Raw genomic sequence first — 287,323 nt, forward strand, 5'->3', positions numbered from 1 at the left:
TCATTATATCTGCCAGCAGGTCCTCTGAAGAACAGTGAAGCAAGCTAATTAATTTACACTTGATGGCTTCTCTGACATTACAATACTTAATGTTCACATGCTTGCTTCTATTCTTTACTCTGACACCTGTTGCCATTTGCTGGTTTCAATAAGCTACTGTGAAACACTGGGTGCACTCAGGGGTGAGTTCTAAAATTTTTTACTATCAGTTCTGTGGGCATGGCTTATTTTCTGGGCATTGCTTGATGGTCATGTGACAATTCTTTAGGATTTAGCAGAGGTACTGGTCTACCAGGCTTTTAACTGCTTACAGAGCTGTACTGATCTACTCATTTGTTTTTGGAGGCACTGGTCTACCCATTTATTTTTGGAGGCACTGATCTAGCCATTTATTTTTGCAGGCACCGGTCTACCACCACACTGCCTTTTAACACTGATCAGCTGTAGGGTGGCCCTTACGCAGCAAGAGTTTAAACAGTTTTTTTCCTTCTAGCCGATCAGCTGGGACTCAGGATGCAGCAATAGATTGGGGTGGGGCCAAATAAAAGGTAAGAATAACACTGGGGGGGTGGGGGGGAGGCAGAACCGGTTCGGTGACATAACGTCATTGCTACTGGCTTGGCGGAACCAGGTGGAACCGGAAGGAACCCACCACTGGGTGCACTTTCCCTAATATGCGAAGGAGGCTAAGTTGAACAGTCACTGGGTTAATCACTTTCACTATAGGGAAGGGACCTATGAACTTGGGTCCTAATGTCTTGCTAGGTAACCTCAATCTTAGGTATTTGAACACTTCCAAACCGGTGAGGAAGTTAAGTAGATTTCACCCCTGGGAAAACCTGTGCTGGAGATCCAGTTGACACTCCTAATCCTGTTTTTCTGTAGACTAGCTATGCCCAAATCCTGCAACCGTTTTATACGTTTTAGTCTTCAGGCCTTTAATCACCTTAGCTGCTCTTCTTTGCACTTTTCCAAAGTCTAAACATCTTTCTTGTAATCTGATGTGGTAAAGTTTGCAGCAATTCAACCAGCACACAAGTAAATAATTCAGCAGGATTTATTTATACAAGAAACTTCTTTATACATAATATACAGTATGATGCATGTATACAATTCCCATGCAGCAGAAGTCAGAACCAGAACTCAGAATCCAGAAGTCATAATCATAGAAGCAATATCATACAGAGGCAATATTGCAAGGACAAAGTAATTCTTATATACAAATCAGTCAAGCTAAGCCACGCCCAGGCTCAAAGTTGTCTGGGTCCCCAAACCGTCCCCATTGACTGACCTGTTACCATGTCTATTCCAATTAATGAACTCTTATACACTGACACGATGACCAAAACTGAATGCACTTTTCCCAGTGTAGAGTTACTAAGGCTTTATAAAACAGTACATGATTCTATGCCTCTGTTTATACAATCATGGATTATATTAGCTTTTTTCGCTGCTGCCGCACACATGTGACTCATTATTTAAGTGATCATCCATTCGGACACCCAAGGTCCCGCTCACAATTACTGTTTTTGAGCCAGGTTTCAAGTTGCCTGCAAACGTGTAAAATCTTATTTTTCTCCACATTAAGTTTCATTTTGTTGGATTCAACCTTGTTTCATTTGGATCAGAAAGACACAATATGCATACACATAAAAATCTATAGAGACATGGCGGATCAGTGGTTAAAATGCAGTACTACAGGCTAATTGTCCACAGCCAGGAGTTCGATCCTGACCGGCTTATGGTTGATTCAGTCTTTCATCTTTCTGAGGTCCCTAAAATAAGGACCCAGATTGTTTGGGACAATATGCCGACCTTGTAATCTGCTCAGAGTGTGGTAAAGTATTGTGGACTGGTATATAAGTCCAATTGGAATTGCTATTGCTATATAGTTTCTCCTGAGTGTGGATCCTTTTATCAGAAGGATAAGATTACCATTCTGAGCAAAGCTCTATCCACATTTCATGCATTTATATGGTTTCTCCCGTGTGGATCATTTTATGGGAAATAAGGTTACGTTTTTCAACAAAGGTCTTTCCACATTTCATGCATTTATATGGCTTCTCCTCTCTGTGGCTCCTTTTATGGGAAATAAGAATACCTCTTTGAGCAAAGGTCTTTCCACATTCCATGCATTTAAAAGATTTTCTCTCCTGTGTGGAGCTTTTTGTGGATAGTAAGTCCATCACTATAAGCAAAGGTCTTTCCACACTACATGCATTTATATGGCTTCTCCTGTGTGGATCATCTTATGGGAAATAAGATTACCACTTTGAGCAAAGGTCTTTCCACATTCCGTGCATTTAAATGGCTTCTCTCTTGAGTGGATCTTTTTGTGTCTTCTAAGTCCATTGCCATGAGTAAACGTCTTTCCACACTCCATGCATTTATATGGCTTCTCCCCTGTGTGGATCATCTTATGGGAAATAAGATTACCACTTTGTGCAAAGGTCTTTCCACACTCCATGCATTTATACGGCTTCTCTCCTGTGTGGGTCATTTTATGGAAAATAAGATTACCTCTTCGAGCAAAGGTCTTTCCACACTCCATGCATTTATACGGCTTCTCCCCTGTGTGGATCATCTTATGGAAAATAAGATTACCTCTTCGAGCAAAGGTCTTTCCACACTCCGTGCATTTATACGGCTTCTCCCCTGTGTGGATCCTTTTATGCATAGTAAGTGTACTGCTATGAGCAAAGGTCTTTCCACACTCCGTGCATTTATATGGTTTCTCTCCTGTGTGGATCCTTTTATGCATAGTAAGTGTACTGCTCAGAGCAAAGGTCTTTCCACACTCCAAGCATTTATATGGTTTCTCTCCTGAGTGGATCATCTTATGGGAAATAAGATTACCACTTTGAGCAAAGGTCTTTCCACAGTCCATGCATTTAAATGGCTTTTCCCCTTTGTGGATCTTTTGGTGGATTGCAAGTTTAGTGCTCAGAGCAAAGGTCTTTCCACACTCCATGCATTTATATGGTTTCTCTCCTAAGTGGATCTTTTTATGGGAAGCAAGATAACTGCATCGAGCAAAGGTCTTTCCACAGTCCATGCATTTATATGGTTTCTCCCCTGTGTGGATCCTTTTATGGATAGTAAGTGTACTTCCATGAGCAAAGGTCTTTCCACACTCCATGCATTTATATGGTTTCACTCCCGAGTGGATCCTTCTATGGGAAATAAGATTATTGTTATGAGCAAAGTTCTTTCCACATTCCATGCATTTAAATGGTTTCTCTCCTGAGTGGATCTTTTTGTGGCTTCTAAGTCCACTGCTCTGAGTAAACGTCTTTCCACACTCCAAGCATTTATACGGCTTCTCCCCTGTGTGAATCATCTTATGGGAAATAAGATTACGTTTTTCAGCAAAGCTCTTTCCACACTCCATGCATTTATATGGCTTCTCCCCTGTGTGGATCATTTTATGTGATATAAGATAAGCTCTTTGAGCAAAGGTTTTTCCACAATCTATGCATTTATATGGTTTCTCCCCTGTGTGGATCCTTTCATGGGAAGTAAGTGTACTTCTATGAGCAAAGGTCTTTCCACACTCCATGCATTTATATGGTTTTGCTCCCGAGTGGATCCTTCTATGGGAAATAAGATTACTGTTATGAGCAAAGGTCTTTCCACACTCTATACATTTATATGGTTTCTCCCCTGTGTGGATCCTTTTATGAATTGTAAGTGTATTGCTCTGAGCAAAGGTCTTTCCACACTCTATGCATTGGTAGAGCGTTGGCCCAGTGTGAATCCTTTTATGGGAAGTAAGATGCCTGCTTGTTCTAAAACATGTTCCACATTCCAAACATTTATAAGGCTTCTCTTTTGTATCAATCACTTTTTGAGATGTAAGGAAGTTATTTCCAAGAGAAAAAATGAATGTCCCATTGTAATTTTGTCTATTGTGTATTCTTATAGCATCTTCTCCTTTGTTTTGGGTTAAATAGTGTTCATTTACTTGTACTTTACCTTTGATTACATTCACACTTTTTGCAGTATATTTTTCCCTTATTATCTCTTCTTGGTCAAGAAAGTCTTGCATCGGAGCATCAATGGAAGATGAGCTTTCCTGATTCCAATTCTTTGAGTGGTTTCTCTCATGAGTTTCGAATTCTATTCGAATTCCAAACTTCTCAGTTCCATCTTTAGCACTGATCACTTGCAACAGTTCACAGGAATCTTGATTCTCCTGCCCATTATTACCTTCAAAGCAAAAGGGAAATGAAAATGATAACAAAGTTAGAGAAAACGATCAAAGTGTAAAAAGTCAAGTGAATTTCCTTCTGAATTTCTCTGAAATTCCATTAGGTTGTATGTTTGCATACTTACAGGGGTGTGATATAGACATGATGATTTCTATATTCATGAGTCATGAAAGCTTTGAAAATATCTAGAACACATCTCTTTCTTTACAATTATCTATCTATCTATCTATCTATCTATCTATCTATCTATCTATAAATTTAATTATTTTAGTTCTGGAGTTCATATATATATATATATATATATAAATCTCAAAGTCGGTCTTGAGTTAAGGAATAATCAGGGGAAACATCTAAGGAGGAAACATCTAAAGAGGAATTAGGAGAAAACTTAAGAATTATTGGGGTGGGTTAATTTCAGCAGAGACTTGTGAGAAATGAAACAATTTTGAAACAACCTCTTTCTTCCCTGGTATACCTTGGAGCAGCTGCTCCATAGTGTCTGTCTGGTGTGCAGGAGACTTTGTAGCAAAATCCCTTGCTGAAGCCTCCCATTGGCATGTAAACGCTCTTCGTGCTGAGGCTAGAAAGGCTGGGAGGCTTCAAGAATGGCTATTTTGCTGCCCCAAAGTCTCATTGGCTTGCAAGGGCTCTTTGGCAGGATCTGGTACAGGCTTTAGTTTGCAGAGGACAGAGGCCTAAACTACTTTAGTGCAAGATCATACGAGACCAGTAGTGCAAGATCTCAGGCTACTAATCTCACGTGATCTCACACCGCAGTACTTTAGGCCTGTGTTCGTTTAAGAACTGAGGACTGCATGAGATCCAGGGCAAAAGTCTTTGAAAACCAAGAGGCCTTTCCTCTCTTTGCAAAGCATTTTGCCCTGGATCTTGTGCAGGCCTTGGTTAATAGAGAACAGAGGCCTAAAGCACTGTAGCGCAAGATCACATGAGATCAATACTGCTAGATTTCCCACTACTGATCTCACGTATCTCTCACTACTTTAGGCCTCTTTTTTCTGCAAATGCAAAGGAGCAGGCAAAAGAACCGACAGCTCGCCACATCGTCCCAAGGTAAGTATCGGCAGGTTGGGGTAATAGGTAGGGCGAATATTGCAGTCTCTGCTGTCATTCGTAAGTGTGAACGATGGCCGTGGTGCTGCAACACATAATTTCAAGACTGGTTCTCAAGTAATTGGGGGAGGGCTGGTCATAATGTGGAACGGTCGCTAAGTGAACTGTCGTAACTTGGGGATTAACTGTACCCTAGAATGCTCTGAGTGACATTGTATGAGGCTTTTGTTCTTGAACTGGATTGGGAGAATGCTCTTCCATGGGCTGAGTGTGAAAGTTCTGTTCTCACACAATTTTGGAGGTTTCAGAGGACAAATGACAACACGCTCCTCTCACATGACCTCCAGAGGACACATAAAAGCACACCTCGTTTTTTTCAGCCCCCACAGATAAATTCAAATAGAAATGGAAAAATACAGATAAGAAATGGCAGAGAAAGCATCTAAGCAAAGAGACATTGACTCTTTCCTTCCTTGGAGCACGAGAAGATCCTTTCCTTCTCCCTCCCAGGAGACAATATCTGATTAGTGGTTTTTTAATAAAAACCCTAATTAGAATCTGTCTTCTTGAACTCTCTGATTGGGGACTAGAGAACTCTTACCCAGAGAGGCCACGTTCCTATGGTTTTCAACCATGACTTTCGAATGCAGGGCTTTCTGGTCAGGATCCAGCTGAGACCATTCCTCCTCAGAGAAAGACACAGCCACCTCCTCGAAGGACACGAGACTCCCCTGAACACGGAAAAAAGAACAGAACAGGAGGATTCGCAAGATCTGTTCATCTTCATCAATGATTTAGACAAGAGGATTGAAGGGGAACTCATCAAATTTGCAGACAGGACCAAATTGACAGGAATAGCAACACTCCACAAGATAGGCTCGAGATATAGAAGGATTGACAAATTGGCACCTTCTAACAAAATGAAATCAATTGTGAGAAATGTAAGGTTCTACATTTAGGAAAGAAAAACCAGATGCACTGGCATAGAATAGGCGATACCTGGCTCAACAGTAGTAAGGGCAACAGGGATCTTGGAGTCCTAGTGGACAACCACTTAAACATGGGTCAGCACTATGCTACAGTTGCCATTAAAACCCCCAACAGAAGTTAAATGGCTGTGCATCACACAAGTCCTTATATTAGGTGAGAAAATGGGCAAATCTGAAAATCTTTTTCACTGAAGAAATATTTGGGGAAGTTTTATGAAGTTCATTGATTCTGCAAAACCTTCAGTGCCTTTTGGTAAAGTAATCCCACTTCTGGATCAACTGATCTATCGCTCTGTCTATCATTGATTGATCTAATAGTCTCAGGGATTGTCTGAAAGAAAGAAAAGAAAGAAGAGAAAATTCCCTGGGAAAGTCATTCCTCAGCCTTTGCAAAGTGGGAATGTTTGATCTACTAATCCAGGTGCAAATCAGAGAATTGGAAATTATTTTGTAGCCCAAAGTACCGTGATTACATGCTCAACATGGCCACTCCCTTTGGATTTTAATAGTCTGCTGTATTTTCATTTTCATTATTTCATATCATTTACACATTCCCTTTACTACCGCCCTTCAGTTCTTAAACCTCCTCCTCCTTTTTTCAAACATCATAATATCTAAATATATATGTACTATTATTCCCCTCTTATTTCTATCTCTATTTTAACGTTTTTCCCCATATCACTATAATATTCAGACGTTTCTTTTCTATTTCCCATCTTTCACCTGTTTTATTTCCCTTATTTAGCTCTTCACATCTATTTATGTTAAAGTTTCATCCTTCATTCTTTCATTATTCAATGTCTCAAAGTACATTTCTAATACCAATCACAATCACTTATACATTTAAAGCACAGTGCATCTATTCATGTTCTTTCCAATCCTCCAATCTATGTAATTCTATTGATAAACCTTTACATTAAAATATATTCTTTCATTTTCTGATCACCCATGGTTTAATTCTAGCATTTCACTAATCATATTTTTATACACTATTTCATAATACCATCATTCAAACTGTAATTTTCCAATTTATGCTTAATTCTTACTTATAAGTATTCATAATTTCTCTATTTTACTCTTCATATCTATTTATATTAAGATATTACCCTAATGTCTGTTGCACTACATACAAAAAGAGCCTTGGTACTACAGTGGTTTAAAGCACCCTGTTATTAACACAGCTGCCTGCAATTTACTGCTGGTTCGAATCTCTCCAAGGCTCAAGGTTGACTCAGCCTTCCATCCTTTCTAAGGTAGGTTAAATGTGGACCCAGTTTGTGGGGGCAATAAGCTGACTTTGTATAAATATACAAAAGTATGAAGGCTATTGCTTAACGCACTGTAAGCCGCCCTGAGTCTCCGGAGAAGGGCGGCATATAAATCAAATTTAAAAAAAAAATAATAATTATCCAACTTATATAATTCTAATATTCGTACACATTACTGAAATATATTCATGGAAGATCTTTTACTCTTCCCCACCCCCCTTATCCATCCTCTCTTATCTCCGTAAAAACTTTTAGTCTTTATTTTTGGCTTGCCTCCGATTTTCTTCTCTTACTCCATCTGCTTATTTTTGAACTGCAGGTTATAAATATGGCTTTTTAAAAATGGTATTGTGGCAATGTGAGTATTTATTTATTTTTCATTAGCCTTGCACAATTCCGAGTCAAAGAATTACAAAAATAACATGGGACTCTAGCAGTTCCTGCCACTGTGATACGTTTATACCTATTTCTTGAAGGACTTTTAAAAAATTGCTTCTTGTGAACTCAAAGTTGGAGGAGTACTTAACAGAACAAGATAACCAGAGGAAGCTATGCTGGCTGACAGCAATTTGAACCTGCTATTCTGCTCTGCATGTTGTGGAAGAAGACAAAAATAATCCAGGCCAAACAAGGGGGGGAAATAGAAGGAGGGAGCCCTCTGCACACCCACTTCACTTCCTGAAGGGAGAATAGAAATCTAATAACTTTTCCCTTTCTTACTTGATTTGGAGGTTCAACCGCTGTTTGATCTCTGTCATAAAAACCAGAAATCTTCGTTCTTTGTTTCTCTGTAAGGAATACATAATTTCAAAATGCATAATTGACAAAATAGGAGGAGCTATTCCATAGATGAGAAGAGAGAGCGAAGGTAAGACAGATGGGAAATCGGAAGGTCTTCCATTACCTCCTGAGATGTCCTGACTTGGATCTTCCCAAGGGACCCTCCTGAAAAATAGCTCCTGAGGGGGATTTGATGGGTTCTTCTTTCCCTCAGAATCTCTGATCTCTACAGTGCAGCTCTTCAAATAGGAGGAAGGAAAAAAGAAGCAGAATTAATGTACATCACACGACATAAAGTGGATTCTTATATTTGGAACACAATCTCAAAGCCCCCAATATCCTTCTGTGAGATTGATTGAGAAAACAATGGAACAATTGCCACATATGATGAATGCCAGAGAAGTTTGGGAAGGAGGTGTGAAGTATTCAAACACTTTCTCTATTCCCTTCTGAGCTCCCTAAAGTCTCTTACCTGCAACTGGACCTGCTCCTTCTGCTCCTCCGCCTGGCTGAGGAGAAGGCCTTCCGCCAGGGCCACCGCCTGGGAGCTGGTCTCTGCTCCACACTCCCGCACCCAGCTCTCCATCTCTGGGGGCAGAAGGAACAGGAGATGCTGCAGAACCACCTGGTCCAGCATCTGGGCTTTGGTGTGCTTTTCTGGTCTCAGCCATCGCCTGCAAAAGCCATGGAGTCGGCTGCAAAGTCCTCGGGGACCCTCAGCCTCCCGGTATTGGATGAAGTTCCAGGACTGAACTTCTGAAGGGAGGATGGTTTCCTCCTCCAGGATCTTCTGCCCGGTTCTTGTCCAGAGCTTCACCCCCTTCCCAGGTTGAGCAGCTGAAGGGCCTTTTCCGGCTCCCTCCTTTCCAAAAGGTTGTGTCTCCATCCTTTCTCTGTCCTGCAGAGCAACTGCAAATGGCTCCAAGGACTCTGGTGGGTCTCCAGATGCCTTTTTCTTCACGGGACCATTTCTGGTGCTGCAGGACTGATCCCTGCAAGGGATTCCGCTCTTTTTCTTCTTCCCCCAAGAGGAAAGTTTGCCTTGCAAAGACCACAAATGGCTTCCAGTTTCTGTATCTGAGATGGGAAGAAAAAAGAAACGCCAAGAATTAGAAAGTGGAATTCAGCCACTGAGCGACCTTCCCCCAACCTGTCCGGAGCCCCAAGCGGCTCATCCCAGCGCAGGTCCCAGGTCCCGCCCCCCCAGCAGGGCCGGGAAGGAGGCAGCTGGAGAGGCCGCCCCGCTTCTCTTCCCCCCACTCGGGCTCTTCCCTGCATCCCCACCGCCTTCCCGGCATCCCCACTTCCCCCTGCAGGGAGAGGGCGGCTGGGGAGCATGGGACCCGGGAAGAGCCCCCCCTCACCCGAGGCACCTCTGTATGTCCCCCCGCCAGACTCTCCCGCAGCTTCTCCACCTCCTCTGGGCCTGCAGGGGTTAAGGAGAGCGAGGGCAAAGTCCTAGAGAGGCAAGGCTCCAGTGGGCCAATGGGGAAGTCCTGGAGTTCAGTTCCCTTGGCGGAGGGCGCCCCCTGGTGGGCTTGGCGCGAAGTGCCAGGATGGTAGAAAGGGCGGGAAAGAGAGCGTCTGAGGGGAAGGGAGAGGATGATGGGCTTGGGAGTAGGAGGAAAGGCCTCTCCCAATGGCTCCCTGCCAGACAAGGGCCTCGGCGTCTCCAGAGGCGGCTCTTTCTCCATCTTCCTCTCCTTTCCTGTCTAGGAACCGTCTGTGGAGAGGGAGAAAAACCTCTCCGGAGGTTCCCTGAAGAACAGGCGCCCTGAAGGCTCGGCGGAGATCGGAGGAGGCCTCCAAAGGGGCCAAAATCCTGTCAGGAACGGCCGGGCGGTCAGAAGACGAGGACCGGGGGGCTCTCTGGGGGACTCCGGCCTGAAGGGGAGGAAGGTGGGAGACGGGCAGGGAGGCCTCCATGAGGGAAAAGGATTGGGAAGAGACCGAGGAGGGAGAGGAAAAGGCTCCGCAATGGAGGAAAAGCTGGAAATCTCCGGAGAGGCCAGAAATTTTACCTCAGAACGAGGCTCCTTCATTGGGAAGCGAAGGGAGGGAAATGGCGCCTCCTCTCTGACTGGAGAGAAACTCAGGGAGGAAGAGGGTGGAAAAGGGAGATGAAGCTCAACTGGGAGGAGGAGGAAAAAAAACATTTCCACGTAGGGATCGAGGGGGAGATTTCGCCTCCAGAGACGAGAGGAGGAAGCGGAGCCTTTTGGGGGGTTGAAGGCGGGAATCTCTCCCCACTTTTCCCGCTTCCCTCCCTCCTTCAGTTGACAACACAGGGGACTCTGCCCGGAGACCGATGACGCTGGAGCAGCGAGGATTCCCATTGGTCCAAAGTCCCAGGAAAAGGCTCCAATCCAGAAGTGCCGATTCCTCCTCTGGGGCTGGAAGCTTTTGGCAGGGACGCCCCCTCCCCTCCCCCCCTTCAGTTCACAGATCAAAGGTTCTGCCGAAGGGAGGGAAAAGGGGAGGCGGAGCCCAGAGCCAGGGGAGACTTGGGGGTCACAGACACCCCCACACACACAGACCGAAGGGAAGCCGCGGAAAATCCTCAGCTAAAGAAGAGGAGAGAATCTGCAGTCCAGCCGGATCCTTCCCGCAGCTTCCCCGGAAAATCCTCTGCGAGGGCAGAGGAAGAGAAGGACCAATGGGAATCCTCCACTTCTTCATCGGTCTCCGGGCAGAGTCGCCCTCGCCTTCATCCGATGGAGGAGAGTTCGTTGCAGAGAGAGAAGCGGAGAAAGTAGGAGGGGGGCCGTTCAGTCTTGGGGAAAGTACGGACTTCCTTTTACCTCCCCCCCGATCCTGCCTGGAGGGGCTCTGCTGGGGATGAATAAAGGGGAATCCCTCCCCCCATCCCCTGTATCGAACCCCGTGGGAGGAAAAGCTCTCCTAGCCTCGCTCTGAAGTGAAGGAGTAGAAACTATTTTTTAAAAAAATTGATTTATATGCCGCCCTTCTCCGGAGACTCAGGGCGGCTTACAATGCGTTAAGCAATAGCCTTCATACTTTTGTATATTTATACAAAGTCAGCTTATTGCCCCCACAAACTGGGTCCTCATTTCACCTACCTCAGAAAGGATGGAAGGCTGAGTCAACCTGAGTCAAGTATGACAGAAGGAAAAAAGAAATAAAATAAAAATCCCCCCCCCTCCGCCAGTTTGTACAGATGAACTGGAGCAGCCCTCCATTCACGCGCAGCCTCCAAAGCAGGGGTGAAATGCTCCCAGTTTGGACCGGATCGCCCGATCCGGTAGTGATAGAAGCGGGTGTTTCAGAGAACCGGTAACAAAAATCCCTATTTCCCCCCTCCCCCCCCCATGTCCAGTTGAGCTGCACAATCAGAGGCTTTTTTTTTAACTTTTAAAAGCATTTTTTCTATAACCTCTCCGGCCAAAAAAAAAAATGCTTTCAAAAGTAAAAGAAAAAAACCTCCGATGATCCCACGGCTCAGCTGGGATCGTCAGAGGCTTTTCAAAGCATTTTTTTCTGCACTGCAGAAAAAAAATGGTTTTAAAAGTAAAAAAAAAAAAGTTGGCCACGCCCACCCAGTCACATTACCCCCACCCCCAAGCCACGCCCACAGAACCGGTAGTAACAAATTTTACATTTCACCACTGGGTTGGAGGGTCTGGGTGACCCCCCAAGAAGATCCTTTAAATGTTCAGCTCAGAGTACTTTGTTAACAATGTTTCTCTCTGTTGAGGGTTTTTGTTTAATAACAGTTAATTTTATGATGCTGAAGAACATTCAATTTGTTATTGGTAATTTAAAGCCGGGCTCTAAACTGGATGCCACCCAGACAAAGAACAACATTTCCGGTGTGGGTTGTTTTTTTTTTTTCCATAATAAGCCCATTTGCATCTTGGAACATTAAAGATCTTTGTGGAATAGCTAAAAAAAAAAAAAAAAAAAGGCAGCGTCTTTACGAAGTGAAAATTGTGACTATTTTAACTTTTAAAGCGTTCAAAAGAAACAGAGATAAAACCGAGACTTTCCTTTTGTCCATTTGATTGAATTGTCAGGTTGGAATGATTTTTTTTCTTTTCACTGTGCTAAAAAGGAATCAACGTCTTTTTTTCATTTTTTTCTTGTCCCTCAAACTTTCTTTTCCTGTCTTCTTTTCTTGATTTCCTATTTCTATTTTTCTTTGTGTTTTGTATAATAAATAAATAAATAAGATCTGGAGACTCTAGAAAGAGTGCAGAGAAGAGCAACAAAGATGGAGGCTAAAACATATAAAAAATGGTTGCTGGAACTGGGTATTTTCTAGTCTGATGAAAAGAAGGACGAGGGGAGACATGATGGCATCTTCCCATATCTCAGGGGCTGCCAGAAAGAAGATCTCTTCTCTTCTCTTCTCTTCTCTTCTCTTCTCTTCTCTTCTCTTCTCTTCTCTTCTCTTTTCTCTTCTATTCCATTCCATTATTCTCTTCTCTATTCCATTCCATTCTTCTCTTTTCTATTCTATTCTTCTCTATTCTATTCCATTCTTTTCTATTCCATTCCATTCTATTCTATTCCATTCCATTCTTCTCTATTCTATTCCATTCTTCCCTATTCCATTCTATTCCATTCTTCTCTATTCCATTCCATTCCATTCTTCTCTTCTCTATTCTATTTTATTCTTCTCTTTTCTATTCCATTCCATTCCATTCTATTCTATTCCATTCTTCTCTATTCCATTCTATTCTATTCCGTTCCGTTCCACTCCACTCCACTCCACTCCACTCCATTCCATTCCATTCTTCTCTTTTCTATTCTATTCCGTTCTTCTCTTTTCTATTCCATTCTTCTCTATTCTATTCTATTCTATTCTATTCTATTCTATTCTATTCCATTCTTCTCTTTTCTATTGTATTCCATTCAGTGGTGGGATTCAAGTAATTTAACAACCGGTTCTCTGCCCTAATGATTTCTTCCAAAAACCAGTTTGCCAAACTGCTCCGAAAATTAACAACCGGTTCTCCCGAAGTGGTGCGAACTGGCTGAATCCCACCACTGATTCCATTCCATTCCATTCTTATTCCATTCCATTCTATTCCATTCTTCTCTTTTCTCTTCTATTCCATTCTTCTTTCTTTTCTTTTCTCTTCTTCTCTCTTCTATTCCATTCTTCTCTATTCTATTCTATTCCATTCTTCTCTATTCCATTGCATTCCATTCTTTTCTTCTCTATTCTATTCCATTCCATTCTTTTCTTCTCTATTCTATTCTATTCCATTCTTCTCTTTTCCATTCCATTCCTTTCCATTCTTCTCTTCTCTATTCTATTCCATTCTTCTCTTTTCTATTCTATTCCATTCTTCTCTATTCCATTCCATTCCATTCCATTCCTCTCTCCTCTCCTCTCCTCTCCTCTCCTCTCCTCTCCTCTTCTCAGCAGACCAACTTAAAGAGATGAAGGTGGAGTTGCACTATATAGAAGAAACAGGGGTGAAATTCTCCCGGTTTAGACCGGATGGCCCGATCTGGTAGCGATGGTGGCGGGTGGTTCAGAGAACCAGTAGCAAAAATCCCTGGCCACCCAACGTTGCCCAGCTGCGCCATAAAATGCTTTCAAAAGGCTCTGACGATCCCAGCTGAGTTGCCTGGTCTGCAGAGGCTTTTCTTCTTATAAACGCCTCTGACGATCAGGCAACTCAGCTGGGATCGTCAGAGCCCTTTGAAAGCATGTTTTTACAACCTCTTCCCAGAAAGAAAAAAATGGTTTTAAAAGTAAAAAAAAAAAATTGTCCACGCCCACCCTGTCACATTACCCCCCCCACAAGCCACACCCACAGAAACAGTAGTAAGAAATTTTAGATTTCACCACTGAGAAGAAATAACCAAACCGCTCTAGAAACGCAACAGAAGAGAGGCAAAAACTTCCTTCAATGCATTTGGGTTGATATAAAAGGGGGAAAAGAAGCACAGACGTCGAAGCCTTTGTCTGACAGGAAGCCATGGAGAGGGACATTTCCTCCTATTCCCATGCCCATCATCCCCGCCCTCTCCCTTCCCCCTCCCATGCACTCCTCTTTCGACGATCCCGGCACTTTGCCCCATATCCACCAGGGGGCGGGCTCTGCTAAGAGAACGTCCCGGTTGCCTTTGTGCAGGAGGCTGCGAAGGGAGTGACATCACAAAAGCTTGCCTCTCTAGGACTTTGCACTCGCTCTCCTTTGCACTCGGCCCAGAGGCGGCGGAGAAACTGCGGGAGAGTCTGGCGGGGGGACATACAGAGGTGCCTCGGGTGAGGGGGGGGCTCTTCCCGGGTCCCACGCTCCCCAGCCGCCCTCTCCCTGCAAGGGGAAGCGGAAGAAGCGGGATGCCGGGAAGGTGGGAGTCCCTTCCCGGCAAAAAGGGGAGGGGTCTCCGGGCAGGTTGGGGGAAGGTCGCTCAGTGGCTGAATTCCACTTTCTAATTCTTGGCGTTTCTTTTTCTTCCCATCTCAGATACAGAAACTGGAAGCCATTTGTGGTCTTTGCAAGGCAAACTTTCCTCTTGGGGGAAGAAGAAAAAGAGCGGAATCCCTTGCAGGGATCAGTCCTGCAGCACCAGAAATGGTCCCGTGAAGAAAAAGGCATCTGGAGACCCACCAGAGTCCTTGGAGCCATTTGCAGTTGCTCTGCAGGACAGAGAAAGGATGGAGACACAACCTTTTGGAAAGGAGGGAGCCGGAAAAGGCCCTTCAGCTGCTCAACCTGGGAAGCGGGTGAAGCTCTGGACAAGAACCGGGCAGAAGATCCTGGAGGAGGAAACCATCCTCCCTTCAGAAGTTCAGTCCTGGAACTTCATCCAATACCGGGAGGCTGAGGGTCCCCGAGGACTTTGCAGCCGACTCCATGGCTTTTGCAAACGATGGCTGAGACCAGAGAAGAACACCAAAGCCCAGATGCTGGACCTGGTGGTTCTGGAGCAGTTCCTGGCTCTTCTGCCCCCAGAGATGGAGGGCTGGGTGCGGGAGTGTGGAGCAGAGACCAGCTCCCAGGCAGTGGCCCTGGCGGAAGGCCTCCTCCTGAGCCAGGCAGAGGAGCAAAAGGAGCAGGTCGGGTTGCAGGTGAGAGTTCAAAAGAGAATAGAGAATGTGTTTGAATACTTCACCCTTCCTGCCCAAACTTCTGTAACATTCATAATATGTGGCAATGTCCCACCTATTCTTGTAGGACATTGTTCCATTGTTTCTCATTCAACCTCACAGATGGATATTGGGGGCTTTGAGGTTGCGTTCTGAATATAGGAATCGACTTTACGTCGCGTGATGTACATTAATTCTGCTTCTTCCTTCCTCCTACTGGAAGTGCTGCACTGTGGAGATCAGAGATCCTGAGGGAAAGAAGAACCCATCAAATCCCCCTCAGGAGCTATTTTTCAGGAGGATCCCTTGGGAAGATCCAAGTCAGGACATCTCAGGAGGTAATGGAAGATCCTCCGATTTCCTATCTGTCTTACCTTCGCTATCTCTTATTTTCTATAGAATATCTCCTTCTATTTTGTTAATGATGCATTTTGAAATTATTTATTCCTTACAGAGAAACAAAGAATGAAGCTTTCTGGTTTTTATGACGGAGATCAAACAGCGGTTGAACCTCCAAATCAGGTAAGAAAGGGAAAAGATATTAGATTTCTATTCTCCCTTCAGGAAGTGAAGCAGGTGTGCAGAAGGCTCCCTCCTTCTATTTCTCCCGCTTGTTTGGCCTGGATTATTTTTGTGTTCTTCCACAACATGGAGAGCAGAATAACAGGTTCAAGTTCCTGTCAGCCAGTATAGCTTCCTCTGGTTATCTTGCTCTGCTAGGTACTCCTCCAACTTTGAGTTTACAAGAAGCAATTTTTAAAAGTCCTTCAAGAAATGGGAATAAATCTATCACAGTGGCAGGAACTGCTACAGTCCCATATTTTTCGTGTAATTCTTTGACGCAGAATTGTGCAAGGCTAATGAAAAATAACTAAATACTCACATTGCCACATTACCATTTTTTCAAAGCCTCGTTTATAAGCAGCAGTTCAAAAGTAAGCAAGTTATATTAAAAAATAAAGCCGACTATTAAAATCCAAAGGGAGTGGCCGTGTTGAGCATCTAATCATGGTACTTTCCCATTTTCTCACTTAAAATTAGGACTTGTGTGATGCACAGCCATTAAACACCTAAAGTGTTGGGGCACCCACTATTTCTGTAGGCAAGTCATTCCACTGATTAATTGTTTTCAGTGTCAGGAAATTTCTCTTTACTTGTAGGTTGGTTCTCTCCTTGAATCGTTTCCATCCATTGCTTCTTGGAACACTGCTATCATGTCACCCCATATAGTCCTTCTTTTCATCAAACTAGACATACCCAATTCCAGCAACTGTTCTTTATATGTCTTAGACTCATGTCCACTAATAATTTTTGTTGGTCTTCTCTGCACTCTTTCTAGATCTCAAGATCTTTTTTACATCTGGCAACCAAAAGTGGATGTAATATTCCAAGTGTGCTCTTAGCAAGGCATTATAAAGTAGTATTAACACTTCGTGTCATCTTGATTCTATCCCCCTTAATGCAGCCTATGATTGGGTTATTGGGTTTTTTTGGCAACTGTAGCCTACTGCTGGCTCATGTTTAAGTGATTGTCCACTAGGATTCTAAGATCCCTGTTGCCTTACTACTGTTGAGCCAGGTATCACCTATTCTATGCCAGTGCATTTGGTTTTTCTTTCCCAAATTTAGGACCTAACATTTCTCACTGTTGATTTCATTTTGTTAGATGGGGCTCAATTTGTCGATCCTTCTGTATCTCGAGCTTATCTTCTGGAGTGTTTTTATTCCTGTCAATTTGGTCTTGTCTGCAAATTTGATGAGTTCCCCTTCAATCCTCTTGTCTAAATCATTCAATTTTTTTTTATTGCAAAAGTTTTACAATTACATTTTCACCCCTTTCCCCCCCCTCAACCCACCCCAAACTTCCCAACCTCCTTAACCCTCCCTAGCCCTCCCCTCCCCCAGGACTTCCACACAATATACTCATGTCAAGTAAAAACCCCCCCTTTGTATAAAACTTGAACCCCTCCCTCCCCCGTATAATTTTTCATCTTCATTACATTGAAATATTACTATCTTGATATATCATTTTCAAATGAAAGCTATTTGATACTTCCTAATTTGATATTTGTTCTGAACATAATCTATCCACTTTTTCCATTTCCATTCATAAGTCTCTTGTGAACAATCTTTTAAGTATGCTGAAATCTTCGCCATCTCTGCAAAACTGGCCATCTTCAAAGTCCATTCCTCGATAGTGGGCAAAGCTTCATTCTTCCAGTATTTACCTATCAACAATCTTGCTGCTGTTATCATATACAATATCAATTTTGTTTCACCCAATGTAAAACCCTTAACTATACCCAATAAAAACAGTTGTGGAGAAAATTGAATTTTTTTCTTCAAAACGTTCTGCATGACCCACCAAATTTTTATCCAAAAAGCCTTAACTTTCCTACAAGTCCACCAAACATGATAATATGTAGCATCTAAACAATCACATCTCCAACATTTTGGCTGAACATTAGGGTACATACATGACAAGTTTTTGGGGTCTAAATGCCATCTATAAAACATTTTATAGAAATTTTCCCTCAGGTTCTGCGACTGTGTAAATTTAACATTCTGAACCCAAATTTTTTCCCATGTTTCCAGCATCACTGGTTCTTCAAAATTTTGTGCCCACTTAATCATACAATCTTTAACTAATTCAGTTTCTGAGTCCCTTTCTAAGAAAACATTATAAAGCCTTTTAATATGCATTGGACCTTTCTCTTTTATGTGTCTAACCAATTCTTCCTCATGCAACATAATACCAGTTTTTTGGTCCTCTTTCCATCTCAATTGTAATTGATTATATTGTAACCAAGTTAAGTTAATCCCTTCATCCAACAGTGTCTTTAATGTCTTCAACTGCCATCTGCCCGCATCTGTAAAAAGAACCTCTTTGTATAAAAACTCCCTGAGTGACATTATATTTGTATTCCACATAATATGACCAAGATCCAGCCATAGCGGTATTTTATAATCCCATTTGAATCGGTGCTTCTTCCAAACTCTAATCAAAGAGTCTCTGAGTATATGGCTTTTAAATACTTTATCCACTTTGTTGTCATAAAATAAGTAAGCATGCCATCCAAATTCAAGATCAAAACTTTCAATATTCAGTATTCCAGTCTTTTTCCTTCCAAACCAATCACTTGCTAAGGTCAAAGCTGCTGCTTCATAATATAACTGTACGTTTGGAAGTTTAAGACCTCCCCTTTCTGGAACATCTTGCATAATTTTCAATTTCACTCTCGGTTTTTTCTCGTTCCAGACAAACTTATTCACTCCAGTTTGCCAAACTTTCAGTTGTTTATTACTTTTAAGCACCGGAATCATTTGAAACAGAAAAAGAAATCTTGGCAAAATGTTCATCTTAACTGCTGCTATTCTTCCAAGTAGAGACAGCTGCAGATTTTTCCAAGTCTCCATATCTTTCTGCACCTCTCGCCACAACACCTCATAATTATTTTGAAACAATTTCATGTTTGATTCTGCAACCTGAACTCCTAGATATTTTACCTTTGGTACAATCTCAAAACCTGCCCTCCTTTCAAGCTCGTGTTTACGATCTTGTGTCATATTTTTAACAATCATCTTAGTTTTTTTCTGATTCAGTCTAAATCCTGAAACTTTACCATAGTCTTGTATAATGTCCTTCATCTGGATTATTGATTCCATTGGCTGTGTTAGGGTAACGACCAGATCATCTGCAAATGCCTTTATTCTGTAATCCTCTTGCCTTATCATTATACCTTTCAAGACATTAGAATCCCGTATTGTATTTAACAAGACTTCTAGTGTTAAAATAAATAACAATGGGGACAGCGGACATCCCTGTCTTGTTCCTTTTTCAATTTTAAACTCTGTTGTCAAACTTCCATTAATAATAATCTGTGCCCTTTGTTCTTGGTAAATTGCTGAAACCGCCTGTATAAATTGATCCCCAAAGTCCATCTTTTTTAAAGTCTTTAGTAGAAAATTCCAGTCCACTCTATCAAAGGCCTTCTCTGCATCCAGGAAGACCAGCACTGCAGGGATCTGTTTATTCTTCTCAAGATATTCCAATAAGTCTATTACTTGCCTTACATTGTCCTTCATGTATCTACCCTCGATAAATCCCGCTTGATCATCATGAATCACCTTTTGAATTACTGGCATCAACCTGTTGGCTAGTACTTTTGCATAAATTTTATAATCAGTATTCAGAAGAGATATTGGTCTATAATTCTCCGATTTTTTTGGACCTGCCTGCTCTTTTGGTATCAGAGAAATATAAGCTGTTGTCCATGATGGGGGTATTTTACCTCCTTGTTGAATATTACAAAATAGATCTCTAAGTTGTTCCACCATTTCTGCTTGCAAATTTTTATAATACACTGCAGTCAAACTATCCGTTCCAGGAGCTTTAGCTGTTTTTAATTGTTTAATTGCTACTATTATCTCCTCCTCTGTTATAGGATAATTCATTCTTTCCTTTTGTTGGTCAGTAATTTTTGTAACTTTTTTATTATCTAAGTATTTTTCTATAAGTCCATTCTGCACATCATCTTTAGCATATAGTTTAGTATAATAATCCACAAAAGCTTCTTTAATTAATTTTTGTTGAAAGATTTCTTTCCCTCCAATATCAATACTATCAATAGTCCGTGTACTCTGCTTTTTCCTTAATGTGTAGGCCAACCATCTGCCCGGTTTATTAGCATTACAAAATGTATTATGCTTCGCATATTGTAAGTTTGTTGCAACTTGTTCCGCCATAAGCATTTGAAATTGGTCTTTCAAAAGTTTTATAACACCACGTATTCTTTCATCTGTTGGGTTTTTAATAAGTAGCTGTTCTTTGTTCTTTATTTCTACTTCCAATTCAGATCTTTTCTTTTGTCGAATCAATCTATGTTTAGAGTTCATATAAATAAGCACCCCTCTCATATAAGCTTTGCTCGCATCCCACACAATTTCAATTGGGGTACCTTTATTCAAGTTTATTTCAAAAAATTCTTTCAAGTGCTTTTTAAGTTCTATTATATTTTTTTCATATCTGAACAAGTTTTCATTTATTCTCCAAGAACGTCTCTCAATCTTGCCCATCTCGATTTCTATCCATACGGGGCTATGGTCGGTCAAGGTTCTTGGGAAAATCTTTGTTCTTTTTGTCTTAACAAGTAGATCATCTGACAACAAAATGAAGTCAATCCTAGAGAAGGATCTATGTCTGTCGGAAAAAAAAGTATAATCCAATTCTTTTGGGTTATGTATTCTCCAAATATCTTTTAATTCCAAGTCTTCTTTCATATCAAAAAAAGTCTGTGGTAATCTAATCCTAGATTTCGCCAAACTCTTTTTATCTAGTTTAGAATCAATTACTCCATTCCAATCTCCCATAATTAGAATAGATCTATAGTCCCATTGCAGTATTTTAGTATGTAACATTTTATAAAAATGGTCCTGTTGTTGATTGGGAGCATAAATTCCAATCAAAAGAATTTGGCCATTTACTGTAAGCAATTCAATTGCTATAAACCTACCATCTTCATCTGCTTCTATAATTTTAGCTGTTAATCTTTTGTTTACATAAATAACCACACCATTCTTTTTTTGCAAAGTTGAAGATATAAAATGTGTTCCTAATTTAGAATTTATCAAATATTTTTGATCTTGAGTTGTAATATGCGTTTCTTGTAAACAAATTATATCATTATTAAATTGTCTCAAGTATGCAAATAACTTCTTCCTTTTCTGTACTGAATTCAACCCATTCACATTCCAAGATAAACACTTAATGGTCATCTTTATCTTTCTGAAGCAACGAGCAGAATAACCGAATATCTTCCGGAATCTTCGGTCTTGCTCCCCCCATGGCCTCAGTCTCTTGTGTAATACTCTTAGCTCCCTTTTTATATTGTCTTTCCTGTTGTTGCTTTTCTTTAAGTTGCTTAGATTTTGCACGAGTTATACGCTGATCCTTAACTTCAACCATCCGAACCGGGTCCAAGATTGGAGAAGATTCCAGCAAAGGCTCATCCAGAAAACCTCCTTCAGCACCCTGCGCTTCCTCTTAACTCCACCTGCTTAGACTGTTCTTGTGGTTCTTGCTGGAGTTGCTTCTTATCACTCTCCTTAATCTCCAGGACTGTAGATGTATGTGGAGATGGTGTTCTTTCTTTAAAAATAGTAGTGTAGAAATGTTCCGCCTTCTCCACAGTATTCAAACGATGTCTTTCTCCCTTGTACTTCAAGATTATGCCAGTTGGGGCATCCCACCGAAATGGTATCTCTTGTTTTTGCAGTTCTTTTACTAGAAAGCCAAAATCTTTTCTGGCTTTCAGCATTTTAAGTGGTAGTTCTTTGTAAACTCCAATTTGTGCGCCCCCCACTTGCACAGAAGTAAGAAAGGATTTTTGCAGGATATCATTTCTTATTGCTCTGTCCGTAAAATATATGACCACATCTCTAGGCAATTGTCTTTGTCTGGCCACCCAGGAATTCACTCTGTAAATTTTGTCTATTTTGTAAAAAACCACATCAGGATTAATTTTTAAAATCACTGCCAGAGCCTCAGCACAAGTCTGTCTCAAATCCTGTCTGTCATCCTCTCTGATTCCTCAAAGCCTTATGGCAAATTCCATTGCCCTGAATTGCATCATAACAATTTCGTTTTCAACTCTCTGCATTTTATCATCAACATCAGAAATTTTATAGTCATTGTCTTTCATCTTAACATTGACTTCTGATTTAAATTCTTCCACTTTGGAGTCCACTTTAATAATAAATTCTGCAAGGCCAGACGCCACATCTGATATTTTTTTAGCCACCTTGCCATAATCCTGTTTCACCATATCTTTGATTTCATTAATTTCCTGCATAATTTCCTGTTGAGATTTTTGAAGTTTATCATCTATTTCCTGTTGAGATTTTTGAAATTTATCATCCAAAGCCTGAGAAATAAATTCTTTTAAATTTTCAAAGTCAAAATCTTTTTTCTGAGTCTGTATCTGTTGAGCAGGGGGAAGCTGCGTTTCATGTTTGTGTGTGTGGGATCTCCCCCTGCTGCCTTTCCTTCCTGCTTCTTTGAGGCCATCCTGCCACGTAAGCTAGATTTTCTGAAAAGGGAAATCCCTTTTCCTTTTCCACCTCCACAGAGACTTCTAAAAAAATCCCCCAGGTTTAATCAAATAGAAACTGGAGTAAAGCAAATTCAGATTTTAAAAAAAGAGGGGTTTTTTTCCCCCTCTTCTCTTGTTTCTCTTTATTACAAGCGAAGCAACTTTGTAGCAACTTTGTAACAAAGCGAGATAACTTCACAAATCCACTCTCGCTGGCTCGTTAACTCTAGTGCTGGGCGCCATATTTTTTCAAATCACTTTCACTCGCTCGTATTTTCTCTTAAATTAAAAAGTCAACAAAGCTCTAATACTTGCGATTTCCGAGTTTCAGGGTTCAAATTAATATTTCCACTGCTTGTTGAGGTTGGTTTCATTCACTTTGGTCTTGTCTGCAAATTTGATGAGTTCCCCTTCAATCCTCTTGTCTAAATCATTCATGAAGATGAACAGATCTTGCAAATCCTCCTGTTCTGTTCTTTTTTCCATGTTCAGGAGAGTCTTGTGTCCTTCGAGGAGGTGACTGTGTCTTTCTCTGAGGAGGAATGGTCTCGGCTGGATCCTGAACAGAAAGTGCTGCATTCAGAAGTCATGCTTGAAAACCATAGGAACGTGGCCTCTCTGGGTAAGAGTTCACTAGTCCCCAATCTGAGAGTTCAAGAAGACAGATTATAATTGGGTTTTTTATTAGAAAACTACTAATCAGATACTGTCTCCTTTGAGGGAGAAGGAAAGGATCTGGGCGTCTCATGCTCCAAGGAAGGAAAAAGTCAATGTCCCTTTGCGTAGATGCTTTATGTGCCATTTCTTATCTCTATTTTTCCATTTCTATTTGAGTTTATTGCCCTCCCCCAAGTACTTAAGACTCAGTCCCAAAATTACAAGTGTTGCAGCACCACGGCTGTCGTTCACACTTACGAATGACAGCAGAGGCACTGCAACATTCGCCCTACCTATTCCCCTACCCCGCCGGGACTTACAGTATTTTTCAGACTATAAAACGCACTTTTCCCCTCCAAAAAAGTGGGTGGAAATGTCTGTGTGCCTTATAGAGTGAATATGGGTATGTTTTTGGCTTCCCAAACCCTCTCTGTGTCCCATTTTTGCCCTCCCTGGCGTCTAGAAGCACTCTGCAGGCCAAAAACAAGCCCGCTTTTGGCCTCTGGAGGCCTCTGCGAGTCCCATTTTTGCCCTGGAGGCTGAAAACGGGACAAGGAGAGAGTTTGGGAGGCCAAAAATGAGCCCGTTTTTGTCCTGCAGAGTGCTTCTGAATGCCAGGGAGGGTAAAAATGGGACATGCGGAGACAAAAAATGTCACTGTGTTTACAACATGACTACTATTTTGAGATAACCCAGGAGCAAAATACAGGACACAAAGGTTTGTCTTATAAACAGTGGTTTATATACAAGACTTCTATATACATACATACATATGGTAGGCACATACCAGGCAAGCAAGCAATCTTCAACCTTACACGGAGAACTACGGTGCACATAGAACACAACAAGGGGAGAGATACACGAGGAGAGAGAGAGAGAAAAACGCCCTCTCATGGCTTCTCTTATATAGACAGCTTCTTAAAGCGGCAATAACCCTGCTGACACATCCTGGTCACAGCCTTACAGCAGCTGGTCAGCTTTAAATCCTCATTACCCTATTTTTTTTCTTGTTTTCCTTCTCTAAATTTAGGTGTGTCTTATGCTCTGAAAAATATGGTACCTTGTGATGATGTGGTCAGCTGTTGGTTCCTTTGCCTAATTCAGTGCATTTGCAGAAAAAAGAGGCCTACGGTAGTGAGAGATAAGCAAGATCAGTACTGGGAAATCTAGCACTATTGATCTAACTTGATCTTGCACTACAGTGCTTTAGGCCTCTGTCTCTGCTAACCAAGACCTGCACGAGATCCAGAACAAAATGGTTTACAAACAGACAGTAGGCCTCTTCGTTTTCAAAGACGTTTGCCCTGGATCGCATGCAGTCCTCAGTTCTTAAACGAACACGGGCCTAAAGTACTGCAGTGTGAGATTACATGAGATTTATTGCCTGAGATCTTGCACTACTGGTCTTGTGTGATCTCTCACTAAAGTACTCTAGGCCTCTGTCCTCTGCGAACAGACGCCTGTACCAGATCCAGCCAAAGAGCCCTTGGAAGCCGATGAGACCTTGGATGAGACCTTGGAGCAATGAAATAGCCATTCTTGAAGCCTCCCCACCTTTCCAGTCTCAGCATGAAGAGCGTTTACACGCCAAAGGGAAGCTTCAGCAAGGGATTTTGCTCCAAAGTCTCATCATTGGGATGAAGGACAGACACCGTGGACCAGTTGCTCCAAGGTACACTGTGGAAGAAGGAGAACAATTTCAAAAAATTGTTTCGGTTCTCACAGGCCTTTGTTGCAATTAACCCACCCCAATGAAACTTAAGTTTTCTCCTATTTCCCCCTTGAATATTTCCCCTGATGATTCCTTAACTCAAAACTGACTCTGAGTGAGATTTGCATATATATAGATAAATGTAAAGAAAGAGATGTTTTCTAGATATTTTCAAGGCTTTCATGACTCATGAATATAGAAATCATCATTTCTATGAGGACCCGGATTGTGGCAATAAGCTGACTTCGTATAAAAAAGAACATCGCTTAGGGGGGCCCGAAAGCCCTACTAAGCAGGTATATACAAAAGTATGAAGGCTATTGCTTAATGCCTTGTAAGCCGCCCTGAGTCTCCGGAGTAGGGCAGCATGTAAATCAAACTAATAAATAAAAAATAAATAAAATCCATGTCTATATCACACCCCTGTAAGTATGCAAACATACAACCTAATGGAATTTCAGAGAAATTCAGAAGGAAATTCAGTTGACTTTCTACACTTTGATCTTTTTCTCTAACCTTGTTATCATTTTCTTTTCCCTTTTGCTTCGAAGGTAATAATGGGCAGGAGAATCAAGATTCCTGTGAACTGTTGCAAGTGATCAATGCTAAAGATGGAACAGAGAGAAACCACTCAAAGAATTTGAATCAGGCAAGTTCATCTTCCACTGATGCTCCGATGCAAGACTCTCTTGCCCAACAAGAGAAAATAGGGAAAAAATATGTTGGGAAAAGTATGAAGCTAATCAAAACTAAAGTAAATGAACACTATTTAACCCAAAACAAAGGAGAAGACGCAACAAGAAGACATAAAAGACAAAATTATAAAGGAACATTCATTCTTTTTCTTGGGAATAACTTCCTTACATCTCAAAAAGTGATTGATACAAAAGAGAAGCATTATAAATGTTTGGAATGTGGAAAATGTTTTAGAAAAAGGTGGCATCTTACTTCCCATAACATAATCCACACAGGAGAGAAGCCATATAAATGTATGGAGTGTGGAAAGACCTTTGCTCATAACAGTACACTTACTATCCATAAAAGAATCCACACAGGGGAGAAACCATATAAATGCATAGAGTGTGGAAAGACATTTGCTCAGAGCAGTGGACTTAGAAGACACCAAAAGGTCCACTTAGGAGAGAAACTGTATAAATGCATGGAGTGTGGAAAGACCTTTGCTTATAGTAGTGGATTTAGAAGTCACAAAAAGCTCCACACAAGAGAGAAAGCATTTAAATGCACGGAATGTGGAAAGAACTTTGCTCAAAGAGGTCATCTTATTTCCCATAAGATGATCCACACAGGGGAGAAGCCGTATAAATGCATGGAGTGTGGAAAAACGTTTGCTCAGAGCAGTGGACTTACAAGCCACCAAAAGGTCCACTCAGGAGAGAAACCGTATAAATGCATGGAGTGTGGAAAGACCTTTGCTTATAGTAGTGGATTTAGAAGTCACAAAAAGCTCCACACAGGAGAGAAACCATTTAAATGCACAGAATGTGGAAAGACCTTTGCTCAAAGAGGTCATCTTATTTCCCATAAGATGATCCACACAGGGGAGAAGCCGTATAAATGCATGGAGTGTGGAAAGACGTTTACTCAGAGCAGTGCACTTACAAGCCACCAAAAGGTCCACTCAGGAGAGAAACCGTATAAATGCATGGAGTGTGGAAAGACCTTTGCTTATAGTAGTGGATTTAGAAGTCATAAAAAGCTCCACACAGGAGAGAAACCATTTAAATGCACGGAATGTGGAAAGACCTTTGCTCAAAGAGGTAATCTTATTTCCCATAAAATGATCCACACAGGGGAGAAACGGTATAAATGCAAGGAGTGTGGAAAGACCTTTGCTTATAGTAGTGGATTTAGAAGTCACAAAAAGCTCCACACAGGAGAGAAACCGTATAAATGCACGGAATGTGGAAAGACCTTTGCTCAGAGCACTGGACTTAGAAGCCACCAAAAGGTCCACTCAGGAGAGAAACCGTATAAATGTATGGAGTGTGAAAAGACCTTTGCTCATAGCGGTACACTTACTATCCATAAAAGAATCCACACAGGGGAGAAACCATATAAATGCATAGAGTGTGGAAAGACGTTTGCTCAGAGCAGTGGACTTAAAAGCCACCAAAAGGTCCACTCAGGAGAGAAACGGTATAAATGCATGGAGTTTGGAAAGATGTTTACTCATGGCAGTACACTTACTTCCCATAAGATCATCCACACAGGGGAGAAACCATATAAATGTATGGAGTGTGGAAAGAACTTTGCTGAAAGAGTTACTCTTATTTCCCATAAGATGATCCACACAGAGGAAATATCCGTATAAATGCATGGAGTGTGGAAAGACGTTTACTCAGAGCAGTGGACTTGGAAGACATAAAAAGCTCCACACAGGAGAGAAACCATTTAAATGTGGAAAGACCTTTGCTCAAAGAGTTACTCTTATTTCCCATAAGATGATCCATACAGGGGAGAAGCCGTATAAATGCATGGAGTGTGGAAAGAGTTTTACTTATGACAGTGGGCATAGAAGCCACAAAAAGGTCCACTCAGGGAGCTTTTGATTGATGTGGCTCTGTCGGATACAAAAAGTGGGCTCCACGAACTCGCACTGAATCCCTTCATTGCAAGATCCCATAAGGGGCTAAAGTCACTCACTAGGGGTGATGAAGGGTAGTGTGGTGCCCTGCAGGTGAAATAGAGTGTCAGTTCTCCTGCTTGATCCAGGGCTAATTCCCTCTCATCTGGCGAAGAGAGGCAGCCATTATGGCTACCGTGAAGTTTGGGCAGCCGAAGAAACAAAATTTGCTGGAGCAGTGTGTGAACAGTGAATGGAACTGGGTGAGGTGACTTTTTTTTAATCTAAAACCAACCCTAAAGAAAATAAACTCTGGAAATGGGATTCTTTGAAGAGTTTGTTTAAGTGGCAAACAATTATGGAGAGAACAATTACAGACCCGGAAAAAGGAAAAGAATATTAAGAAGAGAGCGCAAAATCTTTAAAAACATAGAAAGATTGGATCACTAACTTTTATTGGCAATAAGGCATTTTAAAATGCTAATACTATTGTTAGAATTTTGATTATTTGTTTGAATAAACACAGTGGAACTTGTTAGAATATATGCAATGTTGGAGTTAAGCAGAAAGCACCATCTACTGGTGAATGGAATACATACTCCTTTAACCCTGGGAAAATACTGATAAGACAGAAGAGAAAGTGGAAACAACACCTGGAGGACTGCTGTGCTATCTATTGTTCTATATTTAACTACTCCACGACTACTGGACCTCAAATGGTGAAAATACAGAAGAGATATAAGTAAAGCAAACTTTCAACTATTAGGAGTCAGAGTTGAATTTATAGAGGGGACTTAAAAATACCTAAAAAGAGCTAAATTGACTATTTGTGGGATATAAAGAACTATATTACTGTATTCTTGGAGGAGCAGCAACAGGACTGAGTAAATTGTTTCCAGATTGACTGTCTGAGGGGAAAGGTAATTGAGATTCTGAGGCAGTGATAGACCATTGACAGACTATTTGGATTTATTAAAAAAAAAGGCAAGATGATTCAGCAGGGGGAAATAAGTGTGTTGCAAAAAGAATTGGTGGCGATGTTCCAAAGCATTTATGATTCTATGGCAAGGAATCACAGGGAGATAATAGATTTAATGAATAATATAAATGAGAAGCTAGAAAGTGCTTCACAAGGAATAATGAATAATGATCAAAAAGCCCAGGAAATAGAGGAGATAATAGAGAGAACAGGAGAAACGATAGAATGGACAAATCAACAAACAAGATAGGAAGGAGAAAGTAATAAAAATTAATGAAGTAATTCAGGGAAAGTACATGCTAAAAGACCAAAAAATTATTTTGGACAAACATTAAGATATTTTTGAAAAGAAAGTTGGGCAGATCCTCTGGAGGCTTGGCAGCAAAAGATAGTAGAGATGGAAGAAATACTTAAGTTAAACAGGAAAGATCTAGATAAAGAAGAAGACTCAAGGAAGGAATTTGGGAGGCAAGTAAAAAAACGAATAAGAATTGAAATAATAAAATGGGCAAGAGATGATGGATAGAGGAAATGTTTTGTAATACAAGATTGACATTATTAGGAGCTAGAATAGAGGCAGACACAAGAAATGGGGAATAATAATAATATGCATATTTTTATATAATATATTAAAAGTAATAGATATAAGAATTAGATGTTGAAAGATGGTGACACTATGTTTTAATGATATTGCTATTGTTATCAGAATGGGGGATTAAAATTTTTAGGGTGTGTGTAAAAAGTATTTGTTGCTTGTGCAACGAGCAGAGCAGAAACACACAGCGAAGGAGATAAACGTGCAGCTCGTATGAGAAAAATACTTTATATACAAGATAAGAAGCAGTCTCGGTGTAGGTAAAACAGTCCAAGGTCATAAACAGTAACATCAGTCCAGTAAGTATCTTCCCTTACCAAAGCAAACAGACTTTAGTAACTCTCGGTATACAGTACCATATAACAATTCAGTCTAACACCAATCAGCAGAAAGACGCAGGAAGCAACAGAAACAATCAGGAACAAAGAACGCTTCTCTGCGCTGCTTATTTATGCACTGTAGCCTAATTACAGGGTTCAGCAAACCCTGATTACGTGGCTCAGTTGTTTCTTAAAGAAACAGATATATTGCCTGATCAACAAGTTAGGAGTAAGCTACCAGCTGAACCTAACAAAAATGTTGAACAAATAATGAAGGCCTATATTTTAACAAATATGTATAATAACATTACAATTATATAAGTATGACAAATATCAAATAATATTAATATTATCACCACTACTTGTATTTAAAGAAATGATACCCAGAGGCCTCACTGTTCATGGCCTTGCGCCGTTCCCTTAAAACTTTCCTTTTTCAACAAGCCGGGCTGGCCTAACAAATCCTTTTAAATGATTTTAAATTCGTTTGTCTTTTTAAATTTTAGGCCAAATTGAGCTATTTCCTTTTAATCTGTTTCTTAATCTATGTATTATGTATTTATGTGTTTTTACTTGGCTGTACACTGCCCTGAGTCCCTAGGGAGAAGGGCGGTATATAAATTTGAAGTAAATAAATAAATTTTAAAAAAATGTATTGATACTGATGTATATTTAAAAAATAAAAAATAAAAATAAAAAAAGATCCACTCAGGAGAGAAGCCATTTAAATCCATGGAATGTGGAAAGACCTTTACTGATAATTGTAATCTTATTTCCCATAAAATGATCCACTTCAATAAATCATTAGAAATGTGCCATGCTCCTCCTTGCTTCAAATGCTCCACTATCATAAAGCTAAGCAAAATCACATCAGATACCTGTACAATTACAGGTATACCCCCCAAGAATGTACCCCCCCCCCGCAAGAATGTGTGCTTTCTTCACTTCTCTCTATAGACCAATGACTGCATCTCAAACGATCCATCTGTTAGTTTACAGATGATACAACATTGATTGGTCTCATTCGAGACAATGATGAATCCACATACAGATGGGAGGTTGAACAACTAGCCTTGTGATGCGACCAAAACAATCTGGAACTGAACACACTCAAAACCGTAGAAACGTTGGTAGACTTTAGGAGAAACCCTTCCATACTTCCACCTCTCACAATACTAGACAACAGAGTATCAACAGTAGAGGCCTTCAAATTTCTAGTTTCTATCATATCTCAAGACCTAAAATGGACACCTAACATCAAAAATGTCATCAGAAAAGCTCAACAGAGAATGTTCTTTCTGCTCCAACTCAGGAAGCTGAAACTGTCCAAGGAGCTGCTGATACAGTTCTACAGAGGAATTATGGAGTCTGTCATCTGCACCTCTATAACTGTCTGGTTTGGTTCTTCAACCCAACAAGACAGACACAGACTTCAGAGGATAATTAGAACTGCAGAAAAACAATTGCTACCAACCTGCCTTCCATTGAGGACCAATATACTGCACAAGTCAAAAAGAGGGCTGTGAAAATATTTACAGACCCCTCGCATCCAGAACATAAATTATTTCAACTCCTACCCTGAAAACAACGCTATAGAGCGGGAAGCATCGCAGTGAGACAGTCGGGGAATTAGCGGGCTCTGATGAGGTCCGCAAAAACCCGGACTGACGAACTGTCACTAAGGGATCTTCGGACTGGAACCTTCCTGTAGGGACGGGGATGAAGAAGAGGCACCTCGGAAGACCAAGAGGAACAGGCAAGTTCCTTGAAGGTCAGAGGAAGCTCTCTACAACTTGGCGGTGGGGGGCGGCAGCCATTGTGACTGTCACGAAGCTGGGCAACCGAACTAAGCATTGAGCAGGAGCGGTGAATGGAATGGTGTTTTTTGAAGCCGGGTGAGTAACAGCCAACTCATAATAAGGAAAAAAAATCTTTAAATCTGAAGAACCCTAGCGAAAAAACGGCGGCTAATGAGCAGGGGGGGAAGAAAAGATGATGTTGAAGCATAATTTTAAAGGGACAAAACTCCTTTTAAAATTATTAACAACTCCCAGAATTCCCGAATAGAAAATTGTCTTTTGAACAAAACTACTTGGAAAATAATTTGGAAAATTTTAAAAATGAAAGAACTTATCCCAAGATTGATTAAAGGATCGGAAAGAAATAAATAGATCCTTTTTCTCTCCTCTCACAAATTTTAAGAAAAACAAAAGAGAATGGACAATAAGCCCTGCAATAGAAGTGCTGTATAAACAAAAGGAAAAAGGAAAAAAGAAGTGAAAAGAGCTGTTTCAATTTGGACTGGACTATAAAACTGATTTGGTATTTTTAAAGCTAAAAAAGAAAAAGAGAAACTAGTTAAAATTGTTAATTTAGATTGAAACAAAATGGATCCTTGTTAGATAACTGGAAAGTGTGGATTGCAGAGAGACGCCTTCAAGAGCAAAAAGTAACACTGTAACTTGGTTTGTGTTTTGGAAAATTGGGAACTTTACAGATTAACAGCCGTGAGAATTTTTGGGGAAGATTCCTTTGTCTGCAAGCGGCTTGACTTTGGGGGTGGGGGGGGGGGAAAGAATACAACTGAACTTTTAAAATTGGAATAATACTAACTTAAAATGGCACAGGAAATTAGAGAAATGATCAAATCGATGTACTTGTTGTGGAAAATGGAAGTAAGAGAAATAACTAAAATGATGCATGGGGAATTAAAATCTGAGGACATAAAAAGTGAGATAAAGCATGCTCAAGCTGACAAGGAAACAAAGACGGAGAAGCAAGACACAGAGGCTGAAAATGAAGAAGATAAAATGTGATTAAATATGAAAAAGTAATTGAATATGTGGATAGTAATAATAAAAAGGAGGTTTTTAGATTGGGATTAACAATGAAAGAAATAGGATAGAAAGAGACAAATATGGAAAGAAGGGTGGGACAGAATGAATATAAAGAATTTAGGAGCCTGGATAGCTCTGCAGACTAAAAGCATTGTGATTAACATCAGCTGTCTGCAATTACTGTAAGTTCGAATCTCACCAGGCTCAAGGTTGTCTCAGCCTTCCATCCTTTCTAAGGTAAGTAAATTGAGGACCCAGTTTGTGGGGGCAATAAGATGACTGTATAAAATATACAAAAGTATGAAGGCTATTGCTTAACGCATTGTAAGCCGCCCTGAGTCTCCGGAGAAGAGCAGCATATAAATCAATTTTTTTTAAAAAAATGATCACACTGGGATTTACAGTGAAAAGATAAAAGAGAGAGAAAAAGGGTGGAAAACAGCCGGAAATATAGGGCAGAATAGAAGAATCCAGGACTTTGAAATATAGAATGATAATATTGGGCTAAACAGTGGTGAAATTTAAAAAAGAGAAAAGAGAGAGGGAACAATGGGAAATATAGGGCAAAATGGGAGAGATCAGGATTTTAAAGTACAGGAAAAAAGGGGAAAGAAAAAAGTAAAAATTAAAATTAAGGAGAAAAGGAGAAAGAAGTGAAAGAAATATGAGGTATACATCTAGAACTGAAATATGAATTGTAAAAAATAATGGTAAATCGTGATGGTGAAAATGAATTGAACAATAATTGGAATATTATCATTTGTATTTTTGAAATCTAGATAATGATGAGTTTTGTTTTTTAGAAATTTGAATAAGTTTAAATTGTAATAATTGAAATAATTTTAATGGTCTATGATGGTATGTGTAGAAATGATTAAGTGAGAATTTGGAACAATACATGGGGGAAGCTATATGAGTAGAGGTTAACAGCCAGAATATTTTAAAATATAATTAAGGAAATTGTAATAAATGAAATATTTTTAATTACACATCATAGTGAAAGGAGAAATGATTAAGATGTGGTTCGGAGGAACATATGGGGAAAATTATTTGATGTATGAAAATGGAACTAATTGGAATAGCCACGTTTATATCCTTTTTTTTTTCTTGTTTGAATATATAAATGGATAAGATATTTACATAATTAATTGATTTATACTAAAATGTTGGACTGTATTACCTAAGAAAATGTATGTTATAAAGGTGTATAGGTGTGATATAGACATGATGATTTCTATATTCCTGAGTCATGAAAGCTTTGAAAATATCTAGAACACATCTCTTTCTTTACAATTATCTATCTATCTATCTATCTATCTATCTATCTATCTATCTATCTATAAATTTTAATTATTTTAGTCCTGGAGTTTATATATATATAGAAGAGGCGATAGACATCACGATCTCCGGAACTTTTAAAAGTTTAAAAAAAAATTATTTTAAAACTTGTACTAAGCTTTCGTCGGCCTAACCCTGTTACGCGTGCTAGGACTAAATTGATCAGCATTACATAAAAGCAAGCAGCTCCTCAATGGGGATTTTATACTCTGACGAAGTCGGTAGGGGCCGACGAAAGCTTAGTACAAGTTTTAAAATAAAAATTTTTTAAACTTTTAAAACTTTTAAACGTTCCGGAGATCGTGATGTCTATCGCCTCTTCTATAACTATACCTGGAACTCACATTTTTAGGACAATTCTTTATATATATACCGACTTTGAGATATATATATATATATATATATCTCAAAGTCGGTCTTGAGTTAAGGAATAATCAGGGGAAACATCCAAGGAGGAATTAGGAGAAAACTTAAGAATAATTGGGGTGGGTTAATTTCAGCAGAGACCTGTGGGAAATGAAACAATTTTGAAACAACCTCTTTCTTCCCTGGTATACCTTGGAGCAGCTGCTCCACAGTGTCTGTCTGGTGTGCAGGACCCCCGCTTGGCCCATTCCTTGATCCCAACAATGAGATTTTGTAGCAAAATCCCTTGCTGAAGCCTCCCATTGGCATGTAAACGCTCTTCGTGCTGAGGCTAGAAAGGCTGGGAGGCTTCAAGAATGGCTATTTTGCTGCCCCAAAGTCTCATTGGCTTGCAAGGGCTCTTTGGCAGGATCTGGTACAGGCTTTACTTGACAGAGAACAGAGGCCTAACGTACTTTAGTGGGAGATCAAACAAGACTAGTAGTGCAAGATCTCAGGCTCCTAATATCACGTGATCTCGCACTAAAGTACTTTAGGCCTACGTTCATTTAAGAATTGAGGACTGCATGAGATCCAGGGCAAAAGTCTTTGAAAACCAAGAGGCCTTTCCTCTCTTTGCAAAGCATTTTGCCCTGGATCTTGTGCAGGCCTTGGTTAATAAAGAACAGAGGCCTAAAGCATTGTAGTGTGAGTTCACATGAGATCAATACTGCTAGATTTCCCACTACTGATCTCACGTATCTCTCACTACTTTAGGCCTCTTTTTTCTGCAAATGCAAAGGAGCAGGCAAAAGAACCGACAGCTCGCCACATCGTCCCAAGGTAAGTATCGGCAGGTTGGGGTAATAGGTAGGGCGAATATTGCAGTCTCTGCTGTCATTCGTAAGTGTGAACGATGGCCGTGGTGCTGCAACACATAATTTCGAGACTGGTTCTCAAGTAATTGGGGGAGGGCTGGTCATAACGTGGAACGGTCGCTAAGTGAACTGTCATAACTTGGGGATTAACTGTACCCTAGGATGCTCTGAGTGACATTGTATGAGGCTTTTGTTCTTGAACTGGATTAGGAGAATGCTCTTCCGTGGGCTGAGTGTGAAAGTTCTATTCTCACACAATTTTGGAGGTTTCAGAGGACAAATGACAACATACTCCTCTCACATGACCTCCAGAGGACACATAAAAGCACACCTCGTTTTTTTCAGCCCCCACAGGTAAATTCAAATAGAAATGGAAAAATACAGATAAGAAATGGCAGTGAAAGCATCTAAGCAAAGAGACATTGACTCTTTCCTTGCTTGGACTACAAGAAGGCCAATCCTTTCCTTCTCACTCCCAGGAGACGGTATCTGATTAGTGGTTTTTTAATAAAAAAGCTAACTATCATCTGTTTTCTTGAACTCTCTGATTGGGGACTAGAGAACTCTTACCCAGAGAGGCCACGTTCCTATGGTTTTCAAGCATGACTTCCGAATGCAGCGCTTTCTGGTCAGGATCCAGCTGAGACCATTCCTCCTCAGAGAAAGACACAGCCACCTCCTCGAAGGACACAAGACATGATCCGGTGGCTGTGCTCAATTAAAGAAAAGATTTCCTTAAAGATTGGCAGTTTGGAAATTCATTTATTTTGAGATAGCATCGAAGTCTGACAGAGTCCACCCTTCCACGCACACAGAGGAAAGTCTAGCTGAGAATCGTGAAGAGAGCAAAGAAAGGGGAAGATCTCCTCAGGTGATGCACAAAGGACTCTGCCTGGAGACTGATGATGCTGAAAGCAGGGAGAGTTCCCATTGGTGCTTCAGCTCCTGGCCCCTCCCAGCTCAAAAGTCAGAGAAAAAACGCTCCCCCCCCCAGTTCCTCCTCTGGAGCTGGAAGCACCTCGCCAGAACACACACACACACACACACTTTCTCTCTCTCTCTCTCTCTCTCTCTCTCTCTCTCTCTCTCTCTCTCGCACGGAACGTCGGGGCAAACAGGCCCCTTCAGATTTCCCGCCCTTTGACCCCAAATGCAAAATCCCCTTTCTTTCTGTGGGTCAGGGTCCCCTTTTCCTTGCAAAGAATGAAGATCCTGGAATAAACTTGGGTCGCTTCTCCTCCACTTCCCCCCTTCCAGCTCTCTTCTCTCCTGACTGCAGGCCGTTGTTGGTTCCGCCCGTCAGTCAACCTCCTTTCTTAAATCTTCTCCCTTTTAAGTGTAAATTTTAAATTTTTAATGTATTTTTAAAAAATATGGGTATCTTAAATTATGGGTACTAATTCAGCCAAATTTATTTAATTCATTTTATTCGATTTTAAATTTTGTATATCTATGTGTTTTATTTCATGGCTGTGCACCGCCCTGAGTCCTTCGGGAGTAGGGCGGTATAGAAATTCAATAAAATAAATAAAATAAATAATTAAGCAGCCTCCATTTTCTTCCCTTCCTGGAACTGGACCTGAATTTTCTTCCAACACACTCAGGGGACAAAATCGAAACTCCCGACTGGAAGCGGTAACCGAAGAGGTTCAATGTGGAGGAAATAGGCAGCTGCTGTCCAAAGGAAGAGGGAGACACGGACACAAACTTTTACTTCCATATAAACGTATTTATCTTACATTGGGCTAAAAAGAAGTCAAAGTCTTCCCCCTTTTTTTCTTGTACCTCAGACTTTTCCCCCCTCTCTCCTTCCCTTAATTTCCTATTTCTATTTTTCTTTTTGTTTTGCATAATAAACAAACACAAACAAACGAACAAACAAGATCTTGAGACTCTAAAATGTGCAAGAAAAATGGAAGCTAAAACATAAAAAAACGGTTGCTGGAACAGAGTATTTTCTAATCTGAACAGAAGGACGAGGGGAGACATGATGGCATCTTCCAATATTTCAGGGGCTGCCAGAAAGATTTCTCACCTCTTCTCTCCTCTAAATAAATAAATAAGCAGACCGAATGAAAGTGGAGTTCCATTATGTAGAACAAATAACCAAACCACTCTAGAAACGCAATAAAAGAAAGGCGAAAACTTCCTTCAATGCATTTTGGGTTGATATAAATGGGGGAAAAGAAGTACAAAGGTCGAAGCCTTTGTCTGACAGAGAGCCATGGAGAGGGGCCTTTCTTCTCCCTACTCATCATTCCCGCCCTCCCATGAGCTTCTCTTTCCCATCCTTTCAACAATCCTGGTACTTTCCACCAAATCCACCAGGGGCGCTGTCTGCCAAGGGAAGGGAACTCTAGGTGCTTCCCCATTGGCCCACTGGAGGCTTGCCTCTCTAGGACTCGCTCTCCTTAACTCCTGGGACCCCGTAAGAGGCGGAGAGGCTGTGGGAGAGTGTAACTCTTGGCGTTTCTTTTTCTTCCCATCTCCGATACAGAAACTGGAAGCCATTTGTGGTCTTTGCAAGGCAAACTTTTCTCTTGGGGGAAGAAGAAAAAGAGCGGAATCCCTTGCAGGGATCAGTCCTGCAGCACCAGAAATGGTCCCATGAAGGAAAAGGCATCTGGAGACCCACCAGAGTCCTTGGAGCCATTTGCAGTTGCTCTGCAGGACAGAGAAAGGATGGAGACACAACCTTTTGCAAAGGAGGGAGCCGGAAAAGGCCCTTCAGCTGCTCAGCCTGGGAAGGGGGGGAAGCTCTGGACAAGAACCGGGCAGAAGATCCTGGAGGAGGAAACCATCCTCCCTTCAGAAGTTCCACCCTGGACCTCCATCCAATACCGGGAGGCTGAGGGTCCCCGAGGACTTTGCAGCCGACTCCATGGCTTTTGCAGGCGATGGCTGAGACCAGAGAAGAACACCAAAGCCCAGATGCTGGACCTGGTGGTTCTGGAGCAGCTCCTGTTCCTTCTGCCCCCAGAGATGGAGGGCTGGGTGCGGGAGTGCGGAGCAGAGACCAGCTCCCAGGCGGTGGCCCTGGCGGAAGGCCTCCTCCTGAGCCAGGCGGAGGAGCAGAAGGAGCAGGTCCAGTTGCAGGTGAGAGACTTTAGGGAGCTCAGAAGGGAATAGAGAAAGTGGTTGAATACTTCACCCTCCTTCCCAAACTTCTCTGGCATTCATCACATGTGGCAATTGTTCCCTTGTTTTCTCACTCAACCTCACAGATGGATATTGGGGGCTTTGAGGTTGTGTTCTGAATATAAGAATCCACTTCATTTCGTGTGACATTCATTAATTCTGCTTCTTTTTTCCTTCCTCCTTTTTGAAGGGCTGCACTGTGGAGATCAGAGATCCTGAGGGAAAGAAGAACCCATCAAATCCCCCTCAGGAGCTGTTTTTCAGGAAGATCCCTTGGGAAGATCCAAATCCGGACACCTCAGGAGGTAATGGAAGATGTTCTGATTTCCCATCTGTCTTACCTTTGCTCTCTCTTCTCTTCTATAGAATACCTCCTCCTATTTTATTAATTATGCATTTTGAAACTATTTATTCCTTACAGAGAAACAAAGAATGAAGCTTTCTGGTTTTTATGACAGAGATCAACCAGTAGTTGAACCTCCAAATCAAGTAAGAAAGAGAAAAAATATTAGATTTCTATTTTCCCTTCAGGAAGTGAAGCAGGTGTGCAAAGAGCTCCCTCCTTCTATTTTTCCCCCATTGTTTGGCCTGGATTATTTTTGTGTTCTTCCACAACATGCAGAGCAGAATAGCAGATTCAAGTTGCTGTCAGCCAGCATAGCTTCCTCTGGTTATCTTGCTCAGCTAGCTACTCCTCCAACTTTGAGTTTATAAGAAGCAATTAAAAAAATAATCCTTCAAGAAGTAGGAATAAACGTATCACAGTGACAGTAACTGCTACAGACCCTTTTTGGGGGGTAATTCTTTGACTCGGAATTGTGCAAGGCTAATGAAAAATAACTAAATATTCACACTACCACATTATCATTTTTCAAAAGCCATATTTATAACCTGTAGTTCAAAAATAATCAAATCGTATTAAAAAATAAAGCCGACTATTAAAAACCAAAGGGAGTGGCCGTGTTGAGCATATATCAAGGTACTTTGAACTACAAATAATTTCCAATCCTCTGATTTGCGCCTCGATTAGGATAATCAAACATTCCCGATTTGCAAAGGCTGAGAAATGATTTTCCCAGGGAATTTTCTCTTCTTTGTTTTCTTTCTTTCAGACAATGGCTCAGACTACTAGATCAATCAATGATAGACAGAGCGATAGATCAGTTGATCCAGAAGTGGGATTACTTTACTGAAAGGCATTGAAAGTTCTGCAGAATGAATGAACTTGATAAAACTTCCCCAGATATTTCTTCAGTGAAAGCAATTTTCAGATTTGCCCACTTTCTCACCTAATATTAGGACTTGTGTGACGCACAGCCATTTAACTTGGTGCATATCTTTAGTTTGGGAATTTGGGAACAATGGAACAGAATAACAGAGTTGATAGGAATCTTGGAGGTCTTCTAGTCCAACCCCCTGCTCAGACAGGAAACCCTATAACATTTCAGATAAATGGCTGTCCAATTTCTTCATAAACACCTCCAGTGTTGGAGCACCCACAATTTCTGGAGGCAAATCATTCCACTGATTAATTGTTCTCACTGTCAGGAAATTTCGCTTTACTTGTAGGTTGGTCCTCTCCTTGAATCGTTTCCATCCATTGCTCCTTGGAACATTGCTATCATCTCACCCCCTAGGCCTTCTTTTCATGAAACCAGACATACCCAATTCTAGTCATACTGCTGACTCATGTTTAAATGGTTTCCCACTAGGACTCCAAGATCCCTGTTGCACTTATTACTGTTGAGCCAGGTATCACCTATTCTATGCCAGTGCATTTGGTTTTTCTTTCCTAAATGTAGAATCTTATGTTTCTCACAGTTGATTTCAACCCTAACCCTAATCTGTCGATCCTTCTATATCTGGAGCTTATCTTCTGAAGTGTTGTTATTCCTGTCAATTTGGTCTTGTCTGCAAATTCGATGAGTTCCCCTTCTATCCTCTTGTCTAAATCAATATGAATATGAACAGATCTTGTGAATCCTCCTGTTCTGTTCTTTTTTCCGTGTTCAGGAGAGTCTTGTGTCCTTCAAGGAGGTGGCTGTGTCTTTCTCTGAGGAGGAATGGTCTCAACTGGATCCTGACCAGAAAGCGCTGCATTCGGAAGTCATGCTTCAAAACCATAGGAACGTGGTCTCTCTGGGTAAGAGTTCTCTAGTCCCCAATCAGAGAGTTCAAGAAAACAGATTATAATTAGGTTTTTTATTAAAAAACTACTAATCAGATACCGTCTCCTGGGAGGGAGAAGGAAAGGATCTGGGCGTCTTGTGTTCCAAGGAAGGAGTCAATGTCTCTTTGCTTAGATGCTTTCTGTGCCATTTCTCATCTCTATTTTTCCATTTCTATTTGAACTTACCTGTGGGGGCTGAGAAGAAGGAGGTGTGCTTTTATGTGTCCTCTGGAGGTCATGTGAGAGGAGTGTGTTGTCATTTGTCCTCTGAAACCTCCAGAATTGTCTGATAACAGAACTTTCACCCTCAGCCCATGGAAGAGCATTCTCCCAATCCAATTCAAGAACAAAGGCCTCATGCAATGTCACTCAGAGCATCCTAAGGTACAGGTAATCCCCGAGTTATGACAGTTCACTAAGTGACCATTCCAAGTTATGACCAGCCCTCCCCCAAATACTTGAGACCCAGTCCCGAAATTATGAGTATTGCTGCACCACAGCCGTCATTCACACATACGAATGACAACAGAGGCGCTGCAACATTCCCTCTACCTATTCCCCCACCCCCACAGGGACTTATACCATATTTTTCAGACTGTAAGACACATTCCTCCTCCCCCCCCCCTGAAAAAAAGTCAGTGGAAATGTCTGTGTGTCTTATAGAGTGAATACAGGCCTTATTTTTAGGCTCCCAAACCCTCCATGTGTCCTGTTTTTGCCTTCTCCGGCAACTATATTTTTTCTTGTTTTCCTTCTCTAAACCTAGGTGTGTCTTATGGTCCAAAAATACGGTACCTTGTGACAATGTGGCGAGCCGTTGGTTCCTTTGCCTACTTCGGTGCATTTGCAGAAAAAAGAGGGCCTAAGGTAGTGAGAGATACATAAGAACAGTAGTGGCAAATCTAGCACTATTGATCCAACGTGATCAATGCTTTAGGCCTCTGTTCTCTGCTAACCAAGGCCTGCACGAAATCCAGGGAAAAATGCTTTGCAAACAGAAGGAAGGCGTCTTCATTTTCAAAGACTTTTGCCCTGGATCTCGTGCAGTGCTCAGTTCTTAAAAAGAACACAGGCCTAAAGTACTGCGGTGTGAGGTCACGCGAGATTAGTAGCCTGAGATCTCATGTAATCTTCCACTAAAGAACTTTAGGCCTGCATTCTCTGTGAACTGACACCTGTACCAGATCCGGCCAAAGAGCCCTTGCAAGCCGATGAGACTTTGGGGTAGCGAAATAGCCATTCTTGAAGCCTCCCAACCTTTCCAGTCTCAGCAGTGTTTACAAGCCAATGGAAGGCTTCAAGCAGGGGATTTCGCTCCAAAGTCTCATCGCTGGGATCAAGGAACAGGCCAAAAGGGAGTCCTGCCCGCCAGACGGACACCGTGGAGCAGCTGCTCCAAGGTACACTGGGGAAGAAGGAGCTTGTTTCAAAATTGTTTCAGTTCTCACAGGTCTCTGCTGAAATTAACCCACCCCAATAAATTTCATAATAATCAGGGGAAAGATCCAAAGCGGAATTAGGAAATAATGTTTTCTCCTAATTCCGCTTTGGATCTTTCCCCTGATTATTATGAAATTCAATGGTGAAAAAAGTAAGGTTCTACATTTAGGCAAGAAAAACAAAATGCACAGATACAGTATAGTATATGTGGTACCTTGCTCAATAGTAGTAACTGTGAGAGGGATCTTTTGAGTCCTAATGGACAACCATTTAGATATGAGCCAGCAGTGTGCAGCAGCCCCCCAAAAAACCAACACAGTTCTAGGCTACATAAACAGGGATAAAATCAAGATCATGTGAAATCTTAATATCACTTTATAATACCTTGCTAAGGCCACACATGGAATACTGCATCCAATTTTGGTTGGCACGATGTAAAAAAGATGTGGAGACTCTAAAAAAAGTGCAGAGAAGAAAAACAAAAAGGCTAAAACATATGAAGAATGGTTGCAGGAACTGGGTAGGTCTACTTTAATGAAAAGAAGGACTAGGGGAGACATGATAGCAGTGTTCCAATATCTCAGGGGTTGCCACAAAGAAGAGGGAGTCAAGCTATTCTCCAAAGCACCTGAGGGCAAGACAAGAAGTAATGGGTGGAAAGTAATCAAGGAGAGAAGCAACTTAGAACTAAGGGGAAATTTCCTGACAGTTAGAACAATTAATCAGTGGAACAACCTGCCTCCAGAAGTTGTGAATGCTCCAACACTGGAAGTTTTTAAGAAGATTTGGATAACCATTTGTCTGAAGGGGTTTAAGGTTTCCTGCCAAAGCAGGGGGTTGGACTAGAAGACCTCCAAGGTCCCTTACAACTCTGTTATTCCATTCTATTCCTTAACTCAAAACTGACTCTGAGTGAGATTTGCATATATATATAGATAATTGTAAAGAAAGAGATGTTTTCTAGATATTTTCAAAGCTTTCATCACTCATGAATATAGAAATCATCATGTCTATATCAGACCACTATAAGCATGCAAACATACAACCTAATGGAATTTCGGAGAAACTCAGAAGGAAATTCACTTGACTTTCTACACTTTGATCTTTTTCTCTTGTAACCCATGTTATCATTTTCATTTCCCTTTTGCTTTGAAGGTAATAATGGGCAGGAAAATCAAAATTCCTGTGAATTGTTGCAAGTGATCAATGCTAAAGATGGAAGGGAGAAGTTTGGAATTCGAATGGAATTCGAAAGCCATGAGAGGAACCAGTCAAAGAATTGGAATCAGGAAAGCTCATCTTCTACTGATGCTCCGATGCAAGACTTTCTTGCCCAACAAAAGAAAATAAGGGAAAAATATGTTGGGAAAAGTGTGAATCTAATCAAAGCTAAAGTACAAGTAAATGAACATTATTTAACCCAAAACAAAAGAGACAATGCTATAAGAAGACACAAAGGACAAAATTACAATGGGACATTCATTCTTTCCCTTGGAAATAACTTCCTTAAATCTCAAAAAGTGATTGACACAAAAGAGAAACCTTATAAATGTTTGGAATGTGGAAAATGTTTTAGAACAAGCGGCCAACTTACTACCCATAAAAGGATCCACACAGGGGAGAAACGATATAAATGCATGGAGTGTGGAAAAACCTTTGCTTATAGTAGTGGCCTTAGAAGACACAAAAAGCTCCACACAGGGGAGAAGCCGTATAAATGCATGGAATGTAGAAAGATGTTTACTCGGAGCACTGGACTTACAAGACACAAAAAGATCCATTCGGGAGAGAAACCACTTAAATGCACGGAATGTGGAAATACCTTTCGTAAAAGAAATCATCTTATTTCCCATAAGAGGATCCACACAGGGGAGAAGCCATTTAAATGCCTGGAGTGTGGAAAGACCTTTGTTCATAGAGGGAATCTTATTTCCCATAAGAGGATCCACACAGGGGAGAAGCCGTATAAATGCCTGGAGTGTGGAAAGATCTTTGCTCAGAGCAATGGACTTAGAGGCCACAAAAAGGTGGCCCACAGAAAGGAGAAGCCATATAAATGCATGGAGTGTGGAAAGATCTTTGCTCAAAGAAGTAATCTTATTTCCCATAAAAGAACCCACACAGAGGAGAAGCTATATAAATGCATGGAGTGTGGAAAGAGTTTTCCTCAGAGGAGTAGACTTACAAGACACAAAAAGCTCCACACAGGAGAGAAGCCATTTAAATGCATGGAGTGTGGAAAGACGTTTGCTAATAGAAGTAATCTTATTTCCCATAAAAGGATCCACACAGGGGAGAAGCCATTTAAATGCATGGAATGTGGAAAGGCCTTTGCTCAAAGAGCTTATTTTATATCCCATAAGATGTTCCACACAGGGGAGAAGCCATATAAATGCATGGAGTGTGGAAAGACGTTTACTCATGGAAATGGACTTAGAAACCACAAAAAGATCCACTCAGGAGAGAAACCATATAAATGCACAGAGTGTGGAAAGGCCTTTGGTCAAAAAGGTAATCTTATTTCCCATAAGATGATCCACACAGGAGAGAAGCCATACAAATGCATGGAGTGTGGAAAGAACTTTGCTCGAAGAGATCATCTTATTTCCCATAAGAGGATCCACACAGGGGAGAAGCCGTATAAATGCATGGAGTGTGGGAAGACGTTTACTCAGAGCAGTGGACTTATAAGCCACAAAAAGATCCACTCGAGAGAAGCCATTTAAATGCATTGAATGTGGAAAGTGCTTTGCTCAGAATGGTCCTCTTATTTCTCATAGAAGGATCTACGCTCAGGAGAAACTATATAGCAACAGCGATTCCACTTAGATTGATATACTATTCCACAATGCTTTACCACTTTATCTCTGAGTAGTTTACAAAGTCAGAAAAGTCCCCAGCAATCTGGGTCCTCATTTTAGCAATCTCAGAAGGATGAAAGGATGAATCAAGTACTAAAAGTAATCTATACGAGTTGAAGATGTTTTCAATAAAATGCCAGTTTGAAACTTTTCAATTTCCACTTATTTAAAAATGTTCCCTCCATTTTCTTGTTGAAATATTTTTTCTTATCCAGAATTTGCACTTTTGCTCAAACAGTCACGATTTTCACTTTGTAAAGTTACTGCCTTTTTTTAAGCTATTCCACAAAGATCTTCCTAACAAACAGGAAGCAGCAGGTGAAGCTAAGCAGAATCGCCATCAGATACCTGTACAATTAGCAGAGGGACCCCCCAGGGCTATGTCCTCTCCCCACTTCTCTCTATATACCAATGACTGCATCTCTAACAATCCATCTGTTAAACTGCTGAAGTTTGCAGATAACACAACAGTGATTGGTCTCATTCGAGACAATGATTAATCCGCATACAGACGGGAGGCTGAACAACCAGCCTCATGGTGCGACAGGAACAACCTGGAACTGAACACACTCAAAACCATAGAAATGGTGGTAGACTTTAGGAAAAACCCTTCCATACTTCCACCTCTCACAATACTAGACAACCCAGTATCAACAGTAGAAACCTTCAAATTTCTAGGTTCTACCATATCGCAAGATCTAAAATGGACAGCTAACATCAAAAACATCATCAAAAAAGCACAACAAAGATTGTTCTTTCTGCGCCAACTCAGAAAGCTCAAACTGCCCAAGGAGCTGCTGATACAGTTCTACAGAGGAATTATGGAGTCTGTCATCTGCACCTTTTTTTTTAAAAAAAAACAAATTTTATTTTTCCAACAAAAACTCTTAAACATAAAATACATCTATTGAGAGCAAAGGTTTGGTCCGGTCACAAGTAGGTACAATTGCTTATACTTCTTTGACAAATTTGATTCCAAGTTTCATCCATTTACATCTTTTAAAATAAGAGTCAAACCACAATTTTTTTATCACAAATTCTAACATCTTAATCTAAACATTTAGCATTCTATTGTATTACCATGAGTCTGTCATCTGCACCTCTATAACTGTCTGGTCTAGTTCTGCAACCCAACAAGACAGACACAGACTTCAGAGGATAATTAGAACTGCAGAAAAAACAATGGCTATCAACCTGCCTTCCATTGAGGACCTGTATACTGCACAAGTCAAAAAGGGCTATGAAAATATCTACAGACCCCTCGCATTCTACTTTAACTTGGTTAAAAGATTGGATGGAGTTAAGAAATAAAAGGGTCTTAGCTATAAAAGGACACGACCTGCAAGCGGGATGGCAGGCATTCCTTTGGGATGAAAAGTTTAAAAGTAACATAGTTACTTTCAAAGGCATATATTAAGGAATGTTCTCTTACAGACTTGGCAGAAAATTAAAAAATAAACACTACAGAAAAATTCCAACGTGGTTGTCCACAATGGAAGCATTGAAACCTCCAAATTTAATTGATATTGATAAGGTAATTAGATATAAGGATTTGTTAAATGAACAGGGAAATTTGAAAACAAAACAAGAACTAGAACAAGATCTAGATAGGGAGGTAGACTGGTGGACATATACACAAATTCACTCCAAATACAAATATGATATAAAATTATATGAAATTCAAAATGGTCTACAAGAATTGGATAAAATTATACAAGGAACAGAGGAACAATTAATTAACAAAATATATAAATATTTATTGAGATACAAGATGGAAGACGAGGTCATCAAGGAGCCAATGATAAAATGGGGGAAATTTTTTAGATATAATATAGAATTGGAGAAATGGGAAAAAATGTGGGAAACAAATATAAAATGGCATTCAAGGAAAACCAAATCAAGATGTTCTAGAGATGGCATCTCCCTCCAGCAAGGATTGCCAAGATGTTTCCAAACATTTCACCAAAATGTTGGAAATGTAAAAAGGCTTACGGAACATATCATCATTTATGGTGGACATGCCCATCTGCAAAAAAGTACTGGACCAAAATTAGGAAATAGTTGGAAGAGATAATTGAGCAACCCATAGATTGAAAACCAGAGTTATTCTTATTGGAAATATCCACCAGGAAATATATCAAAGAAATAGAATACCTAATTTTACATAGAATTACGGCAGCAAGGCTAGCATATGCACAGAACTGGAAAAATACTAATTTACCAACTGAGGAAGAACTGATAAGAAAAATTCTGGACTGTGCTGAGATGGACAAACTAACAAAGGAGATAAAAGAAAAGGAGGATACAGAATACTATGCAGTATGGAACAAATGGTATAATTGGCTGGAGATTAGAAACAGTAAATAAGAAAAGAATGGGAAAATGTCACAAAATGTAAAATAATATATAGATATATAGTATGTGTGAAAGGTTATATAGAGAGAAATAAGGAATAAAGGGACTATAAAGACAAGTATAGTTAAAAGAAGGGCAGGGGAAAAAATGTAAATAATAGAATACCGTTATGAAACTGTTGGAAAAAGGAAATATATGTTTTATGTTTGTGTTTGTCAAGTTTTGGTCTTTAAAAAATAATAAAAAGACTTTTTTAAAAAAAGAAAGAAATGTTGTTCTTTGTCTGGGTGGCAACCAGATTAGGGCCCGGCTTTAAATTACAAATAATTTAGTGCGGCCGCGTGGGTGGTTATGGGAGCGACGTGGAGTTCCCATGTAACACCTCTCCTGTGCGAGCTGCACTGGCTCCCGGTGGTCTTCCGGGTGCGCTTCAAGGTTTTGGTTATCACCTTTAAAGCGCTCCATGGCTTAGGACCTGGTTATCTACGGGACCGCCTTCTACCACCAATAGCCTCCTACCGGCCAGTACGCTCCCATAGAGAGGGGCTCCTCCGGGTGCCATCGGCCAAACAATGTCGACTGGCGGCCCCTAGGAGGAGAGCCTTCTCTGTGGGGGCACCTACAATCTTGAATATGCTCCCCTGGAGATACGGAGGATCCCGGATCTGTGCACCTTCCGTCGCGCGCTCAAGACTTTATTTCATCAAGCTGGCCTGGCCTAAATCTTCTCCCCTTTTAAATGTAAATTTTAATTTGTTTTTAAATTATTGGGTATTTTAAATTTGTCTCAGCCAAATTATTTAATTCGTTTTTATTCTATTTTAAATTTTTGTATTTATGTGTTTTATTCTGTGGCTGTTCACCGCCCTGAGTCCTTGGGGAGTGGGGTGGTATAAAAATCCAATAAAAATAAAAATAAATAAAAATAACAAATTGAATGTTCTTCAGCATTAAAGAATTAACTGTTATTAAAAATAATCCCTCAACTGGGAGAAACACTGTTAGCAAAGTACTCTGAGATGGAGTGTGTTATATATATAGTTTTGGCGGGAGATTTAAACAATAGGTCACTTGTGATTGGTCAGCTCCCTGGCCAGCAAGTTATATAAGGGGAGCTGTTTGCCTGTAACCTTTGCTGAAGTCTCAGGCTACATTAAAGAGCTGTTGTCACTACCTTGTTTCTGCCTCCTCAATCACCCAATTTAACAGAGTCCTTGGGCGCTTTCACTCTCTCTCTCTCTCACACACACACAAAATTCCTGGGTGGAAGTGCCCCTCCCCTAATCATGAGGGTCAGTCTCCCCCCTCCCCGAAGCTTCCCTCTTTTGCTCCCTGCCTGGCAAAGGGGCTGCCGGAGGGCCACATTGACCCCCAGCGCTGCGGGGTTTTTTGACCCACCCCACCGCAAATGGCAGGTCGGGTCTGGTTGAAGAAAGGCTGTTACTGATCTGAATGAGGGGGGGAATTAGAGCAGGGGGGAGCAGAAATCCCTCCCTCCCCCCATCTACTGTATCGAACCCCGTGGGAGGAAAAGCTCCCCTAGCCTCGCGCTGAAGTGAAGGAGTAGAAACTATGACAGAAAGAAAAAAGAAAATAAAAATCCCCCCCCCCTCCGCCACCGCTTGCACAGATGACCTGGAGCAGCCCCCCATTCCTGCGCAGCCTCCAAAGGGCCCTGCTGCTGCTCAAGGAGCCTCTTTCCTCCCCTCTTCCCAGCTGAGCGGAGGGCAAAAAACGGCCCCCTCGGAGACCGGCGCCAGGATGGCCCCCAGAGCCCTGGCCTCCGCTCCAGAGGAAGGGCCCTGGGGACCCTGGCAGCTCTTGGGGGGGGGGCTCCAATCTGAATCCATGCCGAGAGTGGGGGGGGGATGGGACCCTGGAGCTGCCAGAGAATCCTTGGGATACTCACTTGGAGAAAGAGCCTTTCCTGGATTCGGGCTCTCTCAGCTGCAGCCCTTTGGCCTCCCAGCCCCTCCCTGACTCTGGGGCTGCCCCCTCCGCCCCTGGGGGGTTCGTCCCCTTCTCCTCCTAAGTCAGCCCCCCACCCTCAGTCCCCGTGTCAGGGCCCCTCCCCCTCCCCCGAGTTAGCTAGAAAGAGCCCGGAAGCCCCTTTCAGAGAAGGACCAGCCCCCCCCCGGGGGGCAGTTTGGGAACCTAAGCGGACGTCTAGTCCACCCCTCCATGCACCCAGAGGAAAGTCTGGCTGAGGATCGTGAAGAGAGCAAAGAAAGTGGAGGGTCCCTTCTGGGCCTGCCCTGAACCCCCCCTTGATCTGCAGCCCCCCAAGACTGAAGGGATCCCCCTCCCACTTTCAGTTTCGCTCTCTGCGCCGAAGTCTCCCTCCTCCTTCAGGTGACGTCACAAAGGACTCTGCCTGGAGACCGATGACGCTCGAGCAGGGAGAATTCCCGTTGGTGCTTCAGCTCCTTCTGGCCCCTCCCAACTCAAAGGTCCGAGAAAAAGACACAAAGGCACCTTCGTTCCATGCGGAGATTCTGCCGTCGGAAGAGCCGCTGCGCTGGGTGTCAAGGGGGGAGCGAGGACAATTTGGGGGTCACAGGCAGACACCCCCCCAATCCGAAGGGACCCTCGGAAACCCCTCAGCTAAACCAGGGAGAGGCGCCGCTTCGCTTCGGGGCAGAAAAAGGCGACTCTTCTCCTTGAAACCCGCGTTTCTCTTGCTCGGAAGGTCCCTCCACCCCCCACCCCTTTCCTTTCCTTTCCTTTCCTTTCCTTCTGTGGGTCAGGATCCCCCTTTTCCTTTCAAGGATTAAAGTTTGGCTGTTTCTCCTCCGCCTCCCGCTCCTTTCCCCGGAGACCTTCCACAGGGGCTGGACTAGATGGCCTCCAAGGTCCCTTCCAGCTCTCTTCTCTTCTGACTGCAGGCCGTTGTTGGTTCCGCCCGTCAATCAACCTCCTTTCTTAAGCAGCCTCCATTTTCTTCCCTTCCTGGAACTGGACCTGATTTTTCTTCCGACACTCTCAGGGGATAAAAGAGAAACCCCCGACTGGAAGGGGCAACCGAAGAGGTTTAACGTGGAGGAAATAGGCAGCTGCTGTCCAAAGGAAGAGGGAGGCACGGACACAAACTTTTACTTTTCCTTCCCTATAAACGTATTTAAGATTCGCAGCAGAGAAGACAGCCAGGAAGATCCTGAGGTAAATCTCAAACGGCGCCCAGAAGGAAAAGGCGGGAAAAAGGGAAACGCCCCCTTTCCACCCGCAGCGACCAATCAGAGCGCAGATCCCCTCAGGCGGGAGCCTTCCATCCCTCAGCCATGCCAACAGGGTCTTCAGGACCATTCTGCCCTTTCCTTCTTCAGCCGTTAAATTGGGCATTTTCACATTTAAAGTGTTCAAAGGAAAGAGAGATAAAATGACTTTGCTTTTGTGTATTAGATTGAATTGTCAGGCTGGAATGGCTTTTTTTAAAAAACCTTGCACTGTGCTAAAAAAGAAGTCAATGTCTTTTTTCCCCTTTTTTCTCTTGTACCTCAGACTTTCTTTTCCTGTCTTTCTCCTTTTCCTGATTTCCTATTTCTATTTTTCTTTGTGTTTTGTATAATAAATAAGATCTGGAGACTCTAGAAAGAGTGCAGAGAAGAGCAACAAAGATGGAGGCAAAAACATAAAAAAAAAGTTGTTGGAACTGGGTATTTTCTAGTCTGATGAAAAGAAGGAGAGGAGACATGATGGTATCTTCCCATATCAGGGGCTGCCAGAAAGAGTTTTTCTTTCTTCTTTTCTTTTCTATTCCATTCCATTCTTCTCTTCTCTTTTCTATTCTTCTCTATTCTTCTCTATTCCATTCTTTTCTTTTCTATTCTATTCCATTCTTCTCTATTTTATTCCATTCTTCTCTTTTCTATTCTATTCCATTCCATTCCTCTTTTCTTTTCTATTCCATTCTTCTCTTTTCTATTCTTCTCTTTTCTATTGTATTCCATTACATTCTTCCCTATTCCATTCCATTCTTCTCTTTTCTATTCTATTCCATTCTTCTTTTATATTCTATTCTATTCCATTCTTCTTTTCTATTCCATTCTTCTCTATTGTATTCCATTGCATTCTTCTCTATTCCATTCTTTTCCATTTCATTCTTCTCTTCTTTCCTATTCCATTCCATTCTATTCTATTCTTCTTTTCTATTGTATTCCATTCTTCTCTATTCTATTCCATTCTTCTCTATTCCATTCTATTCTATTCCATTCCATTCTTCTCTTCTTTTCCATTCTTCCCTATTCCATTCCATTCCATTCTTCTCTTTTCTATTCTATTCTATTCCATTTTTCTCTCTTCTATTCTAGTCTTCTTTATTCTATTCTATTCCATTCTTCTCTTTTCTATTGTATTCCATTCCATTCCATTCTTCTCTACTCTATTCCATTTTTTCCTATTCCACTCTATTCCATTCTTCTTTTTTCTATTGTATTCCATTCCATTCTTCTCTGTTCCATTCTATTCTATTCCATTCTTCTCTTTTCTATTCTATTCTATTCCATTCTATTCCATTCTTCTCTTCCTTTCTTTATTATTATTATTTATTTATTTTGTCGCATTTCTATGCCGTCCAACTCCCAAGGGACTCTGGGCGGCTTACAACAAAGAATAAGACAATGCAAACAATCCCATAAAAAAGTTAAAAGAAAAACATTAAAACAATGTTTAAAAAATGGGTTTTTAATTAGTTACGGGCCATATTGCTTAATATATATTTTAAATTTAAAATTTTCTATTTGTGTGTTCTTATTCTGGCTGTACACCGCCCTGAGTCCTTCGGAAGAAGGACAGTATATAAATTCAAATAAATAAATTAATTAAAACTTTAAAAACGTTAAAACACATGCACTTCAATTCGTGGCCAGGTCTTGCAAGATCCTTATATCAAGATCAACGGCCCCAGGCCTGCCGGAAGAGCCAGGTCTTCACCGCTTTGCGGAAGGCCAATAGGGTGGGGGCGCTCCGGACCTCAGGAGGTAATTGGTTCCAGAGAGCCGGGGCAGCCACAGAGAAGGCCCTCCCCTGCGGGCCCGCCAGCCAACATTGTTTAGCTGACGGGACCTGGAGGAGACCAACTCTGTGGGATCTTACCGGTCGCTGGGAGCTATGTGGTAGAAGGCGATCTCGAAGATAGCCTGGCCTTGAGCCATATAGGGCTTTAAGGGTAATGACCAACACCTAGAATTGCACCCAGAGACCAATAGGGAGCCAGTACAGCTCGTGGAGAATTGATGTAATGTGGATGTATCTAGGCAGACCCACTATAACTCGCGCAGCTGCATTCTGGACCAACTGTAGCCTCCGAACACTTTTCAAGGGTAGCCCCATGTAGAGCGCGCTGCAATAGTCCATGAGGTGACAAGGGCATGAGTGACTGTGAGGAGAGCCTCCTGATCCAAGTAGGGTCACAATTGGTGCACCAGATGAACCTGTGCAAAGGTCCTCCTAGCTACAGCTGTCAGATGTTGTTCCAGTTTCAGCTGTGAGTCTAGAAGGACACCCAAATTGCGAGCCCGTTCTGAGGGGGGCACTTTCTCACCCCCTAGAACCAAGGATATACAATCAACATAGTCTTTAGGGGGCAATACCCAGAGCCATTCGGTCTTGTCTGGGTTAAGTCTGAGCCTGTTGACTCCCATCCAAATCCTCACAGCCTCCAGGCACCGGCACATCACATCTACTGCCTCACTGAACTGACGAGGGGTGGAGATATACAGCTGGGTATCATCAGCATATTACTGACACCCCGTGTCATTGGATGATTTCACCCAGTGGTTTCATGTAGATGTTAAATAGGAGGGAAGAGAGGACCGAGCCCTGAGGCACCCCTATTCTATTCCATTCTATTTATTATTTTTTATTTGTTCAACTTCTATGCCGCCTTTCTCCGAACACTCAAAACGGCTTACAATGCATTATGAGCCAGGGTGGCGCAGTGGTTAGAGTGCAGTACTTCAGCTACTTCAGCTGACTGCTAGTTCAGCAGATCAACAGAGACAAATCTCACCAGCTCAAGATTGACTCAGCCTTCCATCCTTTCGAGTAGGTAAAATGAGGACCCGGATTGTGGGGGCAATAAGCTGACTTTGTATATATATAAAAAAAGAACATCGCTTGGGGGGCCCGTAAACCCAACTAAGCAGGTATATACAAAAGTATGAAAGCTATTGCTTAACGCATTGTAAGCTGCCTGAGTCTCCGGAGAAGGGCGGCATATAAATCGAACCAATAAATAAATACAATAAATAAATAAATTTAAAAACCATATATAAAAACATAAAAAAACATATATAAAAACATAAAAGTTAAAACATTCTCTTTTCTATTCTATTCTATTCCATTCTTCCTTATTTCTATTCCATTCTTCTCTATTTTATTCTATTCTATTCTATTCCATTCCATTCCATTCTTCTCTTTTCTATTCTATTTTATTCCATTCTTCTATTCCATTCTTCTCTATTCCATTCCATTCCATTCCACTTCCTTATTCTATTCCATTCCATTCCATTCTTTTTTCTATTCTATTCCATTCTTCTCTATTCCATTCCATTGCATTGCATTCCATTCCATTCTTTTCTTCTCTATTCCATTCTTCTCTTTTCTATTCTATTTCATTATTCTCTCTTCTCTTCTCTTCTCTTCTCTTCTCTTCTCTTCTCTTCTCTTCTCTTCTCTTCTCTTCTGTAAATAAGAAGCAGGCCGAATGAAAGAGATGGAGCTGGAGTTGCACTATACCAGTGTTTCCCAAACTTGACCCTTTGAAGATGTATGGACTTCAACTCCCAGAATTCCTCAACCAGGCATACTGGTTGGGGAATTCTGGGAATTGAAGTCCATGCATCTTAAAACAGCCAAGTTTGGGAAACACGGCACTATACAGAAGAAATAACCAAACCACTCTAGAAACGCAACAGAAGAAAGGTGAAAACTTCCTTCAATGCATTTGGGTTGATATAAAAGGGGGAAAAGAAGCACAGATGTTGAAACCTTTGTCTGACAGGGAGCCATTGGGAGGGACCTTTCCTCCTACTCCCAAGCCCATCCTCCCCGCCCTCTCCCTTCCCCCTCCCATGCGCTCTTCTTTCGACGATCCCGGCACTTTACTCTATATCCACCAGAGGGCAGAGACATTCTGCCAAGAGAATGTCACGGTTGCCTTTGTACGGGAAGCTGCGAAGGAAGTGACATCACAAAAGCTTGCCTCTCTAGGACTTTTCACTCGCTCTCCTTAACCCCTGGGGCCCCGGAGAATGCGGAGAGGTGCGGGAGAGTCTGGCGGGGGACATCCAGAGGTTCCCCGGGTGAGGGGGGAGCTCTTCCCAGGTCCCATGCTCCCCAGCCGCCTTCTCCCTGCAGGGGGAAGCGGAAGAAATGGGATGCCGGGAAGGTGGGGGGCGGAGGGGGGGCCTCCGGGCAGGTTGGGGGAAGGTCGCTCAGTGGCTGAATTCCACTTTCTAATTCTTGGCGTTTCTTTTTCTTCCCATCTCAGATACAGAAACTGGAAGCCATTTGTGGTCTTTGCAAGGCAAACTTTCCTCTTGGGGGAAGAAGAAAAAGGGTGGAATCCCTTGCAGGGATCAGTCCTGCAGCACCAGAAATGGTCCCGTGAAGGAAAAGGCATCTGGAGACCCACCAGAGTCCTTGGAGCCATTTGCAGTTGCTCTGCAGGACAGAGAAAGGATGGAGACACAACCTTTTGGGAAGGAGGGAGCCGGAAAAGGCCCTTCAGCTGCTCAGCCTGGGAAGGGGGGGAAGCTCTGGACAAGACCCTGGCAGGAGATCCTGGAGGAGGAAACCATCCTCCCTTCACAAGTTCAATCCTGGACCTCCATCCAATACCGGGAGGCTGAGGGTCCCCGAGGACTTTGCAGCCGAGTTCATGGCTTTTGCAGGCGATGGCTGAGACCAGAAAAGCTCACCAAAGCCCAGATGCTGGACCTGGTGGTTCTGGAGCAGCTCCTGTTCCTTCTGCCCCCAGAGATGGAGGGCTGGGTGCGGGAGTGTGGAGCAGAGACCAGCTCCCAGGCGGTGGCCCTGGCGGAAGGCCTCCTCCTGAGCCAGGCGGAGGAGCAGAAGGAGCAGGTCCAGTTGCAGGTGAGAGACTTTAGGGTGCTCAGAAGGAAATAGAGAAAGTGTTTGAATACTTTACCCTCCTTCCCAAACTTCTCTGGCATTCATCATATGTGGCAATTGTTCCCTTGTTTTCTTACTCAATCTCACAGATGGATATTGGGGGCTTTGAGGTTGTGTTCCAAATATAAGTATCCACTTTATGTCGTGTGATGTACATTAATTCTGCATTGTTTTTCCTTCCTCCTATTTGAAGTGCTGCACTGCGGAGATCAGATATCCTGAGGGAAAGAAGAACCTGTCAAATCCCCCTCAGGACCTATTTTTCAGGAGGATCCCTTGGAAAGATCCAAGTTTGGACACCTCAGAAGGTAATGGAAGACCTTCTGATTTCCCATCTGCCTTACCTTCACTCTCTCTTCTCTTCTATGGAATACCTCTTCCTATTTTGTTAATATGCATTTTGAAATTATTTATTCACTACAGAGAAACAAAGAATGAAGCTTTCTGGTTTTTATGACAGAGATCAAACAGCAGTTGAACCTCCAAAACAAGTAAGAAAGGCTGTGTTAAGCATGTACTTTGGGCTACAAAATAATTTCCAATCCTCTGATTTGCACCTCAATTAGGAGATCAAACTTTCCTGCTTTGCAAAAGCTGAGAAATGACTTTCCCACGGAATTTTCTCTTCTTTATTTTCTTCCTTTCAGCCAATGGCTCAGACTACTAGACCAATCAATGATAGAGTGATAGATCAGTTGATTCAGAAGTGGGATTACTTTACTGAAAGGCACTGAAGGTTTTGCATAGTCAATGAACCTGATAAAACATCCCCAAATATTTCTTCAGTGAAAGCAATTTTCAGATTTTCCCATTTTCTCACCTAAAATTAGGACTTGTGTGATACACAGCCATTTAACATAGTGCATCTTTGCTTTGGGAATTTGGGAACAATGGAGCAGAATAACAGAGTTGATAGGAATCTTGGAGGTCTTCTAGTCCAACCCCCTGCTCAGACAGGAAGCCCTATAACATTTCAGATAAATGGCTGCCCAATTTCTTCATAATCGCCTCCAGTGCTGGAGCACCCACAATTTCTGGAGGCAAGTCATTCCACTGATTAATTGTTCTCACTGTTCTATGCCAGTGCATTTGGTTTTTCTTTCCCAAATTTAGGACCGAACATTTCTCATTGTTGATTTCATTTTGTTAGATGGGTCCCAATCTGTCGATCCTTCTATATCTCGAGCTTATCTTCTCTGAAGTGTTGTTATTCCTGTTAATTTGGTCTTGTCTGCCAATTTGATGAGTTCCCTTTCTATCCTCTTGTCTAAATCATTGATGAAGATGAACAGATCTTGCGAATCCTCCTGTTCTGTTCTTTTTTCCGTGTTCAGGAGAGTCTTGTGTCCTTCGAGGAGGTGGCTGTGTCTTTCTCTGAGGAGGAATGGTTTCAGCTGGATCCTGACCAGAAAGCGCTGCATTCGGAAGTCATGCTTGAAAACCATAGGAACGTGGTCTCTCTGGGTAAGAGTTCTCTAGTCCCCAATCAGAGAGTTCAAGAAGACAGATTATAATTAGATTTTTTATTAGAAAACTACTAATCAGATACTGTCTCCTTTGAGGGAGAAGGAAGGGATCTGGGCATCTCATGCTCCAAGGAAGGAAAAAGTCAATGTCTCTTTGCTTAGATGCTTTCTGTGCCATTTCTTATCTCTATTTTTCCATTCCTATTTCAGTTTATTGCCCTCCCCCAAGTACTTAAGACTCAGTCACAAAATTACAAGTGTTGCACCACCACGGCTGTCGTTCACACTTACGAATGACAGCAGAGGCACTGCAACATTCGCCCTACCTATTCCCCTACCCCGCCGCGACTTACAGTATTTTTCGGACTGTAAAACGCACTTTTCCCCTCCAAGAAAGTGGGTGGAAATGTCTGTGTGCCTTATAGAGTGAATATAGGTCTGTTTATGGCCTCCCAAACCCTCTGTGTCCCATTTTTGCCCTCCCTGGCATCTAGAAGCACTCTGCAGGACAAAAATGAGGCCGGAGGCCTCCGTGGGTCCCATTTTTGCGCTCCCCAGCATCGGGGAGGCTGAAAACGGGACATGCAGAGGGTTTGGGAGGCCAAAAATGAGCCCATTTTTGTCCTGCAGAGTGCTTCTGGACGCCAGGGAAGGCAAAAATGGGACATGCGGAGACCAAAAATGTCACAGTGTTTACAACGTGACTACTATTTTGAGACAACCCAGGAGCAAAATACAGGACACAGAGGTTTGTCTTATAAACAGTGGTTTATATACAAGACTTCTGTATACATATATACATATGGTAGGCACATACCAGGCAAGCAATCTTCAACCCTACACGGAGAGCTACGGTGCACATAGAACACAACAAGGAGAGAGATACACGAGGAGAGAGAGAGAGAAACGCCCTCTCATGGCTTCTCTTATATAGACAGCTTCTTAAAGCGGCAATAACCCTGCTGACACATCCTGGTCACAGCCTTACAGCAGCTGGTCAGCTTTAAATCCTCATTACCTTATTTTTTTTCTTGTTTTCGTTCTCTAAATTTAGGTGCTTCTTATGCTCTGAAAAATATGGTACCTTGTGATGATGTGGTGAGCCGTTGTTTCCTTTGCCTAATTCAGTGCATTTGCAGAAAAAAGAGGCCTAAGGTAGTGAGAGATACACAAGAACAGTAGTGGCAAATCTAGTACTATTGACCTAACATGATCTCGCACTACAGTACTTTAGGCCTCTGTCTCTGCTAACCAAGACCTGCATGAGATCCAGAACAAAATGGTTTACAAACAGACAGTAGGCCTCTTCGTTTTCAAAGACGTTTGCCCTGGATCGCATGCAGTCCTCAGTTCTTAAACGAACACAGGCCTAAAGTACTGCAGTGTGAGATTACATAAGATTTGTAGCCTGAGATCTTGCACTACTGGTCTTGTGTGATCTCCCACTAAAGTACGTTAGGCCTCCGTTCTTTGTGAACTAAAGCCTGTACCAGATCCGGCCAAAGAGCCCTTGGAAGCCGACGAGACCTTGGATGAGACCTTGGAGCAGCGAAATAGCCATTCTTGAAGCCTCCAAACCTTTCCAGTCTCAGCACGAAGAGCGTTTACACGCCAATGGGAAGCTTCAGCAAGGGATTTCGCTCCAAAGTCTCATCGCTGGGATGAAGTATAGACACCGTAGAGCAGCTACTCCAAGGTACACTGTGGAAGAAGGAGAACAATTTCAAAAAATTGTTTTGGTTCTCACAGGCCTCTGCTGCAATTAAACCACCCCAATGAAACTTAAGTTTTCTCTTTTTCCCCCCTTGAATATTTCCCCTGATGATTCCTTAACTCAAAACTGACTCTGAGTGAGATTTTCATATATATAGATAAATGTAAAGAAAGAGATCTTTTCTAGATATTTTCAAAGCTTTCATGATTCATTAATATAGAAATCATCATGTCCATTGCACCTCCTATAGGCATGCAAACATACAACCTAACTGAATTTTGGAGAAATTCAGAAGGAATTTGACTTTCTAACTTTGATCTTTTTCTCTAACCTTATCGTTTTCATTTCCCTTTTGCTTTGAAGGTAATAATGGGCAGGAGAATCAAGATTCCTGTGAACTGTTGCAAGTGATCAATGCTAAAGATGGAAGGGAGAAGTTTGGAATTCGAATTGAATTCGAAAGCCATGAGGGAAACCACTCAAAGAATTCGAATCAGGAAACCTCATCTTCCACTGATGCTCCAATGCAAGACTTTCTTGCCCAACAAGAGAAAATCAGGAAAAAATATACTGGAAAAAATGTGAATCTAATCAAAACTAAAGTACAGGTAAATGAACACTATTTAGCCCAAAACAAAGGAGAAGATGGTATAAGAAGACACAACAGACAAAATTATAATGGGACATTCATTTTTTTTCTTGGGAATAACTTCCTTACATCTCAAAAAGTGATTGACACAAAAGAGAAACCTTATAAATGTTTGGAATGTGGAAAATGTTTTAGAACAAGCGGGCATCTTACTTCCCATAACATCATCCACACAGGAGAGAAGCCATATAAATGCATGGAGTGTGGAAAGACCTTTGCTCATAGAGGTATTCTTATTCCCCATAAAATGACCCACACAGGGGAGAAGCCGTATAAATGCATGGAGTGTGGAAAGACCTTTGCTCAAAGACGTCACCTTATTTCCCATAAGATGATCCACACAGGGGAGAAGCCGTATAAATGTATGGAGTGTGGAAAGACCTTTGCTCTGAGCAGTACACTTACTATCCATAAAAAGATCCACATGGGGGAAAAGCCATTTGAATGCATGGAGTGTGGAAAGAACTTTGCTCAAAAAGGTCATCTTATTTCCCATAACATGATCCACACAGGGGAGAAGCCATATAAATGTATGGAGTGTGGAAAGACCTTTGCTCATAGCAGTACACTTACTATCCATAAAAGAATCCACACAGGGGAGAAACCATATAAATGCATAGCATGTGGAAAGACCTTTGCTCAAAGAGGTCATCTTATTTCCCATAAAATGACCCACACAGGGGAGAAGCCGTATAAATGCATGGAGTGTGGAAAGACGTTTGCTCAGAGCAGTGGACTTAGAAGCCACCAAAAGGTCCACTCAGGAGAGAAACCGTATAAATGCATGGAGTGTGGAAAGACGTTTGCTTATAGTAGTGGATTTAGAAGTCACAAAATGCTCCACACAGGAGAGAAAGCATTTAAATGCACGGAATGTGGAAAGGCCTTTGCTCAAAGAGGTCATCTTATTTCCCATAAAATGATCCACACAGGGGAGAAGCCGTATAAATGCATGGAGTGTGGAAAGATGTTTACTCAATGCAGTGGACTTAGAAGTCATAAAAAGATCCACTCAGGAGATAAACCATATAAATGTAAGGAGTGTGGAAAGACCTTTGCTTATAGTAGTGGATTTAGAAGTCACAAAAAGTTCCACACAGGAGAGAAACCATTTAAATGCATGGAATGTGGAAAGACCTTTGCTCAAAGAGGTAATCTTACTTCCCATAAGATGATCCACACAGGGGAGAAGCCGTATAAATGCATGGAGTGTGGAAAGAGTTTTACTTATGGCAGTGGACTTAAAAGCCACAAAAAGGTCCACTCAGGGGGCTTCTGATTGATGTTGTGGCTCTGTCAGATGCAAAAAGTGGGCTCCACGAACTCACACTGAATCCCTTCATTGCAAGATCCCATAAGGGGCTAATGTCACTCACTAGAGGTGATGAAGGGTAGTGTGGTGCCCTGCAGGTGAAATAGAGTGGCAGTTCTCCTGCTTGATCCAGGTCTAATTCCCTCTCATCCGACGAAGAGAGGCAGCCATTATGGCTACCGTGAAGCGGGGGCAGCCGAAGAAACAAAGAATTTGCTGGAGTGATGTGTGAACAGTGAGTGGAACTGGGTGAGATGACTTTTTTTTTTTAATCTAAAACCAACCCGAAAGAAAATAAACTCTGGAAACGGGATTCTTTGAAGAGTTTGTTTAAGTGGCAAACAATTATGGAGAGAACAATTACAGAAACAAAAGAACAAAAAAAGAAAAGAATATTAAGAAGAGAGCGCAAAATCTTTAAAAATATAGAAAGATTGGATCACTAACTTTTAGTGGCAATAAGGCATTTCAAAATGCTAATATTATTCTTAGAATTTTGATTATTTGTTTGAATAAACACAACAGAACTTGTTAGAATTTATTCAATGTTGGAGTTAAGCAGAAAGCACCATCTACTGGCGAATAGAATACATACTCCTTTAACCCTGGGAAAATACTGATAAGACAGAAGAGAAAGTGGAAACAACACCTAGAGGACTGCTGTGTTATCTATTGTTCTATATTTAACTACTCCACGACTACTGGACCTCAAATGGTGAAAATACAGAACACATCTAAGTAAAGGAACTTTCAAATATTAGGAGTCAGGATTGCATTTATAGAGGGGACTTAAAAATTTTGGAAATTTTCCTGGATTACCTAAAAAGAGCTAAATTGACTATTTGTGGGATATAAAGAACTATATTACTGTATTCCTGGAGGAGCAGCAACAGGACTGAGTAAATCGTTTCCAGACCGACTGTCTGAGGGGAAAGATAATTGAGACTCTAGGGCAGTGATAGACCATTGATAGACTATTTGGACTTATATATATATAAAAAAAGGCAAGATGTTTCAGCAGGGGGAAATCAGTGTGTTGCAAAAAGAATTGGTGGCTATGTTCCAAAGCATTTATGATTCTATGACAAGGAATCACAGGGAGATAATAGATTTAATGAATAATATAAATGGGAAGCTAGAAAGTGCTTCACAAGGGATAATGAATAATGATCAAAAAGCCCAGGAAGTAGAGGAGATAATAGAGAAACCAGGGGAAAAGACAGAATGGACAAATCAACAAACAAAACAAGCTAGGAAGAAGCCTTGGTGGTGCAGCGGACTAAAGTGCTGTTAAGTAGCACTTTGCCAGCTGCCTGCAATTACTGCGAGTTCAAATCTCACCAGGCTCAAGGTTGACTCAGCCTTCCATACTTCCGAGGTAGATAAAATGAGGACCCAGATTGTGGGGGCAATAAGCTGACTTTGTATTAAAAAAAAAAAAACACCGCTTGTGGGGGCCAAAAGCCCTACTAAGCAAGTATATAAAAAAGTATGAAGGCTATTGCTTAATGCATTGTAAGCCGCCCTGTCTCCAGAGAAGGGCAGCATATAAATCGAACCAATAAATAAATAAATAAATAATAAAAATTAATGAGTAATTCAGGGAAAGTACATACTAAAAGACCAAAAAATTATTTTGGACAAACATTAAGATATTTTTGAAAAGGAAGTTGGGCAGATCCTCTGGAGGCTTGGCAGCAAAAGATAGTAGAGATGGAAGAAATACTTAAGTTAAACAGGAAATATGTAGATAGAGAAGAAGACCCAAGGGAGGAATTTAGTAGGCAAGTCAAGGAATACGAATTGAAATATTAAAACGGATAAGAGATGATAGATAGAGGAAATGTTTTGTAATACATAGGAGCTCTATTCTAGCTCCTAATAATGGCATTATTAGGAGCTAGAATACAGGCAGACACAAGAAATGGCGAATAATAATATGCATATTTTTATATAATATATTAAAAGTAATAGCTAGATATAAGAATCAGAGGTTGAAAGTTGGTGACAGTATGTTTTAATGATATTGCTATTGTTATTAGAATAGGGGATTAAAATGTTGAACAATTAAATAATGAAGGCCTATTTTTTAACAAATATGTATAATAACATTACAATTATATAAGTACGACTTAAATATCAAATAATATTAATAGCATCACTACTACTTGTATTTAAAGAAATGATACCCAGATGCCTCACTGTTCATGTATTGATATTGATGTATATTTAAAAAAAATAATTTTTTTTTTAAAAAGATCCACTCAGGAGAGAGGCCATTTAAATCCACGGAATGTGGAAAAACCTTTGCTGATAGATGTAATGTTATTTCCCATAAGAGAAGCCACACAGGGGAGAAGCCATATAAATGCATGGAGTGTGGAAAGACCTTTGCTGAAAAATATAATCTTATTTCCCATAAGATGATCCACTTCAATAAATCACTAGATATGTGCCATGTTCCTTCTTGCTTCAAATGCTCCACTATCATCCCAGTGCCGAAGAAGCCCTCCATCAAGGAACTGGATGACTACAGAACATTTGCTCTAGCATCTGTAGTTATGAAAACCTTTGAAAGGCTAGTGCTGTCCCACTTGAAAACCATCACGGATCCGCTGTTAGACCCCTTGCAATTTGCATACTGAGCAAATAGATCAACAGATGATGCTGTTCATATGGCTCTGCACTACATCCTACAACATCTTGAATCTCCAAAGACATACGCAAGGGTCCTCTTTGTAGATCAGTGGTTCTCAACCTGTGGGTCGCGACCCCTTTGGGGGTCGAATGACCCTTTCACAGGGGTCGTCTAAGACCATCGGAAAACACATCATCACGCTAACCGCATCACATACACTCCAGTGTATTTTATGGTTGGGGGTCACCACAACATGAATAACTGTATTAAAGGGTCACGGCATTAGGAAGGTTTAGAACCACTGTTGTAGATGATATTCAGCATTCAATACCATCATACCGGACATTCTTCTAACTAAACTAAACCAGCTAGTGGTACCTGAACACAGTTTTAAGTGGATCACAAGCTTCCTAACAGACAGGAAGCAGCAGGTGAAGCTAAGCAAAATCACATCAGATACCTGTACAATTAGCACAAGGGCCCCCCAAGGATGTGTGCTTTCTTCACTTCTCTCTATAGACCAATGACTGCATCTCAAACGATCCATCTGTTAAACTACTGAAGTTTGCAGATGATACAACATTGATTGGTCTCATTCGAGACAATGATGAATCCACATACAGATGGGGGGTTGAACAACTAGCCTTGTGATGTGACCGAAACAAGCTGGAACTGAACACACTCAAAACCGTAGAAATGGTGATAGACTTTAGGAGAAACCCACCTCTCACAATACTAGACAACACAGTATCAACAGTAGAGATCTTCAAATCATATCTCAAGACCTAAAATGGATACCTAACATCAAAAACGTCATCAGAAAATCACAACAGAGAATGTTCTTTCTGCTCCAACTCAGGAAGCTCAAACTGCCCAAGGAGCTGCTGATCCAGTTCTACAGAGGAATTATTGAGTCTGTCATCTGCACCTCCATAACTGTCTGGTTTGGCTCTGCAACCCAACAAGACAGACACAGACTTCAGAGGATAATTAGAACTGCAGAAAAAAACAATTGCTACCAAACTGCCTTCCATTGAGGACCTGAATACTGCACGAGTCAAAAAGAGGGCTGTCAAAATATTTACAGACCCCTTGCTTCCTGGACATAAATTGTTTCAACTCCTACCCTCAAAACAATGCTATAGAGCACTGCACACCAAGACAACTAGATACAAGAACAGTTTTTTTCCGAATGCCGTCACTGCGCTAAACAAATAATTCCCTCAACACTGTCAAACTATTCACATTAGGCTGCATTACTATTGCTATTGGTCTTCTCATCGTTCCTGTCGTCCATCTCCTCCCACTTGTGACTGCATGACTGTAACTTTGTTGCTTGTATCCTTGCAATTTATATTTATATTGATTGTTTCCTAGTATGATTTGATTGCTTATTGCACCATATGACTGTCACTGGGTGTTGTGCCCTGTGATTCTTGACGACTGTATCTTGTCTTTTTATGTACACTGAGAGCATATGCACCAAAGACAAATTCCTTGTGTGTCCAATCACACTTGACCAATAAAGAATTCTATATTCTATATTCTTCACATAGAAGATAAGCCATATAAATGCATGGCATGTGAAAAGGGTTTTGCTCAGAATGATCATCTTACTTCTCACAAAAGGATCCATGCTTGGGTGAAACTATATAGAAATAGCAATTCCACTTAGACTTATATAAGCCAGTCAGGATCAAACTCCTGGCTCTGGACAATTAGCCTGTACTACTGCATTCTAACCACTGACCCACCATGTCTCTATAGATTTGTATGTGTATGCATATTGTGCCTTTCTGATCCAAATGAGACAAGGTTGAATCCAACAAAATGACTAAGGGGCCATTTGGTTTTTTAAAAACCCTCCATTTGACTAAGAGACAATTCTAGTGGCCAAGAATGAAAGCCGATGTAGAGGACTATGTTAAAAGCTATGTTCTGTCCCCGTCTCACACACGCACACCAGCAGTCGACCAAGAGTTAAAATAACCAGCAGACAAGAATTTCCTTTGATAATTGGCAGCAACCCAGTGGCTGCTTGCCAACAGTCTTTACTTACAAAGGGAGGTTTATCTCCTCCGACCGAAAACATCAAAGTCCACAAAAGCCAAAGAATAGTCAAGTCCAGTCCAAAAAATCAGTCCAAGCAGAACATATAACAAAGTTCCAAAAATGCAGAATGACTTGCTAGCTTTCCATTTTGTCCGTCACAAAGCCTGAATGGCCACCACACCCCCTTTTATCCCCTGTGGGGTGTGGTCCAGTGACTCAGCTTAATCTCTGGCACGCCTCCTTCTCTGCTGTGCGTGCTTGTCTTTCCGACGCTGTCGGGGATCCAGCCAAGACTTATCTCCATCGCTGTCTAACTGTGGCTGCTCGGAAGTGCCTGCCTCCTGGCCTATCTCTTCTCCTTCAGAAGACACCTGAGGCATTGCCAGAGAGGAGGGTCCTGGAGAGGGAGGCCTTGCCAACTCCTCTCCTTCACTTTTCGGAGTCTTCTCCCTCCGATAAGATGGGCTCGGGGGTCGGAGTCACAACAAGCCCCCCTGGGCTTCTCCAGACCATGGCCGAACCCTGGGAGGAGATTGCAATGGACTTCATAGTCGAACTCCCTGACAGCGGAGGGAACAAGGTGATTTGGACTGTCATTGATTTATTCTCCAAACAAGCACACTTCACTGCTTGCAACAGATTACCCTCAGCCATGAAGCTGGCAAAGCTTTTCGTGAAGCATATCTACAAACTACATGGGGTTCCAAGGAGAATAATATCAGATCGAGGGGTCCAGTTTACTGCTAAATTCTGGAAGGAGTTCCTGCAGTCCATTGGATCATCCTAGGGGCTTAGCTCAGCTTTCCACCCATCGACTAAGAGATCCGCTGAAAAATTGAATGCAATGCTGGAACAATACATCAGATGTTATGTAAATTATCAACAAGAAAACTGGGTGGAGTTATTACCATTCACAGAAGTGGCTTATAATAATGCAGTACACAGCAGTACTGGGTTGACTCCTTTTCAAATAACCACGGGCATGGATTTTATGCCGATGCCTGAGTTGCCTGGAGAGACACCCACTTCCATGTCCCTAACAGAATGGATGAACTCATTAAAAAAGGGTTGGGAGAAGACTAAGAAAGCTTTAGCTGAATCAGCAGAAAAATATAAGGCCCAGGCCAACAAACGCTGGTCTCTCCAGTCACATTTTCAAATAGGAGATGAGGTGTCAACCAAATACCTAAGATTGAGATTACTTAGCAAGACGTTTGGACCCAAATTCATAGGTCCCTTCCCTATGGTGACAGTGATTAACCCAGTGACTGTCCAACTTAGCCTCCCTCACATATTAGGGAAAGCGCACCCAGTTTTTCACAGTAGCTTATTGAAACCAGAAAAAGAATCTAACTTAAGGCCCTTACAATCTGCTCCCCCCCCTCCTTTGGTAGTACAGGAGGAGACTCATTATGAAGTGAAGATGATCCTTGACTCTAGACTATACAGGGGTCGATTACAGTATTTGGTACACTGGAAAGGATACCTGTTGTCTGAAGCCACTTCTGGAGGGAGTTCCTGTAATCCATTGGATTGTCCCAGGGCCTTAGCTCGGCCCTTCATCTAAGCACCAATGGGGGGATAGAGAGACTGAACGCCATGGTAGAGCAGTACCTGAGATGCTACATGAAATATCAGCAGTCCAATTGAGTGAACCTCCTGCGGTTCACAGTAGCATGGGATTAACCCTATTCAAAGTAGTGAGCAGCATGGACTTCATCCCAATGCCTGAGTATCCAAGGGATCCCCTCTCCTCAGTCAGCTTGACTGATTGGATGTCAACGCTGAAAGCAACCTGGAAGAATGTCAAAAAAGCGCTAGCTAAAGCGGCACAAACCTGTAAGAAACACCGAGCTCTGCAACAGCCATTCCAGTTGGGAGAGAAGGTCTACCTCTCCACAAAATATTTGAGGTTAAATCTCGCTAGCAAGAAGCTGGGGTCAAAGTTTATGGGACCATTCCCCATAGTAAAGATCATCAATCCAGTCACAGTGCAATTACTAATTACACAGTGCCCTGACTGCTAGGGGAGACACACCTGGTATTCCATAATAGCTTCTTAAAACCTGTGGTCAGATCGATCCAGAGGCCACTATCCTGCAAGCCCCCAGACCCCATGGTTATAGGGGGTCAAACCCATTATGAGGTGCAGTGAATCCTTGATTCAAGGTGGCACAGGAGACAACTCGAATACTTAATTAAGTGGAAAGGTTACCCCTTATCAGGGGCCCCTTGGGTAGAGAGTAGGAACATCCAGGCTGATTGCCTTATAGCAAAATTCCATGCAAAAAATCCAAACAAGCCTGGGGGGGGTGCATCCCTAAATCCTTACCTGTACTCATATTATTTTGCCTAGCACAGGTTGCCTTCAGGAAGTGAGGGAAGCTAAATGTCAACTCGCAAAAGATTTCTAGTCTGCTCTTGAGTTGTCATTAGAGGCAAGGAGGGAGCACATTCCACGCATACATTCTTCCAACGGTGAATCTCAGATTACCAAAGCCAGAGGGGGTGAGTCTCTACAGCCCATGGGAGTGCCTCGTTGGAGAATGTGATTTATGACACAGACTGAAAGGAGCGGGGTGGGGGGAACGGGACAGGGTCAAAGGTGGGCCATAACTTATGTGCAGCAGAGCAAACCTCACTTGAGTAGATGCTGGCATGTTGCTCTTAATAAATCATTGGATTCCTTTTGAAACTTGGCTCGAGACTCATTATTTAGTTAGGGCATCTGTCGGAACTTTCACACTTTATTTGGTTGGAAGTCCAGGAAACAAACAACTGTAGCCATTTCAACTGCAGAGGTCCAAACGTCTTGTTAGGTAACCTCAATCTTAGGTATTTGGTTGACAAATGCACCTTATCTCCTATTCGAAAAGGTGGTTGGAGAGGATGTCAACCCCACGGCTCCCCAGTCTTCCTGGTCGTTCCATAGGTTGACATTGTGTGCTCAGCCCCTGCGGTAGACTAAGTCTCTGGGTTGGCTGATAAAGCAGATGTTGCTTAATGTCAGCCCTGCCGCTGTTCAAATCCCAAGAAAGAAAACCCCAACTCCATTGAAGTAGAGAAGAGGTACTTTTACTGAGTCTGAAATTATAGCAGCGAAAGAAAAACAAGATCTGAGCCAAAAGGCATGAAAATTACATATATAATAGAATAGAATTCTTTATTGGCCAAGTGTGATTGGACACACAAGGATTTTGTCTTGGTGCATATGCTCTCAGTGTACATAAAAGATACGTTAATCAAGAATCATATGGTACAACACTTAATGATAGTCACAGGGAACAAATAAACAATCAAATCATATTAGGAAACAGTCAATATAAATCTTAAGGATACAAGCAACAAGGTTACAGTCATACAGTCAAAAGTGGGAGGATATGGGTGATAGGAATGATGAGAAGATTAATAGTAATGCAGACACTAGTTTGACAGTGTTGAGGGAATTATTTGTTTAGCAGAGAGATGGCATTCGGGGAAAAACTGTCCTTATGTCTAGTTATTCTGGTGTGCAGTGCTCTATAGCATCGTTTTGAGGGTAGGAGTTGGAAACAGTTTATGCCCAGGATGTGAGGGGTCTGTAAATATTCTCACAGCCCTCTTTTTGACTCCTGCAGTATACAGGTCCTCAATGGAAGGCAGTTGGTAGTAATTGATTTTTCTGCAGTTCTAATTAATTATCCTCTGAAGTCTGTGTCTGTCTTGTTGGGTTGCAGAGCCAAACCAGGCAGTTATAGAGGTGGATCAGCAGCTCCTTGGGCAGTTTGAGTTTTCTGAGTTGGTGCAGAAAGAACATTCTTTGTTGTTCTTTTATGTTATTCAAAATTTCCCTAAATCCCTCCCCCCAGGGACCCAGACTGAATGTCCAATCCCCGCCACACATAGTGTCATGTGGGGCAAATCTCAGGTCTTTTCATCTGTCTGGAGTTCCAGGACGGTTGGCCTTGACTGGCTGTAAACAACTCCACTCAGCAGCTAGTAATTCGTGAGAGTAAACCTCCTTTATGCACATGGGCCATCTTCACACCAGCTCTCTTCCTAAAACCCAATGCCATGCTCCCCCTCCCCGTTACTATGGCAGCTGATAGCAAGCAAGCATCAAAGGGAAAACCCATGCTGGAGATCCAGTTGACACTCCTAATCATTCTTTTCTGTAGACTAGCCACACCCACATCCTGCAACTATTCTTCAAAAGTTTTAGTCTTCAGGCCTTTAATCAACTTAGCTACTCTTCTTTGCACTTTCTCCAAAGTCCAAACATCTTTTTTGTAACGTGATGTATTAGTTTGCAGCAATCCAACCAGCACACAAGTAAATAATTCAGCAGGATTCATTTATACAAGAAACTTCTTTATATACAATAATATACAGTATGATGCATGTACACAATTCCCATGCAGCAGAAGTCAGAACCAGAACTCAGAATCCAAAAGTCGGACTTCCGGTGGCACCGCAGGCGCCGAGGACGCTCTTTTCTTGAGCGCCAGCCCCACGATCTTGTAAAGCCGCTAGAACAGCGCAAATTAGCTGTCTAGCGGCTTGGAAACTTTCTCCCCGGGAAAAGGGGAGGAAGAGAGCAGACGGGCGTAGGTAGAGTTCCCCAAGGAGCCCTAGGAACAATTCTGGGGCTCGATCATAATCCAGTTTGGATGGAATTAGAGTATGGAAGGGGATCTAAGAGGTCTTGGAGGTTAAATGAAAATCTGTTTAGATATGAGGAAAATGTAAAAGAATGTAAAAAATTTATGAAAGAATTTTTTACTATAAATATGCATAAGGGTACATCTATGGAAATAGTTTGGGACGCAAGTAAAGCATATATGAGAGGCATTTTGATATATTTGAATAATAAATATAGACGCAAACAGGAAAAAAAAGGAAGGATTTAGAAGAGGAAATCAGAAAAAAAGAACAAGCTGAATATTGAATCCAGCAGATAAGAAAATAAAAGAGGCAATTAATTTATTGCAAGGGCAATTTAATATGTCAATGGCAGATCAGGTCGCAACTAATTTGCAATATGCTAAACATAATATTTTTTGTAATGTTAATAAACCAGGGAGGTGGTAAGCATATTTGTTAAGGAAAAAACAAAAGTCACGAACTATAGAGAAAATAGAATATAAAGGTAAAGAGGTTTATCAGCAAAATATGATTAAAAAAGCATTTTTAGAATTTTATACGAGGTTGTATGCTAGTGATAAAATTCAAGGTACAGATATAGATATTTACAGAAAGAGAATATTCCTACAATTACAAAAGAGCAAAGGGAGGGTTTAAATCAACCAATAACCACTGAGATTATGTTTGCAATTAAGCAGTTGAAAGTGGGTAAAGCTCCTGGGACGGATGGCTTGACAGCTGCTTATTATAAACATTTGCAGTTAGAAATGGTGGGACCACTTAAAGAATTATTTACTAATATACAATCTGGAGGAGATGTACCCCCATCTTAGAGGACAGCTTATATTTCTTTGATCCCAAAGGAGGAGCAAGACCACATCCAGCCAAAAAATTATAGGCCCATATCACTCTTAAATACAGATTACAAGATTTTTGCTAAAATATTAGCAAATAGGTTAATGACAGTCATGCAACAAATGATTCATAATGATCAAACTGGTTTTATAAATGGTAGGCAAATGAAGAGTAATGTAAGGCAAGTTGTTAACCTATTGGAGTATTTGGGGAAGAACAACCAAATCCCTGCGGTGCTGATATTTCTTGATGAAGAGAAAGCATTTGATCGATTGAATTGGCAATTTTTATTGAAAATAATAGAAAAGATGCAGTTTGGAGAACATTTCACAAAATCTATTAAAGCAATATATCAGAAACAAACAGCGCAAATAATAATTAATGGTAGTTTAACAGATACTTTTAACAGAAAAAGGAACAAGGCAAGGATGCCCTTTGTCTCCATTATTGTTTATTTTAACTTTGGAATTTTTATTAAGCAAGATACGTGGGTCGGACAAAATAAGTGGAGTTAAGATTAGGCAGTACGACTATAGATTACGAGCATTCGCAGATGACTTGGTTGTTACTTTAACCCAACCATTACAGTCGGTTGTAGGTCTAATGGATATAATTAATCAATATGGACAAGTATCTGGATTTAAAATAAATGCAGGGAAAACAAAGATAATAACTAAAAATATGACTATAAATTAAAAAGAAGAATTAGAAAGACTATCAGGATTTGAAATTATAAAAAAAGTTAAGTATTTAGGGGTCTATATTATGAAATAAAATGTGAAATTATTTAAGTATAATTATGATCCGTTGTGGCAAAAAAGACAGAGAGAGATGGAAAACTGGAAAAAATTACAATTATCCTTGTTAGGAAGAATAGCAGCAGTAAAAATGAATGTTTTGCCTAAGTTTTTGTTTCTTTTTCAAATGATACCAATACTTAAAAAAGATGAGAATTTGAAGATATGGCAGAAGGGTATTAATAATTTTGTTTGGGCAGGGAAGAGACCAAGAATAAAACAAAAAATAATGCAGGATATACGCGAAAGAGGAGGTCTCAAAATGCCTAACTTAAGACTATATTATGAGGCAGCTGTTCTATCAGCAATGAGTGATTGGATGAATTTAACAGAAGAAAGAATATTGAATATTGAGGGATATGATTCGGTTTACGGGTGGCATGCTTATTTACTATATGATAAGAAAGTGGACAAGACTTTTAAAAGTCATATATTAAGGAATGCTCTACTGCGTGTCTGGAAAAAGTACAAGTATAAACTAAATTGCCCACTGTGGGCAATACCCAGACATGCGATAGAGAATATAAGTGTAGAGCAAAGGTAGGATGTGATTACATATAAAGAGCTTCTTAACAAGGAAAGAGGTATACTACAATTAAAATCTTTGAATCAACTAAGAGAAGAAAGGACAATTCGCATCTGGATCCGAAAAAGCTAACCTGTATGTATCCAAGCGTGCAACCTAAGTGTTGGAGATGTGAATGTGATGATGCCACATATTATCATATATGGTGGACATGTAAAAAAATTAAGGCATTTTGGATAAAAATATGGTGGATTATTCAAAATATTCTCAAAAAGAAGATAAAATTTACTCCACAGTTCTACAGTTCTTTTTGTTAGGCATAATTACAGATTGTACTGTTATAGAGACTAAGTTGATTTTAAATTTAATAGCAACAGCCAGACTCTTGGTGGCACAGTACTGGAAGGAAGACTTGCCTACTATTGAAGAATGGACACTTAAAGTAGTGAATTTAGCAGAGATGGCTAAAATTTCAGCGTATTTGAAGGACCATTTAAATGAAAGATATATATTGGAATGGAGAAGATGGATTGACTATATTCAAAACAAATATCGGACTAAAAAGTTTCAAATAGCTTATGAATGAAATCTATATTTTCTTTTTGAATATGTTTAGTTAGTTGAAAGGGGAGTTAAAGAGCAAGGGGGAGTTTGGAGAACACAGAAAGTTAGCTTATTTTAGCTTATGTTTGTTATGCTATACCCTGTTTTTGCTCTGGGAAGTCCGGGGGGTGGGTGTCGGGGGGAAGGGGGGTTGGAGGGAGAGGAAGGAGGGGGGGGAGGAGGGAAAATTGTTGTAATGATTGTTAAAATTTTTTAAATTAAAAAAAAAAAGAATCCAAAGGTCATAATCATAGCACTATCATACAGAGGCAATTTTGCAGACAAAGTAACTCTTATATATACAATGTCAGCTAAGCCAACCCCAGGCTCTGAGCTATCTGGGTCACCAAACAGTCCCCATTGGCTGACGTGGTACCATGTCTATTCCAATTAATGAACTCTTATACACTGACATGATGACCAAAACTGAATGCAGTATTCCAGGTGTACTCTTACTAAGGCTTTATAAAACGGTACGTGATTCTGATTCTATGCCTCTGTTTATACAATCATGAATTATATTAGTTTTTTTGGCTGCTGCCGCACACATGTGACTCATGTTTAAGTGATCATCCATTCGGACACCCAAGGTCCCCCTCACAATTAGTTTTTGAGCCAAGTTTCATGTAATCTGTTTTTCCTGCCGACGTGCAAAATGTTACTTTTCTCCACATTACGTTTCATTTTGTTGGATTCAACCTTGTCTCATTTGGATCAGAAAGGCACAATATGCATACACATACAAATCTATGGTGGGTCAGTGGTTAGAATGCAGTACTACAGGCTAATTGTCCACAGCCAGGAGTTCGATCCTGACTGGCTCATGGTTGATTCAGTCTTTCATCCTTCTGAGGTCACTAAAATGAGAACCCAGATTGCTGGGGACAATATGCCGACCTTGTAACCTGCTCAGAGAGTGTGGTAAAGCATTGTGGACTCGTTTATAAGTCCAAGTGGAATTGCTATTGCTATATAGTTTCTCCGGAGCGTGGATCCTTTTGTGAGAAGATGACCATTCCGAGCAAAGCTCTTTCCACATTCCATGCATTTATATGGTTTCTGCCGTGTGGATCATCTTATGGGAAATAAGATTACATTTTGCAACAAAGGTCTTTCCACAGTCCATGCATTTATTGGCTTCTCCTCTGTGTGGCTTCTTTTATGGGAAATAAGATTACCTTTTTGAGCAAAGGTCTTTCCACATTCCGTGCATTTAAATTGCTTCTTTTCTGAATGGATCTTTTTGTGGCTTCAAAGTTCACTGATCAGGGCAAAGGTCTTTCCACATTCCATGCATTTTTTTTATAAATAGTTTTTTATTTTTATTTTTCATCAACGTATTTAAATGTACAGTCTTTTGTCCATCATTAATCATTATTCATTCATCTCATTCTTTAACTTCCATTTACTAATTAGTTATTCGGGTCTGTTCTTTTACTATCTCCTTTCTTTGTTTTAATACCTTTCCTTTTATTCTTCCCCTCTCTCTCCTCTTCTATCTCTATTTTCCTCATTCCTCCTCTCCTTTCCTTCCCTTTTCTACTTCCTCCTCTTCCCCTCTCCTCTTTCTCCCTTTCTTACCCTCTACTATTCTTTTCCCCTTCTTTCTTCCTCTCCTTTTCCCGTTCTTTTCTTCTCTTCTCTTCTCACCTCCCAACTCCCCTCCTCCCCCCTCTCTACTCCTCCCCCCTTTTCCACTCCCTTGTTGTTTCCTTTTTCAATTCAATCTGAGATGGTATTTGAGCAGCTCTGATTTCTATTCACATACACTTTCATTTCAAATTTCTTTTTTACTTTATAATTATATCTCTTCTTACATTCCTGTACATTGTTAATTAATCCATGTATCATTTTATGCATTTAAATGGTTTTCTCTCCTATGTGGAGTTTTTGTGGATAGTAAGTCCTCCGCTATAAGCAAAGGTTTTTCCACACTACATGCATTTATATGGCTTCTCTCCTGAGTGGATCTTTTTGTGTCTTCTAAGTCCATTGCCATGAGTAAACGTCTTTCCACACTCCATGCATTTATACAGCTTCTCCCCTGTGTGGGTCATTTTATGGAAAATAAGATTACCTCTTCGAGCAAATGTCTTTCCACACTCTATGCATTTATACGGCTTCTCCCCTGTGTGGATCATCTTATGGAAAATAAGATTACCTCTTTGAGCAAAGGTCTTTCCACACTCCATGCATTTATATGGCTTCTCCCCTGTGTGGATCCTTATATGCATAGTAAGTGTACTGCTATGAGCAAAGGTCTTTCCACACTCCATGCATTTATATGGTTTCTCTCCTGTATGGATCCTTTTATGCATAGTAAGTGTACTGCTATGAGCAAAACTCTTTCCACACTCCATGCATTTATATGGTTTCTCTCCTGAGTGGATCATTTTATGGGAAATAAGATTACCATTTTGAGCAAAGGTCTTTCCACACTCCATGCATTTAAATGGCTTTTCCCCTGTGTGGATCTTTTGGTGGATTGTAAGTTTAGTGCTCAGAGCAAAGGTCTTTCCACATTCCATGCATTTATATGGTTTCTCTCCTAAGTGGATTTTTTTATGGGAAGCAAGATAACTGCATAAAGCAAAGGTCTTTCCACACTCCATGCATTTATATGGTTTCGCTCCCGAGTGGATCCTTTTATGGGAAATAAGATTATTGTTATGAGCAAAGGTCTTTCCACACTCCATGCATTTAAATGGTTTCTTTCCTGAGTGGATCTTTTTGTGGCTTCTAAGTCCACTGCTCTGAGCAAAGGTCTTTCCACACTCCACGCATTTATATGGCTTCTCCCCTGTGTGGATCATTTTATGGGATATAAGGGAACCTCTTTGAGCAAAGGATTTTCCACATTCTATGCATTTATATGGTTTCTCCCCTGTGTGGATCCTTTCATGGGAAGTAAGTGCACTTCTATGAGCAAAGGTCTTTCCACACTCCATGCATTTATATGGTTTCGCTCCCGAGTGGATCCTTCTATGGGAAATAAGATTACTGTTATGAGCAAAGGTCTTTCCACACTCCATGCATTTATACGGCTTCTCCCCTGTGTGGATCATATTATGGGAAATAAGATGACGTTTTTCAGCAAAGCTCTTTCCACATTCTATGCATTTATACGGCTTCTCCCCTGTGTGGATCATCTTATGGGAAATAATATGATTTCTTTGAGCAAAGGTCTTTCCACACTCCATGCATTTATACGGTTTCTCCCCTGTGTGGATCCTTTTATGGGTAGTAAGTGTACTGTTATGAGCAAAGGTCTTTCCACACTCCATGCATTTGTAGAGCTTCTCCCCAGTATGAATCCTTCCATGGGAAGTAAGATGCCACCTTGTTCTAAAACATTTTCCACATTCCAAACATTTATAAGGCTTCTCTTTTGTGTCAATCACTTTTTGAGATGTAAGGAAGTTATTTCCAAGAGAAAAAATGAATGTTCCATTGTAATTTTGTCCACTGTGTCTTCTTATAGAATCTTCTCCTTTGTTTTGGGTTAAATATTGTTCATTTACTTGTACTTTAGCTTTGATTAGATTCACACTTTTCCCAACATATTTTTCCCTTATTTTCTCTTGTTGGGCAAGAAAGTCTTGCATCGGAGCATCAGTGGAAGTTGAGCTTTCCTGATTCCAATTCTTTGACTGGTTTCTCTCATGGCTTTCGAATTCCATTTGAATTCCAAACTTCTCCCTTCCATCTTTAGCATTGATCACTTGGAACAGTTCACAGGAATCTTGATTCTCCTGCCCATTATTACCTTCGAAGCAAAAGGGAAATGAAAATGATAACAAGGTTAGAGAAAAAGATCAAAGTGTCGAATGTCAAGTGAATTTCCTTCTGAATTTCTCTGAAATTCCATTAGGTTGTATGTTTGCATGTTTACAGGGGTGTGATATAGACATGATGATTTCTATTGTCAGCAATAACTGACAGGCTAACATCACTCCCCACTCATAAGCAAGCTAGGAAGGAGGAAACAGTACGAATCAAGCCTCCATCATCCAGCATTACGACAGCAAAAACAACACAGCTGATTTCAAGTGGGAGACGGCTGGAAGGGTCTATTACACGTGCAAGGGCTAAATTGATTAATGGCATATAAAGGCAGAGATCTCTGTAATGGTTGTTTAATACTCTGACAATGTCAGCAGATGGCTGACGAAAGCTTAGTAAAATAAAATTTTAATTCTTTATATATGCAGATAGATAGATAGATAGATAGATAGAAGAGGCGACAGACATCATGATCTCCGGGATGTTTAAAAGTTTACTTTTTTTTATTTTAAAACTTGTGCTAAGCTTTCGTCGGTCCCTACCAACTTCGTCAGAGTATAAAATCCCCATTGAGGAGCTGCTTGCTTTTATGTGATGCTGATCAATTTAGTCATTGCGCGTGTAACAGGCCCACACCCTTGTCTTCCCCCTGTAATTATCTTTTTTTCTGCCTTAGTCATGCTGACCGATGACGATGCACTTTCCCCTGCCTCCTGCCCCATTGTGTGTTGCCTCTTTCTCTCCCTGGGGGGGTAACGCAGGGTTACCAGGCATTGCTTTGAAGGTATTTCCCCCGGCTCTCTCTCCCTCATTGTTATGCCTTTCCCTTTTAGGCACACACATTGCCTCCTCTAAACCCATTTGTTTTACCCATGACCTTGTGATGGGTCTGCGTTGTTCTTCCTTACCCCCTCTATCTTCCTCATTCTGCTTTTCCCTAACCTACTCTCTTGCCCTCTATCAGGGTTTATCACACCTTCATTGGGCCACTCTCCATGCCTAAAGGAGGAGCTATATATTTGTTTTCGTAGATTTTCACGGGTACAGTTATGCAAGTCTTGGTGTATTCGGGTCTTCTCCCATGAAAGATAACGGCAGTTGCTGCAGAAGACTCCTTGCAGAAGCCTGATGATGGCAGATGAGATTCTGCCGGAACGTTGCCAAAGTGCTCTCAATCTTACACGGAAAAAGACCCGAATACACCAAGACTTGCATATATATATATATATATATATATATATATATATATATATGTATGTATGTATGTATGTATGTATGTATGTATATGTATATGTATATGTATATGTATATGTATATGTATATGTATATGTATACATATATATATATATGTTTTCTCAGGTTTTCGCGGGTGTTTGTATGTAGGTCTTTGGTTATTCGGGTCTTCTCCCACGTAAAATTGGAAGTGTCTTGGCAACGTTTCGACAAAGTCTCATTCGTCATCTTCAGGCTGGTATTCTCGGCTTCGTGCTTCCAGGAGCAATGTGAGATCGCAGCTGTCTCTTCCTTTTAACTGCTAGTGGGGGTGTGAGCTGATTGGGTGGGAATTTGGCTGTGTTCTGATTGGGTGGAGGTGTGTTCTGATTGGTTAGCCAAGCCCCTAACCAATCAGAACACACCTCCACCCAATCAGAACACAGCCAAGTTCCCACCCAATCAGCTCACACCCCCACTAGCAGTTAAAAGGAAGAGACAGCTGCGATCTCACATTGCTCCTGGAAGCACGAAGCCGAGAACACCAGCCTGAAGATGACGAATGAGACTTCGTCGAAACGTCGCCAAGACACTTCCAATTTTACGTGGGAGAAGACCCGAATAACCAAAGACCTACATATATATATATATATATATATATATATATATATATATCAGTGAAATCACATCCACTATCCTAGACTTCTTCAGACAGCAAGCATGCATTTTGCTGCCTATTGGGAGACTATAATAGATTTATTTTGGACTGATTGGTCCTCAGCAGTTAGCCACACCCTTACCATATGTTCCCTTCCCATAGAGGCTAAGTATTTGCTTTCTTCTCTTATTGTAGATGTTTGTATGTATTTTTCTTCAACCGGGTATTTTCCTACATAAACCAAGTTTCTCAAATTGTAGCATATTGCATATATATAGAGCTATATTAGTCTCCCAATAGGCAGCAAAATGCATGCTTACTGTCTGAAGAAGCCTAGGATAGTGGATGTGATTTCACTGAGCTGTGGCTGCAATCACATGAGATCAATAGTGCTAGATTTCCCACTATTGATGTCAGGTATCTTTCAGTACTTTAGGCCTCTTTTTTCTGCAAATGCACCAAAGCAGGCAAAGGAATCAACAGCTTGCTACATCGTCACAATGTTAAGTCCCGGCAGGGTGGGGCAATAGGTAGGGCGACTGTTGTAATACCTCTGCTGTCATTCATAAGTGTGAATGATGACTGTGGTGCTGTAAGATTTATAATTTTGGGACTGAATCTTAACTACTTGGGAGTGGGCTAGGTCGTAACTTGGAACGGTCACTTAGTGAACTGTCATAACTCGGGGATTACCTGTACTTTAGGATGCTCTGAGTGACATTGTATGAGGCCTTTGTTCTTGAACTGGCTTGGGAGAATGATGTTCCATGGGCTGAGTGTGAAATTTCTGTCCTCACACAATTTGGGGAGGTTTCAGAGGACAAATGACAACACACTCCTCTCACATGACCTCCAGAAGACACATAAAAGCACACCTTATTCTTTTCAGCCTCCACAGATAAATTCAAATAGAAATAGAAAAATTCAGATAAGAAATGGCACAGAAAACATCTAAGCAGAGACATTGACTCTTTCCTTCCCTGGAGTGCAGGAAGGCCAGATCCTTTCCTTCTCCTTCCCAGGAGACGATATCTGATTAGTGTTTTTTAAATTAAAAAAGCTAACTATCATCTGTCTTCTTGAACTCTCTGACTGGGGACTAGAAAACTCTTACCCAGAGAGACCACGTTCCTATGGTTTTCAAGCATGACTTCCGAATGCAGCACTTTCTGGTCAGGATCCAGCTGAAACCATTCCTCCTCAGAGAAAGACACAGCCACCTCCTCGAAGGACACAAGACTCTCCTGAACATGGAAAAAAGAAGAGAACAGGAGGATTCGCAAGATCTGTTCATCTTCATCAATGATTTAAAGAGGATAAAAGGGGAACTCATCAAATTTGCAGACTAGACTAAATTGACAGGAACACCAACACTCCAGAACAAGGATTTGCAACCTTAAACACTCAAAGAGCCACTTGGGCCCGTTTCCCACAGAAAAAACAACAACCCAGGAGCCACAAAACCTGGGTGGGCATGGTCAACCTGATGTCACTCACTCCCACCCAGTCACATGACCCCCTAGCCATCTCTCTCTGCCCCTCTCCCTCTCTCTGTATATCTCTGCCCCTCTCTGTATCTTTCGCTGTATCTCTCTCCCCCCCTCCCTATCTTCCCCTCTCTCCGAGTATCACTGGGGGTCTATGTCTCTCTCTCTCTGTATGTATCACTCTGTGGGTCTATGTCTCCCTCCCTCCCTCCCTCTCTCCTCCTTTTATTTCTTCTTTCTGGAAATCCAGGCTGGCTTAGGAATGATCGCCAACTGCAGAAGAGGCTTCCTTACGGGGGACCCTCCTCCTCCTTCTCCTCTTGCTATGGTGGGGTCGGGATGATGCACACATGTGGGGAGAACCTCCTCAGAGCAAAGGCATGTGTGGCCGCTCAACTGAGGGTCTTAACAGGACACGGCTTCTCTCCTGCACTAAGGCTCTGGTCATCGCCTTGCCATCTTCGGCCGAGTGTGGAGAAGCGAGCTCCAGCCTGAAGCAATAGGAAGCAAAGGCTGCCTTACACGCAAACATGGTGTGAAGGCAGGCACAGGACCACTTCACTCCTGCACTAAGGCTCCGGTGACCCTCCTCTTGGCTATTCCTTTTGTTTTTTGAAATCTTTTTTGAAGGCATGCCCAGCACCAACAGGCAGCAAGAGTGAGGCGCCGGAGAATCAGCCCTGGCCACTTCTCCATCCCCTGCCATCGCCCTTACCTTCTCAGGCCAGGCGAGGGAGGGCGTAGTGCAGGGCCAGCCAGTGATGGGACAGGGAGCAGCAGCAAAGGGCCCAAAAAGCCGCATATGGCTCCGGAGCTGTGGGTTGCCAACCCCCACTCCAGAAGATAAGCTCAAGATATAGAAGGATAGACAGACTGGGCCCCATCTAACAAAATGAAATCAACTGTGAGAAATGTAAGGTTTTACATTTAGGAAAGAAAAACCAAATGCACTGGCATAGAATAGGTGATACCTGCCTCGATAGTAGTAAGGGCAACAGGATGTCAGCGTTCCAGAAAACCCCCTAACTCCAAGTAAAGACTCTGAAGCAAGCATTTTTCAAAGTTCTATTTACTAGAAAAGGTAAACGGGCACATCTGGGAAAACCTGAATCTGAGAGGTCCGGGTTTTCCCTCTGTAAGTCAAAACCCCCCAAACCATCCCTCAGTCGTCAGTCGATCACATGCTCCAATCAACCGCCGTCCCATCTCAAGACATCACTCCAACCACTCCTTCTCCAGATGCAGGATCGCCCTGACCTTGAATGACAGGAAGAATGCTATTATGTCTACAGACAACCCCTCTACTAAATCCCCCCTCCTACTTTCCCACATATGAGAAGGTGGCAGCATGGAAGCTTCCGGCCTAATATGGCTTCCAAAGCTGACACAGGGATTTTTAGAGTCCTAGTGAACAACCACTTACACCTGAGTCAGCAGTTATGCATTGTTGTTAGTTGCGACCCCATGGACAACGTTCCTCCAGGCCCATCAGCAGCCTGTGCAGCTAGTAGCTGATTCCGACAGCGAGGAGTCTGATCATAGCTTTGACAATACACACTTTTGTTGGCAAAGTGATGTCTCTGCTTTTTAGTATGCTGTCTAGATTTGCCATAGCTTTCCTCTCCAGGAGCAAACGTCTTTTAATTTCTTGGCTGTAGTCCCCATCTGTGGTGATCTTGGAGCCCAGGAAAATAAAATCTGTCACTACCTCCATTTCTGCCCCGTCTATTTGCCAGGAATTGAGAGGACCAGATGGCATGATCTTAGTTTTCTTAATATTGAGTTTCAAGCCAACTTTTGCCCTCTCCTTCTTCAAGCGCTCTTTACTTTCTGCCATTAGAGTGGTATCATCTGCATATCTGAGGTTGTTGATATTTCTCCCAGCAATCTTAATTCCAATTTGTGATTCATCTAGCCCCGCCTTTCTCATGATGTGCTCTGCGTATAAGTTAAATAGGCAGGGCGACAGTATACAGCTTTGCCGAAATCCTTTCCCAATTTTGAACCAATCAGTGGTTCTGTGTCCAGTTCTCACTGTTGCTTCTTGACCCGTATATAGGTTTCTGAAGAGACAAATAAGATGGTCTGGTACTCCCATCTCTTTAAGAACATACCACAATTTGTTGTGATCCACACAATCAAAGGCTTTAGCTTAGTCAATGAAGCAGATGTTTTTCTGGAACTCCCTAGCTTTCTCCATGATCCAGCGTATGTAGGCAATTTGATCTCTAGTTCCTTTGCCTCTTCGAAATCCTGCCTGTAATTCTGGTAGTTCTCGATCCACATACTGCTGGAGCCTAGATTATAGGACTTTGAGCATAACTTTACTAGCATGTGTAATGAGTTCAATGGTGCAGTAGTTTGAACATTCTTTGGCATTGCTCTTCTTTGAAATTGGAATGTAAACTGACCTTTTCCAATCTTGTGGCCACTGTTGAGTTTTCCAAATTTGCTGGCAAATTGAGTGTAGCACTTTTACTGCATTGTCTTTTAATATTTTGAATAGCTCAGCTGGAATACTGTCTCCTCCACTAGCTTGTTGTTGCTCAGATTTCCTAAGGCCCATTTGAATTCACATTCCAGGATGTCTGGCTCAAGGTCAGTGACCACCCCATTGTGGTTATCAGGGATGTTAAGCTTGTATAGTTCTTCTGTATAATTTTGCCATCTCTTTTTAATCTCTTCTGCCTCTGTTAGATCCCTGCCATTTTGGTCCTTTATCATGCCCATCTTTGCGTGAAACATTCCCTTCATATCTCCAATTTTCTTGAAGAGATCTCTGGTCCTCCCTATTCTATTGTTTTCTTCTATTCCTTTGCACTGTTCATTTAAGAAGGTACCTATTCTAGCTATTCTCCGGAATTCTACATTCTATTGGGTGTATCTTTCTCCTTTGCCTTTCACTTCCCTTATTTCCTCAGCTACTTATAAAGCTTCCTCAGACAGCCATTTTGCTTTCTTGCATTTCTTTTTCTTTGGGATGATTTTAGTTACTACCTATTGTACAATGTTGTGAACCTCCGTCCATAGTACTTCAGGCACTCTGTCTATCAAATCTAATTCCTTAAATCTATTTGCCACCTCTACTGTATATTCAAAAGAGATGTGGTGGCTCAGTGGCTAAGACGCTGAGTTTGTAGATCGAAAGGTCGGTAGTTCAGCAGTTTGAATCCCTAGTGCAGCGTAACAGGTGAGCTCCCGTTACTTGTCCCAACTTCTGCCAACTTAGCAGTTCAAAAGCACGTAAAAAATGCAAGTAGAAAAATAGGGACCATCTTTGGTGGGAAGGTCAGCGTTCTGTGTGCTTTTGGCGTTTAGTCATGCTGGCCACAAGACCACGGAGACGTCTTTGGACAACACTGACTCTTCGACTTTGAAACTGAGATGAGCACCGCCCCCTAGAGTTGGGAGCGACTAGCACATATGTGCGAGGGGAACCTGTACCTTTACCTTACTGTATATTCATCAGGGATATGATTTAGTTCATACCTGAGTGGCCTAGTGCTTTTCCTTACTTTCAATTTAAGCCTACATTTTGCAATGAGAAGCTCATGATCTGAGCCACAGATCATGGTCTTGTTTTTACTGACTGTATAGAGCTTCTCCATCTTTGGCTGCAGAGCACATAGTCAATCTGATTTCTGTGTTGACCGTCTGGTGATGTTCATGTGTAGAGTCACCTCTTGGGCTGTTGGAAAAGAGTGTTTGCTATGACCATCGTATTCTCTTGACAAAATTCTACCAGCCTGTGCCCTGCTTCATTTTGTACTCCAAGGCCAAACTTGCCTGTTATTCCGGTTATTGTTTGGCTTCCTACTTTAGTATTCCAATCACCCATGATGATAAGGATGTCATTTTTTGGTGTTAATTCTATAAGGTGCTGTAGGGCTTCATAGAACCAGTCAACTTCATCCTCTTCCGCACCAGTAGTTGGGGCATAGACTTGGACTACTGTGATGTTGAATGGTTCGCCTTGGATTCGAACTGAGATAATTCTGTCATTTTGGGGATTGTATCCCAGTATTGCTTTTCCTATTCTTTTATTGACTATGAAGGCTACTCCATTTCTTCTGAGGGATTCTTGCCCACAGTAGTATACCTGATGGGCATCTGAATTAAATCCACCCATTCCTGTCCATTTTAGTTTGCTGATTCCTAAGATGTTGATGTTCAATCTTGTCATCTCTTGTTTGACCACGTCCAGCTTGTCTTGATTCATGGATCTTACATTTCAGGTTCCTATGGAGAATAGATCTTTACAGCATCAGACTTTCCTTTCACCACCAGATACATCCACAGCTGAGTGTCCTTTCGGCTTTGGCCCAGTCACTTCTGGCACTACTAGTACTAGCCCTCTACTTTTCCCCAGGAGCATATTGGACACAGGGGTGAAATGCTCCCGGTTTGGACTGGCTCAGGTGAGTAGGTAGCGGAGATTGAGGCTAGTTCGCCGAACAGGGAGCAATGGCTGGCTGGCCATGCCCCCGAACTGGTCCGCGGCCCGCAGTCATGCCATGCTTGCCTGCCTTCCATGCTGCCTTCCTGGCGTCCCGGTGGCCAGCTTGCAAAGGCAGGCGAGCAGAAGTCCACATGGAAGGCAGGCAAGCATGGCAGGGCTGCGGGGAAGGAGCTAGCAGTTTACTGCCTCCCCCCTCAAGCAGCGGCTTCCCTGCTCAGCCCCGACAAGCTATGCATCCATAGCAATGGGTTTGTTTTGTTCACCGCGGTGATGCTTCGGGAGGGCAGGTGGACATATTCATTATAGTTGTCAGCTGTAGACGTCCACCTGCCCTCCCAAAGTACCACCTCTGTGAACAAAACAACCCCATTGTGCTGCGCCTCCTTCTGCAGCCAAACGCGCCTAGCTGTGCATGCCCTTTCCTCAAATGGGCTGTGCATGGGGCACTTGGAGAGAGAGCGAGCAAGAGAGCTCTCCAGCCTGTGTGTGTGTGTGTGTGTGTGTAAGGGAGCGATCTGAAGTCGAGGCACCCAAACTTGTGGCAATGGCGCAGGCGGCTTCTGAGCTGCCCTGAGTCAGCCAGCTCCACCTGATCTACTCCCTGAGTCTCACCATTCTTCTCATCTGCCCACCCCCCTCAAGTAGCGGCAGGCTCTGCAGGACAACAGAACCTCTCATTTTTCCCACAGCACAGCGTACGCTTGCTACCTCTAGTTGTCTGCTTGCAAGAGATGATCTTCTCTGCTTCTCTTGGGATGCTGGTGCGGGCACCATGGATGCATAACTTGTTGGGGCTGAGCAGGGAAGCCACTGCTTGAGTGGGGTGGGGGTGGGGGCGAGGAGAACGGCGAGACTCAGGGAGTAGGTCAGGTGGAGCTAGCTGCTCTGAAGCTGCTCCCACTGCTGCCAGAAGTTTGGGTGCCTCAGCTTCAGATCACTCCCTCCCTCCCTCCCTCACACACACACACACACAGAGGTTGGAAAGCTGTCTTGCTAGCTCTCTATCCAAGCGCCCCATGCATAGCAATGACGTGAATGACGTCAAACTGGCCACGTCCACCGTCACATGACCACCAAGCCATGCCACACCAAGCCACGCACATAGAACCGGTAGCAAAAAAATTTAGATTTCACCCGATTGCACATCTTCCAACTTGAGGGGCTCATCTTCCAGCATCATATCTTCTTGCCTTTTGGTACTGTCCATGGGGTTTTCATGGCAAAGATACTGGAGTGGGTTGCCATTTCCTTCTCCAGTGGATCACGTTTTGTTAGAGCTCTCTGCTATGACCTGTCCATCTTGGGTGGCATAGCTCATAGTTTCATTGAGCTACACAAAGCCCTTCGCCACGACAAGGCAGTAATCCATGAAGAGCAGCAGTATGCTACAGTTGCCAAAAAAAACCAGAATCATAGGCTGCATTAAGAGGGATAGAATCAAGATGACATGAAGTGTTAGTAATCACTTCACTTTATAATGCCTTGGTAAGACCACACTTGGAATATTGCATCCACTTTTGGTTGTCAGATGTAAACAAGATCTTGGGACTCTAGAAAGAGTGCAGAGAAGAGTGGACTGGAGGCTAAAACGTATAAAGAACGGTTGCTGGAATTGGGTACGTCTAGTTTGATGAAAAGAAGGACTAGGCGGTGACATGATATCAGTGTTCCAAGAAGCAAAGGATGGAAATGATTCAAGGAGAGGACCAGCCTACAAGTAAAGAGAAATTTCCTGATAGTGAGAACAATTAATCAGTGTAATGACTTGGCTCCAGAAATTGCAGGTGCTCCAGCACTGGAGGTGATTATGAAGAAATTGAACAGGCATTTATCTGAAATGTTATAGGGCTCCCAGTCTGAGCAGGGGTTGGACTAGAAGACCTCCAAGATCCCTACCAACTCTGTTATTCTGTTCCATTGTTCCCAAATTCCCAAAGAAAAGATATGCACTAAGTTAAATGGCTATGCCTCACACAAGTCCTAATATTAGGTGAGAAAATGGGCAAATCCAAAAATTGTTCTCACTGAAGAAATATTTGGGGAAGTTTTATCAAGTTCATTGATTCTGCAAAACCTTCAGTGCCTTTCAGTAAAGTAATCCCACTTCTGGATCAACTGATCTATCACTCTGTCTATCATTGATTGATCTAGTAGTCTGAGGCATTGTCTGAAAGGAACAAAAGAAAGAAGAGAAAATTCCCTGGGAAAGTCATTTCTCAGCCTTTGCAAAGCGGGAATGTTTGATCTCCTAATCAAGGCGCAAATCAGAGGATTGGAAATTATTTTGTAGCCCAAAGTACCATGATTATATGCTCAACACAGCCACTCCCTTTGGATTTTAATAGTCTGCTTTATTTTTTAATATAATTTGCTTATTTTTTTTACATATCAATGTGTGAATGGTGTAATACCTGGGGATCATACATTTCAATACAAATATAGTATTGTTACTCATAGTTGTTACATTTCATTTACATATCATTTACACATCCCTTTACTACCGCCCTTCAGTTCCTAAGGTTCTTTCTCAAGATAAGCAAGATAACCAGAGGAAGCTATGCTGGCTGACAGCAATTTGAACCTGCTATTCTGCTCTCCATGTTGTGGAAGAACACAAAAATAATCTAGGCCAAACAAGGGGGGAAAATAGAAGGAGGGAGCACTCTCACACCCGCTTCACTTCCTGAGGGAGAATAGAAATCTAATATCTTTTCTCTTTCTTACTTGATTTGTAGGATCAACCGCTGTTTGATCTCCGTCAGAAAAACCAGAAAGCTTCATTCTTTGTTTCTCTGTAAGGAATAAATAATTTCAAAATGCATAATTAACAAAATAGGAGGAGCTATTCTATAGAAGAGAAGAGAGAGTGAAGGTAAGATAGATAGGTAATCAGAAGATGTTCCATTACCTCCTGAGGTGTCCGGACTTGGATCTTCCCAAGGGATCCTCCTGAAAAATAGCTCCTGAGGGGAATTTGATGGGTTCTTCATTCCCTCAGGATCTCTGATCTCCACAGTGCAGCACTTCAAACAGGAGGAAGGAAAAAAGAAGCACAATTAATGTACCTCATATGAAATAAAGTGGATTTTTATATTTGGAATATAACCTCAGAGCCCCCAATATCCATCTGTGAGGTTGAGTGATACAACAAGGGAACAATGTCCTACAAGATTTATTTATTTATTTATTATTTATTAAATGTATTTATATGCCGCCATTCTCCCAAAGGACTCAGGGCAGCGAACACAAGTTAAGAAACAAGTACAATAAAATCATAATTTAATCCAAATAATTAATTAGTAGTAAATAATAAAGCCCGGAATCAGTCTCAGCCTATTTGTTTGAAAAGCCAAGTCTTCAAGTCCCGACGGAAGGAGCGGAGATCAGGAGCCATCCGGAGCTCAGTAGGCAATTCATTCCAGAGGGTGGGAGCACCCACAGAGAACGCCCTACCCCTGCGCACAGCAAGGTGACATTGGCTCGCCGTCGGAACCCTGAGGAGAGCGGCCCTATGTGAGCGAACAGGACGGTGAGAGAATTGACACGAATTGAGACGGTGAATTGGTGAATTGCCACATATGATGAATGTCAAAGAAGTTTGGGAAGGAGGGTGAAGTATTCAAACAGATTCTCTATTCCCTTCTGAGTTCCCTAAAGTCTCTCACCTGCAACAGGACTTGCTCCTTCCGCTCCTCCGCCTGGCTCAGGAGGAGGCCTTCCGCCAGGGCCACCGCCTGGGAGCTGGTCTCGGCTCCACACTCCCGCACCCAGCCCTCCATCTCTGGGGGCAGAAGGAACAGGAGATGCTCCAAAACCACCTGGTCCAGCATCTGGGCTTTGGTGTGCTTTTCTGGTCTCAGCCATCGCCTGCAAAAGCCATGGAGTCGGCTGCAAAGTCCTCGGGGACCCTCATCCTCCCAGTATTGGATGATGTTCCAGGGCTGAACTTGTGAAGGGAGGATGGTTTCCTCCTCCAGGATCTTCTGCCCAGTTCTTGTCCAGAGCTTCCCCCTCTTCCCAGGCTGAGCAGGTGAAGGGCCTTTTCCGGCTCCCTCCTTTCCAAAAGATTGTGTCTCCATCCTTTCTCTGTCCTTCAGAGCAACTCCAAATGGCTCCAAGGACTCTGGTGGGTCTCCAGATGCCTTTTCCTTCACGGGACCATTTCTGGTGCTGCAGGACTGATCCCTGCAAGGGATTCCGCTCTTTTTCTTCTTCCCCCAAGAGGAAAGTTTGCCTTGCAAAGACCACAAATGGCTTCCAGTTTCTGTATCTGAGATGGGAAGAAAAAAGAAACGCCAAGAATTAGAAAGTGGAATTCAGCCACTGAGCGACCTTCCCCCAACCTGTCCGGAGCCCCAAGCGGCTCATCCCAGCGCAGGTCCCAGGTCCCGCCCCCCCAGCAGGGCCGGGAAGGAGGCAGCTGGAGAGGCCGCCCCGCTTCTCTTCCCCCCACTCGGGCTCTTCCCTGCATCCCCACCGCCTTCCCGGCATCCCCACTTCCCCCTGCAGGGAGAGGGCGGCTGGGGAGCATGGGACCCGGGAAGAGCCCCCCCTCACCCGAGGCACCTCTGTATGTCCCCCCGCCAGACTCTCCCGTAGCCTCTCCGCCTCCTCTGGGCCTGCAGGGGTTAAGGAGAGCGAGGGCAAAGTCCTAGAGAGGCAAGGCTCCAGTGGGCCAATGGGGAAGTCCTGGAGTTCAGTTCTCTTGGCGGAGGGCGCCTCCTGGTGGATTTGGCGCGAAGTGCCAGGATGGTAGAAAGGGCGGGAAAGAGAGCGTCTGAGGGGAAGGGAGAGGATGATGGGCTTGGGAGTAGGAGGAAAGGCCTCTCCCAATGGCTCCCTGCCAGACAAGGGCCTCGGCGTCTCCAGAGGCGGCTCTTTCTCCATCTTCCTCTCCTTTCCTGTCTAGGAACCGTCTGTGGAGAGGGAGAAAAACCTCTCCGGAGGTTCCCTGAAGAACAGGCGCCCTGAAGGCTCGGCGGAGATCGGAGGAGGCCTCCAAAGGGGCCAAAATCCTGTCAGGAACGGCCGGGCGGTCAGAAAACGAGGACCGGGGGGGGCTCTCTGGGGGACTCCGGCCTGAAGGGGAGGAAGGTGGGAGACGGGCAGGGAGGCCTCCATGAGGGAAAAGGATTGGGAAGAGACCGAGGAGGAAGGAAGGAGAGGAAAAGGCTCCGCAATGGAGGAAAAGCTGTTAATCTCTGGAGTGGCCAGAAATTTTACCTCATAACGAGGCTCCTTCATTGGGAAGCGAAGGGGGGGAAATGGCGCCTCCTCTCTGACTGGAGAGAAACTCAGGGAGGAAGAGGGTGGAAAAGGGAGATGAAGCTCAACTGGGAGGAGGAGGGAAAAAAAACATTTCCACGTAGGGATCGAGGGGGAGATTTCGCCTCCAGAGACGAGAGGAGGAAGCGGAGCCTTTGGGGGGGGGGTTGAAGGCGGGAATCTCTCCCCACTTTTCCCGCTTCTCTCCCTCCTCCTCCTTCAGTTGACATCACAGGGGACTCTGCCCGGAGACCGATGACGCTGGAGCAGCGAGGATTCCCATTGGTCCAAAGTCCGAGGAAAAGGCTCCAATCCAGAAGCGCCGATTCCTCCTCTGGGGCTGGAAGCTTCAGGCAGGGTCGACCCCTCTCCGCTGAGTGACCACCGGCGGCCCCAGACCGCCCAAAGCCTGCGCCCGCACGGCTCACTTTTCCACAGCACCCGGCTCTTTATCGAGGGGGTTGTCATGTGGGGCGAGGGAGAAGGAAGACGCGCGGCGCGAGATGGGGCTCGCTCCTCTTGCCGTCTCTTCCCCCCCCCCTTGCCAGGAGCTGGGGGGACACGAGACACGCGTCTTACCTGCCGTGGAGCTCCGTTGCATGTCGCGCTATTGTCTGCAGCAAATTGTAGGGTAAAAAGATGTTCGAGATGTTTAATTGAACTCGCGAGGTTTTTTTTACCCTACAACGTGTTTGCCTGCAGACAACGGCAAGATATGAGACAGAGCTGCAAGGCAGGTAAGACGGTTCCACGCACCCCAATGGGACCATAACAGCAGCTTGGCTGCTTCCCTTCCCCGCCGACATGATCCAGCAGGCAAGAAGCCTCGATTATTCATCAGGGCAGAGGAGGAGGCAGCCATGGGGCTGGTCAGTGCCCTAAAAGCCCCCATGTTTTCATTAAGTTTTTATCACTCAACTGTAATCATTGCTTTTTCAATCTTAAATTGTATAAACTGTTTTTGTGGTTTGATATTTTATCTGTACGCCACCCAGGATCTGTGGGGGTGGGTGGGGGGGGGTGGAGACAGAGTTTCAAACATTTGACAAATAAATCAATAAGAAATCCTATTTGGGTGGATTTATGGGAGGAGATCAAAAGGATCCCAGATTCTGGGAACTCCCTTTCAACTTCAACTCCCCTTGGGGATCAAGCAAGTCCTGATAGGTTAATGATATTTCCTTATTATATAGTGCCGAGTGTGTTACCGCCTCTAGTGGGGCAAACCAAATCGGAATCATTGAATAATACCTGTTCCTAACCCCTTCCCAAGATTCTAATAAGATTCTCCGAAGGTAGTGTCTCTTAAAGCGTCCACATTTATTGCCCCTCTCTCTCCATAGAAAATGGTGCCAACCTTGATACAAATCAAAACCCTCCAATGTAAGAATCCTCTTCCTATTTAAAAGCATCCAATCTCTAATCCAAGTTAAATTAGCCACTTGGTAGTAGAACTCCCATTTTGGTAAACCAAATCCCCCTCTACATGGTGCCTCTTGAAGCATTTTAAGTTTTATCTGGGGCTTCTTCTGCCAAACAATTTCCTCACATAGGTATCTAACAGTTTAAAAAACCACTATCTAGTCTTGGGGGGGGGCAGTCTGAAATAAATAATTCCATTTCGGGAGCACGTGGGTTTTAATCGTAGCTATCCTACCAAGTAAGGAGAGTTGCAAGTGTTCCCACTTCTCTAGGTCTGTCGTTGTTTGGGCTAACAGCTTTGTATAATTATCTGCCATAATAGACGTATTTTTGGAAGACATCCAAACGCCCAAATATTTTATTCTTTTCGTCACTTGAAGACCCAATTCTCTCTCCAATTCACTCCAATGGTTCCGTGTCATATTCTGTGTTATAATTTTTGTCTTATCTTTGTTGATTTGGAGACCTGCCACTCTGCAATTCTCTATCTCCTGAAGTAAGTTTTTACCTGAATCTAAAATCCTCTACGATAAAGACCAAATCATCCGCAAAAGCCTGAATTTTATATTCTTCAGATCTCACCTTCAGCCCCTTTATTCCCTGATTTCTCCTAATTTCCCGTAGAAGAGATTCTAGTGTAAATATAAATAGAAGTGGGGACAGTCGGCATCCTTGTCTCGTGCCTTTTCCAATTTCAATCTTGCCTGTTTCTTCCCATTAATTAAAGCTCTAGCTATTTGAGTAAATCAATCTTATCACCTGTATATAGTTGTCTCCAAATTCCATCCTATCTAACAAGACAAACATAAATTTCCAGCTAACCCTATCAAAGGCCTTCTGAGCATCAATAAAAATAAATGCTACTTCCTTATCAGAAAACGTCTCATAATACTCCATTGCATCTATTATCGTCCTCACATTGTCCCTTATTTGTCTTTGCGGCAAAAACCCATTCTGGTCTCTATGTATATAGTGGTTTAAGAAATTTTTCATTCTCCCCGCTAAGATTGAAGCGAAGATCTTATAATCAGTATTCAAGAAGGATATAGGCCTGTAATTGTGAATCAACGATAAATCTGTTTCTGCCTTGGGAATCAGAGAAATATAGGCCTCAGTCCAGGAATTTGGGATCCGACCCTCCAAAATGATTCCATTGAAAACTTCAGTCATATATTGTCCCACTGTATCAGAAATTTCCTTATAGAATTCCATAGGTTTCCCATCTGTCCCCGGAGTTTTCCCTGAGTTTTCCCTGATTTCTGCTTCCCAATTGCCTCTTCTACTTCCTTCTCTGAAATTTCCCTGTTAAGTATTTGTCTTACCTCTTCTGGCACTTTTGGAAGATCCAGCCCCTTTATACATTTGTCCATCTCTTGATCTGACCCTTCCTCTCCCTTGTATAAATCTGTGAAGAACTTCTGTACAATTCCCTTCATACCTTCCCCGTCTGTTACCCATCTTCCATTCGCATCCTTCAAACCACCTACTTTACTTCTTTCCCTTAACTTTTTAATTCTATAGGTTAGCCATTTTATTAGCATTTTCAAAATAGCCTTGTTTAACCCACCTAATTTTTTCAGCTACTTCCTCTTGGTCCATTGAATTTATTTTATGGCGGATTAAATTTTTTCCCTCTATTAATGTCTGGTCCATCGGTTTATTCCGTAGTCCTTTTTTCACCTGTCCTAACCCATCTATTAGATTTGATCGTTCTTTCCTTTCCAGCCTCCGCTTCCTTATTGTATATTTTATTACCAATCCCCTAATTAACACCTTATAAGAATCCCAATTATTATGCAGGCTCATATCTACTTTCTTATTCTCTTTAAAGAAATATTCTGTTTCTCTCTTAATCCAGGTCATAACTTCCTCGTCCTTCAGCACCCTCGCATCCATCTTCCATCTTTTCCTTTTCTGTTGGCCCCTCCATGATACAAACAAAGGGCTATGATTAGCCCAATCATTAACCCCAATCTCTATCTCGGAAACATACTCCCCTAATTGCAGTGTCATCCAGGCCATATCAATCCGCGACCAAATACAGTCGAGGGTCAGAAGGGACAAAGGAAAGGAGGGAATATATAGGTCACTACAGGAGTTAGATAAAATCTTACTGGGAACCGAAAAGAAATTACTTTCAAGGTGCTACCAGTTCTTGGTATCACGATGGATTGGTGAGGACGTGATTAAGGACACCATGATTGCCTGGGGAACCTCGGATTTTCTCCAAATCTGGACAAATGGGATGCGATATGGAATAGGAATATGAAACTTACTTTGGCAATCCCCTACAAGGAACATATTTATAAAATGGTCTACCGTTGGCATATCCCACAGGCAAGAATCACAAGAATGTTCCCGGGAGTCTCCCCACCATGTTGGAAGTGTGGGAATGGTAATGGGACGTATTATCACCAATGGTGGACTTGTCCCAAAGCAGGCAAATATTGGTCCAAGGTTGGGAACTGGATAGTGGAAATTACAGGTTATAATATAGAGCTGAAACCAGAGGTTTTCTGAGTGGAAATGAAACCAGACAAAATAACTAAGGAAAAATGGTACTTGATCCTCCACATCACTATTGCAGCTAGGATATTATACGCGCAAGAGTGGAAAAATGAATTAATACCCACAGAGAATAAATTGATTTGGAAAATTACAGAATGTGCAGTGTCAGGTTTCGATGCTATCTCAAAATAAATGAACTTCCAAACTGCCGATCTTTAAGGAAATTTTCTCTTTATTCGAGCACAGCAATCTGATCTTGACTCTTCGCGGTCAGTACTGACCTTTGCCCCCCAATCCCTCCCTTTCCGATCCCCAATTCTCTGCTTCTCATTGGCTATCTTCCAAGTCACTTTCCTGATTTCTTCTTCGTCAGGTCACAGGAATGTATCCCCCCTCCCCATCTCCGAGGAGACCGAATCTTCAAAGGGATTTAGCAGGCAAAAGTTCAGGCTTCTCCTCCCTTTTCTATGTCAGTTCTGAGACACGGACACAGAGGCAGATCGGTTAATGAAATTACTTAGGAACCAAAAAGATTCTGATTATTACGAATGTTGGAACTTATGGTATATTTGGGTGAAAGAAAAGAGGGAAATGAAATGGATCTTATTTGTGTCTAGAGGGGGGGAAGAATTGTATAGGTGTGTATTTGTGTACATTCGTTGCAATAACTTTGTATGTATATATGTAAAGCATTGGTTTTAAGAATGGAAATAAACTTATGTTTAAAAAAAAAGAACAGATTAATGGAAGGGACCTTGGAGGTCTTCTAGTCCGACCCCTTCCTCAAGCAGGAAACCCTTCAGACCATTTCAGACAAGATGGGCACCATAAAAATGTAACATACATAGATAAAAGCAAGTATGCCTCGCTCTCTCTCTTCCTTGGGGGGGGGGGATATGGAGAGGGGGAAATGAGGACATCCGGGCTGCTCCTTCTGGGGTTTCCCAGAATCTTCAGCTCTTCTAGGATTTGGGGTAGAACCGGGACTCTCTCCTCTCCCCCTCCCTAAATAGCCCCCCAATACCATCTCAAAGGGAGGGCCTCCACCCCCTTTCACAATAGGGATAAATTTGGGGAGCCAATTAAGGGGAGCAACTCAGAACTCCCCTCACTCAGCAGTTCCCCCCTGTGGCTCCTCCTCCCGGCTGCTGATCGGGCAATGGGGGGTTATGGGGTGGGGGAATCTTGGTCTCCTCCCCAAATTCAGAGGGTCCCCCAGAATGGATCGAGGCTCAAATCTTGCCTGACTTTCATAGCCTCAAGGAAAAAAAACTCGATGTTTTTGAAGCTGCAAAAGTTCTTTTTCTTATATTTTGGGGGGCATTTGTGGAGTCAGGTCTGAAAATGCCTCAGTTTCCCTGTCGCTCTCCGATGCCTTCCTCTTTAGGTGCAACCGACTTTGTGGGCTCCGTATTCGGGCATAATGCGGGGCCAGGAAGCTCCCACCGATTTACGTGAACGGGAGCGAGGGAGGTTCGACTACGTCCCATCTCAGTTCGGCCGCCTTCCCACGACCCCCTCCCCACCGTAGTCACAACAAAGGGAGACGCCGACCCCTCTTCCTCCCTCTGGGCGAAGTGGGGCAAGGCAGGGAGCGGAGACCATGCGGAGATCGAGGTTTCTGAGCCTCTCTTGCCTTCGACCCCTTTCCCCATTACTGGGGTCCCTCAGCCCCTTTCTTTCCCCAGGAGCATTGACGGTCCCGCCGCCCCTCTCCTCCCCGCGATGAGCCCCCTCCTTACCGGGGGTCTCCTTCCCCCCTTCGCTTCCGGGGATCCGGACCAGGGCTCCCACCAGCAGCAGCAGGGGGAGCCCAGAAGACCCCATAGATGCTGCCCCACAAGCGCCCCAAAGAGAAGGACGCGGAGGCTCCCAGCCCCAGAGGCGGAATCGGGGGTCTGGATGGGGGAGGGGGGGAGTTTTCCTCGAACTTCGGAATTGGGAGGGCCCAGAGAAGCGGAAGGACCAATGAGAATTCTCCTTCCTGTAGCGTCATCGGTCTCCGGGCAGAATCTCCCTTGACTTCACCCGATGGAGGAGAGAGTTCAGCGCAGAAGAGAAGGGGAGAAAGGGGGAGGGGGAAGATTTCCAGTCTTGGGGGGCTGCAGCTCAAGGGGGGTTTCATGTCAGCCCTGGACAGGAGTATAGGGTTCCTCTTGCCCTCCCCGCCCCCTCCCGGAAGCGTCCGCCTTTTGCTCCCTTTCTGGCAAAGGGGCTCACCTAGGATCCCTCCTAGCCCAGACAGATCCTCCCCCCACCTCCCCTCCCCCTTCCTGCGGGAATCCTCCGCTCGGCTCTCTCGGGAAAGGCGCCGCTTCGCTTTACGGGAGAAAAAGGCGATTTCCCTCCTTGAAACCCGCGTCCCTCTTGCTCGGAAGAAATTTTCCACGTCTAAAAGGGCAGATCTGGAGCTTTTCCCCAGGAATCTGCCTATTTCGGCTGTGGAAGAGGAAGCGCAAAGAGCCCATTAATTTACCACTGATAAATCCGGAAGGAAAACCACTGAGAAAAACTTGAAAGGATCACGTACCTCGGTTTTCATTTTAAAGTAAAGGAGGAGGAGGAAGAGGTGAAGGAGGAAGAGGAGGAAGAAGAGGAGACTGGAACTGATTTTTCTTCCAACACTCTCGGGGGATAAAATAAAAACCCCTAACCGGAAGGGGCAACTGAAGAGGTTTAATGTGGAGGAAATGGGCAGTTTCTGTCCAAAGGAAGAGGGAGACAGGGACACAAACTTTTACTTTTATTTCCCTATAAACGTATTTAAGAGTCGCAGCAGAGAAGACAGTCGGGAAGATCCTGAGGTAAATCTTAAACGGCGCCCAGAAGGAAAAGGCGGGAAAACAGGAAAACGCCCCCTTTCCATCCACAGCAACCAATCAGAGCGCAGATCCCCTCAGGCGGGAGCCCTCCCTCCCTCAGCCACAGCGGGGTCTTCAAGACCATTCTGCCCTTTCCTTCCCCAGCCGTTAAATTGGGCATTTTCACATTTAAAGTGTTCAAAGGAAAGAGAGAGAAAATGACTTTGCTTTTGGGTATTAGATTGAATTGTCAGGCTGGAATGACTTTTTTAAAAAAATCTTGCACTGTGCTAAAAAGAAGTCAATGTCTTTTTTCCCCTTTTTTCTCTTGTACCTCAGAGTTTCTTTTCCTGTCTTTCTCCTTTTCCTGATTTCCTAATTCTATATTTCTTTCTGTTTTGTATACTAAATAAATAAATAAGATCTGGAGACTAGGGGAGTGCAGAGAAGAGCAACAAAGATGGAGGCTAAAAAATAAAAAAACGGTTGCTCGAACTGGGTATTTTCTAGTCTGATGAAAAGACAGAGGAGAGGAGACATGATAGCATCTTCCCATATCTCAGGGGCTGCCAGAAAGAACATTCCTCTCTCCTCTCCTCTCCTTTCCTCTCTTCTCTAAATAAGAAGCAGGCCGAATGAAAGAGATGGAGGTGGAGTTGCACTATATAGAAGAAATAACCAAACCGCTCTAGAAACGCAACAGAAGAAAGGCGAAAACTTCCTTCAATGCATTTGGGTTGATATAAAAGGGGGAAAAGAAGCACAGAGGTGGAAGCCTTTGTCTGACAGGGAGCCATTGGGAGGGGCCTTTCCTCCTACTCCGAAGCCCATCCTCCCCGCCCTCTCCCTTCCCCCTCCCATGCGCTCCTCTTTCCCGCCCTTTTTATAATCCTGGCGCTTTGCCCCAAATCCACCAGGGGGTGCCCTCCACCAACGGAAGGGAACTCCAGGTGCTTCCCCATTAGTCCACTGGAGGGCAAACATCATAGCTGCCTTTGTACTGGAGAGGGCAGAGGAATTGACACCACAAACGCTTGCCCCTCTAGGACTTTGCACTCGCTCTCCTTAACCCCTAGAGCCCCGGAGTAGGCAGAGAGGTGCGGGAGAGTCTGGCGGGGGGACATCGAGGCATGCCCGGGTGAGGGGGTAGCTCCTCCCGGGTCCCATGCTCCCCAGCTGCCCTCTCCCTGCAGGGGGAAGCGGAAGGGATGCCGGGAAGGTGGAGGGCGAGGGTCTCCGGGCTGGTTGGGAGAAGGTCGTTCAGTGGCTGAATTCCACTTTCTAATTTTTGGTATTTGTTTTTCTTCCCATCTCAGATACAGAAACTGGAAGCCATTTGTAATCTTTGCAAGGCAAACTTTCCTCTTGGGGGAAGAAGAAAAAGAGCGGAATCCCTTGCAGGGATCAGTCCTGCAGCACCAGAAATGGTCCCGTGAAGGAAAAGGCATCTGGAGACCCACCAGAGTCCTTGGAGCCATTTGCAGTTGCTCTGAAGGACAGAGAAAGGATGGAGACACAACCTTTTGCAAAGGAGGGAGACGGAAAAGGCCCTTCAGCTGCTCAGCTTGGGAAGGGGGGGAAGCTCTGGACAAGAACCGGGCAGAAGATCCTGGAGGAGGAAACCATCCTCCCTTCAGAAGTTCAGCCCTGGACCTCCATCCAATACCGGGAGGCTGAGGGTCCCCGAGGACTTTGCAGCCGACTCCATGGTTTTTGCAGGCGATGGCTGAGACCAGAAAAGCACACCAAAGCCCAGATGCTGGACCAGGTGGTTTTGGAGCATCTCCTGTTCCTTCTGCCCCCAGAGATGGAGGGCTGGGTGCGGGAGTGTGGAGCAGAGACCAGCTCCCAGGCGGTGGCCCTGGCGGAAGGCCTCCTCCTGAGCCAGGCGGAGGAGCAGAAGGAGCAGGTCCAGTTGCAGGTGAGAGACTTTAGGGAGCTCAGAAGGGAATAGAGAAAGTGTTTGAATACTTCACCCTCCTTCCCAAACTTCTCTGGCATTCATCATATGTAGCAATTCATCAATTCTTGTAGGACATTGTTCCCTTTTTTTCTCACTCAATCTCCAATGGATATTGGGTGCTTTGAGATTGTGTTCCAAATATAAGAATCCACTTTATTTCATGTGACGTATATTAATTCTGCTTCTTTTTTCCTTCCTCCTATTTGAAGTGCTGCACTGTGGAGATCAGAGATCTTGAGAGAAAGAAGAACCCATCAAATCCCCCTCAGGAGCTATATTTCAGGAGGATCCCTTGGGAAGATCCAAGTCCGGACACCTCAGGAGGTAATGGAAGATCCTCCGATTTCCCATCTATCTTACCTTCGCTCTCTCTTCTCTTCTATGGAATAGCTCCTCCTATTTTGTTAATGATGCATTTTGAAATTATTTATTCCTTACAGAGAAACAAAGAACGAAGATTTCTGGTTTTTATGACGGGGATCAAACAGCGGTTGAAGCTCCAAATCAAGTAAGAAAGGGAAAAAGTATTAGATTTCTATTCTCCCTTCAGGAAGTGAAGCGGGTGTTCAAAGAGCTCCCTCCTTCTATTCCCCCCCCCCGCCCCATTTGGCCTGGATTATTTTTGTGTTCTTCAGAGCAGAATAGCAGGTTCAAGTTCCTGTCAGCCAGCATAACTTCCTCTGGTTATCTTGTTCTGTTAGGTACTCCGCCAACTTTGAGTTTACGAAAAGCAATTTTTTAAAAAGTCCTTCAAGAAATAGGAATAAATGTATCACAGTGGGAGGAACTGCTAGAGTCCCATATTTTTTTTGTAATTCTTTGACTCGGAATTGTGCAAGGATAATAAAAGATAATTAAATACTCACATTGCCACAATACCATTTTAAAAAAGCCATATTTATAACCTCTAGTTCAAAAATAAGCAGATGGAGTAAGAGAAGAATATGGGAGGCGAGCCAAAAAAAAAGACTAAAAGTTTTTACGTAGGTAAGAGATGATGGATAAGGGGGGAAAAAGAGAGTAAAAGACCTTCCATAAATATATTTTAATAATGTGTATTAATATTAGAATTATATAAGTTGGATAATTATTTTGTATGTAATGCAACAGACATTACGATGATATCTTAATATAAATAGATATGAAAGTAAAATAGAGAAATTATGAATACTTATAAGTAAGAATTAAGTATTAATTGGAAAATTACAGTTTGAATTATGGTATTATGAAATAATGTATAAAAATATGATTAGTGAAATGCTAGAATTAAACCATGGGTGATTAGAAAATGAAAGAATATATTTTAAAGTAAAGGTTTATCAATAGTAGAATTACACAGATTGGAGGATTGGAAACAACATGAATTTAAGGCACTGTTCTTTAAATATATAAATGATTGTGATTGGTATTAGAAGCATATATTCAGACATTGAATAATGAAAGAATGAAGGATGAAACTTTAACTTAGATGTGAAGAGCTAAATAAGGGAAATATAAATAATAAAACAGGTGAAAGATGGAAAATAGAAAAGAAACGTCTTTGAATATTATAGTGATATGGGGGGGAAACGTTAAAATAGAGATAGAAAGAGAGGAATAATAGTACATATATATTTAGATATTAAGATATATAAAAGAAGGAGGAGGAGGCTTAGGAACTGAAGGGCGGTAGCAAGGGGTATGTTTAAATGATATGAAATAGTGAAAATGAAATATAAGAACTATGAGTAACAATACTATGTTTATTTGTATTGAAATGTATGATCCCCGGGTATCACACCATTCACACATTGATATGTGTAAATAACATTTAAAAAAATAAGCAAATTGAATTAAAAAATAAAGCAGACTATTAAAATCCAAAGGGTTTGGCCGTGTTGAGCATGTAATCACGGTACTTTGGGCTACAAAATAATTTCCAATCCTCTGATTTGCACCTCGATTAGGAGCAAACATTCCCGATTTGAAAAGGCTGAGAAATGATTTTCCCAGGGAATTTTCTCTTCTTTCTTTTCTTCCTTTCAGCCAATGGCTTATACTACTAGATCAATCAATGATAGACAGATCAGTTGATCCAGAAGCGGAATTACTTTACTGAAAAGCACTGAAGGTTTTGGAGAATCAATGAACTTGATAAAACTTCCCCAAATATTTCTTCAGTGAAAGTAGTTTTCAGATTTGCCCATTTTCTCACCTAAAATTAGGACTTGCGTAGCAATTTAAGTTAGTAAATATCTCTGCTTTGGGAATTTGGGAACAATGGAACAGAATAACAGAGTTGGTAGGGATCTTGGAGGTCTTCTAGTCCAGTGGTCACCAACTGGTGGTCCGCAGACCATTGGTGGTCCGCGAGAAAATTTTGGTGGTCCGCAGAAAAATTTTCTTATTTTTGCATTTTTTATATTGCACTCATCCTCAAGCTATGGCCCCCGGGCCGGATATGGCCCGAGAGCAACTAACCTGGCCCGCACAGGGAACACACGGCTGCACCGCCCACATCACCCCGCCCATACGCCAGTCCCCACTCTTAAGGCCGAGAGAAGAAGCCGGATTTTCCTCTCCATTGCAGACACCACATCGGCCCCCTGCAAGCTCTTGTCTCTCGAGGAGCGCTCCCTGAAGCGGCACGGGAAACTTTGGTCGGGCTACTTGAGAGACGACAGCTTGCAGGGGGCCAATCTGGTGTCTGTAATGGAGAGCAAAATCCGGCTTCTTGTCTCTGCTGTAGTGCAGCATCAGGATTCCGCCTTGGTATATTTGCAGCACAAGGCAGCCCTCATCTCCTGCCGCTTGGCATTCGGAGCGGTAAACAGCATCTGGTTCAGGGAGAAGCCAGATTTTGCTCTCCATTGCGGATGCCAGATCGGCCCCCTGCCAGCTCTTGACTCTCGAGGAGCCCGACCAAAGTTTTCCGTGCCGCTTCAGGGAGTGCTCCTCAAGAGACAAGAGCATCTGGCGTCCACGATGGAGAGCAAAATCCAGCTGCTCCCCAGACCAGTCGCCGTTTACTGCTCTGAGTCCCAAGCAGCAGGAGACAAGGGCTGTTTTGCACCACCAGCTGGCGCAAATATACCGAGGTGAATGCTCATGCTGCGCAAGTTCAACTAGTGCTTCATTCCCGCACTTCTTCCGGCCCTTGTTGGTGCTCTGTGCACCTTGGTCTCTCAGGGAGATGCTTGATTTCCTCTGAGGCCCAAGACACTGGCTGGCCCATGAGATGAGAGAGAGAAAAAGAATCAGAGAGAGAATGAAAGAGAGAGAGAAAGAGACAGAGAGAGAGAATCAGAATGAGACAGAGAGAGAAAGAGACAGAGAATGAAAGAGAAAAAGAGACAGAATGAAAGAGAGAACGAGAGGGAGAATTAGGTAGAGAAAGAGAAAGAGAGAATCAGAGGGTGAGAGAGAGAGAATGAGAGACAGAATCAGAGAGAATCAGAATGAGAGGGGGGGAGAGAGGGAGGGAGAGAGAGACAGAGAGAATGAGAGAGAAGGAGTGGTAAAGAGAGAGGGGGGAAGAGAAAGAGAGAAAGTGGGGGTGAGAGAGGGGAGAGAGAGAGGAGGGAGAGTGCCTGAAGGACCTCATCCTGTCACTGGGAGTCCAGGTTCTTCAGCAAGTGGCGCGCTGGATTCGGATTAGTGGTCCGCGAAATTTAAAATTATGAATTTGGTGGTCCCTGAGGTCCAAAAGGTTGGGGACCCCTGTTCTAGTCCAACCCACTGCTCAGACAGGAAGCCCTATAACATTTCAGATAAATGGCTGTCCAATTTCTTTTTAAACACCTCCAGTGTTGGAGCACCCACAATTTCTGAAGGCAAGTCATTCCACTGATTAATTGTTCTCACTGTCAGGAAATTTCTCTTTACTTTTGGCATGTGCAGTGTGCAACTTTGCAGGTGGTGCATCATGAGAAAAGGAGCACAGTCCTTGCTGGCCTGAATGAGATAATAGGTGCTGTTATGGAAGGGGGGGGCAGGCGGCCCAAGCGGGCAGAAGTGGTGGTGGCGACGGTTGGAAGGTGAAGGAGTCAAGTGCTACTTGCATTTGCATGGCATCAGCATTCTGCCTTCACCATGGTATATTTGTGCCAGCTAGTGGCACCAAGGCAGCCCTTGTCTCCTGCCGTTTGGGGCTCAGAGTGGTAAACCGCATCCAGGAAGCACTACAACTTTTTTCCATTTTATCATTTCTTCCCTACATTACAGTAAACTCTTCATAACTGTCCTATTTTAAATTTAATCAACATCAACTTAGAATCTTAACCAGTGCACCGTTATTATTTTTTCCACAACATAAGCAAGGCAATGCAGGAAAGAAAGTAAAGCTAACAAATCTCAGTTCCCCTGCTTCATGCTAAATTTCTTTTAAGAATTTCTGCTCATTACCAGTTTAAATACATAGGCATATTCATGCCTGGGATTTATCCACCAATCTAATACAAAGAGAAGTCTTTAATGCCTGGTGATATCTGGAAAGGGACGGCCGATGTAAATAATAATTTTTAAAAAATCACAACCAAAGGGGATTTGGGCAGCTAATGCTGGAAAAGCCAGGTTTGGAAAGCGCCAGCTGGATACAAAAAGAAGAAGGGGTCTTTCCCCCCCCCCCCCGGAAAGAGCCACAGGGAAAGAAGGGGAAAGAGCCAGTCGGCTTTGTACAGAAAAGTCAGGCAAAGATACCTCAAAGATACCTCCAGGAGGAAGAGGGGAACGTTTCCTCCTCCTCCTGGAACCGCTGCTATTCTTCTTCCTTTTCTTCGCGGCCATGGCCACCCAACCTCTGAAGATCCAGGATTTCCACCTCACCCAAAAGGCTGGGGGCAGAAGGATGGAAGGGGTGGTGAAGGCTTTGTGGGGGATGGCTTGAAGTAGACGAAGGGCTCGACTTGGCATACGAGAGCTGGCGATGGGCTCGACCTGCCGGCTGGAGGGGAGCTGCTGCGGGGGACTGATGAGGGGGCGCTTGGAGCTCAGAGCGGTAAACCACGTTCAGGAAGCACTACAGCAGAGGGAAGCAGCCGGAGTAAACCCTGGCTTTGCTGTCCATTGCAGACGCTAGATCAGCCCCCTTCAAACTCTCGTCTCTCGATAAGCCCGGCCGAAGTTTCCTGTGCCTCTTCAGCGAGTGCTCCTTGAGAAACAAAGAGTTTGCAGGGGGCTGATCTAGCATCTGCAATGGACAGCAAAGCCAGGGTTGACTCCAGCTGCTTCTCTCTGCTAACAGGCGGTCAAGCTAACTGCCTGAAGGACCCCATTCTGTCTCTGGGAGTCAAAGTGCTGAAGCACAAGTGGCACAGGAAACCTTGGCTGGGTTCCCCGACAGAAATGCAACAATTTCTCTGCGGACTACCAGAATTTTCTCCTGGACCACCAGTGGTCCACGAACCACTGGTTGGTGACCGCTGCTCTGGAGTGTTTTTATTCCTGTCAATTTGGTCTAGTCTGCAAATTTGATGAGTTCCCCTTCTATCCTCTTGTCTAAATCATTGATGAAGATGAATAGATCTTGCGAATCCTCCTGTTCTGTTCTTGTTTTTTCCATGTTCAGGAGAGTCTTGTGTCCTTCGAGGAGGTGGCTGTGACTTTCTCTGAGGAGGAATGGTCTCAGCTGGATCCTGAACAGAAAGCCCTGCATTCAGAAGTCATGCTTGAAAACCATAGGAACGTGGCCTCTCTGGGTAAGAGTTCTCTAGTCCCCAATCAAAGAGTTAAAGAAGACAAATTATAGTTAATTTTTTTAATTAAAAAAACACTAATCAGATATCGTCTCCTGGGAGGGAGACGATACTCCAAGGAAGGAAAGAGTCAATGTCTCTTTGCTTAGATGCTTTCTCTGCCATTTCTTATCTGTATTTTTCCATTTCTATTTGAATGTATCTGTGGAGGCTGAAAAGAATGAGGTGTGCTTTTATGTGTCCTCTGGAGGTCATGTGACAGGAGCGTGTTGTCATTTATCCCCTGAAACCTCCAGAATTGTCTGATAATAGAACTTTCACACTCAGCCCATGGAAGAGCATTCTCCCAATCCAGTTCAAGAACAAAGGCCTCATGCAATGTCACTCAGAGCATCCTAAGGTACAGGTAATCCCCGAGTTCATTAAGTGATCGTTCCAAGTTACAACCTAGCCCACTCCCAAGTACTTAAGACTGAGTCCTGAAATTACGAATGTTGCAGCACCACAGCCATCATTCACACTTATGAATGACAGCAGAGGCGCTGCAACAATATTCGCCCTACCTGTTCCCCCACCCCATCCTGCCGGGATTTACCTTGACAGGATGTGGTGAGCCATCAGTTTCTTTACCTACTTTGGTGAATTTTCAGAAAAAAGAGGCCTAAAGTGGTGAGAGATACGTGAGATCAGTAGTGGTAAATCTTGCACAAAAGATCTCACGTGATCTCGCACTACACTGCTTTAGGCGTCTTTTCTCTGCTAACCAAGGCCGGCATGAGATCCAGGGAAAAATGCTTTGCAAAGAGAGGAAAGGCCTCTTCGTTTTCAGTGAATTTTGTCCTGGATCTTGTGCAGTCCTCAGTTCTTAAAAGAACGCAGGCCTAAAGTACTGCGGTATGAGATCACGTGATATTAAGAGCTTGAGATCTCATGTGATCTTGCACTAAAGTACTTTAGGCCTTCCATTCTCTGCAAACAGATGCCTGTACCAGATCCGGCCAAAGAGGCCTTGCAAGCTGATGAGACTTTGGGGAAGCGAAATAGCCATTCTTGAAGCCTCCCAACCTTTCCAGTCTCAGCACGAAGAGCGTTTACAAGCCAATGGGAGGCTTCACCAAGGGATTTTGCTCCAAAGCCTCATTGCTGGGATCAAGGAATGGGCCGAGCAGGGGTCCCGCTCACCAGACAGACACTGGAGCAGCTGCTCGAAGGTACACTGGGGAAGAAGGAGTTTGTTTCAAAATTGTTTCATTTCTCAAAAGTCTCTGCTGAAATTAACCCACCCCAATAATTCTAAAGTTTTCTCCTAATTCCTCCTTGGATGTTTCCCCTGATTATTCCTTAACTCAAAACTGACACTGAGAGAGATTTGCATATATAGAGATAATTGTAAAGAAAGAGATATTTTCTAGATATTTCCAAAGCTTTTTGGACTCTTGAATATAGAAATCATCATGTCCATATCACACCCCTGTAGGCATGCAAACATACAAACTAATGGAATTTTGGAGAAATTCAGAAGGAAATTCACTTGACTTCCTAACATTGATCTTTTTCTTTAACCTTGTTATCATTTTCATTTCCCTTTTGCTTTGAAGGTAATAATGGGCAGGAGAATCAAGATTCCTGTGAACTATTCCAAGTGATCAATGCTAAAGATGGAAGGGAGAAGTTTGGAATTCAAATGGAATTCGAAAGCCATGAGAGGAACCACTCAAGGAATTGGAATCGGGAAAGCTCATCTTCCACTGATGCTCCAATGCAAGACTTTCTTGCCCAACAAGAGAAAATAAGGGAAAAATATACTGGAAAAAGTGTGAACCTAATCAAAGCTAAAGTACAAGTAAATGAACAGGATTTAACTCAAAACAAAGGAGAAGATGCTATAAGAAGACACAACCGAGAAAATTACAATGGGATATTCATTCTTTCTCTTGGAAATAACTTCCTTACATCTCAAAAAGCTATTGACACAAAAGAGAAGCCTTATAAATGTTTGGAATGTGGAAAATGCTTTAGAACAAACAGGCAACTTACTTCCCATGAAAGGGTTCACACTGGGGAGATGCTGTACAAATGCATGGAGTGTGGAAAGACCTTTGCTCAGAGCAATACACTTACTATCCATAAAAGGATCCATACAGGGGAGAAACCATATAAATGCATGGAGTGTGGAAAGACCTTTGCTCATAACAGTAATCTTATTTCCCATAAAAGGATCCACTCGGGAGAGAAGCCATTTAAATGCATGGAGTGTGGAAAGACCTTTGTTCATAACAGTAATCTTATTTCCCATAAAAGGATCCACTCAGGAGCGAAACCATATAAATGCATGGAGTGTGGAAAGAGCTTTGCTCACAGAAGTACACTTACTATCCATAAAAGGATCCACACGGGGGAGAAACCATATAAATGCATAGAATGTGGAAAGACCTTTGCTCAAAGAGCTTATCTTATTTCCCATAAGATGATCCACACAGGAGAAAAACCATATAAATGCATGGAGTGTGGAAAGACCTTTGCTTTGAGCACTAAACTTACTATCCACCAAAAGATCCACACAGGGGAAAAGCCATTTCAATGCATTGAGTGTGGAAAGAGCTTTGCTCAAAGTAGTTATCTTGTTTCCCATAAGATGATCCACACAGGGGAGAAGCCATATATATGCATGGAGTGTGGAAAGACGTTTACTCAGAGCAGTGGTCTTAGAAGCCACAAAAAGATCCACACAGGAGAGAAACCATATAAATGCATCGAGTGTGGAAAGATCTTTGCTCATAGCAGTACACTTACTATGCATAAAAGGATCCACACAGGGGAGAAGCCATATAAATGCATGGAGTGTGGAAAGACCTTTGCTCGAAGAGGTAATCTTATTTCCCATAAGATGATCCACATGGGAGAAACTATATAAATGTGGAAAGGGTTTTGCTCAGAATGGTCATCTTACTTCTTATAAAAGGATCCACACTCGAGAGAAACTATATAGCAATAGCAATTCCACTTGGACTTATATAACACTCCACAAAGCTTTACCACACTCTCTGAGCAGGTTACAAAGTTGGCATATTGTCCCCAGCAATCTGGGTCCTCATTTTAACAACCTCAGAAAGATGAAAGACTGAATCAACCATGATCAGTCAGGATCGAACTCCTGGCTGTGGGCAATTAGCCTGTAGTACTGCATTTTAACCACTGATCCGCCATGTCTCTATCGATTTTTATGTGTATGCATATTGTGCCTTTCTGATCCAAATGAGAGAAGGTTGAATGCAACAAAATAAAACTTAATGTGGAGAAAAGTAAGATTTTACACCTGGGCAGGAAAAACAGATTACATGAAACCTGGCTCAAAAACAGTAATTGTGAGGGGGACCTTGGGTGTCCGAATGGATGATCACTTAAATAATGAGTCACATTTGTGCAGCAGCAGCCAAAAAAGCTAGTATAATTTATGATTGTATAAACAGAGGCATAGAATCAGAATCATGTACCGTTTTATAAAGCCTTACTAAGACTACACCTGGAATACCGCATCCAGTTTTGGTCATCATGTCAGTGTATAAGAGTTCATTAATTGGAATAGACATGGTACCACATCTGCCAATGGGGACTGTTTGGTGACCCAGATAGCTCAGAGCCTGGGCGTGGCTTAGCTTGACTTTGTATATAAGAGTTACTTTGTCCTTGCAATATTGCCTCTGTATGATATTGCTTCTATGATTATGACTTCTGGATTCTGAGTTCTGGTTCTGACTTCTGCTGCATGGGAATTGTATACATGCATCATACTGTATATTATTGTATATAAAGAAGTTTCTTGTATAAATGAATCCTGCTGAATTATTTACTTGTGTGCTGGTTGGATTGCTGCAAACTCTTAACACATCGCATTACAAGAAAGATGTTTAGACTTTGGAAAAAGTGCAAAGAAGAGCAGCTAAGTTGATTAAAGGCCTGAAGACTAAAACGTATGAAGAACGGTTGCAGGATGTGGGTGTGGCTAGTCTACAGAAAAGAAGGATTAGGAGTGTCAACTGAATCTCCAACATGGGTTTTCCCTTTCATGCTTGCCTGCTATCAGCTGCCATGGTAACGGAGGGTGGGCATGGCATTGGGGTTTGGGAAGAGAGCTGGTGTAAAGATGGCCCATGTGAATAAAGGAAGTTTACTCTCACGAATTACTAGCTGCTGAGTGGAGTTGTTTACAGCCAGTCAAGGCCAACCGTCCTGGAACTCCAGATGGATGAAAAGACCTGAGATTTGCCCCACATGACACTATGTGTGGCGGGGATTGGACATTCAGTCTGGGTCCCTGGGGGGAAGGATTTAGGGAAATTTTGAATAACATAAAAGAACAACAAAGAATGTTCTTTCTGCGCCAACTCAGAAAGCTCAAACTGCCCAAGGAGCTGCTGATCCAGTTCTACAGAGGAATTATTGAGTCTGTCATCTGCACCTCTATAACTGTCTGGTTTGGTTCGACAACCCAACAACACAGACACAGACTTCATAGGATAATTAGAACTGCAGAAAAAACAATTACTACCAACTGCCTTCCATTGAGGATCTGTATACTGCACAAGTCAAAGAGGGCTGTGAGAATATTTACAGACCCCTCACATCCATAAACTGTTTCAACTCCTACCCTAAAACGATGCTATAGAGCACTGCACACCATAATAACTAGACACAAGTTTTTCCCCAAACGCCATCACTCTGCTAAACAAATTATTCCCTCAACACTGTCAAACTAGTTAAGTCTGCATTACTATTAATCTCATTGTTCCTATCACCCATCTCCTCCCACTTATGACTGTATGACTGTAACCTTGTTAGTTTTATCCTTACAATTTATATTGACTGTTTCCTAATATGATTTGATTGTTTATTTGTTCCCTATGACTATCATTAAGTGTTGTACCATATGATTCTTTTTTTTATTGAAAAAGTTTTACAAATACATTTTCTCCCCATTTCCCCCCCCAACCTTCCCTATCCCCCCCTAACCCTCCCTAACCCCCCCTAACCTTCCCCTCTCCCCAGGACTTCCACAAAATATAATCCAAATCAAAATCTTATCAATATAAAACTTGAACCCCTCCACCCCCTGTATATTATTCAAATCTTCACAAAATTCAATTATTCTATCCCTATATAATACATTCAGTTAAAAGCTATCTGATATTTCCTAGTTTGATATTTATTCTGCACATAATCTATCCACTTTTTCCACTCCCATACATAAGTCTCTTGTGTCCGATCTTTTAGATATGCTGAGATCTTCGCCATTTCTGCAAAACTGGCCATCTTCAAAGTCCATTCTTCAATAGTGGGCATAGCTTCATTTTTCCAATATTGACCTATCAGTAATCTCGCTGCCGTTACCATATACAATATCAGCTTTACTTCACCCAATGTAAAACCCTTAACTATACCCAATAAAAACAATTGTGGAGAAAACTGAATTTTTTTCTTCAAAACATTTTGCATAACCCACCAAATTTTTATCCAAAAAGCCTTCACTTTCTTACAAGTCCACCACATATGATAATATGTGGCATTTAAGCAATCACATCTCCAGCATTTTGGTTGAACATTAGGGTAGATACACAATAATTTCTTAGGATCTAAATGCTACCTATAAAACATTTTATAAAAATTTTCCCTCAAGTTCTGCGACTGTGTAAATTTAACATTCTGAACCCATATTTTTTCCCATGTTTCCAACATCACTGGTTCTGCAAAATTTTGTGCCCACTTTATCATACAATCTTTAACCAGTTCAGTTTCTGAGTCCCTTTCTAGCAAAACATTATAAACCCTTTTAATATGCATTGGACCTTTCTCTTTTATATGTCTAACCAATTCTTCTTCATGCATCATTATACCAGTTTTTTGGTCCTCTTTCCATCTCAATTGAAGTTGATTATACTGTAACCAAGTTAAATTAATCCCTTCAGCCAACAGCGTTTCTAATGTTTTCAGTTGCCATCTGCCCGCATCTGTAAAAAGAACTTCTTTATATAACCCCCCCCCCCGAGTGACATTATATTTGTATTCCACATGATATGACCAAGATCCAGCCATAACGGTATTTTATAATCCCATTTGAATCGGTACTTCCTCCAAACTCTCATCAAAGAGTTTCTAAGTATGTGGCTTTTAAATACTTTATCCACTTTGTTCTCATAAAATAAGTATGCATGCCAACCAAGTTCAAGATCATAACTTTCTATATTCAGTATTCCAATCTTTTTCCTTCCAAACCAATCACTTGCTTGCGTCAAAGCTGCTGCTTCATAGTATATTGTAGGTTTGGAAGTTTAAGGCCTCCCCTTTCTGGAACATCTTGCATAATTTTCAGCTTAACTCTCGGCTTTTTCTCATTCCATACAAACTTATTCACTCCACTTTGCCATTCTCTCAGTTGTTTATCACTTTTAATCACCGGAATCATTTGAAACAAAAAAAGAAATCTTGGCAAAACGTTCATCTTAACTGCTGCTATTCTTCCAAGTAAAGACAGCTGCAGTTTTTTCCAAGTCTCCATGTCTTTTTGTACCTCTCGCCTCAACACCTCATAATTATTTTGAAACAATTTTATATTTGATTCTGCAACCTGAACTCCTAGATATTTAACCTTTGGTACTATTTCAAAACCTGCCTTGCTTTCAAGTTCCTGTTTTTGATCTTGTGTCATATTTTTAACTATCATCTTAGTTTTTTTCTGGTTCAGTCTAAATCCTGATACCATACCATATTCTTCTATAATGTCTTTCATCTGGATTATTGATTCCATCGGCTGTGTTAGGGTAACAACCAGATCATCTGCAAATGCCCTTATTCTGTAATCCTCTTGCCTTATCACTATTCCTTTCAAAGTACTCGAGTCCCGTATTGTATTCAACAAGACTTCTAATGTTAAGATGAATAACAATGGGGATAACGGACAACCTTGTCTTGTTCCTTTTTCAATACTAAAATTTGTTGTCAAACTTCCATTAATAATAATTTGTGCCATTTGTTCTTGATAAATTGCTGAGACCGCCTGTATAAACTGGTCCCCAAAGTCCATATTTCTTAAAGTCTTTAATAGAAAGTTCCAATCCACTCTATCAAAGGCCTTCTCCGCATCCAAGAAAACCAGCACTGCAGGGATCTGTTTATTCTTCTCAAGATATTCCAATAAGTCTATAATTTGCCTTACATTGTCCTTCATATATCTGCCTTCTATAAATCCCGCTTGATCATAATGAATCACCTCTTGAATAACTGGCATCAACCTGTTAGCTAATACTTTTGCAAATATTTTATAGTCATTGTTGAGAAGAGATATTGGTCTAAAATTCACAGGTTTTTTAGGACCTGCTTGCTCTTTTGGTATCAATGAAATATAAGCTGTTTTCCATGATGGGGGTATTTTACCCCCTTGTTGTATACTACAAAATAGATCTTTAAGATATTCAATCATTTCTGCTTGTAAAGTTTTATAATACACCGCAGTTAAACCATCCGTCCCTGGTGCTTTAGCTGTTTTCAATTGTTTAATTGCGGCAATAATCTCCTCAGCTGTTATAGGATGATTCATTCTCTCCTTTTGTTGACTAGAAATTTTTGTAACTCTCCTTTTTTCTAAATATTTCTCTATAAGTCCATTCTGTATATCATCTTTGGCATATAATTTGGTATAATAGTCTAAAAAAACTTCTTTGATTAAGTTTTGTTGAAAAATTTCCTTCCCTCCACTATCAATACTATCAATGACCCGTGTACTCTGCCTCTTCCTTAGTGTATAAGCCAACCATCTGCCCGGTTTATTAGCCCATTATTACAAAATGTGTTATGTTTCGCAAATTGTAAATTTGTTGCTGTTTGTTCCGCCATAAGCATTTGAAATTGATCTTTCAGAAGTTTTATAGCTCCTCGTATTCTTTCATCTGTTGGATTTTTTATAAGTAACTGTTCTTTGTTCTTTATTTGCTTCTTGATGAATATATCTTTTATTTACTCTGAGAGCATATGCACCAAGACAAAATCCTTGTGTGTCTAATCACACTTGGCCAATAAAGAATTCTATTCTATTCTATATTTAATTTTCATGCCTTTTGGCTCAGATCTTGCTTTTCTTTCGCTGCTATAATTTCAAACTCAGTAAAAGTACCTCTTCTCTACTTCAATGGAGTTGGGGTTTTCTTTCTTGGGATTTGAACAGAGGCAGGGCTGACATTAAGCAATGTCAGAGTTTAGGCAGTGTGACTAGTATTATGAGATAAACCCAGGAGCAAAAGACAGCACACAGGACACAGTGCCTTTTAGATAAATAAGTGGTTTTATTTACAGTTAAATATTTACAAACTTATGCGTGGTTAAATACCTTTATCATACAGCTACTGATCCAATGGAGAGCAATGATACACAATGAGAAAACAAGAAGTATAATGCATGAGGAGAAGGCTTGAGAAGGAAACGTCCTCTAATGGCTTCCCTTATATAGGCAGCTTCTTACCCAGCTTTTTAAAGTGGCAGTTAACTCTGCTGCCTCATTCCATTGCATCAGCTTCCCATCAGCTTACAGCTATTAACTCTTTCATACCCTGACAAGCAAGATCTGTTTTATCAGACAACCTGGAGACCTAGTCTACCGCAGGGGCTGAGCACACAATGTCAAGCCATGGAACGACCAGATAGACTGGGGAGCCGCGGGGTTGACCTCCCCCCAGCCACAACGCTGCTGGGAGGAGACAAGCTGGATGGATACGACCTAGTAGACGACGCTCACTCTGTCAAGGACCTTGGAGTACTCATCTCAAATGACGTAAGCATTTGGCAATGCTCACTGTAACAGCATTGCCAAAAAAGCATTAAGAATTGTTAACCTAATCTTGCGTAGCTTCTTTTTAAATTCATCTTATTTATAGGGGTATGGGTAAGGCGTTTTAAATTGGGGAGCTATTTTGGATTTAATTCTGTTTTAAACGTATTTTAATTGTTTATATTGTATGTTTTTTAATTTTGGCTGTTCACCGCCCCGAGTCCTTCGGGAGAGGGGGCGGTATAAAAATCTAATAAATAAAATAAATAAATAAATAAAAGGATGGAAGGTTGAGTCAACCTTGAGCCTGGTGAGATTTGAACTTGCAGTAATTGCAGGCAGCTGGTGTTACTGAACAGTGCTTTAATCTGCTGCGCCACCAAGGCTCTTTACAACTCTTATTCCACCAGACTTGAAATTTTGGCCTTAAACAACTTAGAACTTCGCCGTCTTCGGTCCGACCTAAGCGTAGTACATAAAATTATCTGCTATAATGTCCTACCTATCAATGAATACTTCAACTTCTACCGAAACAATATACGAGCACACAATAGATACAAATGTATGGTAAACCACTCATGGAAGCCCCTGAGGAGCACACCCCCAGGGGTAACTGTTACCAGACGCCGGCGGGGAGATGGTAGCTGGCAGGAAGCCGACCAAGAGGACCTCCTGCTGACACATGCCCTGCAACTTCTGCATGAAGCTCTCGAGAGTCAGAGAGCTCTTTAGTAAATAGCAGAACCCACATCTGCTGTAGTCATCTACAATGACCAGCGCATAGTTTGCTCCTCCCAAATTGGCTTGCATTGGCCCAACCAAATCTGCATGTATCAGTTCTAGAGCTCTTGTTATCTGCCTTGTGCTACTTATGCTCACTGGGAATGCCTTGGACTTTGATGATTTGCATGCTGCACAGTCCAACTATGCCTTACATCCCTTTAAATTTAATTTGATCCTTCTCCAAACTGTTCCATCTCTTGCAACTCTGAAGCTAGCATGGCCAAGCTTTCTGTGCAAGAGATGAACACATGAATCATGTTGTGCCACATTTCCAAATGCTTGGGCACATTGAACCTTTTGTCCCTGCAATCACTTGCAATAAAGATTATCCTGCTTTATACTCTGTGCACATACATTCCCATTTCTTTTTATGAGACACCTCCCAATTATAAATGTGGTCTCAAAACCTTGCTTGTCTAAACTAGAGACACTCAGCAAATTATGCTCCATTTCAGGCACACATAATATATCATTAAATCTCTTTTCCAGATATGGAATTTGCACACTGCCTGTTCCAATGACTTTAGCCTTCTGGTCATTTGCCAAGGCTACTGCATCTCCAGCAGCTGGATCCAGCCTATAAAACAATTTAGAATTATTAACAATTGTTTAACTAGCCCCACTGTCTATCAACCATTTGTCTCTGCTATTGCAATAGCTAACTTTTGCCACGGCAATTTGTCCATCTGCTGATTTTCTTCCTTGCAAACAGTTTCCGTCTTGCAAATAGTTTCATCCTTCAAATAGTTTTTTTCTTTGCAAAGTTTTTCTTCAAATGTGTCTTTTCACCACAGGTGAGGCACCGCCTCTGTTGCTGGTCTGTATTCTGGTCTCTTCTACTACTTTTCTCTTTGCAGACATCTTGTCTATTGTTCTCTCTCTGCAGAGGGCCAGTCTGTTACATTTCTCTCTCTGCTCGTTGGGCCCCACCTCAGGAATTTCTCCTGGAGGCTTTTCTGAAATGGCGCTTGTGCTCCTCACCAATCAGACAAGCTTTTAAGGCCTGTTCCTGCTCTGGTTTGCACTCAAACACTGCAGAAACTATGTCCCACGTTTCATCCATGCTGTTTAACACCAATAGCACTTTTTGAGTTTCAGGAATCTGCATTCCACACAGTTCTAATTCAACAAATAAAGTTTTCATTTGTACAAAATGCTGCTCCACACTCACATGCACACTTCTCAATTTCAGCCAGACCTTCTGTGCAGTCTTTAAATCAGCTACATTGATAAACTGTTATCTTCTAAACTCAAGATGATGTAGGCCATTATTTTATCATGCTGCCTCTGATCTGCAGCTGCTAATAGTGGCTGGGGTGGATTAACAACAATATCCCACAGCTCCTTAGCCTTCAGGAAACACTCCATTTTTGCAGCCCAAATTATATACTTCTTCTGTCCCAAACGAGGCAGAGAGCTCTCCTTAAATTAACAGCCATCCTGCAATCTTTCTCTGCCTTGTTCTTTCTCTATTAACACAGGCTGTCCCTCAGCTTCATTACAATTCAGTCTTTCTGTGTGCTCTGGGCCTATAACCTGTCAAGAGTTTGTTGTAGCAATCAAACCCAGAAAGCAAATACAGGTAACTGATTCAGCAAGATTGATTTAAATAAGAAACCTCTTTATATACAAGAATATATACAATACCCATGCTCTGAATCTCTGAATCAGAAGCATAATCACAGAAGCAGTTAACAGGAGGAGTATTCACAGAAGCACAATAATAGGAGCACACAATTTATATGTATACATCTCAGTTAACCTAAGCCACGTCCAGGCCCCAAGCAGTTTCAGCATCCAAACAGCCCTCATTGGCTGACTCAGTTGCTATGCCTATTCATTGGCTGACCTTGTTACCATGTCTCTGCCAGTCATGAATTCTCTGATACCATGTGGATCTTTTTGTGCATAGAAAGTGTACTGCTCAAAGCAAAGATCTTTCCACACTCCATGCATTTATATGGTTTCTCTCCTGTGTGGAGCTTTTTGTGGCTTCTAAGTCCACTGCCCTGAGTAAAACTCTTTCCGCACTCCATGCATTTATATGGTTTCTCTCCTGTGTGGAGCTTTTTGTGGCTTCTAAGTCCACTGCTCTGAGTAAAACTCTTTCCACACTCCATGCATTTATACGGCTTCTCCCCTGTGTGGATCATCTTATGGGAAATAATATGATTTCTTTGAGCAAAGGTCTTTCCACACTCCATGCATTTATACGGTTTTTCCCCTGTGTGGATCCTTTTATGGATAGTAAGTGTATTGTTATGAGCAAAGGTCTTTCCACACTCCATGCATTTATAGAGCTTCTCCCCAGTGTGAATCCTTTCATGGGAAGTAAGATGCCACCTTGTTCTAAAACATTTTCCACATTCCAAACATTTATAAGGCTTCTCTTTTGTGTCAATAGCTTTTTGAGATGTAAGGAAGTTATTTCCAAGAGAAAGAATGAATGTCCCATTGTAATTTTCTCGGTTGTGTCTTCTTATAGCATCTTCTCCTTTGTTATGGGTTAAATCCTGTTCATTTACTTGTATTTTAGCTTTGATTAGGTTCACACTTTTTCCAGTATATTTTTCTCTTATTTTCTCTTGTTGGGCAAGAAAGTCTTGCATCGGAGCATCAGTGGAAGGTGAGCTTTCCCAATTCCAATTCCTTGAGTGGTTCCTCTCATGGCTTTCGAATTCCATTTGAATTCCAAACTTCTCCCTTCCATCTTTAGCATTGATCACTTGGAATAGTTCACAGGAATCTTGATTCTCCTGCCCATTATTACCTTCAAAGCAAAAGGGAAATGAAAACGATAACAAGGTTAGAGACAAAGATCAAAGTTAGGAAGTCAAGTGAATTTCCTTCTGAATTTCTCCAAAATTCCATTAGGTTGTATTTTTGCATGCCTACAGGAGTGTGATATAGACATGATAATTTCTATATTCATGCCCAAAAAGCTTTTCTGGAAATATCTAGAAAACATCTCTTTCTCTATATATGCAAATCTCACTCAGTGTCAGTTTTAAGTTAAAGAATAACTAGGGAAAATCCAAGGAGGAATTAGGAGAAAACTTTAGAATTATTGGGGTGGGTTAATTTCAGCAGAGACCTGTGAGAAATGAAACAATTTTGAAACAAACTCCTTCTTCCACAGTGTACCTTCGAGCAGTTGCTCCACGGTGTCCGTCTGGTGGGTGGGACCCCTGCTCGGCCCATTCCTTGATCCCAACGATGAGACTTTGGAGCGAAATCCCTTGCTGAAGCCTCCCATTGGCTTGTAAATGCTCTTCGTGCTGAGACTGGAAAGGTTGGGAGGCTTCAAGAATGGCTATTTCGCTTCCCCAAAGTCTCATCGGCTTGCAAGGGCTCTTTGGCCGGATCTGGTACAGGCTTTAGTTTGCAGAGAACGGAAGGCCTAAACTACTTTAATGCGAGATCATATGAGACCAGTAGTGCAAGATCTCAGGCTACTAATCTCGTGTGATCTCACACTGCAGTACTTTAGGCCTGCATTCCTTTAAGAACTGAGGACTGCACGAGATCCAGGACAAAATTCACTGAAAACGAAGAGGCCTTTCTTCTCTTTGCAAAGCATTTTTCCCTGGATCTCATGCCGGCCTTGGTTAGCAGAGAAAAGACGCCTAAAGCAGTGTAGTGCGAGATCACATGAGATCTTTTGTGCAAGATTTCCCACTACTGATCTTGCGTATCTCTCACTACTTTAGGCCTCTTTTTTCTGCAAATTCACCAAAGTAGGTAAAGAAACTGATGGCTCACCACATCCTGTCAAGGTAAATCCCGGCAGGATGGGGGGGGGGGGAACAGGTAGGGCGAATGTTGTTGCAGCGCCTCTGCTGACATTCATAAGTGTGAATGACGGCTGTGGTGCTGCAACATTTGTAATTTCAGGACTGAGTCTTAAGTCCTTGGGAGTGGGCTAGGTCGTAACTTGGAATGGTCACTTAATGAACTCGCGGATTACCTGTACCTTAGGATGCTCTGAGTGACATTGCATGAGGCCTTTGTTCTTGAACTGGATTGGGAGAATGCTCTTCCATGGGCTGAGTGTGAAAGTTCTGTTCTCACACAATTTTGGAGGTTTCAGAGGACAAATGACAACACACTCCTCTCACATGACCTCCAGAGGACACATAAAAGCACACCTCGTTCTTCTCAGCCCCCACAGGTAAGTTCAAATAGAAATGGAAAAATAGAGATGAGAAATGGCAGAGAAAGCACCTAAGCAAAGAGACATTGACTCTTTCCTTCCTTGGAGCTCGAGAAGATCCTTTCCTTCTCCCTCAAAGGAGACGGTGTCTGATTACTGGTTTTTTAATAAAAAAACTATCTATCATCTGCATTCTTGAACTCTCTGATTGGGGACTAGAGAACTCTTACCCAAAGAGGCCACGTTCCTATGGTTTTCAAGCATGACTTCCGAATGCAGCGTTTTCTGGTCAGGATCCAGCTGAGACCATTCCTCCTCAGAGAAAGACACAGCCACCTCCTCGAAGGACACAAGACTCTCCTGAAAACGGAAAATAGAACAGAACAGGAGGATTCGCAAGATCTGTTCATCTTCATCAATGATTTAGAAAAGAGGATTGAAGGGGAACTCATCAAATTTGCAGACAAGACCAAATTGACAGGAATAAAAACACTCCAGAAGATAAGCTCCAGATATAGAAGGATTGACAGATTGGGCCCCATCTAACAAAACAAAATCAACAGTGAGAAATGTTAGGTCCTAAATTTAGGAAAGAAAAACCAAATGCACTGGCATAGAATAGGTGATACCTGGCTCAACAGTAGTAAGTGTAACAGGGATCTTGGGGTCCTAGTGGACAACCACTTAAATGGGAGTCAGCAATGCTACAGTTGCCGAAAAAAACCCAACAGAATCATAGGCTGCATTAAGAGGGATAGAATAAAGATGACATGAAGTGTTAGTACCACTTTATAATGTCTTTGGAAGACCACACTTGGAATATTGCATCCAGGTTTGGTTGCCAGATGTAAAAAAGATCTTGGAACTCTAGAAAGAGTGCAGAGAAGAGCAACAAAAATTATTAGTGGACTGGAGGCTAAAACATATAAAGAACGGTTGCTGGAATTGGGTGAGTCTGGTTTCATGAAAAGAAGGACTAGATGGGGTGACATGATAGCAGTCTTCCAAGAAGCAATGGATGGAAACGATTCAAGGAGAGAACCAACCTACAAGCAAAGAGGAATTTCCTGACAGTGAGAACAATTAATCAGTGGAATGACTTGCCTTCAGAAATTGTGGGTGCTCCATCACTGGAAGTGTTTAAGAAGAAATTGGGCAGCCATTTATATGTAATGTTATAGGGCTTCCTGTCTGAACAGGGGGTTGGACTAGAAAACCTCCAAGATCCCTACCAACTCTGTTATTCTGTTCCATTGTTCCCAAATTCCGAAAGCAAAGGTATTTATTAACTTAAATGACTGCATGTCACACAAGTCCTAATATTAGGTGAGAAAATGGGCAAATCTGAAAATTGCTTTCACTGAAGAAATATTTGGGGAAGTTTTATCAAGTTGATTGATTCTCCAAAACCTTCAGTGTCTTTCAGTAAAGTAATCCCACTTCTGGATCAACTGATCTATCGCTCTGTCTGTCACTGATTGATCTAGTAGTCTGAGCTATTGGCTGAAAGGAAGAAAACAAAGAAGAGAAAATTCCCTGGAAAAATCATTTCTCAGCCTTTGCAAATCGGGAATGTTTGATCTCCTAATCGAGGCGCAAATCAGAGGATTGGAAATTATTTGTAATCCAAAGTACCATATGGGATGTATGGTAGAAAATATGGGTTAGAAATGTGAAGTTTACTCAAGCCCAAAATTTAAGAGAAAATTTCTACAAAATGTTTTATAGATAGCATTTAGATCCCCAAAAGTTAGCCTGTATGTACCCGAGTTTACAACCTACATGTTGGAGATGTAAATGTGATGATGCAACGTATTTTCATGTATGGTGGACATGTAAGAAAATTAAGGCATTTTGGATTAAGATATGGTGGATTATACAAAATATTCTTAAAAGGAAGATAAAATTTACTTCACAATTGTTTTATTGGGTATAATTGAAGGATGTACAGTTATAGAGACTAATTTGATTTTGAATTTAATAACGGCAACCAGACTTTTGGTGGCGCAATATTGGAAGAAGGAAGAAATACCTACTATTGAAGAATGGACATTAAAAGTAGCTAATTTGGCAGAGATGGCTAAAATTTCTGCATATTTGAAGGACCGTTCGAATGAAAGATATGTACTGGAATGGAGAAGATGGATTGACTATATACAAAACAAATACGGGACTAAAAAGTTGCATATAGCTTATGAATGAAATATTTAGATGATTTTTCTTTTTACTTTGATATTTTAGTACCTATGGCGGAGTTAAAGAGTAAGGGGAAGTTAAGAGCTTATAGTTAGTTTGCTTATGTTAGATTATGTTTGTTAAATGCAATACCCTGTATTTTGCTCTGGGAAGTCGGGGGGGGGGAGGGAGAGGGGAAGGGGGGGAATTTGTTTGTAAAATATTTTAAAACTTTTCAATAAAAAAAACCAAAAAAACCCCCAACCCCAAAGTACCGTGATTACATGCTCAACACGGCCACTCCTTTTGGATTTTAATAGTCTGCTTTATTTTTTAATACAATTGGGCTTATTTTTGAACTACAGGTTATAAATAAGGGTTTTTAAAAATTGTAATGTGGCAATATATTTATTTTTCATTACCCTTGCACAATTCCAAGTCAAAGAATTCCCCCCCCCCCCCCCAAAAAAAGTCTCTAACAGATCCTGGCACTGTGATAGGTTGATTCCTATTTCTTGAAGGACTTTTTAAAAATTGCTTCTCGTGAACTCAAAGTTGGAGGAGTACCTAGCAGAAAACATTAATTTAAAGAGGAAGCTATGCTGGCTGACAGGAACTTGAACCTGCCATTTTGCTCTCCATGTTGTGGAAGAACAGAAAAATAATCCAGGTCAAACAATGGGGGGAATAGAAGGAGGGAGCACTCTGCACAACTGCTTCACTTCCTGAAGGGAGAATAGAAATCTAATAACTTTTTCCTTTCTTACTTGATTTGGAGATTCAACCGCTGTTTGATCCCCATCATAAAAACCAGAAATCCTTGTTCTTTGTTTCTCTGTAAGGAATAAATAATTTCAAAATGTATAATTAACAAAATAGGAGGAGCTATTCCATAGATGAGAAGAGAGAGCGAAGGTAAGACAGATGGGAAATCGGAGGATCTTCCATTACCTCCTGAGGTGTCCGGACTTGGATCTTCCCAAGGGATCCTCCTGAAAAATAGCTCCTGAGGGGGATTTGATGAGTTCTTCCTTCCTTCAGGATCTCTGATCTCCACAGTGCAGCACTTCAAACAGGAGGAAGGAAAAATGAAGCAGAATTAATGTACCTCACATGACACAAAGTGGATTCTTATATTCGGAACACAACCTCAAAGCCCCCAATATCCATCTGTCAGGTTGAGTGAGAAAACAAGGGTACAATTGCCACATGTGATGAATGCCAGAGAAGTTTGGGAAGGAGGGTGAAGTATTCAAACACTTTCTCTATTCCCTTCTGAGCTCCCTAAAGTCTCTCACCTGCAACTGGACCTGCTCCTTCTGCTCCTCCGCCTGGCTCAGAAGGAGGCCTTCCGCCAGGGCCACCGCCTGGGAGCTGGTCTCTGCTCCACACTCCCGCACCCAGCCCTCCATCTCTGGGGGCAGAAGGAACAGGAGATGCTGCAGAACCACCTGGTCCAGCATCTGGGCTTTGGTGTGCTTTTCTGGTCTCAGCCATCGCCTGCAAAAGCCATGGAGTCGGTTGCAAAGTCCTCGGGGACCCTCAGCCTCCCGGTATTGGATGGAGGTCCAGGGCTGAACTTCTGAAGGGAGGATGGTTTCCTCCTCCAGGATCTTCTGCCCGGTTCTTGTCCAGAGCTTTGCCCCCTTCCCAGGCTGAGCAGCTGAAGGGCCTTTTCCAGCTCCCTCCTTTCCAAAAGATTGTGTCTCCATCCTTTCTCTGTCCTTCAGAGCAACTCCAAATGGCTCCAAGGACTCTGGTGGGTCTCCAGATGCCTTTTCCTTCACGGGACCATTTCTGGGGCTGCAGGACTGATCCCTGCAAGGGATTCCGCTCTTTTTCTTTTCCCCCAAGAGAAAAGTTTGCCTTGCAAAGACCACAAATGGCTTCCAGTTTCTGTATCTGAGATGGGAAGAAAAAGAAACGCCAAGAATTAGAAAGTGGAATTCAGCCACTGAGCGACCTTCACAAAAGTCTGCCCGGAGCCCCAAGTGGCTCATTCCAGCGCAGGGGTTAAGAAGAGCGAGTGTGCGTCCTAGAGTGGCAATTGTTTGTGATGTCACTTCCTTTGCGGCCGCCTCTGGAAAATCAGCTGTGACATTTACCCTCTAGTGGGCCAATGGGGAAGCACTTGGAGTTCCCTTCCGTTGGCGGAGGGCGCCCCCTGGTGGATTTGGGGCAAAGCGCCAGGATTATAGAAAGGGCAAGAAAGAGGAGCGCATGGGAGGGAGAAGGGAGAGGGCGGGGAAGATGGGCTTGGGAGTAGGAGGAAAGGCCCCTCCCAATGGCTCCCTGTCAGACAAAGGCTTCTATGTCTGTGCTTCTTTTCCACCTTTTATATCAACACAAAGCATTGAAGGAAGTTTTCGCCTTTCTTCTGTTGCGTTTCTAGACCTGTTTGGTTATTTCTTCTATATGGTGCAACTCCACCTCCATCTCTTTCATTCGACCTGCTTCTTATTTATAGAAGAGAGGAGAGGAGAGGAGAGGAGAGGAGAGAGAAATGTTCTTTCTGGCAGCAACCTGAGATATAGGAAGATGCCATCATGTCTGAAGAGCCCTGAGGACTCTTTTATTCCAACAAGCCGGGCTGGCCTAATAGGAATTTTTAAGGGTTAGGGTTAGGGTGTTTGTTAGTTTTTAATTTCGTGGGGGCAAATTTTATATTTTGTTTTTAAATTGTTCTTAAATTTTGTGGTTTATATGTGTTTTAATTTGGCTGTACACTGCCCTGAGTCCTTTGGGAGAAGGGTGGTATAGAAGTTCAATAAAATCTAAATCTAAATCTAATCTAAATGTCTCCCCTTATCCTTCTAGTCTGATGAAAATGGACGTTGACTTCTTTTTAGCACAGTGCAAGATTTTTTTAAAAAAGCCATTCCAGCCTGACAATTCAATCTAATACACAAAAGCAAAGTCATTTTATCTCTCTTTCCTTTGAACAATTTAAATGTGAAAATGTCCAATTTAACGGCTGGGGAAGGAAAGGACAGAATGGTCCTGAAGACCCCTTTGTGGCTGAGGGAGGGAGGGAGGGCTCCCGCCTGAGGGGATCTGCGCTCTGATTGGTCGCTGCGGGTGGAAAGGGGGCGTTTCCCTTTTTCCCGCCTTTTCCTTCTGGGCGCCGTTTGAGATTTACCTCAGGATCTTCCTGACTGTCTTCTCTGCTGCGAATCTTAAATACGTTTATAGGGAAATAAAAGTTTTTGTGTCGGTGCCTCCCTCTTCCTTTGGACAGCAGCTGCCCATTTCCTCCACATTAAACCTCTTCAGTTGCCCCTTCCGGTCAGGGGTTTCTATTTTATCCCCTGATAGTGTCGGAAGAAAAATCAGGTCCAGCCTCCTTCTCTTCCTTCTCTTTCTCCTCTTCTTCCTCCACCTCTTTCTCCTCCTCCTTTACTTTTAAATGAAAATCGAGGTACGTGATCCTTTCAAGTTTTTCTAAGTGGTTTTCTTTCCGGATTTATCAGTGGTAAATTAATGGGCTCTTTGCGCTTCCTCTTCCACAGCCGAAATAGGCAGCTTTCTGGGGAAAAGCTCCAGATCTGCCCTTTTATAGGGGGAAAATTTCTTCCAAAATGTTACTTTATATCTTTTTTTTCTGCAGAAAAAACTATAGATTACAGGTTGAAATGGTGGCAAGATAACAGATTAATGGAGTTGGAAGGGACCTTGGAGGTCATGTAGTACAACCTCTGTCGAAGTCCTCAGAGAGAGAGAGAGAGAGAGAGAGAGAGAGAGAGAGAGAGAGTGAGTGAGTGAGAGAGAACCTGGAAGGAGCCGGACGTTCTGAGCAAGAGGGACGCGGGTTTCAAGGAGGGAAATCGCCTTTTTCTCCCGTAAAGCGAAGCGGCGCCTTTCCCGAGAGAGCCGAGCGGAGGATTCCCGCAGGAAGGGGGAGGGGAGGCTGGGCTAGGTGGGATCCCTGACGATCTCCTCCGCCTCTTCCTGGCTTAGCTGAGGGTTTCCCGTGGCTTCCCTCCGGATATGGGGTGCCTGTCCGTCACTCCCAAGTCTTCCCTGGCTGCGGGGCTGCCCCTCCCCTCTTCTCATCCAGCGCAGAAACTCTTCCCACGGCAGAAATTTTCATCTGTGAAAGCAACGGGGGGGGGGGTAGAGGGGGAGGGGTGTCCTGGCCAGATGCTTCAGCCCCAGAGGAGAAATCGGGGCTCTGAATTGGGGGGAGGAAGCCTTTTTCTTTGACTTTTGAGATGGGAGGGGCCAGAACGAGCAGAAGGACCAATGGGAACGCTCACGTATTGAGCGTCATTGGTCTCCGGGCAGAGTCCTTTGTGACTTCACCTGAAGGAGGAGATTGTTCGGCGCAGAGAGAGAGGCGGAGAAAGTGGGAGGGGCGATCCGTTCAGTCTTGGGGGGGGGGCTGCAGCTCAAGGGGGGGCAAAGGGGCTGCCGGAGGGCCGCTTTGACCCCCCAGCGCTGCGGGGTTTTCTGACCCACCGTAAGTGGGAGGTCGGGTCTGGTTGAAGAAAGACTGTTACTGATCTGAATGAGGGGAGGGGATAAGAGCGGGGGGGGAACAGAAATCCCTCCCTCCCTCCCCCCATCTACTGTATGGAACCCCGTGGGAGGAAAAGCTCTCCTAGCCTCGCTCTGAAGCGAGGAGTATACACTATGACAGAAGGAAAAAAGAAATAAGATAAAAATGCCCCCCCCTCCGCCACCGCTTGCACAGATGACCTGGAGCAGCCCCCCATTCCTGCGCAGCCTCCAAAGGGCCCTGCTGCTGCTCAAGGAGCCTCTTTCCTCCCCTCTTCCCAGCTGAGCGGAGGGCAAAAAACGGCCCCCTCGGAGACCGGCGCCAGGATGGCCCCCAGAGTCCTGGGCTCCGCTCCAGAGGAAGGGCCCTGGGGACCCTGGCAGCTCTTTGGGGGGGGGAGCTCCAATCTGGATCCATGCCGATAGTGGGGGGGGGATGGGACCCCGGAGCTGCCAGAGAATCCTTGGGATACTCACTTGGAGAAAGAGCCTTTCCTGGATTTGGCCTCTCTCCGCTGCAGCCCTTTGGCCTCCCAGCCCCTCCCTGACTCTGGGGCTGCCCCCTCTGCCCCTGGGGAATTCATCCCCTTAGTCAGCCCCCCACCCTCAGTCTCCGTGTCAGGGCCCCCTCCCCTCCCCCGAGTTAGCTAGAAAGAGCCCGGAGGCCCCTTTCAGAGAAGGACCACCCCCCCCACGGGGCAGTTTGGGAACCTAAGCGGACGTCTAGTCCAACCCCCCAATGCACCCAGAGGAAAGTCTGGCTGAGGATCGTGAAGAGAGCAAAGAAAGTGGAGGGTCCCTTCTGGGCCTGCCCTGAACCCCCTCTTGAGCTGCAGCCCCCCAAGACTGAAGGGATCCCCCTCCCACTTTCAGTTTCGCTCTCTGAGCCGAAGTCTCCCTCCTCCTTCAGGTGACGTCACAAAGGACTGCCTGGAGACCGATGACGCTCGAGCAGGGAGAATTCCCATTGGTGCTTCAGCTCCTGGCCCCTCCCAACTCAAAGGTCCGAGAAAAAGACACAAAGGCACCTTCGTTCCATGTGGAGATTCTGCCGTAGGAAGAGCCGCTGCGCTGGGTGACAAGGGGGGAGCGAGGTAGCGAGGACAGACAGACACCCCCCAATACGAAGGGACCCTCGGAAACCCCTCAGCTAAACCAGGGAGAGGCCCCGCTTCGCTTCGGGGCAGAAAAAAGCGACTCCCCTCCTTGAAACCCGCGTTTCTCTTGCTCGGAAGGTCCCTCCAACCCCCCCCTTTCATTTCCTTTCCTTTCCTTCTGTGGGTCAGGATCCCCCTTTTCCTTTCAAGGATTAAAGTTTGGCCGTTTCTCCTCCGCCTCCCGCTCCTTTCCCCGGAGACCATCCACGGGGCTGGACTATATGGCCTCCAAGGTCCCTTCCAGCTCTCTTCTCTTCTGACTGCAGGCCGTTGTTGCTTCCGCCCGTCAATCAACCTCCTTTCTTAAGCAGCCTCCATTTTCTTCCCTTCCTGGAACTGGACCTGATTTTTCTTCCGACACTCTCAGGGGATAAAATAGAAACCCCCGACTGGAAGAGGCAACTGAAGAGGTTTAATGTGGAGGAAATAGGCAGCTGCTGTCCAAAGGAAAAGGGAGACAAGGAGACAAACTTTTACTTTTATTTCCCTATAAACATATTTAAGATTCGCAGCAGAGAAGACAGTCAGGAAGACTGACTGGGAGCCTGGATAGCTCAGCAGACTAATGCATTGTAATTTAACTCCAGCTGTCTGCAATTAGTAAGTTCCAATCTTGCCAGGCTCAAGGTTGACTCAGCCTTCCATCCTTTCTAAGGTATGTAAATTGAGGACCCAGTTTGTGGGGGCAATAAGCTGACTTTGTATAAATATACAAAAGTATGAAGGCTATTTTTTAACGCACTGTAAGCCGCCCTGAGTCTCAGGAGAAGGGCGGCATATAAATCAAATTTAAAAAAAAAAAAAAGATCCTGAGGTAAATCTCAAATGGCACCCAGAAGGAAAAGGCGGGAAAACAGGGAAACGCCCCCTTTCCATCCACAGCAACCAATCAGAGCACAGATCCCCTCAGCTTTTAGGTGTCCTCTGGAGGTCATGTGAGAGGAGCGTGTTGTCATTTGTCCTCTGAAACCTCCAAAATTGTCTGATAACAGAACTTTCACAACTCAGCCCATGGAAGAGCATTCTCACAATCCAGTTCAAGAACAAAGGCCTCATGCAATGTCACTCAGACCTAAGGTACAGGTAATCCCCGAGTTATGACAGTTCACTAAGTGACTGTTCCAAGTTATGACCTAGCCCACTCCCAAGGACTTAAGACTCAGTCCTGAAATTACGAATATTGCAGCACCACAGCTGTCATTCACACACACAACATTCGCGCTACCTGTTCCCGCCCCCATCCTGCCGGGATTTACCTTGAGAGGATGTGGTGAGCCATCAGTTTCTTTACCTACTTCAGTGAATTTGCAGAAAAAAAGAGGCCTAAAGTAGTGAGAGATATGCGAGATCAGTAGTGGGAAATCTTGCACGAAAGATCTCACGTGATCTCGCACTAAAGTACCTTAGACCTCCATTCTCTGCAAACAGATGCCTGTACCACATCTGGACAAAGAGCCCTTGCAAGCCAATGAGACTTTGGGGAAGCGAAATAGCCATTCTTGAAGCTCCCAACCTTTCCAATCTCCTCTTCCACTGATGCTCCGATGCAAGACTTTCTTGCCCAACAAAAGAAAATAAGGGAAAAATATACTGGAAAAAGTGTGAACCTAATCAAAGCTAAAGTACAGGTAAACGAACACTATTTAACCCATAACAAAAGAGAAGATGCTATAAGAAGACACAACAGACAAAATTACAATGGGACACTCATTTTTTCTCTTGGGAATAACTTCCTTACATCTCAAAAAGTGATTGATACAAAAGAGAAGCCTAATAAATGTTTGGAATGTGGAAAATCTTTTAGAACAAGCGGGCATCTTACTTCCCATGAAAGGATTCACACTGGGGAGAAGCTCTACAAATGCAGGGAGTGTGGAAAGACCTTTGCTCAGAGCAATACACTTAATATCCATAAAAGGATCCACACATGGGAGAAGACATATAAATCCATGGAATGTGGGAAGACCTCTTTTTCTTTTAAATTTGATTTATATGCCGCCCTTATCCGGAGACTCAGGGCAGCTTACAATGCGTTAAAGCAATAGCCTTCATACTTTTGTATATTTTATACAAAGTCAGCTTATTGCCCCCACAATCTGGGTCCTCATTTTACCTACCTTAGAAAGGATGGAAGGCTGAGTCAACTTTGAGCCTTGTGAGATTTGAACTTGCAGTAATTGCAGGCAGCTGATGTTAATAACAGTGCTTTAGTCTGCTGCGCTACCTTTGCTCATAACAGTAATCTTATTTCCCATAAAAAGGTCCACTCGGGAGAAAAGCCGTTTAAATGCATGGAATGTGGAAAGACCTTTGTTGAAAAACGTAGTCTAATTTCCTATAAGATGATCCACACAGGGGAGAAGCCATATAAATGCATGGAATGTGGAAAGACCTTTGTTGAAAAACGTAGTCTTATTTCCCATAACATGATCCACACAGGGGGAAAGCCGTATAAATGCATGGAGTGTGGAAAGACGTTTACTCAGAGCAGTGGTCTTAGAAGCCACAAAAAGCTCCACACAGAAGAGAAACCATTTAAATGCATGGAGTGTGGAAAGACCTTTGCTGTGAGCAGTACACTTTCTATGCACAAAAAGATCCACATAGTGTCAGAGCCGACGTGGCGCAGTGGTTAGAGTGCAGTACTACTTCACCTTCCTGCTAGTTCAGCAGATCAGTGGATCAAATCTCACAGGCACAAGGTTGACTCAGCCTTCCATCCTTCAGAGATGGGTTAAATGAGGACCCAGATTGTTGGGGGCAATATGCTATTTAGTATACTGTCTTTGGTGTAAACTGCCCAGAGTCCTCGGGGAGTGGGCGGCATAGAAATATTAATAAAAAAAAGAAAGAAAATAATTCATGACTGGCAGAGACATGGTAACAAGGTCAGCCAATGAATAGGCATAGCAACTGGGTCAGCCAATGAGAGCTGTTTGGATGCTGAAACAGCTTGGGGCCTGGACGTGGCTTAGGTTAACTGAGATGTATACATATAAATTGTGTGCTATTATTGTGCTTCTGTGAATACTCCTCCTGTTAACTGCTTCTGTGATTATGCTTCTGATTCAGAGAACTGCATGGGTATTGTATATATTCTTGTATATAAAGAGGTTTCTTATTTAAATCAATCTTGCTGAATCAGTTACCTGTGTTTGCTTTCTGGGTTTGGGCAGGTTATGGGCCCAGAGCACACAGAAAGGCTGAATTGTAATGAAGCTGAGGGACAGCCTGTGTTAATAGAGAAAGAACAAGATAGAGAAAGATTGCAGGATGGCTGTTGAATTTAAGGAGAGCTCTCTGCCTCGTTTGGGACAGAAGAAGTATATAATTTGGGCTGCAAAGATGGAGTGTTTCCTGAAGGCTAAGGAGCTGTGGGATATTGTTGTTAATCCATCCCAGCCACTATTAGCAGCTGCAGATCAAAGACAGCATGATAAAGCAATAGCCTACACCATCTTGAGTTGATGTTAAACAGTATGGATGAAACATGGGACATAGTTTCTGCAGTGTTTGAGTGCAAACCAGAGCAGGAATTAGGCCTTAAAAGCTTGTCTGATTGGTGAGGAGCACAAGTACCATTTCAGAAAAGCCTCCAGGAGAAATTCCTGAGGTGGGGGCCCAAGGAGCAGAGAGAGAAATGTAACAGACTCGCCATCTACAGAGTGCAGAACAACAGACAAGATGTCTGCAAAGAGAAAAGTAATAGAAGAGACCAGAATACAGACCAGCAACAGAGGCTGTGCTTCATCTGTGGTGAAAAGACACATTTGAAGAAAAACTTTGCAAAGAAAAAAACTATTTGCAAGACAGAAACTGTTTGCAAGGAAGAAAATCAGCAGATGGACAAATTGCCGTGGCAAAAGTTCGCTATTGCAACAGCAGAGACAAATGCAGATTTGGTTTCTGCTATTTACTAAAGAGCTCTCTGACTCTCGAGAGCTTCATGCAGAAGTTGCAGGGCATGTGTCAGCAGGAGGTCCTCTTGGTCGGCTTTCTGCCAGGCACCATCTCCCCGCCAGCATCTGGTAACAGTTACCCCTGGGGGTGTGCTCCTCAGGGGCTTCATGAGTGGTTTACCATAAGTTTGTATCTATTGTGTGCTCGTGTATTGTTTCGGTTGAAGCTGAAGTATTCATTGATAGGTAGGACATTGTAGCAGATAATTTTATGTACTACGCTTAGGTCGGACCAAAGACGGCGAAGTTCTAAATTGTCTAAGCCCAAAATTTCAAGTCTGATGGCATAAGGTATTTTGTTGCGAGCAGAGGAGTGGAAGATGCTTCTCAAGAAATATCTCTGGACTCATTTGATTGTTGATGTCCGATATGCAGTGCGGGTTCCAGACAGATGAGCTGTATTCAAGAATTGGTCTAGCAAAAGTTTTGTATGCCTTAGTTAGCAGTTCAATATTACCAGAGAAGAAGCTACGCAAGATAAGGTTAACAATTCTTAATGGTTTTTTGGCAATACTGTTACAGTGAGCATTGCCAAATGCTTATGTCATTTGAGATGAGTACTCCAAGGTCCTTGACAGAGTGAGCGTCGTGTCAGCTTTGGGAGCCATATTAGGCCGGAAGCTCCAATGCTGCCACCTTCTCATGTGTGGGAAAGTAGGGGGGGGATTTAGGAGAGGGGGTTAGTAGACATGATAGCATTCTTCCTGTCACTCAAGGTCAGGGCGATCCAGCATCTGGAGGAGTGGTCAGGAGGCTAGATTGGGATGGAATGGACGTTGATTGGAGCATGTGACCGACTGGGTGGAAAAGGGGATGGTTTGGGGAGCTTTGACTTACTGAAGGAAAACCCGGGCTTTTCAGATTTGGGTTTTCCCAGATGTGCCAGTTTGCCTATTCTAGTAAAGCGAACTTTGAAAAATGCTTGTTTCCGCGTCTTTACTTGGAGTTGGGGGTTTTCTGGAATGCTGACACGTCGTTTACTAGGTCGTATCCACTCAGCTTGTCTCCTCCCAGCAGCGTTGTGGCTGGGGAGAGGTCAACCCCACGGCTGTCCAGTCTACCTGGTCGTTCCATGGGTTGACATTGTGTGCTCAGCCCTTAGGTCTCCAGGTTGTCTGATAAAACAGATCTTGCTTGTCAGGGTATGAAAGAGTTAATAGGTGTAAGCTGATGGGAAGCTGATGCAATGGAATGAGGCAGCAGAGTTAACTGCTACTTTAAAAAGCTGGGTAAGAAGCTGCCTATATAAAGGAAGCCAATAGAGGGAGTTTCCTTCTCAAGCCTTCTCCTCATGTATTATACTTCTTGTTCTCTCATTGTGTATCATTGCTCTCCATTGTAACATTGTATCAGTAGCTATATGATAAAGGTATTTAACCATGCATAAGTTTGTAAATATTTAACTGTAAATAAAACCACTTATTTATCTAAAAGGCTGTGTGTCCTGTGTTTTGCTCCTGGGTTTATCTCATAATACTAGTCTAGAGTACTAGGCAGAGTTTACTGCCTAAACTCTGACATTGCGTAATGTCAGCCCTTCCTCTGTTCAAATCCCAAGAAAGAAAACCCCGACTCCATTGAAGTAGAGAAGTGGTACTTTTACTGAGTTTGAAATTATAGCAGCGAAAGAAAAGCAACCCTTTTAATTCCATTCCAGTGATATTGAGTGGGATTCTCAGAATGTCTGGACAAAACATTTATGTTCAGGCTAATATCTGGCCTTGTCCAGCCTGCTATATACAACAACGACCCTATCACTGATTTATAAAGTGTCTTTTGCTCAAAAGCTGCACTTTCAATGTACATATTCTTAAAGAAATCTGTCTGCATAGGGGTGTCACAAGGTTTGACCTCTGTCATGTTACATCTTTCGATCAATTCCATGATCTTATCCTGCTGAGAAACTTCAAACCCCTTCTCAGTTTTTACAAATTGAACTCCTATGAACTTATCAATTCGACCCATAGGCTTTAGGGCAAAATTCTTACTTAACTCATTAGAGAACACTTTGCATCTGTTCTCAGACTTGCAGATTTACAAGATATCGTCCTTGTAAACCAAGACTGTTTCCTTAATACTCTGGTGGTTTCTAATGAACACACATTCATCAGCTGATGAGGCTGTAAAACTCATTTGTTTTAAACTTTTGCTAAGACACTCATTCCACCTCCTGCCAGATTGTTTAAGACCATAGAGACTTTTATTCAAAAGCCAAACATCACCTTCATGATGATTTACACCTTGAAGAACCCTGACATATAGTTCTTATCTAACTTAGCGTGCAAGTAAGCAGTCTGTATATCAAATTGATACACATTCTCTCCTTGGATAGTGGCTATGATGAGTGCTGTCTTCACACTCTCTGGGTGCACTGTGGGAGAGAAGGTGTCAACATAAACATCAGGGAATCTTTGTGAAAAACGTTGTGCAACCAATCTTGCCTTATAAATGAACTTCCCATTATCAATAGGTTTCTTCTTAAAGACCCATCTAGTGCCAATTACCTTCTTTCCTTTGGTAATTTCGTTGGTATGAATACCTCTAGCTTTTTCAAACTTTCCAATTCAGTATCCATCGCAGCACACCAATTGTGTTGTTCTCTATCAGATAGAGTTAAAACATCCTCATACCTCTGGGGTATGACTGAAACCTGGTCAACAAAAGTGACAAAGCCTTCATATCTCTTTGGCTTCTTGCCCCTAGTGGACCGAACTGGCCTACTTACTGGTTCTTCATCTACATCAGAACTGTCTGATGAGTTGTCCTCCTCATTGCTATCGTTTTGAAACTTTAAAGTGGAGTACCCTTCTTTCCAGGCTACTCCTGCTCTCTGTTTTAATATACCCTTTAAAGGTGTGGGGGATACAGGTTCCTCATCATCCTCAAAACCAGATGTGTCACTATCACTACATAGATTTCCTGGCACATCTTCCACCTGCTGGTCTAGATCACGAGGAGGGCTTTGAGTCAGGATCTCGTTGGTGTGAATCCTGCTCCAATTTGTGCTTTCATAAAAGGTGGCTGACCTGGATATTACTATTCTCCTATTTGAGTCCACAAACCTAAAGGCCTTAGAACCTGTCTCATAGCCAACGAACCTCAGTTGGACTGAGACTCTATCCCTCTTCTAAGTTCCTTGGGGATGTGGACATTGGCCATCACTCCAAATACATGAAGATGCGTCAATCTTGGCTTATGGCCATACACGATCTCATATGGGGTCTTTTGCACCACACTAGACCATACCTGATTGAGAGTGTAATTTGCATACAGAGCTGCTTCCGCCCAATACGAATAGTCTAGGTCAGCATCCTCAAGAGCATACATCATTGTTTGCAGTACACTGTTCTTTCTTTCTACAACTCCGTTCTGAAATGTGGAGTAGGGCGCAGTGTGCAAATGGACTATCCCCTTTTCTTTCAGCCAGTAAGAGAACTGAGCTGAGTTAAACTCAGTTCCTCTGTCGGTCAAGATCTTCTGGATGTTGACCTTGTGCTGATTCTCAATTAGACTGCAGAATTCCTTAAACTTAAATAAATATTAAATATTAAACTTAAATATTTTGAGATAGCATCGAAACCTGACAGCCTGATTCTTGGATTTGAGGGTAAACAAATCCAAACCTGCTATGGTCATCAACAATTGTCAGGAAGTAACGACTCTTACCAATAGAGGGTTTCAAAGGACCTACCAAGTCCATGTGTACCAACTGGAATATGTGTTCAGAATACCTCTTTGGATGCGGGTCTAACTTTTTAGTTTGTGCTCCTGCAAATAGAACAATACAGAAAAGTGTTACACTCCTTAATCCTAACTCCATTTGAACACTCAGACATCTTTTGTACTATGGGAAAACCCATATGACCCATTCTACGATGCATAAGGTGAGCACACTCATCATGTAATGGTTTGCCAATAGAAATTGAATTGGCGTTGTCAGGCTCTTCACCATTTTGTTCAAGATTAAAACGTACATACTTTTTATACTTTAAAACATTTCTACAATTATATACTAAAAGTCCTCTTTTCTTGAGTACCTTCAAAATCACCATCTGATTCCAACTCGGATTCATCATTGCTGTCAAAAGTGGTGACGTGGTTACTAACATCAAATTCCTCAGCCCTTATAATGGGGAAATAATAGGGTAAACCATTAATCTTCAATACTTCCCCAACCACACGTTTATCTTTGGTAACAACAGCAGTTCCCCCTGTAAACAACACGTCTATTTCGGTATTCTCACTTATCTTCATAGTGCTGAGCAAATTATGATCAATCTCAGGTACATATAAAACACATATGCTGGTGCATATGCTCTCAGTGTACATAAAAGAAAAGATACGTTCATCAAGAATCATATGGTACAACACTTAATGATAGTCATAGGGAACAAATAAACAAGATCAAATAAACAATCAAATCATATTAGGAAACAGTCAATATAAATCGTAAGGATACAAGTAACAAGGTTACAGTCATACAGTCATAAGTGGGAGGAGATGGGTGATAGGAGCAATGAGAAGATTAATAGTAATGCAGACTTAATAACGAGTTTGACAGTGTTGAGGGAATTATTTGTTAAGCAGAGTGATGGTGTTCGGGGGAAAAACTGTCCTTGTGTCTAGTTGTTCTGGTGTGCAGTGCTCTCTAGCATCGTTTTGAGGGTAGGAGTTGAAACAGTTTATGTCCAGGATGTGAGGGGTCTGTAAATATTTTCACAGCCCTCTTTTTGACTCATGCAGTATACAGGTCCTCAATGGAAGGCAGTTGGTAGTAATTGTTTTTTCCGCAGTTCTAATTATCCTATGAAGTCTGTGTCTGACTTGTTGGGTTGTAGAACCAAACCAGACAGTTATAGAGGTGCAGATGACAGACTCAATAATTCCTCTGTAGAACTGGATCAGCAGCTCCTTGGGCAGGTTGAGCTTTCTGAGTTGGAGCAGAAAGAACATTCTTTGTTGTGCTTTTATGTTATTCAAAATTTCCCCAAATCCCTCCCCCCAGGGACCCAGACTGAATGTCCAATCCCCGCCCCACATAGTGTCATGTGGGGCAAATCTTCAGGTCTTTTCATCCATCTGGAGTTCCAGGACGGTTGGCCTTGACTGGCTGTAAACAACTCCACTCAGCAGCTAGTAATTCATGAGTAAACCTCCTTTATTCACATGGGCCATCTTTACACCAGCTCTCTACCCAAACCCCAATGCCATGCCCACCCTCCCTGTTACTATGGCAGCTGATAGCAGGCAAGCATGAAAGGGAAAACCCATGCTGGAGATCCAGTTGACACTCCTAATCCTTCCTTTCTGTAGAGTAGCCACACCCACATCCTGCAACCGTTCTTCATACGTTTTAGTCTTCAGGCCTTTAATCAATTTAGCTGCTCTTCTTTGCACTTTCTCCATAGTCTAAACATCTTTTTTGTAATGTGATGTAGTAGAATTTGAAGCAATCCAACCAGCACACAAGTAAATAATTCAGCAGGATTAATTTATGCAAGAAACTTCTTTATATGCAATAATATACAGTATGATGCTGTATACAATTCCCATGCAGCAGAAGTCAGAACCAGAACTCAGAATCCAGAAGTCATAATCATAGAAGCAATATCATACAGAGTCAATATTGCAAGGACAAAGTAACTCTTATATACAAAGTCAAACTAAGCCACGCCCAGGCTCTGAGCTATCTGGGTCACCAAACAATCCCCATTCGCTGACGTGGTACCATGTCTATTCCAATTAATGAACTCTTATACACTGACATGATGACCAAAACTAGATGCAGTATTCCAGGTGTAGTCTTAGTAAGGCTTTATAAAACGGTACGATTCTGATTCTATGCCTCTGTTTATACAATCATAAATTATACTAGCTTTTTTGGCTGCTGCTGCACAAATGTGACTGTTTAAGTGATCATCCATTCGGACTCCCAAGGTCCGCCTCACAATTACTGTTTTTGAGCCAGGTTTCATGTAATCTGTTTTTCCTGCCCAGGTGTAAAATCTTACTTTTCTCCAAATTAAGTTTCATTTTGTTGGATTCAACCTTGTCTCATTTGGATCAGAAAGGCACAATATGCATACACATACAAATCTATAGAGACAGGGTGGGTCAGTGGTTAGAATGCTAATTGCCCACAGCCTACAGGCTAATTGCCCACAGCCAGAAGTTCGATCCTGACCGGCTCATGGTTGATTCAGTCTTTCATCTTTCTGAGGTTGTTAAAATCAGGACCCAGATTGCTGGGGACAATATGCCATAACCTGCTCAGAGAGTGTGGTAAAGCATTGTGGAGTGGTATATAAGTCCAAGTAGAATTAGCATTGCTATATAGTTTCTCCCGAGTGTGGATCCTTTTATGAGAAGTCAGATGACCATTCTGAGCAAAACTCTTTCCACATTCCATGCATTTATATGCTTTCTCTCGTGTGGATTATTTTATGGGAAATAAGATAACTTCTTCGAGCAAAGGTCTTTCCACACTCCATGCATTTATATGGCTTCTCCCCTGTGTGGATCCTTTTATGCATAGTAAGTGCACTGCTACGAGTAAAGATCTTTCCACACTCCATGCATTTATATGGTTTCTCTCCTGTGTGGATCTTTTTGTGGCTTCTAAGACCACTGCTATGAGTAAACATCTTTCCACACTCCATGCATATAAATGGCTTCTCCCCTGTGTGGATCAACTTATGGGAAATAAGACTACGTTTTTCAACAAAGGTCTTTCCACATTCCATGCATTTATATGGCTTCTCTCCCGTGTGGATCATATTATGGGAAATAAGATTCCCACTTCGAGCAAAGGTCTTTCCACATTCCATGCATTTAAATGGCTTTTGTCCTGAGTGGATCTTTTTATGGGAAATAAAATTACTGTTATGAGCAAAGGTCTTTCCACACTCCATGCATTTATATGGTTTCTCCCCTGTGTGGATCCTTTTATGGATATTAAGTGTATTGTTATGAGCAAAGGTCCTTCCACACTCCATGCATTTATATGGCTTCTCCCCAGTGTGAACCCTTTCATGGGAAGTAAGTTCCCTGCTTGTTCTAAAGCATTTTCCACATTCCAAACATATATTAGGCTTCTCTTTTGTGTCAATAGCTTTTTGAGATGTAAGGAAGTTATTTCCAAAAGAAAGAATGAATGTCCCATTGTAATTTTGTCTGTTGTGTCTTCTTATAGCATCTTCTCCTTTGTTTAGGGTTAAATCCTGTTCATTTACTTGTACTTTAGCTTTGATTAGGTTCACACTTTTTGCAGTATATTTTCCCCTTATTTTCTCTTGTTGGGCAAGAAAGTCTTGCATCGGAGCATCAGTGGAAGATGAGCTTTCCCAATTCCAATTTTTTAACTGGTTTCTCTCATGGCTTTTGAATTCCGTTCGAATTCCAAACCTCTCAGTTCCATCTTTAGCATTGATCACTTGGAACAGTTCACAGGAATCTTGATTCTCCTGCCCATTATTACCTTCAAAGCAAAAGGGAAAAGAAAATTTATTTATTTATTTATTTATTTATTCGCTTTTTATACCGCCTTTCTCCTACTGGACTCAGAGTGGTGAACCTGAAGAAAAACATCATATACAAAATTTAAGATTAATTTTAAAAGAATTAAACAAGTTTTGGCCCGATATAAAATTTAAAACACCCCAACTAAAATCAATTTATAATTAAAAATATCTAAAAATATCTAAGGGGAGGGTTAAGCCAGCCCAGCTTGATGAAATAAAAAAGTTTTAAGGGCATGGCAAAAAACACAGGGATCTGGGATCCTACGTATCTCCGGGGGCAGGTTGTTCCAAAGGACAGGTGCTGCCACAGAGAAGGCCCTTCCACTGGGGGTCGCCAGCCAACATTGCCTGGCCGATGGCACCCTGAGGAGTCTCTCTCTGTGGGAGCGTACTGGCCGGTGGGAGGCTATCGGTGACAGAAGGCGGTCCCGTAAGTACCCAGGCCCTAAGCCATGGAGTGCTTTAAAGGTGGTAACCACCACCTTGAAGCGCACCCGGAAGACCACCGGGAGACAATGCAGCTCATGCAGGAGAGGTGTCACATGGGAGCGCCCCATCGCTCCCATAATCCCCCGCGTGGCCGCATTCTGCACCAGTTGGAGCCTCCGGGTACTCCTCAAGGGGAGCCCCATGTAGAGAACATTACAGTAGTCCAGGCGAGAAGTGATGAGTGCCTGAGTGACCGTGCGTAAGGAGTCCCGATCTAGAAAGAAACGCAACTGGCGAATCAGGCGAACCTGATAAAAAGCCCCCCTGGCCACAGCCGTCATATGCTCTTTTAAAGACAGCCGTGCGTCCAGGAGGACGCTCAAGTTGCGAGCCTCTCCGTGGGGGCCAGTAATTTGCCCCCAATAGCCAGCGACGGCACCAGCTGGCTATATCGGGATGCCGGAAGCCACAGCCACTCGGTCTTGGAAGGGTTGAGTCGGAGCCTATTTCTCCCCATCCAGACCCGTACGGCCTCCAGGCACCGGGACATCACTTCAAGGGCATCATTGGGATGGCCTGGGGTGGAGATGTACAGCTGAGTATCATCAGCGTACTGATGGAATTCCACCGCAAAACCAAATGATAACAAGGTTAGAGAAAAAGATCAAAGTTAGGAAGTCAAGTGAATTTCCTTCTGAATTTCTCTGAAATTCCATTAGGTTGTATGTTTGCATGCCTACAGGGATGTGATATGGACATTATATGGACAAATGATAACACGCTCCTCTCATATGACCTCCAGAGGACACATAAAAGCACACCTCATTCTTCTCAGCCCTCACAGGTAAATTCAAAGAGAAATGGAAAAATAGAGATAAGAAATGGCACAGAAAGCAACTAAGCAAAGAGACAGACTCTTTCCTTCCTTGAAGCACGAGAAGATCCTTTCCTTCTCCCTCCCAGGAGACGATATCTGATTAGTGGTTTTTTAAATAAAAGAGCTAACTAGAATCTGCATTCTTGAACTCTTTGATTGGGGACTAGAGAACTCTTACCCAGAGAGACCACGTTCCTATGGTTTTCAAGCATGACTTCCGAATGCAGGGCTTTCTGGTCAGGATCCAGCTGAGACCATTCCTCCTCAGAGAAAGACACAGCCACCTCCTCGAAGGACACAAGACTCTCCTGAACACGGAAAAAACAGAACAGAACAGGAGGATTCGCAAGATCTGTTCATCTTCATCAATGATTTAGAGAAGAGGATAGAAGGGGAACTCCTCAAATTTGCAGACTAGACCAAATTGACAGGAATAAAAACACTCCAGAACAGCGGTCACCAACCAGTGGTTCGTGGACCACTGGTGGTCCGGGAAGAAATTTTGGTAGTCCGCAGAGAAATCGTTGCATTTCTCTCGGGGAGCCCAGCCAAGGTTTCCTGTGCCGCTTGCTCTTCAGCACTTTGACTCCCAGAGACAGAATGGGGTCCTTCAGGCAGTTAGCTTGGCCACCTGTTAGCAGAGAGAAGCAGCCGGAGTCAACCCTGGCTTTGCTGTCCATTGCAGATGCTAGATCAGCCCCCTGCAAACTCTCGTCTCTCAAGAAGCACTCGCTGAAGTGGCACGGGAAACTTGGGCCGGGCTCCTTGAGAGACGAGAGTTTGAAGGGGGCTGATCTAGCATCTGCAATGGAGAGCAAAGCCAGGGTTGACTCCGACTCCTTCCCTCTGCTGTAGTGCTTCCTGGACGTGGTTTTCCTCTCTGAACGCCCCCTCATCAGTCCCCCACAGCAGCTCCCCTCCACCCAGCAGGTCAAGCCCAGCGCCGGCTCTCGTATTTCAAGCCGAGCCCTTCGTCTCCTTCAAACCATCCCCCATTAGGGGGACCCCACAAAGCCTTCACCACCCCTTCCATCCTTCTGCCTCCAGCCTTTTCGATGAGGTGGAAATACTGGATCTTTATAGGATGGGTGGCTACAGCTGGGAAAAAAAGGAAGAAGAGCAGCAGCAGTTCCAGGATACTTTGCAGTATCTTTGCCTGACTTTTCCGTACAAAGCCGACTGGCTTTTTCCCCTTCTTTCCCTGTGGCTCTTTCTGGGAAAAAAAAAAAAGAACCCTTCCTCTTTTTGTATCCAGCTGGCACTTTCCAAACCTGGCTTTTCCAGCATTAGCTGCCCAAATCCCCTTTGATTGTGATTTTTTAAAATTATTATTTATATCGGCCGTCCCTTTCCAGATATCACCAGGCATTAAAGACTTCTCTTTGTATTAGATTGGTGGATAAATCCCAGGCATGAATATGCCTATGTATTTAAACTGGGAATGAGCAGAAATTCTTAAAAGAAATTTAGCATGAAGCAGGGGAACTGAGATTTGTTAGCTTTGCTTTCTTTCCTGCATTGCCTTGATTATGTTGTGGAAAAAATAATAACGGTGCACCGGTTAAGATTCTAAGTTGATGCTGATTAAATTTAAAATAGGACAGTTGTGAAGAGTGTACTGTAATGTAGGGAAGAAATGATAAAATGGAAAAAACTTGTAGTGCTTCCTGGATCCGGTTTACCACTCTGAGCCCCAAACGGCAGGAGACAAGGGCAAAAGAGGTTTCCAGGCTGTGTGCCTGGACCAGGCACTTTCTCTCGGGCCTCCCACCTGAAGGCCTCGCAGAAGCAGATAGGTAGGCCCGAAAGACAGCTGAGCCTCCACACCCCAGTGGTCCATGGGATTTAAAATTATGAGTTTGGTGGTCCATGAGGTCCAAAAAGTTGGAGACCCCTGCTTCAGAAGATAAGCTCCAGATATAGAAGGATTGACAGATTGGGCCCCATCTAACAAAACGAAATCAACAGTAAGAAATATAAGATTCTACATTTAGGAATGAAAAGCCAAATGCACTGGCATAGAATAGGTGATACCTGGCTCAACAGTAGTAAGGGCAACAGGGATCTTGGAGTCCTAGTGGACAACCACTAAAACATGAGCCAGCACTATGCTACAGTTGCCATTAAAACCCCAACAGAATCATAGGCTGCATTAAGAGGGACAGAATCAAGATGACATGAAGTGTTAGTACCACTTTATAAGGCCTTGGGAAGACCACACTTGGAATATTGCATCCAGTTTTGGTTGCCAGATGTAAAAAAGATGTTGAGACTCTAGAAAGAGTGCAGAGAAGAGTGGTCTGGAGGCTAAAACATATAAAGAACAGTTGCTGGAATTGGGTATGTCTGGTTTCATGAAAAGAAGGACTAGATGGGGTGACATAATAGCAGTGTTCCAAGAAGCAATGGATGGAAACGATTCAAGGAGAGGACCAGCCTACAAGTAAAGAGAAATTTCCTGACAGAACAATTAATAAGTGCAATGACTTGCCTCCAGAAATTGTGGGTGCCCCAACACTGGAGGTGTTTAAGAAGAAATTGGGCAGCCATTTATATGTAATGTTATAGGGCTTCCTGTCTGAACAGGGGGTTGGACTAGAACAGGGGTCCCCAACCATTTGGACCTCAGGGACCACCAAGTTCATAATTTTAAATTTCGCGGACCACTAATAGGAAATCAGCGTGCTGCTTGCTGAAGCACCTGGACTCTCCCTCCTCTCTCTCTCTCTCTCATTCTCTCTCTCATTCTCTTTCATTCTGTCTCTTTCTGTCTCTCATTCTCTCTCACACTCTCTCTCTGATTCTGTCTCTTTCTCTCCCTCTCCCTCTCCTTCTCCCTCTCGTTCTCTTTCATTCTGTCTCTTTTTCTCTCTTTCATTCTCTGTCTCTTTCTCTTTCTCTCTCTGTCTCATTCTGATTCTCTCTCTCTCATTCTCTGTCTCTTTCTCTCTCTCTTTCATTCTCTCTCTGATTCTGTCTCTCTCTCTCTCATCTCATTGGCCAGCCAGTGTCTTGGGGCTGAGACGAAGTCAAGCATCTCCCTGACAAACTGAGGTGCACGGAGCACCAACAAGAACCAGAAGAAGTGCGGGAGTGAAGCACTAGTTGAACTTGCGCAGCATGAGCATTCGCCTCGGTATAATTGCGCCAGCTGGTGGCAGAAAGCAGCCCTCGTCTCCTGCCGCTTGGGAGTTGGAGTGGTAAGAGGTGACTGGTCTGGGGAGCAGCCGGATTTTGCTCTCCATCACAGACACCAGATCAGCCCCCTGCAAGCTCTTGTCTCTCGAGAAGCGCTCCCTGAAGCGGTGCGGGAAACTTTGGTCGGGCTCCTCGAGAGACGAGAGCTTGCAGGGGACCGATCTGGCATCCGTAATGGAGAGCAAAATCTGGCTGCTCCCCGAACCGGACGCTGTTTGACACTCCGAGTCCCAAATGGCAGGAGACAAGGGTTGCCTTGCGCCGCAAATATACCAAGGCAGAATCCTGATGCCGCACTACAGCAGACAGAAGAAGCCAGATTTTGTCCAGTCACCAGATTGGCCCCTGCAAGCTCTCGTCTCTAGAGGAGCCCAACCAAAGTTTTCCGCACCACTTCAGTCTCTCCTCGAGAGACGAGAGCTTGCAGCGGGCTGATCTGGTGTTTGCAATGGAGAGGAAAATCTGGCTTCTTCTCTCGGCCTTAAGAGTGGGGACTGGCGTGTGGGCGGGGCAATGTGGACGGTGCAGTCGTGTGTTCCCGTGCGCGGGCCAGATTAATTGTTCTTGGGCCATATCCGGCCCAAGGGCCATAGCTTGAGGATGAGTGCAATATAACAAATGCAAAAATAAGAAAATTTCCCTGTGGACCACCAAAATTTTGTCGTGGACCACCAGTTGGTGACCACTAGACTAGAAGACCTACAGGATCCCTACCAACTCTGTTATTCTGTTCCATTGTTCCCAAATTCCCAAAGCAGAGATATTTACTAACTTAAATTGCTACAGAAGCCCTAATTTTAGGTGAGAAAATGGGCAAATCTGAAAACTACTTTCACTGAAGAAATATTTGTGGAAGTTTTATCAAGTTCATTGATTCTGCAAAACCTTCAGTGCCTTTCAGTAAAGTAATCATACTTCTGGATCAACTGATCTATCGCTCTGTCTATCATTGATTGATCTAGTAGTCATTGATCTGAGCCATTGGCTGAAAGGAAGAAAAGGAAGAAGAGAAAATTCTCTGGGACAATCATTTCTCAGCCTTTGCAAATCGGGAATGTTTGATCTCCTAATTGAGGCGCAAATCAGAGGATTGGAAATTATTTTGTAGTCCGTGATTACATGCTCAACAAGGCCACTCCCTTTGGATTTTAATAGTCTGCTTTTTTTTTTAATTCAATTTGCTTATTTTTTAAAATGTTATTTACACATATCAATGTGTGAATAGTGTGAAACCTGGGGATCATACATTTCAATACCAATAAACATAGTATTGTTACTCATAGTTCTTACATTTCATTTTCACTATTTCATATCATTTACACATACCCCTTGCCACCGCCCTTCAGTTCCTAAACCTCCTCCTTCTTCTTTCATATATCTTAATATCTAATATGCCGCCCTGAGTCTTTGGAGAGTGGCGGCATATAAATTGAATTAATTAATTAAATAAATAATAAATATATATGTACTATTATTTCCCTCTTATTTCTATCTCTATTTTAACGTTTCCCCCCCATATCACTATAATATTCAAAGATGTTTCTTTTCTATTTTCCATCTTTCACCTATTTTATTATTTATATTTCCCTTATTTAGCTCTTCACATCTATTTATGTTAAAGTTTCATCCTTCATTCTTTCATTATTCAATGTCTGAATGTACGCTTCTAATACCAATCACAATCACTTATACATTTAAAGAACAGTACCTTAAATTCATGTTGTTTCCAATCCTCCAATCTGTGTAATTCTACTATTGATAAACCTTTACATTAAAATATGTAAAGGTGACACCCAGGGGGAGGGCCTTCTCTGTGGGAGCCCCAGCCCTGTGGAATGAACTGCCCCCGGAAATACATAAGATCTCCGACCTCCGGGTGTTTCGTTGTGCACTCAAGACAGTGGAACTGTCAGCAGTTGTGCACTGTTGTTCCGCCAGGCTGGGCTATCAACATAACAATTTTAAATTGGGTTTTAAATTCCTGGGGTTTTCAACTGAGCCAAATTCATTTAATAATTTGAAACTATTTTAATTGATGTTGTCTTGTGTTTTTAATAGGCTGTACACCGCCCTGAGTCCTTCGGGAGAAGGGCGGTATAGAAATAAAATTATTTATTTATTTATTTATTTTCTGATGACCCATGGTTTAATTCTAGCATTTCACTAATCATATTTTTATACATTATTTCATAATACCATCATTCAAACTGTAATTTTCCAATTAATGCTTAATTCTTATTTATAAGTATTCATAATTTCTCTATTTTACTTTCATATCTATTTATATTAAGATATCATCGTAATGTCTGTTGCACTACATACACAATAATTATCCAACATATAATTCCAATATTAATACACATTATTGAAATATATTCATGGAAGGTCTTTTACTCTCTCTTTATCCCTTATCCATCATCTCTTACCTACGTAAAAACTTTTAGTCTTTTTTTTTTGCCTTGCCTCCCATATTCTTCTCTTACTCCATCTCCTTATTTTTGAACTACAGGTTATAACTATGGCTTTTTAAAAATGGTATTGTGGCAATGTGAGTATTTAATTATCTTTTATTATCCTTGCACAATTCCAAGTCAAATAATTACAAAAAAAATATGGGACTCTAGCAGTTCCTCCCACTGTGATACGTTTATTCCTATTTCTTGAAGGACTTTTTAAAAAATTGCTTTTCGTAAACTCAAAGTTGGCGGAGTACCTAACAGAATAAGATAACCAGAGGAAGCTATGCTGGCTGACAGGAACTTGAACCTGCTAGTCTGCTCTCCATGTTGTGGAAGAACAGAAAAAAATCCCAGACCAAACAAGGGGGGAAAACAGAAGGAGGGAGCCCTCTGCACACCCGCTTCACTTCCTGAAGGGAAAATAGAAATCTAATAACTTTTTCCTTTCTTACTTGATTTGGAGGATCAATTGATGTTTGAGCTCCGTCATAAAAACCAGAAAGCTTCATTCTTGGTTTCTCTATAAGGAATAAATAATTTCAAAATGCATAATTAACAAAATAGGAGGAAGTATTCCATAGAAGAGAACAGAGAGCGAAGGTAAGACAGATGGGTAATCGGAAGATCTTCCATTACCTCCTGAGGTGTCTGGACTTGGATCTTCCCAAGGGATCTTCCTGAAAAACAGCTCCTGAGGGGGATTTGATGAGTTCTTCTTTCCCTCAGGATCTCTGATCTCCACAGTGCACCACTTCAAACAGGAGGAAGGAAAAAAGAAGCAGAATTAATGTACGTCACACGAAATAAAGTGGATTCTTATATTCGGAACACAACCTCAAAGCCCCCAATATCCATCCGTGAGGTTGAGTGAGAAAACAAGGGAACAATTGCCACATATGATGAATGCCAGAGAAGTTTGGGAAGGAGGGTGAAGTATTCAAACACTTTCTCTATTCCCTTCTGAGCTTCCTAAAGTCTCTCACCTGCAACTGGACCTGCTCCTTCTGCTCCTCCGCCTGGCTCAGGAGGAGGCCTTCCGCCAGGGCCACTGCCTGGGAGCTGGTCTCTGCTCCACACTCCCGCACCCAGCCCTCCATCTCTGGGGGCAGAAGGAACAGGAGCTGCTGCAGAACCACCAAGTCCAGCATCTGGGCTTTGGTGTGCTTTTCTGGTCTCAGCCATCGCCTGCAAAAGCCATGGAGTCGGCTGCAAAGTCCTCGGGGACCCTCAGCCTCCCGGTATTGGATGGAGTTCCAGGGCGGAACTTGTGAAGGGAGGATGGTTTCCTCCTCCAGGATCTTCTGCTGGGTTCTTGTCCAGAGCTTCCCCCCCTTCCCAGGCTGAGCAGCTGAAGGGCCTTTTCGGGCTCCCTCCTTTGCAAAAGGTTGTGTCTCCATCCTTTCTCTGTCCTGCAGAGCAATGCAAATGGCTCCAAGGACTCTGGTGGGTCTCCAGATGCCTTTTCCTTCACGGGACCATTTCTGGTGCTGCAGGACTGATCCCTGCAAGGGATTCTGCTCTTTTTCTTCTTCCCCCAAGAGGAAAGTTTGCCTTGCAAAGACCACAAATGGCTTCCAGTTTCTGTATCTGAGATGGAAAGAAAAAGAAACGCCAAGAATTAGAAAGTGGAATTCAGCCACTGAGCGACCTTCCCCCAACCTGCCCGGATCCCCAAGCGGCTCATCCCAGCGCAGGTCCCAGGTCCCATTGAGCAGGGCTGGGAAGGAGGCAGCTGGAGAGGCCGCCCCGCTTCTCTCCCCCGACTCGGGCTCTTCCCCGGATCCCCACTGCCTTCCCGGCATCCCTGCTTCCCCCTGCACGGAGAGGGCGGCTGGGGAGCATGGGACCCGGGAAGAGGCCCCCCCCTCACCCGAGGCACCTCTGTATGTCCCCCCGCCAGACTCTCCAGTTCCTCTGGGCCTGCAGGGGTTAAGGAGAGCGAGTGCAAAGTCCTAGAGCGGCAAGGCTCCAGTGGACCAATGGGGAAGCGCCTGGAGTTCCCTTCCCTTGGCGGAGGCGCCCCCTGGTGGATTTGGGGCAAAGTGCCTGGATGGTCGAAAGGTCGGGAAAGAGGAGAGCGTCTGAGGGGAAGGGAGAGGGCGGGGATGATGGGCTTGGGAGTAGGAGGAAATGCCCCTCCCAATGGATCCCTGTCAAAGGCTGTGGCCTTCTTTTCCCCCTTTTATATCAACACAAAGCATTGAAGGAAGTTTTCGCCTTTCTTCTGTTGCGACTCTAGAGCGGTTTGGTTATTTTTTCTATATAGTGCAACTCCACCTCCATCTCTTTCATTCGACCTGCTTCTTATTTACAGAAGAGAATAAAGAATAGAAAAGAAAAAAGAAAAGAAAAGAAAAGAAAAAAGCAATATTCTTTCTGGCAGCCCCTGAGTTATGGGAAGATGCCATCATGTCTCCCCTCCCCTCCCCTTTTCATCAGACTAGAAAATATCCAGTTCCAGCAACCGGTTTTTTTTATGTTTTAGCCTCCATCTTTGTTGCTCTTCTCTGCACTCTTTCTAGAGTCTCCAGATCTTATTTATTTATTTATTATACAAAACAGAAAGAAATATAGAATTAGGAAATCAGGAAAAGGAGAAAGACAGGAAAAGAAAGTCTGAGGTACAAGAGAAAAAAGGGGAAAAAAGACATTGACTTCTTTTTTCGCACAGTGCAAGATTTTTTTAAAGAAGCCATTCCAGCCTGACAATTCAATCTAATACACAAAAGCAAAGTCATTTTATCTCTCTTTCCTTTGAACACTTGAAATGTGAAAATACCCAATTTAACGGCTGGGGAAGGAAAGGGCAGAATGGTCCTGAAGACCCCGCTGTGGCTGAGGGAGGGAGGACTCCCGCCTGAGGGGATCTGCGCTCTGATTGGTTGCTGCAGGTGGAAAGGGGGCGTTTCCCTGTTTTCCCGCCTTTTCCTTCTGGGCGCCGTTTGAGATTTACCTCAGGATCTTCCTGACTGTCTTCTCTGCTGCGAATCTTAAATACGTTTATAGGGAAATAAAAGTAAAGGTTTTTGTGTCCGTGTCTCCCTCTTCCTTTGGACAGCAGCTGCCTATTTCCTCCACGTTAAACCTCTTCAGTTGCCTCTTCCAGTCGGGGGTTTCTCTTTTATCCCCTGAGAGTGTCGGAAGAAAAATCAGGTCCAGTCTCCTCCTTCTCTTCTTCCTCGTCTTCTTCCTCCTCCTCCTCCTTCACTTTTAAAAGAAAACCGAGGTACGTGATCCTTTCAAGTTTTTGTAAGTGGTTTTCCTTCCGAATTTATCAGTGGTAAATTAATGGGCTCTTTGCGCTTCCTCTTCCACAGCCGAAATAGGCAGCTTTCCGGGGAAAAGCTCCAGATCTGCCCTTTTAGACGGGGAAAATTTCTTCCGAGCAAGAGAGACGCGGGTTTCAAGGAGGGAAATCGAAGCGGCGCCTTTCCCGAGAGAGCCGAGCGGAGGATTCCCGCAGGAAGGGGGAGGGGAGGCTGGGCTAGGTGGGATCCCTGACGATCTCCGCCTCTTCCTGGCTTAGTTGAGGGTTTCCCGTGGCTTCCCCCCACCCCCCGGCTGCGGGGCTGCCCCTGTCAGATGTAAATGCCTTATTCTCCAATGTGTAAATAATGTATATATGGAACATCAGAGGTTAACTTATTCTTTGGACTTTAATGTATTCATAACTTACCACTCCCATTCCTAGCTCCACCCCTTGTATATATAAGGAGCCACCCTCACCATTCTCGTCGCTTCTACCTTGAATATTCAGTGAATATAGAATGCCTATCATAAATAAAAAGAAATATATTTAAAGCTTTAACTTCTATTATCTTTATTGAGTCTGATCCTGAAAATATTGCAACAAGCTGGTAGCAGAGGATGGTTAATTGACTCAATAAGTAATTAAAAATGTCCAAGAAAGATAGGCCCAACACCAGGGCCTACAGCAAAGAAATAGAAACTGATCAAGAGATGATCAACGAATCCACCAATGCGATTTCGAGAGAATCCGAAGAATACACCACTGAAGAAGAAGAACTAATGAGTGAAAATAATGACCAGAAAGAAATCGAAATAGAAAATAACGAACTCAGGTCAGAGATATTAAAGATACTAAAAAGCCAAAAGAATGATGAAAGTCTCATCGCGGACCTCCAGGAGATGCTGAAGAACAGCGGAGCAGCGAGAGAGAAAAACGTCATTAAAGAAAAACCCAAAGATCAAAAAATCGTAAGTGAGATGACTACTGAGAAAATAGTTGTTAAAAAGAAAAGATGTGATCCCGCGCGAAATTTTGAATGGCAGCCATCTTGGTTTCAACGAACTTCAAAAGAGAATGGAGCAGAGCCAATCAAAACGCTCAGTTCAAAATTTCTGGCGCGAAAAACACTATCAGACGAAGAAAGTGAGAAAGAAGTCTCAAACTCTTCAGATGACCCAAAATCAGAAAGTGAAGACGATTTAACAAAATCTCAAGTAAAATCAGCAATGAAAACGCTTTTTGCTGCTTTTGGGCCAAGACTGAAAATTACCAAGACATCTACGAAGAAGCAAGAAATCAAACCGGCGACTCAAGACCTGCACGCTCCCATCCTGACTTCGAAAGCGACGACGCCCGAGCCCAGAGAGCCATGCCGATTTCGCCCTACACCACAGACAAAATCGAATACCAACGCACACAAAAAGAAGAAAAGAACCGTCACCACCACCAGAACCCCAAAAACCGAGCCAGAGACCGACTCATCTGAGGAGGAGCGGATCGAGAGAGCTGAAAGGGAGAGAACCTTCCACGACGCCACCAAAGAAGAAATGAGCAACGCGCATGTGCGAAACTACGTAGACGACCCAGAAGGACTTGAACTGGCCAGAGAACCGCGCAGACTCATTGCAAGCATCCCAATGCCGTTCTGTAATTTCCTGCACTTGAGAGATCACGGACTGCCCCAGGTTGTAAGTAATGGACAGAATAATGTAGGTAACTTACCCAGTGACTTCCCAAAACTTAGAATTGATGGCATTAATTTACAAGAGTGGTATCAACAGCTTCAGGTTATTTTCATGAAAGAAAATTTACTATTCTTTATAACTAGCCCTCCAAGAAGACCTTGGACTTTAAAAATAGATTGTTTACATCATAGAGCATTTTTCATAATAATATCTAGCGTGTCTCCTGCAATGTATCATAGCATCAAACCAAACCTAACTGTATCAGAAATAATTCAATGCATGTTTAATCTATTTCACAGCGATAGCGTAGCTACAACCACAAGAATGTCTAAGGATTTCTTTTCCTCTAGAGTAAAACCAGGGGTTTCTATAAGTGAGCATTTGATAAATCTAAACAAAATAAGAGCTGAGCTACAATTGAGGGGGGAAGTGATTTCAGATCAAACAATGAAAAGTGTTATTATCAATTCACTTGATCCATCATGGGATAGCTTTATGTCACACTTAGATACCATTAATTTGGGATATTTATCCATAGAAAATCTATCTAACAAATTGATAGCAGAAGACAATTCAAGAAAAAATCGATCCAGTAACCAAACAGACCACAAACCTTTTAGGAAAGTAGTCTTTCAAGATAAACATAATGAGGCCTTTAGATGCTACAATTGTGGATCCAGGGAACATAATAGAAGAGACTGCCCCAAAGTCTCAAGAGAGAGACATAGACCAGAATATAGGAGCAAATATATTTACAGACAATCTTCCACAGATAGACACAAATATAGAAGCCCACCAAATTACAAAGAAGGTAGAGGGGGTAGAGAAAATTCAAAAGAGAGGAAATCTGGGTCACTGAATGGGCTAAATAAACAAGACAGCACCAGAACACAGCAGGATGAGAATAACAATTGGCTTATTGATTCTGGTGCAACAAATCACACCACCAACAACAAAAGTATATTATCTTCATTTATAGAAGATAAGTTTGTGATAAAGGTAGCTAATCAAGAAAAGGTTCAAGTACTAGGCAAAGGAAATGTGACCTTGCCTGGTCTAGGGAAAATAGAGGGGGTATTATTAATCCCAGAAATACCTCACAACATACTAAGTGCCATAAAATTAAGCAGAGAATCTGATATCAATATAGTTTTCTCAAAGGGGAAAGCAACTATAGAAAAGAACAAAACAAATGTAGGTACTGTAATGATAAAAGGAGGTCTACCCTATCTGATAACTAAAGAAAGATGTTTACATAACATTGATTCAAATATGGAAGATTGTATTGAAGCAGATGATGAAAGTGTCAGTAACAGTGACAATGATGAGTGTAGAATAACTCATGATCACAAAAATACATACAAGGAAAAGAAACCAAAAATAGGTAAACCAATTCATGATGAGTGTGCTCACATCTTACACAGGAAGTTAGGACATGCAAGCTTTCCTGTAGTACAAAAAATGACTGAACACGCAGAAGGTGTCAAAATAAAAAATTGTGAAAATTATTTGGAATGCTCAGTATGTAAGTCCACCAAACTAAAAACCAGTCCCAGACCAAAAAAATCTAACAGATCAACTAACAATATTTTTGATTTGGTACATATGGACTTAGTTGGTCCATTAAGTCCCTCAATTACCTATAGAAAACGTTACTTCCTAACTATAGTGGATGACTACAGCCGATATGGTTTTGTTTACACATTAAAGCACAAGGATGAAACATTTCAGAAATTTAAGGAATTCTACAAACGTATAGAAACACAACATAATATCAGAATAAAGCAAATTATGACAGATAGGGGATGTGAGTTCATGTCTAAAGAATTCTCCCAATGGTTAAAGGATAGAGGAATGTTACATTTCACGTCCAATCCTTTTTCTGCATTTCAAAATGGAGTTGCAGAGAGGAAAAATTCCACACTACAAACCATGATTAGGTGCACATTAGAGGATGCTGGTTTAGGCAAACAATTTTGGTCAGAGGCATTACATTATTCGAATTACACTCAAAATAGAACCTGGTCCAGTATTGTGAATAAGACACCATATGAGGTGATGTACAATAGAAAACCCAAATTATCACACATGCACATATTTGGAGTCACTGCAGACGTACACATACCTAAACAATTGAGGAGAAAGGGAGAAAACGTATCCAGGAGATTAAGATTCATGGGATACGAAACTGGAACCAAAGGGTACAGATTTATTGATAGTAATAACAAATTTATAGTATCCAGAACAGCTGTGTTCCATGAACAGGCCAATTGGTCAAAATTGCACCTTAATGAAATATTTCCTAATAAATGTAAAGATACAATATCTTGCGAGGAAGGAACAACAGAAAATCAAAATATTAACAAAAGTAAGAACAAAACCAAAACTTGGACTAATAGTCAGCATAAAATAAAGACAGACACATTAACAAAAAAGGAAGCTAGATATTTGCATGATAACCATAGCAAGCCTGAAAGAACTATTAGAAACAATAGAAACCAAATACCAAATAAATACAAAGATTACATAATGCATATGAATGGAGAACAAATAACACCTAATACATATGAAGAAGTATTGAAACTTCCACATGAAGAAAGAGAAAAATGGGAACTAGCTATGGAAAAAGAGATGGAAAGTTTACAAGGATTAAATGTATTCACACCTGCGATCGCACCTAAGGATAAAACAATTATAGGTACCAGGTGGATTTATAAAATTAAGAACTTAGAAGGAGGCAATACCTTATACAAGGCTAGACTAGTTGCACAAGGCTATGCACAAAAATACCCAGAAGACTATACTGATACATATTCACCCACAGTGAGAACTGAGAGTGTCAAAACAGCCCTTGTAGTAGCATCTGCACTCAATCTGGACGTATTCCAATATGACATACAGACCGCATACTTACATGCAAAATTAGATAAGGAAATATATGTAAGAGCACCACACAGTCAATACACTAATAAGAACGAAATTTGGTTATTAAATAAGAGTCTGTACGGATTAAAGCAATCCGGCAAAAGATGGTACGATTGCTTGGTAAAAGTACTTAAGACCATGGATTTCAACGCCACCACTGCTGATAACTGTTTCTTTGTAAAAAAGAGTAATGATCATATTGAATTTGTATTAATTTACGTGGACGATATTTTATACATTGGAAAGCATAAAGAGAGCAGGGAAATCTTTGTAAATAAGTTAAATGAACACTTCTCACTGAAATCTCTGGGTAAAGTGAATAAATACCTTGGTGTGCAAATTAACAAAACTAAAAGGGGATTCAAACTTACACAGAAAGACAAAATCATCGAACTCCTAAACAAATGTAACTTAAATAATGCTAAAACCTGTGACACCCCTATGCAAACTGATTTTCTTAGAAACACTGATGAATCTTCCCCTGAGTTTAAAGACAACACATTTTACAGATCAGTTATAGGTTCACTCCTTTATATATCTAATTGGACTAGGCCAGATATTGCATTACCTCTCAATCTATTGTCAAGATATGTTAGTAAACCAACCTTGTATCATTGGGAAGCTGTCAAAAGAATTCTAAGATATCTGAAGGGTACATTAGATTTTTGTTTAATGTTGGAACCCAATAATGACAGAGAACCAAAAATTACTTGTTATGCTGATGCAGATTGGGCTGGTGATACATCATGCAGAAAGAGTACTTCTGGTTATGTTCTTCTATTGAATGATTGTCCAGTTTACTGGTATACTGGTAAACAAGAACTAGTAGCCACTTCTACTACAGAAGCGGAATATGTTTGTTTGTCCAAAGCTGCAAATAACCTTGTATGGTTCAATGATCTGATCACTGATGTTTGGAAGAAACCCACCTTACCATTTATTATGCATGAAGACAATAAAGCGGCCATTGAAATATCCAGATCCGATGCAATTGGACAAAGGTCCAGGCATATTGATATAAAGTTTAAGCATGTGAGACAACTGTCTCAAGACGGATTCATTAAAGCAATACATTGCGATACTTCTGAACAATTAGCTGACATATTAACAAAACCCTTACCTTCTAAACAACACAAATATTTAACTTCTAAATTATATGTATTATATTGTCCTGAATCAGAATGTAATTGGTGTTGTGTAACGAACCGGCATTTAGAGGGGGATTTGTCAGATGTAAATGCCTTATTCTCCAATGTGTAAATAATGTATATATGGAACATCAGAGGTTAACTTATTCTTTGGACTTTAATGTATTCATAACTTACCACTCCCATTCCTAGCTCCACCCCTTGTATATATAAGGAGCCACCCTCACCATTCTCGTCGCTTCTACCTTGAATATTCAGTGAATATAGAATGCCTATCATAAATAAAAAGAAATATATTTAAAGCTTTAACTTCTATTATCTTTATTGAGTCTGATCCTGAAAATATTGCAACAGCCCCTCCCCTCTTCTCATCCAGCGCAGAAACTCTTCCCACGGCAGAAATCTTCATCTGTGAAAGCAATCGGGGGGGGGGGAGGTAGAGGGGGAGGGGTGTCCTGGCCAGATGCTTCAGCCCCAGAGGAGAAATCGGGGCTCTGAATTGGGGGGAGGAAGCCTTTTTCTTTGACTTTTGAGATGGGAGGGGCCAGAACGAGCGGAAGGACCAATGGGAACGCTCACTTTCCTTCAAGAAAGTAGAAGGGAGGGAGGGAGGAGAAAAAAGAAAGGAAGGAAAGAAAGAAAGAAAGACCCCAAGACTGAATTCATTCCCCTCCCACTTCCTCCGCTTCTGTCTGCTCCGAACTAGCTCTTCCATCAGGTGAAGTCAAGAGAGATTCTACCCGGAGACCGATGACGCTTGCAGAAGGGAGACTTCCCATTGGTCCTCTTGCTCTTTCTGGGCACTCCCAATTCCGAAGTCCGAGGAAAACGCCCACTCTCCCCCAATCCAGACCCACCGATTCCGCTTCTGGGGCTGGAACTCTGGGAGCATCTCCGTCTTTCTCCTCCCCCTTTGGGGGCGCTTGTGGGGCAGCCTCCATGGCTTTTGCTGGGCTCCCCCTGATGCTGCTGGTGTGTGTGTGGGGGGGGGGGGGCTAGACCGGATCTCCGGAAGCGAAGGGGGGAAGGAGACCCCCGGTAAGGAGGGGACTGGGAGGGAGGGACCCCCGGAGGGGGGAAGAAAGTTGCTGGGTCTCCAGAGCCTCCAACAACCTCGATCTCTGTGTGGCCTCCTCCTCCCCCTTTCTCCCCATATCCCCCCCCCCAGGAGGACGGAGAGGGCTCCCCCAGTTTCACGACTGTAGCCGAAGTGTGGCTCGCAGCTGGGCGCCTCTCTCGATCCCCCTCCCCAGTGCCTGGGTCGAGTGGGCTGCATGGAAAGAGGAAGGGAAGGAAAAGCGAAAGAGGGAAACTGAGGCATTTCACAGATGAAAATTTCTGCCGTGGGAAGTTTGCGCTGGATGAGAAGAGGGGAGGGGCAGTCCCGCAGTCGGCTCTCTCGGGAAAGGCGCCGCTTCGCTTTACGGGAGAAAAAGGCGATTTCCCTCCTTGAAACCCGCGTCTCTCTTGCTCGGAACGTCCGGCTCCTTCGAGTTTCCCTCCTCGACCCCAAATGCAAAGAAACCCCTCTTTCTTTCTTTCTTTCTTTCTTTCTTTCTTTCTTTCTTTCTTTCTTTCTTTCTTTCTTTCTTTCTTTCTTTCTTTCTTTCTTTCTCTCTCTCTCTCTCTCTCTCTCTCTCTCTCTCTCTCTCTCTCTCTCTCTCTCTCTTTCTTTCTTTCTTTCTTTCTGGGTTCTTTTTTCCTTGCAAAGCGGCCCCTGATGAGTATCCCGGATTAAAGTTTGGCCGTTTCTCCTCTGCTTCCCACTCCTTTCTGCGGAGGACTTCGATAGGGGTTGGACTAGATGACCTCCAAGGTCCCTTCCAACTCCATTAATCTGTTATCTTGCCACCATTTCAAGCTGTAATCTATAGTTTTTTCTGCAGAAAAAAAAGATATAAAGTAACATTTTGGAAGAAATTTTCCCCCTATAAAAGGGCAGATCTGGAGCTTTTCCCCAGAAAGCTGCCTATTTCGGTTGTGGAAGAGGAAGCGCAAAGAACCCATTAATTTACCACTGATAAATTCGGAAGGAAAACCACTTAGAAAAACTTGAAAGGATCATGTACCTCGGTTTTCTTTTAAAAATGGAGGGAGGAGGAGATGGAGAAGGAGGGGAGGAGGAGGAGGTGGTGGAGGAGGAGGAGGTGAAGGAGGAGGGGAGAAGGAGGTGGAGGTGGAGATGAAGGAGGTGAAGGAGAAGGAGGAGGAGAAGGAAGTGAAGAAGGAGGGGGAGGAGAAGGAGGGGGAGGAGAAGGAGGGGGAGAAGGAAGTGAAGGAGGAGGTGAAGGAGAAGGAAGTGAAGGGGGAGGGGGAGAAGGAAGTGAAGGAGGAGGGGGAGAAGGAAGTGGAGGAGGAGGAGACGACCTGATTTTTCTTCCGACACTCTCAGGGGATAAAAGAGAAACCCCCGACTGGAAGGGGCAACCGAAGAGGTTTAACGTGGAGGAAATAGGCAGTTTCTGTCCAAAGGAAGAGGGAGACACGGACACAAACTTTTACTTTTACTTCCCTATAAACATATTTAAGATTCGCAGCAGAGAAGACAGTCAGGAACATCCTGAGGTAAATTTCAAACGGCGCCCAGAAGGAAAAGGCGGGAAAAAGGGAAACGTCCCCTTTCCATCCACAGCAACCAATCAGAGGGCAGATCCCCTCAGGCGGGAGCCCTCCCTCCCTCAGCCACAGCGGGGTCTTCAAGACCACTCTGCCCTTTCTTTCTCCAGCCGTTAAATTGGACATTTTCACATTTAAAGTGTTCACAGGAAAGAGATAAAATGACTGCTTTGGTGTATTAGATAGAATTGTCAGGCTGGAATGGCTTTTAAAAAAAAAATCTTGCACTGTGCTAAAAAGTCAACGTCTTTCCCCCCGCCCCTTTTTTCTCTTGTACCTCAGAGTTTCTTTTCCTGTCTTTCTCCTTTTCTTGATTTCCTATTTCTATTTTTCTTTGTGTTTTGTATAATAAATAAATAAATAAGATCTGGAGACTCTAGAAAGAGTGCAGAGAAGAGCAACAAAGATGGAGGCTAAAACATAAAAAAAACCGGTTGCTGGAACTGGGTATTTTCTAGTCTGATGAACAGAAGGAGGAGGGCAGACATGATGGCATCCTCTCCTCTCTTCTCTTCTCTTCTGTAAATAAGAAGCAGGTCGAATGAAAGAGATGGAGTTGTAGTTTCACTATATAGAAGAAATAACCAAACAGGTCTAGAAACGCAACAGAAGAAAGGCGAAAACTTCCTTCAATGCATTTTGGGTTGATATAAAAGGGGGAAAAGAAGCACAGACGTCGAATCCTTTGTCTGACGGAGCCATTGGGAGGGGCCTTTCCTCCCACTCACAAGCCCATCCTCCCTGCCCTCTCCCTTCCCCCTCCCATGCGCTCCTCGTTCCCGCCCTTTCTATAATCCTGGCGCTTTGCCCAAAATCCACCAGGTGGCGCCCTCCGCCAACAGAAGGGAACGCCAGGCGCTTCCCCATTGGTCCACTGGAGGGCCAACGTCACGGCTGCCTTTGTACAGGAGGTGTCAAAGGAATTGACACCACAAACTTGCCTCTCTAGGACTTTTCACTCGCTCTCCTTAACTCCTGCAGGCCCAGAGGGGGCGGAGAGGCTGCGGGAGAGTCTGGCGGGGGAACCTACAGAGGTGCCTCGGGTGGGGGGGGGCTCTTCCCGGGTCCCATGCTCCCCAGCCGCCCTCTCCCTGCAGGGGGAAGCGGGGATGCCGGGAAGGCGGTGGGGATCCGGGGAAGAGCCCGAGTGGGGGGAGAGAAGCGGGGTGGCCTCTCCAGCTGCCTCCTTCCCGGCCCTGCTCGATGGGACCTGGGCTCTGGATGGGATGAGCCGCTTGGGGCTCCGGGCAGGTTGGGGGAAGGTCGCTCAGTGGCTGAATTCCACTTTCTAATTCTTGGCGTTTCTTTTTCTTTCCATCTCAGATACAGAAACTGGAAGCCATTTGTGGTCTTTGCAAGGCAAACTTTCCTCTTGGGGGAAGAAGAAAAAGGGTGGAATCCCTTGCAGGGATCAGTCCTGCAGCCCCAGAAATGGTCCCGTGAAGGAAAAGGCATCTGGAGACCCACCAGAGTCCTTGGAGCCATTTGCAGTTGCTCTGCAGGACAGAGAAAGGATGGAGACACAACCTTTTGGAAAGGAGGGAGCTGGAAAAGGCCCTTCAGTTGCTCAGCCTGGGAAGGGGGGGAAGCTCTGGGCAAGAACCGGGCAGAAGATCCTGGAGGAGGAAACCATCCTCCCTTCAGAAGTTCCGCCCTGGACCTCCATCCAGTACCGAGAGGCTGAGGGTCCCCGAGGACTTTGCAGCCGACTCCATGGCTTTTGCAGGCGATGGCTGAGACCAGAGAAGAACACCAAAGCCCAGATGCTGGACCTGGTGGTTCTGGAGCAGCTCCTGTTCCTTCTGCCCCCAGAGATGGAAGGCTGGGTGCGGGAGTGTGGAGCAGAGACCAGCTCCCAGGCGGTGGCCCTGGCGGAAGGCCTCCTCCTGAGCCAGGCGGAGGAGCAGAAGGAGCAGGTCCAGCAGCAGGTGAGAGACTTTAGGGAGCTCAGAAAGAAATAGAGAATCTGTTTGAATACTTCATCCTCCTTCCCAAACTTCTCTGGCATTCATCACATGTGGCAATTGTTCCCTTGTTTTCTCACTCAACCTCACAGATGGATATTGGGGGCTTTGAGGTTGTGTTCCGAATATAAGAATCCACTTTATTTCATGTGAGGTACATTAATTCTGCTTCTTTTTTCCTTCCTCCTGTTTGAAGTGCTTCACTGTGGAGATCAGAGATCGTGAGGGAAAGAAGAACCCATCAAATCCCCCTCAGGAGCTATTTTTCAGGAAGATCCCTTGGGAAGATCCAAGTCCGGACACCTCAGGAGGTGATGGAAGATCTTCCGATTACCCATCTGTCTTACCTTCACTCTCTCTTCTCTTCTATGGAATACCTCCCTCTATTTTGTTAATTATGCATTTTGAAATTATTTATTCCTTACAGAGAAACCAAGAATGAAGCTTTCTGGTTTTTATGACGGAGCTCAAACATCGGTTGATCCTCCAAATCAAGTAAGAAAGGGAAAAGTTATTAGATTTCTATTTTCCCTTCTGGAAGTGAAGCAGGTATGCAGAGGGCTTCCTCCTATTTTCCCCCCTTGTTTGGCCTCAATTATTTTTGGGTTCTTCCACAACACGGAGAGCAGAATAGCAGGTTCAAGTTCCTGTCAGCCAGCATAGCTTCCTCTGGTTATCTTGCTCTGCTAGGTACTTCGCCAACTTTGAGTTTACGAAAAGCAATTTTTAAAAAAGTCCTTCAAGAAATAGGAATAAACGTATCACAGTGGGAGGAACTGCTAGAGTCCCATATTTTTTTTGTAATTCTTTGACTCGGAATTGTGCAAGGCTAATGAAAAATAAACAAATGCTCACATTGCCACAATACCATTTTTAAAAAGCCATATTTATAACCTGTAGTTCAAAAATAAGCAGATGGAGTAAGAGAAGAATATCAGAGGCAAGCCAAAAAAAAAGACTAAAAGTTTTTAAGTAGGTAAGAGATGATGGATAAGGGGGGGAAAAAGGAGTAAAAGACCTTCCATAAATATATTTCAATAATGTGTATTAATATTAAAATTATATAGGTTGGATAATTATTTTGTATGTAGTGCAACAGACATTAGGGTAATATCTTAATATAAATAGATATGAAGACTAAAATAGAGAATGAATACTTATTTTTTTATTTAATTTAATTTTTATTTTATTTTATTTATTTAATGCAATTTATATGCCGCCAAGGACTCAGGGCGGCTCACAACTGTAAAATGCATAGTTCCTCATAAAAACCAATATAAAATTAAAATTCCAATTTAAAACAATTTAAAATTCATTCAGAAACCCCTCATCAGTCCAGGCTACGGAACAACCAAGTCTTCAAATCGCGGCGGAACGAACGAAGGTCAGGGGCCATCCAGAGCTCCAAAGGGAACTGGTTCCAGACGGCGGGTGCGCCCACAGAGAAAGCTCTCCCCCTGGGGGTCGCCAGCCGAGACTGTCTGGAAGCACTACAGCAGAGGGAAGCAGCCAGAGTCAACCCTGGCTTTGCTGTCCATTGCAGACGCTAGATCAGCCCCCTTCAAACTCTCGTCTCTCAAGAAGCCCGGCCGAAGTTTCCCGTGCCTCTTCAGCGAGTGCTTCTTGAGAAACAAGAGTTTGCAGGGGGCTGATCTAGCATCTGCAATGGACAGCAAAGCCAGGGTTGACTCCAGCTGCTTCTCTCTGCTAACAGGCGGCCAAGCTAACTGCCTGAAGGACCCCATTCTGTCTCTGGGAGTCAAAGTGCTGAAGCACAAGCAGCACAAGAAACCTTGTCTGGGCTCCCCGAGAGAAATGCAATGATTTCTCTGTGGACTACCAAAATTTTCTCCCAGACCACCAGTGGTCCACGAACCACCAGTTGGTGACCACTATTCTGGAGTGTTTTTATTCCTGTCAATTTGATCTAGTCTGAAAATTTGACGAGTTCCCCTTCTATCCTCTTTTCTAAATCATTGATGAAGATGAACAGATCTTGCGAATCCTCCTGTTCTGTTCTTGTTTTTTCCGTGTTCAGGAGAGTCTTGTGTCCTTTGAGGAGGTGGCTGTGACTTTCTCTGAGGAGGAATGGTCTCAGCTGGATCCTGAACAGAAAGCGCTGCATTCGGAAGTCATGCTTGAAAACCATAGGAACGTGGCCTCTCTGGGTAAGAGTTCTCTAGTCCCCAATCAGAGAGTTCAAAAAGACAAATTATACTTAGCTTTTTTATTAAAAAACCATTAATCAGATATCATCTCCTGGGAGGGAGAAGGAAAGGATCTTCTCGTGCTCCAAGGAAGGAAAGAGTCAATGTCTCTTTACTTAGATGCTTTCTGTGCCATTTCTCATCTCTATTTTTCCATTTCTATTTGAACTTACCTGTGGGGGCTGAGAAGAACAAGGTGTGCTTTTGTGTGTCCTTTGGAGGTCATGTGAGAGGAGCGTGTTGTCATTTGTCCTCTGAAACCTCCAAAATTGTCTCATAACAGAACTTTCACACTCAGCCCATGGAAGAGCATTCTCCCAATCCACTTCAAGAACAAAGGCCTCATGCAATGTCACTCAGAGCATCCTAAGGTACAGGTAATCCCCGAGTTCATTAAGTGACCGTTCCAAGTTACGACCTAGCCCACTCCCAAGTACTTAAGACTCAGTCCTGAAATTACGAATGTTGCAGCACCACAGCCGTCATTCACACTTATGAAAGACAGCAGAGGTGCTGCAACAACATTCGCCCAACCTGTTCCCCCACCCCATCCTGCCGGGATTTGCCTTGAGAGGATGTGGTGAGCCATCAGTTTCTTTACCTACTTTGGTGAAATTGCAGAAAAAAGAGGCCTAAAGTAGTGAGAGATACGCAAGATCAGTAGTGGGAAATCTTGCACAAAAGATCTCACGTGATCTCGCACTACAGTGCTTTAGGCGTCTTCTCTGCTAACCAAGGCCCGCATGAGATCCAGGGCAAAATGGTTTGCAAAGAGAGGGAAGGCCTCTTCATTTTCAGTGAATTTTGCCCTGATTCTTGTGCAGTCCTCAGTTCTTAAAAGAATGCAGGCCTAAAGTACTGCGGTGTGAGATCACGTGAGATTATAGCCTGAGATCTCATGTGATTTTGCACTAAAGTACTTTAGGCCTTCCATTCTCTGCAAACAGATGCCTGTACCAGATCCAGCCAAAGAGCCCTTGCAAGCCGATGAGACTTTGGGGAAGCGAAATAGCCATTCTTGAAGCCTCCCAACCTTTCCAGTCTCAGCACGAAGAGCATTTACAAGCCAATGGGAGGCTTCAGCAAGGGATTTCACTCCAAAGACTCATCACTGGGATCAAGGAATGGGCCGAGCAGGGGTCCCACCCACCAGACGGACACCGCAGAGCAGCTGCTTGAAGGTACACTGGGGAAGAAGGAGTTTGTTTCAACATTGTTTCATTTCTCACAGGTCTCTGCTGAAATTAACCCACCCCAATAATTCATACGCAAAGATACAACCTAATGGAATTTTGGAGAAATTCAGAAGGAAATTCTTGACTTTCTACACGTTGATGTTTTTCTCTAACCTTGTTATAATTTTCTTTTCCCTTTTGCTTTGAAGGTAATAATGGGCAGGAGAATCAAGATTCCTGTGAACTGTTCCAAGTGATCAATGCTAAAGATGGAACTGAGAAGTTTGGAATTCGAATGGAATTAGAAAGCCATGAGAGAAACCAGTCAAAGAATTGGAATCAGGAAAGCTCATCTTCCATTGATACTCCAATGCAAGACTTTCTTGCCGAACAAGAGAAAATAAGGGAAAAATATACTGGAAAAAGTGTGAACCTAATTAAAGCTAAAGTACAAGTAAATGAACAGGATTTAACCTTAAACAAAGGAGAAGATGCTATAAGAAGACACAACGGACAAAATTACAATGGGACTTTAATTCTTTCTCTTGGAAATAACTTCGTTACATCTCAAAAAGCTATTGACACAAAAGAGAAGCCTAATAAATGTTTGGAATGTGGAAAATGCTTTAGAACAAGCAAGGAACTTATTTCCCATGCAAGGGTTCACACTGGGGAAATGCTCTACAAATGCATGGAGTGTGGAAAGACCTTTGCTCATAACAGTCCACTTACTATCCATAAAAGGATCCATACAGGGGAGAAACCATATAAATGCATGGAATGTGGAAAGACCTTTGCTAATAACAGTAATCTTATTTCCCATAAAAGGATCCACTCAGGAGAGAAGCCATTTAAATGCATGGAGTGTGGAAAGACCTTTGTTCATAACAGTAATCTTAATTCCCATAAAAGGATCCACTCGGGAGAGAAGCTATTTAAATGCATGGAGTGTGGAAAGACCTTTGTTCATAACAGTAATCTTATTTCCCATAAAAAGATCCACTCGGGAGAGAAGCCATTTAAATGCATAGAATGTGGAAAGACCTTTGCTCGAAGTGGTAATCTTATTTCCCATAAGATGATCCACACGGGAGAGAAGCCATATAAATGCATGGAATGTGGAAAGACCTTTGTTGAAAAGCGTAGTCTTATTTCCCATAAGATGATCCACACAGGGGAGAAGCCGTATATATGTACGGAGTGTGGAAAGACGTTTACTCAGAGCAGTGGTCTTAGAATCCACAAAAAGATCCACTCAGGAGAGAAGCCGTATAAATGCATGGAGTGTGGAAAGATCTTTACTCGTAGCAATACACTTACTATGCATAAAAGGATCCACACAGGGGAGAAGCCGTATAAATGCATGGAGTGTGGAAAGACCTTTGCTCGAAGAGGTCATCTTATTTCCCATAAGATGATCCACACGAGAGAAATCATATAAATGCATGGAATGTGGAAAGACTTTTGCTCAGATTTGTCATCTTACTTCTCATGCTCGGGAGAAACTATATAGCAATAGCAATTCCACTTGGACTTATATACCACTCCACAATGCTTTACCACACTCTCTGAGCAGGTTACAAGATTGGCATATTTTCCCCAGCAATCTGGGTCCTCATTTTAACGACCTCAGAAAGATGAAAGACTGAATCAACCATGAGCCAGTCAGGATTGATCTCCTGGCTGTGGGCAATTAGCCTGTAGTACTGCATTCTAACCACTGATCCACTATGTCTCTTATCAATTTTTATGTGTATGCATATTGTGTCTTTCTGATCCAAATGAGACAAGGTTGAATCCAACAAAATGAAACTTAATGTGGAGAAAAATAAGATTTTACACGTTTGCAGGAAAAACAGATTACTTGAAACCTGGCTCAAAAACAGTAATTGTGAGGGGGACCTTGGGAGTCCGAATGGATGATCACTTAAATAATGAGTCACATTTGTGCAGCAGCAGCCAAAAAAGCTAGTATAATTTATGATTGTATAAACAGAGGCATAGAATCAGAATCATGTACTGTTTTATAAAGCCTTACTAAGACTACACCTGGAATACTGCATCCAGTTTTGGTCATCATGTCAGTGTATAAGAGTTCATTAATTGGAATAGACATGGTACCACATCTGCCAATGGGGACTGTTTGGTGACCCAGATAGCTCAGAGCCTGGGCGTGGCTTAGCTTGACTTTGTATATAAGAGTTACTTTGTCCTTGCAATATTGCCTCTGTATGATATTGCTTCTATGATTATTGACTTCTGGATTCTGAGTTCTGGTTCTGACTTCTGCTGCATGAGAATTGTATACATGCATCATACTGTATGTTATTGTATATAAAGAACTTTCTTGTATAAATGAATCCTGCTGAATTCTTTACTTGTGTGCTGGTTGGATTGCTGCAAACTCTTAACACATCGCATTACAAGAAAGATGTTTAGACTTTGGAGAAAGTGCAAAGAAGAGCAACTAAGTTGATTAAAGGCCTGAAGACTAAAACATATGAAGAATGGTTGCAGGATTTGGGTGTGGCTAGTCTACAGAAAAGAAGGATTAGGAGTGTCAACTGGATCTCCAGCATGAGTTTTCCCTTTGATGCTTGCCTGCTATCGGCTGCCATAGTAACGAGACCGCCTTCTGCCACCAATAGCCTCCCACCGGCCAGTATGCTCGCACAGAGTGGGCCTCCTCAGGGTGCCGTCTGCCAGACAATGTCGGCTGACGACCCCCAGGGGGAGAGCCTTCTCTGTGATGGCGCCCACCCTCTGGAACAACCTTCCCCCAGAGTTACGTACAATAACAGACCTCCGGATTTTTCGTCGGGCCCTGAAAACCTATTTATTTCAACTAGCTGGGCTGGCGTGAGTTTAATTTTAAATTGATTTTAAATTGGGTTGTTTTAATTTACGGCCAGAATATTTAATTATTTTAATATTGTTGTTAAATTTTGTATGCTCTGTTTTTACTTTGGCTGTGCACCGCCCTGAGTCCTTTTTGGAGAAGGGCGGTATAGAAATTTAATAAATAAATAAATAAATGAATAAATAGTAACAGGGAGGGTGGGCATGGCATTGGGGTTTGGGAAGAGAGCTGGTGTGAAGATGGCCCATGTGCATAAAGGAGGTTTACTCTCACGAATTACTAGCTGCTGAGTGGGGTTGTTTACAGCCAGTCAAGGCCAACCGTCCTGGAACTCCAGACGGATGAAAAGACCTGAAGATTTGCCCCACATGACACTATGTGGGGCGGGGATTGGACATTCAGTCTGGGTCCCTGGGGGGAGGGATTTGGGGAAATTTTGAATAACATAAAAACACAACAAGGAATGTTCTTTCTACGCCAACTCAGAAAACTCAAAGTGCCCAAGGAGCTGCTGATCCAGTTCTACAGAGGAATTATTGAGTCTGTCATCTGCACCTCTATAACTGTCTGATTTGGCTCTGCAACCCAACAAGACAGACACAGACTTCAGAGCATAATTAGAACTGCAGAAAAAACAATTACTACCAACTGCCTTCCATTGAGGACCTGTATACGGCACGAGTCAAAAAGAGGGCTGTGAAAATATTTACAGACCCGTCACATCCTGGACATAAATTGTTTCAACTCCTACCCTCAAAACAATGATATAGAGCATTGCACACCAGAACAACTAGTCATAAGGACAGTTTTTCTCTGAACGCCATCACTCTGCTAAACAAATCATTCCTTCAACACTTTCAAACTCGTTATTAAGTCTGCATTACTATTAATCTTCTCATCGTTCCTATCACCCATATCCTCCCACTTATGACTGTATGACTGTAACCTTGTTGCTTGTATCCTTACGATTTATATTGACTAATATGATTTGATTGCTTATTTGTTCCCTATGACTATCATTAAGTGTTGTACCATATGATTCTTGATGAATGTATCTTTTCTTTTATATACACTGAGAGCATATGCAGCAAGACAAAATCCTTGTATGTCCAATCACACTTGGCCAATAAAGAATTCTTTTTTTTTAAATATACTTTATTGAATTTTTCCATTATAAAAGAAAATATATACAATCTCTATCTCCTTCAGAGGTACAGTGTTTATACAATTTGGTGAATCATATGTTAAATAAACTTCATCCTTAGCTGTACAATATTCTATGCAATATAACTCGATTTCGAGTACAAAACAAGTCATATCCTAAAATCATGTTTTTATCTTGTTCTTCAACCAATTGTACCAATTTCCCCATACTTCATAATATTTAGATTTCTCCTCATTATTTATCTCACTCGTCAATTTTGCCATTTCTGCGCACTCTTAAGATTTTGTTTATTAGTATTTCTTCTGAGGGTGTGGATTTATTTTTCCAGTATTTCGCAAAGGCTAGTCTAGCCGCGGTTGTAATCTGGATTATGAGTTGCGTTTTGTTGTTATTGAGGCCATCTCCGATTATACCCAGGAAGAAAATTTCTGGAGCTAGGACTATCCCGTTATTTCACAAAGCCAGTATCTGATTTTTGACCAGAACTTTTTGGTCTCAGGACAGGTCCACCATAGATGATAGAAGGTGCCGACCATTTTTCCACATTTCCAACATGTGGCTGAGAGATTTGGAAACATTTTCGCTAACCTAGCCGGTGCTAGGTACCACCTGTGTAGCATTTTATAATGGTTTTCTCTAAATGTTGCCGATTTCGTTATTTTATAATTCCTATTCCAGGCCATCTCCCAGTCGTTAAAATTTAATCTGTATCCCAGGTTTTTTTCCCAAATATTTAGCTGATTTTTTGCTATAATCTCTGCCCTATCCTCATCTAATAAGAAGTTATATATTTTTGTTAGCATTTTCTTGTCTGTTCCCCAAATAATTTTATCAAAATTTCCATATTTAGCTTCTATACCAAATTTGTCTCTATCTTTTTGGAATCTTGAATTAATCTGCAGATAGTTCCACCAATCCAAGTTGAAACCCTGGTCCCTCAATAAATCCAAAGGTTTGAGCTTCCCTTCTTCATCAAGAATATCCTTATATGTGCCCAATTTATAATCGTCTCTCCTGTTTGGGGCTGCCAACGCTTCCATAATAGAAAGCCAGTTGGGTACCTTAGTATAAATCCTCTGTCTAATTTCCTCCCACGTGCGAATAAGAGTCTCCCTAATTTTGTGTTTATGAAAGTAGGATTTTTTCTTGTTCTTTGTATCCCACAGGTGAGCATGCCATCCTTCTAATAGGTCATGTCCCTCTAATGTCAGGATTCTCCTATTTTGTAACTTGATCCACTCCTTGATCCAAATTTCTATAGAATTCTATTCTATTCTATATGTAATTTTCATGCCTTTTGGCTCAGATCTTGCTTTTCTTTCGCTGCTATAATTTCAGACTCAGTAAAAGTACCTCTTCTCTACTTCAATGGAGTCGGGATTTTCTTTCTTGGGATATGAACAGAGGCAGGGCTGACATTAAGTAATGTCAGAGTTTAGGCAGCGTGACTAGTATTATGAGATAAACCCAGGAGCAGAACACAGCACACACGTCACAGTGCCTTTTAGATAAATAAGTGGTTTTATTTACAGTTAAATATTTACAAACTTATGCATGGTTAAATACCTTTATCATACAGCTACTGATACAATGGAGAGCAATGATACACAATGAGAGAACAAAAAGTATAATGCATGAGAAGATTTGAGAAGGAAACGCCCTCTAATAGATTCCCTTATATAGGCAGCTTCTTACCCAGCTTTTTAAAGTGGCAGTTAACTGTGCTTCCTCATTCCATTGCATCAGCTTCCCATCAGCTTACAGCTATTAACTCTTTCATACCCTGACAAGCAAGATCTGTTTTATCAGACAACCTGGAGACCTAGTCTACCGCAGGAGCTGAGCACACAATGTCAACTCATGGAACAACGAGGTAGACTGGGGAGCCGTGGGGTTGACCTCCCCCCAGCCACAACGCTGCTGGGAGGAGACAAGCTGGGTGGATACGACCTAGTAGACGATGTGTCAGCATTCCAGAAAAACCCCAACTCCAAGTAAAGACACGGAAGCAAGCATTTTCCAAAGTTCTCTTTACTAGAATAGGCAAACTGGCACATCTGGGAAAACCCGAATCTGAAAAGCCCAGGTTTTCAATAAGTCAAAGCTCCCAAAACCATCCCCTTTTCCACCCAGTCGGTCACATGCTCCAATCAACATCCGTTCCATCCCGATCCAGCCCCCGACCACTCCTCCTCCAGATGCTGGATCGCCCTGACCTTGACCAACAGGAAGAATGCTATTATGTCTACTAACCCCCTCTCCTAAATCCCCCCTCCTACTTTCCCACACATGAGAAGGTGGCAGCATTGGAGCTTCCGGGCTATATATGACTGCCAAAGCTAACAGGCGTCCCCCCCTGCAAAAAGAACCACCTCCTGCAGACAAGTCTAAGTTGGACAGTCACTGGGTTAATAACTTTCACTATAGGGAAGGGACCGATGAATTTGGGTCCAAACTTCTTGCTGGGTACCCTCAATCTTAGATACTTGGTTGACAAATACACGTTATTGCCTATTCGGAAAGGTGGTTGGAGTGACCGGCATTTGTCGTCCTGGGTCTTATATCTTTCCGCTGACTCCGCTAAAGCTTTTTTAGTATTCTCCCAACCCTTTTTCAATGAGGTCATCCATTCCATTAGGGACATAGAAGTGGGCGGTTCTCTAGGCAACTCAGGCATTGGCACAAAATCCATGCCCGTACTTATCTGAAAAGGAGTCAATCCAGTACTGCTGTGTACTGCATTATTATAAGCCACTTCTGCGAACGGTAGCAAGTCCGCCCAGTTCTCCTGTTGATAATTTACATAACACCTAATGTACTGCTCCACCATTGAGTTCAATTTTTCAGCCGATCCATTAGTCAACGGGTGAAAAGCTGAGCTAAGTCCCTGGGACGACCCAATGGATCATAGAAACTCCCTCCAGAACTTAGCAGTAAACTGGACCCCGAGGTCCGATATTATTCTTTTTGGGACTCCATGTAGCCTGTAGATGTGTTTCACAAACAGTTTTGCCAGTTTCTTGGCTGAGGGTAGCCCGCTGCAGGCAGTGAAGTGAGCTTGCTTGGAGAATAAATCAATGACAGTCCAAATAACCCGGTTACCCCCACTGTCAGGGACCTCAACTATGAAGTCCATCGCAATCTCCTTGCAGGATTTGGTGGGTTCGGCCACAGCCTGGAGAAGTCCAGGGGGTTTCCCTGGTTGGGATTTCATAGTGGTGCAGGTGGCGCAGCTCCTCACATAGTCTTCCGCATCAGTTTTCATCTTTGGTCACCAGAATTGTCTCCTGGAGACAATTGTCAAATGGAGGGTTTTTAAAAACCCAAAGTGGCCCCCTAGTCAAGAATCATGACTCCTCTTTAGCACCAGGAGCCGCGGACTGCGGGGCACATAAAGTTTACTCCCCTTCCATGCCAACCCGTCTCTTAGGGTTAGGTCCACCTGGTTTTCCTTGAACCAGGAATCAGCGGAGAGTGCCGCTTTTAGCTCCGCTGTCAACTTGTCTTTGGGGAGGTTGGAACCCTGGTGTGTTTGCACTCTGGTGCGGGCTTGGGCAGCTGGTTGAGTCCCCGAGATCATGGCAGGAACCATCTCTTCCCATTGGCTGTCAAACTGGGGCTTATGGGAGAGAGTGTCAGCCAGAAGGTTTTTACCCCCTGGTATGTATTTCAGGTTAAAGTTAAAGCGTTTGAAATATTGAGTCCAACGAACCTGCTTGGGAGAAAGTTTCCTCGGGGTCTTCAGCGCCTCGAGATTCTTGTGGTCAGTCCACACCTCAAAAGGCTCATCAACCCCCTCCAGGAAGTGTCTCCAGGATAGGAGAGTCCATCGCACCGCAAATGCCTCTTTCTCCCATACCGCCCATCTGCGCTCAGTGTCTGTTAACTTCCTTGATATGTAAGCACATGGCATTAGATTGTTTCGGGCATTCGTTTGCAGTAGAACAGCAGCCACCTCCATGTCACTTGCGTCCGCCTGAACCACGAAAGGCTTGTTTGGGTCAGGATGCTGTAGGATTGGCTTCAATGCAAATAGGTGTTTTAACCGTTCGAAGGATTTTTGGCAGTCCATTGTCCAAGCTAGGGGTTGGCTAGGTTTTGGCTTGGTGGGAGACGGGCCGGTTTTTACCAATTCTGTCAAAGGGAGTGCGACCTCAGCGAAGGAAGGGATGAATTGTCTGTAAAAGTTTGCGAACCTCAGGAAGCTCTGGAGTTGCTTACGGGTACATGGGGGCTGCCAGTCCAGCACTGCCCTCACCTTCCCTGGGTCCATTTCAATCCCCTGACTCGACACCCTGTATCCCAGGTAGTCCAAGGCCTACTTATGGAACTCGCATTTGGACAACTTTGCATAAAGTTTGGCTGCTAGGAGCTTTTTCAGCACTTGTCTGACCAATTTGACATGGTCTTCCATATTTTTGCTGAATATAAGAATGTCATCAAGATAAACAAGAACTCCTTGATATAAATGCTCATGCAAAATTTCATTGATCAATTGCATGAAGACCGCGGGGAACCCCTGGAGTCCAAAAGGCATGACCCGGAATTGGAAGCTGCCCAAGGGGCAGTTAAAAGCAGTCTTCCATTCGTCTCCCTCCTTAATGAGAACTCGGTAGTAGGCTTCTCTTAGATCTAGCTTGGTGAAAATTTTGCCTTTTGATAGGTGGTTCAGCAAGTCCTTCATTAGTGGGAGGGGGGTAGGTATTTTGTATGCAAATGGCGTTCACGGATCTAAAATCAACAAATAATCTTAAAGTACCATCTTTTTTTTCTTTAAACAGTACTGGGGTGGCCATACTGGATTTCGCAGGCTCGATGAACCCCCTGGCTAGGTTGGTGTCAATGTACTTCCTCAACTCGGTCATCTCAGCAGGTGTCATGGAGTACATTCTAGGTTTTGGCAATTTGGCCCCCGGTTGTAATTCAATGGCGCAGTCTGTGGGCCGATGAGTGGGGAGGAGGTTACATTCTTCCTCACTGAAAGCTTCGGCTAAGTCTGCATACACTTTAGGGATCTGATGTTCACCTGGAGGCCCGCCTGAAAAAGCTGCTGCTGTCTCTGGCCGCTGGCTGTTATCGGTAGGTTGCTGTTTGGGGGAAGGGGAAGGGGGTGATGGGCCAATCCCTATTCTGATTTTTCAGTATCCATCTTCCCATGTGATGGTGGGGCCCCATTTGTCCAGCCAAGCCAGGCTCAGTATGATAGATTCTGACATCTTTGGGGTTATTATAAATCGTATAAGTTCATGATGTTTCCCCATCTTGAATTTAATCAGTTCAATAATATGGGTGGCAGGGACTCCCCCGATTAACGTTCCATCCAATGGTGAAATTTAATTGGATGCTTTAAGGGTGCTGTCTTGATCCCCAATTGTTCCACCACTTTTAAGCCCGATTAAACATCTGGTGCAGCCGGTATCTATTATTGCTGGCAGTTCTGCTTATTTTCCTGTGTCTGGCAGCACCAGTTTTACTTTAATTCAGAAGGGGGGGATGGGTGCACTCACCATCAGGTCTTCATCTCCGCTAGTCACACCGGGAAGGGTTTCTTTAGCTGGAGGGTCATTGATCTCTTCAGCACCCCCCGGATCCCACAGGCTTTTCTGACTTCTGGGTCAATAGCTTCTTTAAAGTAGTGTAGGACCATGCGGTCAGGCCAATGGCTAAGATTCCCTGCGACTCGTCTAAAGTCTTTTATAGGTCGATTACCTTGCTTCATGACCTTTAGCGTGGCTTCGCTTTCATTTACGCGGTCTGGGTCCTCAAATCGGGACCGGAGCAGTGTGATAAAACCATCGGCATCATTCAGTTTTGCAGTGCCCTCATTGTGCAGCTGGGCTATCCATTCAGACGCCTCCCCCTCATTCATCCCATCTGAGATTGCCGACACTAAGTCACGGTCTGATTTGTATTGGTCCCCATACTGATCCACGTGAGCCCAGACCCTGCTGAGGAAATAAGCTAACTTGCCTGGCATCCCGTCAAAGGTTGCTCTGAAATGGGGTGGTGATGGCCTTGTGGGTGGAGGGGCTGCGGCCGCGGCTGGCTGGGCTAGAACTTGCTGCGAAGCTGCTCCTAGTAGCTGCCTTCCAACAGGCTGCTGTGAGATTTGCTGGGCTGGAAAATGGGGGGGCAATGTCGTCGGCTGGGAGGGGGCCTGGCTGCTGAGCTGCTTGCTGCATTGGAGGGGAAGGCACTCCAGACAGCTGCTGGATTAGTCCCCCCTGTGGTGCCAGGATCATTGGGCTATAGGAGGGGGACCAGGGGGATCCCTGGAAGCTTGGAAAAGACGGTGCGAGATACCACTGGAACTGGATCCATCCCTGGCTGGGATAAAACCCCCATCCGGGCTGTGATAATCCTCTCGTTTGGCCCCTGGCTAGGTAAGGGGGGCTCTGCGCTCTACTAATCCCCCCTCCATGTCGCGGATTAGGAAAAGTGAATGTAGGTTTTGCTTGCCTCACTCTCACCTCAAGGGGTTGGGAAGAGGGGGCATAACTCCCCACTTCCATCCGCTGAAAACACTCGGGAAGCTCCAGATATAGAAGGATTGACAGATTGGACCCATCTAACAAAACGAAATCAACAGTGAGAAATGTTAGGTCCTAAATTTAGGAAAGAAAAGCCAAATGCACTGGCATACAAGTGCAACAGGGATCTTGGAGTCCTAGTGGACAACCACTTAAATGGGAGTCAGCAGTAGGCTACAGTTGCCAAAAAGAAAGAAAAAAACCCCAACAGAATCATAGGCTGCATTAAGAGGGACAGAATCAAGATGACATGAAGTGTTAGTACCACTTTATAAGGCCTTGGGAAGACCACACTTGGAATATTGCATCCAGGTTTGGTTGCCAGATGTAAAAAAGATCTTGGGACTCTAGAAAGAGTGCAGAGAAGAGGGGACTGGAGGCTAAAACATATAAAGAAGGTTGCTGGAATTGGGTATGTCTGGTTTCATGAAAAGAAGGACTAGATGGGGTGACATGATAGCAGTGGTGCAAGAAGCAATGGATGGAAACGATTCAAGGAGACAACCAACCTACAAGTAAAGAGAAATTTCCTGACAGTGAGAACAATTAATCAGTGGAATGACTTGCCTTCAGAAATTGCAGGTGCTCCAGCACTGGAGGTGATTATGAAGAAATTGGGCAGCCATTTATCTGAAATGTTATAGGGCTTCCTGTCTGAGCAGGGGGTTGGACTCGAAAACCTCCAAGATCCCTACCAACTCTGTTACTCTGTTCCATTGTTCCCAAATTCCGAAAGCAAAGGTATTTACTCACTTAAATCCCTTGGGAGTAGGGCGGCATATAAATCTAATAATAAATAATAAAATAAATAAATGGCTGTGTGTCACACAATTTCTAATTTTAGGTGAGAAAATGGGCAAATCTGAAAACTGCTTTCACTGAAGAAATATTTGGGGAAGTTTTATCAAGTTGATTGATTCTCCAAAACCTTCAGTGTCTTTCAGTAAAGTAATCCCACTTTTGGGTCACCTGCAGTGGTGGATTGCTCCCGGTTTGCACCGGATTGCAAGAACTGGTAGTAAAAAAATTTAATAGTTCGGAGAACCGGTAATAAGATTGGCTGGCCACGCCCCCCAACTGGTTCCTGGCCCGGTCACCGTTCGCTTACCCCGCCCACTCCCAATCTATTGCTGCCTCCTGAGTCCCAGCTGATGGCTAGAGGGAAAAAAACTGTTTAAACTCTTGCCACGGGGCTTCAAAGGGCCGCCCTACAGCTGATCAGTGTTAAAAGAAAACAAATGAGTAGACCAATGCCTGCAAAAATAGAAAAAACAGCCCCTTAAAGCTTCAGCATAGGTTAATTAGCACAAGTTGATTAGATCAGCTTCCCGACTCTCAGCTGATTTGCTCTCAGCTCTTTTGCTCAGGGCTCTGTAGTTGCTAGCTGCAGAGTGCTGGAGATTTTTTCTCCCTAACTATGCTGAAAAAGTGAAACTGAAAGTAAAGTAGGGTCTTTGCTGCAATGTGGCAAAATGAGGCAGAGAGAGATTTCTTTTTCTTTTTCCTCACCAAAAAAGGTAGGTGCAAAACTGCAAACAATGGGAAATTTAGGGCAAAAGAGGAGAGTTCAAGATTTTAAAACACAAAAGAGAAAAAGCTCTATTTAACTAGGGAATTGTAATAATTGAGATACTATTAATTGTATATTGTGTTGAAAGCAGAAATGGTTAAGTTGTGGTTTGGAGGAATATATGGGGGAAATTATTTGGTTTATTATTATTGGTAAATATAATTAATTGATTTGTAAGAAATTGGATTGCATGGAAATAATTGGAATATTCATGTTCATATTGATTAATATACAAAAAAGGTAGTTATATAACTAATTGATTTATATTAAAATGTTGAATTTATATTAAACAACTAATATTACATAATTAACCAATGTGAGGATGGATATCAAAATAGATGACAATGGGAAGGGGTATAATATAGAATAGAAGGGAAAAATTGAATTTGATTAAGATTAGAGATGAGGATGAAGGGTAATATTGGTTTTTTACAAAAATAGATGAATAAATATGGCAAAAAGGAAATATAGAAATTGTAAATTTAATTGAAATGACTAAACACTGTTTAAATTTGTGAACCGGCCAAATACTCTGTTCAAAGAAAATACATTGTATGTTTGTATGTGTGTTTCTAATTATTGTTATGTATTCATATTTGTTCTCTTTTATTCTTTAAAGTTTAACAATTCATTCTTTATCTTAATATCTTTATATTTGTTTGGGGTTGGCTTTCTTCCCTTTCATCTTTTTTACTGTACAGCAATCTTTCTCCTCAAACCTACCACCTCTCTCTTTTCTTTCTTACTTACTTTCTCTTCCTCCCCCTCTTCTTCTCCTCCCTACTTCCTCTTCCTTTCTCCTTCTCCTCCTCTCTTCCTCCCTCTCTTACCCTCACTCCTACTCTAATTTCCCTTCCTTCCTTCATCCCTCTCTATTGCTGTATCCTTTTATGCATATGGACTACTCAGAGGGCTGAAAAAGTTATTTTTGACTGGTCCTCGCACTTTTGACCAGTCCTCGAACTAACGACTGTCCTCACATTTTATGTTTTTGCCCGATCTTGCCACCATGGTGAAGAGAAGCAGTTGTGAAATGAGTGACACAGTTGTTAAGAATGCTACAATGGGCATAAATGATGACCAGTCATAAGTGCGAAGACCGATCTTCCGGTTTGCTGTTTGTCGCTGCCAGATGTTCCTTTGGGATCGTCAGCTTCCATCGCCTGTCAGAGCCACCTTCACAACGGAATGGCGGCTCGAAAAAACTCCGTTTCCATGAGGAAACGGAGATAGAGCCGGCAGGGGTGGGTAGAACTCTCTGCGGAGTCCCAAAAGTTTTTCCTTTACTTTTGGGACGGAGCGGATGAGATGCCCCGTATCCCCAGCCGCTGCTCCGGGCTTTGGGAGACCTCTGCTGATGCAGAGCCAGGCATCAAAAGCAAGCCTGCAAATTTAACAGACTACTCAAAGAAAATGTGAGCTGGACCTGTAATACTGAACCGCAAGTATTTTACTGATTTTTTTTTTTAAAAAAAATTACTTAAGAGAGAGGAGGAAAAGAAAGAGGGAAAAAAGCCTTTTAAAATGGCGTCGGCTGGAGGAGAGGCTGAAAGGGAAAGTCCTTCCGTTTTTTATTACTACAATGTAGCGGAATAAATACCACTGGCTACATTTGTAGACAAAACTTCGCTCCTGTGTCTTTTTCTCCTTTTTTTTCCCTTGGAGACCTGATATTGTTGTTGATTGGAAAGAAGTCTTTCTTGCTTTTTTTTAACAAAGCCTGCCTGGGCGGAAACATGGCACTGAGACTCATAAAGTCAGATAAACAAGAAGGGGGGGGGATTCCCCCACCAACAACTTAAAGGAACAAGTCTTAACTCTTCAGTCTCAGAAACCTGATTTTAATATAATAGAATTTTTTATAGAGGAGATTGAAAGAAGGGAGGAGATTGTGAATCAGCAACTTGAAAAATTTAAGCAAGAAATTAAAGAATTGGTGAAATCTAAGTTTGATTTTTTGGAGAAAAAACTCTCAAAAGTGGCTAATGGTTTTACAGAATTTATGATACAGTTGGACACAAATACTAATGTACTAGAGTCTAAAATGGAAGAAATTCAAGATAAATTGGACAATAGAATTCAAAAAATTGAAAATGATTTGACAAACACTCAGGATAATAGCTTAGAAGAAAAACCTAAAATGGATGCTGATCAAAAGTATGGTAATGCAGAAAATCTGCAACAGAAGATTGAAAAAGAGATTTTAATGGTACAATATAATTTCACAGAATATGCGATAAGATTAAGAGGTTTGCAGGAAAATAATAGAGAGGGTTTAAGGAAAATATCTTCTGAATTTCTAGCTGGGATTCTAAAGGTTCAACCTGACGAAGTGTTTTGTAGGATTGACAGAGTTTATCGAATCAACTCCTGGATTGCCAAGCAAAGGCAATTGCCTAGAGATGTGGTGATTTATTTTACAGATAAAGAAATTAGGAATAATATCGTGCAAAATTCCTTCAATTCTAATTTGCAATTGTATGGAAGAAAGATTTGGATTTACAAGGAACTCCCACCTAAGATATTGATGGAAAGGAAGAAATTTGGTTTTCTGGTGATTGAGTTAAAAAAGAGAAATATCCCATTCAGGTGGGACGCCCCAGTTGGTATTATATTTAGATACCAAGGAGAAAGATATCAGCTAAATACTGTTGAAAGAGCGGAAGAATTTTATCAAAATAGGTTGAAAATGAGCTTAACATCTTCAGGTATAATACAGGATAAGCAGAAGGAGCCGGAAATAAAGGTAAAATATCGAATTACAGAGACTGTACCAGATGAATTGCCTTTGGATTTATTGGATACCCCAGCTGGACTATCTACAAATTTGAGAGAAGTGGCATCTAACATTAATGTGATGACTTATCAAGGCAAGGATAAGCATGGAAACCAATTAGGGGATATACAAGGGATAAAAAAGAAACATGAGATACAAAAACAAAACCAACAAGACCAATCTACAAAGCAGAATAAAAACTGACCAGATGATACACAATTTGTAGAAAGGAAACCAGGATGGAAACCAAACCCACAAAAAGAAAAGAAAAAAAGAAATAGGTGGCATAAAAATAGAAATTTCTAAATTAGGCAACAGTGAAGCCAGTGACTTTAAAATATGAATGATTATGTGTAAACACAGAAGAGGCGACGTATTGGTTAATATCATCCTGAGGATTGTGGCAGATCTCTGCATGGCCGTAATTTGGGGACGTGAAACGAGCCTTAAACTGATGGATTTGAATTATCCATTTTGGAATTTCTTTTTGTGTTGATAAACATATTATATTATCTTGAATCACAAGGCAAGAGAATTATGCTGGGGCATGCAGAAGATCGGGTTGTTACCCACTACGATGATGGGAATTAATAATCCTGATGAAACCCACAATTATTACTATATGGAATATAATTATAATGTCACTCGGGTGGTTGTTTTTACTTTTATACATATAAGAAGATATTTACTACTGATGGGGGCAGATATGATTGAAGATCCTGAATAAACTGTTGCACCAGCAAGCTATGTTACCTGATTATGGATGTTGGTTCTACCAATCCAGTGGAAAGACCTCAAAGAAGATACTATATGGATTATAAATTTAAAGTCATTGTCTTTTCTTTTTTTTTATTTAGATATAATGGAAAATATAGACATATATTTTTTAAGTAGTGTGGGCAGTGATTCAAAGATATTAAGAAATGTTATGTATGGTAACTTTGCATGATAGTGGGTGAATAAGCTAGTTACTAGATTGATTAGTCTAAGAAAAGGGATTTTTAAGTGATATATTTAGGGGAGTGGAGGAAATGGATAGAGTGGAATAAATGTTAAACTAGATTTTATGGGGAAGGCCGCTTTGAAATGTTATAGTAATATATATAGAAGATTAAATGTTAAAGTAGGACTTATTGTATAGTTTTAAAGTGGAGAAGTTATTCTATAATGTCATAGTATAATGTCCTTTTTTTTTTTCCCTTTCTTTTCTCTTTTCTGAAATGTATGGATAAAGGGGGATGTTATAATATTAATAATATTTTTAGTAAGTAAAGGTTAATATCTAGAGGAGGGAGTAAGTAATCTGTTATGAATTAGGTTTTTTTTTTTGTTATGAAGAAGTCACAAGGGGGGATGGGTGGGGAGGGGGGGTTAGGGAGGGGGAGGGAGAGGGGGAAAAAAAGGGGGGAAAATTTGTATTTGAAAACTTTTTCAATAAAAAAAAAAAATAATAAGTGCAAAGACCGTTCAAAAGTGCGAGGAACTGTCAGAAATCACTTTTTTCGGCCCTCTGGGTAGTCCTTTTGTGCATATGGACTACTCAGAGGGCTGAAAAAGTTATTTTTGACTGGTCCTCGCACTTTTGACCAGTCCTCAAACTTACGACTGTCCTCACATTTTACATTTTTTGCCCTATCTTGTCACCATGGTGAAGAGAAGCAGTTGTGAAATGAATGACATGGTTGTTAAGAATGCTGCATGGGCATAAATGTGAGGATGGTCATAAGTGTGAGGACCAGTCAAAAGTGCGAGGACCTGTCAGAAATGATTTTTTTCAGCCCTCTGAGTAGTCCCTATACACATAGCCATGGCCACCCGGTCACATGACCAACTAGCCACGCCCACCCAGTCACATGACCTCCAAGCCACACGCACAAAATAAGCCACCCCTAGTCAGTAGTAAAAATTTTTAGAACCCGCCCCTGGTCAGCTGATCTATCGCTCTGTCTGTCACTGATTGATCTAGTAGTCTGAGCCATTGGCTGAAAGGAAGAAAACAAAGAAGAGAAAATTCCCTGGAAAAATCATTTCTCAGCCTTTGCAAATCGGGAATGTTTGATCTCCTAATCGAGGCGCAAATCAGAGGATTAGAAATTATTTGTAATCCAAAGTACCGTGATTACATGCTCAACACGGCCACTCCTTTTGGATTTTAATAGTCTGCTTTATTTTTTAATACAATTGGGCTTATTTTTGAACTACAGGTTATAAATAAGGGTTTTTAAAAATCGTAATGTGGCAATATATTTATTTTTCATTAGCCTTGCACAATTCCAAGTCAAAGAATTACCAAAAAAAAAAGAGTCTCTAGCAGATCCTGGCATTGTGATAGGTTGATTCCTATTTCTTGAAGGACTTTTTAAAAATTGCTTCCCATGAATTCAAAGTTGGAGGAATACTTAACAGAGCAAGATAACCAGAGGAAGCTATGCTGGCTGACAGGAACTTGAACCTGCCATTCTGCTCTCCATGTTGTGGAAGAACACAAAAATAATCCAGCCCAAACAATGGGGGAAAAATAGAAGGAGGGAGCCCTCTGCACACCCACTTCACTTCCCGAAGGGAGAATAGAAATCTAATAACTTTTCCCTTTCTTACTTGATTTGGAGGATCAACCGATGTTTGATCCCCGTCATAAAAAGCAGAAATCCTTGCTCTTTGTTTCTTTGTAAGGAATAAATAATTTCAAAATGCATAATTAACAAAATAGGAGGAGCTATTCCATAGATGAGAAGAAAGAAGAGAGAGTGAATGTAAGACAGATGGGAAATCGGAGGATCTTCCTGGAGCTTATTTAGTTGTTGTTTTCTTTCTTTATTCTTTCTCCCTGTGTAGGCTATGATCAAACCTCTCATAAACGCTTTTTTTTTTTTTTTTGCTTTCATTTATATGCCGCCCTTCTCCGGAGACTCAGGGCGACTTACAATGCGTTAAGCAATAGCCTTCATACTTTTGTATATTTATACAAAGTCAGCTTATTGCCCCCCCAGTCTGGGTCCTCATTTTACCTACCTTAGAAAGGATGGAAGGCTGAGTCAACCTTGAGCCTTGGCGAGATTCGAACCTGCAGTAATTGCAGGCAGCAGATGTTAAATTACAGTGCGTTAGTCCACTGTACTAACCAATGCTCTTGCCGTGTCCCATGTATTCTGGACGGAGGTTTCCTCTTTCTTATTTATTTTAAAGAACCAAACTAATTCTTTTTCTAACATTTCTTTAAATTCTAATTCTTTGCAAATTCTTTGGTTCATTGTCCATCGTTTAAATCTTTTCACTCCTTTCCAAATTACCTGTATTGGGTTATGATCTGCCCACTGATTCATTTCTATATCTATCTTTTCTACCCCATTTCTGATGTTTGTAGACATCCACGCCATATCAGTCCTTGACCAGGATTGGTGGGGATGAGAGTAGAAGGTAAATTGGTTCTGGTCTTCATGGGTTTCCCTCCAAACATCTCTCAAATTTAGCTCCTTAGTCATATCGAAGAATTCTTTTGGAAGAGTCTCTTTTTTTTTCTTGTTCTTTTTCCCCATTTTGTAATCTTTTTTCACATCCACAATCGCGTTATAATCGCCAATTAAACAAATGTCTTCATATTCCAACTCAACTATTTTATTATGTATTCTCTTAAAGAAATCCTGTTGGTTTTGGTTCGGTGCGTATATTACAACTAGCAATATCTTCCTACTTTCCAGTACTAATTCAATCATGACTGTTCTACCGTCTTCATCTGCATATTTTAATTTCGAGACGATCCAGTCTTTGACATATACTGTCACTCCTCTATTCTTTTTTGAGGTCAACGATGTATATAATTTCCCTAATTTGGAATTTTCTAAAATCTTTTGATATCTTCTTTTTATATGTACTTCCTGAAGACACGTCACATCCGCTCCTATTTTTCGTAATTTAGTGAAAGTTTGGGATCTTTTTTTTTGGCTCATTCAATCCATTTATATTTACCGAAAAAAGTTTCAGGGCCTCTTCCATTGTCTAGTGTAGCTGTTTTTTAGTATTCCTTGTCTCCATCCGGTTTTTCGTCCTTGCACCTTCTCTCTCCCCTCTTTCTTTGTCCTGTCTTGTTCTTACTTCTTTCTCCTGAGAAGTCTCTGATAGAGTTTCTTCTTGACTTCTACTTTCTAATTCATCTTTACTGTCTTGGTTGTCTTCCTGATTAAAGTGTGTTTCATGGAACTCTCTTGCTTTCTCTAGTGTGTCCAATTTGTATTTTTTTTCTTCCCACGTGACCAGAATCCCTTCTGGTATTAGCCATCTGAAGGCGATTTTGTGCCTATTCAATTGATTGGTTAGGAATTGGAATTGTTGTCTCTGACTTCTAATTCTTCGGGGTATTTGTTTTAATACAAAGACCACCCCAACGATGCCCTTGATGTGATGTCTCGCTGCCTGGAGGCCGTGCGGGTCTGGATGGGGAAGAACTTGCTCAGACTCAACCCCTCCAAGACCGAGTGGCTATGGCTTCCGGCGCCCCGATATAGTCAGCAGGTGCCATCGCTAACTATTGGGGGTGAATCTCTGCCCCCCACAGAGAGGGCTCGCAATCTGGGTGTCCTTCTGGATGCACGGCTGTCTTTAGAAGAGCATATGACGGCCGTGGCCAGGGGGGCCTTTTATCAGGTTCGCCTGATTCACCAGTTGCAGCCCTTTCTGGATCGGGATGCCCTACGCACGGTCACTCATGCCCTTGTTACTTCCCGGTTGGACTATTGTAATGCTCTCTACATGGGGCTCCCCTTGAAGAGCACTCGGAGGCTCCAACTGGTCCAGAATGCGGCCGCGCGGGTGGTTATGGGCGCAACTCGTTATGCCCATGTGACACCCCTCCTGCGCGAGCTGCACTGGCTCCCAGTGGTCTTCCGGGTGCGATTCAAGGTGTTAGTTACCACCTTTAAAGCACTCCATGGCATAGGACCCGGGTACCTCCGAGACCGTCTTCTGCCACCAATAGCCTCCCACCGACCAGTCCGTTCCCACAGGGAGGGTCTCCTCAGGGTGCCGTCAACCAAGTTATGTCGACTGGCGGTGCCCAGGGGGAGGGCCTTCTCTGTGGGAGCCCCATCCCTGTGGAACGAACTGCCCCCGGAAATTCGTAAGATCTCCGACCTCCGGGCGTTTCGCTGCGCACTGAAGACCCTATTATTCCGCCAGGCCGGACTAACAACACAATAGTTTTTAAATTGGGATATTTAAATTTATTGGGGTTTTAAATCTGAGCCACTTTATTTAATTATTTTAAATTTTATATTGTTGTTTTGTTTGTGTTTTTTAAACAGGCTGTACACCGCCCTGAGTCCTTCGGGAGAAGGGCGGTATAGAAATAAAATTATTATTATTAATTATTATTATTAATATAATGATTTCCTTCCCTTTATATGTCAATGTCCCTCCCCTGGATTTCATGTAGACCTCATCCCTAATTGATCTTTTAGAAAACTTCACATGCACCTTTCTTGCCAACCGATGCCTTCTTATGTAATTTGTCTGGATGCGGTAGGTTTCCTCTAATTGTCCCTGTATATCTTGTTTATCTTTCTCTGTTATTTCTGCTATTATTTCTGCCATTTTTCCCTCAAGGTCTTCATCTTTGTCTTCTGAAATATTTTGAAATCGCAGAAAATAGGAGGCTTTTTCCATCTCAAGAATTGCTAGAGAGTCGGACAGTTCTTTATTTATTTGAGCTGTTTTCTGTTCCATTTTGTCTACTTTCGTTTCTACTGAGTCTATTTTAGCTTCTGCTTTCCTGATTCTTTGTTCATTTTCAGTTAATGATTGTCAGATGTCTCCAATTCTATTATTCATATGTTTGATATCTCCCCTAACTTCTCCAATTTCATTTCTAATTTCTGTGTGAAATGACCTCATTTCTTCTTGGATCTCTGCAATTTTTTCTTGTGTCCTTAGTAGCGTTTCCTGTATTGTCAAGAACATGTTTTGCATAGTGGTTAGTGTCATTTCCATTTTTTCTTTCTCCTTTTCTTTTACTACCATACTGTCTATTGTTTTTTATTGTAGAGGTGATGGTGCCACTACTGTCATATTTGCTGCTGTTTTTTTCACTGTCTTTGTAATGGTGGAAATTGTTGACATTTTTAAAGTTCTAGAAAAACTTACCCAGGCTAACATATAATTTTTGTATATTGGTGTACTATCCTCTGTTTCTATACTTTCTTCAGCAAGGTTCGTTTCTATTGTTATCAACTATCACAGTTCAGTCACCCCTTAATCTCCCAATATTCATTTACTAAGCAGTTAGCTTTACTGTATCAATAATTAACTATTTTTTCAGTTATTCAATCAATCAATTCAATCAATCAAATCAGTCAATTATCACCTATTATTTACAATATCAATCAGAGAGTCTTAATTAATCTTATTTAAATTTAACCCAATCTTATTTTTCCTTCAGGTTTATAACACAATCAATATTTAAAATTTAATAAATTAACAGATAGATTAATAAATAGTTAGCTTAATAGATAAGGAAATGGATAGATTAACAAATATACGTTGTGGAATATAAATTTTGCAAAATTTAAATTGTAATAAGTAAAGGTATTTTCACTTTTAAATGTCTAATAAATTACTATGTTAACAAATAAACAGCATATACAATATGTCCAAATTATTGGTAGATAGGAAAAGATCTAGAGGGTTACCCCCCTCTTTTTTTTTTTTAATCGTACTTAACGTTTTTTAGTCCAGTGTTTAATCCAATCTCTTCTGTGGGTCAATATGGCTGCTCTTGCTTGTCGTTCAGAAGAGCTTTCCTTCCTTCTGTCTTATCGCTGCGATCCTCAGTAACACCACTCAACAGCTTAGCGTCCAGCCACTGGTTTAGATTTTCAAGTTCTTTAACTTCTGGTTGTCTTTAGTCTCCTTCTTTGTGTTTATTCCACCACCGCTAGATTGCTCGTCAAAGTCTTAGAGCTCCTAGTTCCCCTAGAATCGCTTAGTCACTCTGTGAGGTTTTCTTTCACTCACTGCCTTTTTGACCTGGTATATGCGCTCCCCTCGTAAATCGCCGCCACAACTTAATAGTCCAATCGTGCTCCTTCTTCTCCGCTTTTCTCTCATCTCACCTCGCTGCTGGGGATCTCCGCTCCGCTCTGCCACTCAAAACGGCTTTTCTATAGGTAGCTTCACTCTAGGCGGCCGCCATCGCTCCTGTTCGCCTAAAGAGCGGACTTTTTCTTTAATAGTTTCGGGGGGTTTGTCCCATTTCCTCTTCGATGCTAGCACAGCGTCTGGAGGCTTTAGAGCTTCCCCTCTTATTTTCCGATGTCTACGGGATCGGAAAAGCCCTTTAAAGGCTTCTATCAAAGAATATTGGGGTTTCAGAGATGGCTGCTGCCGTTCCTCACCCCGCTCACGATGTCGTCACCATCGGAAGTCCCCAAACTTTTACTTTTATTGGGTGTAATTCCGGATCCGGTTCAGAATCGGAATCACACTGAGTCCTTGCCAATTTAATGCGTGCCTAAATAAAATGGATTTGAAAAGGAAGATAGATGCCTTGGACTTCATTTTTCTTGACATCAGCCCTGAAACTCCGTCCTAAGAATCCATCCTCTGAGATTAGCTCCGTTCTTCTGGAGGGGAGCTGAAGGCAATATTTTCCCAAAAGAAGAAGAAGAAAAATCCATATCCATGGATATGCGTCAGAGGATCTGAGTGGATTTTCTTCCTTGGAAAAGGTTTCAATATTATTTTAAGAAGGGTGGAAGGATGGATGGGTGGACGGTATATCAATCCAAGCAATTCATTTATAATTTATAAAATAACCTGGAATTTTAATAGAAATTCTGTGAACTAAAGTAATCCTATATTCTCAAGTATATGGTTATAGCATCAACCATTAAAGTCTGGAAACCTTCTCTTCCCCCCCCCAACCCCCCATATTATCCCCCAAACAGACCTTCTGTTTCTTCTACTCCTCTTTCACTACATCCATAGAAAACATTTTTTTTAGTCTTTGCAGGAGATTCGGGTTCTGCTCAGTTACGCAGTTAATCCTGAATTCCGGATCCTGTTTCAAGAGCTTTGTGGGTTCAGAGGTGGCCTGAGTCCTTTTCAGGGATGGGGGGGCTGGAGGGGTCAAACTCCCCACTGGCCCAGCACCAGCCTCAGCAGCCCAGAGCCAGGTCCCCTCCAGCAGCTGAAGGAGGCGGCAGAGTCCGAATCTGCCCCACAGTTGTGTATCTGACACAGCCACTCACACAAAGTCAGCCCCAGATCCAGGCAGTGTCTGTGGGGCCCCCATCCCACACCTGACCCAGGCAGAACCTCTGGGCCCTTTCATGCTTCCAACCCCCCAAATATTGCGATTTTCTCTGAGTTCTCTCTGACATCCCCAGCTACACACATGCACAAATACACATACACAGAGTTTCTTTCTCCAGCCCCCAACAGCTGCAGAGGCGTTTGGGTTTCGCTTCCCCAGCCTGAAGTGTTGGGCTCCTCCAAAGCAGAACTGAGGAACTGGCCAGGATCCAGCAGGCAACAGGCCTCGATTCTTCATCAGGGCAGCTCAGGGACTCTCCTCCTCTGCCCCATGCCTGAGCCTGCAGGTGGGGCAGCCCCTTGGTCCTCTGCCCCATTGGAAGTGGCTGAAGTTTTGGAAGTTCCTGACTCCTGAGGAGACCCTGGAGAGCCCAGGAAACAAACTGATGGAGGGTTGGAGAAATGTCACTCAAGGCCCAAAGGACCAAAATTCTCCCCCTTTAGACCCTTTGTGTGGAGACCCTCCCTGCTCTCTGGGGGAGGCTCTGATGGAACGAGGGAGGGAGGGAGGGAGGCATTGGGTGCAAAATGGGGCAGGAGCCTCCCCTGGCTGTGAAGGACTCAAACAGGCTCAAATGCTGGAGGAAGAGGCCCCGGCCGACCCCAGGAGACCCTCCAGCTCCAGCAGCTTCAAAGCAATGGAAGAGGCTCTCCAGGGGGAGCAGAAATAGAGGCTCTCCAAGGGGTCCCCTCCACCTGGCAGGGCTTATTGAGGAGGGGGTCCTGGCTCTTCCCCTCTTTGGGATCCCCCCACCCTCTTCCCGAACCAGTTCTGGCTTCGGACCCAAAGCAGCTGGGATGGTCAATCCAGAGGCAGGGGAGGGAGGCCTCCATCTGGGGGAGGGGAGATATTTTCAGAGGGTCTGCTGGAAAAACACAGGGTGGGCTTGCTCCCTCCCTTTCAGCCCCCCAGGCAGACCCACACAGTGGGGGGAGATTTATTGGACAGGAAAGGATGGAGGGAGAATTCCCCACCTCTTTCTGGGAGGAAAAGGGGGCAAAAGATCAGCAATTCCCCCATCTCATCTCCAGGGACTTTTGGAATTTTGTTTAATTGACCTAATTGGGGGGTTGATTAAGAGGAGAAGCCTCTCCCTCCCCCCTTCAGACGTTTCAGAGTAACAGAGAAGATGGAACTAGGATGGAGGTGGCAGCAAAGGAGGGAGCCTGCAGCGTTTTGGCACAACTTACGTGAAATGTCAAAATGGGAGAATCAAGAAGATAAAGTCACAAATTTGGGGTGCTCCCTCTCCTTTCCCCCCATGTCCTAAACGGCTCCTCCTTCCCCTCCCTTCTTCACATTTTCAAATGTGGCAACATCCTGGGTGAGATTTTAATTTCTGTGTGTTTTTATGTTGTATTGCACCGCATTTGGGGGTGTCAGTAAGGAGAAGCTGCCCAAAATGTCGAGATCCTTGCTGAGGGGGCTGATTTGGGGGGGGTTTCCCTCTTTGAGGGAGATCCCCCCAGACCAGGCTATGCCTGCAAGCGGAAAGCCACCTTCCCAGATGGCAGATTCTGCCCAGGATGAAGGGGGAAGGGGGGCAGGAAGGGATCCAGAGGGAGGGAGATCTTGGGGAAAGGGAAGGTGGGGCAATTAGGACTGAGGAGATCAGGCCGATCCCAGGATCACAGCAGCCTTGGAGTGGGTCCCTCTTGATCTCCCCCTTCACCAAATGCTCCAACTGGCACAACTCTTGGGTGGATTAAAAGGGGGAGGGATCTGGGTGAGCCCCCCAAGAGGTTCCTTTTAAAGGTTCACTCCAGCTCAGAGTACTTTGCTAACAGTGTTTCTCACTGTTGAGGGATTGTTTTTAATAACTGTTAATTCTTTAATGCTGAAGAACATTCAATTTGTTATTGGTAATTTAAAGCCGGGATCTAATCTGGTCGCCACCCAGACAAAGAACAACATTTCCGGTGTGGGTTGTTGTTGTTTTTTTCATAATAAGCCCATTTGCATCTTGGAACATTAAAGATCTTTGTGGAATAGCTAAAAAAAAAGGCAGCAGCTTTGCAAAGTGAAAATCATGATTATTTGTTTGAACAAGAAATGCAATGAGAAAAAAGCTTTTAGCAAGAAAATGGATGGAGTAGATTTAAATCAGTGGAAATTGAAGAGTTTTAATTTGGCATTTTTATTGAAAACATCTTCAACTTGTATAGATTACTTTTAGTAGGAAAATAAACAGACTATCAGATGGCATGAATCATTTTTATGGCCCAACCCAAAATTAAACCTAATTTTAGACAAAAATGTACTGATAACATTTTGGGTTTCCAATTGGATGAGATGGGAGTTGCTGGAGAGAGATTTTAATTCACTTCTGGATCCACTAGTGAAGTGGAAGAATTTTTTTAAAAAATATTTTTATTAAAGATAAACAAACAAAAACATACATACGTACAATACACAACATAAACAAACTATACATTAAAATAAAGTCTTACAACTGGAGCCTTAAGAAAAAAGAGAATTACTTCGGTATTTTATATTTCTATATGTATATATCTACATCCTTCAGTATATAACGATATTTTAAGATTATTTCTTAATTTTGGTTTCCTTTGTTGGTATTCCCTTCCTGTCCTATTTGATTATTTCTTATTTCGTCTTCCTTTTCTCTAGCCAATCGTACCATTGTTGCCAAACTAGATAGTACTCTGTGTCTTCCTTATCCTGTATTGCTTTGGTAACCCTGTCCATCTCTGCACATTCCATTACTTTTTGTATTATCTTATCCTCTAATGGCGTATCTTCCGATTTCCACATTTGTGCGAACATGATTCTTGCAGCTGTCAGAATATGGATTATCAAATATTGTATTTCCTTTTCATAATGATTGGTTAGTATTCCTAATAAGTATGTTTCTGGTCTTAATGGCACTCTCTGGGTGGTAATTTCTTCCAACTGTTTTTGAATCGTTTTCCAAATTTTTTTTGCTTTTTGGCATGACCACCACATGTGGTAGAACGTCCCTCTATGTGATCTACATTTCCAACAGTCCTGTGTAGTGTTGGGGAACATCTTTGCCAAACGTGCAGAGGGGAGATGCCATCTGTAGAACTTTTTGTATGTATTTTCTTTGTAGGGTATAGACATTGTCAATTTGGTATTTACTGTACTTTCCACACTTTTTCCCATTTGTCGATTTCAATATTGTATCCGAAATTTTTTGCCCACGTAATCATATTCTCTTTTACCACTTCTTCCTCTAATTTGTATTTTAGTAAATAAGTATAAATTTTGGTTATTAATTTATCATCTGTTCCCAGTAGAATTTTGTCCAATTCATTCTGTTCTTTTTGGATTCCAAATTTTTTCATATCCATTTTGTGTCTTGATTTTATTTGTAAATACGGCCACCAATCAATGTCAATACCCTGTTCTTTCAGTTCCTCTCTCATCTTCAGATCTTCTTCATTATTCAACAATTCATTGTATGTTCTCATCTTATCTATGTCCATTGTGTTTGGGTAAATTTGGGCCTCCATGGTTGAGATCCACCTCGGGATCTTGTCGTAGTGTTTTCTCCTTATTTCTGTCCAGGTTTTTGCAAGTGCTTCTCTGATAAAGTGTCTTCTGAAATGTTCATGTTGTCTAAATTTCTCCTCCCATAAGAATGCATGCCATCCTTTCAACAGGTCGAATCCCTCTAGTGCTAACATACGTTTGTTATCCAGTCTTTTATCCAAATAAGTGATGCTGCATTGTAATAAATTTGCCAGTCCGGTAACCCTAGGCCGCCCCTCTCTTTGGTGTCTTGGAGATGTTTCAATTTGAACAACTCAGCACACCTAATATGCCAACAATGCAAGCCACATTAATAACAATCCAAGAAACCATGGCTAAAATGCAAGAATGTATGACCAGAAATCATGAGCAATCCAGAAAGGATATGGACGAGGTAAAGAGAGAAGTAAAGAACGATATCCAAAAAATTGATGAAAAAATGGATTTGATACAAGAAATTATTCAAAAGAATGATCAAAGGATAAAAGAAATAGAACAAAAAACGGAATTGACAGAAGAAAAACTGGTGGCACTGGATACAAAAATGACAGGATTAAACAAAGAACTTGAGAACACAGTGGCACAGCTGGAAATGGAAAAAGCGGCATTTTACCTGCGTTTCCAAAATGTGGCAGAAAAGAGAGACGAGGATTTGACGACGATAATGGCGGAGATGATTGCTGAGGCGCTTCAAAGGGATAAGGACGAAATAATAAGCGAACTTGATGAAGTGTACCGGGTCCATACGAATTATGCCCGACAAAATAAACTTCCCCGGGAGGTGCATATAAGATTCGTAAGAAGAAAGGTGAGAGACATTGTATACAAAATAACGAAGGACGAACCGATGTTCTACAAAAATAAAGAAATAATTACGCTAAAACAAATTCCCAAAAGGATAAGAGATTTACGAAAGGACTATTGGTTCTTGGCCACATTGTTAAATAGAAGATACATACCCTTTAGATGGACAACGCCGAAAGGGATGTTAGTAACGTGGCAGGGAAAGAAAATAAAGGTGGACTCGCAAAGTAAGGCAAGGGAATTATATGACCAAATGATGAGCAGCGAGGCAGTAAATGATAATAGAGAAGAGGGAGGAGGGAATATTAAAGAAAAACAGAGGCAGGAACGTGAAACCCCCCCCCCCAAGGAGGAAAAGAAGGTGAAGGAGAGACACAAGAGGAAGGAGGAATGCAAACGAGGGGCAAAAAAAAAAGAACTGGAAGAAACAAAGAAGAAACAGCAGGAAAGTCAGTAAAAAATGGAAAGAACTCTAAAAATTTTATCAGTAAATGTAAATGGACTCAACTCGCCATCCAAACGAAACTATATTTTTAAAAAAATTGTGAAACAAGAATTAGATATAGTGTGCCTTCAGGAGGTACACATAAGAAAACAAGATATAAAATATTTACAATATAAGAAATTAGGTACAGTATACTCATCATTGGCAGAAGAAGAAAAAAAGAGGAGTAGTGGTATATGTCAAGGAAGGAATAGATAGTACTATAAGATATGTGGATACCGAGGGTAGAATAGTGATGATAGAGCTAAAATTGGATTTTAAAAATATACTGTTAGTAGTAATATATGCCCCAAATAGTAAACAATTAGAATTTTATAACAAAGTGCATGAGAAAATTATCGAACAAAAAATGGAAAATGTATTTATGATTGGAGACTTCAATGCAATTTTTGATCCAAGAAAGGATTATAAATGTGTCCAGCTAAACAAAAATAAGAAAAATATTCTGCCCAGAGCCTTTAGAGATATGACAGAAGAATTAAATATGATAGATGGCTGGAGATTTTATAACCCTGAAATTAGAAATTTTACATATTATTCGAATCCACATAAGTCGTGGTCTAGGTTAGATATGGCATGGGTATCCAGTACTTTAATGACAGAAATAGAAGCGGTAGAAATTCTATGAAACGATTGGGCGGATCACAATCCAATAATGATGACGTGGGAAGGGCAGCAGAAAAGGAAAAATAGATGGACAATGAACACACAGCTGACGAGAGAAAGAGAGTATAAGAATTATATCGAAAAGGAGTTAGAATTGTTTTACAAGGAAAATACAAAACAACACATCTCCCTACAAAACCTATTGGACACAACTAAGGCGTATGTAAGAGGCCTTACAATAGCATATAATGCAAAAAGGAGAAAAGAAAGAGAAAAAGAATATAATATAATATGAGAAGAAATTAAAAATTGGGAAAGTAAATTGCAAAGAAACCCAGGGGATGAACAAATAAGGGTAAAATGGATAGTGGCAAAACACAAGCTGAACATATTAGAACAAGGGAAATATGCAATTACTTTAAGGTACATAAGGCAGAATTACTTTCAACACGCAAACAAACCAGGGAGGTGGTTGGCATACAGACTGAGGAAGGAAAAAGAAAAGAAAACAATTCAGAAGTTACAAGATGATGAGGGAAGGATCCATCAGAGATTAGAGGAAAAAAAGGAGATAGCAGTCCAATATTATCAAAAACTCTATGAGAAGAATACAGTAACAACAGAGGAAATTGAATGATATTTAAAAGGAAAAGGAGTGCAAGTATTATCAGGGGAAGAGAAAGAATTATTAGACAAGGAGATTACAATGGGGGAATTAAAAGAAGCGCTGAAGAGACAAAAAAATAACAAAACTCCGGGGACCGACGGTCTTCCAACGGAGTTTTATAAAACATTTGGGGAATCACTAAATGGAATTTTATTAGAAATATACAACGAAGCGCTGAGGGAGGCAAAATTACCAAATTCATGGAAAGAGGCGTATATATCCCTAATACCCAAAGTGGGGGGAGATACCACATTAACAAAAAACTATAGGCCGATTTCTTTGTTGAACACCGACTACAAAATCTTCACGAGTATAATTGCCAACAGGTTGAAAAAAATATTACATAACAAAATACATCAGGACCAAAATGGTTTCTTACCCACAAGACAGATAAGAAATAACTTAAGGATGGTAATGGATGTTTTGGAATATTATGAGGTGCATCCAGAGAGACAGGTAGCTCTGATCTTTCTGGATGCACAAAAAGCATTCGACCAAGTAAATTGGCAATTTATGAAACAACAAATCAAAACTATAAATTTTGGAGAGAAATTTACTAAAATGATAACATCAATATATCAGAACCAAAAAGCAAGTATTCTGATGAATGGAGATCCAACGAGATTCTTTGGAATAGATAAAGGAGTAAGGCAGGGATGTCCGCTATCACCCCTACTTTTTATTTTAACCTTGGAAAATTTGCTAATTAGAATCAGGGCAAACAAAGAAATACAAGGACTAAAGATTAAGAGAGAGGAGTACAAGGTCCAAGCTTTTGCCGATGACCTTGTCTTCTTTATAGAAAACCCATTGGAAACAACCCTGAAATTATTAGAAGAGATTGGAGAATTCAGAAAAGTAGCAGGTCTAAAAGTCAACAAGGAAAAGACAAATATGATAATAAAAAACATGACAACAAAACAAGTAGAGAAATTAGTAAAAGATTCAGGATTACAGGCAGTTAAAAAAGTGAAATATCTGGGGATACAGTTGACGGCTAGAACCATAACAATAAAACAAGATAATTATGAACCTTTAGTTCAAAAAATAAAAGAAGACTTAGAGAAATGGGGGAAATTAAGACTATCTTTGCTGGGGAGGATAGCAGCAATAAAATCAAACATACTGCCAAGGTTCCTTTATCGATTCCAAACAATACCGATAAAATTGGACAAGAAATTTTTCGATAATTTGGATAAAATAACCACAAAATTTGTCTGGGAAGGGAAAAAATCAAGAGTAAAATTAAATATACTACAAGATGATAAAACCAGAGGGGGATTTGGCTTTCCGGCATGGCAAAAATACTATAAGGCTGCAAGTCTACTTTGGATTAAGGAATGGATAACTTTGGATAACCAAAGGATGTTAAATTTGGAGGGACACGATTTGATGAAGGGTTGGCATGCCTTTATTTGGAATACAGGGAATAAAATATATAAACACTTTAATAATCATACCATCAGAAAATCTCTAATTAATACATGGCAACAAATTCAGCACAAACACTACATGAAAATCCCCGGCTGGCTATCAACGATAGAAGCAATAACTTATCCCAATATATTATCCAAACAAAAAATACTAAGATACAGAGAAATACTAGATAGACAGGGGAATTTGAAAACCAGAGAAGAATTAAAGGAACAAGAAATAGTAATAGACTGGTGGCCATACTCACAAATAAAGATAAGATATAGGAAGGATCAGGAGGAGGGAGGAATAGAGATAAAACAAAATCAATTAGACAAATTATTAGAATCCAAAGAAGGGAAGTTAATTTCGAAAATTTACAAATATCTACTTGAATACGATTTGGCAGAAGAATTGGTCAAAGGGCAGATGATAGCCTGGGCGAGGAACATTGGTCACAGCATACAACTAGAAGAATGGGAAAGAATGTGGGAAAATAACTATTCCATGACAAAATCGGTGGCCTACAAAGAAAATCACTATAAAATGTGGTATCGATGGTATCTGGCCCCCGCACGATTAGCAAAAATGTACCCAAACGTAAATCTGACTTGCTGGAAGTGTAAAAAAGCACAGGGAACTTTTTACCATGCTTGGTGGCTCTGCCCAGAAATTAAGAAATATTGGAACAAGATTAAAACATGGATAGCAGAAATAACAGATTGCGAAATTGAATTAGAATCCGAAATTTTTCTATTAGGTATGATCAAAAAGAACATTAGGAATGACACAAAATACTTAATACTTCACATAATAACGGCGGCCAGACTAGCAGTAGCACAACTTTGGAAAACAAATAGATTGCCAACTGATCAGGAGCTAATACAAAAGATATATACATGTGCAGAAATGGACAAATTAACTTTAGAATTACAAGATAAGGAGGACTCAAAATATTTTAGAATATGGAATAGATGGTACCAGTGGATAAATCAAAGGAGACCAAATGGGTAGAGATGAAAATTAGATGAAATTATTATAAGTAAAAGGAATGCACTGTCAGAAAATGAAATATGTCACTGTAGGTTTCTATATCTGTATATATATAATTAGTTAGTAGTTGAAGTTGATTATTGTACATGTATATGCAAAATTGTTTCTTGATAAGTTAACGTTTAACTTAATCAAGTCTTTGTATGTTTTAAATGTTTTTCTTTTAAGAATGAATAAAGTTTTGCTTTTTAAAATTAAAAAAAAAGAGAGATGTTTCAATTTGATTCTTGCCCTTTTTCCTTGCCAGATGTATTTTGATATTTATTAATCAAATTTCTATACCGCCCTACTCCCGAAGGACTCAGGGCGGTGAACAGCCAAGATAAAATACAGATAATCCAAATATTAAAAAAGTCCCTTAAAATTATTAAATATTTCGGCCGAAACACAGATTAAAACACCCAATTTATAAAATCACAAATTAAAAATTTAAAAAATTTAAAAGATGGGAGTTAGGCCAGGCCAGCTTGCTGAAATAGAAAAGTTTTGAGAGCACGGCGAAACGTGCACAGGTCCGGGATCTTCCGTATCTTTGGGGGGAGCTCGTTCCAGATGGTAGGTGCCCCCACAGAGAAGGCTCTCCCCCTGGGGGCCGCCAGTCGACACTGTTTGGCCGACGGCACCCTGAGGAGCCCCTCTCTATGGGAGCGTACTGGTCGGTGAGAGGCTATTGGTAGCAGAAGGCGGTCTCATAGATACCCCGGTCCGATGCCATGGAGCGCTCTAAAGGTGGTAACCAATAATAATTTCATTCCCGATTGCTTTGGTCATTCTAGGATAAATACCACATCATCGGCAAACGCCTGTAATTTATATTCCTGATTCTTTACTTTTAATCCTTTTATTTGTCTTTCCTAATTTTGTTCAATAATACTTCTAATGCTAATATGAATAGTAGGGGGGATAGGGGACAACCCTGTCTCACCCCTTTAGATATTTGAAATTGATCCATTGTCTCACCATTTATCCATATTCTCGCCGTTTGGTTGGAGTATATTGTCTTAATCATATTTAAGAATTTGTCGCCTGCTCTCATTTTTTCTAATTGTAATGTTAAGAATGTCCAATTGAGATTGTCGAACACCTTTTGTGCATCAAGGAAAAGTAATGCCATTTGTTCGTCCAGTTTCTGCTCATAATATTCAAGGGTATTGATTATCATTCTTGTATTGTTTTTAATTTGTCTTTTTGGGATAAATCCGTTTTGGTCTGGATGAATGTAATCAGCGATAATATTTTTCATTCTCTGCGAGATAATTAGAGTAAATAGTTTATAGTCCACATTCAGAAGTGATATAGGTCTATAGTTTTTTATTTGAGTGAGATCCAAATCTTCTTTTGGTATTAGTGTAATGGTTGTCTCTGTCCATGATTGTGGGATTTTGGCTTCTGAAAGTGCTTCATTGAAGACCTGTAGTAAGATATTGTCTATTGAGTGGTGTCCAATTTTATAAAATTCCGATGGTATACCATCCAGACCTGGGGTTTTGTTGTTGTTCTGTTTTTTTCTTGCCTCTGTTAGTTCAAAAATCGAGATTGGTCTATTCAGTAATTCTCTTTGAGTTTCATTTATTTCTTGGATATTGATTTTACTTAAATAATCCTTAATTTCTTCTGCTTGAATTTCTTCCTATGTGTATAGGTTCTGGTAAAAGTTTTTTGCGATTCTTTTTTTCCCCTCATTCCTGTGTTGTATTTGTCCTTGTTCATCTTGTAGTTGGAATATTGTTCCTGTTATGATATTTTCAGGATCAGACTCAATAAATAAGTTTAGAATTATAAGTTCAAATAAAACACTGTTTATTTACAGAAGGCATTCTATATTCACTGAATAATCGCAGATAGAAGCACAGGAGGAATGCATACAGCTCCTTATATATACAATGGGTGGAGCTAGATATGGGAGTGGTGAAATATGAATACATTAAGTAGTGAAGAATAAGTTAACCCCTGATACCCTGATCATATACTATTTACATAATGAAGAATAAGGCATTTACTTGTGACAAATCCCCCTCTAAATGCCGATTCGACATATTACAACAATTACATTCAGATTCAGAACAATATAAAATTTGTAACTTAGAAGTCAAGTATTTATGCTGCTTAGAAGGCAAAGGCTTTGTTAATATGTCAGCTATTTGCTCTGATGTTTCGCAATGAACTGCTTTAATAAATCCATCCTGAGATAACTGTCTCACATGTTTGAATTTTATATCTATGTGTCTGGACCTTTGTCCAATAGCATCAGATCTAGATATTTCAATAGCAGCCTTGTTATCTTCATGTATGATAAATGGTAAAGTGGGTTTCTTCCAAGTGTCTGATAGTAAGTCATTAAACCATATAAGGTTATTTGAGGCCTTAGATAGACAAACATATTCCGCCTCAGTCGTTGATGTGGCTACTAAATCTTGTTTACCTGTATACCAGTAAACTGGACAATCGTTAAGGAAAAATATATAACCAGATGTGCTTTTTCTACATGTGGTATCGCCAGCCCAATCCGCATCGGCATAACATGTGAGGATGGGCTCTTTGACATTATTAGGTTCCAATAACAAGCAGAAGTCTAAACTATTCTTTAAATATCTTAATATTCTTTTGACAGCTTCCCAATGATATAGTAACGGTTTGCTGACGTGTCTAGACAATAAGTTGAGAGGCAAAGCAATATCGGGTCTAGTCCAATTGGAAATATATAGAAGGGAACCTATGACTGATCTATAAAGCGTATTATCTTTAAATTCAGTAGATGACTCGTCTGTGTTCTTCAGAAAATCAGTTTGCATGGGAGTATCGCATGGCTTAGCATTACTTAAATTACATTTATTCAGAAGTTCTATGATTTTGTCTCTTTGAGAAAGTTTGAATCCCCTTTTTGTTTTACTGATTTGAACTCCAAGATACTTATTTACCTTACCTAATGATTTCAAAGAGAAATGTTCATTTAGTTTTGTTACAAATGTCTCTCTCCTCTCTTTATGTTTACCTATATACAAAATATCATCCACATAAATTAATACAAATTCTAGAGAATCACCCTCTTTTTTGACAAAGAAACAGTTATCAGCAGCAGTAGCATTGAAATTCATAGATTTGAGTACTTTTACTAAACATTCATACCATCGTTTACCAGATTGTTTCAACCCGTATAAACTTTTATTTAGTAACCAAGTTTCATTTTTGTTTGAGTATTGACTATGAGGTGCTCTTACATATATTTCTTTATCTAATTTTGCGTGTAGATATGCAGTCTGTATGTCGTATTGGAATACATCAAGGTTGAGTGCTGATGCTATAACCAGAGCTGTCTTAACACTCTCGGTTCTTACTGTGGGAGAGTATGTGTCTGTATAATCCTCGGGATATTTTTGTGCATAACCTTGTGCAACTAGTCTAGCTTTGTATAAGGTGTTGCCTCCCTCTAAGTTTTTAATTTTATATATCCACCTAGTGCCAATAATAGTTTTGTCTTTCGGTGCAGGTGTAGGTGTGAATACATTTAGTTCTCGTAAACTATCCATCTCTTTAGTCATGGCTGATTCCCACTTTTTCTTTTCTTCAGGGGGAAGCTTTAACACTTCCTCATATGTGTTAGGTGTTGATGTTTCTCCATCCATATACATTACATAATCTTTGTATTTGTTTGGTACTTGATTTCTGTTACTTCTGATCATTCTTTCTGGTTTACTATCATTGTCATGTAAATACCTTGCTTCCTTTTTAGTTAATGAATCTGTCTTTATTTTGTGTTGACTGTTTGTCCATGTTTTGATTTTATTTTTATGTGTGTTGTGATTGTATTCTTCTCTAGTCTTTTTTTCTTGAGGTTTAGTGTCTGGATTGGTATTTGGGAATATTTCATTAAGATGTATTTTAGACCAGTTGGCCTGTTCATGGAACACAGCCGTTCTGGAAACTATAAATTTGTTATTACTATCGATAAATCTGTATCCTTTTGTGCCTGTTTCGTATCCCATGAACCTAAGTCTTCTGGATACGTTCTCACCTTTGCGTCTTAATTGCTTAGGTATGTGTACGTCTGCAGTGACTCCAAATATGTGCATGTGTGCTATTTTTGGTTTCCTATTATACATAACTTCATATGGTGTCTTGTTTACTATGCTGGACCAAGTTCTATTTTGTGTATAATTGGAATATTGTAAAGCTTCTGACCAGAATTGTTTACTTAAGCCAGCATCCTCTAATGTGCATCTAATCATGGTTTGTAATGTTGAGTTCTTTCTTTCTGCCACTCCATTTTGGAATGCAGAGAAGGGGCTAGATGTGTAATGTAACATTCCTTTGTCTTTTAGCCATTGGGAGAATTCCTTTGACATGAATTCACATCCCCTATCTGTCATGATTTGTTTTATTTTAGTGTTATGTTGTGTTTCTACACTTTTGTAAAATTCCTTAAATTTCTGAAAAGTTTCATCCTTGTGTTTTAATGTATAAACAAACCCATAACGACTATAGTCATCCACAATGGTTAGGAAATAACGTTTTCTATATGTGATTGATGGCGTTAATGGACCAACTAGATCCATGTGTACCAAATCAAAAATTTTGTTGGTTGTTCTTGTTGACTTTCTGGGTTTGGGACTAGTTTTGAGTTTTGTAGATTTACATACTGAGCATTCCAAATAGTTTTCACAATTTTTTATTTTAACACCTTCAGCGTGTTCAGTCATTTTTTGTACTACAGGAAAACTGGCATGTCCTAATTTCCTATGTAAGACATGAGCACACTCATCATGAATTGGTTTACCTATTTTAGGCTTTTTTTCATTGGGTGTGTCTTTGTGATTATGAATTACATCACGTTCCTCATTGTCACTACTGCTATTGCCTCCACTATCTATGTCATTGTTATCTTCCATATTGGAATCAATGTTGTGTAACCATCTCTCCTTTGTCATTAAATAAGGTAGACCTCCTTTGATAATCACAGTACCTATACTTATTCTGTTTTTCTCTAATGTTGCTCTTCCTTTTGAGAACACAATATTTATGTCAGAATCTCTACTTAGTTTTATTGCACTAAGTATGTTATGAGGTATTTCAGGTATTAACAATACCCCCTCTATTTTTCCTAGGCCAGGTAAGGTTATATTCCCTCTACCTATGACTTGAACCTTTTCTTGATTAGCTACTTTAATTACAAATTTATCTTCTACAAATGAAGATAATATATTTTTATTGTTTGTAGTGTGATTAGTTGCTCCAGAATCAATAAGCCAATCGTTGTTCTCTGGTTGTTGTATGTTAATATTGTCATGTTTGTTTAACCCATTCAGTGAACCAGACCTTCTATCCTTTGAATTATCTCTGCTCCCTCTATGTTCCCTATAGTTGGGTGGACTTCTATATCTATGTCTATCAATGGATGACTGTCTGTTGTGATATCTATTTCTATATTCTGATCTTTGTCTTTCTCTTAGGAGTTTGGGACAATCCCTCTTATTATGTTCCTTGGATCCACAGTTGTGGCATCCAATTGGTTCATGATATCTTTCTTGAAATGCTACCTTCTTATATTGTTTATGTTCCATGTGATTGTTACAACGACTCCTCCTAGAATTATCTTCAGCTATTAGCTTATTAGATAGATTTTCTATGGATAAATATCCTAAATTGATTGTGTCTAAATGTGATATATAATTATCCCATGATGGGTCTAGTGAATTAATGATAACACTTTTCATTGTTTGATCTGAAATTATCTCCCCCCTTAAATGCAGTTCTGCTCTAATTTTGTTTAAAGATATTAAATGTTCACTTATGGTAACCCCTGGCTTTATCCTAGATGAGAAGAAATCTTTTGACATCCTTGTAGTGGTAGCTACACTTTCACTGTGAAACAATTTAAACATGCATTGAATAATTTCTGAGACAGTCAGATTTTGCTTAATACTGTGATACATGGCAGGAGATATACTGGAAATTAATAAGAAAAATGCTCTATGGTGTAGGCAGTCCAATTTTAGAGTCCAAGGTCTTTTTGGTGGGTTAGTAATAAAAAACAGTAAGTTTTCTTTTAGAAAGACAACCTGGAGCTGCTGACACCATTCTTGCAAATTAATGCCATCTATTCTCAGTTTTGGGAAGTCATTGGGCAAATTCCCAATATTGTTGGATCCATTACTTACAACTGGAGGTAGTCCGTGATCTTGTAAATGTTGAAAGTTGCAAAACGGCGTGGGGATGCTTGCAACGAGTCTGTATGGTTCTCTCCGTTCCTCATGTCTTCCGAAGCTGTCTGCGTAGTCTTGCACATGCGCATTGTTCATTTTGTTCCTGAAGCCGTCGTGAGAGGTTCTCGCTGCTGCAGCTCCCTCGCATTGTTCTTCTTCCGAGGAATCGGTCTCCGGCTTGATCTTGGGAGTCCTGGTGATAGCGGGCGCTCGCTTTCTTTCGTTGGGGACGCTGGTCCTTGGGATCGTCTGAGGCGTGGGGTGGTATTTGCAGGGCTCTCTAGGTTCAGGCGTCGGTGCTCTCGTCGTTTGGATAGAAGCGGGTAGATTTTGAGGCGTTCGCTTGCTTGCTTGTCTTTTCGTTGATTCTTTAGTGATTTTCAATTTTGGTCCAAATGCTGCAAAGAGCGTTTTCATTGCTGACTTTACTTGCATATCTATTGAAGCTTCTTCGATCTCTGTGTCTGATTCTTCTGAGGTGTAAATTTTCTTTTTCATTTCTTGCATCGAGTAAGGCTTTTCGCGCCAGATATTTTGAATCCCGCTTTCTGATTGGCTCTGCTTCGCTCATCTTAGGGGTCTGTTGAAACCAAGATGGCTGCCATTCAAAATTTTGCGCGGGACTGTTAGTTTTCTTCTTTGCTGTATTTTTGTCTGCTGGCAGATCGCTCACCGTTTTTGAATCTTTAAATTTATCCGGAACGATGTGCTTCTCTCTCGCTGCTCCGTTGTTTTTTAATATGTCTTGGAGATTCGCGATGAGGTTTTCATCGTTCTTTTGGCTCTTTAAGAGTTTTAGTATCTCTGACCTGAGTTCGTTCTTTTCTATTTCGTTTTCTTCTTGGTCATCAGTTTCATCTACTATTTCTTCGTCTTCTGTAGTGCATTCTTCAGATTCCCTCGATATTGCATTCGTGGACTCATCAATTATTTCTTGATCTGCTTCCATTTCTTTGCTGTATGCCCTGGTGTTGGGCCTATCTCTTTTGTTTCTGGATTTTTCTCTCTCAGACATGTTTAAGATTTTATTGAGTCAATTTAACCATCCTCTGCTACCAGATTGTTACGATATTTTCAGGATCAGACTCAATAAATAAGTTTAGAATTATAAGTTCAAATAAAACACTGTTTATTTACAGAAGGCATTCTATATTCACTGAATAATCGCAGATAGAAGCACAGGAGGAATGCATACAGCTCCTTATATATACAATGCGTGGAGCTAGATATGGGAGTGGTGAAATATGAATACATTAAGTAGTGAAGAATAAGTTAACCCCTGATACCCTGATCATATACTATTTACATAATGAAGAATAAGGCATTTACTTGTGACAGTTCCTTTTTCCTTTTCTTTTTTTAATTTATAGGCCAGCCAACGTCCTGTTTTGTTTGCATATTCAAATTGATTTTGTTTAGCCATTTTGATTTTCCTCGCTATTTCTGTTTTGTTATTAAGGTTTTTTATGTTTGGTAAGGTTTATTTTTTCTTTAATCATTTTCCTGTGTGGCTCTTTCTGTAATTCTTCTTCATATTTTCCAAGTTCTGTCAGTAGATTGTCTTTCCTTTGCTATTTGTCTCTGTTTTTCTTCGCTTTATAGGAAATTGTTAATCCTCTTATGTAGGCTTTGGTAGTGTCCCATAAAATTTGCAATGATGTTTGATCTCTCTTATTTATTTGAAAAAAATATATCCATCTCTTTCTTAATCATTTCTATGTATTCCTTATCCTTAATAATCTCTCTGTCCATCATCCATCTTTTTTGTTTTTGTTGGCCTTTCCAAACTACTGTTATTGGGTTATGATCTGTCCATACATTCAGTTCGATTTCAATTTCTTTTATGTCCTTCCTTAATTCTGTTGTCATCCGGGCCATGTCAATCCTAGACCAGGATTTGTGCGGGTTCGAGTATAATGTGTATTGTTTCTTGGTTTTGTTCAGTTCTCTCCATTCGTCTTGCAGTTGTAGTTCTTGAGCCATATCTTTAAAGGTGTCTTTTTCCTGAATTTATTCTTTTTGGTACTTTGGTAATCATTTTCTATATCTACAATCGCGTTGTAGTCTCCTACAATGTATATATGTTCATAATCCAATTCTTTAATTATATTATGTATTTTTTTAAAATATTCTTTTTGGTTTCCATTTGGTGCGTAAATTGATATTAGTAATATGTTTTTGGTTTCCATCTTAATATCAATCATCAATATCCTGCCTTCTCCATCTGTATAGATTTGTTTTGTTTGTATATGATTTTTGATATATACTGCGATACCTCTTTTTTTTGTTCTATTAATGAAGTGAATAGTGTTCCTAATCTTCTATTTTCTAATAACTGTTGGTGTTGCCTTTTAATATGCACTTCTTGTAGATTTATGATATCCATATTTAATTTTTGTAATTTTTTAAATGTGTGTGTTCTTTTAGTTGGTAAATCTAGTCCATTTATGTTGATTGAAATCAACTTTATTTCTTGTCCCATTTTTCTTACTTATCTGTTTGTTATCCTAAGTCTTTTTGTGTTCCTTGTTATCATTTGTGTTTTCCCCCTGGCTCCTTCTTGCTCCATCTTCTCCTTCAGCCCATCTCTTTTCTTCTTGTTCTCTTTCCGCTTTCTCTGTAGAATGTTCTTGGTTTTTGTTTTCTGGATATTATCTGGTTTCCTGCTCTTCTTGCAGTATAAAATAACGATCAAAAAAATCTTGCGCTTTCTCTAGAGTGTCAATTTTATGTTTCTTATCTTCCCAGGATACTAAGATTCCTTCTGGCACCAGCCAGCAAAACATTATTTTATGTTTGTTCAACTGTGTTGTTAGGAAGCTGTAATTCTTTCTTTGTTCTCTTATTCGTCTCGGATCTGTTTTAGGGTTCTTATTTCCTTTCCCTTGTAACTGATTGCTTCTTCTCTCATTAATTTGTAAATCTCTTCCTTCACTGTTTTACGGGCGAATCTAATATGGATCTCCTTGGGTAATTTGTTCCTGCGGGCGTAGTTCGTGTGGACTCTGTATATTACATCAATTTCCCTACTTATCTCATCTTTCCCCTTCTGGGTGGCTTCTGCTAATATTCCGGTCATCAGATCTCTCAAGTCTTCCTCTCTGGTTTCTGCGATGTTTTGGAACCGTAGGAAGAAAGATGCCTTCTCCATTTCTAAATAGGTAATCGAATCCTCCAATTCTCTATTTAATGCTATTTGATTTTGTTCCATATTGTCAATCTTTTTCTCTGTTTGGTCCATTTTTACTTCTATATTCTGAATCTGTTGTTCGTTTTTTACAATATTTTGTCGGATTTTTTCAATTATTATTATTATTTATTGAATTTGTATACTGCCCTACTCCCGAAGGACTCAGGGCGGTGAACAGCCAAAATAAAATACATACAATACAAATGTTAAAAACCATTAAAATACAATTAAATAATTTGGCCCAATCTTGTCGTCCATTTTTTTAATGTTGTCATTTATTTCTCCTACGTCTAATTTCAATTTTTCATGGTTCATTCTCGTTTCCTCATGGTTATTCGTTATTGATTCTTGCGTCTTATTCATCCCCTCCTGGATCACAGCTAAGACCGACTGGATGTTTTGTATATTAAATGTAGTGGAGGTTTTTTCTTTATCTGAAGATATCATTGTGTCAATTGTTTTTTGTTGCGCTGGTGAGGATATGGTGGCTGTCTGATTTGATATTAATTTTTTGCCTGTCTTGGTTGTTGTTAGTGAGGTTGTTGTTGCCATCTTGATTTTTTGTTTTACAATATCCCAAATTCTCATACACTGTTTCCCTTGTGAAATCAATGTATTTTTGTATCTGTAGTAGTATTAAATTTATTTAATACGTGTAAATACGTGTATTGTATGTATTTTAATTTTGGCTGTGCACCGCCCTGAGTCCTTCGGGAGAAGGGCAGTATACAAATTTAAATAATAAAATAATAAATAAATAAATAAATAAAATACGTATAATTGAGGGAGGGAATAACTATATAAAATATTTAATCTGTTTTCTTACTTCTCTGTTGTAAAGTCGCTGATTTAGATGCTTCTAAGAGTTTCACTTAAAAAATATCGTTATATAAGGGTTAGGTAAGTCAATTGAAGAGCAGGGAGAAATACAAAGGTTCAACAATTAATTACTCTCCTCTTATTTCTATTTACTATATTATTTATGTATCAAGTAGTGAAATTTAATAAATTTAATAAAACGTACTTTTTGTTCTAAATAATTATCAGTGATTTTGTATATAGTCTAAGATCATCAACCGGCTTATCATAAATTTACTATAAGATTATTATGTCTAGGCAATATCTATATAACAATATATATATAATTATAATCAAAACAATTTCAATTAAACAATATAGAAAAGGCAGATAAAGATAGTACTGATCAGTATAATTAATATGCAATGTATTCATTCTAATTATTAAACAATATCAATACTGAAGGTCTATAATTAACTATCTAAAAAGATATGGCACTTATTTCCTATGTTATATCAATCAATAAAATCTAACTTTAAATATATAAAGTAAAGGCAGATATTAATTAAAAATACCAGATAATTCTGGTATTTAGTTACACTGTCTCATATCTGTGAATCACCTCCCCGCCGTCTCTAATTATCAGGAGAAAGTTTCTCTTCTTCAAACCTTTCAAGTCCTTTGTCCGCCATTCATTAGGGTTCATTAGGAAGAATTTTTTTTCTTTTTAAAGACCCCCCTCCCCGAGACACAACTTTCTCCTTCTGTCCATCCACGAAATGACAGAGCCCTGGTGCCTAAAGTCCAAAGCCCAGTACGAGTCTTTGGTGGTTGGCGCCCCTATCCGCACTTTCAGCTCAAGCAGGAGATCCTATACCATTTCAGGATCTATTGATATTCCTACAGGATCTATTTCAGACAAGTGACTATCCAGTCTCTTCTTTAAAATGTCCAGAGATGAAGCAACCACAATGTCTGAAGGAAAGCTGTTCCACTGGTTAATTGTCTTCACTGTAAGGAAGATTCTCCTTAATTCGAGGTTACTTCTCTTCTTGATTAGTTCACAGGCATTGTTTCTTGTCCTGCCCTCTCGTGCTCTGGAAAATAAATTGACTTTCCTTCTCTTTGTGGCAGCCTCTCAAGTACTGGAATACTGCTATCCTATCACTCCTAATCCTTCTTTTCTGTAGACTAGCCACACCCAAATCCTGCGACCGTTCTTCATATGATTTAGTCTTCAGGCCTTTAATCAACTTAGCTGCTCTTCTTTGCACTTTCTCCAAAGCTTAAACATCTTTTTTGTAATGTGATGACCAAAAGTGGATGCAGTATTCCAGGTGTAGTCTTACTAAGTCTTTAAAAAACAGTACTAATACTTCATGTGATTGTGATTCTATGCCTCTGTTTGTACAATCAAGGATTATATTAGCTTTTTTTGCCTGCTGCCACATACACGTTTAATCCATTCAGACTCCCAAGGTCCCCCTCACAATTACTGTTTTTGAGCCAGGTTTCATGTAATCTGTTTTTCCTGCCCAGATGTAAAATCTTACTTTTCTTCACATTAACTTTCATTTTGTTGGATTCAACCTTGTCTCATTTGGATCAGAAAGGCACAATATGCATACACATACAAATCAATAGAGACATGGTGGGTCAGTGGTTAGAATGCAGTACAACAGGCTAATTGCCCACAGCCAGGAGTTCGATCCTGATCGGCTCATGGTTGATTCAGTCTTTCATCTTTCTTTTTTTTTTTTATTGAAAAGTTTTACAAAAAGTTTACATATTTCCCCCCCCCCTTCCCTACCTCAACCTCCCCCCTCCACCCCTCCCCTTCCCAGAACAAATTACAGGGTATAAACTTCAACAATCATAATCAATCCTAGTCTAAACAATTATGACATTCCACATCTCTTGTTCCTTCAATTCCCTAATTACCCGCCTAGCTTTATTACTTAAAGACACACTAAATATCTATATAATCATTCATAACCTATCTGCAATTTCTTATTCCGGTATTTATTTTGAATATAATCTATCCATCTTCTCCAGTCTCGTAAATATCTTTCATTTGAATGATCCTTCAAGTACGCTGAGATTTTTGCCATTTCCGCTAGATTTGTAACTTTCATTGTCCACTCTTGGATTGTAGGTAAATCTTGCTTCTTCCAATATTGTGCCACCAACAGTCTTGCTGCAGTTATTAAATTCAAAATCAATTTGGTCTCTATAACTGTACAATCCGTAACTATACCCAAAAGAAACAGCTGTGGTGTAAATTTCAACCTCTTTTTAAGAATATTTTGTAAAATCCACCAGATTTTAATCCAAAACGCTTTAACCTTTTTACATGTCCACCAAATGTGAAAATAAGTAGCATCCTCACAATTACATCTCCAACATTTTGGTTGTACATTCGGATACATACGAGATAACTTTTTTGGATCTAGATGCCATCTATAAAACATTTTATAAAAGTTCTCCCTTAAATTTCATCTTTCTGAAGTTCGTTAAAATGAGGAACCAGATTGCTGGGGAACATATGCTGACTTTGTAACCTGCTCAGAGACTATGGTAAAGCATTGTGGAGTGGTATATAAGTCTAAGTGGAATTGCTGTTGCAATATAGTTTCTCCCGAGCGTGGATCCTTTTATGATAAGTAAGACTACCTTTTTGAGCAAAAGTCTTTCCACATTCCATGCATTAATATGGTTTCTTTCCTGTGTGAAGCTTTTTGTGTCTTCTAAGGCCACTATTATATGCAAAGGTCTTTCCACACTCCATGCATTTATACGGCTTCTCCCCTGTGTGGATCCTCTTATGGGAAATAAGATTCCACTTTTTAGTAAAGGTCTTTCCACACTCCATGCATTTATATGGCTTCTCTCCTGTATGGCTTCTTTTATGGAGAATAAGACTACATCTATGAGCAAAGGTCTTTCCACATTCCGTGCATTTATATGGTTTCTCTCCTGAGTGGATCTTTTTGTGTCTTCTAAGGTCACTACCAATAGCAAAGGTCTTTCCACACTCCATGCATTTATATGGTTTCTCCCCTGTGTGGATCCTCTTATGGATCGTAAGTGTACTGCTACGAGCAAAAGTCTTTCCACATTCCATGCATTTATATGGCTTCTCCCCTGTGTGGATTCTTTTATGGGAAATAAGATGATCTCTTCTAGCAAAGGTCTTTCCACATTCCATGCATTTAAATGGTTTCTTTCCTGTGTGGATTATTTTATGGAAAATAAGATGATCTCTTTTAGCAAAGGTCTTTCCACATTCCATGCATTTAAATGGTTTCTCTCCTGAGTGGAGCTTTTTGTGGTTTTGAAGGCTACTGCTCTGAGCAAACGTCTTTCCACACTCTATGCATTTATATGGTTTCTCCCCTGTGTGGATTCTTTTATGGGAAATAAGACGACGTTTTTCAGCAAAGCTCTTTCCACACTCCATGCATTTATATGGTTTCTCCCCTGTGTGGCTCCTCTTATGGGAAATAAAATAACTTTTGTCAGCAAAGCTCTTTCCACACTCCATGCATTTATATGGTTTCTTTCCTGTGTGAAGCTTTTTGTGTCTTCTAAGGCCACTATTATATGCAAAGGTCTTTCCACACTCCATGCATTTATACGGCTTCTCCCGTGTGGATCCTCTTATGGGAAATAAGATCACGTTTTTCAGCAAAGCTCTTTCCACACTCCATGCATTTATATGGTTTCTCCCCTGTGTGGATTCTTTTATGGGAAATAAGACGACGTTTTTCAGCAAAGGTCTTTCCACACTCCATGCATTTATATGGTTTCTCCCCTGTGTGGATCCTCTTATGGGAAATAAAATAACTTTTGTCAGCAAAGCTCTTTCCACACTCCATGCATTTATATGGTTTCTTTCCTGTGTGAAGCTTTTTGTGTCTTCTAAGGCCACTATTATATGCAAAGGTCTTTCCACACTCCATGCATTTATACGGCTTCTCCCCTGTGTGGATTCTTTTATGGGAAATAAGATTACTGTTATGAACAAAGGCCTTTCCACACTCCATGCATATTATTGGATTTGCTCCCGAGTGGATCCTTTTATGGGAAATAAGATTATTATTATGAACAAAGGTCTTTCCACACTCTATGCATTTATATGGTTTCTCCCCTGTATGGATCCTGTTATGGGAAATAAGATTACTTTTGTCAGCAAAGCTCTTTCCACACTCCATGCATTTATATGGTTTCTTTCCTGTGTGGAGCTTTTTGTGTCTTCCAAGGCCACTATTATATGCAAAGGTCTTTCCATATTCCATGCATTTAAATGGTTTCTCCCCTGCGTGAAAAGAAAATGATAACAAGGTTAGAGAAAAAGATCAAAATGTAGAAAGTCAACTGAATTTCCTTCTGAATTTCTCAAAAATTCCATTAGGTTGTATGTTTGCATGCCTACAGGGGTGTGATATGGACAGTATGATTTCTATATTCATTTATTTTATTTATTTTATTTGTTTCAATTTATATGCCGCCCCTTTCCGAGGATTCATGAGTCCAAAAAGCTTTGGAAATATCTAGAAAACATCTCTTTCTTTATAATTATCTATATATAAGCAAATCTCACTCAGAATCAGTTTTGAGTTAAGGAATAATCAGGAGAAACATCCAAGGAGGAATTAGGAGAAAACTTTAGAATTATTGGAGTGGGTTAATTTCACCAGAGACCTGTGAGAAATGAAACAATTTTGAAACAAACTCTTTCTTCCACAGTGTACCTTGGGGCAGCTGCTCCACAGTGTCTGTCTGGTGAGCGGGACCCCCGCTCGGCCCATTCCTTGATCCCAGCGATGAGACTTTGGAGCGAAATCCTTTGCTGAAGCCTCCCATTGGCTTCTAAACGCTCTTCGTGCTGAGATTGGAAAGGTTGGGAGGTTTCAAGAATGGCTATTTCGCTGCCCCAATGTCCCATCAGCTTGGAAGGGCTCTTTGGCCGGATCTGGTACAGGCATCTGTTCGCAGAGAACGGAAGGCCTAAAGTACTTTAGTGCAAGATCACACGAGACCAGGAGTGCAAGGCCTCAGGCTATTAATCTTTTGTGATCTCAGACCCAGTACTTTAGGCCTGCATTCTTTTATAAACGGAGGACTTCATGAGATCCAGTGCAAAAGTCTTTGAAAACGAAGAGGCCTTCCCTCTCTTTGCAAAGCATTTTGCCCTGGACCTCGTGCAGGCCCTGGTTAGCAGAGAACATAGGCCTAAAGCACTGTAGTGCGAGATCACGTGAGATCAATAGTGTTAGATTTCCCACTACTGATCTTGTGTATCTCTCAATATTTTAGGCCTTTTTTCTGCAAATGCACCAAAGTAGACAAAGAAAGCTTTGCCACATCGTCGCAAGGTACCGTATTTTTTGGACCATAAGACTGAAGCAAAGGTTTAGAGAAGCAAAACAAGAAAAATAAAGTCTGTGAGCGTCCCGTTTTTGCCCTCTCCGGCGTCCAGAAACAGTCTGCATGCCAAAAATGGGCTCGTTTTTGTCCTCCCAAACCCTCTGCATGTCCCGTTTTAAGCCTCCAGGGAAGCCTCTGGGGAGACCATAAATGGCGCCTGCAGACGCCTCCGGAGGCCAAAAGCAGGTCCGTTTTTGGTCTGCAGAGTTCTTCTGGACGCCAGGGAGGACAAAAAGGGGACGTGTGGAGGGTTTGGGAGGCCAAAACCAGCCCCCTATTCGCTCTATAAAATGCACAGATATTTCCACCCCCTTTTTGGGTGGGGAAAGTGTGAGTCCCAGCAGGGTGGGGTGGGGGAATAGGTAGGAAAGTTGCAGCGCCTTTGCTGTCATGCGTAAGTGTGAACCTATAACCTGTACCCTAGGATGCTTGAATTGGATTGGGAGAATGCTCTTCCATGGGCTAAGTGTGAAAGTTCTGTTCTCACACAATTTGGGGAGGTTTCAGAGGACAAATGACAACACACTCCTCTCACATGACCTCCAGAGGACACATAAAAGCACACCTCGTTCTTCTCAGCCCCCACAGGTAAGTTCAAATAGAAATGGAAAAATACAGATAAGAAATGACACAGAAAGCACCTAAGCAAAGAGACATTGACTCTTTCCTTCCTTGGAGCACGAGAAGATCCTTTCCTTCTCCCTCCCAGGAGACAATATCTGATTAGTGGTTTTTTAATAAAAAAGCTAACTATAATTTGCATTCTTGAACTCTCTGATTGGGGACTAGAGAACTCTTACCCAGAGAGGCCACGTTCCTATGGTTTTCAAGCATGACTTCCGAATGCAGCGCTTTCTGGTCAGGATCCAGCTGAGACCATTCCTCCTCAGAGAACGACACAGCCACCTCCTCGAAGGACACGAGACTCTCCTGAACACGGAAAAAACAGAACAGAACAGGAGGATTCGCAAAATCTGTTCATCTTTTTTTTTTTAAAAAAATAATTTTTATTCAGTATTTACAACTTTGTTACATTTTTACAGCTTTCTGATACCGGCATCTTTGGTAATATCTATTTTGTCTTTTGAACAACTATAAACACATACATTTTATGTATTACTTACTAATTCATATATTCACTACAATATATACATATCTATTACACATTAAATATTTCGTTCCTCTATAATATCTTCTCTTACGTTTAAACATTTATACATTGATTTTAGATTCTTTCTCCAGCCAGCTATACCATCTATTCCATGTTTCGTAATAAATCGTTTCCCCTCAGTCTTTTTTTTTTAATTAAATTTATATACCGCCCTACTCCCGAAGGACTCAGGGCGGTGAACAGGCACAGAATAAAATACATAAATATAAAAGTTAAAAAACATAAATTAAAACAGAATTAAATAATTAAGCCCGAGACAATTAAAAATCCCAATAATTTAAAACAAATTTAAATTTAAAAGAAAGGGGAGAAAATTAGGCCAGGCTGGCCTGCTGGAATAGGAGGGTCTTAAGAGCATGACGGAAAGGGCGCAGATCCGGGATCCTCCGTATCTCCGGGGGGAGCTCGTTCCAGATAGTGGGTGCCCCCACAGAGAAGGCCCTCCCCCTGGGGGCTGCCAGTCGACATTGTTTGGCTGATGGCACCTGGAGGAACCCCTCTCTATGAGAGCGTACCGGCTGGTGGGAGGCTCTTTGTGGTAGTAGGCGGTCCCGTAGATAACCAGGTCCTAAGCCATGGAGCGCTCTAAAGGTGGTGACCAAAACCTTGAAGCGCACCCGGAAGACCACCGGGAGCCAGTGCAGCTCACGCAGGAGAGGTGTCACACGGGAGCGCCATGTTGCTCCCATAACCACCTGCGTGGCCGCACTCTGCGCCAGTTGGAGCCTCCGGGTGCTCCTCAAGGGGAGCCCCATGTAGAGAGCCTTGCAATAGTCCAGACGGGAAGTGACCAGGGCATGAGTGACTGTGTGTAGGGAGTCCCGATCCAGAAAGGGGCGCAACCAGGGCCGGATTTTCCTATAGGCTAACTAGGCTTCAGCCTAGGGCCTCAAGATCAAGAGGGGCCTACACAGCTGCCTCCGATGGCTAGAGGGAAAAATAACTTCAAATTCTTGCCGCGGGGCTTCAAAGGGCCGCCCTAGAGCCAGTGGTGCAGCCGAACCCTTTGCTAAATTGCTGGCTTGCCCCGCCCCTCCGCACCACTATTTATTGCCAATGAATAGTGGTGGGCGAGGGGCGGGGGAGCCAGCAATTTAGCAAAGGGTTCGGTGGTTTTTTTGTAATTTTATTGGCCCCCGGAGCTTCAGCAGAGGCTAATTGGCCTCCCGGCTCTCAGCTGATTTGTCTCGGCTGTTTTGCTCAGGGCTCTTCTGCTTCCTTGCAAAGAAACGAAACTGAAACTGCTTTGCTCTTGCTGCAAGGTTGGAAAATTAGGCAGGCAGAATTCTTTTCTTTTTCCTCACCAAAAAAGGTAGGTGGAAACAATGGGAAATTTAGGGAAAAAGAGGAGAGTTCAGGATTTTAAAACACAAAAGAAAAAAAGCTCTATTTAACTAGGGAATTGTAATAATTGAGATACTATTAATTGTATATTGTGTTGAAAGCAGAAATGGTTAAGTTGTGGTTTGGAGGAATATATGGGGGAAATTATTTGGTTTATTATTATTGGTAAATATAATTAATTGATTTGTAAGAAATTGGATTGCATGGAAATAATTGGAATATTCATGTTCATATTGATTAATATACAAAAAAGGTAGTTATATAACTAATTGATTTATATTAAAATGTCGAATTTATATTAAACAACTAATATTACATAATTAACCAATGTGAGGATGGATATAAAAATAGATGACAATGGGAAGGGGTATAATATAGAATAGAAGGGAAAAATTGAATTTGATTAAGATTAGAGATGAGGATGAAGGGTAATATTGGTTTTTTACAAAAATAGATGAGGAATAAATATGGCAAAAAGGAAATATAGAAATTGTAAATTTAATTGAAATGACTAAACACTGTTTAAATTTGTGAACCGGCCAAATACTCTGTTCAAAGAAAATACATTGTATGTGTGTATGTGTGTTTCTAATTATTGTTATTTATTCATATTTGTTCTCTTTTATTCTTTAAAGTTTAACAATTCAATAATTTAATATCTTTATATTTGCTTGGGGTTGGCTTTCTTCCCTTTCATCTTTTTTATTGTACAGCAATCTTTCTCCTCAAACCTACCACCTGTCTCTTTTCTTTCCTTCTTACTTTCTCTTCCTCCCCCTCTTCTTCTCCTCCCTACTTCCTCTTCCTTTCTCCTTCTCCTCCTCTCTTCCTCCCTCTCTTACCCTCCCTCCTACTCTAATTTCCCTTCCCTTCCTTCATCCCTCTCTATTGCTGTATCCTTTTATGCATATGGACTACTCAGAGGGCTGAAAAAGTTATTTCTGACTGGTCCTCGCACTTTTGACCAGGCCTCGAACTTACGACTGTCCTCACATTTTACGTTTTTCCCCTATCTTGTCACCATGGTGAAGAGAAGCAGTTGTGAAATGAGTGACATGGTTGTTAAGAAAGCTGCATGGGCATAAATGTGAGGATGGTCATAAGTGTGAGGACCGGTCAAAAGTGCGAGGCCCAGTCAGAAATGACTTTTTTCTGCCCTCTGGGTAGTCCTTTTGTGCATATGGACTACTCAGAGGGCTGAAAAAGTTATTTTTGACTGGTCCTCGCACTTTTGACCAGTCCTCGAACTTACGACTGTCCTCACATTTTACGTTTTTGCCCTATCTTGTCACCATGGTGAAGAGAAGCAGTTGTGAAATGAGTGACATGGTTGTTAAGAAAGCTGCACGGGCATAAATGTGAGGATGGTCATAAGTGTGAGGACCGGTCAAAAGTGCGAGGCCCAGTCAGAAATGACTTTTTTCAGCCCTCTGAAAAAAGTTTATGCACATAGCCACGCCCACCTGGTCACATGATGAGCTAGCCACGCCCACCCAGTCACATGATTGCCAAGCCACACCCCCAACTAAGCCACGCCCACAGAACCTGTTGTTAAAAAAATTGAATCCCACCACTGGTGAAAGGGCCTCATAAGTGGAATAGCCTAGGGCCTCTTTTCATCTAAATCCGGCCCTGGGCGCAACTGGCGAATCAGGTGAACCTGATGAAAAATCCTCCCGGTCACGGCCGTCAAATGCTCTTCTAAAGACAGCCATGAATCCAGGAGGACGCCCAAGTTGCGAGCCCTCTCCGTGGGGGCCAGCGATTCGCCCCCAATAGTCAGTGATGGCGCCAACTGACTATATCGGGACATTGGAAACCACAGCCACTCGGTCTTGGACAGGTTGAGCCTGAGCCTATTCCTCCCCATCCAGATCCGCACGTCCTCCAGGCACTGGGACATCACTTCAAGGGCATCGTTGGGGTGATCCGGGGTGGAGATGTACAGCTGGGTGTCATCAGCGTACAGGTGGTATTTCACCCCGAAATCACGGATGATCTCGCCCAGCGGCTTCACATAAATGTTGAACAGGAGGGGCGAGAGGACCGACCCTTGTGGCACCCCACATAAGAGGGGCCTCGGGGTCGACCTCTGCCCCCCTGTCAACACATACTGCGACCGGTCAGAGAGAAAGGAGGAGAACCACCACAACACAGTGCCTCCCACCCCTAATATTTATTTTTATTTATTTTATTTTATATTGGATTTCTATACCGCCCTTCTCCCTGAGGACTCAGGGCGGTGTACAGCCAGATTAAAAAACATGCAGAACAAATATTAAAAACAATTAAAAGATATATAAATTTGGCCCAATTAAAACTCATTTACCAATTAAAAACGTTTAAAACATTTAAAAACAGTTAAAAATTTCATCTTAAGCCAGCCCGGCTTGTTTAAATAAATGGGTTTTAAGGGCGCGACGGAAGGCACTGAGGTCTTGGATTCTCCTTATCTCTGGGGGGAGCTGATTCCAGAGGGTAGGTGCCCCCACAGAGAAGGCTCTCCCCCTGGGGGTCACCAGCCTACATTGTCTGGCTGATGGCACCCCGAGGAGGCCCTCTCTGTGGGAGCGCACGGGTCGATGGGAGGTCGTTGGTAGCAGCAGGCGGTCTCGAAGATAGCTAGGCCCTATGCCATGGAGCGCTTTAAAGGTGATAACCAACACCTTGAAGCGCACCCGGAAGACAACTGGGAGCCAGTGCAGCTCGCGCAGGAGCGGTGTTACATGGGAGCGCCATGCTGCTCCCGTCACTACCCGCGCTGCTGCGTTCTGGACCAGCTGGAGCCTCCGGGTGCTCCTCAAGGGGAGCCCCATGTAGAGAGCGTTGCAATAGTCAAGGCGAGAGGTGACGAGGGCGTGAGTGACTGTGCACAGGGAATCCCGATCAAGAAAGGGCCGCAACTGGCGAATCAGGCGAACCTGACAAAAGGTCCCCCTGGTTACAGCCGTCAGATGTTCCTCCAAGGACAGCTGCATATCCAGGAGGACTCCCAGATTGCGATATATATATAATATAAAATTTTGGGTAGGATATTCATCTTTATTGTGATTCTCCCAATCAAAGAAATTTGTAATTTTGCCCAATTTTTTAAATCTTTTTGAATTTGTTGTAATAATTTTAAGTAATTGTCTTCCTTTATTGAGGATGTTCTTGCCATTAACCAAATGCCCGGGTACTTTGCCTTTTTGACAATTTGAATTCCTAGTTTCTCCTCTAATTTCTTATCTTGGCCTTGTGTGAGGTTCTTAGTAATTATCCTTGTTTTGTTTTTATTTATTTTCAGGCCTGCTTACTGTCCTAAATTTCTCTATTCTTCATCCACAAAAGCCTGTGTTTTGTATTCTTCTCTTTTAAATTTCTCCTTGCCTGCGCCAGTATTTCTAATGAAAGGATGCATAAAAGGGGAGATAATGGACAGCATTGTCTGACCCCTTTATTTATGTTGACTTTTTCTGTAAGATCTCCATTGACCATAATTTTTGCTGTCTGCTTTGAGTAAATTGCCTTAATCATTTCTATAAATTTTTTGCCAAATTTCATCCCGATTAATTAAAAACTGTCAATTCTAGTTGTCGAATGCCTTTTGTGCATCCACCATTATTACTGCCAATTGTTTTTCTGGGTGGGCCTCATAATATTCTAAAATGTTCATAATAATCCTTGTATTGTTTTTAATTTATCGATTGGTAGAAACCCATTTTGATCCGAATGAATAATTTTGTTTAATATCTTTTTTAATCTTTCTGCTGTTATTGCCAGGATTTTGTAGTCGATATTTAACAGCAAGATTGGCCTATAATTTTGAATAAATTCAGTACTTTCTTTGGGGAATAATGTTATATATGCCTCCATCCATGAATTTGGCATTTTGGCTTTCTCTAATACCTCATTAGAAGGGGAGCTCATCAAATTTGCAGACAAGACCAAATTGACAGGAATACCAACACTCCAGAAGATAAACTCCAGCTATAGAAGGATCGACAGATTGGGCCCCATCTAACAAAATGAAATCAACTGAAAATTGCTTTCACTGAAAAAATAATTGGGGAATCAATCAATCAAGTTGATTGATTCTGCAAAACCTTCAGTGCCTTTCAGCAAAGTAATCCTACTTCTGGATCAACTGACCTATCGCTCTGTCTATCTTTGATTGATCTAGTAGTCTGAGCCATTGGCTGAAAGCAAGAAAAGAAAGAAGAGAAAACCAGAGGTTATAAATGAGGCTTTTTAAAAATGGTAATGTGGCAATGTGACTATTTATTTATTTTTCATTAGCCTTGCACAATTCCGAGTCAAAAAATTACCCCAAAAAATGGGTCTCTAGCAGGTCCTGCCACTGTGATACGTTGATTCCTATTTCTTGAAGGACTTTTTAAAAATTGCTTCTTGTGAACTCAAAGTTGGTGGAGTACTTAACAGAACAAGATAACCAGAGGAAGCTATGCTGGCTGACAGGAACTTGAACCTGTTATTCTGCTCTCCATGTTGTAGAAGAACACAAAAATAATCCAGGCCAAACAAGAGGGGGAAATAGAACGAGGGAGCCCTCTGCACACCCACTTCACTTCCTGAAGGGAGAATAGAAATCTAATAACTTTTTCCTTTCTTACTTGATTTGGAGGTTCAACTACTGGTTCATCTCTGTCATAAAAACCAGAAAGCTTCATTCTTTGTTTCTCTGTAAGGAATAAATAATTTCAAAATGCATCATTAACAAAATAGGAGATATTCTATAGAAAAGAAGAGATAGCGAAGTTAAGACAGATAGGAAATCAGAGGATCTTCCATTACCTCCTGAGATGTCCTGACTTGGATCTTCCCAAGGGATCCTCCTGAAAAATAGCTCCTGAGGGGGATTTGATGGGTTCTTCTTTCCCTCAGGATCTCTGATCTCCACAGTGCAGCACTTCCAGTAGGAGGAAGGAAAAATGAAGCAGAATTAATGTACCTCACACGACGTAAAGTGGATTCCTATATTCAGAATGCCACTTCAAAGCCCCCAATATCCATCTGTCAGGTTGAGTGAGAAAACAATGGAACAATTGCCACATGTGATGAATGCCAGAGAAGTTTGGAAAGGAGGGTGAAGTATTCAAACAGATTCTCTATTCCCTTCTGAGCTCCCTAAAGTCTCTCACCTGCAACTGGACCTGCTCCTTCTGCTCCTCCGCCTGGCTCAGGAGGAGGCCTTCCGCCAGGGCCACCGCCTGGGAGCTGGTCTCTGCTCCACACTCCCGCACCCAGCCTTCCATCTCTGGGGGCAGAAGGAACAGGAGATGCTCCAAAACCACCTGGTCCAGCATCTGGGCTTTGGTGTTCTTCTCTGGTCTCAGCCATCGCCTGCAAAAACCATGGAGTCGGCTGCAAAGTCCTCGTGGACCCTCAGCCTCCCGGTATTGGATGGAGGTCCAGGTCTGAACTTGTGAAGGGAGGATGGTTTCCTCCTCCAGGATCTTCTGCCCGGTTCTTGTCCAGAGCTTCGCCCCCTTCCCAGGCTGAGCAGCTGAAGGGCCTTTTCCGGCTCCCTCCTTTCCAAAAGGTTGTGTCTCCATCCTTTCTCTGTCCTGCAGAGCAACTGCAAATGGCTCCAAGGACTCTGGTGGGTCTCCAGATGCCTTTTCCTTCACGGGACCATTTCTGGGGCTGCAGGACTGATCCCTGCAAGGGATTCCACCCTTTTTCTTCTTCCCCCAAGAGGAAAGTTTGCCTTGCAAAGACCACAAATGGCTTCCAGTTTCTGTATCTGAGATGGGAAGAAAAAGAAACACCAAGAATTAGAAAGTGGAATTCAGCCACTGAGCGACCTTCCCCCAACCTACCCAGAGCCCCCTCCCCTGTCCCCCGCCTTCCCGGCATCCCGCTTCTTCCTCTTCCCCCTGCAGGGAGAAGGCAGCTGGGGAGCATGGGACCTGGGAAGAGCTCCCCCCTCACCTGGGGAACCTCTGGATGTCCCCCCGCCAGACTCTCCCGCACCTCTCCGCATTCTCCGGGGCCCCAGGGGTTAAGGAGAGCGAATGAAAAGTCCTAGAAAGGCAAGCTTTTGTGATGTTATTTCCTTCACAGCCTCCTGTACAAAGGCAACCATGACATTCTCTTGGCAGAATGTCTCTGCCCTCTGGTGGATATGGGGTAAAGTGCCAGGATTGTCGAAAGAAGAGCGCATGGGAGGGGGAAGGGAGAGGGCGGGGAGGATGGGCTTGGGAGTAGGAGGAAAGGTCCCTCCCAATGGCTCCCTGTCAGACAAAGGCTTCAACATCTGTGCTTCTTTCCCCCCTTTTATATCAACCCAAATGCATTGAAGGAAGTTTTCACCTTTCTTCTGTTGCGTTTCCAGAGTGGTTTGGTTATTTCTTCTGTATAGTGCAACTCCACCTCCATCTCTTTCATTCGGCCTGCTTCTTATTTACAGAAGAGAAGAGAAGAGAAGAGAAGAGAAGAGAATAGAAGAAAAGAGAAGAGAAGAGAAGAGAAGAGAAGAGAAGAGAAGAGAAGAGAGAATAATGAAATAAAATAGAAAAGAGAAGAGAAGAATGGAATGGAATGGAATGGAATGGAATAGAATAGAGAAGAATGGAATAGAATAGAAAAAAGGATGGAATGGAATGGAATAGAATAAGGAAGAATGGAATGGAATAGAATGGAATAGAATAGAGAAGAATGGAATAGAAAAGAGAAGAATGGAATAAAATAGAATAGAAAAGAGAAGAATGGAATGGAATAGAATAGAATAGAATAGAAAAGAGAATGTTTTAACTTTTATATTTTTATATATGGTTTTTTATGTTTTTATATATGGTTTTTAAATTCATTTATTTATTGTATTTATTTATTGGTTCGATTTATATGCCACCCTTCTCCGGAGACTCAGGCAGCTTACAATGCGTTAAGCAATAGCCTTCATACTTTTGTATATACCTGCTTAGTTGGGTTTACGGCCCCCCCAAGCGGTGTTCTTTTTTATATATATATACAAAGTCAGCTTATTGCCCCCTCAATCCGGGTCCTCATTTTACCTACTCGAAAGGATGGAAGGCTGAGTCAATCTTGAGCTGGTGAGATTTGATCTGTTGATCTGCTGAACTAGCAGTCAGCTGAAGTAGCTGCAGTACTGCACTCTAACCACTGCGCCACCTCGGCTCATAATGCATTGTAAGCCGTTTTGAGTGTTCGGAGAAAGGCGGCATAGAAGTTGAACAAATAAAAAATAATAAAAATAATAAATAGAATGGAATAGAATAGGGGTGCCTCAGGGCTCGGTCCTCTCTTCCCTCCTATTTAACATCTACATGAAACCACTGGGTGAAATCATCCGACGACACGGGGTGTCAGTAATATGCTGATGATACCCAGCTGTATATCTCCACCCCTCGTCAGTTCAGTGAGGCAGTAGATGTGATGTGCTGGTGCCCGGAGGCTGTGAGGATCTGGATGGGAGTCAAGAGGCTCAGACTTAACCCAGACAAGACCGAATGGCTCTGGGTATTGCCCCCTAAAGACTATGTTGATTGTACATCCTTGGTTCTAGGGGGTGAGAAAGTGCACCCCTCAGAACGGGCTCGCAATTTGGGTGTCCTTCTAGACTCACAGCTGAAACTGGAACAACATCTGACAGCTGTAGCTAGGGGGACCTTTGCACAGGTTCGTCTGGTGCACCAATTGTGACCCTACTTGGATCAGGAGACTCTCCTCACAGTCACTCATGCCCTTGTCACTTCACGGTTGGATTATTGCAACGCGCTCTACATGGGCTACCCTTGAAAAGTGTTCGGAGGCTACAGTTGGTCCAGAATGCAGCCGCGTGAGTTATAGTGGGTGCGCCTAGATTCATCCACATTACATCAATTCTCCACGATCTGTACTGGCTCCCTATTGGTCTCCGGGTGCAATTCTAGGTGTTGGTCATTACCTTTAAAGTCCTATATGGCTCAAGGCCAGGCTATCTTCGAGATCGCCTTCTACCACATAGCTCCCAGCGACCGGTAAGATCCCACAGAGTTGGTCTCCTCCGGGTCCCGTCAGCTAAACAATGTTGGCTGGCAGGCCCGTGGGGGAGGGCCTTCTCTGTGGCTGACCCGGCTCTCTGGAACCAATTACCTCCTGAGTTCCGGAGCGCCCCCACCCTATTGGCCTTCCGCAAAGCGGTGAAGACCTGGCTCTTCCGGCAGGCCTGGGGCCGTTGATCTTGTTATAAGGATCTTGAGAGACCCGGCCACAAATTGGAGTGCATGTGTTTTAACATTTTTAAAGTTTTAATTTATTTATTTATTTATTTTAATTTATATACTGCCCTTCTCCCGAAGGACTCAGGGCGGTGTACAGCCAGAATAAGAACACACAAATAGAAAATTTAAAATTTATATTAAACAATATGGCCCGTAACTAATTAAAAACCCATTTTTTAAACATTAATGTTGTAATGTTTTTCTTTTAATTTTTTTATGGGATTGTTCGGATTGTCTTATTCTTTGTTGTAAGCCACCCAGAGTCCCTTGGGAGTTGGGCGGCATAGAAATGCAACAAAATAAATAAATAATAATAATAAAGAAAAGAAGAGAAGAATGGAATAGAATAGAAAAGAAAAGAGAAGAATGGAATGGAATAGAATAGAAAAGAGAAGAATGGAATAGAATAGAATGGAATAGAGAAGAATGGAACGGAATACAATAGAAAAAAGAATGGAATAGAGAAAAATGGAATAGAATAGAGAAGAATGGAATGGAATGGAATACAATAGAAAAGAGAAGAATGGAATAGAATAGAATAAAGAAGAAGAGAAAAGAAGAGAGAAGAATGGAATAGAATAGAATAGAAAAGAAGAATGGAATGGAATAGGAAAGAATGGAAGAGAAGAATGGAATGGAATGGAATACAATAGAATGGAATAGAGAAGAATGGAATACAATAGAGAAGAATGGAATACAATAGAAAAGAGAATAGAATGGAATGGAATAGGAAAGAAGAGAAGAATGAAATGGAAAAGAATGGAATAGGGAAGAATGGAATAGAAAAGAGAAGAATGGAATAGGGAAGAATGTAATGGAATACAATAGAAAAGAGAAGAATAGAAAAGAGAAGAATGGAATAGAATAGAAAAGAAAAGAGAGGAATGGAATGGAATAGAATAGAAAAGAGAAGAATGGAATACAGAAGAGAAGAGAAGAATGGAATGGAATAGAAAAGAAAAAAGCAATATTCTTTCTGGCAGCCCCTGAGATATGGGAAGATACCATCATGTCTCCTCTCCTCCTTCTTTTCATCAGACTAGAAAATACCCAGTTCCAACAACTTTTTTTTTTATGTTTTTGCCTCCATCTTTGTTGCTCTTCTCTGCACTCTTTCTAGAGTCTCCAGATCTTATTTATTATACAAAGCACAAAGAAAAATAGAAATAGGAAATCAGGAAAAGGAGAAAGACAGGAAAAGAGAGTCTGAGGTACAAGAGAAAAAAGGGGAAAAAAGACATTGACTTCTTTTTTAGCACAGTGCAAGGTTTTTTAAAAAAAGCCATTCCAGCCTGACAATTCAATCTAATATACAAAAGCAAAGTCATTTTATCTCTCTTTCCTTTGAACACTTTAAATGTGAAAATGCCCAATTTAACGGCTGAAGAAGGAAAGGGCAGAAAGGTCCTGAAGACCCTGTTGGCATGGCTGAGGGAGGGAGGGCTCCCGCCTGAGGGGATCTGCGCTCTGATTGGTCGCTGCGGGTGGAAAGGAGGCGTTTCCCTGTTTTCCCGCCTTTTCCTTCTGGGCGCCGTTTGAGATTTACCTCAGGATCTTCCTGGCTGTCTTCTCTGCTGCGAATCTTAAATACGTTTATAGGGAAGGAAAAGTAAAACTTTGTGTCCGTGTCTCCCTCTTCCTTTGGACAGCAGCTGCCTATTTCCTCCACGTTAAACCTCTTCGGTTGCCCCTTCCAGTCGGGGGTTTCTCTTTTATCCCCTGAGAGTGTCGGAAGAAAAATCAGGTCCAGTTCCAGGAAGGGAAGAAAATGGAGGCTGCTTAAGAAAGGAGGTTGATTGACGGGCGGAACCAACAACGGCCTGCAGTCAGAAGAGAAGAGCGCTGGAAGGGACCTTGGAGGCCATCTAGTCCAGCCCCTGTGGAAGGTCTCCGGGGAAAGGAGCGGGAGGCGGAGGAGAAACGGCCAAACTTTAATCCTTGAAAGGAAAAGGGGGATCCTGACCCACAGAAGGAAAGGAAAGGAAAGGAAAGGAACGGGGGGGGGGGGTGGAGGGACCTTCCGAGCAAGAGAAACGCGGGTTTCAAGGAGAAGAGTCGCCTTTTTCTGCCCCGAAGCGAAGCGGCGCCTCTCCCTGGTTTAGCTGAGGGGTTTCCGAGGGTCCCTTCGTATTGGGGGGTGTCTGCCTGTCCTCGCTACCTCGCTCCCCCCTTGACACCCAGCGCAGCGGCTCTTCCTACGGCAGAATCTCCGCGTGGAACGAAGGTGCCTTTGTGTCTTTTTCTCGGACCTTTGAGTTGGGAGGGGCCAGAAGGAGCTGAAGCACCAATGGGAATTCTCCCTGCTCGAGCGTCATCGGTCTCCAGGCAGAGTCCTTTGTGACGTCACCTGAAGGAGGAGGGAGACTTCGGCGCAGAGAGCGAAACTGAAAGTGGGAGGGGGATCCCTTCAGTCTTGGGGGGCTGCAGCTCAAGGGGGGGTTCAGGGCAGGCCCAGAAGGGACCCTCCACTTTCTTTGCTCTCTTCACGATCCTCAGCCAGACTTCCCTCTGGGTGCATGGAGGGGTGGACTAGACGTCCGCTTAGGTTCCCAAACTGCCCCGGGGGGGGCCTGGTCCTTCTCTGAAAGGGGCTTCCGGGCTGTTTCTAGCTAACTCGTGGGAGGGGGAGGGGCCCTGACACGGGGACTGGGGGGGCTGACTAAGGAGGAGAAGGGAACGAACCCCCCAGGGGCGGAGGGGGCAGCCCCAGAGTCAGGGAGGGGCTGGGAGGCCAAAGGGCTGCAGCTGAGAGAGGGTGAATCCATCCTGGCGCCGGTCTCCGAGGGGGCCGTTTTTTGCCCTCCGCTCAGCTGGGAAAAGGGGAGGAAAGAGGCTCCTTGAGCAGCAGCAGGGCCCTTTGGAGGCTGCGCAGGAATGGGGGGCTGCTCCAGGTCATCTGTGCAAGCGGTGGCGGAGGGGGGGGCATTTTTATCTTATTTCTTTTTTCCTTCTGTCATAGTTTCTACTCCTTCACTTCAGAGCGAGGCTAGGAGAGCTTTTCCTCCCACGGGGTTCAATACAGTGGATGGGGGGAGGGATTCCCCTTTATTCATCCCCAGCAGAGCCCCTCCAGGTAGGATCGGGGGGGCAGGTAAAAGGAAGTCCGTACTCCCCTCCAGGGCTGGCGTGAACCCCCCCTTGAGCTACGGCCCCCCAAGACTGAACGGCCCCCCTCCCACTTTCTCCGCTTCTCTCTGCAAGGAACTCTCCATCGGGTGAAGGCGAGGACGACTCTGCCCGGAGACCGATGACGCGTCAGAAGGGAGACATCTCATTGGTCCTTCAGCTTTTCTGGCCACTCCCAATTCCGAAGTCCGAGGAAAACAGACCCCCCTCCCATCCACACCCACCTCTGGGGCTGGGAGCCTCCGCGTCCTTCTCCTCTCCTTTTTGTGGGGCAGCATCCATGGGCTCTGCTGGGCTCCCCCTGATGCTGCTGGTGGGGCGCTGGCCGGGATCCCCGGAAGCGAAGGGGGGAAGGAGGGGGCTCGTCGTGGGGAGGGGAGGGTCTGGGAGTCAGTGCTCCTGGAGGGGGGAGATGGGTTTGGGACCCCAGAAGTGGGGAAAGGGGTCGAGGGCAAGAGAGGCGGGAGTCTCTGTGTGGTCTCCGCTCCCTTCCTTCGCCCCACTTCCTTTGAAGAGAAATATCGTTTCCAAATGTTCTTGTAGCCTTTGTATTCTTTTTTCTCTATGAGCTTGGGCTTGTAGGAGCTGCTTTCAAAAACCATCTCAGGCTGCCCAAATTCTAACTGCTGTACGTGGGGGTGAAAAGAGAAGGGGGAACGTTGTGTCTAGGTAGCGTTGAAAGAAGATGCCTCAGCTGGCTGAAGGTGGAGCTTGGGGTCCCTGGGCTGTTGGACTGAGGATTGATTGGAGGTTGTGATTCAGGGGGGAAGTTTCAAACTTTTGCTTTTATTGGGTGTAATTCCGGATCCGGTTCAGAATTGGAATCACACCGAGTCCTTTCCAGTTTAACGCGTGCCTAATAAAATGGATTTGAAAAGGAAGATGGATGCCTTGGACTTCATTTTTCTTGACATCAGCCCTGAAACTCCGTCCTAAGAATCCATCCTCTGAGATTAGCTCCGTTCTTCTGGAGGGGAGCTGAAGGAAATATTTTCCCAAAAGAAGAAGAAGAAAAATCCATATCCATGGCTATGTGTCAGAGGATCTGAGTGGATTTTCTTCCTCGGAAAAGGTTTCAATATTATTTTAAGAAGAGTGAAAGGATGGATGGGTGGACGGTATATCAATCCAAGCAATTCATTTATAATTTATAAAATAGCCTGGAATTTTAATAGAAATTCTGTGAACTACAGTAATCCTATACTCTCAACTATATGGTTATAGCATCAACCATATAGATGCCTTCTCTTCCCCCCCAACCCCCCATATTATCCCCCAAACAGACCTTCTGTTTCTTCTACTCCTCTTTCACTACATCCATAGAAAACCGTTTTTCTAGTCTTTGCGGGAGATTCAGGTTCCTGTGAGTTACGCAAAGGCGGCTTAGACAGACCCTGAATTCCAGATCCTGTTTAAAGAGCTTTGTGGGTCCAGAGGTGGCCTGGATCCTTTCCTGGCTGGAGGGGTCAAACTCCCCCCTGGCCCAGCACCAGCCTCAGCAGCCCAGAGCCAGGTCCCCCCCAGCAGCTGAAGTCCGCATCTGCCCCACAGTTGTATATCTGGACACAGCCAGTTGCACAGAGTCAGCCCCAGATCCAGGCAGCCACTGTGGGGCCTCCATCCCTCACCTGGCCCAGGCAGAACCTCTGGGCCCCTTTCATGCTTCCAACCCCCCAAATATTGCGATTTTCTCTGAGTTTTCTCTGCCATCCCCAGCTACACACACACACACACAAATACACATACATAGTTTCTTTCTCCAAGCCCCAACAGCTGCAGAGGCGCTTGGGCTTCGCTTCCCCAGCCTGAAGCTTTGGGCTCCTCCGAAGCAGAACTGAGGAACTGGCCAGGATCCAGCAGGCAACAGGCCTCGATTCTTCATCAGGGCAGCTCAGGGACTCTCCTCCTCCACCCAATTGCTGAGCCTCCAGGTGGGGCAGCCCCTTGGTCCTCTGGCCCACTGGAAGTGGCTGAAGTTTTGGAAGTTCCTGACTCCCGAGGAGACCTTGGAGAGCCCAGGAAACAAACCATGGAGGGTTGGAGAAATGTCACTCAAGGCTCAAAGGACCAAAATTCTCCCTCTTTGGACCCTTTGTGTGGAGACCCTCCCTGCTCTCTGGGGGAGGCTCTGATGGAGGGAGGGAGGGAGGGAGAGAGGCATTGGGTGCAAAATGGGGCAGGAGCCTCCCCTGGCTGTGAGGGACTCAAACAGGCTCAAATGCTGGAGGAAGAGGCCCCGGCCGACCCCAGGAGACCCTCCAGCTCCAGCATTTTCAAAGCAACGGAAGAGGCTCTCCAGGGGGAGCAGAGAAGGTCTCCGAGGGGTCCCCTCCACCTGGCAGGACTTATTGAGGAGGGGGTCCTGCCTCTTCCCCTCATTGGGATCCCCCCACCCTCTTCACGAAACAATTCTGGCTTCGGACCCAAAGCAGCCGGGATGGTCAATCCAGAGGCAGGGGAGGGAGGCCTCCATCTGGGGAGGGGAGATATTTTCAGAGGGTCTGCTGGAAAAACACAGGGTGGGCTTCCTCCCTCCCTTTCAGCCCCCCAGGCAGACCCACACAGTGGTGGGAGGTTTATTGGACAGGACAGGAGGGAGGGAGAATTCCCCGCCTCTTTCTGGGAGGAAAAGGGGGCAAAAGACCAGCGATTCCCCCATGTCATCTCCAGGGACTTTTGGAATTTTGCTTAATTGACCTAATTGGGGGGTTGATCAAGAGGAGAAGCCTCCCCCTCCCCCCTTCAGACGTTTCAGAGTAACAGAGAAGATGGAGCTAGGATGGAGGTGGCAGCAAAGGAGGGAGCCTACAGCGTTTTGGCACAACTTACGTGAAATGTCAAAATGGGAGAATCAAGAAGATAAAGTCACAAATTTGGGGTGCTCCCTCTCCTTTCCCCCCATGTCCTAAACGGCTCCTCCTTCCCTTCTTCACATTTTCAAATGTGGCAACATCCTGGGTGAGATTTTAATTTCTGTGTGTTTTTATGTTGTATTGCACCGCATTTGGGGGAGTCAGTAAGGAGAAGCTGCCCAAAATGTCGAGATCCTTGCTGAGGGGGCTGATTTGGGGGGTTTCGGAGGGAGATCCCCCCCAGACCAGGCTATGCCTGCAAGCGGAAAGCCACCTTCCCAGATGGCAGATTCTGCCCAGGATGAAGGGGGAAGGGAGGCAGGAAGGGATCCAGAGGGAGGGAGATCTTGGGGAAAGGGAAGGTGGGGCAATTAGGACTGAGGAGATCAGACCGATCCCAGGATCACAGCAGCCTTGGAGTGGGTCCCTCTTGATCTCCCCCTTCACCAAATGCTCCAACTGGCACAACTCTTGGGTGGATTAAAAGGGGGAGGGATCTGGGTGAGCCCCCCAAGAGGTTCCTTTTAAAGGTTCACTCCAGCTCAGAGTACTTTGCTAACAGTGTTTCTCACTGTTGAAGGATTGTTTTTAATAACTGTTAATTCTTTAATGCTGAAGAACATTCAATTTGTTATTGGTAATTTAAAGCCGGGATCTAATCTGGTCGCCACCCAGACAAAGAACATCATTTCCGGTGTGGGTTGTTGTTGTTTTTTTCATAATAAGCCCATTTGTATCTTGGAACATTAAAGATCTTTGTGGAATAGCTAAAAAAAAAAGGCAGCGGCTTTGCAAAGTGAAAATCATGATTATTTGTTTGAACAAGAAATGCAATGAGAAAGAAGCTTTTAGCAAGAAAATGGATGGAGTAGATTTAAATCAGTGGAAATTGAAGAGTTTTAATTTGGCATTTTGGACTATGCGCTGGGAAAATTGGATGCTTCAGTACCTGTACCCCGAGAACGTGGATTTTGGCGATCATGAGGATATATCCGAAGAACCAAATCTTCCTTTCTTATGTATAGCACAGGGTGAAATATTGTATATGTTGTTTGTAATGTTAGTAATTTAAAATATAAAATGAATAAAAAAATAAAAATATATATAAAAAAAAATTAATTTGGCATTTTTATTGAAAACATCTTCAACTCGTATTTATTTTATTTATTTATTTTTAAAATTTTTATACCGCCCCCTCTCCCGAAGGACTCGGGGCGGTGAACAGCCAAAATTAAAAACACACAATACAAATATTAAAATACTTTAAAACGAAATTAAATCTTTGGCTTCCCCAATTTAAAACCCCTTACCCATAAAATTCTCCAATTAAAATTTTTTAACCCAGCCCGGCTTGCTGAAATAAAAAAAGTCTTCAGGGCCCGGTGGAAGGTACGGGGGTCCGGGATCAGTCGTATCCCTGGGGGTAGCTCATTCCAGAGGGCGGGTGCCCCCACAGAGAAGGCTCTTCCCCGGGGGGGGGGTCACCAGCCAACATTGCCTGACAAACGGCACCCTGAGGAGGCCCTCTCTGTGGGAGCGTATTGGCCGGTGGGAGGTTATCGGAGGCAGAAGGTGGTCTCGTAAATAACCGGGCCCTAAGCCATGGAGCGCTTTGAAGATGAGAACCAATACCTTGAAGCGCACCCGGAAGACCACTGGAAGCCAATGCAGCTCGCGCAGGAGAGGTGTCACGTGGGAGCGCCATGTCGCCCCCATAAGTACCCGCGCAGCCGCATTCTGCACCAGTTGGAGCCTCCGAGTGCTCAAGGGGAGCCCCACGTAGAGAGCGTTGCAGTAGTCCAGGCGGGAAGTAACGAGGGCTTGAGTGACCGTGCATAGGGAGTCCCGATCCAGAAAGGGGCGCAACTGGCGTATCAGGCAAACCTGATAGAAAGCCCCCCTGGCCACGGCCGTCATATGCTCTTCTAAAGACAGCCGTGCGTCCAGGAGGACACCCAAGTTACGCGCCCTCTCCGTGGGGGCCAATGTGTCACCCCCAATAGTCAGTGATGGCACCAGCTGACTATATCGGGACGCCGGCAGCCATAGCCACTCAGTCTTGGAGGGGTTGAGTCGGAGCCTGTTCCTCCCCATCCAGACCCGCACGGTCTCCAGGCACCGGGACACCACTTCATCGTTGGGGTGGTCCGGGGTGGAGATGTACAGCTGGGTATAATTATTTATTTTATTTATTTTTATTTTATTCGGCTTATATGCCGCCCTATCTCACAATGGACTCAGGGCGGCTCACAACAATAAAACACAAACCACAATAAAAATAAAGACTAAAATCTAAAAATTTTAAAATGAACCCATTAAAACCCTTAAAACCCCATCATCAGACCAGGTCAAGGGATTTGAAAAGCCAAGTATAATTACTTTTAGTAGGAAAATAAACAGACTATCAGATGGCATGAATCATTTTTATGGCCCAATCCAAAATTACACCTAATTTTAGACAAAAATGTACTGATAACATTTTGGGTTTCCAATTGGATGAGATGGGAGTTGCTGGAGAGAGTTTTTAATTCACTTCTGGATCCACTAGTGAAGTGGAAGAATATTTCTTTTTCTTTTTAAAGACCCCTCCAGAGACACAACTTTCTCCTTCTGTCCATCCAGGAATTGAGGGAGCCCTGGTGCCTGAAGTCCAAAGCCCAGTACGAGTCTTTGGTGGTTGGCGCCCCTATCCGCATTTTCGGGTCAAGCAGGAGATCCTATACCATTTCAGGATCTATTGATATTCCTACAGGATCTATTTCAGACAAGTGACTATCCAGTCTCTTCTTTAAAATGTCCAGAGATGAAGCAACCACAATGTCTCTGAAGGAAAGCTGTTCCACTGGTTAATTGTCTTCACTGTAAGGAAGATTCTCCTTAATTCGAGGCTGCTTCTCTCCTTGATTAGTTCACAGGCATTGTTTCTTGTCCTGCCCTCTCGTGCTCTGGAAAATAAATTGACCACCTTTCTCTTTGTGGCAGCCTCTCAAGTACTGGAATACTGCTATCCTATCACTCCTAATCCTTCTCTTCTGTAGACTAGCCACACCCAAATCCTGTGACCGTTCTTCAGTCTTCAGGCCTTTAATCAACTTAGCTGCTCTTCTTTGCACTTTCTCCAAAGCTTAAACATCTTTTTTGTAATGTGATGACCAAAAGTGGATGCAGTATTCCAGGTGTGGTCTTACTAAGGCTTTAAAAAACAGTACTAATACTTAATGTGATTGTGATTCTATGCCTCTGTTTGTACAATCAAGGATTATATTAGCTTTTTTTGCCTGCTGCCACATACACGTTTAATCCATTCGGACTCCCAAGGTCCCCCTCACAATTACTGTTTTTGAGCCAGGTTTCATGTAATCTGTTTTTCCTGCCCAGGTGTAGAATCTTACTTTTCTCCACTTTAACTTTCATTTTGTTGGATTCAACCTTGTCTCATTTGGATCAGAAAGGCACAATATGCATACACATACAAATCTATAGAGACAGGGTGGGTCAGTGGTTAGAATGCAGTACAACAGGCTAATTGCCCACAGGCAGGAGTTCGATCCTGATCGGCTCATGGTTGATTCAGTCTTTCATCTTTCTGAGGTCGTTAAAATGAGGAACCAGATTGCTGGGGAACATATGCTGACTTTGTAACCTGCTCAGAGACTATGGTAAAGCATTGTGGAGTGGTATATAAGTCTAAGTGGAATTGCTGTTGCAATATAGTTTCTCCCGAGCGTGGATCCTTTTATGATAAGTAAGACTACCTTTTTGAGCAAAAGTCTTTCCACATTCCATGCATTTATATGGCTTCTCCCCTGTGTGGATCATTTTATGGGAAATAAGATAAGCTCTTTGAGCAAAGGTCTTTCCACATTCCATGCATTTATATGGTTTCTCCCCTGTATGGATCCTTTTATGGATCGTAAGTGTACTGCTATGAGCAAAAGTCTTTCCACATTCCATGCATTTATATGGCTTCTCCCCTGTGTGGATTCTTTTATGGGAAATAAGATGATCTCTTTTAGCAAAGGTCTTTCCACATTCCATGCATTTAAATGGTTTCTCTCCTGTGTGGATCTTTTTGTGATTTATAAGGCTACAGCTTTGAGCAAAGGTCTTTCCACATTCCATGCATTTAAATGGTTTCTCTCCTGTGTGGATTCTTTTATGGGAAATAAGATGATCTCTTTTAGCAAAGGTCTTTCCACATTCCATGCATTTAAATGGTTTCTCTCCTGTGTGGATCTTTTTGTGATTTATAAGGCTACAGCTCTGAGCAAAAGTCTTTCCACACTCCATGCATTTATATGGCTTCTCTCCTGTATGGCTTCTTTTATGGGGAATAAGACTACATCTATGAGCAAAGGTCTTTCCACACTCCATGCATTTATATGGCTTCTCTCCTGTATGGATTCTTTTATGGGAAATAAGAGTAACTCTTCTAGCAAAGGTCTTTCCACATTCCATGCATTTATATGGTTTCTCCCCTGTATGGTTCCTTTTATGGATCGTAAGTGTACTGCTATGAGCAAAAGTCTTTCCACATTCCATGCATTTATATGGCTTCTCCCCAGTGTGGATTCTTTTATGGGAAATAAGAGTAACTCTTCTAGCAAAGGTCTTTCCACATTCCATGCATTTAAACGGTTTTTCTCCTGTGTGGATTATTTTATGGGAAATAAGATGATCTCTTTTAGCAAAGGTCTTTCCACATTCCATGCATTTAAATGGTTTCTCCCCTGTGTGGATTCTTTTATGGGAAATAAGATGATCTCTTTTAGCAAAGGTCTTTCCACATTCCATGCATTTATTCAGCGTCTCCCCTGTGTGGATCCTCTTATGGGAAATAAGATCACGTTTATCAGCAAAGCTCTTTCCACACTCCATGCATTTATATGGTTTCTCCCCTGTGTGGAGCTTTTTGTGTCTTCTAAGGCCACTATTATATGCAAAGGTCTTTCCACACTCCATGCATTTAAATGGCTTCTCCCCTGTGTGGATCATCTTATGTAAAGTAAGTGTACTGCTATGAGCAAAGGTCTTTCCACACTCCATACATTTATATGGCTTCTCTCCCGAGTGGATCCTTTTATGGGAAGTAAGATTACTGTTATGAGTAAAGGTCTTTCCACACTCCATGCATTTATATGGTTTCTCCCCTGTATGGATCCTCTTATGGAAAATAAGATAACTTTTGTGAGCAAAGCTCTTTCCACACTCCATGCATTTATATGGTTTCTTTCCTGTGTGAAGCTTTTTGTGTCTTCTAAGGCCACTATTATATGCAAAGGTCTTTCCACACTCCGTGCATTTATACGGCGTCTCCCCTGTATGGATCCTTTTATGGATAGTGAGTGTATTGCTCTGAGAAAAGGTCTTTCCACACTCGTTGCATTTGTAGAGCTTCTCCCCAGTGTGAATCCTTTCATGGGAAATAAGATGCCACCTTTTTCTAAAACATTTTCCACATTTCAAACATTTATATGTCTTCTCTTTTGTGTCAATAGCTTTTTGAGATGTAAGGAAGTTATTTCCAAGAGAAAGAATGAATGTCCCATTGTAATTTTGTCTGTTGTGTCTTCTTATAGCATCTCCTCCTTTGTTTAGGGTTACATCCTGTTCATTTATTTGTACTTTAGCTTTGATTAGTTTCACACTTTTTCCGGTATATTTTTTCCTTATTTTCTCTTGTTGGGCAAGAAAGTCTTGCATCGGAGCATCAGTGGAAGATGAGCTTTCCTGATTCCAATTCTTTGAGTGGTTTCTCTCATGGCTTTCGAATTCCATTTGAATTCCAAACTTCTCCCTTTCATCTTTAGCATTGATCACTTGGAACAGTTCACAGGAATCTTGATTCTCCTGCCCATTATTACCTTCGAAGCAAAAAGGAAAAGAAAATGATAACAAGGTTAGAGAAAAAGATCAAAGTGTAGAAAGTCAACTGAATTTCCTTCTGAATTTCTCCAAAATTCTATTAGGTTGTATGTTTGCATGCCTACAGGGGTGTGATATGGACAGTATGATTTCTATATTCATTTATTTTATTTATTTTATTTGTTTCAATTTATATGCCGCCCCTCTCCGAGGACTCATGAGTCCAGAAAGCTTTGGAAATATCTAGAAAACATCTCTTTCTTTATAATTATCTATATATAAGCAAATCTCACTCAGAATCAGTTTTGAGTTAAGGAATAATCAGGAGAAACATCCAAGGAGGAATTAGGAGAAAACTTTAGAATTATTGGAGTGGGTTAATTTCACCAAAGACCTGTGAGAAATGAAACAATTTTGAAACAAACACTTTCTTCCACAGTGTACCTTGGGGCAGCTGCTCCACAGTGTCTGTCTGGTGAGCGGGACCCCCGCTCGGCCCATTCCTTGATCCCAGTGATGAGACTTTGGAGCGAAATCCCTTGCTGAAGCCTCCCATTGGCTTGTAAGCGCTCTTCGTGCTGAGACTGGAAAGGTTGGGAGGTTTCAAGAATGGCTATTTCGCTGCCCCAATGTCCCATCGGCTTGGAAGGGCTCTTTGGCCGGATCTGGTACAGGCATCTGTTCGCAGAGAATGGAAGGCCTAAACTACTTTAGTGCAAGATCACACGAGACCAGGAGTGCAAGACCTCAGGCTATTAATCTCGCGTGATCTCAGACCCAGTACTTTAGGCCTGCATTCTTTTATAAACGGAGGACTTCACGAGATTCAGTGCAAAAGTGTTTGAAAACGAAGAGGCCTTCCCTCTCTGTTAGATCGGCGCAGGGAAAGCAAGACGCGACCAGCTCTGGTCCAATTCAGCACTTTATTTAAACACAAGAAAAAGACGAGTGGCTGTGCTGCCGGGGCTCTTTAAATACCCTCCGGCAGACTCAGCCGCCCAATGACAGATCTTTGATTTTCCCGCCGGTGGATTAGCCAATCACCGGCGGGTGTCCTTATAAGGACATAACACTCCTCCCCCCTTAGTCTGAAAGTTGTCCATTAAAGTCTATATACGTTACGAAGTCACGCAGGTAGGCGGAATGCCTGACCGTCCTGGAAGACCTGCACAGTTCACTCTGAGCTTCGCCGCTGACCTGGGTGGGCGAAGCTCCTGTCCTCTCCGGCTCCCTGGCTGGAGCAGCCCAGAGTCCGGCCGTCGAGTGTGCGGGATCCGTCCCAGCACCTCCGGCCACAACGTCTGGATCTTCCTGCTGGTGTCGCCGGTCCTTCCCTTGCCCGGAGTCTCTGGAACCTCGCGCTCGGACATCGCTGCTGTCCGGTGGGTGCCGTCCGAAACCCGGTAAGTCCACTGGTGTTTTCTTATGCTTCTGCGGCTCCCGTTGATGTCGGTGTTGGTTGTGGTCGACCTCGCCAGGATGTTGTTCGCCTCCTCGGTCGGGTGGGTGCAAGTCGACTTCGCAGGGTTGGTGCTGGTCAACCTGGTCAGGTTGTTGGTCGAGGTCTCCCTCACCGGTCGGTCGCTGGCTGGCTGGCTCTGCTGGGGTGTTGTGTGCCTCCCTCGCTTGGTTGTCCCCGGTCTACTGGCCTGGAGCGGAGGCCTCCCTGGCTGGGGTGTTGTTGGTTGCCTTTGCTGGGGGGGTTGAGATTCTCCACCCCGGGTCGTTCCCGGTCTCCCTCCAGGCTGCGTTGGCGGTCCCTCTCCCTGGAGTGGCGGGTGCCTGCCTCGCGGGGTTGGTGTCGCTGTCCCTCAGGCCGTAGGTACCGGTCTACCACTCTGGACTGTCGACGGTTCAGCTCACGGTAATGGCATCTGTCGACCTCGTCGGGGTTTGGTACGCCTACTCGTCGGGGTGTGGTACGCCTACCTCGTTGGGGTGTTGCAGGCCTATCTCGTCGGGGTGTGGTACGCCTACCTCGTCGGGGTGTCGCAGGCCTACCTCGTCGGGGTGTTGCAGGCCTACCTCACCGGGGTGTTGTAGGCCCACCTCGTCTGGCTGGTTTCCTTCCGATCCCCTCCAACTTTTCCGGAGCTGGTCGATGTGACGTCTACAGACCTGTCCATCTTCCAGCTCCACTCGGTAGGACTTTGGGCCGGTTGTGCTTTCGATCTTTCCTTTAATCCAGTGGTTCTCAACCTTCCTAATGCTGTGACCCTTTAATACAGTTCCTCATATTGTGGTGACCCCCAACCAGGGGTGGGTTCTAAATTTTTTTACTACCTGTTCTGTGGGCTTGGCTTATTTTGTGGGTGTTGCTTGGAGGTCATGTGACTGGGTGAACGTGGCTAGTTGGTCATGTGACCGGGTGGCCATGGCTATGTGTATAGGGACTATTCAGAGGGCTGAAAAAAGTCATTTCTGACAGGTCCTCGCACTTTTGACTGGTCCTCACACTTATGACCATCCTCACATTTATGCCTGTGCAGCATTCTTAACAACCATGTCACTCATTTCACAACTGCTTCTCCTCAACATGGTGATAAGATAGGGCAAAAAATGTAAAATGTGAGGACAGTCGTAAATTCGAGGACTGGTCAAAAGTGCGAGGACCAGTCAAAAATAACTTTTTCAGCCCTCTGAGTAGTCCCTGTGCACAAAAGGACTACCCAGAGGGCTGAAAAATGTTATTTCTGTCAGGTCCTCACACTTTTGACCGGTCTTCGCAGTTATGACTGGTCATCATTTATGCCCATTGTACCATTCTTAACAACCGTGTCACTCATTTCACAACTGCTTCTCTTCACCATGGTGACAAGATAGGGCAAAAACGTAAATTTTTTTAAGTGCTTTTAAGTGTTTTGTTTATTGTTTTTAATTTACGGGGCCAAATTTATATATGTATATTTTTAACTGTATTTTAATATTTGTACTTGATGTTTTTACTTGGCTGTTCACCGCCCTGAGTCCTCAGGGACAAGGGCGGTATACAAATTCAAAATAAAATAAAAATAAAAAATAAAATTGTGAAGACAGTCGTAAGTTCGAGGAGTGGTCAAAAGTGCGAGGACCAGTCAAAAATAACTTTTTCAGCCCTCTGAGTAGTCCATATGCATAAAAGGATACAGCAATAGAGAGGGATGAAGGAAGGGAAGGGAAATTAGAGTAGGAGTGAGGGTAAGAGGGGGAGGAAGAGAGGAGAAGGAGAAAGGAAGAGGAAGTAGGGAGGAGAAGAAGAGGGGGGGAAGAGAAAGTAAGAAGGAAAGAAAAGAGAGAGGTGGTTGGTTTGAGGAGAAAGTTTGCTGTACAATAAAAAAGATGAAAGGGAAGAAAGTCAACCCCAAACAAATATAAAGATATTAAGATAAAGAATGAATTGTTAAACTTTAAAGAATAAAAGAGAACAAATAGGAATAAATAGCAATAATTAGAAACACACATACAAACATACAACGTATTTTCTTTTAAGAGTATTTGGCCGGTTCACAAATTTAAACAGTTGTAGGAGGTTAGCACCCACCCCTTTCCTAGAAGAATGAAATATTTTGGGAAATATTAAAAAGGCAGAATATTATATTTCCCTGGATGAGAAATGGAGAAGCATATTTTACAGACAAAGCAGCTCCCACCTTCCTGCCCCCCACCCTTTGTTAATGGGCCAGAGGCAGAAAGTCAATCCTTTGTCAAAGGACATTTGCAACACAATAGCAACAGAAACTAACACAATGGGCCCCATCAAGCCATGTGAACCTGTCCACCATTAAACCATCTTTCCAAGCAGTCTCTATGTTTCCAGTGTCTTATTCCCCACTTGGAGCAGAACCCAGAAGGATATTTCTTCCAACACAGTATTTAGTCAGTTCAATTAAATTTACAATTTCTATATTTCCTTTTTACCATATTTATTCCTCATCTATTTTTTAAGAAAGCCAATATTACCCTTCATCCTCATCTCTAATCTTAATCAAATTCAGTTTTTCCCTTCTATTCTATATTATACCCCTTCGCATTGTCATCTATTTTTATATCCATCCTCACATTGGTTAATACAGTTGTTTAATACAAATTCAACATTTTAATATAAATCAATTAGTTATATAAGTATCTTTTTTGTATATTAATCAATATGAACATGAATACTCCAATTATTTCCATGCAATCCAATTTCTTACAAATCCATTAATTATATTTACCAATAATAATAAACCAAATAATTTCCCCCACATATTCCTCCAAACCACAACTTAACCATTTCTGCTTTCAACACAATATACAATTAATAGTATCTCAATTATTACAATTCCCTAGTTAAATAGAGCTTTTTTTCTTTTGTGTTTTAAAATCCTGAACCTCCTCTTGCCTAAGGTGACCAGACGTCCCGCTTTTGGCGGGACAGTCCCGCTTTTTAGCAATTTGTCCCGCGTCCCGCGGCGTTTCAAAAAAGTCCCGATTTTTCATTCTGCCTCCTCAGTCCCGCTGCCTCTTGAGCCCCAGCTGATGGCTAGAAGAAAAAAAAACTGTTTAAACTCTTGCACGGGGCTTCAAAGGGCTGCCCTACAGGCAATCAGTGTAAAGAGTTCCTGAAGCAGTTTTTTTTTCCCCTAGCTAAGCTGCAGAAACAAAACTGAAACCAGGATCTTTGGTGGAACGTGACAAAATGAGGCAGAGAGAGATTTATTTTTATTTTTATTTTTCCTCCCCAAAAAAGGTAGGTGAAAAACTGCAAAAAATGGGAAATTTAGGAGGAGAGTTCAAGATTTTAAAACACAAAAGAAAAAAAAGCTGTATTTAACTAGGGAATTGTAATAATTGAATTGAGATACTATTAATTGTATATTGTGTTGAAAGCAGAAATGTTTAAGTTGTGGTTCAGAGGAATATATGGGGGAAATTATTTGGTTTATTATTATTGGTAAAAATAATTAATTGATTTGTAAGAAATTGGATTGCATGGAAATAATTGGAATATTCATGTTCATATTGATTAATATACAAAAAAGATAGTTTTATAACTAATTGATTTATATTAAAATGTTGAATTTGTATTAAACAACTGTATTACATAATTACATAATTAAACAATGTGAGGATGGATATAAAAATAGATGACAATGGAAAGGGGTATAATATAGAATAGAAGGGAAAAATTGAATTTGATTAAGATTAGAGATGAGGATGAAGGGTAATATTGGTTTTTTAAAAAAAATAGATGAGGAATAAATATGGCAAAAAGGAAATATAGAAATTGTAAATTTAATTGAAGTGACTAAACACTGTTTAAATTTGTGAACCGGCCAAATACTCTGTTCAAAGAAAATAAATTGTATGTTTGTATGTGTGTTTCTAATTACTGCTATTTATTCATATTTGTTCTCTTTTATTCTTTAAAGTTTAACCATTCATTCTTTATCTTAATATCTTTATATTTGTTTGGGGTTGGCTTTCTTCCCTTTAATCTTTTTTATTGCACAGCAATCTTTCTCCTCAAACCTACCACCTCTCTCTTTTCTTTCCTTCTTACTTTCTCTTCCCCCCCCTCTTCTTCTCCTCCCTACTTCCTCTTCCTTTCTCCTTCTCCTCTCTTCCTCCCCCTCTTACCCTCACTCCTACTCTCATTTCCCTTCCCTTCCTTCATCCCTCTCTATTGCTGTATCCTTTTATGCATATGGACTACTCAGAGGGCTGAAAAAGTTATTTTTGACTGGTCCTCGCACTTTTGACCAGTCATCGAACTTACGACTGTCTTCACATTTTATGTTTTTTGCCCTATCTTATCACCATGGTGAAGAGAAGCAGTTGTGAAATGAGTGACATGGTTGTTAAGGATGCTGCATGGGCATAAATGTGAGGATGGTCATAAGTGTGAGGACCAGTCAAAAGTGCGAGGACCTGTCAGAAATGACTTTTTTCAGCCCTCTGGTTAGTCCTTTTGTGCATATGGACTACTCAGAGGGCTGAAAAAGTTATTTTTGATTGATCCTCGCACTTTTGTCCAGTCCTCAAACTTACGACTGTCCTCACATTTTACATTTTTGCCCTATCTTGTCATCATGGTGAAGAGAAGCAGTTGTGAAATGAGTGACATGGTTGTTAAGAATGCTGCACGGGCATAAATGTGAGGATGGTCATAAGTGTGAGGACCAGTCAAAAGTGCGAGGACCTGTCAGAAATGATTTTTTCAGCCCTCTGGTTAGTCCTTTTGTGCATATGGACTACTCAGAGGGCTGAAAAAGTTATTTTTGACTGGTCCTCACACTTTTGACCAGTCCTCGAACTTACGACTGTCCTCACATTTTACGTTTTTGCCCTATCTTGTCACCATGGTGAAGAGAAGCAGTTGTGAAATGAGTGACATGGTTGTTAAGAATACTGCATGGGCATAAATGTGAGGATGGTCATAAGTGTGAGGACCAGTCAAAAGTGTGAGGACCTGTCAGAAATGACTTTTCAGCCCTCTGAGTAGTCCCTATACACATAGCCATGGCCACCCGGTCACATGACCAGGTAGCCACGCCCACCCAGTCACATGGCCTCCAAGCCACGCCCACACAATAAGTCACGCCCACAATGGTGTCCTTCTTACCAATGTTAAAATCTGTTCACCTTACCCTATACACATAGCCATGGCCACCCGGTCACATGACCAGCTAGCCACGCCCACCCAGTCACATGACCAGCTAGCCACGCCCACAAAATAAGCCACGCCCACAATGTCCCCCTTTACCAATGTTAAAATCTGGTCACCTTACTCTTGCCCTAAATTTCCCATTGTTTGCAGTTTTGCACTTACCTTTTTTGGTGAGGAAAAAGAAAAAGAAATCTCTCTGCCTCATTTTGTCACATTGCAGCAAAGACCCTGCTTACTTTCAATTTCCCTTTGTCAGCATAGCTAGGGGAAAAAAAATCTGCTCCAGGAATTTGCCTCTTTGCAGCTAGCTAGCAACAGAGCCCTCCGCAAAACAGCTGAGAGTAGGGTGGCTCTTTGAAGTCCCGCGGCAAGAATTTAAAGTTTTTTTCCCTCTGGCCATCAGCTGGGACTCCGGAGGCAGCAATAGATTGGGAGTGGGCGGGGTAAGCGAACGGTGATTGGGAGATCCAACAGAGGCAGAGGGTGAGGGTGAGTGAAATCGTGTGGGGGGGTCGAGAGAGGGCTTTGGCGACCCCTGTGAAATGGCCGTTCGACCACCAAAGGGGTCGCGACCTCCAGGTTGAGAACTGCTGCTTTAATCCATTTCGGAGACCCGTGGAAATTGAGAGCGAAGACCGGGTCTCCTATGCCAAAAGCGCGAAGTGCCCGGCTGGCCGTTGCTGTCACCTCTGGGTTGTACTGTGGGTGTAGTCGATCCAGGGGTGACCTCAGGCGTCTGCCCATCAGCAACTCCGCTGGGCTCTTGCGGGTGGTGGCATGCGGTGTGATGTGCTGCGTCAGGAGGAAGTTGTCAATTCTTTCCTTCCAGTCGCCCGGGCCCATCTTGGTGAGTGTCTCCTTGGTGAGTCTCACCATCCGTTCCGCCTGCCTGTTTCCCGCTGGCCTGTAGGGTGCCGAGAGGGCATGGCGGATGCCCCGTTCAGCCAGGAACTCTTCCATGGACTTGGACGTAAGTTGAGGTCCATTGTCCGAGATCAGGACATCCGGCAGCCTGTGTGTGGCAAACAGGCACCTGAGTGCCCTGATGGTGGCTTCGGAAGTGGTAGATGCCATGGGGATGACCTCTAGCCACTTGGAGAAGGCGTCCACAACAATTAAGAGGTACTGCCCCTGCATCGGACCCACGAAATCGATGTGGATTCGTGCCCATGGGCATCTGGGCATCTCCCACTCCGATGATTGGGCTTGGGCGGGGGCAGGGCGTACCTCTTGGCACGGGTCACATCTGGCGACCCACTCTTCGATGTCTTTGTCTAGGGACGGCCACCAGACGTAACTCCGTGCCAGTCCTTTCATGCGCACGATGCCAGGGTGTCCATTGTGGAGTGTCTTGAGCGTCTTCTTCTGCAGAGCGCTGGGAATCAGCACCCGGTCTCCCCATAGGATACAGCCTTTCATGGTGGACAGCTCCTGTTGCTTGCGTGCGAAAGGGCTGAATTTTTCTGCCGGTTTCTCGGTTGGCCAGCCTCGCAGGACCCAGGATCTTACTTATTTGAGTATGGGGTCCCTCTGGGTGTGGGCTGCCACATCGGCGGACGTCACCGGGCAGTCTCTGTCGGCGTCGATGTGAAGGAGGCTGATGGTGGGTGCGGGGTCTTCTACTGGCTCCTTGGACGGGCATCTGCTCAGGGCATCTGTGTTCCCGATGGTTTTGCCGGGCTTGTGGACGAGTTTGTAAGAATACCCGGCAAGGAAGATGGCCCAGCGTGTCATCCTGGGCGACATGTAACCGGGTGTGGGCTTGTCACCCGCTAATAGTCCCAATAGTGGCTTATGGTCCGTGATGACCATGAAGTTCCGGCCATACAGGTATTCATGGAAGCGCTTGACGCCAGCCACAATGGCCAAGGCTTCCTTGTCCAGCTGACTGTAATTTCTTTCGGTGCTGGACATCGTCTTGGAAAAATAGGTGATCGGTGCCTCTGATCTGTTGGGGAGTTGGTGGCTGAGGACTGCGCCAATTCCATATGGTGATGCATCACAGGTCAGCAGCAGTGGAAGCGTCTCATGGTATTGGATGAGCACGCTGTCTGATGATAGGAGTCCCTTGATGGTCTTGAAGGCAGCTTCTTCCTCTGTCCCCCACGGAACCGCTTTCCCCAGCAATCGATGGAGTGGCTCAGCAGCTGTTGCCTTTTGTTTAAGGAACACCGCATAAAAATTCAGCAATCCCAAAAATGCTTGAAGCTCCGCTTTGTGTTTGGGGGCTGGAGCTTCGTGGATTGCCCTAACTTTAGCTTTGGTGGGGTGGATGCCAGTGCCATCTATGAGATAGCCCAGGAACTCGACCTCCTGGACCCCAATGATGCATTTGTCTCTCCTAACTCTTAAACCCTTCTCCTTAAAGCGCTGTAAAACTTGTTTAAGTCACTCAAGTAGCTGGGTTTTAGAATGCCCGGAGATTAATACATCATCGAAGTATGGCACCACCCCTGGAATGCCTTGGAGAAGGCGTTCCATCATTGATTGGAAAATCCCTGGAGCTGCGCTGACTCCAAATTGGAGACGGTTACACTTAAATGCGCCTCTATGAGTGACAATAGTTTGCGCCTCTGCAGTTTTTTCATCTACTGGCAATTGCTGGTAAGCCTGGGCCAGGTCCAGTTTGGCAAATATTGTCCCACTCCCAAGTGAATGCAGCAGATGTTGCACCACTGGAACTGGGTATGCGCTCTGCGATAGGGCCTTATTTATTGAACATTTATAATCAGCGCAGATGCGCACAGATCCATCATGCTTCATGGGAGTCACAATGGGCGTCTCCCATGCTGCATGATCGATTGGTTCCAACACGCCTTGGGCTATCAGCTTATCTAGCTGAGCATCTACTTTGGGCCTCAAGGCAAACGGAACTCCGCGGGGCTTAAGCCTAATGGGGGTAATTGTCTTATCAAGATTAAAGGAAATGGGCTTTCCCACAAATTTCCCCAGCTTACCATCGAAGACTTCCTTGAACTCTTCGAGGAGGGTGTCGAGTTCATACTGCCGGATCTGGTTAACCCCTTTTATCCCGCGCCCTAATGGCTTGAACTACTGCATGCCAAGCAGGGTTCGGGCGGCTGTGTTCGACTATGGTGATGGGGAGATTGCCTTGGAACTCTCGGAATGAAGTCTGCAGTGAGGTTCTCCCCAGGACTCCGATGGGGTTCCCTCTGAAATCGACCAGCCTGGAACGTAGGGGTGTCAGGTCCTTCTTTCGCATGTCTGGCTTGATACGCTTGAGGTTTCACCAGTCCATAATGGAGTAGATTGAGCCGGAATCTACTTCCATGGAGCACGGGGTTCCCTCCAGATGTATGGTCACGTGGCACTTGGTGGTGGCGGTGGCGGCATCGGAGAGGTCTATGGTCATCTGGTGCACCGCTCTCCTCTGGGTCCCAATCGCTCTCGCCCCGTCTGTACTGGTAGGAGAACCGTTTCGCGTTGTCCTCCCGATTTTCACGAGGTCGGTGGCTGGAGGGCTCTGGGGCTGGTTCCTCGGCTCTGCACGCTTCGGCGATGTGCCCCCTTCTGTTGCAACGTCTGCAGGTTGTGTCCCTCCATTTGCAGTGTGCCCTGGCATGGTCCCCTCTGCAGCTGGCACAGCGCTCCCCCTTGTAGCTTTTCTGAGCGGTTTCCCGCTTCGGGGGTCTGGAGACCTTGTGGACGGCCGATTCTTCTTCCAACTCCGAGCCAGCTGTGGAATCCTCAGTCGATGACTGTGTGGCACTGCGAATCTTTTGGATTCCCTTCGCCCGGATCACTGCGGCTGCTGCTTTCTCGGAGATTTCGGATGCGGTAGCTTCCTCCACCACATCCTTGAGCACGAGCTTTTTCCTGCTCAGGAACTTTTTCTGAAGGGCTCTGTCCCTCATGCCAAAAACCACGCAGTCAGCTATGGCATTGTCCACGTGGTCGAATTCACAGCTGGCTGCGATTTGGCGCAGGGCGGCCACGAACTCCTTGATGGTCTCACCTTCCTTCTGGTCCCTCTGGTGGAAGGTGAACCGGTTTGCCACCGGTGTTCCCGTTGGGGCATAATGGTCCTGCAGGATCTGCAGCAGGTCCGTCCATGGCACTTCCTCGATGTCCCATGGTGCCACCAGATCGATGGCCATGTCGAGGACTTCTGAGCCGCAGTTGGCCAGGAAAATGCCCTTCTTGTGGTCGTCGTTGGCATCCCTGATGTTGTTGCCTCTCAGGTATTGCCGGAATTTGACCACATATGATTTCCACTTGTCCTTCCCTGGGCGGAAAGGAGCAAGGGCTGGCAATGTGACTTCAGCTGCTGCCATGCCTCTGGAAATGCCTACCAGTGACTTCAGCTGCTAAGTGACTTGGCTCTTGAAGTTGGCTTCGCGCCACGAGGTTCGTTGCTTGGTTCTAGTCCTTCGTCGCCAGTGTTAGATCGGCGCAGGGAAAGCAAGACGCGACCAGCTCTGGTCCAATTCAGCACTTTATTCAAACACAAGAAAAAGACGAGCGGCTGTGCTGCCGGGGCTCTTTAAATACGCTCCGGCAGACTCAGCCGCCCAATGACAGATCTTGATTTTCCCGCCGGTGGATTAGCCAATCACCGGCGGGTGTCCTTATAAGGACATAACACTCTCTTTGCAAAGCATTTTGCCCTGGACCTCGTGCAGGCCCTGGTTAGCAGAGAACATAGGCCTAAAGCACTGTAGTGCGAGATCACGTGAGATCAATAGTGTTAGATTTCCCACTACTGATCTTGTGTATCTCTCAATATTTTAGGCCTTTTTTCTGCAAATGCACTAAAGTAGGCAAAGAAACCTTTGCCACATCGTCGCAAGGTACCGTATTTTTCGGACCATAAGACCGAAGCAAAGGTTTAGAGAAGCAAAACAAGAAAAATAAAGTCTGTGAGCGTCCCGTTTTTGCCCTCTCCAGCTTCCAGAAACAGTCTGCATGCCAAAAACGGGCTCATTTTTGGCCTCCCAAACCCTCTGCATGTCCCGTTTTAAGCCTCCAGGGAAGCCTCTGGGGAGACCAAAAACGGCGCCTGCAGACGCCTCCGGAGGCCAAAAGCAGGTCCGTTTTTGGTCTGCAGAGTTCTTCTGGACGCCAGGGAGGACAAAAAGGGGACGTGTGGAGGGTTTGGGAGGCCAAAACCAGCCCCCTATACGCTCTATAAGACGCACAGATATTTCCACCCCCTTTTTGGGTGGGGAAAGTGTGAGTCCCAGCAGGGTGGGGTGGGGGAATAGGTAGGAAAGTTGCAGCGCCTTTGCTGTCATGCGTTAAGTGTGAACCTATAACCTGTACCCTAGGATGCTTGAATTGGATTGGGAGAATGCTCTGCCATGGGCTAAGTGTGAAAGTTCTGTTCTCACACAATTTGGGGAGGTTTCAGAGGACAAATGACAACACACTCCTCTCACATGACCTCCAGAGGACACATAAAAGCACACCTCGTTCTTCTCAGCCCCCACAGGTAAGTTAAAATAGAAATGGAAAAATACAGATAAGAAATGACACAGAAAGCACCTAAGCAAAGAGACATTGACTCTTTCCTTCCTTGGAGCACGAGAAGATCCTTTCCTTCTCCCTCCCAGGAGACAATATCTGATTAGTGGTTTTTTAATAAAAAAGCTAACTATAATCCACATTCTTGAACTCTCTGATTGGGGACTAGAGAACTCTTACCCAGAGAGGCCACGTTCCTATGGTTTTCAAGCATGACTTCCGAATGCAGCACTTTCTGATCAGGATCCAGCTGAGACCATTCCTCCTCAGAGAACGACACAGCCACCTCCTCGAAGGACACAAGACTCCCCTGAACATGGAAAAAAGAACAGAACAGGAGGATTCGCAAAATCTGTTGATCTTTTTTTTTTTTTTTTTTTTTTAATTTATTCAGTATTTACAACTTTGTTACATTTTTACAGCTTTCTGATACCGGCATCTTTGGTAATATCTATTTTGTCTTTTGAACAACTATAAACACATACATTTTATGTATTACTTACTAATTCATATATTCACTACAATATATACATATCTATTACACATTAAATATTTCATTCCTCTATAATATCTTCTCTTACGTTTATACATTTATACATTGATTTTAGATTCTTTCTCCAGAAAGCTATACCATCTATTCCATGTTTCGTAATAAATCGTTTCCCCTCAGTCTTTTTTTTTTTTTAATTAAATTTATATACCGCCCTACACCCGAAGGACTCAGGGCGGTGAACAGGCACAGAATAAAATACATAAATATAAAAGTTAAAAAACATAAATTAAAACAGAATTAAATAATTAAGCCCGAGACAATTAAAAATACCAATAATTTAAAACAAATTTAAATTTAAATTTAAATTTAAAAGAAAGGGGAGAAAATTAGGCCAGGCCGGCCTGCTGGAATAGGAGGGTCTTAAGAGCACGACGGAAAGGGCGCAGATCCGGGATCCTCCGTATCTCCGGGGGGAGCTCGTTCCAGATAGTGGGTGCCCCCACAGAGAAGGCCCTCCCCCTGGGGGCTGCCAGTCGACATTGTTTGGCTGATGGCACCTGGAGGAACCCCTCTCTATGAGAGCGTACCGGCTGGTGGGAGGCTCTTTGTGGTAGTAGGCGGTCCCGTAGATAACCAGGTCCTAAGCCATGGAGCGCTCTAAAGGTGGTGACCAAAACCTTGAAGCGCACCCGGAAGACCACCGGGAGCCAGTGCAGCTCGCGCAGGTGTCACACGGGAGCGCCATGTTGCTCCCATAACCACCCGCGCAGCCGCACTCTGCGTCAGTTGGAGCCTCCGGGTGCTCCTCAAGGGGAGCCCCATGTAGAGAGCCTTGCAATAGTCCAGGCGGGAAGTGACCAGGGCATGAGTGACTGTGTGTAGGGAGTCCTGATCCAGAAAGGGGTGCAACTGGCGAATCAGGTGAACCTGATGAAAAATCCTCCCGGTCACGGCCGTCAAATGCTCTTCTAAAGACAGCCATGAATCCAGGAGGACGCCCAAGTTGCGAGCCCTCTCCTCACCAACTGACTATATCGGGACATCGGAAACCACAGCCACTCGGTCTTGGATGGGTTGTGCCTGAGCCTATTCCTCCCCATCCAGATCCGCACGCCTCCAGGCACTGCGACATCACTTCAAGGGCATCGTTGGGGTGATCCGGGATGGAGATGTACAGCTGGGTGTCATCAGCGTACAGGTGGTACTTCACCCCGAAATCACGGATGATCTCGCCCAGCGGCTTCACATAAATGTTGAACAGGAGGGGCGAGAGGACCGACCCTTATGGCACCCCACATAAGAGGGGCCTCGGGGTCGACTTCTGCCCCCCTGTCAACACAGACTGCGACCGGTCAGAGAGAAAGGAGAACCACCGCAACACAGTGCCTCCCACCCCTAACTCCCACCGGCCAGTCCGCTCCCACAGAGAGGGTCTCCTCAGGGTGCCATTGGCCAAAGTATGTCGGCTGGCGACACCCAGGGGGAGGGCCTTCTCTGTGGGAGCCCCTGCCCTTTGGAATGAACTGCCCCCAGAAATTCGTAAAATCTCTGATCTCTGTGTATTTCACTGTGCCCTCAAAACCTTGTTGTTCCGCCAGGCGGGGCTATCAATGTAAAGATTTTAATTGGTTTTAATTGGTTTTAAAAATGGGATTTTAAATTGGGGTTTTATAATTGAGCCTTTTATTTAATAATTTTAATTATTTTTTAAATTCTGTTTGTCTTGTGCTTTTAATCAGGCTGTACATCACCCTGAGTCCTTCGGGAGAAGGGCGGTATAGAAATAATAATAAAAAAAAACTCTTCCAACCGGTGCAGCATGATACCATGGTCGATGGTATCAAAAGCCGCTGAGAGGTCTAACAGGACCAGGACTGAGGAGCACCCCCTGTCCCGAGCCCCCCAGAGATCATCCACCAACGCGACCAATGCCGTTTCTGTGCTGTACCCCTGCCTGAAGCCCGACTGGTACGGGTCTAGATACGTCGTTTCATCCAGGTGCTGGGGGAGCTGTTGTGCAACTACACTCTCAACAACCTTCGCCACAAAACGAAGGTTGGAGACCGGACGATAATTAACCAACATTGCCAGGTCCAGGGAAGGCTTCTTGAGGAGAGGCCTCACCACCGCCTTTTTCAAGGCGGTGGGAAAGTCACCCTCACCCAACGAAGCATTTATAATCCCCTGGAGCCATGGGATATAATCCTCGTGTCACCTCCTGGGAAGCCAGCACTAACCAGGAGGGACACGGGTCCAATAAACAAGTGGTCGCGTTCAGTCTACCCAGAATCCTGTCCACGTCCTCAGGGGTCACAGGATCAAACTCATCCCAGATAACATTCTCAAGACCTGCCCCAGTCCCTCCCCCTGAGACTACCCAGTCAGAGTCCAGATCTTCCCGAATCTGAGTGATTTTGTCACTCAACACTTGAACAAAATCCTCGGCTCTACCCTCCAAGGGGTCCTCCCACGCTTCCTGGTGGAGCAGGGAGGGGATCACCCTAAACAGCGGCCAGGCGATTATTGATGACGCAATAAGAGCAGCCAAATAACTACATTTTGCTGCTTTTATCGCCACTAGGTAATTCCTAATATGAGATCTTACCAGTGTCCGGTCCGATTCAGAAAGACTGGCCCTCCAGGGTGTCTTTTCCGGCGCTTCAACTCCCTCAGCTCCTCAGTGAACCGAGGAGCGAAATGAGATTGGCGCCGGGTCAGAGGCCGCAAAGGTACAACCCGGTCCAGAGCTCCAGTGGCCGCCCTATCCCAGGCGGCCACTAGGTCTCCAGTCAAGGCGTGTGCCAGAGCCTCAGGAAATGGCCCAAGCTACATCTGGAACCTGTCGGGTTCCATCAGGCGCCTGGGGCAGAACCATCTTACCGGCTCCGGCTCCCTGTGGCGGGGTGCAGCGGTTTGAAGGTCGAGACGAAGGAGAAAGTGATCAGACCATGACAAGGGCTCAGTGACTATATCCCCTATCTCAAGATCACTCAACCACTGTCCGGAGACAAAAACCAAATCCAGCGTGTTTTTGTCCAGAGACAAAAACCAAGTCCTCCCCTCTGACCTCGGCTGATGGAATGCATGGAAACCTGGTGGGCACATTTCAACGAGGGGGACCTCCCCCTTCTGGCCCAACCAAGTCTCTGTAATACCTGCCAGGTCCGCTCCCCTGGATTGTCTTAATTGTTTTAACCTGTAAAAATGAAGTGTTTTTAATATTGTGTGTGACCAGCCATACGCTAAATAAAATGTTCCCCATAATTTTCCCCAATACTCTAATTCAATATTATACCCAAAATTTTTCGCCCAAATTATCATCGTTTCCTTTACCGTTTCTTCCTCCATTTTGAATTGAAGGAGACGTTTATATGTTTTGGTGATTATTTTCTCATCGATCCCGATTAATATTTTATCCATTTCTTGGTCCGTTTGGAATCCATATACTTCTATGTCTTTTTTGTATTTTGTTTGGATTTGTAAATAGGGCCACCAATCAATTTTAATTCCTTCTTCCAATAATTTTTGTCTAGATTTCAAATTCCCTACTCCATCTAACAATTCCTTATATGTTGCTATTTTATTAAAGTCAATTAAATTGGGGTAGACCAAGGCTTCCATTGTCGACACCCACCATGGGATTTTTGAATAAAAGTTCCTTTTAATTTTTAAATTAATCCACGTTTCTAGCAGTACTTCCCTCGCTTGATGCCTCTGGAAGTACTTATGGGCTGTGTCTTTTCCATCCCAGATGAAGGAATGCCAACCTTTCTGTAAGCCATGCCCCTCAATTGTTAAAATTCTTCCATTTTTTAGATTTATCCATTCTCTGAGCTATGACATTACTTGTGGTAAAGTTCCCAATCTGGAAGGATTGTATTCTTCTAAATTTCCCCTTGCCTGCGCCAGTATTTCTAATGAAAGGATGCATAAAAGGGGAGATAATGGACAGCCTTGTCTGACCCCTTTATTTATGTTGACTTTTTCTGTAAGATCTCCATTGACCATAATTTTTGCTGTCTGCTTTTAGTAAATTGCCTTAATTATTTCTATAAATTTTTCGCCAAATTTCATCCCGATTAATTAAAAACTGTTAATTCTAGTTGTCTTTTGTGCATCTACCATTATTACTGCCAATTGTTTTTCTGGATGGGCCTCATAATATTCTAAAATGTTCATAATAATCCTTGTATTGTTTTTAATTTGTCGATTGGTAGAAACCCATTTTGATCCGAATGAATAATTTTGTTTAATATCTTTTTTAATCTTTCTGCTATTATTGCCAGGATTTTGTAGTCGATATTTAACAGCAAGATTGTCCTATAATTTTGAATAAATTCAGTACTTTCTTTGGGGATTAATGTTATATATGCCTCCATCCACGAATTTGGCATTTTGGCTTTCTCTAATACCTCATTAGAAGGGGAGCTCATCAAATTTGCAGACAAGACCAAATTGACAGGAATACCAACACTCCAGAAGATAAGCTCCAGATATAGAAGGATCGACAGATTGGGCCCCATCTAACAAAATGAAATCAACTGAAAATTGCTTTCACTGAAAAAATATTTGGGGAAGTTTTATCAAGTTGATTGATTCTGCAAAGCCTTCAGTGCCTTTCAGCAAAGTAATCCTATTTCTGGATCAACTGACCTATCGCTCTGTCTATCTTTGATTGATCTAGTAGTCTGAGCCATTGGCTGAAAGCAAGAAAAGAAAGAAGAGAAAACCAGAGGTTATAAATGAGGCTTTTTAAAAATGGTAATGTGGCAATGTGACTATTTATTTATTTTTCATTAGCCTTGCACAATTCCGAGTCAAAAAATTACCCAAAAAATGGCTCTCTAGCAGGTCCTGCCACTATGATACGTTGATTCCTATTTCATGAAGGACTTTTTAAAAATTGTTTCTTGTGAACTCAGTTGGTGGAGTACTTAACAGAACAAGATAACCAGAGGAAGCTATGCTGGCTGACAGGAACTTGAACCTGTTATTCTGCTCTCCATGTTGTAGAAGAACACAAAAATAATCCAGGCCAAACAAGGGGGGGAAATAGAACGAGGGAGCCCTCTGCACACCCACTTCACTTCCTGAAGGGAGAATAGAAATCTAATAAATTTTTCCTTTCTTACTTGATTTGGAGGTTCAACTACTGGTTCATCTCTGTCATAAAAACCAGAAAGCTTCATTCTTTGTTTCTCTGTAAGGAATAAATAATTTCAAAATGCATCATTAACAAAATAGAAGGAGATATTCTATAGAAAAGAAGAGATAGCGAAGTTAAGATAGATAGGAAATCGGAGGATCTTCCATTACCTCCTGAGATGTCCTGACTTGGATCTTCCCAAGGGATCCTCCTGAAAAATAGCTCCTGAGGGGGATTTGATGGGTTCTTCTTTCCCTCAGGATCTCTGATCTCCACAGTGCAGCACTTCCAGTAGGAGGAAGGAAGAAGCAGAATTAATGTACATCACACGACGTAAAGTGGATTCCTATATTCAGAACGCCACTTCAAAGCCCCCAATATCCATCTGTCAGGTTGAGTGAGAAAACAAGGGAACAATTACCACATATGATGAATGCCAGAGAAGTTTGGAAAGGAGGGTGAAGTATTCAAACACTTTCTCTATTCCCTTCTGAGCTCCCTAAAGTCTCTCACCTGCAACTGGACCTGCTCCTTCTGCTCCTCCACCTGGCTTAGGAGTAGGCCTTCCGCCAGGGCCACCGCCTGGGAGCTGGTCTCTGCTCCACACTCCCGCACCCAGCCCTCCATCTCTGGGGGCAGAAGGAACAGGAGATGCTCCAGAACCACCAGGTCCAGCATCTGGGCTTTGGTGTTCTTCTCTGGTCTCAGCCATCGCCTGCAAAAGCCATGGAGTCGGCTGCAAAGTCCTCGGGGACCCTCAGCCTCCTGGTATTGGATGGAGGTCCAGGGCGGAACTTCTGAAGGGAGGATGGTTTCTTCCTCCAGGATCTTCTGCCCAGTTCTTGTCCAGAGCTTCGCCCCCTTCCCAGGCTGAGCAGCTGAAGGGCCTTTTCCGGCTCCCTCCTTTGCAAAAGGTTGTGTCTCCATCCTTTCTCTGTCCTGCAGAGCAACTCCAAATGGCTCCAAGGACTCTGGTGGGTCTCCAGATGCCTTTTCCTTCACGGGAACATTTCTGGTGCTGCAGGACTGATCCCTGCAAGGGATTCCGCTCTTTTTCTTCTTCCCCCAAGAGGAAAGTTTGCCTTGCAAAGACCACAAATGGCTTCCAGTTTCTGTATCTGAGATGAGAAGAAAAAGAAATGCCAAGAATTAGAAAGTGGAATTCAGCCACTGAGCGACCTTCCCCCAACCTCCCCGGAGCCCCAAGCGGCTCATCCCACCGCAGGGCCCAGGTCCCATCAAGCAGGGCCGGGAAGGAGGCAGCTGGAGAGGCCGCCCCGCTTATCTCCCCCCACTCGGGCTCTTCCACGGATCCCCACCACCTTCCCGGCATCCCTGCTTCCCCCTGCACGGAGAGGGCGGTTGGGGAGCATGGGACCCGGGAAGAGCCCCCCCCTCACCAGAGGCACCTCTGTATGTCCCCCCCGCCAGACTCTCCCGCAGCCTCTCCGCCTCCTCCAGGGTTAAGGAGAGCTAGTGCGGCGTCCTAGAGAGGCAAGGCTCCAAGTGGACCAATGGGGAAGTGCCTGGAGTTCCCTTCCCTTGGTGGAGGCGCCCCCTGGTGGATTCGGGGCAAAGTGCCTGGATGGTAGAGGAGAGCGTCTGAGGGGAAGGGAGAGGGAGGGGAGGATAGGCTTGGGAGTAGGAGGAAATGCCCCTCCCAATGGCTCCCTGTCAAAGGCTTTGACCTTCTTTTCCCCCTTTTATATCAACCCAAATGCATTGAAGGAAGTTTTCGCCTTTCTTCTGTTGCGTTTCCAGAGTGGTTTGGTTATTTCTTCTATATAGTGCAACTCCACCTCCATCTCTCTCATTCGGCCTGCTCCTTATTTATAGAAGAGAATAGAATAAAGAATATAAAAGAAAAAAGAAAAGAAAAGAAAAGAAAAGAAAAAAGCAATATTCTTTCTGGCAGCCCCTGAGTTATGGGAAGATGCCATCATGTCTCCCCTCGTCCTTCTGTTCATCAGACTAGAAAATATCCAGTTCCAGCAACTGTTTTTTAATATGTTTTAGCCTCCATCTTTGTTGCTCTTCACTACACTCTTTCTAGAGTCTCCATCCAGAGTTTGCTCCTGGCAGAGGTGGAGGAACGGGGCTCTGGGGAAGGAGAAGGAGCCTCACCTGAGCAGGAGGATCAGGCCCAACTTCCCCCAAGAGGGTCCATTCAGGTTTCCCCCACAGGGAGGGTCTCTCCCCCTTCACAGGGCAGAATGGGGTCCCCAGATCAGGAGGGGAGGGACTTACCCCACTGGACGGTGATGGGGGCCTCCATCTGGCCCCTCCCAATCTCAAAAGTCAAAGAAAAAAAGGCTTCCTCCCCCCAATTCAGAGCCCCGATTCCTCCTCTGGGGCTGAAGCATCTGGCCAGGACACCCCTCCCCCTCCAACCCCCCCACCCCCGTTGCTTTCACAGATGAAGATTTCTGCCGTGGGAAGAGTTTCTGCGCTGGCTGAGAAGAGGGGAGGGGCAGCCCCGCAGCCAGGGAAGACTTGGGGGTGACGGGACAGGCACCCCATATCTGGAGGGAAGCCACGGGAAACCCTCAGCTAAGCCAGGAAGAGGCGGAGGAGATCGTCAGGGATCCCACCTAGCCCAGCCTCCCCTCCCCCTTCCTGCGGGAATCCTCCGCTCGGCTCTCTCGGGAAAGGCGCCGCTTCGCTTTACGGGAGAAAAAGGCGATTTCCCTCCTTGAAACCCGCGTCCCTCTTGCTCGGAAGACATTTTCCCCGTCTAAAAGGGCAGATCTGGAGCTTTTCCCCAGGAATCTGCCTATTTCGGCTGTGGAAGAGGAAGCGCAAAGAGCCCATTAATTTACCACTGATAAATCCGGAAGGAAAACCACTGAGAAAAACTTGAAAGGATCACCTACCTCGATTTTCATTTAAAAGTGAAGGAGGAGGAGGAGGAGGGGAGAAGGAGGAGGGGGTGAAGGAGGAGGAGAAGTGGAGGAGGAGAAGGAGGAGGTGAAGGACCAGGAGGAGGGGAGGAGGAGGAGGAGAAGGAGGAGTGGAGGAGGAGAAGGAGAAGGAGGAGGAGGAGGAGAAGGACGAGGAGAAGGAGGAGTGGAGGAGGGGGAGAAGGAAGTGAAGGAGGAGGTGAAGGAGGAGGAGGAGGAGGAGGGGGAGGGGGAGAAGGAAGTGAAGGAGGAGGTGAAGGAGAAGGAGGAGTGGAGGAGGGGAAGGAGGAGGAGGAGAAGAAGGGGGAGAAGGAAGTGAAGGAGGAGGGGGAGGAGAAGGAGGGGGAGAAGGAAGTGAAGGAGGAGAAGGAGGAGAAGGGAGAGAAGGAAGTGAAGGAGAAGGAGGGGGAGGGGGAGAAGGAAGTGAAGGAGGAGGTGAAGGAGGAGGAGGAGGAGGGGGGAGAAGGAAGTGAAGGAGGAGGAGGAGGAGGAGGAGGAGAAGGAAGTGAAGGAGGAGGTGAAGGAGAAGGAGGAGTGGAGGAGGAGAAGGAGGAGGAGGAGAAGAAGGAGGAGAAGGGGGAGAAGGAAGTGAAGGAGGAGGAGGGGGAGGAGGAGGGGGAGAAGGAAGTGAAGGAGGAAAAGGAGGAGGAGGGGGAGAAGGAAGTGAAGGAGGAGGTGAAGGAGGAGGAGGGGGAGAAGGAAGTGAAGGAAGAGGGGGAGAGGAGGAGGAGGAAAAGGAGGAGGAGGAGACTGGACCTGATTTTTCTTCCGACACTCTCGGGGGATAAAATAGAAACCCCCGACTGGAAGTGGCAACCGAAGAGGTTTAACGTGGAGGAAATAGGCAGTTTCTGTCCAAAGGAAGAGGGAGACAGGGACACAAACTTTTACTTTTGCTTCCCTATAAAGGTATTTAAGATTCGCAGCAGAGAAGACAGTCAGGAAGATCCTGAGGTAAATCTTAAACGGCGCCCAGAAGGAAAAGGCGGGAAAATGGGAAACGCCCCCTTTCCACCCGCAGCAACCAATCAGAATGCAGATGCCCTCGGGCGGGAGCCTTCCATCCCTCAGCCATGCCAACAGGGTCTTCAGGACCATTCTGCCCTTTCCGTCTCCAGCCGTTAAATTGGGCATTTTCACATTTAAAGTGTTCAAAGGAAAGAGAGATAAAATGACTTTGCTTTTGTGTATTAGATTGAATTGTCAGGCTGGAATGACTTTTTAAAAAAAATCTTGCACTGTGCTAAAAAGAAGGCAACTCTTTTTCCTCCCTTTTTTCTCTTGTACCTTTCTTTTCCTGTCTTTCTCCTTTTCCTGATTTCCTATTTCTATTTTTCTTTGTGTTTTGTATAATAAATAAATAAATAAATAAGATCTGGAGACTCTAGAAAGAGTGCAGAGAAGAGCAACAAAGGGAGGCTAAAACATATAAAAAAACGGTTGCTGGAACTGGGTATTTTCTAGTCTGATGAAAAGGAGGAGGAGGGCAGACATGATGGCATCCTCTCCTCTCCTCTCCTCTCCTCTCCTCTCCTCTCTTCTCTTCTGTAAATAAGAAACAGAGAGAATGAAAGAGGTGGAGTTGTAGTTTCACTATATAGAAGAAATAACCAAACAGGTCTAGAAACGCAACAGAAGAAAGGCGAAAACTTCCTTCAATGCATTTGGGTTGATATAAAAGAGGAAAAAGCCTTTGTCTGACATGGAGCCATTGGGAGGGGCCTTTCCTCCTACTCCCAAACCCATCCTCCCCGCCCTCTCCTTTCCCCCACCAAGACGCTCCTCTTTCCAGCCCTTTCTATAATCCTGGCGCTTCGCCCCAAATCCACCAGGGGGCGCCCTCTGCCAACGGAAGGGAACTCCAGGCGCTTCCCCATTGGTCCACTGGAGGGCTAACATCACGGTTGCCTTTGTACAGGAGGTGTGAAGGAATTGACACCAGAAACGCTTGCCTCTCTAGGACGCAGCACTCGTTCTTCTTAACCCTTGGGGCCCCGCAGGTGGCAGAGAGGTGCGGGAGAGTCTGGCGGGGGACATCCAGAGGTTCCCCGGGTGAGGGGGGGGTGTCCTTCCCGGGTCCCATGCTCCCCAGCCGCCTTCTCCCTGCCGGGGGAAGCGAAAGAAGCGGGATGCCGGGAAGGTGGGGGGCGGAGGGGGGGGCCTCCGGGCAGGTTGGGGGAAGGTCGCCCAGTGGCTGAATTCCACTTTCTAATTCTTGGCGTTTCTTTTTCTTCCCATCTCAGATACAGAAACTGGAAGCCATTTGTGGTCTTTGCAAGGCAAACTTTTCTCTTGGGGGAAGAAGAAAAAGGGCGGAATCCCTTGCAGGGATCAGTCCTGCAGCCCCAGAAATGGTCCCGTGAAGGAAAAGGCATCTGGAGACCCACCAGAGTCCTTGGAGCCATTTGCAGTTGCTCTGCAGGACAGAGAAAGGATGGAGACACAACCTTTTGGAAAGGAGGGAGCCGGAAAAGGCCCTTCAGCTGCTCAGCCTGGGAAGGGGGCGAAGCTCTGGACAAGAACCGGGCAGGAGATCCTGGAGGAGGAAACCATCCTCCCTTCAGAAGTTCCGCCCTGGACCTCCATCCAATACCGGGAGGCTGAGGGTCCCCGAGGACTTTGCAGCCGACTCCATGGCTTTTGCAGGCGATGGCTGAGACCAGAGAAGAACACCAAAGCCCAGATGCTGGACCTGGTGGTTCTGGAGCATCTCCTGTTCCTTCTGCCCCCAGAGATGGAGGGCTGGGTGCGGGAGTGTGGAGCAGAGACCAGCTCCCAGGCGGTGGCCCTGGCGGAAGGCCTCCTCCTGAGCCAGGCGGAGGAGCAGAAGGAGCAGGTCCAGTTGCAGGTGAGAGACTTTAGGGAGCTCAGAAGGGAATAGAGAAAGTGTTTGAATACTTCACCCTCCTTCCCAAACTTCTCTGGCATTCATCATATGTGGAAATTCACCAATTCTTGTACGAAGTTGTTCCCTTGTTTTCTCACTCAACCTCACAGATGGATATTGGGGGCTTTGAGGTTGTGTTCCAAATATAAAAATCCACTTTATGTTGTGTAATGTATATTAATTCTGCATTGTTTTTCCTTCCTCCTTTTTGAAGTGCTGCACTGTGGAGATCAGAGATCCTGAGGGAAAGAAGAACCCATCAAATCCTCCTCAGGAGGTATTTTTCAGAAGGATCCCTTGGGAAGATCCAAGTCAGGACATCTCAGGAGGTAATGGAAGACCTTCCAATTTCCCATCTGTCTTAACTTCGCTCTCTCTTCTCTTCTACAGAATATCTCCTTCTATTTTGTTAATGATGCATTTTGAAATTATTCATTCCTTACAGAGAAACCAAGAATTTCTGGTTTTTATGACGGGGATCAAACAGCGGTTGAACCTCCAAATCAAGTAAGAAAGGGAAAAGTTATTAGATTTTTATTTTCCCTTCAGGAAGTGAAGCAGGTGTGCAGAGGGCTCCCTCCTTCTATTTCTCGCGCTTGTTGGCCTGGATTATTTTTGTGTTCATCCACAACATGGAGAGCAGAATGACAGGTTCAGGTTGCTGTCAGCAAGCATAGCTTCCTCTGGTTATCTTGCTCTCCTAGGTACTCGTCCAACTTTGACTTTAGAAGAAGCAATTTTTTAAAAAGTCCTTCAAGAAATAGGAATAAACGTATCACAGTGGCAGGAACTGCTAGAGTCCAATATTTTTTTTTGTAATTCTTTGACTCGGAATTGTGCAAGGCTAATGAAAAATAAATAAATACTCACATTGCCACAATACCATTTTTAAAAAGCCATATTTATAACCTGTAGTTCAAAAATAAGCAGATGGAGTAAGAGAAGAATATGGGAGGCAAGCCAAAAAAAAAAGACTAAAAGTTTTTACATAGGTAAGAGATGATGGATAAGGGGGGGTGGGGGGAAGAGAGTAAAAGATCTTCTTTTACTTTACTTTTACTTTTATTTGATTTGTATACTGCCCTAATCCTGAAGGACTCAGCCAACAATAAAATACATACATACAAAATTTAAAAGCAGGAATAAAATCGAATTAAATAGTTTGGCCCAGACAGATTAAAACCCCAATCAATTTAAAACAAATTTAAACTTTGAGTATTAAAATATTAAAAATATTAAAATATTAAAATTGTTTAAAAAGAGGGAGAAAGTTAGGCCAGGCCCACCTGGAGAAATAAAAAGGTCTTCCATGAATATATTTCAATAATGTTTATTAATATTAGAATTATATAGGTTGGATAATTATTTTGTATGTAGTGCAACAGACGTTAGGGTAATATCTTAATATAAATAGGTATGAAGAGTAAAATAGAGAAATTATGAATACTTATAAGTAAGAATGAAGCATTAATTAGAAAATTACAGTTTGAATTATGGTATTATGAAATAATGTATAAAAATATGATTAGTGAAATGCTAGAATTAAACCATGGGTGATTAGAAAATGAAAGAATATATTTTAAGGTAAAGGTTTATCAATAGTAGAATTACAGAGATTGAAGGATTGGAAAAACATGAATTTAAGGCACTGTACCTTAAATGTTTGATTGGTATTAGAAGCATATATTCAGACATTGAATAATGAAAGAATGAAGGATGAAACTTTAACATAAATAGATGTGAAGAGCTAAATAAGGGAAATATAAATAATAAAACAGGTAAAAGATAGGAAATAGAAAAGAAACATCTTTGAATATTATAGTGATATGGGAAAAAAAGTTAAAACAGAGATAGAAATAAGAGAGGAATAATAGTACATATGTATTTGATATTAAAATATATGAAAGAAGGAGGAGGAGGTTTAGGAACTGAAGGGCGGTAGCAAGGGGTATGTGTAAATGATATGAAATGGTGAAAAGGAAATGTAAGAACTATGAGTAACAATACTATGTTTATTTGTATTGAAATGTATGATCCCCGGGTATCACACCATTCACACATTGATATGTGTAAATAATGTTTTAAAAAATAAGCAAATTGAATTAAAAAATAAAGCAGACTATTAAAATCCAAAGGATGTGGCCGTGTTGAGCATGTAATCACGGTACTTTGGGCTACAAAATAATTTCCAATCCTCTGATTTGCGCCTCGGTTAGGAGATCAAACATTCCCGATTTGCAAAGGCTGAGAAATAATTTTCCCGGGGAATTTTCTCTTCTTTGTTTTCTTCCTTTCAGCCAATGGCTTATACTACTAGATCAATCAATGATAGACAAAGTGATAGATCAGGTGATCCAGAAGTGGGATTACTTTACTGAAAGGCACTGAAGGTTTTGGAGAATCAATGGACTTGATAAAACTTCCCCAAATATTTCTTCAGTGAAAGTAGTTTTCAGATTTGCCCATTTTCTCACCTAAAATTAGGACTTGTGTAGCAATTTAAGTTAGTAAATATCTTTGCTTTGAGAATTTGGGAACAATGGAACAGAATAACAGAGTTGGTAGGGATCTTGGAGGTCTTCTAGTCTAGTGGTCACCAACCGGTGGTCCGCAGGAAAATTTTGGTGGTCCACAGGGAAATTTTCTTATTTTTGCATTTGTTATATTGCACTCATCCTCAAGCTATGGCCCCTGGTCCGGATATGGCCCGAGAGCAATTAATCTGGCCCGCGCACAGGAATACACGGCTGCACCGCCCACATCACCCCGCCCATACTCCAGTCCCCACTCTTAAGGCCGAGAGAAGAAGCCGGATTTTCCTCTCCATTGCAGGCACCAGATCGGCCCCCTGCAAGCTCTTGTCTCTCGAGGAGCGCTCCCTGAAGCGGCACGGGAAACTTTGGTTGGGCTCCTCGAGAGACGAGAGCTTGCAGGGGGCCAATCTGGTGTCTGTAATGGAGAGGAAAATCCGGCTTCTTCTCTCTGCTGTAGTGCAGCATCAGGATTCAGCCTTGGTATATTTGCGGCACAAGGCAGCCCTAGTCTCCTGCCGCTTGGGACTCGGAGCGGTAAACAGCATCTGGTTCAGGGAGAAGCCGGATTTTGTTCTCCATTGTGGATGCCAGATCGGCCCCCTGCAAGCTCTCGACTCTCGAGGAGCCCGACCAAAGTTTCCCGCACCGCTTCAGGGAGCGCTCCTCGAGAAACAAGAGCTTGCAGGGGACCGATCTGGCATCCGTGATGGAGAGCAAAATCTGGCTGCTTCCCAGACCAATCGCCATTTACTGCTCTGAGTCCCAAGCGGCAGGATATGAGGGGCAGCTTTGCACCACCGGCTGGCGCAATTACACCGAGGCGAATGCTCATGCTGTGCAAGTTCAAGTAGTGCTTCACTCCCACACTTCTTCCGGCCCTTGTTGGTGCCCCGTGCGCCTCGGTCTCTCAGAGAGATGCTTGACTTCCTCTCAGCCCCAAGACACTGGCTGGCCCATGAGATGAGAGAGAGAGAGACAGAATCAGAGAGAGAATGAAAGAGAGAGACAGACAGAGAGAGAATGAGACAGAGAGAGAATCAGAATGAGACAGAGAGAGAAAGAGACAGAGAATGAAAGAGAGAACGAGAGGGAGAATTAGGGAGAGAGTGAGAGAGAGAGAATGAGAGACAGAATTAGAGAGAATCAGAGAGAAGAGACAAAATGAAAGAGAATCAGAGAGAATCAGAATGAGAGAGGGGGGAGAGAGGGAGGGACAGAGACAGAGAGAAGGAGAGAGAAGGAGTGGTAAAGAGAGAGGGGGGAAGAGAAAGTGAGAGAGACGGGGAGAGAGAGAGAGAGAGAGAGGAGGGAGAATGCCTGAAGGACCTCATCCTGTCACTGGGAGTCCAGGTGCTTCAGCAAGCGGCGCGCTGGATTCGGATTAGTGGTCCGCGAAATTTAAAATTATGAATTTGGTGGTCCTTGAGGTCCAAAAGGTTGGGGACCCCTGTTCTAGTCCAACCCCCTGCTCAGCCCTATAACATTTCAGATAAATAGCTGTCCAATTTCTTTTTAAACACCTCCAGTGTTGGAGCACCCACAATTTCTGAAGGCAAGTCATTCCACTGATTAATTGCTCTCACTGTCAGGAAATTTCTCTTTACTTGTGGCATGTGCAATGTGCAACTTTGCAGGTGGTGCCACATGCGAAAAGGAACACAGCCCATGCTGGCCTGAATGAGATAATAGGTGCTGTTATGGAAGGGGGGGCAGGCGGCCCAAGCGGGCTGAAGTGGCGGCGGCGACGGCTGGAAGGTGCAGGAGTCAAGTGCTACTTGCATTTGCATGGCATCAGCATTCCGCCTTCACCATGGTATATTTGTGCTTGGGACTGCAAAATCCAGCTGCCCCCCGGACCAGTCACCATTTACCGCTCCGAGTCCCAAGCATTAGGAGATGAGGGCTGCCGCTCTTACAGCGCTCTTACAGCGGAGAGAAAAAGCCGGATGCCGCTCTCCATTGCAGACACCAGATCGCCCCCCTGCAAGCTCTCCTCTCTCAAGCAGTCCAACCAAAGTTTCCAGCCCCGCTTCAGGGAGCGCTCCTCGAGAGACGAGAGTTTGCAGGGGGCCGATCTGGCATCCGGATTAGAGAGCAAAATCCAGCTGCTCTCCGGATCAGACGCTATTTTCCGCTCTGAGACCCAAGCAGCAGGAAACAAAGGCTGCCTTGCGCCGCAAATATAGCAAGGCAGAATCCTGATGCTGCACTTTCAGCAGAGAGATGAGGGCTGCCTTGGCCATCGGCTGGCGCAAATATACCAAGGCGAATGCTCATGCCGCACAAGTTCAAGTAGTGCTTCGCTCCCACACTTCTTTCGGCCCTCAGTCTCTCAGGGAGATGCTTGACTTCCTCTCAGCCCCAAGACACTGGCTGGCCCATGAGATGAGAGAGAGAGAGAATGAGAGAGAAAGAGAGAGAATCAGAATGAGACATAGAGAGAAAGAGACAAAGAATGAAAGAGAGAGAAAGACAGAATGAAAGAAAATGAGAGAGAGACAGAGAGAATCAGAGAGAGAGAGTGAGAGAGAGAGAATGAGAGACAGAGAAAGAGACAGAGAATCAAAGAGAATCAAAGAATCAGAGAGAGAATGAGAGAGAGAGAATCAGAGTGAGACAGAGAGAGAAAGAGAAAGACAGAATGAAAGAGAATGAGAGAAAGAGACAGAATCAGAGAGAGAGAGAATGAGAGACAGAGAAAGAGACAGAATGAAAGAGAATCAAAGAATCAGAGAGAATGAGAGAGAGAGAGAGAGAGAATGAGAAAGGGGGGAGAAAGAGAATGAGGGGGGAGAGAAAGAGAAAGAGTGGGGGAAAGAAAGAATGAGAAAGAGAGGGGGAGAGAGAAAGAGAATGAGAGAGGGGGAGAGAGAAAGAGAATGAGAAAGAGTGGGAGAGAAAGAAAGAGAGGGAGAGAGAGAGAGAGAAAATGAGAGAGAGAGAAAGAGAGAATGAGAGAGAAAGAGTGGGAGACAGAGAGAGAGAGACAGACAGGAGGGAGAGTGCCTGAAGGACCCCATCCCATACTGGGAGTCCAGGTGCTTCAGCAAGCGGTGCACTGGATTCGTATTAGTGGTCCGCGAAATTTAAAATTATGAAGTTGGTGGTCCCTGAGGTCCAAAAGGTTGGGGACCCCTGACCTAAGACCATCGGAAAACACATATTTTTGATGGTTTTAGGAATAACTTTATCGTTGGGGGTCACCACAACATGAGGAACTGTATTAAAGGGTCGCGGCATTAGGAAGGTTGAGAACCACTGCCTTAGCTGCTTGCCTTGCTTCGCTTGCCTGAATCCATTCCATCAGCAAGCAACTCCCTGCCTGCAATCAAGCAGGCAGGGAGTTGTGGACTTCAACTCCCAGAATTCCTCAGCCAGCAAAACAAAGCTGGCTGAGGAATTCTGGGAGTTGAAGTCTACAAGTCTTAAAGTTGCCAAGGTTGGAGACCCCTGTTCTATTGGGTAAGTTTTTTTCCCCTTTGGGAGCTTTAAAAAAAAATAGTTAATTGGGTTTTTTTTTTTAGTTGTTCTTTTTTAGATCTAGCCATTTAAAGTTTAGGAAGTTTTAAATTTAGCTTTCATATAAAAATAAAATAAAATAAAATAATATTTGTGCAGCTTTCTGAGATTTAGTGTGTTTCTGTAGTGTTTCACTCTAACTACACAAACACACAAAATCTCACAAAGCTGTATGTGGAATTTTGTGTGTGTAAAGTGTGAAAGTTGGGTTTTGGGGCTTTTTGTGGCTGTGTGAGGTTCCTGCTTGTTGCAGGGGCCATTTTGGGTCTAGCACAGCTGCTTTTACATTGTGGATGAGCCTGTTGTGTTGTGTTGTGTTGTGTGTGTGTAAAGTGTGAAAGTTGTTTTTTGGGGCTTTTTGTGGCTGTGTGAGGTTCCTGCTTGTTTCAGGGGCCATTTTGGGTCTAGCACAGCTGCTTTTACATTGTGGGTGAGCCAGTTGATGTTTTTTTAATTTTTATTTGGTGTGCGTTGGAAGAGGGGTAGTCTTATACGGCGAGTATAGCCCAAACCCTATATTTTAACAGGAAAATTTGGGGGTCGTCTTATACGCCCAGTCGTCTTATACGCCGGAAAATACGGTACCTCAAAGATATCTCCAGGAGGAGGAAGAGGGGAAGGTTTCCTCCTCCTCCTGGAACCGCTGCTGCTCTTCTTCCTTTTCTTCCCGGCCGTGGCCACCCAACCTCTGAAGATCCAGGATTTCCACCTCATCCAAAAAGCTGGGGGCAGAAGGATGGAAGGGGTGGTGAGAGCAAAAACAAGATGTGATTACTTATAAAGAGCTTCTTAATATGGAAGGAGGTATCTTACAACTAAAATCTTTGAATCAACTAAGAGAAGAAAGGATAATTCAAACATGGTTTCAGTATAGACAGCTGCAACCTAGATGGAGAGAAGATCAGAAAATTGGTATCTCGCAAAATGAGGAGAACTTGGTAAAACAAATTAGAGACCAAAGTCAAATGCATATAAAAAGATAGAAATAGATTCAGAAACAGCTAGTTAAGGACTGTATGATAAAATGGGCACAAAACATTGAAGAACCAATAATGATGGAAACATGGGAAAAAATATAGGTTAGAAATGTAAAGTTCACGCAAGCCCAAAACTTAAGAGAGAATTTTTATAAAATGTTTTATAGATGGCATCTAGATCCTAAAAAGCTAGCCTGTATGTATCCAAGTGAGCAACCCAAGTGTTGGAGATGTGAATGTAATGATGCTACATATTATCATATATGGTGGACATGTAAAAAAATTAAGGCATTTTGGATAAAAATATGATGGATTATCCAAAACATTCTCAAAAAGAAGATAAAATTTACTCCACAGTTCTTTTTGTTAGGTATAATTACAGATTGTACGGTTATAGAGACTAAATTGATTTTAAATTTAATAACAGCAGCCAGACTTTTGGTGGCGCAGTATTGGAAGAAGGAAGACTTACCTACCATTGAAGAATGGACACTAAAAGTAGCAAATTTAGCAGAGATGGCAAAAATTTCGGCATACTCGAAGGACCATTCGAATGAAAGATATATATCGGAATGGAGAAGATGGATTGACTATATTCAAAACAAATATCGGACTAAAAAGTTTCAAACAGCTTATGAATGAAACCAACATTTTCTTTTTGAATTATGTTTTGTTAGTTGAAAGGGGAGTTAAAGAGCAAGAGGGAGTATGGAGCCTACAGAAAGTTAGCATATTTTAGTTTATGATTGTTAAATGTTATACCCTGTATTTGCCCTGGGAAGTCCGGGGTGGGTGGGGAGGGAGGGGGGTTGGAGGGAGAGGGGGGATGAGGGGGTGGGTGGAGGAGGGGAGGTGGGGAGGAGGGAGGAAAAAAATTGTAATACTTGATAAAACTTTTTAATAAAAAAAAAAAGATATCTCCAGGAGGAGGAGGAGGGGGAGATTTCCTCCTCCTCCTCCTGAAACCGCTGCTGCTCTTATTCCTTTTCTTCCCGGCCATGGCTACCCAACCTCTGAATATCCAGGATTTCCACCTCATTCAAAAGGCTGGGGGCAGAAGGATGGAAGGGGTGGTGAGAGCTTTGTGGGGTCCCCCTAATGGGGGATGGTTGAAGTAGACGAAGGGTCGGCTTGGCATACGAGAGCCGGCACTGGGCTTTATCTTCCGGCTGGAGGGGAGCTGCTGCAGGGGATTGATGAGGGAGCGCTTGGGGCTCACAGCGGTAAACCACGTTCAGGAAGCACTACAGCAGAGGGAAGGAGCCGGAGTCAACCCTGGCTTTGCTGTCCATTGCAGATGCTAGATCAGCCCCCTTCAAACTCATCTCTCGAGAAGCCCGGCCGAAGTTTCCCGTGCCTCTTCAGCAAGTGCTCCTTGAGAAACGAGTTTGCAGGGGGCTGATCTAGCATCTGAAATGGACAGCAAAGCCAGGGTTGACTCCGGCTGCTTCTCTCTGCTAACAGGCGGCCAAGCTAACTGCCTGAAGGACCCCATTCTGTCTCTGGGAGTCAAAGTGCTGAAGGGCAAGCGGCGCAGGAAACCTTGGCTGGGCTCCCCGAGAGAAATGCAACGATTTCTCTGCGGACTACCAAAATTTTCTCCCAGACTATCAGTGGTCCACGAACCACCAGTTGGTGACCACTATTCTGGAGTGTTTTTATTCCTGTCAATTTGGCCTAGTCTGCAAATTTGATGAGTTCCCCTTCTATCCTCTTTTCTAAATCATTGATGAAGATGAACAGATCTTGCGAATCCTCCTGTTCTGTTCTGTTTTTTCCGTGTTCAGGAGAGTCTTGAGTCCTTCAAGGAGGTGGCTGTGTCTTTCTCTGAGGAGGAATGGTCTCAGCTGGATCCTGACCAGAAAGCGCTGCATTTGGAAGTCATGCTTGAAAACCATAGGAACGTGGCCTCTCTGGGTAAGAGTTTTCTAGTCCCCAATCAGAGAGTTCAAGAATGCAGATTCTAGTTAGCTTTTTTAATAAAAAACTACTAATCAGATATCGTCTCCTGGGAGGGAGAAGGAAAGGATCTTCTCGTGCTCCAAGGAAGGAAGGAGTGAATGTCTCTTTGCTTAGATGCTTTCTCTGCCATTTCTTATCTGTATTTTTCCATTTCTATTTGAACTTACCTGTGGGGGCTGAGAAGAACGAGGTGTGCTTTTATGTGTCCTCTGGAGGTCATGTGAGAGGAGCGTGTTGTCATTTGTCCTCTGAAACCTCCTCAAATTGTGTGAGAACAGAACTTTCACACTCAGCCTATGGAAGAGCATTCTCCCAATCCAGTTCAAGAACAAAGGCCTCATGCAATGTCACTCAGAGCATCCTAAGGTACAGGTGATCCCCCAGTTACTACAGTTCACTTAGCGACTGTTCCAAGTTACGACCTAGCCCACTCCCAAGTACTTAAGACTCCTGAAATTACAAATGTTGCAGCACCACAGCCGTCATTCACACTTATAAAAGACAGCAGAGGTGTTGCAACAACATTCGCCCTACCTGTTCCCCGGTTTACCTTGAGAGGATGTGGTGAGCCATCAGTTTCTTTACCTACTTTGGTGAATTTGCAGAAAGAAGAGGCTTAAAGTAGTGAGAGATACTCAAGATCAGTAGTGGGAAATCTTGCACAAAAGATCTCACGTGATCTCGCACTACAGTGCTTTAGGGTCTTTTCTCTGCTAACCAAGGCCGGCATGAGATCCAGGGAAAAATGCTTTGCAAAGAGAGGGAAAGCCTCTTCGTTTTCAGTGAATTTTGTCCTGGATCTCGTGCAGTCCTCAGTTCTTAAACGAACGCAGGCCTAAAGTACTGCGGTGTGAGATCACGTGAGATTAAGAGTTTGAGATCTTGCACTACTGGTCTCGTGTGATCTCACACTAAAATAGTTGAGGCCTAACTTTGATCTTTTTCTCTAACCTTGTTATCATTTTCTTTTCCCTTTTGCTTTGAAGGTAAAAATAGGCAGGAGAATCAAGATTCCTGTGAACTGTTGCAAGTGATCAATGCTAAAGATGGAAGGGAGAAGTTTGGAATTCAAATGGAATTCGAAAGCCATGAGAGAAACCAGTCAAAGAATTGGAATCAGGAAAGCTCATCTTCCACTGATGCACGAATGCAAGACTTTCTTGCCCAACAAGAGAAAATAAGGGAAAAATATACTGGAAAAAGTGTGAACCTAATCAAAGCTAAAGTACAAGTAAATGAACAGGATTTATTCATTCTTTCTCTTGGAAATAACTTCCTTATATCTCAAAAAGCTATTGATACAAAAGAGAAGCCTAATAAATGTTTGGAATGTGGAAAATGCTTTAGAACAAGCAGGCAACTTACTTCCCATGAAAGGGTTCACACTGGGGAAATGCTCTACAAATGCATGGAGTGTGGAAAGACCTTTGCTCGTAACAATACACTTACTATCCATAAAAGGATCCATACAGGGGAGAAACCATATAAATGCATGGAGTGTGGAAAGACCTTTGTTTATAACAGTAATCTTGTTTCCCATAAAAGGACACACTCAGGAGAGAAGCCATTTAAATGCATGGATTGTGGAAAGACCTTTGCTCGAAGTGGTAATCTTATTTCCCATAAGATGATCCATACGGGAGAGAAACCATATATATGCATGGAGTGTGGAAAGACCTTTGTTGAAAAACGTAGTCTTATTTCCCATAAAATGATCCACACAGGGGAGAAGCCGTATATATGCATGGAGTGTGGAAAGATGTTTACTCATAGCAGTGGTCTTAGAATCCACAAAAAGATCCACTCAGGAGAGAAGCCGTATAAATGCATGGAGTGTGGAAAGATCTTTACTCGTAGCAGTACACTTACTGTGCATAAAAGGATCCACACAGGGGAGAAGCCGTATAAATGCATGGAGTGTGGAAAGACGTTTACTCAGAGCAGTGGTCTTAGAATCCACAAAAAGATCCACTCAGGAGAGAAGCCGTATAAATGCATGGAGTGTGGAAAGATCTTTACTCATAGCAGTACACTTACTATGCATAAAAGAATCCACACTGGGGAGAAGCCGTATAAATGCATGGAGTGTGGAAAGACCTTTGCTCGAAGTGGTCAACTTATTTCCCATATGATGATCCACACGAGAGAAAGCATATAAATGCATGGAATGTGGAAAGAGTTTTGCTCAGAATGGTCATCTTACTTCTCATAAAAGGATCCACGCTCAGGAGAAACTATAGCAATAGCAATTCCACTTGGACTTATATACCACTCCACAATGCTTTACCACACTCTCTGAGCAGGTTACAAGGTTGGCATATTGTCCCCAGCAATCTGTGTCCTCATTTTAACGACCTCAGAAAGATGAAAGACTGAATCAACCATGAGCCAGTCAGGATCGAACTTCTGGCTGTGGGCAATTAGCCTGTAGTACTGCATTCTAACCACTGACCCACCCTGTCTCTATAGATTTGTATGTGTGTGCATATTGTGCCTTTCTGATCCAAATGAGACAAGGTTGAATCCAACAAAATGAAAGTTAATGTGGAGAAAAGTAAGATTTTACACCTGGGCAGGAAAAACAGATTACTTGAAACCTGGCTCAAAAACAGTAATTGTGAGGGGGACCTTGGGAGTCTGAATGGATGATCACTTAAACATGAGTCACATGTGTGTGGCAGCAGCCAAAAAAGCTAATATAATCCATGATTGTATAAACAGAGGCATAGAATCAGAATCATGTACCGTTTTATAAAGCCTTACTAAGACTACACCTGGAATACTGCATCCAGTTTTGGTCATCATGTCAGTGTATAAGAGTTCATTAATTGGAATAGACATGATAACACGTCAGCCAATGGGGACTGTTTAGTGACCCAGACATCTCGGAGCCTGGGCGTGGCTTAGCTTGACTTTGTATATATGAGTTACTTTTGTCCTTGCAATATTGCCTCTGTATGATATTGCTTCTATGATTATGACTTCTGGATTCTGAGTTCTGGTTCTGACTTCTGCTGCATGGGAATTGTATACATGCATCATACTGTATATTATTGTATATAAAGAAGTTTCTTGTATAAATGAATCCTGCTGAATTATTTACTTGTGTGTTGGTTGGATTGCTGCAAACTCTAACACATTGCATTACAAAAAAGATGTTTAGACTTTGGCGAAAGTGCAAAGAAGAGCAACTAAGTTGATTAAAGGCCTGAAGACTAAAACGTATGAAGAACGGTTGCAGGATTTGGGTGTGGCTAGTCTACAGAAAAGAAGGATTAGGAGTGTCAACTGGATCTCCAGCATGGGTTTTCCCTTTGATGCTTGCCTGCTATTGGCTGCCATAGTAACAGGGAGGGTGGGCATGGCATTGGGGTTTGGGAAGAGAGCTGGTGTGAAGATGGCCCATGTGAATAAAGGAGGTTCACTCTCACGAATTACTAGCTGCTGAGTGGAGTTGTTTACAGCCAGTCAAGGCCAACCGTCCTGGAACTCCAGATGGATGAAAAGACCTGAAGATTTGCCCCACTTGACACTATGTGGGGCGGGGATTGGACATTCAGTCTGGGTCCCTGGGGGAGGGATTTGGGGAAATTTTGAATAACATAAAAGCACAACAAAGAATGTTCTTTCTGCTCCAACTCAGAAAGCTCAAACTGCCCAAGGAGCTGCTGATCCAGTTCTACAGAGGAATTTTTGAGTCTGTCATCTGCACCTCCATAACTGTCTGGTTTGGCTCTGCAACCCAACAAGACAGAAACAGACTTCAGAGGATAATTAGAACTGCAGAAAAAACAATTACTACCAACTGCCTTCCATTGAGGACCTGTATACTGCACGAGTCAAAAAGAGGGCCGTGAAAATATTTACAGACCCGTCACATCCTGGACATAAATTGTTTCAACTCCTACCCTCAAAACGATGGTATAGAGTATTGCACACCAGAACAACTAGATATAAGGACAGTTTTTCTCCGAACACCATCACTCTGCTAAACAAATAATTCCCTCAACACTTTCAAACTCGTTATTAAGTCTGCATTACTATTAATCTTCTCATCGTTCCTATCACCCATATCCTCCCACTTATGACTGTATGATTGTAACCTTGTTGCTTGTATCCTTACGATTTATACTGACTGTTTCCTAATATGATTTGATTGTTTATTTGTTCCCTAGGACTATCATTAAGTGTTGTACCATGATTCTTGATGAACGTATCTTTTCTTTTATGTATACTGAGAGCTTATGCACCAAGACAAAATCCTTGTGTGTCCAATCACACTTGGCCAATAAAGAATTCTATTCTATTCTTTTTTTTAAAATTTTTTTATAAATTTTATTAAAACACAAATTAGACATTTACTCAACATACGACATATAAATAAATAGCTTATCCTTTTTAAGCATTGTTTCATAGTGGTTTTCCATCTGCTATTTTATATTTCTTCCCCTTTTTCTTAATCTGATACTGTTTTGTTTTTTTTCCGCCTCCTCTTTTTTTTTCTTTTTCTTTTTTGGTTATCAGCAAGAAGTTCGTCAATAAAAGAAAACAATTACGATAAATTAATAATACAGATAAAGATTTAGATTCCAATAAAATTAGAAATTTTTTTTTTTGAAACACTGAATAAAATAACATCCAAATTTATATGTCAGGGGAAGCGTCCACGAATTAAACTTAAACTACTACAAGATACAAAAGATAGAGAAGGAACAGCACACTCTGAATGGGAAATTTACTATCAAGCGGTGGTGTTATCCTGGGTAAAAGAATGGATGGAATTAAAAAAGAATAGAATATTAACAATTGAAGGACATGAAATACAAGTGGGTTGGCACTCTTTCCTCTGGGACGAGAGACACAAAACATACCTATTTCAAAAGACACACAATAAGGAATGCACTATTACAAATTTGGCTAAAGATCAAAAAATAGCATTACACAAAAATACCGATCTGGCTTTCACCATTAGAAGCAGTAAGACATCCAAATTTAACAGAACTTTAAAAAGTAATTAGATACAAAGACTTAATTGAAGAACAAGGAAAATTGAAATCAAAACAACAGTTGGAAACAGACCTAAACAGAGAAATCGACTGGTGGACTTACACACAAATCCAATCTAAACACAAGGAACATACAAAAATATACGAAATCTACAGAGGGAAACAAGAATTAGATAAAATTATATTAGAATCAGAAGAGAAACTAATTAGCAGAATTTATAAATTTCTATTACAATATAAAATGGAGGAAACAGTGAAGGATACAATGATCAAATGGGCGCAAAATTTTAAGTATACAATAGATTTGGAGAAGTGGGAAAAATTATGGCAAGCGAACGCAAAACTAACATTAGCAGTGGCATACAAGGAAAACCAGCTGAAGATGTTTTGTAGATGGCATATGTCACCAACAAGACTGGAAAAAATAAACCCAAAAAACTGCAACATGTTGGAAATGTAGGAAATCGCAAAGAACCTTTTACCATCTATGGTGGACGTGCCCGGCAGCAAAAAAAATTTGGTCAAACATTAAGAAATGGATAGAACAAATAACAAAACTGCAAATAGAAAAGAAACCAGAAACATTCCTGCTAGGAATCTTTACAAAACTATACCCCAAAGAAATAAAATATTTGATGATACATATCTTAACTGCAGCACGAATAACATATGCAAAAAATTGGAAACAGGAAAAAATCCCAACTGAAGAAGAATTAATAGACAAAATCTTAGAATGTGCTGAAATGGACAGATTAACAAAAGAAATCAAAGAAAAAGAAGAGACAGACTACTACAGAATATGGAACAATTGGTATAATTGGCTTAACACCATCAATAAAGAAAAATAAATACAAGGAGAAAGGAACAAAAATGTAAATATGTATATAAATAAATTTTGTACAGGAATAAAATAGGAATGGAGAAATGTAAAAGAGTAAAGATATAATCAAAATATATAGATCTCTATAGGGGGAAAGATGAGGGATAAAAAAAAGAAAAGAATTCTATTCTATTCTATATGCAATTTTCATGCCTTTTGGCTCAGATCTTGGTTTTCTTTCGCTGCTATAATTTCAATCTCAGTAAAAGTACCCCTTCTCTACTGTCAGAGTTTAGGCAGCATGACTAGTATTATGAGATAAACCCAGGAGCAAAACACAGCACACAGGACATAGAGCCTTTTAGATAAATTAGTGGTTTTATTTCCAGTTAAATATTTACAAACTTATGCGTGGTTAAATACCTTTATCGTACAGCTACTGATACAACGGAGAGCAATGATACACGAGAGAACAAGAAGTATAATGCCTGAGGAGAAGGCTCGAGAAGGAAACGCCCTCTAATGGCTTCCCTTATATAGGCACCTTATTACCCAGCTTTTTAAAGTGGCAGTTAACACTGCTGCCTCATTCCATTGCATCAGCTTACAGCAGGGGTGAAATGCTCCCGGTTCGGACCGGATCACCTGATCCTGTAATGATGGAGGCGGGTTGTTCGGGGGACCGGTAGCAAAAATCCCTGCCCTCCCCCCCATGCCCAGCTGAGCCACACAATCATCAGAAGCTTTTTTTTTTTTACTTTTAAAAGCATTTTTTCTACAACCTTCCGCCAAAAAAAATGCTTTTAAAAGTTAAAAAAAAGCCTCTGCCGATTAGGCAACTCAGCTGGGATCGGCAGAGGCATTTAAAAAAAAAAAACCCTTTTTCTTTTTCGCTGAAGAGGTAGAAAAAATGGTTTTAAAAGTTAAAAAAAATTGGCTATGCCCACCGAGTCACATTACCCACACCACCAAGCCACGCCCACAGAAACCGTAGTAACAAATTTTAGATTTCACCACTGGCTTACAGCTATTAACTCTTTCATACCCTGACAAGCAAGATCTGTTTTATCAGACAACCTAGAGACCTAGTCTATCGCAGGGGCTGAGCACACAATGTCAATCTGTCAGCCTCCATCTTTCAATGCTTGCTTAGTCGGCTGCCATACTACTGGAGGGTGGGGGGAGCTAGCTTGAATGCCCAGGGGAACCGTGCTGGAGGATGAAGGGGGAAATCGAAAGTGAATCTTAAGCTGCATCCCTGCGTCTTTGAAGCTGCTATTGGGTCAACGGTCGTGGCATTCCTGATTGATGATGCTGCCAGACGTGTGCTCCACCTGACCCCTGGAAGACCTCTGGATTGGATGATTTACAGTGGACAATGGGAGGGAATGCTTTCTATCTGTAAGTTTCGCACTTCTGCCTCAGATTTTGCTTTCCTTGGTTGCGATCACTTCAATTTTCAGTAAAAGTACCTTTCTCTATAAACAATGGAGTTGGGGTCATTTCTTTCTTGAACTTTGAAGGAAGCACACCTGACACAACCCATGGAACAACCAGGTAGACTGGGGAGCCGTGGGGTTGACCTCCCCCCAGCCACAATGCTGCTGGGAGGAGACAAGCTGGGTGGATATGACCTAGTTGACGACGTGTCAGCGTTCCAGAAAAACCCCAACTCCAAGTGAAGACACGGAAGCAAGCATTTTCCAGAGTTCTCTTTACTAGAATAGGCAAACTGGCACATCTGGGAAAACCGGAATCTGAAAAGCCCGGGTTTTCCTTCAGTAAGTCAAAGCTCCCAAAACCATCCCCTTTTCCACCCAGTCGGTCACATGCTCCAATCAACGTCCATTCCATCCCGATCTAGCCTCCTGACCACTCCTCCAGATGCTGGATCGCCCTGACCTTGAGTGACAGGAAGAATGCTATTATGTCTACTAACCCCCTCTCCTAAATCCCCCCCTACTTTCCCACACATGAGAAGGTGGCAGCATTGGAGCTTCCGGCCTAATATGGCTTCCAAAGCTGACACGACGCTCACAATGGTCAAGGACCTTGGAGTACTCATCTCAAATGACATAAGCATTTGGCAATGCTCACTGTAACAGCATTGCCAAAAAACCATTAAGAATTGTTAACCTTATCTTGCGTAGCTTCTTCTCTGGTAATATTGAACTGCTAACTAAGGCATAATAATATTGTAATATTGAACTAAAGCATACAAAACTTTTGCTAGACCAATTCTTGAATACAGCTCATCTGTCTCGAACCCGCACTGCATATCGGACATCAATACAATTGAATGAGTCCAGAGATGTTTCTTGAGAAGCGTCTTCCACTCCTCTGTTCGCAACAAAATACCTTATGCCACCAGACTTGAAATTTTGGGCTTAGACAACTTAGAACTTCGCCGTCTTCGGTCCGACCTAAGCGTAGTACATAAAATTATCTGCTACAATGTCCTACCTGTCAATGAATACTTCAGCTTCAACCGAAACAATACACGAGCACACAATAGATACAAACTTATGGTAAACCACTCATGAAGCCCCTGAGGAGCACACCCCCAGGGGTAACTGTTACCAGATGCTGGCAGGGCGATGATGCCTGGCAGGAAGCCGACCAAGAGGACCTCCTGCTGACACATACCCTGCAACTTCTGCATGAAGCTCTCGAGAGTCAGAGAGCCCTCCCAATTATAAATGTGGTCTCAAAACCTTGCTTGTTTAAACTAGAGACACTCAGCAAATTATGCTCCATTTCAGGCACACATAATATATCATTAAATCTCTTTTCCAGATATGGAATTTGCACACTGCCTCTTCCAATGACTTTAGCCGTCTGGTCATTTGCCAAGGCTACTGCATCTCCAGCAGCTGGATCCAGCCTGTAAAACAATTTAGAATTATTAACAATTGTTTAACTAGCCCCACTGTCTATCAACCATTTGTCTCTGCTATTGCAATAGCTAACTTTTGCCACGGCAATTTGTCCATCTGCTGATTTTCTTCCTTGCAAACAGTTTCTGTCTTGCAAATACTTTCATCCTTCAAATAGTTTTTTTCTTTGCAAAGTTTTTCTTCAAATGTGTCTTTTCACCACAGGTGAAGCACCGCCTCTGTTGCTGGTCTGTATTCTGGTCTCTTCTACTACTTTTCTCTTTGCAAACATCTTGTGTTGTTTCTCTCTCTGCTCCTTGGGCCCCACCTCAGGAATTTCTCCTTGTGGCTTTTTCTGAAATGGTGCTTGTGCTCCTCACCAATCAAACAAACTTTTAAGGCCTCCAAACATAATTCTTTCTCTGGTTTGCATTCAAACACTACAGAAACTATGTCCCACGTTTCATCCATACTGTTTAACACCAACAGCACTTTTTGAATTTCAGGAATCTGCATTCCACACAGTTCTAACTCAACAAATAAAGTTTTCATTTGTACAAAATGCTGCTCCACACTCACATGCACACTTCTCAACTTCAGCCAGACCTTCTGTGCAGTCTTTAAATCAGCTACATTGATAAACTGTTATCTTCTAAACTCAAGATGATGTAGGCCATTGCTTTATCGTGCTGCCTCTGATCTGCAGCTGCTAATGGTGGCTGGGGTGGATTAACAACAATATCCCACAGCTCCTTGGCCTTCAGGAAACACTCCATCTTTGCAGGCCAAATTATATACTTCTTCTGTCCCAAACGAGGCAGAGAGCTCTCCTTAAATTAACAGCCATCCTGCAATCTTTCTCTGCCTTGTTCTTTCTCTATTGACACAGGCTGTCCCTCAGCTTCATTACAATTCAGTCTTTCTGTGTGCTCTGGGCCCATAACCTGTCAAGAGTTTGTTGTAGCAATCAAACCCAGAAAGCAAATACAGGTAACTGATTCAGCAAGATTAATTTAAATAAGAAACCTCTTTATATACAAGAATATATACAATACCCATGCTCTGAATCTCTGAATCAGAAGCATAATCACAGAAGCAGTTAACAGGAGGAGTATTCACAGAAGCACAATAATAGGAGCACACAACTTATATGTAACCATCTCAGTTAACCTAAGCCACGTCCAGGCCCCAAGCTGTTTCAGCATCCAAACAGCCCTCATTGGCTGACCCAGTTGCTATGCCTATTCATTGGCTGACCTTGTTACCATGTCTCTGCCAGTCATGAATTCTCTGACACCATGTGGATCTTTCTGTGCATAGAAAGTGTACTGCTCAAAGCAAAGGTCTTTCCACACTCCATGCATTTAAATGGTTTCTTTCCTGTGTGGAGCTTTTTGTGGCTTCTAAGTCCACTACTCTGAGTAAAACTCTTTCCACACTCCATGCATTTATACGGCTTCTCCCCTGTGTGGATCATCTTATGGATAGTAAGTGTATTGTTATGAGCAAAGGTCTTTCCACACTCCATGCATTTGTAGAGCTTCTCCCCAGTTTGAATCCTTTCATGAGAAGTAAGATGCCACCTTGTTCTAAAACATTTTCCACATTCCAAACATTTATAAGGCTTCTCTTTTGTGTCAATAGCTTTTTGAGATGTAAGGAAGTTATTTCCAAAAGAAAGAATGAATGTCCCATTGTAATTTTGTCTGTTGTGTCTTCTTATAGCATTTTCTCCTTTGTTATGGGTTAAATCCTGTTTATTTACTTGTACTTTAGCTTTGATTAGCTTCACACTTTTCCCAGTATATTTTTCTCTTATTTTCTCTTGTTGGGCAAGAAAGTCTTGCATCGGAGCATTAATAGAAGATGAGCTTTCCTGATTCCAATTCTTTGAGTGGTTTGTCTCATGGCTTTCTAATTCCATTTGAATTCCAAACTTCTCCCTTCCATCTTTAGCATTGATCACTTGCAACAGTTCACAGGAATCTTGATTCTCCTGCCCATTATTACCTTCAAAGCAAAAGGGAAAAGAAAATGGTAACAAGGTTAGAGAAAAAGATCAAAGTTAGGAAGTCAAGTGAATTTCCTTCTGAATTTCTCTGAAATTCCATTAGTTTGTATGTTTCCATGCCTACAGGGGTGTGATATGGATATGATGATTCAGAGGTGAAATGCTCCTGGTTCGGATCGGATCGCCTGATCCGATAGGGATGGAGGCAGGTGATTCGGAGCACCGGTAGCAAAAATCCCTGCCCCCCCCCGAGGCTTCTTTTTTATTTTTTAAAAGCATTTTTTCTACAACCACTTTGGCTGAAAAAATGCTTTTAAAAGTAAAAAAAAAGCCTCTGATGATCGCGCAGCTCAGCTGGGATCATCAAAGGCTTTTGAAAGCATTTTTTCTACAACCTCTTCGGCCGAATATGGATAGTAACAATAAAAAGGAGGTTTTTATACTTGAATAAGAATGAATATGAATATGAGAAGAATTTAAGGAATTTTATTAATTCATATGACTATGAAGAGGTTATAGAAAAAATGTTTTTAAAAGCAAAAAAAGCCTCTGCTGATCAGGTAAATCAGCTGGGATCATCAGAGGCTTTAAATAAAAAAGCTTCTGCTGATCAGGCAAGTCAGCTGGGATCGTCAGAGGCTTAGTTTAAAAGCATTTTTTTACAATCTCTTCAGCAGAAGAGGTTGTACAAAAAATGGTTTTAAAAGTAAAAAAAAAAAAAACGGTTGGCCACACCCACTGTCATATTACCCCCCACCAAGCCACGCCCACAGAACTGGTAGTAAGAAATTTTACATTTCATCATTGGATGATTTCTATATTTATGAATCCAAAAAGCTTTGGAAATATCTAGAAAACATCTCTTTCTTTACAATTATCTATATATATATGCAAATCTAACTCAGAATCAGTTTGAGTTAATCAGGGGAAACATCCAAGGAGAAATTAGGAGAGAACTTTAGAATTATTGGGGTGGGTTAATTTCAGCAGAGACCTTTGAGAAATGAAACAATTTCGAAACAAACTCCTTCTTCCACAGTGTACCTTCGAGCAGCTGCTCCACCGTGTCCGTCTGGTGGGCGGGACCCCCGCTCAGCCCGTTCCTTGATCCCAGCGATGAGACTTTGGAGTGAAATCCCTTGCTGAAGCCTCCCATTGGCTTGTAAACGGTCTTTGTGCTGAGACTGGAAAGGTTGGGAGGCTTGAAGAATGGCTATTTCGCGGCTTCCGGTTTGGTGTTGCGGCGAGACAGTTGGGGAAATAGCGGGCTCTGATGAGCCCTGCGAAAACCCCAGCTGGCGAACCGCCACCAATGGATCTTCGGGCCAGAACCGTCCTGCTGGGACAGGGAAGAAAGAGAGGCACCTCGGACGACCAATAGGAACATTTGCTATTGCTTAACGCATTGTAAGCCGCCCTGAGTCTCCAGAGAAGGGCGGCATATAAATCAAATTAAAAAAAAACAACAGGCAAGTTCCTCAGAGATCAGAGGGAACTCCCTATGAATTGGCGGCGGGGGGCGGCAGCCATGGCGGATGCCAAGAAGCTGGGACAACTGGAATAAGCAATGAGTAGGAGGAAAGCAGAACGGAACTGAGTTTTTTTATGCCAGGTGAGTGACAACCAACCCAGACTTGTAACAACATCAAGAGCAACATTTTTTTAACTATAAGACCCCTAGCGATAAATAGTGGCTGAGGAACAAGGGGGCATAGAAGATTTTGAAACGCAACTTTAAAGAGACAAAGACCCGATAGAAAATTGACTTTTGAATAAATTCAATTGAAAAATGGGTCATTTGAGATATCACATTGAGACATGGTCAAAGGACTGGATAAAGTTTTAAATTTGGACTGGACTTTAAAAAATAAGATTTGATATTTTTAAAACCAAAAAGAAGAGGAATTAAATAAGATTGTTATATAACTGAAACAAAATGGATACTTGCAACTAATGGAAATTGTGGATTGCAGAGAGTCACCTTCTGGTTTAAAAAGGAACATTGTAACCTGCCTTTTGTTTTGGAAAATTGTGAATTCTACAGATAACAACCGTGAGAATGTGTGGAGGATGACTTCTTTGTCTGCAAGCGGCTTGATTTTGAAGGGCGGGGGGGGGAAGAGAGGAGAAGCACAACGGAATCCTGATAATTGGCGTAATATTGATTTAAAAGAATAAAATGGCGTAGGAATTAGAGAAGGAACAATTCAATGTACTTGACTTGGAATGGAAATAAGAAAAATACTTTTTTTGGGGAATTTTTTTTTAAAAAAATTTAAAACATAAAGATAAAATACATCTTTTTAGAACGAAGTATTGATCTGGTCATAGATATAGGTACAATCACTTACTCCTCTTTAACAACAACTTTTCCAAATCTCCACCATTTATCATCTTATAAAAAAAGCAAACCAGAAAAAAATATCTACTTTATAATGACTTAATCAAAACAGTTACCTTTCTATTATATCATCCCAAATCTTAATTTTCAAATAACACAACTTAATATTTAATACAATTATTACCCTAAATTCTATCTATCTAGCAATATACCCTTATCCTAAGACCCATTACTTAAATCTTTAAATCCTGATCCAATTTTATTTCAATCCTTTTTCTTTTAACTTAAACATATATATCTTAAACATATAACACATTACAATCACTATAAATATTTATGCCACATTTTAACTATTACTCCCCACCTTATCATCTTCATTTTGCTATTCATATCAACATAGTCATCTTTATTTTTAATATTAATCCCAACATAATCATTTCATTGTTACTATCAATTCCAACATAGTCATCTTTATTTTAACTGTTTATCCCAACTTATCATCTTCCTCTTAGTCATCTTCTTTTGGCTGTTTCCCGGCATATTCATCTATTGTTTTGGCTGTTTCCCAACATAGTCATCTTTATTTTACTGTTATACCTAGTATAATCGTCTTGTTTTACTGTCAATCCCAGCATAATCTTTTTAGTTTTACTGTTATACCCAGTATAATCAGGTTTTTTTACTGTCAATCCCAGCAAAATCTTTTAGTTTTACTGTTATACCCAGCATAATCATTTTATTTTATTGTCAATCCCAGCATAGTCTTCCTTTACTGTTAAACCCAGTCTAATCATCTTTATTTTACTGTTAAACTCAGCATAATCTTAATTTTACTGTTTATATCAGTGTAATCACCTTTCTTATTTTACCATCCATCTATACATTACTTATTCATATTTAATCATATTATCATTCTCATCTTTATAGCAATTTAACATTGAGACTTAGTTCTTACATCAACCACATCCTCATCCTTAAATTCTTCATATTCATATTCATTCTTATTTAACTATAAAATCCTCCTTTTTATTGTTACTATCCATCTTTACATTGTTTTTTCTATTTTAATCACATTGTTTTTATTTTCCAGCCTTATATATCTTGTTTCCTCATTCCTTGCCTGTTAGCGTATATTCCATTTCAGTTTTATTCTCAAATTTAATTCTCCATGTATCAGTTTTAATTCTTTTCTTGCATCTATTCCAAGCAAAATACATCAAGTTGTTCCGCTTTCATTGCTGCGCCATTTGACTTCTTTTGTTCCTGCGCCACTTAATGCCAATTATGAGAATTCCGTTATAGTTTCCCTTTCTTTTCACCAAAATCAAGCCGTCCACAGACAAAGAAGAAAACCTCCTTCGCAAAGTCCCACAGTTGTTATCTATAGGCTTCGCAATGTTCCAAATCCAACAACAATTTGCAATATTCCATTTTAAACCAGAAGGTATTTCTCTACAATCCACAATCTTCATTAGTCACGCAAGTATCCATTTTGTTTCAATTATATAACGAACTCACTTTGTTCTTTTCTTCTTCTGTAGTTTAAAAATGTTAGATCGCTTTTCTTCTTTAGGAAAGTCCAATTCAAATTTTACCCAGTCTTTTAACTATGTCTGGATATTTGGTTTTCCCAATTTGATCTATTAAAAAAAAAAACAATTTTCTATCTGGTCTCTCTTTTAAAAAAAAAACATTTCAAAAACTTCTATGCCCCCATAGTTTCTCAGCCGCTATTTTATGGGTAGGGGTCTTATAAATAAAAATGTTGCTCTAAACGTTTTTCAATCCTGGGTCGGTTGTCACTCACCCGGCTTCAAAGAGCTTCGTTCCACTCCACTTTCCTCCTGCTCGTCACTTAGCCCGGTTGTCCCAGTTTCGTGGCAGCCGCCATGGCTGCCGCCCCCTACCACCGACTTACAGAGACTTCCCTCCGACCTCCGAGGAACTTGCCCTTTCCTCTTGGTCATCCGAGGTGCCTCTCTTTCTACCCCGTCCCTGCAGGACGGTTCTGGTCCGAAGACCCATCGGTGGCTGTTCGACAGTCGGGTTTTTGCAGGGCTCCTCAGAGCCCGCTATTTCCCCAGCTGTCTCGCTGCAACGTCAACCGGAAGTCCTGAAATAAGAAAAATATTTAAATGATACATAGAGGACAAAATTTGTGGATACTGAAACTGAAATGAAGGGTACACAAGCAGACAAGAAAATGATGAAACAAGATACAACGGCTGGATATAAAGAAGACAATGTGATTAAATATGAATAAGTGTTGTACAGGCGGATAATAATAATAAAAAGGAGGTTTCTATAGACGATATTGTGAATAATAATGGTAATAGATGATTACATTGGGATTATTAGTGAAAGAATTGGGGAATATGGGGTAAGATAGAAAAGTCCAGGATTTTGATTTATAGAATAACTATATTAAGATTAATAATGACTAACAGAAACATGAGAAGAATATATTACAGATACTTAAAATTGAAATATGGATGGAAACTAGAATATATGAGAAACAGATTATGTTAAAAGAAAATTTATTAAGGAATATAATGATTTATTTGAAGAACTATGTCTCAATATTAAATTGCTATAAAGAAGATAAAGACAACTTGATTAAATATGAATAAATAATGTATAGGTGAATGGCAATAATTAAAAGGAGGTTTTTAGAAAAACAAAGATGATGATGCTGGGATTAGCTGTAAAAATAAGATGATTATCCTGGAATTAACAGTAAAAACAAAGATGGTTATGCTGGGATTAACAGTAAAAATAAAATGATTATGCTGGGTTTAACAATTAAAATAAAGATGGTTATGCTGGAATTAACAGTAAAAACAAAGATGATGATGCTGGGATTAGAAGTAAAAATAAGATGATGATGCTGGGAATGGCAGTAAAAATAAGATGATGATGCTGGAATTAAGAGTAAAAATAAGGATGAGTAGGTTGGGAATAACAGCAAAAATAAAATGATTATGCTGGGATTAACAGTTAAAAATAAAGATGATTATGTTGAGATAAACAACAAAAATAAAAATGATTATGATGGGATTAACAGTTAAAATATTGTTTAAATATCCATAACAATTGTAATGATTTGAATATTTCTAAGAATACAGTCATCTAAGCAAAAAGAAAAGAAAATTGAAACAACATAGGGTTATGATATATTAAATAATGATTCATGTAACAGGTTTTTCGTTAATGGTATTGTTAAATAGACAGAATTTAGGGAAATAATTGTTTAAAATATTATGTTGTGTTATTTGAAAATTATGATTTAAGGCGAATTAACAGAAAGGTAATTGTTTTGAGTAAGTTATTATGAGTTAGTCTTTCTGTTTCTTTTCTTTTTATATTTTATAACATAGTAATTAATGGAAATTTGTGAAAAGTATCTTGGCAAAAATAGAACAAAAGAAAATTTTTTTTTTGTTAAAGATGATTTTGAAATTGAACCATTCTTCATATGATTTAGTCTTCAGGCCTTTAATCAACTTAGCTGCTCTTCTTTGCATTTTCTCCAAAGCTTAAACATCTTTTTTGTAATGTGATGACCAAAAGTGGATGCAGTATTCCAGGTGTGGTCTTACTAAGGCTTTAAAAAACAGTACTAATACTTCATGTGATTTTGATTCTATGCCTCTGTTTGTACAATCAAGGATTATATTAGCTTTTTTTGCCTGCTGCCACATACACGTTTAATCCATTCGGACTCCCAAGGTCCCCCTCACAATTACTGTTTTTGAGCCAGGTTTCATGTAATCTGTTTTTCCTGCCCAGGTGTAAAATCATACTTTTCTTCACATTAACTTTCATTTTGTTGGATTCAACCTTGTCTCATTTGGATCAGAAAGACACAATATGCATACACACAAATCTATAGAGACATGGTGGGTCGGTGGTTAGAATGCAGTACTACAGGCTAATTGCCCACAGCCAGGAGTTCGATCCTGATTGGCTCATGGTTGATTCAGTCTTTCATCTTTCTGAGGTCGTTAAAATGAGGACCCAGATTGCTGGGGAACATATGCTGACTTTGTAACCTGCTCAGAGAGTGTTGTAAAGCATTGTGGAGTGGTATATAAGTCTAAGTGGAATTGCTATTGCAATATAGTTTCTCCCGAGCGTGGATCCTTTTATGAGAAGTAAGATGACAATTCTGAACAAAACTCTTTCCACATTCCATGCATTTATATGGCTTTTCCCCTGTGTGGATCATTTTATGGGAAATAAGATTACACTTTTTAGTAAGGGTCTTTCCACACTCCATGCATTTATATGGCTTCTCTCCTGTATGGCTTCTTTTATGGGAAATAAGATAACATCTATGAGCAAAGGTCTTTCCACACTCCATGCATTTATATGGCTTCTCCCCTGTGTGGATCATCTCATGGGAAATAAGATAACCTCTTTGAGCAAAGGTCTTTCCACACTCCATGCATTTAAATGGTTTCTCTCCTGTGTGGAGCTTTTTGTGTCTTCCAAGTCCGCTGCTCTGAGTAAATGTCTTTCCACACTCCATGCATTTATATGGCTTCTCTCCTGTGTGGTTCATCTGATGGGAAATAAGATTACATCTATGAGCAAAGGTCTTTCCACATTGCATGCATTTAAACGGCTTCTCGCCTGAGTGGATCTTTTTGTGTCTTCTAAGGCCACTGCTCTGAGCAAAGGTCTTTCCACACTCCATACATTTATATGGCTTCTCCCCTGTGTGGTTCATCTGATGGGAAATAAGATTAGCTCTTTGAGCAAAGGTCTTTCCACAGTCCATGCATTTATACGGCTTCTCTCCTGTGTGGATCATCTTATGGGAAATAAGATTAACTCTTTGAGCAAAGGTCTTTCCACATTCCAGGCATTTATATGGTTTCTCTCCTGTGTGGAGCTTTTTGTGTCTTCTAAGGCCACTGCTATAAGCAAAGGTCTTTCCACACTCCATGCATTTATATGGCTTCTCCCCTGTGTGGATCATCTTATGGGAAATAAGATTATATCTTTGAGCAAAGGTCTTTCCACAAACTATGCATTTATATGGTTTCTCCCCTGTGTGGATCCTTTTATGGATAGTAAGTGTATTGTTATGAGCAAAGGTCTTTCCACACTCCATGCATTTGTAGAGCTTCTCTCCAGTGTGAATCCTTTCATGGGAAGTAAGATGCCACCTTGTTCTAAAACGTTTCCCACATTTCAAACATTTATTAGGCTTCTCTTTTGTGTCGATAGCTTTTTGAGATGTAAGGAAGTTATTTCCAAAAGAAAGAATGAATGTCCCATTGTAATTTTGTCTCTTGTATCTTATAGCATCTTCTCCTTTGTTTTGGATTAAATCCTGTTCATTTACTTGCACTTTAGCTTTTATTAGCTTCAAACTTTTTCCAGTATATTTTTCTCTTATTTTCTCTTGTTGGGCAAGAAAGTCTTGCATCGGAGCATCAGTGGAAGATGAGCTTTTCTGATTCCAATTCTTCGAGTGGTTTCTCTCATGGCTTTCAAATTCCATTTGAATTCCAAACTTCTCCCTTCCATCTTTAGCATTGATCACTTGGAATAGTTCACAGGAATCTTGATTCTCCTGCCCATTATTACCTTCAAAGCAAAAGGGAAATGAAAATGATAACAAGGTTAGAGAAAATGATCAAAGTGTAGAAAGTCAACTGAATTTCCTTCTGAATTTCTCCAAAATTCCATTAGGTTGTATGTTTGCATGCCTACAGGGGTATGATATGGACAGTATGATTTCTATATTCATTTGTTTTATTTATTTTATTTGTTTCAATTTATATGCCGCCCCTCTCCGAGGACTCATGAGTCCAGAAAGCTTTGGGAATATCTAGAAAACATCTCTTTCTTTATAATTATCTATATATAAGCAAATCTCACTCAGAATCAGTTTTGAGTTAAGGAATAATCAGGAGAAACATCCAAGGAGGAATTAGGAGAAAACTTTAGAATTATTGCAGTGGGTTAATTTCACCAGAGACCTGTGAGAAATGAAACAATCTTGAAACAAACTCTTTCTTTCACAGTGTACCTTCCAGCAGCTGCTCCACAGTGTCTGGTGAGCGGGACCCCCGCTCGGCCCATTCCTTGATCCCAGCAATGAGACTTTGGAGCAAAATCCCTTGCTGAAGCCTCCCATTGGCTTGTAAACGCTCTTCGTGCTAAGATTGGAAAGGTTGGGAGGTTTCAAGAATGGCTATTTTGCTGCCCCAATGTCCCATCGGCTTGGAAGGGCTCTTTGGCCGGATCTGGTACAGGCATCTGTTCGCAGAGAACGGAAGGCCTAAAGTACTTTAGTGGGAGATCACACAAGACCAGGAGTGCAAGACCTCAGGCTATTAATCTTGTGTGATCTCACACCACAGTACTTTAGGCCTGCATTCTTTTATAAACGGAGGACTTCACGAGACCCAGGGCAAAAGTCTTTGAAAACGAAGAGGCCTTCCCTCTCTTTGCAAAGCATTTTGTCCTGGACCTCGTGCAGGCCCTGGTTAGCAGGGAACAGAGGCCTAAAGCACTGTAGTGCAAGATCACGTGAGATCAATAGTGTTAGATTTCCCACTACTACGCACGGTCACTCAAGCACTCGTCACTTCCCGTCTGGACTACTGCAATGCTCTCTACATGGGGCTCCCCTTGGGGTGCACCCAGAGGCTCCAGTTGGTCCAGAATGCGGCCGCGCGGGGGATTATAGGAGCGACGGGGCGCTCCCATGTGACACCTCTCCTGCGCGAGCTGCACTGGCTTCCTGTGGTCTTCAGGGTGCGCTTCAAGGTGTTGGTGACCACCTTTAAAGCGCTCCATGGCTTAGGGCCGGGGTATTTATGGGACCGCCTTCTGCCGCCAATAGCCTCCCACCGGCCAGTACGCTCCCACAAAGAGGGACTCCTCAGGGTGCCGTCGGCCAGACAATGTCGGCTGGCGACCCCCAGGGGGAGAGCCTTCTCTGTGGCGGCACCTGCCCTCTGGAACGACCTACCCCCAGAGATACGCACGATACTAGACCTCCAGACTTTTCGTCGGGCCCTGAAAACACATCTTTTTCACCTAGCCGGGCTGGATTGATCCCATCCCTTCCGTTTTAATTTGAAATTGGTTTTAATCCGGGTTGTTTTAAATGGATAGCCAAAATTTTTTAATGTTTTTAAACTGCTTTTAAATTTTATATGTTATGTTTTACCATGGCTGTTCACTGCCCTGAGTCCTGTTGGAGAAGGGCGGTATACAAATTAAATAAATAAATAATAATAAATAATACTGATCTTGTGTATCTCTCAATATTTTAGGCTTTTTTTCTGCAAATGCACCAAAGTAGGCAAAGGAACCTTTGCCACATTGCCGGAAGGTACCGTATTTTTCGGACCATAAGACCGAAGCAAAGGTTTAGAGAAGCAAAACAAGAAAAATGAAGTCTGTGCACGTCCTGTTTTTGCCTCTCCGGTGTCCAGAAACAGTCTGCATGCCAAAAATGGGCTCGTTTTTGGCCTCCCAAACCCTCTGCATGTCCCGTTTTAAGCCTCCAGGGAAGCCTCTGGGGAGACCAAAAACGGCGCCTGCAGACGCCTCCGGAGGCCAAAAGCAGGTCCGTTTTTGGTCTGCAGAGTTCTTCTGGACGCCAGGGGGGACAAAAAGGGGACGTGTGGAGGGTTTGGGAGGCCAAAACCAGCCCCCTATTCGCTCTATAAAACGCACAGATATTTCCACCTCCTTTTTGGGTGGGGAAAGTGTGAGTCCCAGCAGGGTGGGGTGGGGGAATAGGTAGGAAAGTTGCAGCGCCTCTGCTGTCATGCGTAAGTGTGAACCTGTAACCTGTACCCTAGGATGCTTGAATTGGATTGGGAGAATGCTCTTCCATGGGCTGAGTGTGAAAGTTCTGTTCTCACACAATTTGAGGAGGTTTCAGAGGACAAATGACAACACACTCCTCTCACATGACCTCCAGAGGACACATAAAAGCACACCTCGTTCTTCTCAGCCCCCACAGGTAAGTTCAAATAGAAATGGAAAAATAGAGATAAGAAATGACACAGAAAGCACCTAAGCAAAGAGACATTGACTCTTTCCTTCCTTTCGAGAAGATCCTTTCCTTCTCCCTCTCAGGAAACGATATCTGATTAGTGGTTTTTTAAATAAAAAAGCTAACTATCATCTGCATTCTTGAACTCTTTGATTGGGGACTAGAGAACTCTTACCCAGAGAGGCCACGTTCCTATGGTTTTGAAGCATGACTTCCGAATGCAGCGCTTTCTGGTCAGGATCCAGCTGAGACCATTCCTCCTCAGAGAAAGACACAGCCACCTCCTCGAAGGACACAAGACTCCCCTGATCACGGAAAAAAGAACAGAACAGGAGGATTCGCAAAATCTGTTCATCTTTTTTTAAAAAATAATTTTTATTCAGCATTTACATCTTTGATATCTTTGTTATGTTTTTACAGCTTTCCGATACCGGCATCTTTGGTAATATCTATTTTGTCTTTTGACCAACTATAAACACATACATTTTATGTATTACTTACTAATTCATATATTCACTACAATATATACATATCTATTACACATTAAATATTTCGTTCCTCTACAATATCTTCTCTTATGTTTATACATTTATACATTGATTTTAGATTCTTTCTCCAGCCAGCTATACCATCTATTCCATGTTTTGTAATAAATCGTTTCCCCTCAGTCTTTAAGTTCCATTGTTAATTTAACTGCTTCCTAGCACCTTCTTTACAATCATCGTATTTGATAGAGCAAATCGTTGTTTCCAATTTTGTGCAAATGAAATTCTGGCAGCCCTAATTATGTGGAGTATGAGGTAATAAATTTCTTTTCTGATTTTTTCTTTTATAATTCCCAACAAAAATAGTTTGGGTTTCATAACAATTTTTTCCCGTCATTTAATCTAGCCATTTTTTAATTTTTAACCAGTATGCCTTTGCTTTGGGACATGTCCACCATATGTGGAAATATGTCCCGTGTTGACGGTTACATTTCCAACAATGTGGTGAATTTTTTTGGGATATCTTGGCCAATCTCACTGGGAGTAAATGCCACCTATAAAACATTTTATAAATATTTTCTTTGTAGGCGGCTGATGTCATTTTATAATTTGTTCCCCATAATTTTCCCCAGTACTCTAATTCAATATTATATCCAAAATTTTTCGCCCAAATTATCATCGTTTCCTTTACCGTTTCTTCCTCCATTTTGAATTGAAGGAGACGTTTATATGTTTTGGTGATTATTTTCTCATCGATCCCGGTTAATATTTTATCCATTTCTTGGTCCGTTTGGAATCCATATACTTCTATGTCTTTTTTGTAGTTTGCTTGGATTTGTAAATAGGGCCACCAATCACTTTTAATTCCTTCTTCCAATAATTTTTGTCTAGATTTCAAATTCCCTACTCCATCTAACAATTCCTTATATGTTGCTATTTTATTAAAGTCAATTAAATTGGGGTAGACCAAGGCTTCCATTGTCGACACCCACCTTGGGATTTTTGGATAAAAGTTCCTTTTAATTTTTAAATTAATCCACGTTTCTAGCAGTACTTCCCTCGCTTGATTCCTCTGGAGGTACTTATGGGCTGTGTCTTTTCCATTCCAGATGAGGGAGTGCCAACCTTTCTGTAAGCCATGCCCCTCAATTGTTAAAATTCTTCATTTTTTAGATTTATCCATTCTCTGAGCCATGACATTACTGCCGCCTGGTGGTAAAGTTCCCAATCTGGAAGGACAAAGCCACCCTTACTTCTGGCATCTTGTCACATTTTAAGTTTGATTTTGGGCTTTTTCCCTAGCCATATAAATTTACTAGTAATTCTATTCAATTTGTCAAAAAAGGTTTCCCCCAATTTCATAGGTACTGTTTGAAATAAATATAAAATTTTGGGTAGGATATTCATCTTTATTGTGGCGATTCTCCCAATCAAAGAAATTTGTAATTTTGCCCAATTTTTAAAATATTTTTGAATTTGTTGTAATAATTTTAAGTAATTGTCTTCCTTTATTGAGGATGTTCTTGCCATTAACCAGATGCCCAGGTACTTTGCCTTTTTGACAATTTGAATTCCTAGTTTCTCCTCTAATTTCTTATTTTGGCCTTGTGTGAGGTTCTTAGTAATTATCCTTGTTTTGTTTTTATTTATTTTCAGGCCTGCTAACTGTCCCAAATTTCTCTGTTCTTCATCCGTAAAAGCCTGTGTTTTGTATTCTTCTCTGTTAAATTTCCCCTTACCTGCGCCAGTATTTTTAATGAAAGGATGAATAAAAGGGGAGATAATGGACAGCCTTGTCTGACCCTTTTATTTATGTTGACTTTTTCTGTAAGCTCTCCATTGACCATAATTTTTGCTGTCTGCTTTGAGTAAAGTAGAGCCTTGATAGTACAGTGGTCTAAGCACCCTGTTATTAACGCAGCTGCCTGCAATTACTTGCTGGTTCGAATCTCTCCAAGGCTCAAAGTTGACTCAGCCTTCCATCCTTTCTAAGGTAGGTGAAATGAGGACCCAGTTTGTGGGGGCAATAAGCTGACTTTGTATAAATATACAAAAGTATGAAGGCTATTGCTTAACGCATTGTAAACCGCCCTGAGTCTCCGGAGAAGGGTGGCATATAAATCAATTTTTTTTAAAAAAAATTGCCTTAATCATTTCTATAAATTTTTCGCCAAATTTCATCCCGATTAATTAAAAACTGTCAATTCTAGTTGTCGAATGCCTTTTGTGCATCTACCATTATTACTGCCAATTCTTTTTCTGGGTGGGCCTCATAATATCCTAAAATGTTCATTATAATCCTTGTATTGTTTTTAATTTGTCGTCTGGTAGAAACCCATTTTGATCCGAATGAATAATTTTGTTTAATATCTTTTTTAATCTCTCTGCTATTATTGTCAGGATTTTGTAGTCGATATTTAACAGCAAGATTGGCCTATAATTTTGAATAAATTGATTATCAGTACTTTCTTTGGGGATTAATGTTATATATGCCTCCATCCACGAATTTGGCATTTTGGCTTTCTCTAATACCTCATTAGAAGTGGAACTTCTTGGGACATTTTAAATTTTATTGGGCCAATATTAGTTTAATTCTTTTAAAATTTTAAACTTTGTATGCGCTGTTTTTACCTTTGGCTGTGCACCGCCCTGAGTCCAGCAGGAGAAGGGCGGTATAAAAAATCGAATAAAATAAAAATAAAATAAACTCATAAAATTTGCAGACAAGACCAAATTGACAGGAATACCAACACTCCAGAAGATAAACTCCAGATATTGAAGGATCAACAGATTGGGCCCCATCTAACAAAATGAAATCAACTGAAAATTGCTTTCACTGAAAAAATATTTGGGGAAGTTTTATCAAGTTGATTGATTCTGCAAAACCTTCAGTGCCTTTCAGCAAAGTAACCCTACTTCTGGATCAACTGACCTATCGCTCTGTCTATCTTTGATTGATCTAGTAGTCTGAGCCATTGGC

The 287,323-nt window shown here is 42.5% G+C and overlaps 9 protein-coding genes and 2 pseudogenes across 18 annotated transcripts in view; 6 read left to right on the forward strand and 5 right to left on the reverse strand.

The window, feature by feature from the left end:
* Positions 1-1,041: 1,041 nt before the first annotated feature.
* Positions 1,042-10,568, reverse strand: LOC148116194 (uncharacterized). Of its 3 annotated transcripts, none has more exons than XM_087884972.1 (6): positions 10,341-10,568; positions 8,792-9,396; positions 8,444-8,558; positions 8,260-8,327; positions 5,884-6,013; positions 1,042-4,209 (listed from the first exon to the last, which is right to left on the reverse strand). In XM_087884972.1, the coding sequence occupies exons 2-6, from the start codon at positions 9,203-9,205 to the stop codon at positions 2,222-2,224; spliced, it is 2,715 nt and encodes a 904-aa protein (XP_087741098.1). In that variant the 5' UTR covers positions 9,206-9,396; positions 10,341-10,568; the 3' UTR covers positions 1,042-2,221. The 3 variants fall into 3 exon arrangements, with proteins under 3 accessions (XP_087741098.1, XP_087741096.1, XP_087741097.1); XM_087884970.1 differs by lacking the exon at positions 10,341-10,568 and adding an exon at positions 9,693-9,801; XM_087884971.1 differs by lacking the exon at positions 10,341-10,568 and adding an exon at positions 9,684-9,760.
* Positions 10,560-28,663, forward strand: LOC148116195 (uncharacterized). Its single transcript, XM_087884956.1, is given in 7 exon segments — positions 10,560-11,102; positions 14,766-15,370; positions 15,612-15,726; positions 15,843-15,910; positions 22,972-23,101; positions 25,399-27,167; positions 27,169-28,663. Coding segments are annotated over 7 exon segments (3,411 nt in total). The 5' UTR covers positions 10,560-10,627; the 3' UTR covers positions 27,418-28,663.
* Positions 28,664-33,889: 5,226 nt separating this feature from the next.
* Positions 33,890-46,957, forward strand: LOC148116196 (uncharacterized; annotated as a pseudogene). Its single transcript, XR_015731860.1, has 5 exons — positions 33,890-37,819; positions 38,052-38,166; positions 38,283-38,350; positions 39,875-40,004; positions 42,627-46,957. The product of XR_015731860.1 is annotated as an uncharacterized LOC148116196 (transcript).
* Positions 46,958-53,919: 6,962 nt separating this feature from the next.
* Positions 53,920-64,289, forward strand: LOC148116197 (uncharacterized). 2 transcript variants are annotated; one of them, XM_087884990.1, is made up of 7 exons: positions 53,920-53,947; positions 54,177-54,781; positions 55,014-55,128; positions 55,244-55,311; positions 56,155-56,284; positions 58,364-59,920; positions 64,159-64,289. In XM_087884990.1, exons 1-7 carry the CDS (start codon positions 53,938-53,940, stop codon positions 64,272-64,274), a joined length of 2,601 nt encoding a protein of 866 aa, XP_087741116.1. In that variant the 5' UTR covers positions 53,920-53,937; the 3' UTR covers positions 64,275-64,289. The 2 variants fall into 2 exon arrangements, with proteins under 2 accessions (XP_087741116.1, XP_087741115.1); XM_087884989.1 differs by lacking the exon at positions 64,159-64,289 and having other exon boundaries at positions 53,924-53,988; positions 58,364-62,033.
* A 3,499-nt stretch (positions 64,290-67,788) lies between these two features.
* Positions 67,789-94,736, reverse strand: LOC148116198 (uncharacterized). Of its 4 annotated transcripts, none has more exons than XM_087884966.1 (6): positions 94,592-94,736; positions 87,320-87,924; positions 86,563-86,677; positions 86,379-86,446; positions 78,823-78,952; positions 67,789-75,821 (listed from the first exon to the last, which is right to left on the reverse strand). In XM_087884966.1, the coding sequence occupies exons 1-6, from the start codon at positions 94,674-94,676 to the stop codon at positions 73,990-73,992; spliced, it is 2,835 nt and encodes a 944-aa protein (XP_087741092.1). In that variant the 5' UTR covers positions 94,677-94,736; the 3' UTR covers positions 67,789-73,989. The 4 variants fall into 4 exon arrangements, with proteins under 4 accessions (XP_087741092.1, XP_087741093.1, XP_087741095.1 ...); XM_087884967.1 differs by lacking the exon at positions 94,592-94,736 and adding an exon at positions 88,878-89,161; XM_087884969.1 differs by lacking the exon at positions 94,592-94,736 and adding an exon at positions 88,221-88,856.
* Positions 94,737-96,665: 1,929 nt separating this feature from the next.
* On the forward strand, positions 96,666-107,114 carry LOC148116199 (uncharacterized; annotated as a pseudogene). Its single transcript, XR_015731861.1, has 6 exons — positions 96,666-96,747; positions 96,967-97,571; positions 97,823-97,937; positions 98,054-98,121; positions 103,159-103,288; positions 104,884-107,114. The product of XR_015731861.1 is annotated as an uncharacterized LOC148116199 (transcript).
* Positions 107,115-111,598: 4,484 nt separating this feature from the next.
* LOC148116200 (zinc finger protein with KRAB and SCAN domains 1-like) lies at positions 111,599-145,724 on the reverse strand. Of its 2 annotated transcripts, XM_087885002.1 has the most exons (8): positions 145,178-145,724; positions 144,291-144,894; positions 143,944-144,058; positions 143,760-143,827; positions 137,829-137,958; positions 135,285-136,301; positions 130,096-130,109; positions 111,599-115,210 (listed from the first exon to the last, which is right to left on the reverse strand). In XM_087885002.1, exons 2-8 carry the CDS (start codon positions 144,702-144,704, stop codon positions 114,755-114,757), a joined length of 2,214 nt encoding a protein of 737 aa, XP_087741128.1. In that variant the 5' UTR covers positions 144,705-144,894; positions 145,178-145,724; the 3' UTR covers positions 111,599-114,754. The 2 variants fall into 2 exon arrangements, with proteins under 2 accessions (XP_087741128.1, XP_087741127.1); XM_087885001.1 differs by lacking the exons at positions 130,096-130,109; positions 135,285-136,301; positions 137,829-137,958; ... (2 more) ...; positions 144,291-144,894; positions 145,178-145,724 and adding exons at positions 117,267-117,396; positions 119,979-120,046; positions 120,163-120,277; positions 120,510-121,312 and having other exon boundaries at positions 111,599-115,653.
* A 777-nt stretch (positions 145,725-146,501) lies between these two features.
* LOC148116201 (zinc finger protein with KRAB and SCAN domains 1-like) lies at positions 146,502-164,286 on the forward strand. Its single transcript, XM_087884997.1, has 6 exons — positions 146,502-146,533; positions 156,255-156,859; positions 157,092-157,206; positions 157,323-157,444; positions 158,934-159,063; positions 160,487-164,286. The coding sequence occupies exons 2-6, from the start codon at positions 156,446-156,448 to the stop codon at positions 161,716-161,718; spliced, it is 2,013 nt and encodes a 670-aa protein (XP_087741123.1). The 5' UTR covers positions 146,502-146,533; positions 156,255-156,445; the 3' UTR covers positions 161,719-164,286.
* A 40,250-nt stretch (positions 164,287-204,536) lies between these two features.
* LOC117659899 (uncharacterized) lies at positions 204,537-251,705 on the reverse strand. The gene is given in 16 exon segments (XM_087885416.1): positions 204,537-205,876; positions 205,878-206,550; positions 208,463-208,592; positions 214,791-214,858; positions 214,972-215,086; positions 215,319-215,923; positions 216,493-216,578; positions 220,602-220,749; positions 221,753-221,849; positions 222,032-222,154; positions 228,071-230,244; positions 242,538-242,667; positions 247,983-248,050; positions 248,167-248,281; positions 248,510-249,114; positions 250,870-251,705. Coding segments are annotated over 15 exon segments (5,985 nt in total). The 5' UTR covers positions 248,924-249,114; positions 250,870-251,705; the 3' UTR covers positions 204,537-204,837.
* A 1,178-nt stretch (positions 251,706-252,883) lies between these two features.
* Positions 252,884-267,084, forward strand: LOC117657006 (uncharacterized). Its single transcript, XM_087885003.1, has 6 exons — positions 252,884-252,948; positions 253,140-253,744; positions 253,998-254,112; positions 254,229-254,290; positions 262,601-262,730; positions 263,762-267,084. Exons 2-6 carry the CDS (start codon positions 253,331-253,333, stop codon positions 264,931-264,933), a joined length of 1,893 nt encoding a protein of 630 aa, XP_087741129.1. The 5' UTR covers positions 252,884-252,948; positions 253,140-253,330; the 3' UTR covers positions 264,934-267,084.
* A 1,876-nt stretch (positions 267,085-268,960) lies between these two features.
* LOC148116202 (uncharacterized) overlaps positions 268,961-287,323 on the reverse strand; it is a 20,172-nt gene continuing 1,809 nt past the window's right edge. Inside the window, exons 5-7 of the mRNA XM_087885021.1 lie at positions 284,034-284,163; positions 279,967-281,427; positions 268,961-273,115 (exon numbers count right to left, since the gene is read on the reverse strand). Coding sequence (XP_087741147.1) covers positions 272,757-273,115; positions 279,967-281,427; positions 284,034-284,163 — 1,950 coding nt within the window. The 3' untranslated portion in view covers positions 268,961-272,756. The remainder of the gene's footprint in view (positions 273,116-279,966; positions 281,428-284,033; positions 284,164-287,323) is intronic.

The sequence above is a fragment of the Pantherophis guttatus genome, chromosome 2 (genome assembly GCF_059756535.1).
Source record: "Pantherophis guttatus breed Tessera chromosome 2, ASM5975653v1, whole genome shotgun sequence".
NCBI lineage: Eukaryota > Metazoa > Chordata > Lepidosauria > Squamata > Colubridae > Pantherophis > Pantherophis guttatus.

Coding starts and splice junctions, on each gene's coding strand:
- LOC148116201 (XM_087884997.1), top strand. CDS start 156,446: ATGGAGACACAACCTTTTGGAAAGGAGGGAGCTGGAAAAGGCCCTTCA. Junction 156,860..157,091: donor AGGAGCAGGTCCAGCAGCAG/GTGAGAGACTTT, acceptor TCCTGTTTGAAG/TGCTTCACTGTGGAGATCAG. Junction 157,445..158,933: donor CCCTTCTGGAAGTGAAGCAG/GTATGCAGAGGG, acceptor TTCCGTGTTCAG/GAGAGTCTTGTGTCCTTTGA.
- LOC117657006 (XM_087885003.1), top strand. CDS start 253,331: ATGGAGACACAACCTTTTGGAAAGGAGGGAGCCGGAAAAGGCCCTTCA. Junction 253,745..253,997: donor AGGAGCAGGTCCAGTTGCAG/GTGAGAGACTTT, acceptor TCCTTTTTGAAG/TGCTGCACTGTGGAGATCAG. Junction 262,731..263,761: donor TAGGAACGTGGCCTCTCTGG/GTAAGAGTTTTC, acceptor TTTGCTTTGAAG/GTAAAAATAGGCAGGAGAAT.
- LOC148116197 (XM_087884990.1), top strand. Junction 56,285..58,363: donor TAGGAACGTGGTCTCTCTGG/GTAAGAGTTCTC, acceptor TTTGCTTTGAAG/GTAATAATGGGCAGGAGAAT. Junction 59,921..64,158: donor CAAAAAGGTCCACTCAGGGG/GCTTCTGATTGA, acceptor TTCACATAGAAG/ATAAGCCATATAAATGCATG.
- LOC148116198 (XM_087884966.1), bottom strand. CDS start 94,676: ATGGGGTCTTCTGGGCTCCCCCTGCTGCTGCTGGTGGGAGCCCTGGTC. Junction 87,925..94,591: donor AGGGGGGAAGGAGACCCCCG/GTAAGGAGGGGG, acceptor TTCCCATCTCAG/ATACAGAAACTGGAAGCCAT. Junction 78,953..86,378: donor CGGTTGATCCTACAAATCAA/GTAAGAAAGAGA, acceptor TTCCATGTTCAG/GAGAGTCTTGTGTCCTTCGA.
- LOC148116194 (XM_087884972.1), bottom strand. CDS start 9,205: ATGGAGACACAACCTTTTGGAAAGGAGGGAGCCGGAAAAGGCCCTTCA. Junction 8,559..8,791: donor AGGAGCAGGTCCAGTTGCAG/GTAAGAGACTTT, acceptor TCCTATTTGAAG/AGCTGCACTGTAGAGATCAG. Junction 4,210..5,883: donor TAGGAACGTGGCCTCTCTGG/GTAAGAGTTCTC, acceptor TTTGCTTTGAAG/GTAATAATGGGCAGGAGAAT.
- LOC148116200 (XM_087885002.1), bottom strand. CDS start 144,704: ATGGAGACACAACCTTTTGCAAAGGAGGGAGCCCGAAAAGGCCCTTCA. Junction 144,059..144,290: donor AGGAGCAGGTCCAGTTGCAG/GTGAGAGACTTT, acceptor TCCTGTTTGAAG/TGGTGCACTGTGGAGATCAG. Junction 137,959..143,759: donor CAATTGATCCTCCAAATCAA/GTAAGAAAGGAA, acceptor TTCCGTGTTCAG/GAGAGTCTTGTGTCCTTCGA.